Below are 288358 nucleotides of genomic sequence, written 5' to 3'. Positions count from 1 at the left end.
CGTACTATATGGGATGATGAAGGATATGAGCTACTTTTAACATATCCTGATCAAGCGGACGAAGTTGCGGGTAAAAGCTAGTAAATAAATAAAAAAACAAAGGTTTTGTATAGCTTTTTTATTGGTTACATTGTAGCTGAATCAATATGTTTATGAAGTAATTGAATAAGTATGTATGCTATAAGTTATATAGCCCGAAGGATAAGCAATCTGAAGTGACAATGGGTTGGTAACATAGTTTGAAGAACTGACAACTGATGGGGAAGAAAGTTTCTTGAGTGGTGACCCCGTACGGGCAAATGCAGTGTAGGACGACCCACTAGATGGTGTGACGACCTCAAATGTATTGCAGGGAGTCAGTGGATGCAGGTGGCTCAGTACCGTCCCTTGTGATAGTCTATGGGAGAAGCTTATGTCCAGCAGTAAACGAATAGTGGCTGAAATGATGTTGAGTCGTAAATTAAAAATGAAATAAAATAGTGAAAAGTGAGAAAGTATTAGTTATTAGTAATCATAACTACCAGAGGGAGACTTTGTACAAAAGTCGATTGCTTGGGTACCTCTGTCCTATTCGTGTTTCAACCGTGAAGCAGTTGTGTTTGTATAGCTGTGTTTCGTTTCGAAAGGTGAGATATGGCGTGAATTTACTGGGCATAGAGGAATAACACCTGAGTCCTCAGGAATGGCAACGCATGCGGGTATCATGGGCGAAACAGTATACTCTGTTATGTCCATGGTACTGCTCATGTCTATAGGCGACGGTTACCACTTTACATCAGGTGGGCCGTTAGCTTGTTTGCCATTCTAAGTTGTATAAAAAAAAATCCACTATTTGATTTTAGTTTTAGATTTGTTTTTTGATATTTTTTTTAGAATGATAAAACGATCCACCTAATGGAAAATGGTAGCCGTCGCCTATAGACACGAACAGCATTTATGATCACAAAATATAGTATAATGCCCACGCGCTCCCTTATAGGTTGTCTTGAGAAATGGGCTGTTATACCTGTGTGATATTACACAATGATATCACTATTATATTTCACTATTCATACCATTTATCTTCCATGTATCTGCTGTTTCGGTTTTTGAACCGATACATAGGGTAATATATGTAGTAGGTACGTTTAGATTCTATAGATAGAGTGTCTTCATACAAATGCTTTGAGAAAAACGGGTCAACTTTTTCATACAATTTTGTGTGATAAATAGTTATGAGTGTTTTTTTTAAAACTTCTATATTTATTTAGTTTTATATTTTTTTGTATCTTTTTAATGCGTAAAACTCATTTTATTTATTAAATAATTTAATACAGATACGTCAACATATATTAAGTGCGTAAGTGTATAGAACACTGATTAAAAAAACGAGTTAGCTCATTTGACATTTTTTTTTATTGGATGAAAATGGAATGGTGACCCCTTCTGCGCTAACGGGAAACGCTGGCGAGGCACCGGTGAAAGGTGATCGATGAAGATAAAAACAGGCCAATTAGTCCATGATGATGAATTCATCTGGAATTAATCATGATAGTTTCCAGGGAGAACCGCGAGGAGGTCGACCTGGTTGGGTATATTGCTAGCAATGGGATTATTAGTCTCCATTACTAACAATTCCTTTTTCCCCGCTAATTTTACAATTAGCTGACAAAAAGTTGACCCGTTTTTGAGACTCGATGCCCTATCTTTATAAGGTAGTATGTTATATTAAGTCTATGAATGATATAGAGTTATCCTTGCAGACTAAATTTATACAGTCTCCCTCTGGTGGAGATGTCATCGAATATGATTCTTTTATAGTAAAAATTTTCCCGATATCAGCTGTCGCTCGCTTTATACGACAATGCCAATGACAATTTTCAAGCTACTTAAAAAAGGAGCAATGCCTCTATTTGGTAGTATATATTTTTATAGTTGTTATAACTCTCTCATAAATCGATTTAGATTTTTTTTTATCTAAAAGGATACACTGACAGATTGATTCCATAGAAATATTATCAAAATCGGTTTAATATCAATAGATTAATATTTAATTAAAAAAAAACTAGTTTTAAAACTTGGAAGTCAAGTTTTTTGTGGAACATAATCTTAAATATGTTATTCTTACCATGTACCAGTTTAATGATGTTCATGCCCTGTGATGTATAGACATCTGTTTACATTTTTATTATAAAACTTTTCACTGAATATACTGTCACAGTATAAGCTGTTATGCCTACATAGGGTATGTAGATGTGACAACCCAGTATATAATTTTACTACCATATCTCCCTCATTTTTTTACTTTTTTATCTCACTCTGCTAAATATGTTACACAGCTTATTGTGTGTTGTAAAATATAGTTGCTATTTACATATTTGGGCGTTGATACAAAATAATCTTTAGATTATATTATGTCATGCGGTGTCATGGCTGGGTTCAGTTGGCAAGATTTTCAGTTTATGTACGTATCAAACAATTTTGAGTCTTATTCTTTATATATGTTGTTATAAATTCCTAAACGCTCAGTCTGTCTTTACTATCCGCTCATACAGTCCAATAACTTTCGTGTTCAATAATAAAATACAACATCTGTTCGAAATGTTATTACTCTAAATTCGATAACTGATGCTGAAAGCCCTGGTAGAAACTAGAAAATTTCTGTGACCTTTTTCATACATTAAAAATAAAATAAATATACATTTTTACACATCTGTGATTCCAGATAGGCATTCAGATTCATCAATTAGTTGTTTCTGTTATTATGAATATGATATTCGATTTTTTTTTATACAACTTAGAATGGCAAACAAGCTGACGTCCCACCTGATGGAAAGTGGTAACCGTCGCCTATAGACATGAGCAGCACCATGGACATAACAGAGTATACTGTTTCATCCATGATACCCCTCATGCGTTGCCATTCCTGAGGACTCGGTTGTTATTCCTTTGTATCCTGTAAATTCACGCCGAAACACAGCCATGCAAACACAACTGTTTTACGGTTGAAACACGAATGGGGCAGAGGTGCCCAAGCAAACGACTTTTGTACAAAGTCTCCCCCTGGTAAAAGTATTTACGAGTAAAATCTTAAATTACAAATATATATTTCCCTTATTCATTATAAGTTTCATTGCAAGTACACTAGTAGATTGATGCTGTTTATTTAATAATCACTAGATTCTTGCTCGTTCTTCTCATGCGTGGTTTTCAGATGTAGAAAACCCAATTGAATTTAATAGATGACGTATCGAAATAAAATATTCACTAGTTTTTAAGTTCCTCATGAATATAACAATAAAAATAATTCTTAATTTGGTACAGTAGTTTCAACGTGATGCCGGAACAAACACGCACACAGACAGACAAAGTTTGTAAATGTTATTGATTTGGCTTCCATTGTGTCTACTAAAATGTCTTATATAATTTTTTTTAAACATCTTCCATGTACGGGTATCGTTCAGTTACTCTTATTATATCTATTACTATTGTCTCATTATAGTTAATCGATTTAGATTATGTAGATAGAGTATCGAGCCTCAAAACGGCTTAACTTTATGTCAGCTAATTGTCAAATTAGCTGACTCGCTTGTTTATCAGTTCTCTATGTATTTACGCCTAAAATGTATCTTGACGTATTGTTTAATAAATGAGTAATTACGAATTAAAAACACGCAGAATTTATAAGGCAAAATAAATGTAGAAGTTATAAAGGAGCCACTAATAACTATTAATCATGCAAAATTTTATGAAAAAGTTGACCCGTTTTTCTCGAAGCATTTCTATGGAGGCACTCTATCTATATTATCTAAGCGTTCAGGTAATCTTTTTATATTAGTAGGATAACCTTTGTCAGACAAATTAGTAAAGAAACTATCTCTGGTGATTTAGTTTCTCATATTAAATTACGAGACCTAAAATATTTTTTTACTAGTTTTTACTGGCGACTTTCTCTGTATGACCAGAATAAGTTGATTGACTGAAACAAAAAGTATCATTATGCCCTAGTCCTCTGCCATCTCAAATTATAATAATATGTATAAATTAACATTCATAAAAATTTGTTGACTCGTTAAGGCGTTAAGAGGTAACAAATAAGCTTACATTCTCATTAGTAGGGTTTAAAATAAATTTCAAGTCAAATGTATAATAAATCAGTATATATATATCTTGTTTTTGGATTTCAAATAGTACGAGTATTATTAATGCGAGGTATGATGGATGCAGATAGGTGAGCCCGTGTATTACAGCTATTCATCACGTGTAGAGGGCGCGAGCGGCACGGGGCGCCTTCATCCCTTTGTTTGCCTTGTAATTGGTACGAAATATCAAATTAAGTTTTTATTGTGCTTATATGGACGCAGATGTGTCTTGCTTAACGTTTCCCCTTACTTCGCTCAAGCAGTAATCAGTGTTTTTGTTAGTCAATGTATAGTTATAACACTTATAGTTTACGATACAACAAATTGTTGTTATGTGCCCCTAATATCAAGTTTTAGTGGCATTTATTTATGAACTAGCTCAGACCTGCGATACCGTCCGTATGACTTCAGTATGTTCTCTGACTGGAATAAAAAGTGGCCTATGTCCTTCTCCACTCTATATAGTATATGTATATTAAATGTCATAGTGATTGATTAAGAGGTAACAAACAAACTCACTTAAGTGAGTATAATCTGTTTCAGTAGAACTTAATAAAAATATAAACAAATAAATAATAAATTTGATTAAAAGACAGAGAGCTGATGTCCATTAGTATATATACTCCATCCATCCATTAGTATATATATATTACGTATAAAATCAAAGAGTCGGTTAATCGAATGAATGTGTAAATTTATAATTAATTTTACTTGGAGAGTATTTCTGTGATGACTTCAACAAAACTTTGTTACTTTTTTATTAAGTTTTATTAAAAAACTATTATTTTTGCTTTATTATCAACAGCAACAAAACATGTTGAGAACAAATGACAAGACTGTAGATATATAGTCGTAGATCTCACACACAGCTTAACGTAGTTAAGGTTAAAATTAGATCGTCGGTTAATAAAACGCCATATCTCACTTTTGACTCTCTATAATATTTATGATAATGTACAATAGATTTAATAAATTATTTGATTAATTTTAAATTAAAATATTTATTTATTTAACAATTAATTGTACCAATATTATATGAAGTTTTGAAGGGTTCTAATAAGAACAGCATAGTACAAAAGACGCTAAGTAATCTCTTTCAAACAACCTTTGGGTAGAGGGAATTAAAGAATGAATGGATAAGTGGAGCGTTAAAAAATATACATTTTATAATTGTCATTATTTTTACCTATCCTAATAATAAAGTACCACATTCGTGATTCACTATTCATCCCAAAGGTTGACTGGTAGAGAATGCTATTAACATTAAGTCCGCCTTTTGTACCATATTTTCTTTAGTCAATAAAGTTCTTTAAATAATAAATAATAACAAGAATTTACTGAGTAATGATATCTTATAATTTACATGATTTTTAAACACTGAGTAAATAAGTACCACGTATATACATATTTGGAACGTGAAATTGTTAAATAAATAACGTTATGAAAAGTTAGCTCTTAATATTAATATAATCTACCTTTGCCTGTACGCTACATATATATATATATAAAGGTATATACATATATATAATAGGTAAATAGGTTTTCTATGAATATGGATATTAAACATAATTATGAAATACTAGCTGTATCCTGCGACATTGCTCGTGTAAATTAAGATAAAAGTATTCTAAGTAAATAATCTAATTTCAATCATATAGATTTTGATTAAGAAATATGCAATACATTTTCATATTTATAATATTAATGGAATATTGTGTGTATAGTAAATATTTTCCTTTATATCGAGGTATGAGTAGCAGCGTCCTCTTTAAAACATCATCGAAGCCTAATTGCGCTTGCCAATCGTCCTGCCAAGCGTGGCAACTACTGTCAAAATCCCACAACAAAGGGGCCATCTTTATATTCATCAGTAGACACATAATGGCTGATATGATGATATATGATGATTTTTTTAATAATAATGGTACTCCGCTGGGTGATAATGGAATGGTACTTCGCCTGCGCTATCGGTATACACTGGCAGGGCACCAGTGATAGATGATAGATAGGTGCGATGAAAGCAGGTTAGGTAGCCTATCGTGACGAATTCCACTATGATTAACCACGATGATTTCTAGGGAGAACCGCGTGGAGGGCGACCTGACAGGGTATATTGCTAGCAATTGGTCAATTTGACCCCATTACTAAAAATAAAAATGATTATATATATATACAATAATATTAGAAAATATCTATATGTCTGTCTGTAATATTTCTATGTCTAATCTACGAAACCAATTTTGATGAAATATAGTAAGCTCAGGGATACGTCCATGATTTATGTTTATGTACGTAACAAGGCTTATTTAAGTATTCATTAGAGTGGAATCCAATTATATAGTTATAGATTTTTTACGGGTAATTCCATTAAAATGTTTATTGCAAAATCCTTCGCATCAAGTTACACAGATGCACGGCATTTTCACCGAAAGACTGCTTCGCTTGTTAAAAAACTTAATCACAAAGAAAAACTTTTGCATTTACTGGACTTGAAATATCTGCTCCTTTGAGCATAAAGCAAATCAAAGTTCCAACAATGTCTGAGATAGATTTAACAAGCGCAATATAAATGCAGCACTTTATCTATCCGAATTATCGTTGTTTAAATTTCAAGTAGAAAAAAAGGATAATATCGAACAGTAATTTTACAATTCGTATTTTTTTATTTCAATTAAAATGGCAAATAAGCTGACGGTCCACCTAATGAAAAGTGGTGACCGTTGCCTATAGACATGAACAGTATCATAGACATAACAGAGTATACTGTTTTATCCATGATACTACTCATGCGTTGCCATTCCTGAGGACTAAGGTGTTATGCCTCTGTACCTGGTAAATTCACTGCTATATCCCACCCTTCAAACCGAAACACAGCAATGCAAACACAATTGCTTAACGGTAGAAATACGAATAGGACAGATGTACTCAAGCAAACGACTTTTGTACAAAGTCAAGTTTGAATTCGTATTTTAAAAAACAAAATAAAAGAGAATATATCAATCTGGGAAGAGATATTTTGTAAATATAAATATTTAAATTTAGAAAGCGGAATCATTTCTATAAGTAGATTTTTGCCACAAGAGAAAGAAAAAGATTTTGCTTTGTAAAGAAAAAAGAAATCTTTAGTCGTCATCAAATTTATATGAAATTAAAACGGAATCAACTTATTTTATTTTAATTGCAAAAAGAATATTCAAAATCGGTCCGAAATTGGCTAAGCTATCACGGAAAATACAAACAATATGGTCGTTTTGGTAGTGACTTGAAAATACGCATTTAAGACGTGACTGGCAACTTGATTCTCTAGACTTCCTGAAGCGAGCTCACTCGATTGATAGTTTTCATTTCATTCTCTCCAATGAACTATTTTTTTTTCTGTTTATTGACAAGCTAGCGAAGCAAAGCAAGCAAGCGAGACGTGACTTAATACTGAGAACTGAAGCGATGCGACTAATATTATATTACATAATTTGATTTTCTTAGAACATCATGTTTTTTTTCTTTTTTGTTGTAATTAAAACTTTCATTTTTGCTATAATTAAAGCAATGATTATATTAAGCATTTTTTTAATAAAAATACTTTAAATTTATATTTTAAACGACTTTTGAAATATTGATTACTAGCTTTTATCTGCGACTTTATCCGTGTGACCGGGGTAATATTTACTGACCAGGATAATATGTAGCCTTTTCCTTTTTCATCTCATAGTACGGTTATAACCGTATGGTATACCAAATTTCATTGCGATTGATTAAGCCGTTATTGCGCTATAAGATAACAAATAAACAAACAAGCTCATTTTTACATTTATAATATTAGGTAAAGATAGTTCCGCGTTCTGAATTTGAAATTTTTAAATGTAATATATATATAAACATTTTGTTCTTTTTTTAAATAAGACATTTAAATACCAAACGTGTTTAGTAAATTTTGGGACGATTGAAGTCTCTGGTTTTTTTTTTGCAGATCTGTATCTCTTTGTTACCTAAAGTTTTAATTAATATCAATATATTTGGATTCAATCATTTTATTATCATATTATATTTTCTTTTTAGAGTTGACATCAAACAGGTGGCGTTGATCTCGAATAATTGGGATAAGGATAAGAATATGAAGATGATGATGATCAAAAAACTTATACAAATAAGTTTTTTGTAATAAACATTTCAAATTTCAGTTTGTATTCATAAATTTATTCTTACTATAATCAAGATGTTGCATCACTAGGGCCCTCACAACTCCATATAAATGGGTGCCTCGCCCCACGCCTTCAATATAAGGCGAATAAATGACCTAACGTCCCTGGGTAAAATGAGAAAAGAATTTATAGGTAAGAAAATGCATGTTAGCTAAGCTTCCCTATCGAGAACGCTTACGTTTCATTGCATGTTAGACTTTGTAGATCTTGTTTATGGCTATAGCCCAATGATCATTGCTTCAATTGGTTTTACATTTATTACTTTTGTAAGTATCTCAGAACAGAAAACAAGTAATCCTTACTAGTACTTGCTAATATCATAAACCTACTCGCCTCTGCTTAGTATGTTTTTTTTAATTTAAAATACAACTCGTGTTATTTGTTTATTTGTATATCATGAGGGTATAAAGATGTTAGCATAGTTAGTTAATTAATATATTAACATTTTATTGTTATCGAGTTACTCGTTGATAATACTTTCGTGTTCTACAGGTGAAAGAAATTTAAAATGGGTTAAGTGTTTATTGAGTCTATTTTTTTATAATTAGTTAGGAATTTGAATTTGTTTATTTGTTTTTTTTTTTTTTTTTTTATTATCTCTTGACGTTTTAAAGGCTCAACGAAATTTAGCATACACGTATTTGGTATGGAGATGGACAAAAGTTACTTTTTAATCCTCTTAATCAATATATTCCAGTTACGCGAACCAAATTGCTGGTATTATATTATATATTCTATATGCTATTATTATATGTTCCAAGTATAAGTATTTTCAACAGATTTCAATCAAAGAACAATGGCAGTCTCTATCGTTATAAAATTAACCAGAGGGAGACTTTGTACAAAAGTCGATTGTTTGGGTACCTCTGTCTTATTCATATTTCAACCATGAAGCAGTTGTGTTTGCATGGCTGTGTTTCGGTTTTAAGGGTGGGATATGGCGTGAATTTACTGGGTACAGAGGAATAACACCTCAGAAATGGCAACGTATGGGGGTTACATGGGGGAAACAGTATACTCTGTTATGTCCATGGTACTGCTCATGTCTATAGGCGACGGTTACCACTTTCCATCAGGTGGGCCATCAGCTTGTTTACTATTCTAAGTTGTATAAAAAAAATTCAAAAAAATCTAAACAGGTTCAACACGAAAGTAAACACTGTTATAAATATATTTCCATAATTATTTTTAAAACATAACTTTGAACGTAATTAGTAAATTTGTGTATACACAATTAGCGTAACACAGTCATAAAATATAATTTAACATTGCGTTCCAAAAAAAAAAAACTTACTTTAATTGTGGCAAAACTAATTGTTTTGATTTAAACACTTAACTACTGAACTCATTTTGATGAAGTTTCTACGGAGCCAATCTGTCAGTATACCTATTCAGTTAAAAAATAAAAAAAAAAAAAATTAGTTTATAACGGACGAGGTTGTAAGGTAACAAATATAAAAAAAAAAACAATATTAAGTTTAAAAAAAAGAAAGAAATAAGTTAAAAATTATTACCTAATGTGAATTAACATACATAAAATTTTCATTCGTTTGCCTAAATAACAAAGATTACGTATGTATAGTGTGTATTACATACATATATCAATGCGGGAATGACAGCCTGTCTGTCCTAATAGAGAGATATGATGGTATGACCGAGCAGAATTTTCAATATTTTTATTATAGGTACCGTCATGGTGAAAATTGGGCATTATATCTTTAGTAATAAAAGCTTGAATTACGTCGACGAACTTTATCGAATAATAATTTACTTACTAACTCATCTTCCGATGATTTTGGTTTCGAAATATACAAAATTTCTATAAAATAGACTGCAGTCATTAGCCTCATCTATTTATTTTACAATTGAAGCCAGTTTCTTCTATTGAACACTATTATAAATACAGAAATGTATATTTTTTTTAAATAAATAAATGATGAATTCAGCATGATAGTTTCGAGGAGGGACCACGTGGAGGTCGTTCTGACAGACTTAGTATATAACCTACGCGTATATAAAATTTTATTCAAATCCGTTGAGCAGTTTTTGTTTGAAAAGAGTAACAAACATCTTCTATTCATCCATCCTTATAAACTTTCGCATTTTTCATATAATATAATCTAAGTTCAGAGGTTAACTGCTATTTTTTTTTGATGGGTGAAAATGGTATGATAACCCCGCCTACGCTAACGGGATACGCTGGCGGAGCACGAGTGAAGGGTGATAGATGAGAATGAAAACAGGTTAGTTAGCCCATCATGATGAATTCATCAGGAATTAACCATGATAGTTTCTAGGGAGAACCGGGAGGAGGTCGACCTGGTTGGGTATATTGCTAGCAATGGGATTCTCAGTCTTCAATCTACTAACAATCCCTTTCCCCCCAACTGCTATATTGACCTCATATTAATTTTGTCACGATTTTATTGAATATGTTAGATTTATAAAGAACTAGCCTTGGTTTTTTTTTTCACATGGATAAAATTATTTTTAATTTTCTGTATAATTTTTAAACATTTTTTCATACAAACTATAGTAAAATAGTTAAAGCCGTTTTGAAAATATGGACTTACATTAATTCGGCAATTGATTTTTATTTACATAGATTAATTTTGTAGAAATCTTCTATGATATTTGAACCACTTAAGAATCAAGTGTGCGTCCGTAATCTTCTATGAGCAATCAATTGAAAAAGAAATTAAACGAATCTAGATAATATCGCCAGGGTCGTTTGAAAATTTTATTAGTTCAAAGATAGGGATATTGGTTGTGGTTGGCATGCTACTCTTCCTATATTTCCATTGAACGGCGTCGAGACCCAGTTAAACTTTTAGATGGGCTATTGGATTAGCATTAACTAGCTATTACACGCTTGCTCGAGTGTTCTGCTGATAATATATGTTCAATCTCGAAGCCCAAATTAATTTTTTTTCACCACCTAATCGTCTACTTAGGTGCTCGTTATTTTCTGCGTTTTTTAAAGTTAAAAACTTTGGATGTTGTAAATTCTTTTAGAGTTTATTTTATCGCGAGATCGGAATATATCGAATGGTCGGGATAAAAAATAGCCTATGTACATTCAAATGATTTTATTACGTTTAGACAAAGAAAAAATCAAAATGTAACAAAGAAATAAACTCATTTTCATATTAGTAATTAGTTTTACTAGCGATTTTATCTAGATGACCCGGATATTTTGATTCACTGGGATAATCAGTAGCCTATCCTTGTCAATCACAAATTGTACGTGTACCTAAATATTATAAAGATCGGTCGAGTCGTTAAGACACCAAGACGTAATAAGTAAATTGATTTTCATATTTATAATATTAGCACATATTAGTAAGGATTACGGGCTCTGCCTCTTCACCCACGCAAATCCATCCACATTCCGGGAAAACCCTTGTTAGTAATCACTTACATTATAAGGAACTCTTACGTAAATTGTCAAGTTTCTAGATCCAGCAATTTCAATTGAAGTTTTATCGGACAGTCTCATATTTTAGGTTTTGTCGTCTTTAATGGCAAATCTTCAATTCTGATTGGTGCATGGATAAATTGGAAGGGGGGGGGGAGGTATTGATAGTAATGAGGTCTAAGAACTCCTTTACTATCTACGAGGCCGAGCTCCACGTGGTTTCCAATGGAAACTATTGTGGTTAATTCTAGTGGAATTCGTTACAATGGGCTTAATTCTTGTTGAATTCATCATGGTGGGCTGACTTGCTTTCCTTCATCTTCATTTATCACTTGTCACTGGTGCCTCGCCAGCAGATACCGATAGTGAACGTGGGGTTACTATTCCATTTTCACCTATTAAGCATGGATAGATTATATAAGCAAGCAAGGATAGATTATACCTGATTGTGTATGTACTTTGCAATGGCACGGTCAGTCCCCGTTGCTAATCCCCCCCCTCCCCCCTGTAAGATAATCTTGAAGCAGTACGTATATACCTACAACGGTTGAGATAAAATTATGTATATTATCTTGTTTTGCTGATGTGAATATCTTGTTTTGGAGATGTGATGAAATTGTGCTGCATATCTCGTTTTGCAGTTTCACCAGAGGACCCTAGAAATGCAAAATTAAAGTATGTTCATTGCCACCGATAAGCGAAATGAGTTTAAGCCGCTGGGATTGGGGTAGTTTGGCCTCGGGAAATTTATTTAATTTAATACCATCGTATATTGTTACCGCCATGTGTTGAAATTGGCTTTTTGTTTGAGAAAAATCTTTATTGTGATGAACTAAACCTATTTAAGTTTTTTAAATTTAACTTTCAACAGTTTTAATATTTTTCACGTCAATTTCTCATTCAGGTGGTTGCCACTTATTTTCTTTTCTTAATCATAAAAATTGTTTTTAAAGAATATTGGAAGTTTTCTTTTTCTATTTTGAAATAACTAACATGAAGTTAATAAATGTTGAAAATATTTAAAGAAAAAGTAATAAACCTCTTTTTAGTTATAAATAATTTATGTGGCTTTTATCTTTAAGTAGTTAGAGTTCATAATATATGAGAGAAAAATATTATCTTTCCACTCACGGTTGAGCGCAAGAACAAATTCGGTAAATCTGTAACATATGAATAACCTAAAAGTCCAACTATGTCATAAAAGTCACATCTTTGTGAATAACGAGATAAGTTATAAAAAAAGAAGTTTTACCCCCATTTTTGTGCTCCGTTACATTTTATCGTAATATTTTATGATAATTTTAGTTTAACACGAATACAATCATTCATCTCAAATACACTGTGTTGCTTACTACATTTGAAAGGTCAATTTCCTCTTTTTTTTCCTCACTCGAAAGGGAGACTCAGTGTCGTCTACTTGAGTACTTCTATCACACTTATATTTCTGCTATCAAGTAGTTGTACTTGCTTGTCTATGCTTCAGATTAAAAGTTGAGATATAACTGTGAAATTATTATGTACGAAGGTACATTAAGCCTCAGAAATGACATTCCACTAAGTCTTAAAATAATGATTATGGCTTTCCATTCGGTAATCAATTGGTTTGTCATTTCAAATTCCATAAAAAACAAATAATATTATCTAACATGAGTTGATATAATAATAGATATAGCGTAGATTCAATAGTATATTCTCCTCTGTCCACTATACGGATGTTACTACCCTGTTATCATAACATAAACATATCAACACAATCACAATAGCTCTAAATCAAGACTGGAGTAAACCAAACATTCAATTGTTGGATTTACAGGTTCCTATAGCTGCGTATAAACATCGCGTCTGGCGTAAACAATGCACACATACGCAACACTCGAGTAGATCCATCTCATATAAGATAGATGTTCCAATGAGACTGACATTGCTGTAATAAGTTTACCAGAAAACAAGACGCTATTACGTAATATGATAATAATACACGTTTATGACTTAAATGTAGTTCAACACTAATTTAAGGACTCCTCGGAAACATTTAACTGAAGGTGCCAGAGCAGCTACTGCGAGTAACACAGTGAGCGTTTGTAAAACTCCGAGGTGCAGTAACGAAGCTTGTTAGTGTACTTTTGTAAAGAAGATTGTCTACTTTGCAGCGAAGACACCTTGTGCGAGAGAGCGGGCAAATGGAACTAATGAGTTCCTTGTTGTTATGTGTGTTAGCGCTGTTACCGCAAACCTTGGGTGAGTTGTTTCACTTGGATTTTACTGTTTATATTACAACTTTTTAATTGAACATTGTTGTTTCATGTTTAAAGGTAAATCCGAATCGAGAATTTCTTACAAGTCTGCAGATAATAAAATTAAAAATTCGCTTACAATTCAACAAATTGCAACGTTGCATAAACAGATTCTTCTAAATATAAATGAGCCACAACTGGTAAAAAATGTTAGTGAGTTACAATCTGTGTTTTCTGATGTCACATGTAAGGGATGTCATATTTGCATGGAAAGAGCAATTAAGGCATAAAATATACATTATCATATAATAAGTCAACGTCCCAATGTCGAAGAGTTGCAGGACGATGTATTAACTAATGAGATTAATGATGTCCGTGCCAAAAGATTTTTGAATACAACCGAGAATTCTAAAAAAGATATTAAAAGCATGAAAAAATTGAAAGCCAAGAAGAACCGAAGACACAAATATACAACTGTTACGAAATACGACATAAATGATGAAGTTTATGCTTTAAAAATAAAAGAGACAATAAACACTCAATTAATAACTGAACCACACAATGACTCGACTATTTTGGAAACTTGTCAAATATATAGCGTTAAAAAATCTTTCAGTTGCAACTCTCCCGAAGGTGATACGTTTTTAACAGTAGCAAAGAGAAAAGCTGATAAAAAGAAAGTTAAAAAAGAACTTGAGCAAAACAAGTCAATTGCTACAACACAAAAAGCTAAACGGGTAACGCTTGTGTTTAAAAAGCGAGAAGTGAACAATTCTCAAATATCAGAGAATTTTATGCCTTCTGTAGAAGAAATGTATTAGGTTCAAACATGTAGTATATAATATAAATTTTCTTCATTATTATTTTTATATTAAAAGGTATAAACAGTCATTGACCGTTTTTTTTTATACTACTACCTAACGGGATAAAAACTACTCTATCTCTCGAAATGAAGTAAACAATAAATATTTGGAAAATTTCATTAAAATCGGTTTAGTGATTCTAAAGATTAGTGAATGTACATCGTGACATGGGATTTTTAAGACAAAACCTGTTACTTATGGTGGTGTGTTGCCCTAAAAATAGAAAAATGACCATGTTTAAGAGTCGAGTGATAAAATAATATAAAAATTTTTATATCAAAAATATTTCAGTGGAACGTTTAGTATGAAGTAGAACTACGAAACTTAAAGTGTGCTTATGGTTTGTTCCCCAGCATAAATAAAGTGCCAATTAGTAAGTCAACAAGTTGTTAAATTAATTGTAAAGTAAAATTTTCTTCTTCAATATTACTTAGAACGAGTATTATAATTCAATATGAAAGTGTCAAATCGAAACTAGAATTGCCAAATAACTGTTTAAATATGCAAATATGGATGATATCTGTTTTGAAATATTTTAGAACATTGTTTTAGCATAAATGAAAGCTAGGGTTCGATTCTTGGTTGGTACCAATTTAGGAAAGGTATATTTCTAAATCAGTCTTCTAAATTTCAAAATTCAACTTCGTTAGGCTGTGCTCGTAGATGTGCTTTGTATGTTTTCTCATAACACAAAGTCAAAGTTGTGTATATTAACATTAGTCAATAAATAAAAGAGAGTAGATTTCCACATATACGTGATTAATTATGTGTGTACAATCAATAGGTAACGGTTAAAAAGATTTCCCTAACGAAATCCAGATTTATAAGTCGGAGTAGTTTGTTGGATAGTTGTAATTTTAAGTGCATTTTTATTTCTAAATATAAGAATATTATAAATGTAATATTTGGATGTTTGTTACTCAATTACAGTAAAAAAAAAACCAAACGAAATTTTTTATGTAACTTAGAATAGCAAATAGCTAACGGCCTACCTTGTGAAAAGTGGTAACCCTCTCCTGTAGACACGAACAGTACCATGAACATAATAGATTTCAACGAAACTTGGCACATAAATCTAGTTCCAGATTAACATATAGTTACATTACATACTTTGTATCTTAATTCACGCGAGAAAAACCTTGAGATGCAGTTAGTGGTATAATAACAATAATTAATGCATCATAGTAATATGGCTCTGGCATTATACAGAGTTATTATTAGTGTAATACATGGTAATACATTAGTCTGTTAGGTAAATTAATTATTAGCACATTTGCTAATGATCTAGATTTGTATTAATGTCATTTGCAATATTAATATGTAGTACTGCAATGCTATCAAAGGGAATTTCATATTCAATTTCTTTTTATGCAATATCGAATAGCAAGGAAGTTGAAGGACAATAGTAACCCTCGATTACGAGTATATATGAACAGTATCAGGGATCTTACATCACACGCTGTGCTGCTCATACTAATGTTGATTGAATATGGTAGTGAATTTACAGGGTAAGGAGCCACATTCATTCTTGAGAATAGCAGTGTATGTTTTTTTAATGGATAATAATGGAATGGTAACCCCACCCGCGCTATCAGTACACACCAGTAGGGAACCAGTGAAGGATGATAGGTGAGGATGAAGTAGGTCAATTAGCCTATCGTGACGAATTCAACAAGAATTGTTCACGATGGTTTCCAGGGGGAACCACGTGGAGGTCGACCTAATAAGGCATATTGCTAGCAATGGGGCTGTCAAACTCCATTACTAACAATCCTTTTCCCCCCAATAGCAGTGTATGAGGAGTGCTACGGGCATCAGTGTATTTTGTCATGTCTATAATGTTATTTATATGTATACTATTTGGTGTAAATGCTCTAGGATCGGCAACACGCATATCTGATTCCTGGTATTATAGGCTACGGTAACTATGTATACCATAAGATAGACTGTATGCTTGTTTGCCACAAAAATAATATAAAAAAGTAATATATGTGTGATGTACATAGTGTTTGGTGGGCAAGTGGTGCTATTTTAATTTAGGATGTTTTCCCAAATAGAAAGGCTCAAATATAATACTTAATGTTAAATGCCACAAAATTACACCAAACACCTACTCCCTAAAACTAGGATATTCTGTCATTGGGAGCCAGACCAGACAATGAACATCTACCATCTGATGTTGTAGAATGACTTCTCTTACGTCGAGAATGACTGAAATAAGGAATAATTGTCTCTCGGATTATTAAATTTAGCTTTTATTTTTTTACTATTTACCTTTTCAATTTTCCAATTACATATAATTGAAATGAAATGAATGAATCCAGCTAAAGCGTTTTCAGATAGTGCGGCAGATGCAAGTTCTCTCAAAGGATCACGTCCCACCCAACTTTTTCGTTATCAGCCTTTTGCCCACATTCTGTTCACAGATACTTACCCAAAAACTTTGCTCCCGATAAAGACTCGCTAACGAGTTCTGACTTCTTCCAGTCGGTTAGTGCTAGAGGCTTCCTATGTATAGGAATTCGGATTAACGTTCTTATAACGTCTGTATTGCTTCGGAATTGGCTTAAGTTTGGCGGGATTAGATAAAACTGTGCTCTGGTAATGATAGATTATTTATCGATCTTTGTGGATATTTCACGAAGAAAAATATTCATATACAAGAGGCAGTTTTGGAAACTTTTGTTTTAAAATTATCCTAATTGTCTACTTAATTATTATAATATTACTCTTCAGCAAACCCTTGTACGAGTACTTCAATCAGTTATCTGTTTGTCTTTTTAATTTTATATATTTATATACATATAGATTAAAATATATTTTAATTGACAAAAGATATCATCCTTTACGTCTCGCTGTGGTACCGTCACGTAAATAATATTTTATTTATGCCTACCTCATGTAGGCATAAATAACAAAATAAATAAAATATTAATAAAATATTAAAAGATCTTTCAATTTTAAACAAATATAAATGAAACACATTGTTAGGACCTCAATCGCGAAGGAGAGCTTCGTCAACAACCCACCTATACGAAACCCACGACCACTCTGTCAAGACTGTGCGATTGAGAGAAAAGATATCCTTAATCCAATTTAACGAATCATCTATTTTCATAAAACGTTCTTTGCAACTCTTTTCCCTCAAACATCAGTCAACGTGGCAGGAAAACAATCTATCGATGTTACTTAGAATAATTTGTTTCAATATCAGTGTCACCCATCACTAAAGAGTGAATCAGAAGTTTAAACTAACACGAGAAGTTTTTAGTGTCAGCAACATTTAAACCCAAACCTTTGTGGTCTATAAGATGGAATAGGATATCAATGGGTCTCGATCACTGACTGACAATTAACTAATAATTATGTCACATCAATTTTTTTTAGTAGATGACAATGTAATTGTAACTCTGCTGCCAGAGGGAGACTTTGTACAAAAGTCGATTGCTTGGGTATCTCTGTCCCATTCGTGTTTCCACCGTGAAGCAGTTGTGTTTGCATGGCTGTGTTTCGGTTTGAAGGGTGGGATATGGCGTGAATTTACAGGGTACAGAGGAATAACACCTGAGTCCTCAGGAATGGCAACGCATGGGGGGTATCATGGGTGAAACAGTATACTCTGTTATGTCCATGGTACTGTTCATTTCTATAGGTGACGGTTACCACTTTCCAACAGGTGGGCCGTCAGCTTGTTTGCCATTCTATGTCTTATAAAAAAAAAAAAAAAAACGTTGGCAGAGTAACAATGTGGAATGATAGGTATGGATTGAAGCAGATGAGTTAGCCCTTCGTTATTAATTCACCTGGTATTAAGCATGATAGTTTCCAGGGGGACTGCGAGGAGGTCGACTTAACAGGATATATTGTTAGCAATGGAGCTCTTAGTCTCAATTCTTTCCTTTTTAAAAAGTATTTCACATCGCCTGTTAGGTATATCCATAAAACAGAACTGTGTTCTGTACAACTAGGTCCAATTAATCTAAAATTCTAAATATTCGTACAATGTACTCGCGATATCACATTGTACATTATTTTAGTGAGATGTCGCAGTTACAAAAGTTGTGCGTAACAACAATTTGTTGACTTAAACAAGAGACAATTAGCCTCGTTGAGTCATGTGGGAAGGGAGGTAACACCTGAGACACATTTAGCGGTATGTCGAGGCAGGGAGATACTATCTTTATCATCGGCGAAATATTGATTCTAACTTTAAAAACATTACATTTTTAATTAAAATATAAAAAAAAAAAGATTATCTTGTGTATTCTTCTTGTGTATTCAAATACTTTGTGCCACCATAACATACATATATAAATTTTCCGTTTCGCTCTCAATTTCTTTTACAAAGGTAAGTGCTCGTTACCATTGGTTACACGGTAATATTTGCTCATTGCTCCGTTCTGAAAAATGCTGTTCGAATCTCAAATTTCCCAATTTATCTCAAGCGACTATTAATATTTCTAGGAAAACAGCAGCCTTCGTAGTATTGAAAAGGGTAAATAAATTGATAGTGCATCTTGATAGCATAACTTCTATTATAGAAAGTTATTTCCTTCTTTATCTATATTAAGCTGTTTTTATTTTCATAGAAGAAATTAAAGATTAAATTTATTATTTACAATTTTCGTAATATTGAATTTAATTTTTTTTATAGATTTCTTATTTGTCTAAACCAATAGTCCAGGTGTGAATACCTTTAAATTTTTATGCCACAAAATTCTTGCCTTTTATAATACGTTGGAAAAGTTTGATTCATTTTATGTCCTAAAGCAAATATAACACATATCAGCACTCTGTCCCCAGGTGTATTATAAAGAGCGGGGTGACATTTTGTAGTAAACGGTTTGGGGCCCGTAAGACAACAAACAAGAGGATTCCCCCGCACGTCATAACTATCGTAACTTTTGGGGCATACAGCACCGTAAAATTTTATTACTTTCCTTGAATTGGTGACAATTATGATAAATTTATTATTATAATGATTTTTTATTCGGCATTAGGTTGAATAAATCGGGACAGTAAAGATTTTATCGTACATCGTAGCTTGTTCTGATTTTTTGATTGTACTCGTATGTATGTATGTGGTATATTGATACGTAACGAAATGACTAATGATTGATAATGATATATATATATAGAAAAGAAAAGAATTTTCCAAATTAGTTTGACTACTAACAGAGTTATGAAGTCGTTACCAGAGAGAGACTTTGTACAAAAGTTTGCTTGGTTACCTCTGTCCCATTCGTGTTTCAACCGTAAAACTGTAGTGTTTTCATGGCTGTGTTTCGGTTTGAAGGGTGGGATATAGCGTGAGTTTACAGGGTACAGAGAAATAACAACTGAGTCCTCAGGAATGGCAACGCATGGGAGGTATCATGTGTGGAACAGTATACACTGTTATGCCCAAGGTATATATATATATATATATATATATATATATATATATTGCACCCATAGAAATTTTGAACAAAATCTAAACTGATTATATAGTTTAGTTTTGAAAGCTAAATAACTGATTTAACCACAACTGAAGTTTGATTTTTTGTGGTATATAAACATTATCCAACAAAATATTTGAACAACGACAGTAACAGCTACTAGCTACAGATTATAGGCCAAAGATAAATAAAGAGAACACTTAATTTCACATCGAGATCTACTTAATTGACGTCGGTTAGCTTTTCCGCTGAACTTTTCTAATAAAGAACTTTACGAGAGCTCCATAATACTTAAAGATGTTAAATAATTGATGAAGTGGGATACCAGTTAATAATTTTATATACCCATCCTATAATATGTTAAGTTTATGTTTCTTGTTCGTTTTGGCCATAATTATGGAGAAATTTTTGATTTAATAAATACTGTGTATTCTCAGATTTACACTTTTAATTTATGCAATTTTTTTTGACAACACAGGGGGCAAACGAGCATGCTTTTGCCTGTGACCTTATATGCGAGGATTTTAAAAGTTACTTTTCTCTAAATAAGTTCTCTATTTTGTCGCATAATAAGAAATATCAACGAAATAATCCACTTTTAGATAGCATCAAGGCTTTCAGGTACAATTGAGGTAGTAGTCATAAATATACAAATAAATAAATTAGTTTTTCAATACACTACAGCATGGGATTCTTCAAAATAGAGGTTTATTCAGCGTCGCCAATGTGCGCGTAATACCCCTAGTATTGCAGGCGTTTATAGGCTACGATAAGTGCTTATCATCAGGTAGACCATATGTTTGTTTGCCACCATAGTGTTATTAAAAAGATAAGCTAAAAAGATATTATACAAGAACTAATTATGAAAGCAAGCTTTCATAATTGGTTTTTGTATAATATAAAAGATTTATATATCTACTTATATTTTGAATTTGAAAGAATACCTAAAAATTTCAAAACTAAAATAAATTTTATTCTAACAGGCTTGTACAAAATCACTTTTAAATCGTCATTTTTGTGACAATCGTAAGTTCGACCCTGTTTAATACGAACATTGAGTACAAGCTATTATTAGTTTGAAATTAGATAGTTTTACATAATACGTCCAATAGTATTCTTTATTATTTTATATATGTTTTTTTATCCTAATTTACGTATGTAAAGCTGCGGGATATAACTAGTATTTAATAACCTGGTTAGGCAAAAGGAACGAGAATCCCGCCAGGTCAGTTGAACTCGTAAAATTCTCAGGCTACAAATGCAACACACGAATGAATTTGGCCGAGAATTTTCGAGATCGTTAGTGGTTTTGTCAAACGTCACTTTAAATATAAATGGGATTCCTCTAAAAATAATAGGTGCTTATGTTCCTTCTGAAAGGATAAAAAAGACGCGATCACAATGTTACCTGAATTTCTTCACTTATTTGTGATAAGTTAGTATTTTTAATGAATATACTATGTCAGAATCATATTAAATATTAATATTAAATGTAGTAGTAACTAAATTTAATACCGAAAATTATAAATAATAACAACGGTTAATGATTTTGCTGTGCAATAAAAAACTGCGTTTCAATTGCGATTATACCAATTAAATATGATACCAATATAGAAGCAGAATTTTATTATTTTCGAAAAATAATTATTAAAATAAATATAAATTATCAAAATACTCCGTATTTAAATTGCTTAAAAATATGCCGCTTTTGTTCTTTTATTTTTTACAAAATTTGTTTCCTAGCAACAACGTACTGTTTTTGCACCATTTCTAGTTTTCTTATAAAAAAATCTGGTCGCTTCACTGAACTTTTAAACTAAACTAAAAGCAAAAATAAATAAATAAAATAATTAAAAGGAACAAGAAAATTTAAATACAAATAAATGTATTTTATTACGTATCAAAAATTCATTTATTCACTGAACATAATTCTCGAATCGAGCGCAAACCAGTTATTGGTGATACAATTTCAGCAAACGATCATTTCTGTTGATGGCGAAACGTTTTATATGGAAGCGTGAGTGGTCACAACTATAGTGAACGAGTTCCTACGAAGATTGAACGCGACCGAACAGTTTAGATTAGAAAAGTTCGCGGCTCGGCGAGCGGACACCGGACAAATTGCTTTACTAATACAACAGATTTCCAGACTTCGGACCCTCTAGAATCGAACAAAAACTTATTTAGAGTTGACAACAAAGAAATAGAGCGAATGCTCTTTAGATGCGAAAATGACATTATTTAAAATTAGTAGTTAATATAAATATGTTTTATAGATTAAGCATAGTACTTATAGTTATCTTTTTATGGTACGAGAATATTTTACTTCGCATAAATACAGTCAGTCCAGGTTGTCTGTAAGAGATTGCTTTTAGCGATAAGGCCGCCTTTTGTATATGCACATTCTGTATAAATACTCCTTGTATACATCTCTAATGTGCGCAATAAAGAGTTTATTATTATTATTATTACAGTGATTTTGTAACAAAACATACCGCCTAACAAGCATGGCAACTACTGTCAAAACACCCCTTATGGGGGAGACATGTTCAGCAGTGGATAGCTAGATAGGAGTTTGTAACAATCAATTTTTTTCTATAAAAATAGCAGCTTCAATCATTTCAAAATTACTCATATTATGAAATAATTTATAGTATATATTATGAGACTAACACAAGCGGAAGCCTTTTCGATGTGAAAATACTTGTTAAAATTAGTTCAGAATTGGCGACGTAATCATGTCACACCCACACAAAAAGAAAACAAGCAAATTTAAAAACTCTTTTCGTATTTGTTACATAACTAATGATATATCGCGACTTTTTGCTAATAACTTTGTAATAACGATTATCCTATGTATCTAGTATTAGACTATATATATATATATATATATATATATATATATATATATATATATATCATAATCTAGATCTATCTAGGCTACGGCAACCGCTTACCATCAGGTGGGCTGTATGCTTGTTTGCCACCTCAGTGGTATAAAACAAAATTAGAACCTTGACGCATACAAAAGTTAATTGCTAATGAATTGCAATAGGTCGATATATAATATACTGTCCTTTTTTAAAATATCAATTACTTTTATATAATTTTCTATATAGACGATAACACTGATCGTTCCAGATTTAATACTGCATGTTGGTATTATTGTATTCTGTATGTAGCTTATGCCAATACATACCTAATGTAAACAAATCGATAACTATAAATAAAATACTAATGATATTTATTGATCTACGATACGAAATTACCTCTTTTAACTTTTTTGTAAGTACCAAGATTAATAGAAACCAACAGTTATTTAGTTTAGAAATTAAATATTAATATATCGAAATTAATTTAATCTGTCCAGTCATTTATCCCTGATTAAGTACGCTTCATTTGACATTTGTAATATAAATAGTAAAATATAAAATTCATAAGTAATGTTGTAAAAAAATAATAAAATGTCGTGACATTCTTTTTCAGCAATTACTTGATAACTTTTCTTGGATATTTTATCATATGGATTTTAGATGCATATGTCTAGTCCCTACTTTAGGCTATGGAGTCTATAGTTTTTGTATTTTATACCTTTCGTGAATATGTGGTTTAACAGAAAGTGGTATATTCGAATACTTAGAAATTATCTTAATACTTAATTAAAATCACTCCAAAGGTCTTCATTTATTTTGTTGTAAATATTTACTAATCTAGTACCAGAATAAATTATGTCATTTACATTTTGAAGGGTTATATTTTTTTGGAATAAAAGTGACAACTATATCTTTACTAATATTAGAAACTAGCTATATTCTACCCGTGTGAATCAGTACGTACTAAGTTACGGTATAACCTATCTGCGCATTAAATTACATTCAATTCCGTATAGTAATTTTTGCGTGAAAGGGTAACAAATATTCATCCATCGTTACAAACTTTCGTATTTATTATATTAATAGGATTTAAAAATGATTTATTGGTTTGTTTACTACTTTGTTAACTAATCGTTATAAAATTTGTTTACACAGTCTTTCGAATGAAGATAAACAACGAGAGACCGCAATTATTATCGTTAATCTATGAACAAAGGTTACTTTTGAGAGTTTGAGTTAAAATTTGACATAACAAACAGACAAATACTGACGTAATAAGACAGTTTTACCAGGTCCACGTCACATTGTCAAAAAACGTTTGTAGAAAATTTATCCAATTAATTTTAAAAAAATACTATATTTTATGAGGTCTGTTAATATTTTAGACAGGGATATATTTTAATAGTTATACAACACTATGAAAATAAAATAAATGGCTGATTATTTTAATATATAGATGCGTCTAAAATGGTTGCATAGGTTTATTTTCGGTTTCATCAATATATGTGCAGTGCCCACTATTAACATAATGACTATGAGTATTTATGTTATATTTGATAATTTGAAATTATCAGTATTAAATAAATAAATTTATATTACATTGTATTCTGTTTTATTACACTGAAATAACGCAGTACAAAGTTTTATTATGTGGCGTGTTACCGCTTTACAAGTCGATTCAACTCTGCGGTTGATTCGGGGATTCGCGGTCTGCATGGAGTTGAGCGTCTATAATTTAACATAGACTATGTTCATTATAATTTGAAGTCTTGCACGTGGGTTTTAAAATTATGACTATTGGAATTTTTGATTAACGTATTGGGTTAAGGCATCCATAACGCAATTGCATGAGAACTTTATTAATCAGACATGCCTAATATATGAAATAAGACCGGTCAATATTCGTTTACAAATCGACTCTCTGTTTAATTTGTAGTTGAATGATATCCGTGTTTTTTTTTTATGCAACTTAGAATGGCAAACAAGCTGACGGTCCACCTGATGGAAAGTGGCAAGTGTCACCTTTAAACATGAGCAGCACCTATGGACATAACAGAACATGGAACATTCTGAGTAGTTAAGTGTTTATAATTAACGCGTCAGAGGTGAGCGTCTATAACTTAACATAGACAACGTTAATCATATTTTTAAGTCTTGGTACTTTGTATGTGCTTCTAAAATTATGACTTTGAGTCTTTGTGATTAACGCACTTCGTTATCTAAGTTGTTAACATTGTTACTTAAGATCATTTTCATCCATCCGACATGCCTAATTACTAAAAATAAAATTTCAAACGTGAGTTGGAAACACAAGTTGATTTGTGCTGCTATTCTTTATGCTGTTTCTGCGTTTGACTGTCTATAATGAATAAACCTGCGATTATTACAATTTCTTTAGTCTTTTAACCTGTTCAAAAAGGGGTAAAGAGGTTTCTTCAGGCTCGGCAATGCGCGCATAGTCTCATTGGTGTTGCAGGCGTTGATAGGCTACGGTAACCGCTTACCATGAGGTCATCCTTGTTTACCATCTTAGTAGTATAAAAAAAAAGCTACCAAATACCTATGATTTATGATTTCATGTTTGTCTTACTGTATGTATTAAATATATAAATGTGCATATGTATCAAATTAACTTAGAGAAATTGCAAAATCCAATTTCACTTGTTTAAAATAAGTCATGTAAAAATATCCCTTAGTAGTAAACCACACGCGTCCTCCGCAGGTTGAAAGGGATCGCGACGTGTAATTTAACAAATAACTTCATAGAAGGGTTATAAGAGTTTTTGTTGCAGTTCAAACAATATTAATGTTTTACTCCGGAGCGTGTTTCTACCATTGTTATAAAGTTACAGTGTAATATATACGACAAACGAAATTTTAAGCTTGAAACAGTTGATAACGGGGGGAAAGGGATTGTTAGCAATGAAGTTTGACAGCCCCATTGCTAGCAATATGCCTTATCAGGTGCCTCCACGTGGTTCCCCCTGGAACCCATCGTGAACAATTCTTGTTGAATTCGTCACGATGGGCTAACTGACCCACTTCATCCTCATCTATCATCCTTCACTGGTGCCCTGCCTGTGTATACCGATGGCGCGGGTGAGGTTACCATTCCATTATTATCCATTAAAAAAAACAGTTGGTAATATTTGATAAGTAATTATAATATTTATTTGAATATTGTTTATGCAATCATAATAATTTATTTTCGTCTATACGCTGGAAATCTGTGATTATCTAATTATTTTAAATATACTATCGGGATTTAACGCAATGAAAAATTCTTGCAGACAGATAGTACCTACATATCTGCTTCTTTGTTGTCGATGTTTTGACGTGAATTGCATCACATCGTCGTCCTCTCGTGACCATATGACCAAAAATATGTGTAAACAACGCGAAAGTTTAAAATTAACTATTTAATTGTTACATACCAGAGGGAGAATTTGTACAAAAGTCAATTGCTTGGGTACTTCTGTCCCATTCGTGTTTCTACCGAGAAGCAGTTGTGTTTGCATGGCTGTATTTCGGTTTGAAGGGTGGGATATGGCGTGAATTTACAGGGTACAGAGGAATAACATCTGAGTCCTCAGGAATGGCAACGCATGAGGGGTATCATGGGCGAAACAGTATACTCTGTTACGTCTATGGTACTGCTCATGTCTATAGGCGAAGGTTACCACGTTCCATCAGGTGGGCCGTCAGATTGTTTGCCATTCTAAGTCGTATAAAAAAAATATCAAAAAATTTTTTGTGTTTATTTAAATTATCCATAATAAAATCATCATCATCATATTAGCCACTAACTGTTCGCTCTTGAACATAGGCTTCCCTATAATAGGGGTTTTGTCAGTAGTTGTCATGTTTGGCATGCGGATTGTTAAGCATAGTTAGGTTTAAGGTGAGGTTTTAAAAGAAACGCTGTTGCCACTCTCTCGACCATTAAATTGGCTTAGTCGCCTCTTACGATAACTACGGGAAAGGAAGGGTGGCCCATTCTATGTCGTGACCATGTGGCAAACGATAATAGTAACGATATAATAAATTTTATTATTTAATAGAATTTTAGTCTGCTAAATTAAAAATATCTATTTATATCAGATATTTAAATTATATGTCAATTTACATATAAGTGATTATTTTTTAAAAAGGAGGTCTTCATCTCGTTCATATTTTTATTATTACTTTAATTTAAAAATCTACAAACTAAAATTATGTAGGTACATATAATATAGAGTATCTACTGTCTAAAAAAATGAAAGTTAAGTACTATCTAAATAAAAACAGAGATAGTTTCAAAGATTACAAGATATCAATGAATTACTTATAGCTAGCTATATTGCGGCATATTCTTACTAAGTTATTTGAGAGAACGTTCTAAGTCTACTTAATTATACGTATCTAAATTTGTTCTAGAATCCGAACGCGGTCATTACATCTTCGGCGCTGTTCGATTTTCATTACGTACAGAAATTGAGAAGTGGCTAGGTAAATTTAATTAAGGGCAATGGAAATTGGGCGTTGGGAAGTCTGCGTCACGTATCGCTGGGCAGCAGTTGGCGTTCAAGAGATCACGTCCCGTCCAAGTTATCTTGGACGTTTCACGACGCAATCGTTCGCACTTTTCTTAGTTTCTCTACAATGTAATAGGCAGAGTAATTAACACGATGGCTTCCGGACTGTGGAGCAAAAAGGTCGAATGTTTATTTTGCGTTATCTGGCAGGCATTTTTTACATATTAATAATGATTATCGTTTCATCAATTCAGTGTTTTCTGTTAAACATTTGTAAATTCCCAATGTGAATTTGTCTAAATTATAGAATTTAATTTTTTTTTATATACGAAATTATGTTTTTTGTATATGATACATATGGAATATAGACAAATATTTATGATACTAGCGTTTATCCGTGAATTCGTCTGCGTGACTGCCATATATTGTTTAACCGAAATTAAAGTAGCCTATAATCCTTCTCCATTCCATGTATTCGAAGTGGGTATACTTGTTAAATTAAATAAACACGTGTTCATAGAAACAACAGAATAAATAGAAAGAAGCGCAAGATACCCTCAAAAACTAGTCACCAATACAATTTTTTTTAATAAACAAGCTGTTTATTGAAAAAAATCCTACATGATGTTTTTAAAAATATTTAATAATATATCCATATATAAAGGAACTTCCAATAAACAAATTTAAAATTGGATTACGTAAATGGTTACTTAGCAAAAGCTTTTACTCGATAGACGATTTAAAAAAAAAAGAATACATAAATATCTAGTATAGGTAGTTGTCGTCGATGCATAAATTAATAAGTTCCTACCAAAATGTGACATTTGCATGCTATTCTGTAAATTGCTAAATAGGCTCGAAACTTTATACATTATAGGACTACCTTATTTAAATTTATTATTATTAGTACGTGTTTACTAAATTTCATATCGATTGGTTAAGCCGTGAAAGCTTCAAGAGATAACAAACAAACAAACTCATTTTAACATTTATATTCAATATTATTAAGGATTGTCATGATAATAATACAGTTCATATTATAAATGTGAAAGTTTGTTTAAATGTTTGTTATTTAATTAAGCTGAATGGGATAAATGGATTTAAATTTAATTTGGTATACAGATCACTATATCCTGGGTTAACACGAAGAATGGGAGGATGGGGGGGATTAATTTTTATCCTCGTTCACGTGGACAAAGTCGCAAGATGCAGTTGGTAAACGATATTTTTATATATATAATATTTGTATTTTTGTCTACTACATCGTACACGTGGATTTTAGAAATAAGTAAACAAATTTAATATACCACTACTGAGGGGAAAGGGATTGTTAGTAACGGAGATTGAGAATCCCATTGCTAGCAATATATCCCAACCAGGTCGACCTCCCAGCGGTTCCCCCTGGAAACTATTACGTTAATTCCTGATGAATTCATCATAATGGGCTAACTGGCCTGTTTTCATTGTCATCTATCATCCTTCACTGGTGCCCCGCCAGCGTATCCCGTTAGCGCAGGCGGAGTCACCATACCATTTTCACCCATCAAAAAAAATATACCACTACTAGATGGCACATCAAGATAATATATATACCAGATTTAAAGTTAAACTTTTAGGTACACGACTGTAATAATAATAATAATCATATTCGATTAGTTTAGAAGTTTTTTCGTGACGTAATGTGTTAGTAGTATTTATATATCATTCGTGTTTCTACCGTGAAGCAGTTATGTTCGCATGGCTGTGTTCCGATTTGAAGGGTGGGATATAACAGTGATTTTACAGGATACAGAGGAATAACAGCTGAGTGCTCAGGATTCGCAACGCATGGAGTGTATCATGGGTAAGACAGTATACACTGTTATGTCCATGGTATTGCCCATGTCTATAAGCAACGGTTGCCACTTTCCATCAAGTGGGCCGTCAGCTTGTTTGCCATTCTAAGTTGCATAAATAAATCCCATTTACCGCTAATTGCATTAGACTCGTAACAGTGCATAGCACTCTTTTAGTGCTAGTATTATAATGAAAATGTGTAGAATTTAAAGGTATTAAAAAATCGTGCAATTACGAATTAGTCATTAGCGTACAATAAATTACTCGTATATTAAAATTATTTATTTATAAACATCTTTAGTAAAGCATTGAAAATTGTTCTTTTTTTTTTTATTCAACTTAGAATGGCTAACAAGCTGACGGCCGATCTGATGGAAAGTGGTAACCGTCGCCTAGAGACATGAGCAGTACCATGGATAAAACAGAGTATACTGTTTCGCCCATGATACCCCCAATGCGATGCCATTCCTGAGAACTCAGATGTTATTCTTCTGCACCCTGTAAATTCACGCCATACCCACCCTTTAAACCGAAACACAGCTATGCAAGTACAACTGCTTTACGGTAGAAACGTGAATAGAACAGAGGTACCCATGCAATCGACTTTTGTACAAAGTTTCCCTCTGGTAAACTTGTACGGTTGTCCAGAGGGCTTCGAATCATTATAATATGAAACTTAATGCACTAGAAACATCAATTTTATTATAATATTATAATAGTATATCATTATAAGAATTATATGTTGTAATGCGAAATGGTCACCATTCAAAGGTAGAGGTATCTGTGAAGACATTCAGCTCTCTCCTCGCTTCTTACCCGACTGCATATAATATAGTACGCAAACGAAACGTTCCATTTCATGAATATTTACTGCATCACTTCGATAGAATGCGAGCTCTAAAGAAAAATCATATTTCGCTGAGTTATGCCGAAAGCGGAATAGTGATAGCCTTGCTTTTTCCTATTGGAATTTTAAATTGCAGTAACGATTTAACCACGATTTTCATTCTTAGGTCGGTTTAAAATCTATTTAAAATGATTTGTAATTCGATATCAAATCATCATATCAGCTTCTAACTGTCCACTGCTGGGGGGAAAGGGATTGTTAGTAATAGAGACTGAGAATCCCATTGCTAGCAATATACCCAACCAGGTCGACCTCCTCGCGGTTCCCCCTGGAAACTATCATGATTAATTCCAGATGAATTCATCATGATGGGCTAACTGGCCTGTTTTCATCCTCTTTGATCACCCTTCACTGGTGCCCCGCTAGCGTATCCCGTTAGCGCAGGCGGGGTTACCATTCCATTTTCATCCAATAAAAAAAAAACTGTCCACTGCTGAACATAAGCCTTTCCTTTGGGGGATTTTACTAGTACCTAGTTGCCATGCTTGGCAGGCAATTGGCAACCTCAGTTAGGCTTTGGAGATGTTTTAAGAGGAACGCTACTGCCCATCCCTCTCCTTCCCTTAGTCGCCTTTAACGACATCCACGAAAAAGGAAGGGGTAGCCTATTCTATGTCGGATATACACGGTACGGCACGGCATGTGGTAAGATATACTTATTGCTATATTAATATGTACATCATTTTATTTATTTCAAATTTAATCTTAATATTATAAAGAGGAAAATATTTGACATAATAAATTAAGACAAAAACTATTTAGACAATTTTAAAAATTATTTCACCTGTTAAAAGCTACATTCTCATTGAGTATATTTACATTTATATTTACACCTCATATTCTATTTCATACAATATGAGGTGTAAATAGAAAAAAAACCGTACAAAGTCGGGCCGGGTTAGTAGTAAGGTCTAATCTTAGACATGGTACATATGAGTTTCGTTTACAGTACTAGAAAAGTTAACTACTGTAAAAAATTAGCTTCTTTCCTTTTACAGTAATATAAAATCTTAGATTATATATAAAAAGCGAGTCATCCAAAATAATATATTAAATTCGATACAATTAGTGTACAGCCAATTTTAGTGAATTAGCTTTGTAGAAAATATACAATATTAGTCCTCTGACAAAAATTCAATTTTTTCCCCAATAATTAAACAGGATTTTCATATTATTTCGCGTTGTTTTATTTTTTATTATTCCTTTTTATTCTCCGCCGAGCGAACAAGCTGTGGTATCAGAGTGAAAATTAAATGAGTTTTCGTCAAGCCCCGGGACTTATTCATTGGATTTAAGCCTAAACGGAAAAGATTATATCAATGCTGACGTATCAAAAGAGACTTACCTAATATGTTCTTGTCCGCCAAGAGCCAAAAGTCAAGGATTTTAATAATAAAACTTTTCCGATAATATAAGACTGTACATCAAAATCTACATGGTTACCTGTACTGTCATCGCACTTCTTAAACGATAAACGAGTGTCTCCGCGCGAGCACAAACATCACATATTATTTCTCAAATGTTATCAGAATATCATATAACCATTCGACAAAGTATCACTCCTGAGTAAGTAGGTAGGGGTGAGCGGAATTCGTCCCTATTCTAATCGAATTAGCGACCGTAATCGCCTGATTGTAATGTTACGTTCGTTCGTTTATAGAGTCGAGAGAGCGGGTAGTGAGAAGCTGCGAGGAGCGAGTGTTTTTCACGGTCTCATTATGTGACGATTCGTATTCGAGGCCAAGCAGAGTTACTAGTGTAAGGGCCTTACCCTCCGTAGCACCCTATTGCGAACACGTCCCACAAAATCGTGCTTACGAACTTCGTAAGCGATATTGATTTTCTCTTTGTATAATGTAAGAAAATTATATTCCATTTGTGTTATTTGTATACTATTATACACAATGTATAATATATTTGTTATTATACATATTGAGTGTTTATATATAGTTTGGTAATGACTTTGAGGCCTACAATAATTATGTATCGATTAACAAATATCTATTAATATATATATTTAGGTGTTATTGTAAAATCTTTATTGTATTGATATAATTATGTATAAGTATGGACGATGTAGAAGTATGGATAGATAAGAGAGTACTATGATTACTGTGGTTAATCGAGTATAAAAACTTATAATAATAAAAAAAAACATTTTTTTTTTATTTGAGGGTAATTATAGGAATTGACCACCCGCCTAAAGAATAATGTACTAACTCAGGTATTCTTACAAATATGTTAGACAAGCTTACAAATCGCCAAACGCCTGTTTACCTAAACAGAAATTATAATTTTGAACGATAGGGCTGCACTTACAATATTTTTTTTTATGTATTCATACATATTGTTATGTAACTGCTTCATTTTTTGAGGGGAACAAAGTTTTTTTTTTTAATATTCGTTACAATATACGTATTTATTTATATTTTAAAATAATCACTTTTACTGAAATATGAATAAATATTCATTACCATGTGGAGACATGTTTAATTCTTGCTAATATAAATATAAAAAGTGAGTTTGTTTGTTACCTTTTGGTGTTTTAATTAACGTACTGTTCGGGATGGAAAAAATATATCCCGGTCATGCGGATAAAGTCGTTAGTAAAGCCTATTCATATAACATGTAACAATACAAAATCCAATAATACCTAGTTTTTTACAAAAGAGCTTTGTCATTTATTTTACGTTAAAAGAATATCTAACAGATGTCGGTATTTTTAAGTTTGGACGGAGACAAAAAACTTTGTCAGACGCTAGTGGCCACAAAGTCGTTGATTAAAGTCCAACTTTTTTCATTTCTTGTTTTACCAAGTGGTTCGTATTGTAATGGACGTGAAAGGAGACAAAACTATGTAGCAGATTGCGATGGATAATGTGCTTTGATATTTTTCTTAGCTAGTAATGTATTTTCTTTATTTCTATAGATTCCGTCCGCCTTATCAAAATAATAGTTTAAAACACTTTTTATCTAAACAGTGTTTTACCTAATGTTTAACAAAACTCTGTTTAAGTGATGAATCATTGTTTATTTATGATGATATGGATGATAGGTGAGGATGAAAAAGACAAGTCAATTAGTCCGTCGTGATGAACACACCTGGAATTCGCCACGATGGTTTCCAGGGGAGACCACGAGGAGGTCAACCTGACAGGTTATATTGTTAGCAATGAGGCTGGTAGTAACATTAACCTCCCCCGCCCTCTCCGGCGGTTATTAATTTCTAGCAGGTGGACTGTCAGCTTGTTGTTTTAGGAATATCGATAGGGAGTTCACCCACATACCTTAGAGCCTAGATCAAGAGACAACAGCATGGGGTTCTTCAAAAAAGAGGTAAATTGGTTCTTTCAGGGTTGGCAATGCGCGTGTAATGCTCTTAACATAGCAGGCATTCATAGGCTACAGTAACCGCTTACCATCAGGTGGACTGTTTGCTACCTCAGTGGTATAAAAAATATATAAATAAAGGTTATCTCGCTCTTTGTTTGTTGGAACCATAAATTTAACGAAATGTGGACATGTCATGTGTTATGATGTGTTACAATAAACTCAACTGCCTCTGACTACTTAAAAGAAGAGTAATTATAAACAATTTATGAATCTATCCTTAAATATTCGATTGTAAATAACAATTAATTGTGGAATGTATGTAGGAGAATATTCATTACTTCAGAACGGATACATATATTTAGATAATTCTTTTTTGTGGTCTTTTGCAATTGATAGAACAAGATTTATATGAAAAAAAAAAAGTTTGGAAAAGCATACGGAACATTGAAAATTTTACGTAAAAATATCTCTATATAAGTACCGGGGCGGGGAGCTAGCCTAAATGAAACTATCCAAGTATAGTTCGAATGTTAAGGACTCCACCCGAATAAAATCTCTATTTTATTTGATTGCTTCAATATGTTGAAAGTTGGAAGATAAATTTCTTTTCAAAATCAAATCTTTCAGCGACGGATGGCGCATGAGTTGAACTTTTGCCAATATTTTATTTAAATCACCCGAAGTTTTCATCGTATAATAATTTTTTTTTTCAAATATTATTTCGATCCTAAACCCGACCTAAACGTTGCTATTTGAAAATTTCACAAAAATTCTACTGTATTTGTTTAATATCTGAAATATAAAACAATTTTCTTTTGTGACACTTAGAATAGCAAATAGTTGACGATCCACTTGATGGAATGTAGTAACCGTCGCCAATAGATATGTAAAATTGTATGGGCATCACTGTGATACCCATTATAAATCTAGTGCATTGCCATTCCCGAGTATCATGACCCTATTTCGGTACCCAGTAATTTCACCGCCATACTCCACAGCCATTCACAACTGCTTCACGGCACAAATACAGGCGGATAGTTATTTATTTATTGGTACATCGATAATGTTACATATAGTTTGTTACAATACAATACCACCTCTAAATATAATCATATTAATATATGTATACTTAATCTATTTATAGGACTTACTGTTTTGAAATTTTAAAATAATAAAAATTAACCACCGAAAAGGGCAAAATGAAGAAACTATACAATATATAAAGACATTGAATTTAATAATATTTTTAATATGGATATACGTCACTAATATCCACTCGATATACACCGCGCCTGAAAATACAGAATTAATATAATAATTAAAGGTAAAAAATATTAATTTATATCATTATAACCAATATAATCGACATATTGTTTTTTTATAAGAATTGTTAATTTAATATTTAAATATTTAAAATATTGCATGCCTAATTGTGACGAAATATGTGGACTTAATATTATTTTATCTATCTGTATATTTACCATATTTCTTGCAAATAAATATTCATTAATTCAAAACATATATTGGCCGTATAGTCCCCACATAGAATAGGCCACCCCTTCTTTTCCCGTGGGTATCGTAAGAGCTGGCTAAGGGAGGGCGAGGGATGGGCAGCAGCGTCCCTCTTAAAACATTTCTAAAGCTTGACTGCGGTTACCAATCTACCTACCAATCGTGGCAACTACTGGCAAATCCCCCCCCCCTCCCCCCAAGGGGGTGGTTTATGTTCAGCAGTGGACAGTTAAAGGCTGATATGATGATGATAATGATTATAACCAACAACTATTATAAAGTATGAATCAGCCCTTTTGTTTTATTGTTATTATATTTTTTAATAACCATCTGGCTTCGTATGATTTTTGAAAATAAATTAAAGCCCATGTTATTTGCTAATAATGTAGCTTTTTGTAGATGAAAGAATTTTTAAAACTAATATGTATTTTTTTTATTTGATCTTGGTGATTTACTTCAGGTATATCACCAAGATCAATCGAGGTTACATTATTGCATTTCTTATAGAAATACAAATTCTGTTTTAAACAATTTCTGTCCCTGTTACTTATTTATTTATTTATTTATTTATTTATTTACAGGATTACCAACATAAGATACAGCTACAATAAAGCTAAGTTTTAATACAATACACTGGCAGCTCAGATCTCACCGTTCTTACATTTATAGGCAACCACAGCATGCCTTGTGTTTGACAAACATTAAAATATAATTAAATTATTAAATGAGTAAAGATATTAACAATATGAATAATAATATAATATAAATAATGGAAATTGTATTCAAATTATTATAAAATATAAATAAATATAATGTAATGGGGAGGTATATCAACACTTTAATTTAGTCATGAATACAGAGTGACTATCGCAGTGAATATCAAGTTCAGGCTTGGTTTTTACAATATCGTTATACAGACGCGTTATGCGGACGATAGGTGATTCGCGACCCAAGTTTGTTCGGCAAGCTGCATTTTTAAATAGATTACAAGGATGCCGCGGCACTCTAGTAGGTACATTGTAATCTAGTTTCCCCAGTAGAGGCAGGCAATCAATGTGATTATTCACTAACTTATGAAGATAAGACATGTCAAGGTAAGATCTGCGCAGGCAGCAAGGTGAAAATGTTTAATTTTGTTTTTGTAGGTTTTCATATTTACAAATAATATAGTTTTCTATTAGGGGGAAAAAAGTGATTAAGCATTTTTTAATTTATCTGTTACTAAACTAAACAAAAACTTTAATTTTACCTGTTTATAATATTAATTAAAAAAAAAGATATCATACTACACATCTATAGGATATGGCTATTTGCCAAATTTTTTGAAAATAGCTACGATATTACATTATATATTTAATGATGACTTCCGTGGTGCAGTGGAGGCAATGTTGCTTTGCCTAGATGAGATCCCGGGTTTAATTTCCGATTGGGTCAGTCGCAAATGATTTTTTTTAATTAGCTTGGATTCAAGTGTTACGGATTATGAATATGGCTTCAGATATTTATTATTTGATATCTTATAACACAGGCTATCCTAACTTGAGAACTGGGAAATTAGTGTAAATGTACTTATTATAGTTTAATTATTGAAAAAATAAAAATATAATTGTAACTATAATCCTTAGGGGGGAAGGGATCGTTAGTAATGCGAGCTACCAGTCCAATTGCTAGCAATATACCCTGTCAGGTCGACCTCCACGCGGTTCCCCCTGGAAACCATCGTGCTGAGTTCCAGGTGTATTCATCACGATGGGCTGACTGACCTGCTTTTTTCATTATTCACCTATCATCCCTCACTGGTGCCCCGCCAGCGTATACTGATAGCGCAGGCGGGGTTACCATCCCATTAATCATGCATTAAAATAAAACTATAATCCTTAAGTTAGGCTTTTGGTGATGTATTAAGAGACTTACCCTGTTTTATTTAAATTTGTATTACCCATTTCTAACTCTGGACCTGAACATGAGTCGATGAGCATTTCAATTTTATTCTCACATTTGTGTGCTACGAATTTCTTATTTAAAATGGATGCAGCGAAAAGCTTCCATGAACGGGAGTGGCTACACGATGAAGTTAAACAACCAGGTTGTATAAGTCCGCCGTTTGGGTAGAAATCAGCGTCACCCAGTTCCATATATGTACCGAGAGCAAATCCATTTGTATGAATAGCTTCGACGTACATTGCATCAGTATTTGTCAATCTATTTGGATTCATAAACCATAAAGGACCTGCTGGATCTAAACCTGAAATTTGTTAAGGAGTTTATTAGTAGTAAAATGTTTGAATATACTTACTTTACCAGAGGGAGTTTTGTACAAATGTCATTTGCTTGGGTACCTCTGTCCCATTCGTGTTTCAACCGTGAAGCAATTCTTTTTGCATGGCTGTGTTCCGGTTTGAAGGGTGGAATATGGCAGTGAATTTACAGGGTATGGAGGAATAACACCTGAGTCCTCAGGAATGGCAACGCTTGGCGGGTTGCATGGGTGAAACATTATACTCTGTTATGTCCATGGTACTGCTCATGTCTATAAGCGACGGTTACCACTCCATCAGATGGGCCGTCAGCTTTTTTGCCATTTTAAGTTGTATAAAAAAAAGACGATAAAATATAATAAAATACAAAAATTATAATAATTTTAACTTAAATATATTAGAAATTTACACAATAAAGATTTTGCTGTAATATCAACTTTAAATTAGAGATAGGTTTAGAGACATGACGCGTCAGAATCGACTATAATTACTTTAGATTTACATTTACTCGCATTTGGATAAAATATGGGAACTATTTAAAGTTTTGTGCTTAGGAAAAGGCCAATATGTGTAGCGCAGTACCGATAGTAATTTTATATCTACTAAGTCGAGTTATTATTCATAATTTTCTTCAGTAAAAATTATTATAGTTTATTTTTTCAGCTTATGAATTATGATGAGGTATTTGAAAATATATCATTGATAAGGAAAATGCCATTTAAGAAAATAGACAAAGTTGTTGATCCTTACTGATAACATGAAATTGAGATTGTATGTGTATCTATACTTCTATACTAATGTTACTAAAGAGGAAATTTTTAATTGTATGTTGTGTGTATGGACAAACTAAAAAACTATTTAACCGATTTGAAAAACGATAAAAGCTATATTATCAGCGAGTAACGCGTTATATGGTATTTTCAAAAAATTTTACGTGAAGCCGGGCCGGAGCACTAGTTTGTTATATTTTGAAAGTCTCAAAATGAACATAAAAATAAGTACTATTACTATTTATGTGAGGGTGTTGCCCTCGATTGTAAAGAGTTTTCAGACAGCCTTCATAATAAAAACAATAAAATTTACCTGTGATTCGAGCAGCTCTCCCATTCAACTGTCTTCCAGCATTTCCAACGACATGTGCCCCTAAACTGTGCCCGACTAAATGTATGCGACTAAATGGGGTACTAGTGTCTGAACTGAGGAAGGCCAAGAACTGCCCTAATGCCTTCCCAACTTCAGGGACACCCATCACAGAATTAACGTAATTCAGATGAGCAACTGATCGCCAGTCCAAAATTATAATATTTACGTCACTGATTGATAAATACGCTGTGAAAATAAAATTTCACATTTATACCAAAAGTAAATATTTACTAAATAAAATGAAATGATGGGATACTATGATATCACGGTATAATTATTCTGTCGTCTACGTGCTGTTCATATTTATAGAAAACTAAATATACTAATAACTTTATATCAGGTGTGCCGTTAATTTAATGGTCATTTTAAGTAAGTATCATAAACATGAGAGTAAAATTTAATCCAATAGTTTTATGTCTATTAGGTTTTTTTTTTTAATTTTTATGTTATATTCTTTATAAAAAGAGGATAATTTCTTATTATTTTTTATAGTTTAGATTAGATTAGTTAGTATTTTTATGATATAGGTAAATGTTATATTTTCATATAACATTTACCTGAAAATCATTAGCTTTATAATGCATACTGCATGACTAGCTATAAATCATGGGTTTGCTTGCGATAAGGATCCTATTTGTTAATCCAGATTATTTTCATTTGTACTCAAATGCGTTCATTTGTTTATGCGTCGTTGAGTAACAAACATTCAAACATTTACATATTTATAATATTAGTAGGATTAGGCTATGTTCAGTAAATCGTACTTATAATTATTTCTAAACGATGATTAAAAAATTTAAGACACCTGCAAAAGGAACGATTTCTATCGACAAAATTCATATTATTATGATGGTCCTCTACGGGTGTAAACCCAATTGATTGCAATAAATAATTATCAAATTCCACTCGGAATTGGCAAAGATATCGCGTTACATACATACAGAAAGACTGGATTGTGAACAGTCTCGTGTTTGAAATTACAAAAGATGCCAATCATATAGGCTTACGCGTCTGATTGCTATCATTACCAATTTTAAGAAATTCGTTTATTTATTTATACTTTTGCATACATTAAAAAATGTCTACGGAGTGGATTTAATCTCTAATGGCATTTTTTACCATTCAACTGTTACGCTAAAAAAAAAAAAAGAGTAAACGGCGATGAATTGAAGTAATAAAGTTAATTCGTAAATGAAATAATAAAAACAGTGATACTAACTGTTTCACGCGGGGGGGGAAAGGGATTGTTAGTAATGGAGTTTGACAGCCTCATTGCTAGCAATATGCCTTATTAGATCAACGTCCACGTGGTTCCCCCTGGAAACCATCGTGAACAATTCTTTTTGAATTCGTCACGATGGGCTAACTGACCTACTTCATCCTTACCTATCATCCTTCACTGGTGTCCCGCCGGTGTATACCGATACCGCGGGTGGGATTACCATTTCATTATCATCCATTAAAAAAAAAACTGTTTCACGCGATTTTAATTTACGAGATTTTTCATGTACATTAGTATATAAAGTATATTATTTATTAAATAAGCATATAACCTACCTGTTTACCCAAATTTTTTCCAAATCTGTTAAACAGGTTAAGCGTGAGAGAGTGACGAACATCCAAATACCTTTACAAATTTTTAAAAATATTAGTAAGATTTCAACGTATGTCCTTGTAGCCATGCAATGCAATACAATGTTGGAATGTAGGCCGTCTAGTTTTTTGATATTCTAAGTATTATAAAAAATAAATTACCATTTCGGATAACAGGATTGAGACCTACATATGGGCTGTTTTGCCAACCATGAACAATAACCATGGTCGGCACACGTGCATTAAAGTGCGACACGTAAATGGAGTTCCGGTTACCATCTACTAATATTTGCTCGTAAAATGGATTTTTCCTAAAAATAACAATTTCAGACATTTTTACTTCGCTATAGTTTATTCATACTAATTTTAGTATGTTTTGGTAATTATATAATTAATTATATAAATACCTATTCTAAAATTGTTGCATGCCCGATAGGGTATAACTTGAAATTTATGTAAAAAAGTTATACTCCAATGAAATGTTTACTGCTATATGTACACAGCAATAAAATTTTATTTTGAATAGAATTGCCTTGTTTTGCTCTGTCCTGTCCTGCCCTATCCTGTCCCGTACTACCCTGCCCTGTCCTGTTCTGTTATATATTTAATCTGTTATTTTAACTTTATTATTACTCCAATTACAATCACTATGTATTGAGTACCGAAAATGAAATCTAGGTAACATTTATATTATAACCGTTAACGTAAGTGTAATTATATACTTAACAATTCAGTGCGGGCGAGGGAGAATGTCATTCATGGGGATTAGTGGTCTCTTTGTTAGCAATATGTCTGGTACTTTGGGGGAAAGGAATTGTTAGTAATGGAGACTGAGAATCTTATTGCTAGCAATATATCCAACCAGGTCGACTTCCTCGTAGTTCTTCCTGGAAACTATCATGGTTAATTCCTGATGAATTCATCATGATGGGCTAACTGGCCTGTTTTCATTCTCATCGATCACCCTTCACTGGTGCTCCGCCAGCGTATCTCGTTAGCACAGGCGAGGTTACCATACCATTTTCACCCATAAAAAAATGTCTGGTAGCATCGTAGTGAATTCGTCGTGATAGTCTGACTTGACTTCACCTTCACTTATCATCTCTCCCTATCATCTTTCCTAGAACCTCGTCAGCGTGAACCAAAAATTGTGTGCATGCGTAAACATGAAAGGAAGGATGGGAATAAAGTTTTTTTTTGTATTTCTTGTATTTCTGTTGATAATTATAATTATTAATAGCGGCGACTCCTTTGTTAGAAGAGCTTCTATATTCCAAATCATATTATAATAAAAAAAAAAACAAACTCTATGCAATGAAGAAAGCAATATTTTAAATAAAATATAAATCTTCCTTATAAATAGTGGACATGAGTAAGACAACGATATGTCTTGCGTCAACTTAGTACCTCAGGTGCATCCCATTGCGTCGACTCATTAACTTAAAATTGCGCTGTGGTGCGCGGGATATTTCTAAGAACAAAGAAATCTTTGGGACAACCTGTATCGTTGTACTGTACTTTTTTGACATATGCCAAAAATATGTGACGAAAAAAAAGTCCTTTAGTCTGATTCCAGATTTCCTTTTAGTCTCCGTACTCATTCATATAAATTAGTGTATTTATATGCTTTTTTAGTACTCATAAATCCAATAAGTTAACTTATTTCTCCGAATTCATTTCATATTTCTCACTACTGCGCTGTGCGCCATTTTATTTTAAAGAAGAGTTGACACATCGCATGGCATTGACACAGCGCAGTGAAGTGTGTTGGCGGAATTGCGCGGCATAGCACAGTGTTACCCATATCTAATTAAGAGTAACGTTGCGCTGTGGCAACAAAAATAATGTACTTAACTTGTATATAAAAGAAAACGAACATCAGGCTTAACTGAATCTTGCAATTTAAGACTTGGAGTCTCTTTCGAGTCTATGACATGTGAATTGCCATAATCATCCACATAATCTAAATAACGAACCGAGTTATCTGGTAGCAAACTATTTTGGTCGTTGCATTTTTCTTGCGACTGCACGAGTATCTTAAATACTGCAAAATAATAATATTATAAATAAAATAAAAAGATATAAATAATAAAATAACATGTTCATTACTGTAATTGCTTATAGGCAGTCAGAAGGATTTTTCTAGTTATTTTTTATGGAGTGAAATCGTAGCTTCTCCCCCCCTGCGCTATCGGTATACTCTGTAAGAGTACCAGTGAGTTATAAGAGGCGAGCATGAAAGCAGGTCAGTTAGCTCATCGTGGTGAATTTAACAAGAATTAATTACGATGATTGGTTCCAGGGGAAATCGCGTGGAGGTTAACTGGATATATATTGCTAGCAATAATTGTTAATAATGCTAATCTCCATTATTAACAATTCCTTTACCCCCTGTTACAGTTACTGTTGTGATAAATGTGATACTCATCATACTGATATTATGATGAGCATATTTGAACGTGGAAATTTTAATGCGTTACTAAGTTTAACGTCAAATAAAAAAAAATATAACAAATACTATGCAACAAATGTAATAATATGTATTTGATTAGATAGCGGTATGTAATTATGTAGCACAATGCAACCCAATCAATTCTCAAATTAAACAGAGCAAATTAAATAGTACATACTGTAATAGTAACAAATAAATATCTACGTATTAAAAAAAAAGGAAATAAAATTATTACAAAAATGGAATTTAATTTAATTTGATCAAACTATTCGCTTAATTGTCTAAAGAATATTAAAAACATTGTAATTACTTACCAGAAATAATAAAATAAAATATCAATAAACGCATTTTATTTTAATATTTAAAATAAATTTATGTAAATATGTAAGTAGGTAATATTTTAACGAATCGTCGTGCCTATATAAAATTATAAGTTTAGACGAAAGCACTGGGTGTGTTATAAATATAATTATGAATATTTTATATGTATATTTTTATACTGTATATTTAGTTTTTATATAAGTACAGTCAGAAAAATAATTTTATTCTCCACGGTTAGTTAACTGAATAAATAAAGTGCATCATCTAACATATTTCAAAATTCCGACTTAATATATATCTGTTAATTTAATAAACTTGTCTACAATGTTTGTCGTTACTGACAATTGCTTCAATTCCATCGGTAAGTCTTCATCAGAATGAAGATATACATAGATATAGCATATAGTAGGTACCTACTTTAAATCCTTAATTAGGTTGCCTGGAAGAGATCGCTCTTAGCGATAAGGTCACCCATTGTTTTCTCATTGTGATTATTTATTGTAATTATTTATATTAAGTTTACTATTGTAATCTTTTGGAGGAAACAATAAAGAGTATCTATCTATCTATCTAGATTGTATGATCACTAGGATTAAAATCTGTGATGGGAACATTTTAATTTTTATGAATATGTAAACCTGTTATTTGGTGTATGTTGCAATTAGAAAAAAAAAAAAATTATCTAGAACATCTAGCCAAATTTTATTTAAATCCAACAAATATTCAAAATACTAACACTAATAGTTTATGTCGTAACAGTTGGTTGATTAGTTGTAACAGATAACAAACACTATTATAAGTTGTTAAGTTTTCTTTTCTACAATATAATCAATAAATAAAGCAAATTAACTAGCTATAACTTGTGTCTTCGCCCACGTGACTTAAAATATAAATATTGAGATCTATCTGTATTTCATATTTCAATAAAATCCATTCAGCTATTTAAACGTGATTGGCAAACGTCATAATTTCATATAATTTTGGTAGATAAATGAATGGAACGCATGGGGGGTATCATGGACGAAATGAACAGTATACTCTGTTATGTCCATGGTACTGCTCATGTCTATAGGCGACGGTTACCACTTTCCACCAGGTGGGCCGTAAGCTTGTTTGTCGTTCTAAGTTGTATAAAAAAAAAAGATAAGAATAAATGGAACAAAATGTTTTTTTTTAAATAATATAATTTATTTGTTTTTTACATATTATTATTATATTACATTCGTATAACACTTTGTTTTGAATGTTATGTAAATAAAATGTTATAAAATAAAACAGATGAAAATAAGGATAAGATTTTTTATTTTGTTTAATTTTAATTTTAGTATAAGTGTAAAATTATAATTTCACGATATATTTGTTATTTAACGGTAGTTATTTACACAATGCCCTTTATATAAACCTTTAGCGATAAGGATTAGTCACGCTATGAAGTAACAATTAATATTATCAGTATATAAAAGTCATTTAAATAGTTGATAACCAATAATTTTTGTTTCTATAACGTTTTTAACCTAACATTTACTTTTAGCTAATTTAATCTTTACTAATGACGATGAAATAAGTAGCCAATCCAACGATAAGATTAATTCCATTCTTAAAGTACAGAGATCTGTATTATTTTTTAGCCTTAATTTTTTTTGCTGACGATATTGGTCTGTGCCAGACATAGATAAATTTAGACGAGGCAAATATGTCAGTTTATAATGATAGTTGAGCGTGTCATTATTAAACCGTTTAAATCCTATTATTATAATAAATGTGAAAGTTTGTAACGGTGGATAGATAAATGGATGGGTGTTTGTTAATCTTTCACGCAAAAACCATTTAACAAAATTTAATGAAAATTTGTACACTATTGGTATTCTAACTAAGCACATAGAGGGGGGAAGGGATTGTTAGTAATAAGGAAGTTAGTCTCCATTGCTATCAATATATCCTATCAGGTCGACCTCCGCGCGGTTCCCACTGGAAACTATCATGACTCACCTATTATCTCTCACTGGTACCCCGTCAGAGTATATCGATAGCGCAGGCGGGGTTACCATACCATTTTCACCCAAAAAAAAAAAAATGCTATGTTCCTCGAGAAAGCTGGCGACGCAATCGCAGAATCTTGCAGGCAACCCAATCGAAGGTAGTTTTGAAAGCAGCGCTTTATGCCACACCCAATCAAAGGCTTTCGCAATACCCAAACTAATACGCTAAAGCTACTGCCTATCGGTGTGTTAAATAAGCTAAAAGATCATCGCTCGAGCGTCTCTATTGAAAGCTGTAAAAGCGATTAAAAATCAGCCGGTACTCTTCTAGGTACCGGAGCAGTTGACGATTAATGATAGATTACATAACTTTCGCAAGAAGTGATAGCTATAGTTAGCTGGATCTGAGCGATCTCCCTTTTGAGGGATCGGATGCACCAAAGCCGTCTTCAAAAACTTTGGGACTATACCTGATGAGTAACAGAGCCGAAAAAGACGCGTAAGAACTGGAACCAACTCTGGCGCGCACGTACCAAGCACAATTTATGGTAGTCTATAATAAACTGCCATAAGTAATGGTCCCAACTTCCCCTCTTTTATGGGAGGTCTATATTAGGTATTGAGCAAATTACTCGTAATAGCTGCAATGATGATGAAACAAATGTTCGAAAATAATGCTCATGTAATAATAGTCCTATATAATATAATAGATCGCCATTATAATTTTTATTAGAACTCAAATATGATAGCAATGATAATTCGGATAATGATCGATATGTATAAACAAAATAATATTATATTATAATAGACAAAAAAATATTTTTTTAAATTGTAACAAACTTTACGAATTTAATAGAATCCATGTAAAACAAAATTATAGATTTTCAATCTTTCATATTTTTCATATGCCGTGTGATCCTGGCATAGAATAAACCACTCCTTTTCTGGAAGGAACTCAATAGTCAAAGGATAGGTAGTAGCGTCCTTTTTAGAACGCCATCGAAACTTAAAAGTAGCAAAGCAGCAGTGGATAGTTAACAGCTGATATGGTGACTTTCATAGCTTCTTATTGTCGTCGGAAAGACATTTATTTTCCGCCCTAAGAACCTAAATTGTCACTCGCTGTGCACGGGTACAAAGACATTTCCGAATCGACCCCCTATATGTAAATAATTAACACAGGTATTTGATTGTATGTACTAATATACTTAGCTTGTTCACATTTATAATATACAAATAGAATAAATATTTATTTGATTTATTTTTGTTAGTATAAGAACTTAAACTTTGAAGAGTTTTGCCTCATTAAGATGAGGCATATAATTTAATATAATTTGAGGTATGAGATACGCATCAGCCTATCTTAAGATGTTATACGTGAACATAATAATACTATTATTATTATTATTGCACGTGACCGTAAATGTGTTTCTGCCGATGCCAACAATACTATCAACATAATCTGCGAATGAATCCATCATGTCAAGGAATTATGACGATGTCTATTAGGTATTTTGATAATTATTTATTTTCAACCGATTATTAAAATATTAAATTTGAAATTAGGCATATGTAAATCATACATTACAAATAATTTTTGATTCATTTTTAAAGTGGTAGTTTAATAACCTCAGTAATTAAGATGGCGCTGGTACACTGCTGTCACAAAGAGCTAATGATTGTAGACTGGAATATATTTGTTGGAATCTAAATAAGTAATTCACTAAAATATTTTTTATTTAACAGACTAAATAAGCGTGCACATTTTAAAATATTTCAGAAGAGAAAATGTATTGGTAACATTCTGTCTATGTACACAGGTATATTACTATGTGGTCTCGGTATAGAATGAGCCATCCGTTTCTCGTGGTTGTCGTAAGAGACGATTAAGAGAACTTAATGGTCGAGGAATGTTCGTCTTAAAACATCGTCAAAAGTCTAACTGCGGTGCCAACCCGCTTGCCACGCGTGGCAACTATTCCCCATAAGTGTAATTTGCCAGTTGTCACAGGAAGCTTACATTCAGAAGTAAACAATTAACAGCTAATATGACAATGATGAAGATAATAAAGCGAAAAAAATTGTTTTAAGCGAATCTCTATAACTACCAGATGGATTTGAACTTTTTTTGTATTTGATTACTTATTTCTTGGGGTTATAACTTATTCAATATCACGATACGATCGCGGTTGAAACGGCAGGATACAGTTAGATGTAATATATGTATACATTGCACCAGTTAAAAAAATAAAACAGTAAATAATTAACGTGAAGTCATTCAAAAGGCGGCCTTACGGTTAAACAATCTCCTCGAGACAATCTTAATCTTTTTCCTTTGTTATGTAGTAGCTGAAGTTATGGAGTAAATTCTTCAGTTAGTTGAATATTTTGACAGCCTCTTGTATGCGTTCAGAAATGATATCGCATGCAAGGAAGAGGAAGTAAAAAAATATCAAGAAATGTTTGTCACTAGAGACCGAGAAATAAATAAAATACGAACATTATTTGTACCGGATATTTCGGTTAGTTAAGCAGCGTTGCCGCGTTTTTGTAGTTGTTTGACAACTTTATGTTTACCATTCTATTTTCAGCCGAGTTATAGTAAATAAACTAACTGTATATAAGTTCGAGACAACTGATGGAAAAGAAAGTTTCTCGAGTGGTGATCCTGTAAAAGCAAACGCAGTGTAGGATAACCCATTATTCAATTAAGCGACGACATCAAATGTTGTTGTTGTTGTTTTATAATTCATCCAAAATGGGCAGGCAAAGAGCATGTCCCATACAGCGTAGTCATACGTTATTATCAGTTCTTCATAAATAGGGAGAAAATTATTTCATACGTATTTTACATGCTTTTTTATTAATATAGATATTTTTTATTAATATAGAGTATTTTCTCATATAAAGTAGTCTCCATATTAACTTACTTTTTATGTATAGGTTAGTAATATATTTCTTTCGTAAAATTATATCACAGTTTACAAAAGTCTTTTCATAACGACCTCAAATGTATTGCAAAGAGTTAGAGAATCTTATATTTTTTTAATATCCATGTTTGGGGTGATGTAAAAAGGTAATCCACCATTTTATGATAGTCGCCATTCTGTGGTATTTTAGTAGTAACAGTAACAGTGTTTTAGTGGGGGGAAAGGGATTGTTAGCAATGGAGTTTGACAGCCCCATTGCTAGCAATATGCCTTATTAGGTCGACCTCCACGTGGTTCCCCTGGAAACCATCGTGAACATTTCTTGTTGAATTTGTCACGATGGGCTAACTGATCTACTTCATCCTCACCTATCATCCTTCACTGGTACACCGCCGGTGTATACTGATAGCGCGGGTAGGATTACCATTCCATTCTCATCCATTAAAAAAAAACAGTGTTTTAGTAGTGTCATTATCATCATATAAGCTGTTAAATGTCCTCATTCAACAGTATTGAACATAGGCCTCCCTTTATGGGGGGGGGGAGGTTGCTTGTGGTTGCCACGTTTGGCAGGTGGGTTGGCAACCACAGTTAGGGTTTGCTAAAGTTTTAAGAAGGGATGCTGCTATCTCGATTATTACGTTCTCTTAGTCGCATCTTGCGATACCCATAGAAAGGATGGGGTGGCCCATTCTATGCCGTGACCACAGGCCATTCTATTAAAGGGTACTATTTTTTTTCAAAGAAAAAAATGGATCTATGTATCTAATTCTTTTTAATTATTTTAATAAAATAATTAGTTTCTCATAATAATTTCTTTGACTGAAGCATTTCGAATAATTTGTTCCAACTTCAAATAGAAATTCTAAAATAACGATCATCTATACTGCGAAATGAGTGACACAAAATTAAAAATGTAAATTACTAGCTACATCTTGCAGCTTTACCGCTGTTTAAAATGCCTTATATGTTAAATTTATTCGTGCACCAAATTTCATTCAAATCCGTCCAGTAATTTTTGCGTGAAATGATAAAAATAAACATCCACCCATCTATTTATCTTTCGCAAATGTAATATCAATAGGATTGATCCCATATCAACATTATACTCGTATTAAAAAAATAAAGCGTATACAATAACTTTAATCTGTATGTCTATAAACAAACATTAAATTATCTCTAACATTATTAATGGTATACGAATAGGCTATGGGTATTATCATATATATAGATATATTTATAGGTATTATCAGTGATTCTTACAAGCGAATATATCGATAGTGAAATATAGATTTATGTACATAAGCAATTTGCAAGATACATTCAATTGAATACGAGTATATCTATGTCACGTTTTGTTAACTCGTGTATATCTAATGCTACGATTATGATTTTTCTTCTTGTGTATTGTGGAAATTTCGTTAAAATCTAAGTATTTTCAGGAAAAAGTTCAAATAAATTATAACACCTAATAAATGTTTATTGTTATCTTTTTCAATCGTTCCTTAAACAAACTGGAATGATACATTTGGATGGAAACAAAATAGGTCATTATCATGATAGTTTCACGTATGTGAATAGAACATTCTCTTTCTGGTTGAATGCATTCATGGATAATTTTTTTTTACAACGCAGAGGGCTTACGAGCATGCGGCTCACCTGATAGTAAGTGACTACCGCCGCCCATGGTCACCCACAACACCTACGGCATTGCAGGTGTGCTGCCGGCCTTTTAAAAAGGAATATGCTCTTTTCTTGAAGGTTATGTTGTCGTATCGGTTCGGAAATACTGCTGCTGGAAGTTGATTCCAAAGAGTGGTTGTGCATGGGAGAAAGTGCCTTGAAAAACGCACGGTGGAGGACCGTCACTCGTCCAGATGGTTGGGATGAAATTTTAGTTATCATCATATTTATAAATCATATTATCCTTATGGTTGCTCAGTGTAGTATGATTAGTTGGAATATAGATTTATATTACAAAGTGAGTATCCAGTAAAATTATTTTTGAAAATTTCTACTTAAAGATGAATGAATTATACAATATCGTAATAACTATCCATTTATATGTTGGGGTAGCGGAATAGTTAAGAGGAAACGCGGGCATCGTCAGGAGAAAACTAAATTACAATTTCGGCTATTCTTCATAACAATGCTGAGTCCCCGCTCAGCATTGTTACAGTTGAGCCAAGACTCTTCTCTTGAACAGCTCAAATATATTGTGCTTTTAGTGGTAATAAATTTAAAGACCTTGATTGTTTGTGAAAGTGGTACGACATTTCAAAAGAATGCACATTGGTCTAGAGCATGTTTTTCTGGCCACCGTCCTTTGATATCGGATAACTCAACCAAAATGTTAACAGTTTCATGCAGCAAAAATATATAATGACAACACAGAACAAGCTTAAATTTTCTTAGAAGCATTACATTAAAAGTACCTGATATTTTACGCAAAGATTGCTTAATGTCTTTTACGACATGATGTAAAAGTAATAGAAAATGTTAAAAGAATTTATATTGAATCTTGGACAGGTCCTTCTGGCTACAGTTTTATTTTTTTAATAGCTAAAAATGTAATTGTTACCCTGCCTGTACTATTGGTATACTCGTACGCTGACGGAGCAACAGTGAGAGATGATAGATAAGGAAGAAAGCAGGTCAGTCCATTGTGATGATTTGTAGAACCTACCATGATGGTTTCCAGAAAAATTTATTTGCTAGCAACAAGGGTGCTTAACTTCACTACTGACAATCTCTTTCCTACCCGTCCAATCTAATAAGAATACCTAACAAGGTAACACAATGACATCACTTGTATGCACCAAAAACGTGATATTATTATTGGCCACTTGGCGACACCGCTAAACGCCTCCAGTGGTCTGATACACGTGATATGAGTCGATGCGATTAGCGCGATTAATCATCATAATCGATGTGACATTAATTATATTGATCATTTGCGAAAAATAGCAATAAATATTGCAAATAAACAAAACTAGCTTTATCCCAGACTTTGTCTTAGCAAACTAACTATTCCGGCAAGTGCATTATGTTAAGATTCATTGTGGAAATCTTTTTATTTATAAACTGCTACAGTTTTCTTTTTTTTTATACATCTTAGAATGGTAAACAAGTTGACGGTCCACCTGATGGATAGTGGTAACCGTCGCCTATAGACATGAGCAGTACCATGGACATAACAGAGTATACTGTTTCGCTCATAATACCCCCCATGCGTTGTCATTCCTGAGGACTCAGGTGCTATTTCTCTGTACCCAGTAAATTCACGCCATATCCCAAACCTTCAAACCGAAACACAACCATTCAAACACTTTGGTTTTGGTTAGTTTACAGTTGTCTTATGTTCAACAGTGGACGGTTAAAGGCTGATATGATGATGTAAATATTATTATTAGAAATTGGCTTATTTTGTGGAAAAAACATACATTATTCATTTATATGAACATTTCTACTTGCAGGTTTATTAAAGCCTTAATACGTATTTCTCGTTTCCATCTTTTTATACTTGTAGAATGAGTGCTTGATTTAAAAAAAGAATAAGTTCTTGTTATGGTTGTAATAATAAATACAAAGCAGACAAACAAACAGTTAAATTCATATTAGCGTGAATAATATAAGTAAATAGATAACAATGATCTAAGATATCAATTGCAAAAACATCTTATCTTATAAAATTTATGCCTTTAGGTTTTGAAAAAATATATATAAAGCAATACAAATTAAAATACCGTATAATACAAGTAGATTTCATATTAAACACAATGAAGGCGTCTTTAGTCCTTTGCTTAATTGGAGTCGGTACGTACTACTTATTTACTTACCTTAGAATATAAACAATTCGAATTACTTTTGACTTTTATGTTATACTTGTGTTTTGACTACAAAAACAATATAGTAGTCTTTAGGAATGGCACGCATGTTAGATTCCATGGGAGTAAAACTGTATTCTGTGATGCAGTGGTGTCTTAATGGTGTTTATTTCTATAGGCTCAAATTACTACTTTCATCATTAAGCTACTAGTTTGTTTTATATGAAGGCATGCAGAAAAAAAAACTGCGCTGGTTTAATCGAAACTGGATGTATAGAAGCATTTTGTTTGTTCCTTATATTTAGTGCTTCTATGGTTCTACCAATCGCCATGAAATTTACCTTCGTAGTTTTTCACGAGGACAAGAACATATATTGGTTTTTATGTTATCATCGCTCTAGAATTTCTCACCATTATATTTTTATCAGTAGTCAAGTAATGCTGTTTTACATATAGTTTGAAGAGTATCTCAAAACTGAGTGAAAGCATTATCAGTAACTATCCATATTACTTTACCTATACTAATATTTTCCATCAGTAATGTGTAATAATGTGTCTAATTCAGCGACAGTTAACTCCATAATATTTTATTAAATATCATATATTTTATTAATCATAATATTGCTTTATGATTTTAGTGTACATCGCATCTGCGGTGCCCCTTCAAGATGAGCTAAGCGAACCTAAGAGGTACCCACGGTTTGTGGAGTTCCCTGATGGTGATGGTGTACCACATGTCGCTGATTTGGAAGCCGAACCGCCAGAGCTCTCTTAGAAGAAATCCAAAGAAACCCTGAAAATAACCTTTACTTATTGTTCACTAGGTGAGTTCGAAAAATAATCATAATTAAAATTCCTAAAATCTCAGTCTTCAGCAATGACAAGAAAAAGCATGTTATGAGGACATAGTATTATTGACATTCAAAATTTTGTTTGTCTGTAGATCCTGTTTGCTATTTTCTATCAGATTCAGGATATTAAGATTATTTTTAATGGTCATGGATTAAGAAAAAAATATACAAATGTATTTGTTACTTTTACAGGAACAACCCCACCGAGGCCCAGACTTTGATCATCAATGACCCAGCTTCCATTAGGAATTCAAACTTCAACCCTCAAGATAATACCGTTGTGCTCGTACACGGTTGGCTCGGCAGCCAGACCGCTGGCATCAACCCAACTGTCAGAGATGGTAAGTTTCATTTTTATTGTTTATTTGTTTATCAGTGTTAACTCTTCATTTTTACTATTACAATGGGCGTTAAATTATAATTGAAAAGTGTAGATTTAAAGTTTGAAAATTCGAAATTCATTTGAAGAGAAAAAAATTGTGTCCTTATGCGGTTTACTGTCTTGACTGAAAACATGTCAGTGGCCATGAGTTCGAATCTCCAGGCATTTAAATTTATGCTTAGCTCTCAGTTGATGGAAAGTAACCATTATAAATCTAATTGATCAAATTGTTCTATTATGTTTTTTACAGCGTATTTGGGCAAAGGCCCTGCGAACGTCATTGTCTTGGATTGGAGACGTCTCGCTTTATCAGACTACGTTACCGCTGTCTTTGGAGTTCCAGCCATCGGTGTTGGTTTAGGACAGTTTGTCCAATTCCTTGTTTCTGTGACTGGCATTCCTTATGATTCCATCCACCTGGTCGGCTTCAGTTTGGGTGCGCATATTGTTGGCAATGCTGGAAGGGAACTCGGAGGAAGAGTTGCTCGAGTTACTGGTTAGTAGTATTTTTTTTCCTAAAATTGAATCATGATCTTTGTCAGCTTACCATTATTATATTCTTCTTTTATTTAGTTCACAACATGAATAGATTCGCAATTCTTTACTATTCTTTTTTTTCTATAGTTCATAAAAAATAACAGAGTCTGTATTTGTCAATAGATACATTAACAAAATATTAATTATACATTATCTATGGTAGAATCATGCTCACGTAAATAATGCGCACTAGCCTCTCTTGCAAGAAAAAATATCTTTATATATTTTTTTTTTGAAGATTTGAAAATTAAAATTATGATTTAAAAATTTATTCATTTTGAAATCAAGAAATGCATTCTCTCATCTAAGATTTTTTGATTACACAGGTTTGGACCCCGCTGGTCCTCTATGGCACTACAACTCCAACAAGATCACCTCTGAAGACGGCATCTATGTCGAAGGTATCCACACTAACGGCGGTGTCGATGGTCTTGGTATTGGCACAGCTATCGGCAACGTAGACTTCTTCCCCAACGGTGGCAGGTCCCAGCCCGGTTGTCTGACTTTCTTGTGCGATCCTGACCGTTCCTGGGAACTGTTTGGTGCTAGTGTCACATACAACCACCTGTTAGGAAACGAATGCGAGAGCAACTGGCAAATCACATTCAACTCTTGCCGCGGTAGTCCATTCCCCTTGGGCAATGACGATTTAAGGAAAACTGGGTATGTTAAATATTTATGTTTCTTATATTATTTAAAATATTAAAAATAGTCTTTTTATGCAACTTAGAATGATGTAAAGTAGTAACCGTTTCTTATAAACACAACAATATCATGGACATAATATTGTTCATGTACTGTATAGTATACTGTTTTGTCCATGATACTCAATGCATGGGTTATTGCCATTCCTAAGGATTATACCTCTATACTCCGTATATTCACTGCTATATCCCACCCTTCAAACTGAAACACAGCCATGCAAATACTACTGTTTCACGGCAGAAACACGAATAAAATAGAGGTACCTAAACAAACGACTTATGTACAAAGTCTCCTTCTGATAAAAACTGCAACTATATCAAAAATAAGTGCTAAATAATCTTAAATAAATATTACTTGTACCTTAATCACTATTTTCGGTTTTGATTTTTAATTAATCTAGATTATCCTGATATCAGATAATTTAGAAAAAAATATTTCCAAATTGTCCTAACAATACAAAGAAACATTTCATAATTTTGCCTTTAACTTCTTGTTCATACTGTGATTTCTTGATGGATTTCGAACTGTGGGAACCTAAATAAAAGGCCAGAATAATATTTTTGCTAACATTGTCTATTTCTGTTTCAGATCTGGACAGTATCGTGTGAACACAGGCAGAAGATATCCCTTTTAAAATGAACTCGAATATTAGAACTTGGCTATGATTAACTCACATAATATAATAAAATAAAATAAACACAATTTAGGAAGTTTAATTTCTTTCTTAATAAAATTAACTAAAAAGGTAGTTTCGGAAAATTTAAAAGACATACAACAAACCTTGTTCTTGCTTGTAATGTGTATGATTAAAGAGTCAGGTATTAATAACCCAGAATGGCACTATCATTAGCATCAAATATATTATCGTAACATGCATCTATTAGAAGTTATTGTACTGTTTAGAAAATGAGATAATGTTTGGTTGTTTATATTTTATTTAACTGATTATAAATACGCTTACGACTGTAATCCCTGACGAGGCAGTCATTAGCATTTATCTATTATTACTAATATGACAAATATATAGTCTATTTCAATTGAACTTAATAAACAAAGTATAAAGAAATGAACAATTGGTCTAGCAATTAGACCAAGGTCTAGTCTGCTCATATCCAATTTTTTCATTCATTAATTTTAGCCGTTAACCGCCAACTGTTGAACATATACCTATTTTATAAACTGTCATTAAGATTTGTCCTGAGCCACCTGCATTCACTGACTCACTACAGGGTTGTCGCTCTATTTAGTAAAGGGTCATTTTACACAGCATTTGCTTGCGCTGGATCGATATTCGACAATCCTTTTTCTTCATCGGTTGTCGGTTCTTTGAGCTATATGGCCAGCCACCACTAGTTCAATAGTATTACCAATCAAAAATCAATTATTTGATTTAATGTTTTGATTTCTTACTAACTTCATTTAGACAGTACAACCAAATTATCACAGAAATTGTGATAATTTGGTACAAAACTTGGTTACCCACTCGTTAAGTTCCATTAATTAAAACTACAATATTTGACATACCCACATTTTCCCGAGCATATTAGAATCTAATGTACTCTGTCTAATTAAAATGCTTGCCACACTTAACTCTTGAGTGAACCTACCATTTGTTTTGTTTTAATGGGTGATAATGAAATAGTAACCCCGCCTCTACTACCGGAATTCACTGAAGAAACACCAATGAGAGATGATAGATGAGGATGAAAGCAGATCCTTTAGCCCATTGTAATGAATTCTACAAAAGGTATCCACGATAGCTTCTAGAGGAAACTGCGTGGAGTTCGACGTGGAAGTATAAGGTGACTATTAGATGTTTTTTTTTTTTTTTTTTTTATAGAACTTAGAATGGCAAACAAGCTGACGGCCCACCTGATGGAAAGTGGTAACCGCCGCCCATAGACACGAGCAGTACCATGGACATAACAGAGTATACTGTTTCGCCCATGATACCCCCCATGCGTTGCCATTCCTGAGGACTCAGGTGTTATTCCTCTGTACCCAGTAAATTCACGCCATATCCCACCCTTCAAACCGAAACACAGCCATGCAAACACAACTGCTTCACGGTTGAAACACGAATGGGACAGAGGTACCCAAGCAATCGACTTTTGTACAAAGTCTCCCTCTGGTAAAATGTCCATTACTAACAATCCCTTTATCCCCGTTTGGTTTGTAATTTCTATTATCACATTTAAAAGGACCAATAAAAGACTTAGTTATCCAGATTCGAACTCACAATGGTTGAGGTCTATAGTGGCATAGTTGAATTAGTAACGCTCGGCTATAACATTCTCTTTATGAAAGTTATTCCATAAATATCAACACTCCAATTTTTGGAAATTTTTGTCAGACTGTGGAAAAAGTAAAAATAAAATTGGTCAAGTGCGAATTGGACTAATTTACCGAGTTGCGTTCATAAAATAATCTGTGAAAGTTGTTTGGTTTATATTTTCTTTGGATGGGTGAATAATAATAATACATTTTTTTTCTACTTAGTTTCTTACTTACTTAGTTTCTCACTGTAATAAATAGATTAACAGACAGCTTATCTAATCACTGTGAAATTTATGAATGAATGAATACTATATGAGACAGGCATAGGCCACTTTTTATCTTATCTTGATCAGTAAACATACATCTCGGTCAGGCAGACAAAGTCGCGGGTAAAAGCTAATATTTAATAAATATATTATAGATTGAAATGAAACTTCAAAGTATCTATTAGTTAGACCTTCGATCAGTGATGTATTTTTGGGTTCGAATTTCTTAAAGACGATATCAAAAAATTATAATTTAAATAATGTCTATACTCCATACACTTTAAAAACTCTACCATAGAGAAAGTCCCTGTATATTCCCTAATTCATTAAATATGATATAGATAGAGATCCACACCATGTTTACTGAATTTAAGCGAAAGAATCTGCGGGCAACAATTTCTTTATACTTTAAAATACCATTTATAATATCAGTCGTTAAGTGTCCACTGCTGACCATAGGCCTACCACAATTGTGAGTATTGCCAGTAGTTGCCACATTTGATAGGTGGGTTGCTAACCATAGTTAGCTACTGCACATCCTCTTACCGCACCCATTGAAAAGAAAGGGGTGGCCCATTCTATGCCGGGATCACGCAACAACCAATATACCGGGATAACTCTCTACATTGAATAGATGTAAAATGTAGTTGCCAGTTTCAATTAATAAATCATAATATAGAGAGATTAATAAACTTTGAAATGTATAATGAAATAAATACGCAAATTTTATTGTACCGAAGTGATTCCAAATTCCAGTGGATGTCGTAAGAGTTATACCTTATTCGCATTAGTTCGAGGAATGGCCAGCAGCATTCGTCTTAAAATATAAAACAAAACATAACTGCGGTTGCGAACTCACCTTCTAATAAGCATTGCCAATAGTTGCAATTGGCAAAACCCTCCGATAGGGGCAAACCTATGTTCAGCTATAGACAGTTCACGACTGATGTGATGACGATAATGATTATGAAATTTCGTTAGTAACGAAAATTATTTTTCAACTAGAACGTACATCTGCCAATTTATGGATAAAGATATAATAAAAATGATTAATATAAAAAAATAAGAGAGCAAACAAATTGAAATTTTGTTATTTATATTATTTCTATCCTATATTAATATCTTCCATTCACATACTCATATGAGTATTTCCATTTTATGATGCCTATGAAAATTTATATTGCATCGTCATATATATACTTTCGAGTACATAAGAATGATTACGATGAAGACCAGTTACCACTTGCCATCTGTTTTAGTTCATGCTCGTCAGTAAATGAAGCTTGTTTGTCATAAAATCTATCTAAAATTCAAAGAAATAATATTTTAATGTTTTTAACGTTTTTTTACTGTTTTTAAACGGCATGTATTATATCATTTTAAAATCAAATTTTTGTAAATTTCCATTTCATGTAGACTACCTGCCATCTCTGTGCTGTCATTGTTTGTCATTTTAAAATGAAAAAACAAGTTTAAAAGTGGCTAATAATGGAAAAAACCATATTCAATAACCAAAACAATACTTATGTAAAACGGAATAGAGATTTTATTTGCTAACAATATATGTATAAATGATGTCCATTATCTTACTGAGCAATAAACTCTGAACTCAATTATTACATAAAATTAATTTTATGTATTATATTATGTAATCAATTATAATAAATTTGTTAATTTATATTTTACAAAATGTATCTCTTAATATTATAAATGTGAAAGTTTGTAAAGGTTTTTTTTTGATGAGTAAAAATAGTAACCCCGCTTGCGTTAACGGGATACGCTGGCTGAGCACCAGCAAAAGGTGATAGATGAGAATGAAAACAGGCCAGTTAGCCCATCATGATGAATTTATCAGGAACTAACCATGATAGTTTCCAGGGAAAACCGCGAGGAGATCGACTTGGTTGGGTATATTGCCAGCAATGGGATTCTCAGTCTCCATTACTAACAATCCCTTTCCCCCAAGTTTGTAAAGGTTAACCCATTACTTTATATACTGACCATCAATTACTCGGGAATTTGTCCGCGTGACCTGAATATGTCCACTAACCGGGACAAAAAGGACATAGGTTAATAGGTGAAATAGATCCTTCTCCATTCTATTCCCATATAGTGTAGGTTCGTATATACAAAATTTTATAATGATTAGTGAAACCGTTAAGGTGCTAAGAAATAAACAAACTCACCTTCGCAATAATAATTTTAAAAGAATGCACGCGCGTAAAGCCACGGATATCAGCCAGTATTATCTAAATTCAACTAAAACGTAAAATCTTCAATATTATGTTATTGGAACACCTGTTTTGATTTACCTTCCATGTTCCTAAAATGAAGCTTCAAGGTCCTACTAAGAATATTCCTTTCTATATTGTAACAAAGTTTTTGGATCACTAAATCGAGTCAATAAATGTCTATATCAATTTGTTTCCTTTACAAGAATGTCCCAATTTATTTGAGATAAACATTGTTTTAGATATTTCTATATCAGTTACCTGAATATCATTAGGTAGAGGAATATAATTTTATTAAATGTCGTCTCAAATGTGAAATAATAATAATAAACCCTACATTTATTTATTTACCAGAGGGAGACTTTGTACAAAAGTCGTTTGGTTGGGTACCTCTGTCCTATTCGTGTTTCAACCGTGAAACAGTTGTGTTTGCATGGCTGTGTTTCAGTTTGAAGGGTGGGATATGGCGTGAATTTACAGGGTACCGAGAAAAGTCCACTGCTAAACATAAGCCTTCGCCAGGGGAGTTTTGTCAGTAGTTGCCACGCTTGGCAGGCGGGTTGGCAACCGCAGTTAGGTTTTTACAGATATTTTAAGAGGGACGCTGCTACCCATCCCTCCACCATAAGCTCCCTTAATCGCCTCTTACGACACCAACGGGAAAGGAAAGGGTGGCCCATTCTATGCCGGGACACGGCAGGTGTAGGCAAATATAGGGTTAGTTTTTAAAAATTAGTTAAAAATATGAAATAAAGATAATTATTAAATTACTGGAATTAATACTTATTATTAAAAGATGATTTTCGTATTTTAATAATATTCCTATAAAAGTAGCAATTTGTTAAATATTAAAATACAAAAACCATAATTCCAATAATAATAATTCCGTATAGAAAAGATATAAAGAAACGCGATATAAAGATATATAGATATAAAGATATATAGATATAAAGAAATGGTGGTCTGTCACAGCCTTATATTTCAGCTACTACTTATGTTATGGACTTGATATTTGGGATAATTTTACAAGTTATTATCCCACATATATTGATTGAAAATAATTTTAAAAATATATTTAATTTCTCTACCAGTCTAAACCGGGTATTCAAAATGTCGAAATTGACCTACTTATCCAAGTGGAGTATGGTATGAAAGGACTTCATTTGTATATTATAAAATTGATTTTTATTATTTTTTATATTACTTGATTTTTAATTATGATTCTAATTGTGAGAAAAAAGCTATTCCCCATCCTGATCTCCAAAGTTAGTGAATCGAAAAATGTGAAATAATAACAGTTTATAAAGGTTTGTATGTACCATATCATAATTTTTGCCTACAAGAATATCACCACGGAAATCATATATAAAATACACTGTGACGACAATCGTATTCCTAGCACATTACACTGTCTGCACTTCGATAATCAGTAATTTAATTGCTATATCTCTACCTTCAAAACACAGCCATACAAGAATAGCAAATTAGCGGCTAAAACATGTACAAGACAGAGGTACCCATGAAAAAGACTACAAAAAGACCCATCAGTATTTTATACGTCAGATCTATCTATAAGCCAATTATATAATTAGATAGATAATCAATAACATTTATATAGCAAATCGGTTTAAATATAAATATTATTTGTCTTGTAGGTTTAAAAATTAATACTCGAATGAATTATCTGTGGGTTTAGACCTTATCATTTTCGATTTATATTTTGTTTTTGTTATTGTTTTCTATACATTAGATAATATTAATTACGGCATAATTAGAATGAACGCTGTTTAGTGATATAGTATTAAAGTCTATCTATTAATTTCAAAGATTGTTGAAACATTGGACTCCGGTTTCACTATTAGAGCCCAAAAATAAGTTTATTTACAAAGATGGAACAAGAATAAATGGTGGAGAATGGACATTGATTCGACGTATTCGTATTTAATAAGTGTAATTATTTTGAATTTCGAATCAATTATATTTCGATAAAAAAAGGCATTCTTTAAATAACACACTATTAAACGAAAAAGGAACATATAAGAGAAGCTTTGCTAAACAATTAAAAAGCAGCTACAATTATGGCAACATTATTACAACTCTGTGTGCGTCTATATTTTAGTCAACTAACTACATAAACTTCTACTATTGTATTAAATATGTATACATAAAAAATGTACTGATATTTTTAATAATTGTTTATGCCAAAATATATGAAAAAAAAACATTTTGACAAAACCGTAAAATAATAACAATAATAAAAAAACAGATTTGATGATATAGCGCGTATCTAATCGAGCTATAAAATATATATAACGTTTTTTTAACAACACAGGGGGCAAATGAGCATGCGGCTCACCTGATGGTAAGTGACTAACGCCGCCCATGATCACCCACAACACCAACGGCATTGTAGGTGTGCTGCCGGCCTTTTTAAAAGGAATATGCTCTTTTCTTGAAGGTTATGATGTCGTATCGGTTCGGAAATACTGCTGTTGGAAGTTGATACCAAAGAGTGGTTGTACGTGTTAATAATAATATTGCTTGAGGTAATTGACGGATATTATATTATAATATTAATTTCTATATTAATAAAATAACGAGCAATGCTTCTATTGTACTACTTTTCGAGTAGTACTTTCCTTAACTTTTTGAATATTAGAGTGGTTTCCTATACGTATACTTTGTATAGGTAATTGATATCCTAATTTTGGTTATTCTACGCCAATTACTAAAAAGACTAACAAGGTCTATAACTTACAATAATAACGAGTATTTATACTAATAGGTTTTTATTATAGCGTAGTTGCTTTCTGATATTTTTTAATGAAATTTATTTTATGATTTAGAATGACAAACAAGCTGACAATCCACCTGATGGAAAGTAGTAATCGTCGTCTATAGACATGAACAATATCACGGATATACCAAATTTCCAAGTGCATATATGAAGAACCACCCCTTCCTGTTCCGTAAATGTTGTAATAGGCGTACAAGGAACTAAATGGTCAATAATAAATATTAAGGTGTATTTATATCAATATAAAATATTTATTATTTCAATAATACCAATAAAAAAATTCTATACTTTGATTTTTTTAAGATTTTGCAAATGTACATAAATGTGGACTAGAACATATTCTGACCCATGAGCTGAAAGAGTATAATGAACATTTTATAATTTGTTTACAGAAATAGGAAACTTATATCCTAATTATAATCTAAGAACCTTGCATAAAATTCAATATATTTTCTCCTAACAAATGTCCTTAAAATGGTATCAGCCCTAAAAAAACAAGCAAATAGATAAAGAGAAATACTTTCACAGTGATTATAATCATTGATATGGATAATGTAAAATACATAAATGATAATGACCAGATTGAGAATGATATCTATTAATGAAAATCATCTTATCTTATAAGATTGATGCGTATGAATTTAACGAATACATATATAAAGGAACGCAATTTGTAACACAGTACAATTAGGTACCCAGCAAAGCATAATGAAGGCATCTTTGTTCCTGTGTGTAATCGCTACGGGTATGTATCATTTATTGCTTACATTAAATGAAAAATCATTAAATGTAAAAAAAATAAATACAATTTTTAATGAATTTTCTGCCCACTTCTGAATAAAATAATGTTAGTTAATTTTAAATTTTCGCGTTGTTTATATATATTTTCAAATATACAATTAGGATTTAACGCGATGAAAAAGCTTTTACAGGTAACTGGTACCTGCATACCTGCTTCTTTACTGCTGACGTTTGCCGACTTTTATTGCAATAAAGTCTCGATTGTGTATTGAAATTAAAATTATGAATTATCAAAAAATTATCCTGTATATGTAGTTTGAAATAGTGAAGTATTAGCTGTTTAAAAGCATCTTTATTAACCCATTTATATATCTTTTTTCAAAGCTAATGTCTCGTATGCCTTTTCTAGTCAACTATATTTACTGATGGTTATTTTCTTAAAATTTGTATAATAACAGATTTATTTTTATATTATTTTTATGTGCTTTCCTATAATTTTAGTATACATCGCATCTGCGGTGCCCGTTGAAGATGAGATAAGGGAGCCTAAGAGGTACCCACGATTTGTGGAGTTCCCCGATGGTGAAGGCGTGCCACATGTCGCTGATTTGGAAGCCGAACCCGATAGAGCTCTCTTAGAAGAAATCGAAAGGAACCCTGAAAATAACCTTTACTTGTTGTTTACTAGGTGAGTTGTAAATGTTGTGACTGAAAAAGTTATTTTCAAGGGTATGTCACCAAATTTTAAACACGTTTTCTGGAGTGATTAGCACAATTAGGTCATGTTGACAAAATACTACTGAAGTATAGATATTAGTAAATTAAAATCATAACGTTTAGACTATGAATATAAACGAAATTTCTGATTTTTTATTACATAGTTCATCAGCTTTTTTGTAATTATTATTAGTGTAGAGAAAGAGTGCAAGGCAATCTGACCTGGACTGTAAAGACTACTGTAGTATAATGATCATGAATAAATAAAAATTTGTTAAAACTAATTATTTTTATAGGAACAACCCCACCGAAGCCCAGACTTTGATCATCAACGATCCAGCTTCCATTACGAATTCAAACTTCAACCCCAGGATAACACCGTCGTGCTTGTCCACGGTTGGCTGGGTAGTCAGACCGCTGGTATCAACCCAACTGTCAGGGACGGTAAGTTTTATTATTTAAATTGATTAAATGTTAAACGTAAAGTCCAAAGTGTACTGTTAGGCCTTTTTTTTACCTCATAGGAAAAATTTAACGAAAGAAGTAAATCAGAATACTCTTTCATTTTAAGTCCGACAGTAGGAATTAGTTGAAAAATAATCTCATTTAGCCAATTCAGTATCCTTCTAAGGGATATTACAAATTTGATATGGTTTGGATGGTAGTGCCTAAAAAGATTTGTAATTTGAACTACATCGTAATTTTGTATGTTGATTTAAACTTCACTAAAAGTCTGGTGATGATAAATATGGTTTAAAACTGTAATCAATCAGAGAATACAGTTTACCATCGTTAGCATATTTATTTATGTTTCTACTCTTTTGTTTTATGTAGCATTACATAAATTGCTAAGGATTATATAGATTACATGATATTACTTGAAATCCTTGTATTTAGTTTCACTTTTCATCAAACGCTAATAGTCATCTATATTATGAAATTGCATTAAAGTATTTCTTTACAGCATATTTGGGCAAAGGAAGCACTAACGTCATTGTCTTGGACTGGAGACGCCTCGCTTTGTCTGACTACGTTACCGCCGTTTTTGGAGTTCCAGCCATCGGTGTTGGTTTGGGACAGTTCGTTCAATTTCTTATCTCCGTGACTGGCATTCCATATGACTCTATCCATCTGGTCGGCTTCAGTTTAGGTGCTCATATTGTTGGCAATGCCGGAAGAGAACTTGGTGGAAGAGTGGCTCGTGTTACTGGTTAGTAGTAATTTATATATTTAAAAAAATATGTTCAACTTATAAACATTGTTAGGTTTTAAGTATTTGGTGATAGTACCTAAAAATGATAAGAATGTTAACTTATCAGCTTATGTTTACATACTGATTTGTCAAGATAAATGAATGTCAAACAATATTAGGTGCTTATTAATATAAATTAGTAATTTGTCACCTATGAGTCCTATCGGTACTTATGTGATTTCTTGATAGTCATTTATTTATAGATAATAATAATTTAAAGCAACTTAGATTGGACTTATTTAGAAATTAAATAATTTGAATTATTTATTTAAATATCATGAGATATGTTTATCTTCTATTATTTTAAATTTTCTTTGGTATATAGGTTTGGACCCTGCTGGCCCTTTATGGCACTACAACTCCAACAAGATTACCTCCGAGGACGGCATCTACGTTGAGGGTATCCATACCAACGGAGGTGTCGATGGCCTTGGTATTGGCACAGCTATCGGAAACGTAGACTTCTTCCCCAATGGTGGCAGATCCCAACCCGGTTGTCTGACTTTCTTGTGCGACCATGACCGTTCCTGGGAACTGTTTGGTGCCAGTGTCACATACAATCATCTGTTAGGAAACGAATGCGAGAGCAACTGGCAAATCACATTCAACTCTTGTCGTGGTAGTCCGTTCCCCTTGGGCAATGACGATTTAAGAAAAACTGGGTATGTTAACTATTTACTTTTCTTTTCACCCGACTTCAAAACCAAAATAACTGGTTTTGTCACAATTGATATAATTTTTTTTGTAGAACGCAATTTTAAATTATTAATCATCGATTTATGTCGATCGCCCAGAAAAAAACTAACCTTGAAAACATTACTTGTCAAATTAATCTAAGTGAGGATTTAAAGTAATAAATTACGGTTGAAAAGTAATGTGAATTGGTAACATTATTTGTTTCAATGGATATTTTCTTGCATGTAATGAATTTATGATAATTATTGCAGTACATCTTTTTTATGAAAATAAAAAATGTTGACAGTGATTAAATATCACTTAAAATTTTCTATTTCTGGTTTCAGATCTGGACAATATCGTGTCAACACAGGTAGAAGATATCCTTTTTAAACTGATGCCGAATAACAGAAGTTAAACATATTTAAATGAGAGAATAAATGAAAGCGTAAATTTAAACTAAGGAATTTTATTTTATTCACTATTATTAGTTAATATCCTAACAAGAAACATGAAAAACTTTTAACGAAGCAAACCTCTTTATGATTTATTAAGACATAATTCTAAATATGTGTAACAAAGCATTCATCTTATATGACAGTTATTTCTAATGATTTTTACTAACTATAATCAAAATTTGAAGAGGGCAACTACAATATTTTCAGTATATTTATTGTAATATCCATTTTTTTTTTTAATTTGCTGCTCTGAGCAATAAAAATATTTACGGCATAATATCTGAAAAAAAAATTAAAAAATTTTGTATCAATCCTCATTATATTTTAGTTCGAAACTAACATTCCATAAGATCATAATATTGTTTTATATACAATGATTAATTCTGGTTATTTGATACAATTATTTTGTTTAATTCTTCTACCATTAGTACATGTGTCACTGTCAACACACGAAGATTGACCACTACAATTACTACCAGGCAGTTTTTGAAATTTGAGTGTCCAAAGGTTAACACTAGTTCCAAACAGTAATTTAATAATTTGCCTAAGACTTCTCGTTTAGAATTGAATCACATATAATAAAATGGAAGTCGGAAATTGATAGCTAATATGGAAGGTTATGGAACTTCTTTTACTTCCTTCTACAATACCTAGTTCAGTAAAATATTTACAATGAATTTTATTATCATGTTTATTCATAAGTTAAAGGTTTACAGTATCCAGTAATTACATCTCAGTATCCCAGTATGTCTGCATAATAAAAACAGAACAATAATATTAGTCCGTACTAATATTACAAATGTGAAAATAATATTGTTTGACTGTTTGTTGTTGAAGCACCCAGCCATAATAATACAGAGAAATTTCGTCCTTTTGATTACGTAAGATTAAGTATTAATTAAAATTGATGTAGCATTGTGGTAGATTAAACGAAATGCGATTTATTTGTTATTTTTGTGGGAATAGAAGTAAGCTTAGGTTGAATAGACAAAATTTTTTAATTTTCTGTACTGTAGAAAGTACTGCAACAATTGCAAGGTTTATTACTTTACCTAATTTCAAATGTATGTTTCGCGACTTTGCCCATGCCAATTAGGATGAAAAATAGCTCTTTATGTTATTTTGGAATATGGTCCTTCTATACATCAGATTCATTTAAATCTGTTCAAGAAATTTCAGCTGTCTTATTAATATAAAATAAATACAATTACAAATTTTAAGTACCCTCCTAAACAGATCTTCATAAATTGCAACTAAGAACTATCTCGATCATGCTTTTAAATAGAAATAAGCTGCATTATAATTAGTGCATTCATTTAAAAGTTATGATGCTACAGAAAGACACATAAATACGTGAAACTTATAACGCTCCTCTTTTTGCGTCAGGGATTAAAAATTGTTAAGAAATAAATATCACGTTTATATATGTTTATATAAATTTTACATTAATTATATGAAAGTATTTATTATTATTAAATACAAATCTAAAGATTAAGATATTAAAGAAAACTTAGACAATTCTTAAACTTAGTTTACAACTGTTGGCATATAGGTTGTAGTACTACGCGTTATGTAAAACATGTAATACTTGACAGTGACATGGGTAAAGTAGTAACCTGCATTATATTTTCAATGGCAACTTGGTTCAAACGGATTATACTCATGGCATATGAATCCCTGTCTTGAAAAAAATCCTTTTTTTACATCCTAATGCAAAATTTTATTTATTTTATCATACAATTTTACAAAAAAATAATGATTTGTTTACATTTATACATAGCCAAAGTATAATTATTATTCTAAAATCAATTACAATGGATTCTTATGATTACGATTTATAAACTGTCTTCAGTATCGTAAAGTATGACCATGACGTGCTAATAATCTGAAACAAAACCAATATAAAAAGTTATTTAACTGGCCACTGCTGAACAAAGGCGTTCCCCTTGGAGGGTTTTGCCAGTAGTTGGCACGCTTGGTAGACAGGTTGGCAACTTCAGTTAAGCTTTGGTGATATTATACGAAGGACGCTGCTGCCTATCCCTCGCCCATTCAATTCCCTAAGTGCTCTCTTACGATACCCACGGGAAAGGAAGAGGTGGCTGGCTAATTTTATGTCGGGACCACACGGCAAAAAAATTATTGAAAGTTTATCAGATAATAAATAGATAAGCATAATTAGGACTATTATAATACAAACGCAAACAGTTTAATTATAGTCATCATCATCATCATCATCATATGAGACTGTCTGTAACTGTCTTATAACTGTCCACTGCTGAACATAAACCTCCCCCTGTGCGGGATTTTGCCAGTAATTGCCACGCTTGACACGCGGTTTGGCAACCGCAGTTAGGCTTTGGAGATATTTTAAGAGGACGCTACTGCCCATTGCCCGCCTTCCCTTAGTCGCTAAGACACTCACGGGAAAGGAAGGAGTGGCCTATTCTATGCCGGGAAACGACAAAATTAATTATAGTAATGTTAATTAATATAAAGTGTTTTATCGTAACTTTGCTAATTGGTATAATGATAAACATAATTAAATAAATTATGATTTTAAATAAATCACTAATCAGAGTGAATGACGTCACGTCTGTATAAACATATTTTTCTTCTGTTAAAATAAATAAGGGCATCGTGGAAGGCAGAGAAAAAAGATGGGACCAGCCCCTAGCCACTTTTCAAAATTATAACATATGATAACAAGAGAAAGTTAAAAGAAATTCACTTTTAACTTTCTCGTGTTCATACCCCGTTTCCTATTCTCTACTAATATAATTTGAAGGTATTTGAATGCGTGAGTGTACGTTTCTGTACTGTGTATTCAAAGACAATTAATATGTATAAAATATGTATAGAATATAGTAATTCCATACTTACCTTCATAAAACTCGCATATGAAATAGTAGAAAATTTGTAAGCAGTTAACTTGGCAGGCTTGTGTGACCTATAAAAAATGTAAAATGAGTGTTTAATTGCATGAATTAGTTAGTCCTTTATTAAGCATTTCTCTTTATATACTCGTACATATACATGAATTATTGTATAGAATACATTACTACTTCCTCAGTATTATTACTTCTTTCTAATCCAATTAATGATCTTGATGATGAAGTGGTTTATCACAACGTATTATCTTCCAATGATCGTCGGTTTGATTCCCGCACAATGAAAATATTTGAATTTATATAGTTTCTGTGTCTTTTTGGTTTGGGAGTTTTATTTGAGTTTATGAATAAAAAAAGCTGCTTCTTCGAAAAGGATCCGCCCTTCTAGACCCCAAAGAAATGGCAAACTTTAGACATATTTTCGACTTTTCGTACATAAGATGGAATAAGACTGCGACATCCGACATATCGTTTTTATAATACACGTGATAACGAAAACGTATGTATCGATGCATTCGTTTGATACTTGTCTAACGGCTATAAGTATAACGTCAATCATACTCGTTTGTTAATAAATATTTTATATCAGAATTATAAAACATTATTTACCTCGTCATTATGATTAATATGTTCTGCTTTTCTCTTTTATTCATTTTGTACCATTTACATAGATATATTGCTTCGCCGACTTTATTGCTCTGAAATTTAATGTAAGTACAATAGAGGTCAGTTATAATTTTATTATCTATGTCTACCTCAATAGGAGACGGACATGATTTATAAGTTTGTGTATACATTCTACATTATTTAAATCATTTACTGTCACACTTGTTGTAACATCCATTAACTCTCCACTGCTGAATACAGCCTCCCCCATAAGGGGGGTTTTGTAGTAGTAGTAGGTTTTTTAGTAGTTGCCACTCTTGGCAAGCGGGTTAGTAAGTGCAGTTTGGCTTTTGGTGATGCTTTATGAACGATGCTGCCCATCCCTCCACCATAAGCTCTCTTAGTTGCATATTAGGACACCCACGAAAGAAAAGGGTGGCCTATTCTATGCCGGGATCTAGACGGCTACACCGTTACACTAATTAGGCTTTATTTAGTTTTATTACATATCAATAAATAATTACGAGTATATTTTCTGACACATATCTGTAGTACCTTTTTTTTTATGTCGCTTTGTATGTGATGTATTTAAAACACTTCTTAAATAAAACTGTGCACATACGGATCTTAAGATGTAGGCCCCATGATAAGAATTTGTTTTATAATCTACCAGACAATTGCCTACATCGGTCGTGAAAGAATTCTTTTTGTTTTCAAAATAGTACAGTATTTTAAAAGTCTATTATCAATAATTATAAATTAATCGTGACTTTTTTTATTTATCAAGGATCTTGTTGTATTTAAGATTATGATACTAAAAAACTGTAGGTCCGGAATGTATTAAATTTGTTTTTTTTTTTACCTCTCTTGTAATATTTTCACCGAAATAACTCATCATGAGTATTTGTAAAAGTACTGATAGAAGAAATAAAATACACCCAGGCAATTGAGTCCAGCTACCCATCTGAAAATGATGAAACATTAATTTGAGATTCTGTTTTGTAGTGTTTTACTAGTAGTGGTCTTCCTGTGACTATGTCCTCATGAACGGGACATGTTAAATGTCGATCATTCAATATATACCTAGTTTGTATGCTTTTCTCTCAAATTATATAAAGCGAGCATTGACTCTTAAAAACGGATTAACTCTTGTCAGCTAATTGTCAAATAAGGTGATTTGTTTTTTTATCAGTGTTCCATATATTTAAACATATAATGTATCTTTAAACATATAATGTATCTTGACGTATCTATATTTATATATTTTATAAATAAAATAAATTTTTACGCATTAAAAAGTTGCAAAAATTGTAAAACAAAATAAATTTAGAAGGTATAAAGGAAACACTCATAACTAATCACGCAGAAATGCATGAAAAAGTTGACCCGTTTTTTTTCCAATCATTTATATGGAGACATTCCTATGTATATAATCTAAGGTTTCACCATTCTAATTGCTAAGTGTATGTCAAGATTCATGCGTCAGTATGACTAGAGTAAAAAGTAGCCTTTCTCAACCTCAAACTTTATTTGTATGTTAAATTTTATTATCACTTCTTTACCAGATAGAGACTTTGTACAAAAGTCGTTTGTTTGGGCGCCGCTGTTTCATTTGTTTTTCTACCGTGAAGCAGTTGTATTTGCATGGCTGTGTTTCTGTTTGAAGGGTGAGATATGGCAGTGAATTTACAGGGTGCAGAGAAATAACACCTGAGTTCTCAGGAATGACAACGCATGGGAGGTATCATGGGCTACTCTGTTATGTCCATGGCACTGCTTATGTTTATAGGCGACGGATACCACTTTCAATCAGGTGAGCCATCAGCTTGTTTGCTATTCTAAGTTGCATAAAAAAAGACATTAAAATACTAAGAAAACAGTTATACGAATAAATAAATTAATAAATAAACAAACAAACTCACTATCACATATAAGAGGTTATTATAGTTTCTAAAGATAAGTTTCAAATTCGGGCATTAATATTAGAAACCGTTTTAGCAGTGATATGGGTTTCAATTAACAGAAGCATACATAATATAAACGAGAATTTACTAAGTAAATATTATTACATATGTAGTAAACAAACGGTTAGTAATCTGCCGTTGTCAATCTTCATCTCAGTGTTTAAGGGAATACTACTAATATAAGAAACTAGCAATCTAGCCTGGCTGCGCACGGGTTGATAGAATTTTCGAACATATAGACTATGTTACTCGTTGAAAATGTAGCTTTATAAAGGTGAATAAATTTAAGAAATCCGTTAAGATGATTTTGAGTCAATTCATTACAAATAAATAATCAAACTTTTCTCCTTTATAATATCAAAATAGATATAATATTAGTAAAGATTCTGTGTAGTCCCGGCATAGAATAGGCCATACGTTCCTTTCCCGTAGGTGTCGTAAGAGGCGACTACGGGAGGGCGAGGGATGGGTAGCAGCTTCCTTCTTAAAACATCTCCAAAATCTAACCGCAGTTCCCAATTCGCCTGCCAAGCGTGGAAACTACTGACAAAACCCCCTTAGGGGAAGGCTGACGTTCAGTAATGGACTGTTAAAAGCTAATATAATGATATATGTAAAACTTCTTGCCTTTTAATCATTATAGCATATATATAACATTAGATTATATGGATAGAGTGTCTCATATGAATGCTTCAAGAAAAGTGGGTCAACTTTTTCATACAATTTTGCGTGATAAATAGTTATGAGTGATTCCTTTATAATTTCTATATTTATTTTGTCTTATAATTTTTGTATGCTTTTAATGCGTAAACACTCATTTTATATATTAAATAATAAGTCAAGATATATTGTATACGTAAATATATAGAATACTGATAAAAAAGACGAATCAGCTAATTTGACAATTAGCTGACAAAAAGTTACCCCATTTCTGAGGCTCGATGCTCTAGCTAATTTAAGCGTATAGCATACACATAGTATTTAGAAAATGATATTTTGTTCGGCTTTATAATACTTAAATCATAGGTATAGCTAGTAAATAACTGTTATAACCATTTTAGCTATTAATTGTTACACAGCTGAATATTGTTCCTCCCCAAACGATTCTGTTACCAGGTTCTTTTCTCTTTATGGATTCACTGCTTGAAATACTTTTGAGGTTATCATTGTTCTCAAATATTTAAATACTTACCGTCAAATTAAAGCCCAATACACAGATTTCAATTGATCCTAGCAAAACAGTGAATAAATTTGGTAAATTGAAAATATCTTCCAAATCTTCGGACAATCTGTAATGTAGAAATTAAGCACAAATTAAGACAAAAATTTTATATCTATGGTACTATTTATATCTATAAATGATAGTTACCATTTCCCATCAGATTTCGTTAGGTAAAGGGAACTTTTTTTATTCAGCCTGGTCACGGTTCCAAAGTTAGTAGTGGACAATGTTATCCGTAATCTGACATATTAACAACTATAATTTTACAGATAAGCATTTAAAATACTCACCTTAATATGTATTGATGATTTTTAACAACATTTTTTAAGTTAGCTGCATTGCTAGTATCAAGATATTTAATTTCTTCAGCTAGCAAAGTAAAATGATGACAAATATGAGAAGTAAATATACAATATAAAGCGTCAGCCGTTGTATAGTAAATGACGCAAACGTACCCTAAAATTCAAATACATAGAATATATATAAATTAAATATGTACACGACTATAATACCTAATAGGACAGTTAGGGATATTAATAGACTGTTGTAAATGTAACATTCGAATTTTCTACCTTTCTCCAAGCGTATAAAGATGCAATGTGATAGGTGGCCTACCGTCGATAGTAGAAAAAATTAAAATAAACTACATGCTAAAAATTAAATTATTATATTGATTATTAAATTTATATGGAACCAATCAGAAAATATATTGTCTTAAACAAAAAAAAATAATTGTTGGAATCGATCCGATTTTCGCATCAAAAAATTTAAAAAATTAAAGATTTTGACAAACTAAGGACTTCTTTTTTAAGACGGTTAAAAATAGATTTGATGAAAATAAATATATATAATTGTAAAAATCTAACTTCAATTTTATAATATAATAAAAAAATATAAACTGACTGTAATATATAAATGAACTAAAAGAGAATTAAGAATTTAGTTTATTTTATTTTTTCAACTGAGTAAATAGAGATGAAATTTTAAAAACATATTTGATAAAAATATACCTTTAGTAGATATATTTTTAACCTATTATAAAATAGGTTTTTAGTATTTACTCTCTAAATTTGAAAAAATAAAGAATTTTCAACATATTTTAATTTAAAAATTTATTAGCACTGAAAATAAAATGCTTCAAATACAATAATAATAATTTATTATTTGAATGAATATAATATACATTATCGTAGCTTGATTCAAGTAATCATAAAATGATCTTACCATTCATAGATGAAAAAATGAAAACCAGGAACCAAGTCGAAAATATGTCCGTACGAAATGGCATTATTACTGGATAAGCCAAATGATATCTTACTTCTTTATTTGAAATATATTCATAGAACATGAAAGCTAAATTTGAAAAATTATATATTGCAATTAGAATGCCATTTAAAATGAAAAAATATTTTATAATTTTTTTTAAACCGGCAACTTGCGGACCAACGATCTCATTGTTGTGAGTGTTATTTAAAATAACACCATATAAGCTATCCAAACAATCAGCTAATTTAAAGATTTTCTGTCTTTTATTGGCAATACATACTATTTTAAGTATAGACAATATTCCAATACAAATACAAGGGGCCAGCAATGTTAAATCTAACAAGTTTACAGAAGACATCTTGCATACAACAAATGTTACTTCTGCTACAAGCATTAGTATAAGCGCAATCAAGAAAAAGTAGTATCTGATTTTTATATTTGGATAGTTAAATGGTATTCCAATTATCCAAAAATTTATTTTTATTTGTTTTAGTATTTCTTCGAAATCAGGTAGTTCCATTTTGACAAATTATAAATACGAACGCTCCTAAGTTTTTAATTATATTTGTTGCACAGTGTTTTCTTTATAGAATTATGAAAATCGACTGATACGTTAGAGATGCTCTAACTGTAGCTGTAAGTAATGCTTATTTTTTTATTATAGGGCTGTGTGAATCTTTTGTACGTGATTTTATAATTATTTATATTTTTTAGTGAATATTGAAGACTTAACTATTATATACTGTTATTGTACTCTTATCATTGCTGTATTTGAATGTAAGTCCATGAATTTCGATTTTGATTTGATTGTTTATTTATCTAGTTCTGTGAGTAAAATAATATATGCCTATGAATTATATTATATTTATAATATATATAATATAATATAATTCATAGGTTTTAAATTAATATTTATAATTATTTATGGCTATATATTTGTAAAAATTTAAATCTTTAATTATTACTTTAAATATCAATATTTTAAACAACTTTTGAACATAGGCCTCCTATAGAGTATAAGGAATATATACATTTATTCTCTGATGCTCTGCAACACATTTCTTGTCGTCTGTTCATGCAGTGTTAGCTAATATTGCGTGAGGCGGTGGGGACCTCCTCGCAGTGCCCCCTGGAAACCATAGTGATCGAGTTATTGTTGATATTGTCACGATAAGCTAACTGATCTGCTTTACCTTCACCTGTCATCGGTCATTGGTGCCCCGCCAGTGTATACCGATAGCGCAGGCGGAGTTACCATTCCATTATAATCAATAAAAAAATATATTGCGTGAGTATAAGGGATTGATATTAAGGGGGTTATAAGTGGTTCATTTTTCGCAATACTTTCAAGTGAATCCTTCATGCAGTTTCCTCTAGAAACCATTGTGATTAATACCTAACTACATTCTCTCCTATCATCACTTACTGGTACATAATCAGTCTATATTAACGAGCATTCTATTTTTAAAATATTTATTGAGAATTGCCATTCTTCTGCGAAAACCCTATTTGGGATTCTATCAATAATCGAAACTCCGATCATGCACAATTTATAATATATCCTAGAATGAAAGTAAATAACAACCCTAATATAAGGTATACCTACATTATTTATTGTAAATATACCCATATTTTCTTGTCATTTGTAAATTATAGCTTTCAAAATTGTTTCACAATCTTACCTATTTCACATTAATTTATTCTCTTTAACTCGCCATTTGGAGGTGCGAAAATCTAAATGACATACAATTCAGTGCTTTGAAATGATTTCTTAGACGTTGGCATCTATGAATCATCAAAGTCTTCTATAATTCTGTTCTATTGCATTATTAATCCATAGTGTCCTATTGCTTCGTAAAATCTTTATTCACCCGTCCGTTGATGAATGAACAATGAAGATAATTTTATTTTTATTTACAATTATTACTACTGTAATTCATAACTTCGTCTGTGAAACTAGAATTTATTGATTAATCATATCAAAAAATATTATATATAAGACATCAATAGATGACAGACAAACTTCTTATCTTGTCTTACTAATAAGTATAATAAAATAGCAACTAGACGATGTCTGTACATGGGAGATAATTAAGAAACTATTTGTATCAGGGTTAGTAGAAGCCAAATACTTTTTAGAAAAACAATACTTTTTAGAAATTTTGTTTGTCTTTCTGTTTGTTTGTCTGCCTGTATCTTAGTTCCTCGTGTGGTCCCGGTATAGAATAGGCCACCCCTTCCTTTTCAGTGGGTGTTCTAAGATGTGACTAAAGGAACTTAATGGTAGAGGGATAGGCAGCAACGTCTCTTTTAAAACATCTATAAAGCCTAACTGCGGTTGGCAATCTGCTTGCCAAGCGTGGCAACTACTAGCAAAATTTCCCTTCTGGGGAAGGCTTTTGTTCAGCAGTGGACAGTTGAAGGTTGATATGATAATGATGATATTAGTTCTCAAATTGCGCAAAAACTACCACATTAGTTCGGATGCGATTTTCACAATTGTGTTCTTGAAAGTTTAATTTAAAATTTGGTGTACATTCTCTTGTTACACTAAAAACAATTTATTTTTTTGATTTTTCTTTTTCTGAAATTCACAATGTTTGGGCCGCAACTTGGTTGCAATTCCGTATTGCGGTAGGTGTAGCTACAGGCTCACTCAAATCTCGCGCGGAATGTCTGCGCAGCTTTACTGCGCATTCCCGACGATGGCGAGGCGATAGCCAATAGGAATGCTCCGTTTTCTCGCCGCCGTTCTGTGAAGCCTACGAGCGCGGGAGTCTCCGTTCATAGTTCTCTAGCTGCCATGTTTTTTTTTTTAAATTATAAAAACCAAAATAAAAAGAGGTCGATACCTACATCCAAGCTGCACCCTGATCGTTTCTGTTTTGTGTTGTGACGAAAACTGTATGGATACTTGTACTATTCACTGGTGAATTGTGTAGATTCTTGTGTCTTGAGGTGCGAGACAGTTCACTTTGCTACGCATTCTCCATCTTGGAACTGTTGCTGTTCAGCCGGCCGGCCTACATGAAGGCATATCGGTACATAAGGTGAGTGAACCAGTTTATTTGATACTGCTGTAGTAAAGTAAGTAGCAATCAAGTTGTGGAGTGTACCGAGGGCCCCACGCGTCTGACCCGGTAGATTTTTCGTATATCTAATTGTGGGTATTGGCTCGCCATGGCCACATCACGCACATATGAAGTAGCGAGCAAAAAGTTACTTTAGAATATTAGTAAGAAGCACATAGAAAAAATTTAACCACCTTTTTTTACGTGTATTATATGTAATAATACGGAAAAAGTGCTATTGTCTGTATTATAAATATGAGGCATTGAAATTTTACAAGGACATGGTGTGACGTAAATGTTTACTATGAAGTGTTTCTCGGAATTTTCTACGGGAAACGTTGATAATGGGTTTCTCGCTATTGGTTTAGGGAGAATACATTTTATATAAATAAATAGAATGTATCGTCATACACGTGACGTTTTGCAAATATAGAATGTTCTCATGACAAAAAAAAAAAGAATGTAAATTATGACAAAATTCAAACAAATAATATTATAATTTTATCTGACTTCAAAGAATAGGACATTTTGAGTTTGTTAATCAATGCTGAATTAAATTTAATGTTAAGATATATACAAATATGTGTGCATGTGTGCGCGTGCATGTGCGTGCGTGCGTGTTAGCTTGATATGTGTGCACGCACGCACAAACACACACCAGATGACAAATAACTATGTTGTTTTACTAATTCTTAACTTTCTTGCAGACATTCCGAATCCAACAGTAAAATCATAAAAGACTAATTTAAAATAGTTTGCAAACAAGTCTATTTGATTAAAGATTATTTCTATTTTATTTTATGTTAGATAAAAATCTAATACTACGTCACATATATTTATCAATAAATAGCAGATAAGTGAAGTATCAATAATATTATATATTTCATTCATAATCAATGATATAAGCAAATACAAATTGTTTGCAGCAAACGAAGTATATATACACAATTATATCTAGATATTATCATTTATATAGGTAGAAATAAATAAATAGCTTAGTTTCCAGGCATTTGAATATATTACGGGCTGTATAGGTATTTTACCTAGTAATTTTAGTTATAAACATGAATGCCATTCATCAAAAGTGTAATATGAACAAAATTGCTTTTCTTATTTATTGCCGCCCAACGTGATAATATTAAAGATATGTTGACAAAATATTTGCTGTATACCAATTTATATGATATTTTTATGGATTTATTTTATAATATAAATTTATACATTTTATTTATATAAGTTTTATATAACGTTCTTAACAAAAATAAACAGTAATTTTAATCAAACACCGAAGGAAGACCATGTGCAAAGCCGCTTGCATGAATACCTCTATCTTGTCCACTTGTCTATTGTGAAGCAGCTTTGCTTATATACCTGTGTTTCAGTTTGAAGGGTGTGATATGGCAGTGAAATTTCTGGGAACGGAGGTCTAACATCATAGTCGTCAGAAATAGCAACGCGTGAGAAGTACCATAGGTCTCACATTGTATTCTGTGATGTTTATGTTATATCTATAGGCAATGGTTACCGCTTTCACGATCACGTTTGTTATTATTTTAAGATATGATAACATTCTATTAGTGAAGGTTTTACTAGAGAAAAATATTAAAAAAACTTTATAGGTATCTCTCATACTAATAAGATGCGGCATGTCAGTTTTTTTGCTCCAAATTTTGTAGATAAAAAAATAATTTCAGTATAAAAAATATTTCCTAATAAGGACGTCTATAATTCCAATGTTGTTTTGTATTTAAATCATTTAATAATATTACACGAATAAACACATGTGTACAGTAAAAAAGGCAAAACATTTGACAATGTTGTAACCGCAATGATCGCGGCTAGAGTTAATAATGTTTACAATGATTATCTAACTAGTCTGTCCATAAATACTGTTACATAAAAACTTTTCTTTTTTCAACTTTATAAGTACTTCATAAGAATTTGTAAGAGTTAACGACTGGCCCTCATCTAGCCCAGACCTCAACCTTTTAGACTTTCAATTATGATCAGTTTTAGAGGACATGGCCTGCTCTAAACGACACGGCGACATTGGGGAAGCAGCGGCGAAATTTCCCTTAGAAACATGTGCGTAAATCCATAGATTCGTGGCCAGATAGATTAAAGACCTGTATAAAGCCAAAGGTGGCCATTTCAAATAGGAGAGTTTTTTTTTTTATTTTTGCCGAGACTTTAATAAATATGTAGGTATAAATTTTAGTTATATATACTAAGTAATGTATAACTTCATAAAAATAATGCATTTTAATTTGTAATAGAACTTACGGCTGGACTATTAATATTACAAATCAACATGTATTATGTTTAAAATTGCTCTTTATTTTACAAAACAAAATTTACTTGCTAATAAATCAATTTGTATTCAATATTCCAGCTCGATTTAAACATATGACTGCAATGCAGGATAGAATCGCACAGAAGTTGCTCAGGTGCTACAATATTCTCACTGTGAATAATGATATCTATAAAGAAAATTGCTCTGGTCCGACTTATCGGACGTTCGTGTTAACTTGTTAATACAAACTGGCTGTTTTTATTTAACTGATTTTTTCATACCTATTTTATTTATAGTACCTACTATTCTAAAGAAGAGAATATACAATTTTTAAAACTTATTATTATTATTATCGTATCTTACTTCTATTTTTATTAATCTATACATACACATGAAACTTCCTGAAGAATGAGACTCTTAATTAACATAGTTTTTTTTTTGTATTTTTTTGGTCAATTTAATCGCCAATTCTGAATACATTTTTAGCATACTTTTTGAAGATGATAGAATTTAATCTTATGTTGATTCTATTAACGATTCAAGCTGTCGCTATTTACGGAGTGAAAAACCAACAATATGCTTGTTATAATTATTGTAATTATTAGTGCAATGTTTGTAATATACCTGTAACGCAATGCAAATGTAACAACCTTACCAAAATATTATTTATATTCAATATCATTATCATTTTTTATTATCGATCTCAAAGGAATTTTCTTTCGCGAATGCTTAGGCTGTGAAATAAATTCCTTGCTGAGGTTTTTCCTAGAGACTGCAGTATGAGATTTTCCAAAAAAGATATATTAAAGTCTTCAGGGTCGGCAACGCGCACGTGACACCCCTAGTGTTGCAGGCATCTATATGCTACAGTATTCGTTTACCATCCGACGGGTTGAATTCTTGTTTGCCACCTTTGTAGTATAGAAAAAATTCATTGTAACTAATGTTGGTAATCCTAAACAAATAAATTATTATTATTTATCTACTTGTAAAATTAAAATGATTTTTCGATATTTAAGGCAACACGACCACAAATACTTACCTGAATTCGCATTAAGTCCCATATATAAAGCAAATTAGGTAGGTATATGTAAAAAAGGAAAAGTTTAAAATCAACTAAATTCAAAATAGTCGTCCTTACGAAATAAAATGAGCCATAATACTTTAAAAGGAAGAACATAAAGATGATATTGCAGCATGTGCAAGGTTTAAGTGGGATAATGGTGCGAATTTAATCGTCTGAACAAACATATGAATGCAGATCGCGCCTTTTGTTATAAAATATGGGTAGTAATACTTCACGAGCTTTACTAAAATGCCTACCGTTCTGCCGAGCGGAAATTTCAAAATTCCCGCCCTCATAACTGATTTGAACGTTTAATGTTCATATTTACGATGCTTTGTGCCATACAACATCTTTAGTAGACGATGACTAATGATAAGACGCGCGAATGTTATCCTTACTGACAACATAAATTCAGGTGTTAATGTTTTTAAAACTAATATATATATATATATATATATATATATATATATATATATATATATATATATATATATATATATATATATATATATATATATATATAGTTTTTTTTGGTTATTGATGACCACCCATTGAGGTATTGCCAATACCAGTCGTATATCTTATTACGACCTCATTACCTCGGATACTCATTACGAGTTGAGTCTTCTTTTCGATATAATATATTGGATAACTGATATCTAATATATCTGTTATTGGATCGATATATGTAACCACATAGACATAGATATTGTAACCACAATATATAGATATTGTTATATATTACCCACGCTTAATACTCACGGCTACGAAATGGTACTAGTCAGCGTTGCCAGACGATAATTTTGATTGTCACTTAAACGATCAAATATTTTTCCAAATCGATAAATTTTCCAGGACTTTTATCCAATCACTCACTCATATCATTTTTCATTACGACACAAAACAATCCTTTCCTTCCGTTTCTACTTTTAGCTTATAGTTACCCCTTCTTTTTATCATCTTTTCCTCTGAATTTGTACATTCATTCATATATTTTACTATATTTATGTCCTCTTTTTACAGTATACGAGTAGTAAACCTGTCTAAAAATGTACCTAAATTTCTCCAATAATATAACTTCTCATACAAATACATACTATAGCCCAAACCATACCTAAAATATTTTTTGTTCTGACACACGCGGGCAAAGTGTAAGATTCAGCTAGTAACACATATTTGTCAAGAATTCAATTTGTTTGAGAGACATGGGCGTCGAAGATAATACTAGTGGATAGATATTACTATAGGATGACGACACGAGGTAGGTACAGGTGGAATCTCACTGAGCTGAGGAAAGACGGGTTCACGCTCCCGTAATCTGTGTAGCAATATCAAAGGCTCGTGTGTTAGTATTATGCAAATTATTCCGATAAGAAGTCCATGCAATTTCCTCACCAATCTATAGGTGTGTGTTGTGTATAAATTAAATTAAAACATTGGTATATTAAACATAATAATATTCGTTCTATGATATCCGATTTTATACTTTGATAAAATATTCTTAAACAGTTTGTATCTAATTAGTAGACCTCAAAAGTATTATTTTGAAATTTATGTAAATACTTTATTATGTAATATATAATGTATAATACTAAATTTATGTAAATTGTAATTTACAAGTGCAATAAAGAATATATATATATATATATATAAATACATAGATATATAATATTTTATCTGACTAATATATAATAAAATTGTAATTAAATGATGTTTGTAGATTGGATATATTAAATAAAAAAAAATTATATGAAAGGTCTTAATAAGAGCAGTAAAAGCCAAATCTGTATTTCTTAGAAATTTTGTTTATTTGTATATTTATTCCAATATCATGTAAAAACTACTTGACAAAATGTTTCTGAAGGTTTAATTTAAAATCTGGGGTATGTTTTATGTTTATACTAGATTTTAAAAGAATAACCTACATTTAACATCTACGGATACGTAGTCGTGGGTAAAAGTTAGTCTTATATTATTTTATTTATTTATTCTTTATTGCACAATAAAACTTTGTACAAATGGCGAGCTTAATGCCATATGGCATTCTCTACCAGCTAACCATTAGATAAAAACGGAAAGCGTATGAAGGGCTGTTGTGGTGAAAAATATTTGACAATTATAATAATACATTAAGACAATACACAATACATAAGAAATACACAGATAATACATAAACATTACTTTTAATATATCTGTTATATAATATATACTTACTAATACTTAAACTTACTACTTAAACTAAATACTGAAAGACTTAATAATAAAATATATTATTAAGTCAAGTACAGAGGGCTTACCATGAAATGTTTTACGAAATTTCGGAGCCGAACGAAACACAAATTTGATGTTAAAATTACATAATACTTACCGTTTAAAAACATTAAAATTATGAATATATTCTTCCTTTAGACTTTTATGGTAGGATTTATGACGAACGAAATGTTAAGCTACGTTTACTGGCCCGATTTAGGTATGAACGAAAACACGAAATTGAGTCCGAAACTACGGAATTTCATTTCATGGTAGGCCTTCTGATCTCTATAACAAATGTTAAACGAAAGATTTGAATTTTTAAAACATATTTTTTGACCAATATATAAAAAAGTATTGGCTAATAATTAAAAAGAAGAATATAAATGAAGCTGACACTGGCCTGTTAATAATAATAATAAAAATAATATTTGAGAATCTAAATTTAAATAAGAATTATAACAAGTTTTCCGTAGTAAGGCGGGTTAAAGAAACATTTTATCGCTCTAGCAGAGAGTAAGTAATAGACTAATATGATCTCTATCCTAATTACTATAGATACTAAAGTTGCTATTATGTAAGAAATATGCTTTTTCCAATGATCGTTATAAATATAGAGGACTATTTATGATAACAATAGTGTTTTAATTTTATATGCTTTATGTTTATAATGATATTAATTGACTGAAAAAAAGATAATACAAATCAAATTAAATGTCTCGTAAAGGCGTATTCTATTACTACCCACCGGAAACAAAGGACTTGACAACTTTTTTGGAAGTAACTTTAATATCTAACATACAGAAATTCGTAAATGTCATATTATTATCGCTTTTGAACAAAGTCAAAGAACATTGAACCATCTAATCTAACTTGTCCTTATACCAATGTTACGGAGTATAGCTATGTATCAATTTCGCGGTCTTCTCTCTGAGGTCGCAAAGGTTAATCGACGGAGGGTTTCAATATTGTAAACTATGTCAATAGTAAATAATACCTCGAAAGGGATAAATTGCTTCTGTAATGATACATTGGTAAATGTTAGGATTATGTTGGAGCGATATCAACAACTATGGAGGTATTGAATTTGACTATATTTATATATTTATTGCCAGCTATATTCCCATGGCTTCGCCTACATTAATCAGTACATAAAATATCCTATATGCTAGATTCTGACATAACCTACCCATGTACAAAATTTCATTTTAATCGGTTTAGTAGGTATAGCGTGAAAGAACAATAAATATTCATCCATTGCTACATATTTTTGGATTTATTATATTAATAGTATCATAGGATTTACTTCCATATTTTGTAGCTATGTTATGCTATTACATCGCTAATGTTGAATCAATTTTAATAATCAATGAGTTTAATTTTTTTTTAAATAAATTGATTCCTGTATATATTTGTTTTATTTTATAAATTAATTATTTATTCTTTAATATTCGTAGTAAGGATTATTCTTGATTTTTTGATTAATTTAGTCACATAAAAAGTTACTTTTTGTGGAGTATTTTAAATATTTTACTAGTATATAAAGTAGTAAACTGGTATGTAAATTACCTTATGTGTTAACCTGGAATAATTGCATTCCATTTGTGTGCTAAATATCATTTAAAGCTATTAAGTGTTATCAGGTAACAAATGTATATACTTTTACGTTTATAATATTAATGGGATAAATAATTCCTTTTTTTTTCGTTTTCGATTATTTGTATAATGCGAGGAAAGTTCATATATTTATAGCTACATTCGTCTCATAAAATCGTGAACTTTTACCTACTATGAAAACACTTTTTAGTTTTAAAAAAGATTTCATTTAATTGTGTGTACTCACATACAAGTTCAGTTATTAAGATAATGAAAATCAGCAACTGCGGTGTAGACACAGACAACGCAAAAAAAAACCTGAAAATGCCATCTAGTAACGTATTGAACAACTACTTACAGATACTATAACAAAAATTGTAAACAAAGGTTAATTCGCTTTGCGTTAACGGCGTTTCCTGTTTGACTTTTACTCAAGTAAATTCAGGATATGATCTTTTCTAAATTGGTTTTCATGTATGTTGTGCCCCTAGATATTTACTTTAATAGACTGTATGTGTATTTAATTGAAAGGATATTACTATTTACTCGACTTTACACGAAAGGAGTGTAATTTTTTCGAATGCATTATTATCTAAGTTTAAATATAGGTATTTGTATTTATATCTGGATGTTTAGTGAAATTTATTAACTTTTTTTATATAACTTAGAAAGGCAAACAAGCTGACGGCCCACCTGATAGAAAGTGTTAACCGTCACCTTTAGACATGAGCAGTACCATGGACATAACAGAGTATACTGTTACGCCCATGATACACCCCATACGTTGCCATTCTTGAGAACTCAGGTGTTATTCCTCTGTACCCAGTAAATTCACGCCATATCCCACCCTTTAAACTAAAACACAGCCATGCAAACACAACTGCTTCACGGTAGAAATACGAATGGGACAGAGGTACCCAAGCAAACGACTTTTGTATAAAGTCTCCCTCTGGTAACTTAAATAGCTGACCATTTATATATATTTAACCATAAATTTTGCAGAGTGACGTTAGATTAATTTTAATTATGAGAGTGTTTTTTTTTTTTGATGGATGAACATGGTAATATTAGTAAAACGATGGCACACACGCTTGTGTTAATGGTATGGAATGGCGGGACACATATGGTGAATGAAATAATGAGGAAAAAGCCAGTTCAATTGACTCTTCGTAATAAATTCACTAGGGATTAACAATGATCACCAGAGAGACCACGTCTAGGTAATCTCCCTCTAGGATAACGAGAGAGAGTATATTGCTAGCAACAAGGATTAGGGGTTTAGTATTCTTTTACTTAATAATTTCTCCTTCCAGAGCCGTAAATTGGACAGGATAAAATAAATATAGCGGCAATATACTCTTTAAAACTATTGAATCATTGAATTAACTTGAATCATTCATCATCATATCAATCTATAACTGTCCACTGCTGAACATGGGCCTCCCCCTATTTGGAGGTTTTGCCAGTAGTTGCCACGCTTAGCAAGTGGATTCGCAACCACAGTTATACATTGGTTACATTTAAAAAACGACGCTGCTGCTCATTAATTTCTCTTAGTCGCCTATGAACCACGGAAAAGGAAGGCCTATTCTATACCGGAGCCATATATGTTAGACCAATACGGGACAGAAAAAATAATTATAAAAAGCGATTCACAATTAGCGAAAAATTGCGTAACAACGGAAACACAGAAAATTTGTTATATTTAGTTTGATTTAATACCAAAAAAAAAAAAAAAATCGTTACTTATTTGGTGTATAGTATAAAACCAATATAGTTTAAAAGGGTTTGCAATGGGTAAGGTTTAAAAAAAACCCTACCTGACTGTCTAAAAATAATCATCATAATTGGTACAGTATGGGCGAAGATATAGCGTAACATATACATAAAAACGTTTTGAAGTCCATAAAAGAATCAAGTAACATAAAATTGTATGAGCAGTATCTAACTTTGCGTTCAAATGTAATGACCCATATATAGACCACATATCTACCTATAACCCGTTAACTTTTGCGGTTTTAGCGATTTAAAAAAAGGGGACGACATTTATCATAATTTATGAATACGGTTCATCATCATAAATTTAAATAAAAAAATGATTTAATAACTTTACTCACGGATTATGTTTTTCGTATTTTACATTTTTCATTCCAATCCAGTTTTATTTATTCACTGGTTATTACCGTGAATTTTTGCCCGCGTGATAAATTTATTTGTTAATTCAATATGTGGTTAAGGAACAATGAAAACTATTGAAATTTTGGTAAATTTTAAATTTAGATATAGAAAAGTCACAATAATTAATTTTTAACTTCAGCATTGTTTACACATATTTTAAATGCACTATCGCGATTTGATGCGATAAGATTTTTTTGATTTTTTTGCAGGTAAATAGTACCTACATATTTGCTTCTTATTATTGACGTTTCGACATGGATTGTACAATTGGTGGAAAAAATGCGTTAAATCCTGATCGTGTATTTAAAGTCACAATAAGTAATTCATTCATAATTATATTGTAAACTGTACGCAATATTATATATCTGTAATTATATATAGCTTACAATAAAAAGCGAATGAAAATTATTCCCATAATATAATTGAAAATATAACGTTAACCTTACTTTCATAATAAAACAGATGGTGTAATACTATACTAGATAATAATTAATTAAGATATCTGTAAGTCGATTGCTTGGGTACCTCTTTCCCATTCGTGTTTCTACCGTGAAGCAGTTATGTTTGCATGGCTGTGTTTCGGTTTGAAGGGTGGGATATGGCGTGAATTTAGAGGGTACAGAGGAATAACATCTGAGTCCTCAGGAATGGCAATGCATTTATATCCATGGTACTGTTCACGTCTATAGGCGACGGTTACCACTTTCCATCAGGTGGGCCGACAGCTTGTTTGCCATTCTAAGTTGTATAAAAAAATCTAAGTAAATGTCAAAGTGTCACTATTGTTAAAATTCCTTTTAAGAATTTATTAAGAAAACAACTAATAAATTGTGAAACGTTCAATCACGCTTCTAATATTATATCTACTTAAATGTGAAAATTTATAAAGAAGTTAGAATGTTTAAATATCACTGAACAGATTTAAATAATGAATATAATATAATATAAAAACGGAACATAATTATTTTAAACTTAGTTTAGTTTCTATCCCGATTTACACGGACAAAACCACGGGATCTAACAAGTATTTAATAAGTGACCTAAAGCGGCATTTTCTAATAAATACAACAATGGGACTTTCAAGAAAAGAATTTACCTTTTTAAATGTCCAGCAACGCTCCCTTGGTATTGTTAATGTCTATGGGCTGCAGAAATCACCGTCAGGTGAACCCCAGGCTCTTTTGTCACCCTTTCACTTCAAAATAATCTTAGAATATCTAAGTTATATTAAAATTAGTCAAGAAATTTGTTTTAATGGATTTATAGAACTTGTAATTAATTATTTCTTAAATCATTACATTATATAACAAATATTATAACAGTTGAGTCTTACTTATTTTTTTTTTTTATTTTTTTTTTAATAATTAGAACAATCTTTATCTCTATATAGAATAGATTAATATAATGTAAGTAATGCCAATAATCGTATGTAACAATATCTGACAGGCCTCAGGTGGGTTGCTGGGACTCAGTTCTAAGTTATGGCGACATAAAATAGAATTCTCGTCGTATCGTGCATCCCACTCGGTACTCCGCGTATTAAATGCTAATGGTATACAGTCATTGATTTGGGCTTAGAGTTTGGGTATTCAAAGTAACTATTGTAAAATGTTACCATAGTTACGAATAAGGGTGGCGAATGAATGGAATGATAAGCAAGCTGAATTGGTAATGGGCTTGTTATATAGCTTGAAGAACCGACAACTGATGGGCTAAAAGGTTCTTGAGTGGCAACCCCGTACGGGAAAACGCAGTGTAGGACAAACCCCACTAGATGGAGTGTCGACCTCAAATGCATTGCAGGAAGTCAATGGATATAAGTGGCTTAGGATCGTTCCTTATGGCAGTCTATGAGGGAGGCCTATGTTATAATCACAGAACATAGCCTCCCACTTAAGGAGGGTTTTGTCAGTAATTGCCACGCTTAGCAGTCGGTTGGCAATCGTAGTTTAGCTTTTGGTGATGTTTTTAATAAGGATGCTGCTGCCCATCCCCCAATCATAAGCTCCCTTAGTCGCCTCTTATGACACCCAGGGAAAAGGAAGGCGTGGCCTATTCTATGGCAGGACGTACACGGCTAAAAATGTTTTACATTCAATATTTATTTCTATACATTTTATCAGCTTTTTATTATCTTAAGTTTGACATATTACAACATAAGATATTAATACTTAATTTGATAAATACTAGTGTTTTAATAATTTTTTTAATGATAAACGTGTGGTAAGATTTAATCGGATTTTGATAAAGAATAATTGAATCATATCTGAACGGAAATGCCTCGTCAATTATAATATAAGTACAACAAAGTGAATAAGCGAAAACTATTCAGTCTTTTCTCTAAACAACTGAAAGCAATTGTAAATTTCTGTTTTATTTGCAATAATATAAAGTTATACTCGTATGTTTTGTTAACTAGATTTAATTTAACATTCGAAATACAAGTTTTTAACAATTATATTATAATTTTAAGTTTTCCATTCGTGTTTCTACCGTGAAGCAGTTGTGTTTGCATGGCTGTGTTTAGGTTTGAAGGGTGGGATATAGTAGAGAATTTACAGGATATAAAGGAATAACACCTGAGTCTTCAGGAATGGCAACGCATGGGAAGTATCATGGGCGAAACAGTATACTCTGTTATGTCCATGATACTGCTCATGAATATAAGTGACGGTTATCACTTTCTATCAGATAGGCCGTATCTATCAGATAGTTTGTTTGCCATTCTAAGTTGCATAAAAAAAAGTTTCTATATTTCGTCACTAAAATAACTGATTATAAAACATAAACTTTCCTTTTTTTAAAACCAAAAAATAAAAACAAATAAATGAAGATTTGTATTTCATTGTTTCAAAAAAAAAATGAATAACTGGTTAGAAATGAATCATAAAAAATTACTTTTTTAAAAGACTTGTAAATACTTAATTTCAATATATAGCAATTTTTATATTCCACTTAATTCTAGTAGGATTAATTTTTATTTTCATTCTCCAACATCCAAATATCCCTACAAAATTTCACATTTATATTGTTAGGATTTGAATAACCGTTATTCAGCTTTAATCAAAATTTTGTTAAGGCGATTCCAACAATGCTTTTTGATCCAGCTTCACTTATCGTAACCGTAATGGGGCACACGGGGCTCGTTTTCATTTCGAGGTTCAATTACTACTCTAGGGATGGTTGCGCTTGATTGTACGTGTTAGTGCCCATTTTATATAACAATGATTTTATATAGATCTAAGTGATATATATACATATATAATTAAAGATTGTGTTCAACAAATAAATACTGACTTCAATTGTAACCAACTGTTCTGATTTAAAAAACTAAACAAAAAAAAATTAACATCTTTACTTACTAATTTAGTAAAATTATAAACTACTATTACTATATTGTGACTTCAATTATGACAATACTTGGATTTAAAAAATAAACTACTGAACTAATTGTGATAAAATTTCTACGACACCAACCTGTAAATATATCCTTTCAAGTAAAAAAAAAATACCAAATCGGTTTAGAACTGACGGAGTTAAGAGTAACAAACATAAATAAAAATACAAGTGAATGGATCCTTGTTATTGGAGTCGGTAGAATATCGTTTGTTCTGATTGACTATTAACGCCGAGTTAGGACTAATAAGTCTAGAAAGCTGAAATTTTGAAAATGGGTTTATTTCATAACATAAGCATTAGCTAAGAAAGGATTTTTGGAAATTTTAACTTAAGAGGGATAGACGATACCACGTGTGCAAGCTACAGGCAACAGTTAATAATATAATATAATTATGCAAAATTTTTCACACAATATAGTTGTCATTAGATATAATAGTTAAAACGGAATCTTCCATCCTAATAAAACGCAATATAAGCCATGTGGTCCCGATATAGAATGAGCCACCGATTTCTATCCCGTAGGTATCGTAAGAGATGACTAAGGAAATTGAATGATCGAAGGATAAGCAGCATCGTCATTCTTAAGACATAACTAAAACCTAACTGTGGTTGTCAACCCAAGCGTGGCAACTACTGCCAAAACCCTCCTTATGGTTAATGCCTATGTTCATCAGTTAACGGTTGACACGATGATGATAACGTGGTGTTTTGTGGAAATATTAGAATGAAAATATACGAATTATGTTTCATGCAGATACGTAATCAGCTGACAAGACGCCACTGTCTTTTAGTATAAATTGTAATAGATTCTACATAAAGAATGCTGTAAATTTAATTACATATTTATATTGGTGATAATTTTTTAACAGAATGTACATTTCATACTTTATTAAATAGGTTAGGTACAGCTAGGTATAGGTTTAAATAGATTTATATTTCGTAAAATTTTAAATTAAATATAAATAATTTGAAATAGATAAAATTATTTACCTGCGACTCACCTAAATTATAATAGAAAGAAAACAAGATTGTTTATACTTGGAATTCTAAATAAGTACTTTCTAGAATACAAATAAATTGCTTTAACCAGTTTTAAACTGTATACGCTTTACTATACATGCTATAGAATATATTCAATATATATAAAACTTCTTAACCAGTTGGCAAAACTTACTAAGAAATCCATTTTTCACGGTTTTCGCTTTGAAGAAACGAAAAGCGATTCCAAATGTCAGTATCACTCTATCTTTAACGCGGCACCAGTATTGTCAGGCCGTCAGGCCCCATTCTGAAGGTCGATTCCACTCTCAGGTGGATTCAACGACTTCGATTATCCGTTTACAAAAGTCCTGGGCTCAATTCTCACCAAACTTGTTTAATTAAAGTTTTCGCACTCTTTTTCCCTTTAGGCGGGGAAATAATCCCTTGTTCGGAACATAAAGATGAGTGGAATCATAATTATGGTTATATTATTTGTAGTAAACAATATTGTTTTTATAAATAACTAGCGGCCCGTCCCGGCTTCACACGGGTGGACATTTTTACATTTTTTTAAAGAGTGGTTATTGTGACATAACGACAATAGTTGGGCATATATATCGTGAAGTTTTTTGTATATATATATTTTTTTCAATATTGTAGAACATACTTTTGTTCCATCACCAATAGTTTCCAGATTGCACGCGACGAAAAATATTTTATAGCATTTTTTTTACGCCTTGAGTTACGTTACTAAAGTTTTAGTAAGGATCCCTAATCTTTTTTAGCAATAAATATAGCCTATGTTACTCAGGGTGAAAGAATTTTTTAAATCGACAAAGCAGTTTTTGAGTTCATTACAAACAACACCTGAACAACACCTGAGTCCTCAGGAATGGCATGCATGGGGGGTATCATGGGCGAGACAGTATACTCTGTTTGTCCATGGTACTGCTCATGTCTATAGGCGACGGTTACCACTTTCCATCAGGTGGACCGTCAGCTTGTTTGCCATTCTAAGTTGTATAAAAAAAAAAAACATACACACAAAAATACAAATCTTTCCTCTTTATAATATTAGTGTAGATGTAAATAAAAAAGATGATAATAAATAAATTATAATTATGATTTCAATTATTCACGGTTAATATCAAATCTTTATGAGTAATTTACATTCATCACATCGGGTAATTGTTCACTGCAAAATATAAGCCTGCCCCATAAGGAGTTTTGCCAGTAGTTGCCACGCTTAGCAGGCGGGTTACAATCGCAGAAAAAAAGAGAGACGATTATCTCTTTACACAGAAAATATTCAACAAAAACATGGTAGTTTTATAATTTACATTACATTAAATGAATTTAACTAATTAAGTATACTTTAAAATTAACACTGAGAAAATAACAAAAACGACTAGGTATTCTATCTATCCGTCTTAATAGCAAAAATAAACTATGATAAATGATGATAGTCCATCTGCATTTAGGTCATCGAATTCCATTATAGAAAATGTCAAATGAATGAAGATAATTAAAGTTTTATTGTATTGGAATTATGTAGGTATATATGATCACGAAATATTTTATATAAAATTAATTTTATACAGAAATAGAATTAAAATATTAAAAACATATAATAATTGAGTGATTGAAAAAAAAATAGAAGCAGATTGAATATAGTCTAGTATCTTCTACACCATGTTACGAGTATTTTTATTTTGCATGTTTATATATAATTTATATGTATATATGTAATATTTATTGTATTTCATATTTATTTTTTTCGACTCCACGGCTTCCTGAGTTCATATAGCGTTAGTCCAAGTTTTTGTACTCAGTATTTGCTTTCGGGATTCGAGTTGAAGTTCCAATATGGCGGAAAGTATTCCTGCATTCGCATGTTCACCGCGTTAGAACACCAGGGAATAAGTTTCACTACGATCAGATTGTAAACTTTCTCTGTCTGGTCGAATACTAGATTGTGATAATAATGGAATTAAAGTAAGTACTCATATTAAGTGAAACTGTACTTTTATTTAAATAATAAAACAACATATATTATTTATTAGTAAAAAAATTAAATATATGTACTTAGAAAGTATTTGTTACATGAGTATTGACTTCACAATCTTCAAAATTGGCTATTACAAAACAACATTACACGCGCTCTATTCTATAAGTAACATGTAGATGACACACTTTTTAATTAGTTATCTTATTTTTTAGATATTTTTAATCTATTATTTATTTTTTCTTTACAAAAAAGGATTCGTAAAAAAGGCGAACTTAATGCTAAAACTATATACGAGTAGCATACTCTTCCAGTCAACCTTTGGCAAAACAGATTATTATTGAAGTTTTTTTATTATTTAGCTTATCTGTTTAAAGGGATTTAAAACGTTGACAAGATTAATTCAATCCGATATTAATCGATAAATATTGGCATGTATATATTTGAAAAGATTTAGAGTGTAAATCATAATATAAGCAAATGTGATATAATTTGACTTCCTTGGGGAATAATTTCGATTTAGTAAAATTACAATCGGTAAGAATATATTCAAGCGGTTTTGGCGTATATTACTGGACATTGAGAGTCAAACAATGCTAGTAATAGGTCCTCATTTGAAATGGACCATAGTGCGAAACATGCAAGCTACACATCACTAACCACGTATTTTATGTCTTCACTTGTCTTTACTTGATTACATTACACATGTACTTTAATCCCATTCTTAGATGTTCACGAATTATAGACATGGGCTTTATGGGCTTGTTATTTTATTTTTGTACATACAAAATAATAGGACAATGTTTATGGGTTATTTATAAATACATTTTAGTCTTCAAAGAAATAGTTTTTTTTTACTTGAATAATTAATAGGGCAATAAAAAGGAATAAGATTTCTACCCAATTCTATATATGAGACTTGATTGATTCATAGTAAACGGAGGTATTGTAGTTATCAGTATACCAAGATACAGAGATCTGACAAGATTTTTAAAACTACAGATTTTTCAAACTACTAACATTGATCAGTATTAAAATATTACGAGATCAAATGACACGTTCACTACAATGCAATGGAGATTAACTTACCCATTTAGAATAACAGTCGTGAACATATATTTTTGGAAAATTATCTATCCTACACTAGATGGAGTGACGACCTCAAATGTAAAAGTAAATATTCACACAAATTAAATGTATTGCAGGGAGTCAGTGGACCATTTAATATGGCAGTCTATGGAGGAGGCTTATGTTCAGCAGTAGGCGGTTAACGTCTAATATGATAATGATGACGATGATGATAAGAGATACCATGAACGTCACAGTATTTACTGTGATATTCCTACTGTTGCTATAGCGACATGAATAACATATTCATGTCTATAGACAACGATCACCACTTTTCATTAGACGGATCGTCTGCTTGTCAGCTAATTTAATTTGCATAAAACAATATACAATATAACATATATAGAATCCCAAAATAAAGACAAACCAACGAAAAACTGTTGGGTGCTACGTAATCGCATACGCAGAGGTAATCTATTTTCGATTACAAGTTCTGATACGGACTGTTGGTTGGGGAACTTTCTCTAAATGATATCTGCGAACAAACTTGCTTGCTTAACCGAATAATATTCTCTAAAACTTTAATAATGTTAGCTCCACTTTCTGGAACTAGTTATCATAGAAATGGGGGTTGTCAATCACTTTGTGCAGGCGAAGTAGGAGTGTATTTGGAGTTTTCTGGCTATTTCCAAACTTTCTTGTTGTAAGCAATATCGCTGGCAATCTCGTTTTCATTATACTGTTATACCATAACTATAACAACCCATTAGCGACACACTTTGCTGGACATTTGCTTATTTTTTGTTTGTAAAAGGAGGTTTCTAGCTTACCATATTACGATGTTGGATTACTTATCCATTATTATATTACAGTACCTATTCGTACATAAGATTTTCAATATTCATACAAGTGTATGGATTTAAATTATCTAAAAGTAAATAAAATAACTATTACATAAAATACTTACAAACATTAGTCTTGACAGTATAATCTCTTCTTATAAAAAATCTAATATTTTTTTCAGAATTGGTATGGGTCTAACACGGGAGTACAAATAATATATATAAAACTAGACAGGTGTAAACCAGAATGACCAATAATTGCTGAATTCGGAGAAAATATATATATATATATATATATATATATATATATATATATATATATATATATATATATATATATATATATATATATATATATATATATATATATATATATATACCCACATACATAAAAAAAATCTACTTGACAATCAACAAAGTTCTCTATTTAAAGGTACTTTAAATTACTTTGTATTCTTTTTTATATATTTTTGTAGTTAGATATCAAGAAGGATGAAGGATATTATATAACTGCACATAGTACTTACACAAAAATACAATCGAGAAACTACTAGTATTTAAAATTAAAAAAAAAAGACTATTAATTGTTGGCAATCATTTATTTATTTATATTTTTCACATACAAGAGATGAAATGTTTTAGGCACAGGCTATTTAATGTCTGGTTGTTTATAAAAGTTTTTTACAGCATTGCTGAAATACGCTTTGCTGCTTGTTTATACCAAATAAACAATACTCGACGAGTGAAGCCCTTGATCTGTACATACAATTATAAATGTTCCGGAAGTGTAATGTATTTGTACTGAATATGAAAGCACTTCTACTCGAAATGTATTTGAACAAGTAATAGTTAGTATGTTTTATATTATCATTATATATTTCTGTTTTATCTAATAATTATTATATTTACTTAGTGACACGATTATTGCTGTTTTTATTGATAATCAAATTTTTCAACTTTTGTGTTTATGATTTCTCTTGTGGAAACTGTATTTCGGCCAATATGTAAAAAATTATATATCATCTCTATTATGTTACAAAAAACCATTGGTTTTTCTTAATAAATAAATAATATTATTTATTTTCAGTTTATTTAAAGTTATTATTTAGTTTATTTGTATTTATTTCATATTCTATCTAATTCTTAGTGTCGTACCTACAACGCCATCTATTAAAAGTAATATGAAGTAGCGATTCCCATACACAAGTACTTAATTTCTAGATTTTTCAATTAAACTTTAGGGGGTTTCCAAGTTTGTTTTTACTCTTAAACCTTTTGTATCCTATATCGAACAAAACCAAAAAAAATATTGGTCAAGTCGGTTTCGAGATTTATCGAGAATAACGAACAAGTGATTTTTAAATATATAGACTAGCTGTTGTCTCCGACTTTGCATACATGGTGTATTTCCCAGTTAAGTTAAAATTTTAGAAAAAAATTTCATAGCGGATATCTATAACCTATGACTTAGTAGTTTGGCTATGCGCTAATAGATAGGATCAGAATAACCGATTTTATAAATATAGGTTATTTAATTTATTTTATTATAAAAAAACATTATAAACTATCTTACAGTTTTCCTTACATTATTATGTACGAGTATTTGTTGGTTGAACTTAAAACAGAAGGAGGTTCTCAATTCGGTATTTTTTTTTTCCAGTCAGTTCTAAACCGATTTGGAAAATTATTTTTTATTCGAAAGGATATACTTATGATTAGTTACTTAGAAATTTTATCAAAAATCGGTTTAGTGGTTTAGTTTTTAGATAAAAATAAGTGGTTTTATCACAATTTAAGTCGATTTTTTTTGTGGGACACAATCTTTAATTAAGTAATGATACAATTTATTCGTGAACTTAATTTTATTGAAATTCAGCTATTTATTTCTTACTTTCTTTTCACACATATAAACGGCTGAGTGGACTCAAGATAGGACGTAGGATACAGATTTTTTTTTAAATTTAGAATGACAAACAAATTGGCAGTTTACTTTATGGAAAATTAGATGGAAAGTGATTACCGTTGCCTATAAACATGAATGGTATAAATGACATTTATTATAATGCTCATGTTATCTCACATTTTATCTTAATTGATACTAGTAAATCCATCGAATACTAATTTTATAGCTAATAATTCTATATTAATAATTGAAATTAGAATTGGCATCCATTCAAGATGTCAATTCTAAATTTAAACATTATAAGCCGTTGATTTCTCAGTAAGTTAATTTGGAAACATCTTTCCAATTCCAATTAAACCAAAGTAAATTCAAAATTAATAACAATGTATAAATTTCAAAATTACTTCGACGTTATACAGTAAATACTTTTTCAACATTTGTTTTATTAAATACTAATAATAATTTAAACAATATTATATTATTTGTATATATTATGTTTATATTATTATATTTTGTTCTACTGTTTTCAATAAAGACGTGTGCATATATATACACGTCCCGTGTGGTCCCGGCATAGATTAGGCCATCCCTTTCTTTCTCGTGGGTGTCGTAAGAGGTGACTAAGGTAAAGAGACGGATGTGCAACAGCATCTCTCTTAAAACATCTCCAAAGCCTAACTGCGGTTGTCAATCCACTTGCCAAGAATGAAACTTCCCTAGGGGAAGGATTATGTCCAGCAGTGCTGCAGCAAACTGATGGAAAGTGGTAACCGTCGCCTATAAACATGAGCAGTACCATGGATATAACAGAGTATACTGTTTCGTCCATGATACCCCTTATACGTTACCATTCCGGAGGACTAAGGTGTTATACCCATGTACCCTGTAAATTCACTGTCATATCCAAACTTTAAACCAAAACAGAGCCATGCAAACACAATTGCTTCACGGTTGAAATACGAATAGGATGGAGGTATCCAAGCAAACGACTTTTGTACAAAGTCCTCCTACTATATATATATATACACACACACACATTTTTGTCATAAATCATATAAGAATTAGTAAAACAAAAACAATGTAGAAGTTAAAAACTGTTTTCCCTTAAACACTGTGACACGCTGGCAATTTTATTTGAAACTAAGTATAAATAAATATGAATATTTACATGAAAGCTTCAACAACATTTATACTCATACAGTCCACAAAACGGTATATCAATTGTCTGAAAACGTCCGTAATCAGTGATACAGAGCCATATGTAACCCGATTGTGAAGTGTTTGCAGGGGTTTCCCACCAATTGTTATTCATATTTGCAAATTGTATGCATGTTTCTGTTTGTCGGACTAGTCCGTGCAATCACGATAGCCCAATATCCTGATACTATCTGAATTAACAAATTTATATTGAGATATTATTTGAATGTGATTTGCATTTACTGAATATATATTTTAATGAGCTTAATAAACGATTTGGTTAATTAGACTTTACAATAGACATAATTAAAAAAAATACAAATAAAAAAAAATTTAACAAAAAAATCACACTTTACCTTTGATGTGTTTAGGTACAATAAATAACTTGGTCTGCTTTGTTTAGAACTACTAATTGATTTTGTTAACGAAGTATATGTTTACTTTTTTATTCCAATTTATTTTTATTGATATAAAAAATATAGATTGTAATCACATGGAATCTTATTTTGAACCGACTTCAAACAAGGAGGAGGTCCTAAATTCTGTTTCATGTTGATTTCATATAATAGCAAATACATACAGTGTGAACGGTTCGCAAAGGATTGTTTATTGTTATAAAACACTATTAAATAACTTCTTAATATTCTAGTATTCCTTTGTTAGTATACTGTAGGAAAGAAAATCAGAATAAAACTAAACACTAAAAAGAAATGTAATATCGTATGAATGTCGGTCTTTTTGCTGTGAATCATCCGATAGCGCGTTTTTATTTTCATCAGCGCCATCTAGCTCTTTTTAGTGAACTACATAAAAATGGGAAAATATGTAATGTATCACATATTTTATAAAAATATAGACTATTTTAAATTCATGTAATACAAAGTATTTCAATTCTTTTATAAAAGATTTTATATAGTTTCCTACAGATTTAGTAAAAATTTATTCAGAAAATAACGTCGAAAAATTTATTATTTTTAATTTTCCTATAAAATGTATTTTCCGCAGTAAAAATTAGTTTATATTTTTTATTAGCGTTCATTTTGTCACGTAAGAAAAAATCGAATGAGTTAAATCACTTCTACTCTGGAACATTAGTTATTTTCCAAAGAAAACTGCAATCAATTTTGTGGACTAATGTTTGCTTGATGCAGGAAGAAATGTCCAGACAAAAAGACGAAAATATGAAAATTATTATTTTGGCTTCTGTTCTTGTTAGCTGTGCTCTTATTAAGACTCCTCACATATTTTTTTTATAAATATCTGCTATCTACAGACGTCATCATTTACCATAGGGAGTCTTTGGACAAAAGTCGTTTGTTTGGTCACCTCTGTCCCACCTGTGTTTCTACCGTGAAGCAGTTGTGTTTGCATGATTGTGTTTCGATTTGAAGGGTGGGATATGGTAGTCAATTTATAGAGTACAGAGGAATAACACCTGATTCCTCAGGAATGGCAACGCATGGAGGAGTATCATGGGCGAATCAGTATACTCTGTTATGTCCATGGTACTGCTCATGTCTATAGGTGATGGTTACCATTTATATCAAGTGGGCAGTCAGATTGTTTTCCATTATACAATTTACAATTTTATTATATTAGTAAGGATAAAATTTAACTAAATATACCTATTACAAACTTTCGTTCTATTTTAACCAACAGTTATTTAAAATAGCTTCTAATTATTGTTATACCTATATATATAGTAATAAATTTAGAACATAGTTATTTTTAGCACAAAGAGTTTCAATTCCTAATTCCTGTGAAAATGTCGTACCTGCCCAAAGTGAGTTCGGAGTAGGCATTTAACTTATCTCCGTTTTACAAAGTTTCGAAGTTCCGTAGTTTGCCACATGTATTTATGTTAATGAATAATAATATAATATAGCATGTAGGTATAACAAGGTGTAACAGAAATATTTTTAGATATAATTAATAATATTAGGTATTCGCTAAACTCAGTTTTTTTCTCCTAGAAATATAAATAATATCACTGGCTATATCACACAACGCCATCTAGTACCAAATTAACGACAACTTATACTATGAATACTAGACAACTAAAAACATAAATACTTGTTTATTACTGATTCAAGCATAATATTGATAGAAAACACGCAGAACAATAAAAGCGGATAAAATTACAAATACAAATATTCGCAACGTGCGCGGCTCGAACCCGCGGCCCTTGTGAGTTAAAACGTTCGTGTGAAGCCGTAGATCAGTGAGGTCATTAGAAAAATCGAATTTCTACTATTTTCAACTAAATGTATTCCTTTGATTGCATACCACTGTTCATACAAATATTACAAATAATAATTGATTATTTTTTAACTTACCACTGAGATACAGGCCCAGCCTAGTTCGGTGACTAGTAGATGTAACTAGGTGTAAATTGTTATTAAATAAAGAATTATCAAATATCAATATTATTCTAAAAAAACAAATTAATGAATGAAATTTCATTGTTCTTTAAAAAAAAAAAACTTTTTTTAAATTCTAGTTGGCCAGTCGTATATAAAATATAATTACGTAAAATGTGTAGACAAAAAAACAGCGTTACAAGAAGCAAGGTAAAGCGGCAACAATGGGCGGCCTTATCGCTAAATAGCAATCTCTTCCAGACAACCTTACGAAGGAGATGAGTAATTAAATTAATGAATTACTTTTTAAATTATCTGAAGTGAATCGTTGTCTATTTTGTTTAGAGTGTTTTCATTACTTTATTTTGTTTTTTTTTTTGTTTTTTTATTTGAATATGGATTAGGTATTCCTATTTTTTTTTTTATTTTACTATTAGGTATACCCAATGAAGTTTTATCTAGGCGATGGCTATACTTACATAGGAGATATTTAAGAAGAAAAAATGGTCGAATGTTAGTGTGTTAAACTCAATCGCTAGGAAATCCATATAAAATCATTTCTAAATGGGTCTTAGTTTTTTTTAGGTAAAATTTTATTTTAATTATAATGTATAATATATGAAAGTATTATTTTTAAATATGTTATGATATGATATAAAAGAAAAAAATACTAAACGAAATGTCAGGAGAATGAGACGCTGCTTCCATCAAATTTAAAACAAAACAATGTTCTTAATAGTAATGCTAGAGTACTTACATTTCCCGGAAAGAATATTACATCGCAGTCTAATTTTAAACAACGCTATCTATTAAATAAATATAGCACTAAAAAGTTTTTTTTGTACATTGTTGATAATAATTATCATTCATTCCTCTTCTTTCCTTATTGTATTTTTTATATAAAATAGACGCCTAATTGTTATCGGTATTTTAATTAGAAATTTGTCATTTTATTTAGACTGTAACTATAGCTAAAAACCGAACTGCATAATTAAGTTTTATTTGGAAGTTTATTTTAATATATTCTCGAAGACTATGGTAGTCACAAACGTACTTCTATTTTTCCTGTAATTATTTTTCATTTTTTTCTTCGTAAACTTGAAGAAGAGGGGAAATGATATTTTTAATATTAGGTCGAAAACTACGTTGTATAAATAAATATAAATAAAAATCAGTTTTAAAATTTACAAATGAAGCCTTTTCATATGATACCCCACGTGCTCTAGTAATGAAATTTAAAATTTCGAATATCCAATTTAGACACATTAGCATGGAAAATAAACTTATTTTTCAATTATTTCGAATGCAATATTTTCTATATATATTTCAAATCGATACCAATAGTTGCTGAGATATGAAGCTGTGACAGACAGTCAGAAGGAGGGACAACGTCGCATAAGGGTTCTTTGGTACCTTTTTGGTACAGGACTATAAAAGCTGATATAAGGGAGATGTGAAGAAGAATTGATAAAAGCAATAGAAGGTAAAACAATAAAATGTGGAAGTTTTTTCTGTCAGTCTGCATGTTTGTTCCAGCTTTGTACAAAAACTGCTGCATTAAATTGGATGCGGTCATCACAGCTATACTCTTGAAGGTTACTTAAAATACGTTAATTTTTTTTTCATTTATTTCCATTTTGCTTCTTACGGTACAAAACACTATAACTTAGCGGTGTAATTTTTTTTATCAATATTTTATAAGAACTTTAAGAAGGGAGACAGGCTATTTTTTACTTTATGATATCTTATTCCTATAGGAAAATGTAATCAAATATCTTTTTGATGTAATTTTCTGTGATATTTATTAAATAGTCGGATACAGGTTATATATATTAGCTATCTTTATTATTGACTAATACTTTATTCCCATGGATAATTTCAACCCTCTTTTATTAAATTAAATCTTGAAGTGGACGTATTATATTAATTTCAAATGAATATATTGTCATAAAATGTAGTCGCTTCTGCAGTTTGCATGCATGTAGTTTATTTAGGAGAACTAGATGGCGCTGTAATAAATAAGAACGCGCTATTGGATGGTTTCCACAAAGTATCATAATGTTCATACCATAAATTAAAAAGTTTTTATTTACTCTTGAAAACCAGTGCTTTTAAAAATATAATGTATAAGAACCAATATTACGAATAATTTCGGACATTATTATTAAAATTACATTGCTAATATGATTATATTATTTACATCCTGTTGTTATAAATATATTTCTGCCCCAGTTTTCACTGTTGAACAAATTTTGATAAAATTTAACATCGGAATCATTTAGCGCCTATTAAATGATTATTGTTGCTGAAATACTAACAATTGTTATTTTTTTTAAAAGCCATACGTTATGTATTTCATATTAATTCATTTTTTTTTCAATAAAAATTGTCATATATAACAATTTTTATTGAGAACATCACAGACACAGTGTGCTGTGATGTATTAGTGTTTTGTCATAGTTTATAGTCACTCGGTTCCCAGCGTGATAACTCACGTCACGCCGGGAACCGAGTGAGCCGATGCAAGGGTTGCGCTCAGCAATGTACCCTCTCCGCACATTCGCACCGTGCACATACAGAAGACTCATACATAGAATATTATATAACGCATGCGCGCAGCATCTGTACCTCATCCCGCGGCACCCTAATGCTTATATTTTTGTAATATCGACTTTAGGCGTGAAAGCATACAGTCGAAATTGGAATAAGAGTTATCCCACTGTAGTGAAGTTCCATTACGAAGCAGCAATAAGCTTCCAGAATTCAGATTTTTTTAGATGAGTCCCAAGCGCGTCGAAATAGGGACGTAACTTTCGTGCGCCCTTCAGTGTTAATATTGTTACGCGAGATTAACATTTTATCTACGAAAAACTATTGTTCTCAGTGGGTATTACAACAAAACGCGTGTGTATTGTTCTGTGGCGATTGTGAATTCTGGTTTGTGTATGTTCGTTGATTTGGAATTTAATTAAACAAAGTAAGTTCAACTTTATTTACTTTTATGGAACTTTTTGAATGCAAATCGAATGTTTAATGTCAGAGTCAAGGAAGTGAATTTCAAATGAGTTGAATAATATTTGAGTTTTAATATTTCGGAAGGCCAAACTTGACGACTAATCTGTATAACTTGGGACTTAGGAATTTAATTAAATAATAAACAAAAATATTAAATATGACATTTAATAACTGATGTTAATTCTTTGTAATATTTTCATTTTAAATGACTACTTTAAACAAACTTCTAATTTATGTTTATTTTATTTAAATAAGAATATTTAATAGTGTAAATTATGTGATGTTGTTTTTATTATTTCATTAATATTAATTAATATTCATGAAATCATTAATATTAATGGATAATAAATAACTCTAATAACTTAATCTAATGATTAGATGGTAAAGAATACAATACTGTATTAAACTGGCCATTTTATTTTGTAATAAAAAAATATGATTAATGAAATAATATTAAATTTACTTAATTAATAATATTATTTCGTAAAAGTGTCATGATGGCTGTTTACGCGATAACGGATGCAGTAAAAACTTTATAAATACCGGGAAAATTCGTAACGACCGAAGTTCAAATAAACTGCTGCCGTTACAGACGTTATAGGCCTATTATTATGATTTTCCGGTTATAAAATATGACTGTATGTCTCGACTCTAATATTCTATTTGATAACTGAATGTTGTCGCTGATCGCTCACAGAAATTATTCTACACTATCTTTTACTTGCGACTTCGTTCGCATGACCGGGATATGTCCACTGAGCGAGATAAAAAGTAGCCTATGTCCGTCGATTTCCTATATGTGTATATCGAATTACACAGTGATTGGTTAAGCTACTAAAGCGTTAAAAGGTAACAAACAAACTAAATAATAATAGTATTGTCCTTATATCTTTAATTCTATAAATGTGAAGATATCTTTTTTTACTATTGAGCGCTGGTATTGTCCTTATATCCTTAATTATATAAATATGAGTCTTTTTTTACTATTGAAGGGCCCTGCGATTGATCATGATCGTAACTTTCAATCAGGGGGTCTACCATGAAATGGAATTCCGAATTTTCGGACTCAATTTCGTGTTTTCTTCATACCGAAATCGACCCAGTAAATGGAGCTTAATATTTCGTTTGTCATAAATTCTACCATAAAAGTCCAAAGGAACGATACTTTCGCATTTTTTATATTTTTAAACGGTATGTATCATGTAATTTTAACATCAAATTTGTGTTTCGTTCAAACCCGAAATTACGGAAAACATTTCATGGTAAGCCCTCAGGTGAGATTGAAACTTACGATGTGATCTAAAATGGGGGTCGCGTATTCACAAATAGCCTATTCAAATTTCCTTTAAATTGGTCTAGATTACACGTGGTAGGGATAACATAAGCAACATAATTCACCAGAGGTAGACTTTGTACAAAAGTTGTTTCCTTGGGTACCTTTGTCCCATTCGTATTTCAACCGTGAAACAGTTGTGTTTGTATGGCTGTGTTTCGGTTTGAAGGGTAAATAACTGCTCATGTCTATCAGGTTGTCCGTCAGCTCGTTTGCCATTCTAAGTTGTATAAAAAAAATATTAGCATTATAGATGTTAAAGTGAGTTTGCAATTCACCTCTATTTTTTTTTTATGTTTTTGTGTTTATCTTACGAGATATGTTTATTAGGCTTTATTATTATTAACCGATTTTGATTTTTTTTTATTTAGTAAGCTAGTTTAATACAAGTTTATCTTCATCTGAATTCACTTTGTCTTATTGGAAATACTTTAGTTAATATTATTTATACAATTTTTATATATGTAAGCTATGTACTTGTATTAAAGTAATTCTTTTCCGCTGTTAAGTGTCTACTTATATTGCTAGCAAATAGAAAAATAAAATAATATGGAACTAATACGGGAGTCGAAAAACTTTTTTTCTAAATTAACCGTTAAAAGGTAACCTATTGACACATTTTATTGGTAAATAAAGTTTAAACTAGTAAGTCTATACATATTATATATATATATATATATATATATATATATATATATATATATATATATATTTTTTATATATATATATTTTTTTAAAGTTGGTTAAAAAATCAAGCCTATTGTTTGTAGATTTCTTTTTATCGTAAAGATACAGTCAGAAATAAATTTTGAAATCAGGTAAAACAAAACAAAATGAAATATTCAATAAGAAATATTGCATCTAATGATTAAAAAAAGAAGCAATATCTCCCAAAAGAGAAAAGCGATTATATTAATGTAATTTGAATGTTTTACGAGCATTCTTAACCCTTGTGTTGGCCATATATCCCCTATCTTTTAACCATAAAGGAAAAATGCTCCAAATATTTATACTTAATAATTCTAGAGATATTTTTTTAATGTTTTGGAAACCTTTGAAGTAGTAACGCAGGTGGAAGGCCAACCGGTCTTTTACTACAAAGATTCTTTCTGATCGATCTATCAACGGAACGCCTAAACAGCCGTGGTTTGATATTTGAAATTTTCAATACAGACTCCTTTACGATACAGGAATCTCCACTGATAAAAAACTTTTGGAAAATCATACGGGAACAGAAGATACATAAATCCGCTTGTCAATCTAAAGATAGATTATGTATTTCAATAAATAATATAATACTACATAAATGAAATGTATTGTTAATTCATTTATTTATATAAAGAAAACTACAGAAAACAGATAACTAACATAAAAAATCAGATTATATAGATAGAGTGTCTCCATAGAAATGCTTTGAGAAAAACAGGTCAACTTTTTCATACAATTTTGCGTGATAAATAGTTATGAGCGATTCCTTTATAACTTCTATATTTATTTTGTCTTATAATGTCTGCATCTTTTTAATGCGTAAATACTCATTTTATTTATTAAATAATACATCAAGATACATTTTATGCATAAGTTATATACTTACGCATAATTAGAAAAATTTACACTGACAGAAAAAAACCATTCAGCTAATTTGACAATTTACAAAAAGTTGACCCGTTTTTGAGGCTCGATACTCCATATATATAATCTAAGCATAAAAATTACTATTTTGTAATAATAGTATTTTCTGCTAACAACGTTTTTTATCAATCTTCATAAACAAAACATAAATTTCAAAGTGTTGTAACTCTTACGAAATTACGCAATCTTATTTTCATATAAATAAAAATACATAATAAAATCATACTGCAATAAATGTAAAAAATACAATTCCTGTCATATATAACTTAATTGTACTTAATATAAATTGTAATTAATGTACTAAGACCCAACTGTTTGTCAGCTACCTTGTATGCATAAATTTCAGAAAACTGAAAGTACTTCTAGGAATGCTACGTAGAAATGATTTATTTCATTATCAAAATAAAACGTACACCAGATTTTAAATTACACTTTAGAAATACAACAGTGAAAACCGCATCTAATTTGGATAGATAGATAGATAGATAATTTATTTGCATTACTTACAGCACACAAATTACAACATATATAAATTATTATATTAGATAGATTTGGTGCAATAGTTTTTGTGTGATGCCGGAAAAAGTGCATACACAGACAAATTGATAAAATTACTAAAAAATATTGTTTTGGTACCTTATATTATTAATTTAATCTTAAATATATTAGTAAGATAAAATATACCATACTATATTTCGTAATTTTCCTGTTATCTCATAGATTCTTGTAATAGAACGATGTTACTCGTATTAAAACATTTCATTATCTTTAAAACATATCATCAGAATAATCTTGTGAAAGTTTAGCTACATTGTGAACGAAACCAATAACATTAAGTAGTTGTTAATAATAATTTAATACCTAAATCTTGATAAAATTAATGTGGGACCAACACGAAAGTAAACAATTTAACTATCCACTGCTGTACATAAGCCTACTCCTTAAGCAGTTAGGCTTTGGAGATATGTTAAGTTACATGTATTTACGTTATATGTATTAGAGAGTAAACAATATCAACTGCAAAAACTGTTTATAAAAATCAATTTAGAATTAGAAATTATATGGTATGACATATATATGAAAGGTTAAAAGCAAATTGAGAGTAATTTCCTTTTGCAAGATACTTAAAAATAACTTTTGTCTGAAAGAGAGCATACTCGGTTACCACAAAGATCGTCTGATCTTGCGTCGTCGATATTCGACTATATTAATATAAGACAGTTGCAACAAAGAATTGCTCAACAGCTAAGTATAGAAACTATAAATATAAAATACCAGCTGACTAGTAGCGGATTTGCCAGCAGACTGAATAGGCTGGAGTCTTGGGTGTCAAATTTGGGGCCAATTTCTTTCTATAATCATAAACAATTTTAATTGTATTCAATATGATCGTAAACTAGGATATAGAATTATAGATATTGATCGGAATGGCAAATTTTGAATAGCCTTTCTTTTCCTTTTTAAGAACTGCGTCCTTATCGGTGAAGTTTTTGCCACTCGCTACTATTTTCAGCGAATCTCTTAATTTTTGATACGACACGATACCAATTTATTTCTTGATCTGCCTGTTTTCAATATTTTGCCTTCTGATCTCAATAGTTTTAATAATTTGTCTCTTTTCCTTAACCCTAAGTACGGTACGGTATATACTATACTCTCTCTTCAAATTTGCGGGTTTCGTCTTGTCGATGCAACTAATTCATGCATTTTCTTCCAGCCAGCTCTATTCCAGGTCATTTCTTTGACCTCCCTAAATAACATGACACCTAGTTTTTCCTTTATCTATATTAATATATAGTAGTAGTAGTAATAATAATAATAATAAAACATAATAGTCTGTGTGTCGCAACTTTACTTGAATGAATAAGGATAAAAAAATAGATAAATTTACTAATCTTGAAGATAACATATTTAATATTTATTCAAATCTTTTAGCTTTTTCAAATAACAAACATTATTCATAAGTCAAAACACTACAATTAATTTTCAGAATTCACTTTGGAACGAAATAAAGAAAATATATTTACCCATTTAGTGTTTTACTTAAAAGTGCAGGAAAACAATATGTTACTATTAAAAAAAGTTCTATGAAATTTAACAAGAACAAAAAATGAAAATAAATAAAAACACAAATATGATATGCTATTTCATATGCATGCATATGCTATTTCCCTTGAGGATATAATGCTGGTTTTCAGTGGCACCAATTTGTATAGCAGGATTAAAGGCATGTAGCATGAACACGACAAAGTCAGAAAAAGCTCGATTGTTAAAATTGTTTTTGTCATAGCCGCCATATTTATTTTATACTGTTATCGTGTAGTCTATAATATTCAAACGATATTCTATTTATTAAAAACTATCAAGCCGTTTATAGTAAATTTTTATTTTATTTAATGTATTATAAAATATTGATAACCTCCCTTACGCTGTCTTTACGCTAATATCAGCATTAATACTTACCAATGCGGGATAACAGGTTAAAATTAAATCAATTCTACTGGCTATTGTGATATCACCAGAAATAAAACACCATGGTTTCCAGAAGGACTGCGAATGGATTGATCTAAACTGACCTTACATGATATTGCACAATAAGTGTGCTAGTCTCCTTCACTGAAAATCCCTAGCCAAGGATTTTGACATACGTGTACATTAATTACCACTTAACACATTGCGTAAATATGGTTACGAGTTTGATTCTTAGTTGGGTCAATTTTAGAAAAGACCTAAACTTATCAATTTATCAATTTTAAATTCATTTAATTAGTTATTAGAAGTTGGTGATTAAAGTTGTTTATAAAACAGGCTTCGTAATATAAATTCTGTTTATGAAATAATCTGATTCTATATGTATTAAGTATAACATATACGTACTTCTATAAGAATAAAATTCAACAAAGCGTAATATTGAAGAACTAATTATTGAACCCTCTCCCTAGGGCACAACCCCAAATAGAGCTTAAAGCAAACATTAAACATCAAGCAGAATAGTGTAACGATGCGTCACAGTATAATACTACATTATTGGACTGTATGCATGTTGTATCTTATTAATTTTTGAAACTTCTTCCATATCTTGTTTTGCCTCCTACCGAATCCATTTATTATTACTGGAGATGAGGGCATACGAACATAGTGATATGGGATTTTTATATATTAATTCACCTAAAAAAGAATAATTACAAAAACAAAAGAAAAAGATCGGATACTTGTCTATGAGCATTCGCTTTTTTGTATTTGTTATTTTGTATGCAAAAATACGCAAACTTTTTTAATTGTGCAGTGATCTATCGCAATATTAATAGCTGATTACTTAGTGACAATATACGAGTATATACCTACATAATCGTCACGCTTGTCTTCCATTGAGGTTGGTATAAGCAATAACAACTAACAGTGGTAACACATTTTAAAAATTAAATTTGAATTCATCATCATCATATCAACTTTTACTGTCCACTGCTGGACATAAGCCTACCCCTTGGGGAGTTTTGTTAGTAGTTACCACGCTTGACAAGCGGATTAGCAACCGCAATCAGGCTTTAAAGATGTTTTAAGAAGGACACTTGTTTTTTTTTAATCTTAATAAGTAGTAATAAGTCACCTTTAAATATAGATCGGTAATTAGACGTTACTAGTATAAAAAAAAAAAAATATTACACTTATTACCCATTTATTACGGTTGAAAAATATACAAATTAGGAGGAGTTGAAAAATAAAATATAATAGGACGAGATGGCTTTCTAAAGAAAGTTTTACATTTTTAATGAGAGATGAAATATCTCAGTTTTCTAAGTTAGAAATATATAACAACAGGTATATTTGAAAGTTAAAAACTGAAGTATTGTCATAACTTTATGGAATAGAAAATTGGCTTTATTGATTCTAAAAGTTTTCGAGGATTATTATCCCTGTAGAATATAAAATTCTCTATCAAAGTAAATAAATTGTTCAATATAAAACTTTGAAGTGATTATTCGTTGTTATATATAATATAAGTTCAGTCTAATTATATATTTATATTATAAACATAAAATATATCAAGATATTATATTAAAAATTAAGATTTCGCATAAAGCTAATGTAAACACGTTAACTTCTTATTTTTAAAAGAAAAGAAGGCATTACTTGTTAGGGTAGATTTTATCTCTGTACAGGAAGATGATGAGAAAATATTATAAAGCTTTATAACAAAATAATAATACCTATCCTCTCGATGGGTAACCTTTTGAGCCGACTTCTTGAGGTAAACGAACGATAATGAATGATATTTTTATTTTAAACAAGGAAATTTTATAAGGCAACAAAATTTCGCATTTTGTTTTTATATACCTACACAATTGCTCATATTCGCTTCATTAGTCACTTAAACTGAGAACTTCAGTATTCCGATTCCAATTCAGAGTACAGTTTAATATTTTTATTGTTTACACTTTAAGGTTCAACTACAATTAATGATAGGTCACTAAGAGTAATATGTTACAATTGGTTACGTTATTATTTTTAAACTTATTTCATTTTTGGAAACGATAAAAACACAGTAAGTTCATTAATTTCCCATATGTACATAGACATTTGGTACCAAAATTGTCTAGCAAAGTATCTCTGTCCATCTTGTGTTTTGTTTCTGTGAAACAGCTATACTTTCATGGCTGTATTTTGGTTTGAAGAGTGAGATATGGCTAAAAAATTACAGGGTAATGAGCTATAAGAGCATATTCCTTAGGAATGACAACGTATGAACACATGTTCATTACAGTGTATATTGTATGTCTCTGCTGTTTATATCTATTTGTGGAGGCTATCATTTTACAAGAAGTAAGGCCTTTATTTGCTGTTATAAGGATCATGAAAAAAATATGAATGATTGAATGAAAACCATTGTTCTCTTCAAAGAATGATACAGATTATAAAGATTACACAAACAAAATTAATACTTAATTACAAAAATTTTATTACATAAAAGCGAGATAAAGAGCCAACTTTGGGCAGGCCGCCTATAGTTGCCTTTTTATCTTACTTCTTCATCATCACCATCATTTCAGCCATTATCTGACCACTGCTTTATCTTGCTTGCTTTTCAATCATTATGCTATCACTAAATAGTGAATATGATCAAAGAATTATTTATCTTGTTATTCATAGCAAAGAATAGTTTTTAAATGTTCATATTTTGTAATATATATAATATAGTTTATGACCGTTAACCTACTTCTTCTTATAACTAAGCAAAAGTATGCCAAACAAAAGCAAACAAGTCTCAGCTAAGACTATTAACTGCTTAAACCTTTGATTTTTACATATTATTTTTATATTACATTGTTATACTCACAGACATACATTTTTATGTACAGACTGATGACTCCCCCAGCATCGTACAGGTAGATAGGTAAAAGAACTCTAATTTAATAAAATAATAATAAAATACAGTCCATGTTCTATTAGTTTTTTAACGAATTTTTAAATGTAGTTACGCATTTGTTTGAGCACAAATCAGTTACAAAGAAAAAAATCTAATCATTCCTCTATCTAATATTACTCTATATATCTACTACCAGATAACATATTGTAGTAGCTTCCTCTCTGCGCAGTGTATGAGGACCGTAATATTATATAAATATATATCCATTCCATAATTCACTTTGTATGACAATTTTCCTCAATATACTTGTATACAAGGATATGTAACCAATATACTCGTTTTCCTATTTATAATTTTTACGAGTTCGACGAAAATGTATAAACGAAAAATACAATTACAATGTATGTTTTTATTACATAAATAGTTATTTTATTGTTACGTATTTATATATTTATTATTATTATTATTAGATACATATATCCTACTGCTATTATAAAATTTGTAAAGATTGGTAGATATTTGTTATCCTATCATGCACAAACTATTAAACTCATTTGAAATTAATTTGATTCACAAAAGTATTTTATTCTAATTTAAAACATAGGATATTTTATATAATATTTGACGCGAGCGATACCGTAGGATACAGCTAGTAACTATTAGATGTATTATTTTCAACCTAAGCAGGTGTTCATGGGAGGGTGGATTATTAATCATAAAGATCGACTGGAAGTCGACCTTATAATCTCTGTTATTACTCACATTGTCCTCTCTGTAAACCATCGTTGTTAATTTCGCTATAATTCATCACAATAGGCGAACTAATAAATAACTAAATTATCACTCACTAGTATTCCATCAGCATATATCCAATACCAATAGTACAGGCGGTGTTACTATTTCATTATCATTCTATAAAAAAAGCAATTATTTACCGCTTTTATCTACAACTGCATCATGAACGGTTAATTTTAGACTACCACTTTAAACCCATTTAGAGGTAATAAACAAGATACGAGGTTTGTCCGGAAAGTACGTATAAAAGTTTTTTAAAAATTTTTTTTTACAATTATTCAGGTAAATCAATTTTATCCCCTTCAAAGTACTCCCCCTGTGAAAAAAGCAATTATTTACCGAATAGTTGCTTTTATCTACAGCTTCTTAAAAATAGCGTCATGAACGGTTAATTTTAGACTACCACTTTAAATCATCCATTTAGAGGTAATAAACAAGATATAACGATAAAATGCAATGTTACTTCACAATGTCAGTCGCTCCCGAATAGGGAGAGAGAGCATTCCAGAACATACGAACTTTCCGCACAACATTATGACATACTATTTGTTATATTTTTGAAAATTGCCACCGGTAAGCTCCGTCTGTAACTATGATAATATCATAATATAATAATGATTTAGAAAATTATAAGCCTATAACAGTTATTGCTATTTCTTTATAGAAAATTTACCAACAAATTAAATGGAGAAAGTCCGAAGATATTCGAAATGCAAATAATTAATAAAAAAAAACATTTGAAAATATTAATAAAATTGCCAGTAGCTCAACGATCATTTTAATACAGTATAGTATTTAGCAACTGTAAAATAAAATATATTCTTGTTAAACTAGCAACAGGAATAAAAGATTGCCATACCTACACCATATCAGCCGTTAACCGTCCAGTGCTAAACATAGGCTTCCCCAATAAAGGAGGGTTTTGCCAGTGGTTGCAACGCCTGGCAGGCGGGCTGACAACCGCAACTAGTCTTTGGTGATATTTTAAGAGGAACGCTGCTGACCATTAGGTTATCTTAGTCGTCTCTTATGACAGCCACGGGAAGGGAATGGGTGGCCCATATATAATACAATAAAATACAATAAAACATTACATTTTATACATAATTGTTTTTAAAGAGCTCATGTTTTAAAATACCTCGAATTTCTGATTGATCCATAGTCAATTCGTAAAACCTCGAAGCTCGAACAAAAACGACTCTGTAATAGCTTAATCCTAAACGGCTTTATTTGAATACAGTTCAAATGTTTTTATGAAACACTTGTTTATTCAAAACAAACGCTCACGTTTTATTATTTTCGAGTATGATATAGGTAGTAGGAAAAAGGAAAATCCAATTTTCCGCTTACGTTCTTCCCTTTCCGTTCGTTACCGGGTGTGCACTCTCGAGGCACTTGTTTTTCATGTAGGTACGAGTGTGGTTTATGAGATATCCATACTGATACTGCTTGTCTTCTAAATAGGTTGTCTATGCAAAATTGTAGTTCGTGTTTATATAAAAATAGCTATATACAGCGGCTTTTCCTCTACTTGATCATAATTGAGAATATTCTCTATGTTAATCAAGAGTATAGTGTTTCTAGTACAACAAATTTCATTGAAATCATCCAGCTATTTCCAAATATGCAAATCAATATCGGAACACCTGTATATATAGTCTTTCATATTCATATTAGTAATTTATAGGAATAATTATACACCTCAGTTTTGCCCCGGTGAATTTGAATAAAATGTATTCGTGAATGTGTATGAATCACCTGTGTACGTTCAACCTTTTAAGTTTGATATTAGAACATTTTTTATATTTAAAATATTGGTAGTATTATTTATATACGTAAATTTTATTTGAAATGGTTTGGTAATTCCTTCCTTAGCCTATTCTTCCAAAAGTTAAATTTCTTTTGGTTTAAAAATACCTGTCATCTTGAAGAAGGGTATCATTGTTGGTGTATTAAACTCGATGCGAGAGAGCGCGCGACAACACCTCTACTGTGTTACGCCGGGCCGTTAAGAAAACATCTGCTATTAGTCTGAATGAAACCCTTAAAAATAAACAATAACACTTAAATAGGATACTGGCCAGTTCCAATATGTTATATGTAATTCTATAAGGATTTTCTAAGTTTTTTTAACAAATATTGTCTATATAAGATGCATTTGTCTATGTTTGTTATTGAATTAATTTGATTAGTTAAAACAATAATTTTTGGGCGTGTTTATAAATCTCTGTCGTGCAATTGTAGCTACGTTGTCTACTTACTTTTATTTTATTTCATAATATTAAATATTTCTAAATATTATAAATAAATTGTCCATTATTATACTCATAATTACTACTATATACATACATGATATATTTTATTAGTTAATAGTAGACAATTTATTTGAAATACACTAAAACAACTTAATTTTTTTATCCATCCGTATTTTATAAACTTAGTTACAATTTTTAGTTTCTCTTGTAGCTTAAGTATCATTGTATGCATTTATATCAAAGTATTTATTCCACAATATTCATCTTAACCTTTTATCTTCTGTCTATATGATCAGGTAAAATCCAACCATTTCTGATTTTATCTATTACGTATCTATACTCTCATAATCTTAGATCTTCTGAAAGCTTCTGGCTGAAGATGTTACTGCATCGTACCAAATTTATGGCAAATCCTACATTGTGCAAGCACAGACTTTAAAGATTTACCTGCCTTCGTACGTAAAGTACCTACGTGCGACGAATTATAAATCTTAGGGGTTACAATCGTCTGTAATTTAAGTTTTTAGTAATTACTATCTAGAAAAACAAAAAGTATTATAGAACAAAAATAATTAAAATATAAAACAAAATATCAAACACAATCTATCTTACCATAAATAAGTTAAACATATGGTAGACATGTATGTGTTCAATACATATCTAGATGTTTGCTGCAAATCGTATCTGACATCTGTTTACGACTATGCCCAAGGAAAGGATGTCTGTCTTATTCAAAATAAAATGTATTGTAGATATTGGCATATAAAATAGGAAATAAACATAAATACATCGACTAAACAGTATTTATTAATTTATACAGAGTGTTTGTGATAATACAGTGTTTTGCCACACTGGAGTCGTAATGTGTTAGGTAAATAAAAAGGATTATTTAGATTTAAAATAATATGGCTCGTAATGCCGTATAACCGTACCGACAACCCTAGTGAATCACAGTACTCGAGTAGTACAGAGTACAGTGGAGTAGACGTTTTGTTTCTCGCCTATGTATATGTACATATATATTCAGTAAGGTAAAATGCGACAAGCTAGAAAGAAATATCAAAATTGGTGAAGGCATTCCATATCTGTCTTTTAAAATGACTTACAAAAGAATGAGTATTTATAATAATAATTATAAAATATATAATATAATATAGAAAAATAATAATTAACTGCTTATATATACGTGCATATATATAACAACAGTTTTTAAAAACTTACTATGTTTGTCGTATCCAACAACCCTCCCTAGGGTACAACCCCAAATAGAGCTTAAAGCAAACATTAAACATCAAGCAGAATAGTGTAACGATGCGTCACAGTATAATACTACATTATTGGACTGTATGCATGTTGTATCTTATTAATTTTTGAAACTTCTTCCATATCTTGTTTTGCCTCCTACCGAATCCATTTATTATTACTGGAGATGAGGGCATACGAACATAGTGATATGGGATTTTTATATATTAATTCACCTAAAAAAGAATAATTACAAAAACAAAAGAAAAAGATCAGATACTTATCTATGAACATTCGCTTTTTTGTATTTGTTATTTTGTATGCAAAAATACGCAAACTTTTTTAATTGTGCAGTGATCTATCGCAATATTAATAGCTGATTACTTAGTGACAATATATATACCTACATAATCGTCACGCTTGTCTTCCATTGAGGTTGGTATAAGCAATAACAACTAACAGTGGTAACACATTTTAAAAATTAAATTTGAATTCATCATCATCATATCAACTTTTACTGTCCACTGCTGGACATAAGCCTACCCCTTGGGGAGTTTTGTTAATAGTTACCACGCTTGACAAGCGGATTATCAACCGCAATCAGGCTTTAAAGATGTTTTAAGAAGGACACTTGTTTTTTTTTAATCTTAATAAGTAGTGATAAGTCACCTTTAAATATAGATCGGTAATTAGACGTTACTAGTATAAAAAAAAAAAAAAAATATTACACTTATTACCCATTTATTACGGTTGAAAAATATACAAATTAGGAGGAGTTGAAAAATAAAATATAATAGGACGAGATGGCTTTCTAAAGAAAGTTTTACATTTTTAATGAGAGATGAAATATCTCAGTTTTCTAAGTTAGAAATATATAACAACAGGTATATTTGAAAGTTAAAAACTGAAGTATTGTCATAACTTTATGGAATAGAAAATTGGCTTTATTGATTCTAAAAGTTTTCGAGGATTATTATCCCTGTAGAATATAAAATTCTCTATCAAAGTAAATAAATTGTTCAATATAAAACTTTGAAGTGATTATTCGTTGTTATATATAATATAAGTTCAATCTAATTATATACTTATATTATAAACATAAAATATATCAAGATATTATATTTAAATTTAAGATTTCGCATAAAGCTAATGTAAACACGTTAACTTTTTATTTTTAAAAGAAAAGAAGGAATTACTTGTTAGGGTAGATTTTATCTCTGTACAGGAAGATGATGAGAAAATATTATAAAGCTTTATAACAAAATAATAATACCTATCCTCTCGATGGGTAACCTTTTGAGCCGACTTCTTGAGGTAAACGAACGATAATGAATGATATTTTTATTTTAAACAAGGAAATTTTATAAGGCAACAAAATTTCGCATTTTGTTTTATATACCTACACAATTGCTCATATTCGCTTCATTAGTCACTTAAACTGAGAACTTCAGTATTCCGATTCCAATTCAAAGTACAGTTTAATATTTTTATTGTTTACATTTTAAGGTTCAACTACAATTAATGATAGGTCACTAAGAGTAATATGTTACAATTGGTTACGTTATTATTTTTAAACTTATTTAATTTTTGGAAACGATAAAAACACAGTAAGTTCATTAATTTCCCATATGTACATAGACATTTGGTACCAAAATTGTCTAGCAAAGTATCTCTGTCCATCTTGTGTTTTGTTTCTGTGAAACAGCTATACTTTCATGGCTGTATTTTGGTTTGAAGAGTGAGATATGGCTAAAAAATTACAGGGTAATGAGCTATAAGAGCATATTCCTTAGGAATGACAACGTATGAACACATGTTCATTACAGTGTATATTGTATGTCTCTGCTGTTTATATCTATTTGTGGAGGCTATCATTTTACAAGAAGTAAGGCCTTTATTTGCTGTTATAAGGATCATGAAAAAAATATGAATGATTGAATGAAAACCATTGTTCTCTTCAAAGAATGATACAGATTATAAAGATTACACAAACAAAATTAATACTTAATTACAAAAATTTTATTACATAAAAGCGAGATAAAGAGCCAACTTTGGGCAGGCCGCCTATAGTTGCCTTTTTATCTTACTTCTTCATCATCACCATCATTTCAGCCATTATCTGACCACTGCTTTATCTTGCTTGCTTTTCAATCATTATGCTATCACTAAATAGTGAATATGATCAAAGAATTATTTATCTTGTTATTCATAGCAAAGAATAGTTTTTAAATGTTCATATTTTGTAATATATATAATATAGTTTATGACCGTTAACCTACTTCTTCTTATAACTAAGCAAAAGTATGCCAAACAAAAGCAAACAAGTCTCAGCTAAGACTATTAACTGCTTAAACCTTTGATTTTTACATATTATTTTTATATTACATTGTTATACTCACAGACATACATTTTTATGTACAGACTGATGACTCCCCCAGCATCGTACAGGTAGATAGGTAAAAGAACTCTAATTTAATAAAATAATAATAAAATACAGTCCATGTTCTATTAGTTTTTTAACGAATTTTTAAATGTAGTTACGCATTTGTTTGAGCACAAATCAGTTACAAAGAAAAAATCTAATCATTCCTCTATCTAATATTACTCTATATATCTACTACCAGATAACATATTGTAGTAGCTTCCTCTCTGCGCAGTGTATGAGGACCGTAATATTATATAAATATATATCCATTCCATAATTCACTTTGTATGACAATTTTCCTCAATATACTTGTATACAAGGATATGTAACCAATATACTCGTTTTCCTATTTATAATTTTTACGAGTTCGACGAAAATGTATAAACGAAAAATACAATTACAATGTATGTTTTTATTACATAAATAGTTATTTTATTGTTACGTATTTATATATTTATTATTATTATTAGATACATATATCCTACTGCTATTATAAAATTTGTAAAGATTGGTAGATATTTGTTATCCTATCATGCACAAACTATTAAACTCATTTGAAATTAATTTGATTCACAAAAGTATTTTATTCTAATTTAAAACATAGGATATTTTATATAATATTTGACGCGAGCGATACCGTAGGATACAGCTAGTAACTATTAGATGTATTATTTTCAACCTAAGCAGGTGTTCATGGGAGGGTGGATTATTAATCATAAAGATCGACTGGAAGTCGACCTTATAATCTCTGTTATTACTCACATTGACCTCTCTGTAAACCATCGTTGTTAATTTCGCTATAATTCATCACAATAGGCGAACTAATAAAAAACTAAATTATCACTCACTTGTATTCCATCAGCATATACCCAATACCAATAGTACAGGCGGTGTTACTATTTCATTATCATTCTATAAAAAAAACAATTATTTACCGAATAGTTGCTTTTATCTACAGCTTCTTAAAAATAGCATCATGAACGGTTAATTTTAGACTACCACTTTAAACCCATTTAGAGGTAATAAACAAGATATAACGATAAAATGCAATGTTACTCAATGTCAGTCGCTCCCGAATAGGGAGAGAGAGACCAACACTGCACAACATTATGACATACTATTTGTTATATTTTTGAAAATTGCCACCGGTAAGCTCCGTCTGTAACTATGATAATATCATAATATAATAATGATTTAGAAAATTATAAGCCTATAACAGTTATTGCTATTTCTTTATAGAAAATTTACCAACAAATTAAATGGAGAAAGTCCGAAGATATTCGAAATGCAAATAATTAATAAAAAAAAACATTTGAAAATATTAATAAAATTGCCAGTAGCTCAACGATCATTTTAATACAGTATAGTATTTAGCAACTGTAAAATAAAATATATTCTTGTTAAACTAGCAACAGGAATAAAAGATTGCCATACCTACACCATATCAGCCGTTAACCGTCCAGTGCTAAACATAGGCTTCCCCAATAAAGGAGGGTTTTGCCAGTGGTTGCAACGCCTGGCAGGCGGGCTGACAACCGCAACTAGTCTTTGGTGATATTTTAAGAGGAACGCTGCTGACCATTAGGTTATCTTAGTCGTCTCTTATGACAGCCACGGGAAGGGAATGGGTGGCCCATATATAATACAATAAAATACAATAAAACATTACATTTTATACATAATTGTTTTTAAAGAGCTCATGTTTTAAAATACCTCGAATTTCTGATTGATCCATAGTCAATTCGTAAAACCTCGAAGCTCGAACAAAAACGACTCTGTAATAGCTTAATCCTAAACGGCTTTATTTGAATACAGTTCAAATGTTTTTATGAAACACTTGTTTATTCAAAACAAACGCTCACGTTTTATTATTTTCGAGTATGATATAGGTAGTAGGAAAAAGGAAAATCCAATTTTCCGCTTACGTTCTTCCCTTTCCGTTCGTTACCGGGTGTGCACTCTCGAGGCACTTGTTTTTCATGTAGGTACGAGTGTGGTTTATGAGATATCCATACTGATACTGCTTGTCTTCTAAATAGGTTGTCTATGCAAAATTGTAGTTCGTGTTTATATAAAAATAGCTATATACAGCGGCTTTTCCTCTACTTATCATAATTGAGAATATTCTCTATGTTAATCAAGAGTATAGTGTTTCTAGTACAACAAATTTCATTGAAATCATTCAGCTGTATCCAAATATGCAAATCAATATCGGAACACCTATATATATAGTCTTTCATATTCATATTAGTAATTTATAGGAATAATTATACACCTCAGTTTTGCCCCGGTGAATTTGAATAAAATGTATTCGTGAATGTGTATGAATCACCTGTGTACGTTCAACCTTTTAAGTTTGATATTAGAACATTTTTTATATTTAAAATATTGGTAGTATTATTTATATACGTAAATTTTATTTGAAATGGTTTGGTAATTCCTTCCTTAGCCTATTCTTCCAAAAGTTAAATTTCTTTTGGTTTAAAAATACCTGTCATCTTGAAGAAGGGTGTCATTATTAGTGTATTAAACTCGATGCGAGAGAACGCGCGACAACACCTCTACTGTGTTACGCCGGGCCGTTAAGAAAACATCTGCTATTAGTCTGAACGAAACCCTTAAAAATAAACAATAACACTTAAATAGAATACTGGCCAGTTCCAATATGTTATATGTAATTCTATAAGGATTTTCTAAGTTTTTTTAACAAATATTGTCTATATAAGATGCATTTGTCTATGTTTGTTATTGAATTAATTTGATTAGTTAAAACAATAATTTTTGGGCGTGTTTATAAATCTCTGTCGTGCAATTGTAGCTACGTTGTCTACTTACTTTTATTTTATTTCATAATATTAAATATTTCTAAATATTATAAATAAATTGTCCATTATTATACTCATAATTACTACTATATATACACACATGATATATTTTATTAGTTAATAGTAGACAATTTATTTGAAATACACTAAAACAACTTAATTTTTTTATCCATCCGTATTTTATAAACTTAGTTACAATTTTTAGTTTCTCTTGTAGCTTAAGTATCATTGTATGCATTTATATCAAAGTATTTATTCCACAATATTCATCTTAACCTTTTATCTTCTGTCTATATGATCAGGTAAAATCCAACCATTTCTGATTTTATCTATTACGTATCTATACTCTCATAATCTTAGATCTTCTGAAAGCTTCTGGCTGAAGATGTTACTGCATCGTACCAAATTTATGGCAAATCCTACATTGTGCAAGCACAGACTTTAAAGATTTACCTGCCTTCGTACGTAAAGTACCTACGTGCGACGAATTATAAATCTTAGGGGTTACAATCGTCTGTAATTTAAGTTTTTAGTAATTACTATCTAGAAAAACAAAAAGTATTATAGAACAAAAATAATTAAAATATAAAACAAAATATCAAACACAATCTATCTTACCATAAATAAGTTAAACATATGGTAGACATGTATGTGTTCAATACATATCTAGATGTTTGCTGCAAATCGTATCTGACATCTGTTTACGACTATGCCCAAGGAAAGGATGTCTGTCTTATTCAAAATAAAATGTATTGTAGATATTGGCATATAAAATAGGAAATAAACATAAATACATCGACTAAACAGTATTTATTAATTTATACAGAGTGTTTGTGATAATACAGTGTTTTGCCACACTGGAGTCGTAATGTGTTAGGTAAATAAAAAGGATTATTTAGATTTAAAATAATATGGCTCGTAATGCCGTATAACCGTACCGACAACCCTAGTGAATCACAGTACTCGAGTAGTACAGAGTACAGTGGAGTAGACGTTTTGTTTCTCGCCTATGTATATGTACATATATATTCAGTAAGGTAAAATGCGACAAGCTAGAAAGAAATATCAAAATTGGTGAAGGCATTCCATATCTGTCTTTTAAAATGACTTACAAAAGAATGAGTATTTATAATAATAATTATAAAATATATAATATAATATAGAAAAATAATAATTAACTGCTTATATATACGTGCATATATATAACAACAGTTTTTAAAAACTTACTATGTTTGTCGTATCCAACAACCCTCCCTAGGGTACAACCCCAAATAGAGCTTAAAGCAAACATTAAACATCAAGCAGAATAGTGTAACGATGCGTCACAGTATAATACTACATTATTGGACTGTATGCATGTTGTATCTTATTAATTTTTGAAACTTCTTCCATATCTTGTTTTGCCTCCTACCGAATCCATTTATTATTACTGGAGATGAGGGCATACGAACATAGTGATATGGGATTTTTATATATTAATTCACCTAAAAAAGAATAATTACAAAAACAAAAGAAAAAGATCAGATACTTATCTATGAACATTCGCTTTTTTGTATTTGTTATTTTGTATGCAAAAATACGCAAACTTTTTTAATTGTGCAGTGATCTATCGCAATATTAATAGCTGATTACTTAGTGACAATATATATACCTACATAATCGTCACGCTTGTCTTCCATTGAGGTTGGTATAAGCAATAACAACTAACAGTGGTAACACATTTTAAAAATTAAATTTGAATTCATCATCATCATATCAACTTTTACTGTCCACTGCTGGACATAAGCCTACCCCTTGGGGAGTTTTGTTAATAGTTACCACGCTTGACAAGCGGATTATCAACCGCAATCAGGCTTTAAAGATGTTTTAAGAAGGACACTTGTTTTTTTTTAATCTTAATAAGTAGTGATAAGTCACCTTTAAATATAGATCGGTAATTAGACGTTACTAGTATAAAAAAAAAAATATTACACTTATTACCCATTTATTACGGTTGAAAAATATACAAATTAGGAGGAGTTGAAAAATAAAATATAATAGGACGAGATGGCTTTCTAAAGAAAGTTTTACATTTTTAATGAGAGATGAAATATCTCAGTTTTCTAAGTTAGAAATATATAACAACAGGTATATTTGAAAGTTAAAAACTGAAGTATTGTCATAACTTTATGGAATAGAAAATTGGCTTTATTGATTCTAAAAGTTTTCGAGGATTATTATCCCTGTAGAATATAAAATTCTCTATCAAAGTAAATAAATTGTTCAATATAAAACTTTGAAGTGATTATTCGTTGTTATATATAATATAAGTTCAATCTAATTATATACTTATATTATAAACATAAAATATATCAAGATATTATATTTAAATTTAAGATTTCGCATAAAGCTAATGTAAACACGTTAACTTTTTATTTTTAAAAGAAAAGAAGGAATTACTTGTTAGGGTAGATTTTATCTCTGTACAGGAAGATGATGAGAAAATATTATAAAGCTTTATAACAAAATAATAATACCTATCCTCTCGATGGGTAACCTTTTGAGCCGACTTCTTGAGGTAAACGAACGATAATGAATGATATTTTTATTTTAAACAAGGAAATTTTATAAGGCAACAAAATTTCGCATTTTGTTTTATATACCTACACAATTGCTCATATTCGCTTCATTAGTCACTTAAACTGAGAACTTCAGTATTCCGATTCCAATTCAAAGTACAGTTTAATATTTTTATTGTTTACATTTTAAGGTTCAACTACAATTAATGATAGGTCACTAAGAGTAATATGTTACAATTGGTTACGTTATTATTTTTAAACTTATTTAATTTTTGGAAACGATAAAAACACAGTAAGTTCATTAATTTCCCATATGTACATAGACATTTGGTACCAAAATTGTCTAGCAAAGTATCTCTGTCCATCTTGTGTTTTGTTTCTGTGAAACAGCTATACTTTCATGGCTGTATTTTGGTTTGAAGAGTGAGATATGGCTAAAAAATTACAGGGTAATGAGCTATAAGAGCATATTCCTTAGGAATGACAACGTATGAACACATGTTCATTACAGTGTATATTGTATGTCTCTGCTGTTTATATCTATTTGTGGAGGCTATCATTTTACAAGAAGTAAGGCCTTTATTTGCTGTTATAAGGATCATGAAAAAAATATGAATGATTGAATGAAAACCATTGTTCTCTTCAAAGAATGATACAGATTATAAAGATTACACAAACAAAATTAATACTTAATTACAAAAATTTTATTACATAAAAGCGAGATAAAGAGCCAACTTTGGGCAGGCCGCCTATAGTTGCCTTTTTATCTTACTTCTTCATCATCACCATCATTTCAGCCATTATCTGACCACTGCTTTATCTTGCTTGCTTTTCAATCATTATGCTATCACTAAATAGTGAATATGATCAAAGAATTATTTATCTTGTTATTCATAGCAAAGAATAGTTTTTAAATGTTCATATTTTGTAATATATATAATATAGTTTATGACCGTTAACCTACTTCTTCTTATAACTAAGCAAAAGTATGCCAAACAAAAGCAAACAAGTCTCAGCTAAGACTATTAACTGCTTAAACCTTTGATTTTTACATATTATTTTTATATTACATTGTTATACTCACAGACATACATTTTTATGTACAGACTGATGACTCCCCCAGCATCGTACAGGTAGATAGGTAAAAGAACTCTAATTTAATAAAATAATAATAAAATACAGTCCATGTTCTATTAGTTTTTTAACGAATTTTTAAATGTAGTTACGCATTTGTTTGAGCACAAATCAGTTACAAAGAAAAAATCTAATCATTCCTCTATCTAATATTACTCTATATATCTACTACCAGATAACATATTGTAGTAGCTTCCTCTCTGCGCAGTGTATGAGGACCGTAATATTATATAAATATATATCCATTCCATAATTCACTTTGTATGACAATTTTCCTCAATATACTTGTATACAAGGATATGTAACCAATATACTCGTTTTCCTATTTATAATTTTTACGAGTTCGACGAAAATGTATAAACGAAAAATACAATTACAATGTATGTTTTTATTACATAAATAGTTATTTTATTGTTACGTATTTATATATTTATTATTATTATTAGATACATATATCCTACTGCTATTATAAAATTTGTAAAGATTGGTAGATATTTGTTATCCTATCATGCACAAACTATTAAACTCATTTGAAATTAATTTGATTCACAAAAGTATTTTATTCTAATTTAAAACATAGGATATTTTATATAATATTTGACGCGAGCGATACCGTAGGATACAGCTAGTAACTATTAGATGTATTATTTTCAACCTAAGCAGGTGTTCATGGGAGGGTGGATTATTAATCATAAAGATCGACTGGAAGTCGACCTTATAATCTCTGTTATTACTCACATTGACCTCTCTGTAAACCATCGTTGTTAATTTCGCTATAATTCATCACAATAGGCGAACTAATAAAAAACTAAATTATCACTCACTTGTATTCCATCAGCATATACCCAATACCAATAGTACAGGCGGTGTTACTATTTCATTATCATTCTATAAAAAAAACAATTATTTACCGAATAGTTGCTTTTATCTACAGCTTCTTAAAAATAGCGTCACGAACGGTTAATTTTAGACTACCACTTTAAACCCATTTAGAGGTAATAAACAAGATATAACGATAAAATGCAATGTTACTCAATGTCAGTCGCTCCCGAATAGGGAGAGAGAGACCAACACTGCACAACATTATGACATACTATTTGTTATATTTTTGAAAATTGCCACCGGTAAGCTCCGTCTGTAACTATGATAATATCATAATATAATAATGATTTAGAAAATTATAAGCCTATAACAGTTATTGCTATTTCTTTATAGAAAATTTACCAACAAATTAAATGGAGAAAGTCCGAAGATATTCGAAATGCAAATAATTAATAAAAAAAAACATTTGAAAATATTAATAAAATTGCCAGTAGCTCAACGATCATTTTAATACAGTATAGTATTTAGCAACTGTAAAATAAAATATATTCTTGTTAAACTAGCAACAGGAATAAAAGATTGCCATACCTACACCATATCAGCCGTTAACCGTCCAGTGCTAAACATAGGCTTCCCCAATAAAGGAGGGTTTTGCCAGTGGTTGCAACGCCTGGCAGGCGGGCTGACAACCGCAACTAGTCTTTGGTGATATTTTAAGAGGAACGCTGCTGACCATTAGGTTATCTTAGTCGTCTCTTATGACAGCCACGGGAAGGGAATGGGTGGCCCATATATAATACAATAAAATACAATAAAACATTACATTTTATACATAATTGTTTTTAAAGAGCTCATGTTTTAAAATACCTCGAATTTCTGATTGATCCATAGTCAATTCGTATAACCTCGAAGCTCGAACAAAAACGACTCTGTAATAGCTTAATCCTAAACGGCTTTATTTGAATACAGTTCAAATGTTTTTATGAAACACTTGTTTATTCAAAACAAACGCTCACGTTTTATTATTTTCGAGTATGATATAGGTAGTAGGAAAAAGGAAAATCCAATTTTCCGCTTACGTTCTTCCCTTTCCGTTCGTTACCGGGTGTGCACTCTCGAGGCACTTGTTTTTCATGTAGGTACGAGTGTGGTTTATGAGATATCCATACTGATACTGCTTGTCTTCTAAATAGGTTGTCTATGCAAAATTGTAGTTCGTGTTTATATAAAAATAGCTATATACAGCGGCTTTTCCTCTACTTGATCATAATTGAGAATATTCTCTATGTTAATCAAGAGTATAGTGTTTCTAGTACAACAAATTTCATTGAAATCATCCAGCTATTTCCAAATATGCAAATCAATATCGGAACACCTGTATATATAGTCTTTCATATTCATATTAGTAATTTATAGGAATAATTATACACCTCAGTTTTGCCCCGGTGAATTTGAATAAAATGTATTCGTGAATGTGTATGAATCACCTGTGTACGTTCAACCTTTTAAGTTTGATATTAGAACATTTTTTATATTTAAAATATTGGTAGTATTATTTATATACGTAAATTTTATTTGAAATGGTTTGGTAATTCCTTCCTTAGCCTATTCTTCCAAAAGTTAAATTTCTTTTGGTTTAAAAATACCTGTCATCTTGAAGAAGGGTATCATTGTTGGTGTATTAAACTCGATGCGAGAGAGCGCGCGACAACACCTCTACTGTGTTACGCCGGGCCGTTAAGAAAACATCTGCTATTAGTCTGAATGAAACCCTTAAAAATAAACAATAACACTTAAATAGGATACTGGCCAGTTCCAATATGTTATATGTAATTCTATAAGGATTTTCTAAGTTTTTTTAACAAATATTGTCTATATAAGATGCATTTGTCTATGTTTGTTATTGAATTAATTTGATTAGTTAAAACAATAATTTTTGGGCGTGTTTATAAATCTCTGTCGTGCAATTGTAGCTACGTTGTCTACTTACTTTTATTTTATTTCATAATATTAAATATTTCTAATATATTATAAATAAATTGTCCATTATTATACTCATAATTACTACTATATACACACATGATATATTTTATTAGTTAATAGTAGACAATTTATTTGAAATACACTTGAAAAACTTAATTTTTTTATCCATCCGTATTTTATAAACTTAGTTACAATTTTTAGTTTCTCTTGTAGCTTAAGTATCATTGTATGCATTTATATCAAAGTATTTATTCCACAATATTCATCTTAACCTTTTATCTTCTGTCTATATGATCAGGTAAAATCCAACCATTTCTGATTTTATCTATTACGTATCTATACTCTCATAATCTTAGATCTTCTGAAAGCTTCTGGCTGAAGATGTTACTGCATCGTACCAAATTTATGGCAAATCCTACATTGTGCAAGCACAGACTTTAAAGATTTACCTGCCTTCGTACGTAAAGTACCTACGTGCGACGAATTATAAATCTTAGGGGTTACAATCGTCTGTAATTTAAGTTTTTAGTAATTACTATCTAGAAAAACAAAAAGTATTATAGAACAAAAATAATTAAAATATAAAACAAAATATCAAACACAATCTATCTTACCATAAATAAGTTAAACATATGGTAGACATGTATGTGTTCAATACATATCTAGATGTTTGCTGCAAATCGTATCTGACATCTGTTTACGACTATGCCCAAGGAAAGGATGTCTGTCTTATTCAAAATAAAATGTATTGTAGATATTGGCATATAAAATAGGAAATAAACATAAATACATCGACTAAACAGTATTTATTAATTTATACAGAGTGTTTGTGATAATACAGTGTTTTGCCACACTGGAGTCGTAATGTGTTAGGTAAATAAAAAGGATTATTTAGATTTAAAATAATATGGCTCGTAATGCCGTATAACCGTACCGACAACCCTAGTGAATCACAGTACTCGAGTAGTACAGAGTACAGTGGAGTAGACGTTTTGTTTCTCGCCTATGTATATGTACATATATATTCAGTAAGGTAAAATGCGACAAGCTAGAAAGAAATATCAAAATTGGTGAAGGCATTCCATATCTGTCTTTTAAAATGACTTACAAAAGAATGAGTATTTATAATAATAATTATAAAATATATAATATAATATAGAAAAATAATAATTAACTGCTTATATATACGTGCATATATATAACAACAGTTTTTAAAAACTTACTATGTTTGTCGTATCCAACAACCCTCCCTAGGGTACAACCCCAAATAGAGCTTAAAGCAAACATTAAACATCAAGCAGAATAGTGTAACGATGCGTCACAGTATAATACTACATTATTGGACTGTATGCATGTTGTATCTTATTAATTTTTGAAACTTCTTCCATATCTTGTTTTGCCTCCTACCGAATCCATTTATTATTACTGGAGATGAGGGCATACGAACATAGTGATATGGGATTTTTATATATTAATTCACCTAAAAAAGAATAATTACAAAAACAAAAGAAAAAGATCAGATACTTATCTATGAACATTCGCTTTTTTGTATTTGTTATTTTGTATGCAAAAATACGCAAACTTTTTTAATTGTGCAGTGATCTATCGCAATATTAATAGCTGATTACTTAGTGACAATATATATACCTACATAATCGTCACGCTTGTCTTCCATTGAGGTTGGTATAAGCAATAACAACTAACAGTGGTAACACATTTTAAAAATTAAATTTGAATTCATCATCATCATATCAACTTTTACTGTCCACTGCTGGACATAAGCCTACCCCTTGGGGAGTTTTGTTAATAGTTACCACGCTTGACAAGCGGATTATCAACCGCAATCAGGCTTTAAAGATGTTTTAAGAAGGACACTTGTTTTTTTTTAATCTTAATAAGTAGTGATAAGTCACCTTTAAATATAGATCGGTAATTAGACGTTACTAGTATAAAAAAAAAAATATTACACTTATTACCCATTTATTACGGTTGAAAAATATACAAATTAGGAGGAGTTGAAAAATAAAATATAATAGGACGAGATGGCTTTCTAAAGAAAGTTTTACATTTTTAATGAGAGATGAAATATCTCAGTTTTCTAAGTTAGAAATATATAACAACAGGTATATTTGAAAGTTAAAAACTGAAGTATTGTCATAACTTTATGGAATAGAAAATTGGCTTTATTGATTCTAAAAGTTTTCGAGGATTATTATCCCTGTAGAATATAAAATTCTCTATCAAAGTAAATAAATTGTTCAATATAAAACTTTGAAGTGATTATTCGTTGTTATATATAATATAAGTTCAATCTAATTATATACTTATATTATAAACATAAAATATATCAAGATATTATATTTAAATTTAAGATTTCGCATAAAGCTAATGTAAACACGTTAACTTTTTATTTTTAAAAGAAAAGAAGGAATTACTTGTTAGGGTAGATTTTATCTCTGTACAGGAAGATGATGAGAAAATATTATAAAGCTTTATAACAAAATAATAATACCTATCCTCTCGATGGGTAACCTTTTGAGCCGACTTCTTGAGGTAAACGAACGATAATGAATGATATTTTTATTTTAAACAAGGAAATTTTATAAGGCAACAAAATTTCGCATTTTGTTTTATATACCTACACAATTGCTCATATTCGCTTCATTAGTCACTTAAACTGAGAACTTCAGTATTCCGATTCCAATTCAAAGTACAGTTTAATATTTTTATTGTTTACATTTTAAGGTTCAACTACAATTAATGATAGGTCACTAAGAGTAATATGTTACAATTGGTTACGTTATTATTTTTAAACTTATTTAATTTTTGGAAACGATAAAAACACAGTAAGTTCATTAATTTCCCATATGTACATAGACATTTGGTACCAAAATTGTCTAGCAAAGTATCTCTGTCCATCTTGTGTTTTGTTTCTGTGAAACAGCTATACTTTCATGGCTGTATTTTGGTTTGAAGAGTGAGATATGGCTAAAAAATTACAGGGTAATGAGCTATAAGAGCATATTCCTTAGGAATGACAACGTATGAACACATGTTCATTACAGTGTATATTGTATGTCTCTGCTGTTTATATCTATTTGTGGAGGCTATCATTTTACAAGAAGTAAGGCCTTTATTTGCTGTTATAAGGATCATGAAAAAAATATGAATGATTGAATGAAAACCATTGTTCTCTTCAAAGAATGATACAGATTATAAAGATTACACAAACAAAATTAATACTTAATTACAAAAATTTTATTACATAAAAGCGAGATAAAGAGCCAACTTTGGGCAGGCCGCCTATAGTTGCCTTTTTATCTTACTTCTTCATCATCACCATCATTTCAGCCATTATCTGACCACTGCTTTATCTTGCTTGCTTTTCAATCATTATGCTATCACTAAATAGTGAATATGATCAAAGAATTATTTATCTTGTTATTCATAGCAAAGAATAGTTTTTAAATGTTCATATTTTGTAATATATATAATATAGTTTATGACCGTTAACCTACTTCTTCTTATAACTAAGCAAAAGTATGCCAAACAAAAGCAAACAAGTCTCAGCTAAGACTATTAACTGCTTAAACCTTTGATTTTTACATATTATTTTTATATTACATTGTTATACTCACAGACATACATTTTTATGTACAGACTGATGACTCCCCCAGCATCGTACAGGTAGATAGGTAAAAGAACTCTAATTTAATAAAATAATAATAAAATACAGTCCATGTTCTATTAGTTTTTTAACGAATTTTTAAATGTAGTTACGCATTTGTTTGAGCACAAATCAGTTACAAAGAAAAAATCTAATCATTCCTCTATCTAATATTACTCTATATATCTACTACCAGATAACATATTGTAGTAGCTTCCTCTCTGCGCAGTGTATGAGGACCGTAATATTATATAAATATATATCCATTCCATAATTCACTTTGTATGACAATTTTCCTCAATATACTTGTATACAAGGATATGTAACCAATATACTCGTTTTCCTATTTATAATTTTTACGAGTTCGACGAAAATGTATAAACGAAAAATACAATTACAATGTATGTTTTTATTACATAAATAGTTATTTTATTGTTACGTATTTATATATTTATTATTATTATTATTACATACATATATCCTACAGCTATTATAAAATTATAAGGATGAATAGATGTTTGTTATCCTATCATGCACAAACTATTAAACTCATTCGAAATTAATTGGATTCACAAAAATATTATATTCTAATTTAAAACATAGGATATTTTATATAATATTTGACGCGAGCGATACCGTAGGATACAGCTAGTAACTATTAGATGTATTATTTTCAACCTAAGCAGGTGTTCATGGGAGGGTGGATTATTAATCATAAAGATCGACTGGAAGTCGACCTTATAATCTCTGTTATTACTCACATTGACCTCTCTGTAAACCATCGTTGTTAATTTCGCTATAATTCATCACAATAGGCGAACTAATAAAAAACTAAATTATCACTCACTTGTATTCCATCAGCATATATCCAATACCAATAGTACAGGCGGTGTTACTATTTCATTATCATTCTATAAAAAAAAGCAATTATTTACCGAATAGTTGCTTTTATCTACAGCTTCTTAAAAATAGCATCATGAACGGTTAATTTTAGACTACCACTTTAAACCCATTTAGAGGTAATAAACAAGATATAACGATAAAATGCAATGTTACTCAATGTCAGTCGCTCCCGAATAGGGAGAGAGAGACCAACACTGCACAACATTATGACATACTATTTGTTATATTTTTGAAAATTGCCGAAAATTTGTAAGCTCCGTCTGTAACTATGATAATATCATAATATAATAATGATTTAGAAAATTATAAGCCTATAACAGTTATTGCTATTTCTTTATAGAAAATTTACCAACAAATTAAATGGAGAAAGTCCGAAGATATTCGAAATGCAAATAATTAATAAAAAAAAACATTTGAAAATATTAATAAAATTGCCAGTAGCTCAACGATCATTTTAATACAGTATAGTATTTAGCAACTGTAAAATAAAATATATTCTTGTTAAACTAGCAACAGGAATAAAAGATTGCCATACCTACACCATATCAGCCGTTAACCGTCCAGTGCTAAACATAGGCTTCCCCAATAAAGGAGGGTTTTGCCAGTGGTTGCAACGCCTGGCAGGCGGGCTGACAACCGCAACTAGTCTTTGGTGATATTTTAAGAGGAACGCTGCTGACCATTAGGTTATCTTAGTCGTCTCTTATGACAGCCACGGGAAGGGAATGGGTGGCCCATATATAATACAATAAAATACAATAAAACATTACATTTTATACATAATTGTTTTTAAAGAGCTCATGTTTTAAAATACCTCGAATTTCTGATTGATCCATAGTCAATTCGTAAAACCTCGAAGCTCGAACAAAAACGACTCTGTAATAGCTTAATCCTAAACGGCTTTATTTGAATACAGTTCAAATGTTTTTATGAAACACTTGTTTATTCAAAACAAACGCTCACGTTTTATTATTTTCGAGTATGATATAGGTAGTAGGAAAAAGGAAAATCCAATTTTCCGCTTACGTTCTTCCCTTTCCGTTCGTTACCGGGTGTGCACTCTCGAGGCACTTGTTTTTCATGTAGGTACGAGTGTGGTTTATGAGATATCCATACTGATACTGCTTGTCTTCTAAATAGGTTGTCTATGCAAAATTGTAGTTCGTGTTTATATAAAAATAGCTATATACAGCGGCTTTTCCTCTACTTGATCATAATTGAGAATATTCTCTATGTTAATCAAGAGTATAGTGTTTCTAGTACAACAAATTTCATTGAAATCATTCAGCTGTATCCAAATATGCAAATCAATATCGGAACACCTATATATATAGTCTTTCATATTCATATTAGTAATTTATAGGAATAATTATATACCTCAGTTTTGCCCCGGTGAATTTGAATAAAATGTATTCGTGAATATGTATGAATCACCTGTGTACGTTCAACCTTTTAAGTTTGATATTAGAACATTTTTTATATTTAAAATATTGGTAGTATTATTTATATACGTAAATTTTATTTGAAATGGTTTGGTAATTCCTTCCTTAGCCTATTCTTCCAAAAGTTAAATTTCTTTTGGTTTAAAAATACCTGTCATCTTGAAGAAGGGTATCATTGTTGGTGTATTAAACTCGATGCGAGAGAGCGCGCGACAACACCTCTACTGTGTTACGCCGGGCCGTTAAGAAAACATCTGCTATTAGTCTGAATGAAACCCTTAAAAATAAACAATAACACTTAAATAGGATACTGGCCAGTTCCAATATGTTATATGTAATTCTATAAGGATTTTCTAAGTTTTTTTAACAAATATTGTCTATATAAGATGCATTTGTCTATGTTTGTTATTGAATTAATTTGATTAGTTAAAACAATAATTTTTGGGCGTGTTTATAAATCTCTGTCGTGCAATTGTAGCTACGTTGTCTACTTACTTTTATTTTATTTCATAATATTAAATATTTCTATATATTATAAATAAATTGTCCATTATTATACTCATAATTACTACTATACACACACATGATATATTTTATTAGTTAATAGTAGACAATTTATTTGAAATACACTTGAAAAACTTAATTTTTTTATCCATCCGTATTTTATAAACTTAGTTACAATTTTTAGTTTCTCTTGTAGCTTAAGTATCATTGTATGCATTTATATCAAAGTATTTATTCCACAATATTCATCTTAACCTTTTATCTTCTGTCTATATGATCAGGTAAAATCCAACCATTTCTGATTTTATCTATTACGTATCTATACTCTCATAATCTTAGATCTTCTGAAAGCTTCTGGCTGAAGATGTTACTGCATCGTACCAAATTTATGGCAAATCCTACATTGTGCAAGCACAGACTTTAAAGATTTACCTGCCTTCGTACGTAAAGTACCTACGTGCGACGAATTATAAATCTTAGGGGTTACAATCGTCTGTAATTTAAGTTTTTAGTAATTACTATCTAGAAAAACAAAAAGTATTATAGAACAAAAATAATTAAAATATAAAACAAAATATCAAACACAATCTATCTTACCATAAATAAGTTAAACATATGGTAGACATGTATGTGTTCAATACATATCTAGATGTTTGCTGCAAATCGTATCTGACATCTGTTTACGACTATGCCCAAGGAAAGGATGTCTGTCTTATTCAAAATAAAATGTATTGTAGATATTGGCATATAAAATAGGAAATAAACATAAATACATCGACTAAACAGTATTTATTAATTTATACAGAGTGTTTGTGATAATACAGTGTTTTGCCACACTGGAGTCGTAATGTGTTAGGTAAATAAAAAGGATTATTTAGATTTAAAATAATATGGCTCGTAATGCCGTATAACCGTACCGACAACCCTAGTGAATCACAGTACTCGAGTAGTACAGAGTACAGTGGAGTAGACGTTTTGTTTCTCGCCTATGTATATGTACATATATATTCAGTAAGGTAAAATGCGACAAGCTAGAAAGAAATATCAAAATTGGTGAAGGCATTCCATATCTGTCTTTTAAAATGACTTACAAAAGAATGAGTATTTATAATAATAATTATAAAATATATAATATAATATAGAAAAATAATAATTAACTGCTTATATATACGTGCATATATATAACAACAGTTTTTAAAAACTTACTATGTTTGTCGTATCCAACAACCCTCCCTAGGGTACAACCCCAAATAGAGCTTAAAGCAAACATTAAACATCAAGCAGAATAGTGTAACGATGCGTCACAGTATAATACTACATTATTGGACTGTATGCATGTTGTATCTTATTAATTTTTGAAACTTCTTCCATATCTTGTTTTGCCTCCTACCGAATCCATTTATTATTACTGGAGATGAGGGCATACGAACATAGTGATATGGGATTTTTATATATTAATTCACCTAAAAAAGAATAATTACAAAAACAAAAGAAAAAGATCAGATACTTATCTATGAACATTCGCTTTTTTGTATTTGTTATTTTGTATGCAAAAATACGCAAACTTTTTTAATTGTGCAGTGATCTATCGCAATATTAATAGCTGATTACTTAGTGACAATATATATACCTACATAATCGTCACGCTTGTCTTCCATTGAGGTTGGTATAAGCAATAACAACTAACAGTGGTAACACATTTTAAAAATTAAATTTGAATTCATCATCATCATATCAACTTTTACTGTCCACTGCTGGACATAAGCCTACCCCTTGGGGAGTTTTGTTAATAGTTACCACGCTTGACAAGCGGATTATCAACCGCAATCAGGCTTTAAAGATGTTTTAAGAAGGACACTTGTTTTTTTTTAATCTTAATAAGTAGTGATAAGTCACCTTTAAATATAGATCGGTAATTAGACGTTACTAGTATAAAAAAAAAAATATTACACTTATTACCCATTTATTACGGTTGAAAAATATACAAATTAGGAGGAGTTGAAAAATAAAATATAATAGGACGAGATGGCTTTCTAAAGAAAGTTTTACATTTTTAATGAGAGATGAAATATCTCAGTTTTCTAAGTTAGAAATATATAACAACAGGTATATTTGAAAGTTAAAAACTGAAGTATTGTCATAACTTTATGGAATAGAAAATTGGCTTTATTGATTCTAAAAGTTTTCGAGGATTATTATCCCTGTAGAATATAAAATTCTCTATCAAAGTAAATAAATTGTTCAATATAAAACTTTGAAGTGATTATTCGTTGTTATATATAATATAAGTTCAATCTAATTATATACTTATATTATAAACATAAAATATATCAAGATATTATATTTAAATTTAAGATTTCGCATAAAGCTAATGTAAACACGTTAACTTTTTATTTTTAAAAGAAAAGAAGGAATTACTTGTTAGGGTAGATTTTATCTCTGTACAGGAAGATGATGAGAAAATATTATAAAGCTTTATAACAAAATAATAATACCTATCCTCTCGATGGGTAACCTTTTGAGCCGACTTCTTGAGGTAAACGAACGATAATGAATGATATTTTTATTTTAAACAAGGAAATTTTATAAGGCAACAAAATTTCGCATTTTGTTTTATATACCTACACAATTGCTCATATTCGCTTCATTAGTCACTTAAACTGAGAACTTCAGTATTCCGATTCCAATTCAAAGTACAGTTTAATATTTTTATTGTTTACATTTTAAGGTTCAACTACAATTAATGATAGGTCACTAAGAGTAATATGTTACAATTGGTTACGTTATTATTTTTAAACTTATTTAATTTTTGGAAACGATAAAAACACAGTAAGTTCATTAATTTCCCATATGTACATAGACATTTGGTACCAAAATTGTCTAGCAAAGTATCTCTGTCCATCTTGTGTTTTGTTTCTGTGAAACAGCTATACTTTCATGGCTGTATTTTGGTTTGAAGAGTGAGATATGGCTAAAAAATTACAGGGTAATGAGCTATAAGAGCATATTCCTTAGGAATGACAACGTATGAACACATGTTCATTACAGTGTATATTGTATGTCTCTGCTGTTTATATCTATTTGTGGAGGCTATCATTTTACAAGAAGTAAGGCCTTTATTTGCTGTTATAAGGATCATGAAAAAAATATGAATGATTGAATGAAAACCATTGTTCTCTTCAAAGAATGATACAGATTATAAAGATTACACAAACAAAATTAATACTTAATTACAAAAATTTTATTACATAAAAGCGAGATAAAGAGCCAACTTTGGGCAGGCCGCCTATAGTTGCCTTTTTATCTTACTTCTTCATCATCACCATCATTTCAGCCATTATCTGACCACTGCTTTATCTTGCTTGCTTTTCAATCATTATGCTATCACTAAATAGTGAATATGATCAAAGAATTATTTATCTTGTTATTCATAGCAAAGAATAGTTTTTAAATGTTCATATTTTGTAATATATATAATATAGTTTATGACCGTTAACCTACTTCTTCTTATAACTAAGCAAAAGTATGCCAAACAAAAGCAAACAAGTCTCAGCTAAGACTATTAACTGCTTAAACCTTTGATTTTTACATATTATTTTTATATTACATTGTTATACTCACAGACATACATTTTTATGTACAGACTGATGACTCCCCCAGCATCGTACAGGTAGATAGGTAAAAGAACTCTAATTTAATAAAATAATAATAAAATACAGTCCATGTTCTATTAGTTTTTTAACGAATTTTTAAATGTAGTTACGCATTTGTTTGAGCACAAATCAGTTACAAAGAAAAAATCTAATCATTCCTCTATCTAATATTACTCTATATATCTACTACCAGATAACATATTGTAGTAGCTTCCTCTCTGCGCAGTGTATGAGGACCGTAATATTATATAAATATATATCCATTCCATAATTCACTTTGTATGACAATTTTCCTCAATATACTTGTATACAAGGATATGTAACCAATATACTCGTTTTCCTATTTATAATTTTTACGAGTTCGACGAAAATGTATAAACGAAAAATACAATTACAATGTATGTTTTTATTACATAAATAGTTATTTTATTGTTACGTATTTATATATTTATTATTATTATTAGATACATATATCCTACTGCTATTATAAAATTTGTAAAGATTGGTAGATATTTGTTATCCTATCATGCACAAACTATTAAACTCATTTGAAATTAATTTGATTCACAAAAGTATTTTATTCTAATTTAAAACATAGGATATTTTATATAATATTTGACGCGAGCGATACCGTAGGATACAGCTAGTAACTATTAGATGTATTATTTTCAACCTAAGCAGGTGTTCATGGGAGGGTGGATTATTAATCATAAAGATCGACTGGAAGTCGACCTTATAATCTCTGTTATTACTCACATTGACCTCTCTGTAAACCATCGTTGTTAATTTCGCTATAATTCATCACAATAGGCGAACTAATAAAAAACTAAATTATCACTCACTTGTATTCCATCAGCATATACCCAATACCAATAGTACAGGCGGTGTTACTATTTCATTATCATTCTATAAAAAAAAGCAATTATTTACCGAATAGTTGCTTTTATCTACAGCTTCTTAAAAATAGCATCATGAACGGTTAATTTTAGACTACCACTTTAAACCCATTTAGAGGTAATAAACAAGATATAACGATAAAATGCAATGTTACTCAATGTCAGTCGCTCCCGAATAGGGAGAGAGAGACCAACACTGCACAACATTATGACATACTATTTGTTATATTTTTGAAAATTGCCACCGGTAAGCTCCGTCTGTAACTATGATAATATCATAATATAATAATGATTTAGAAAATTATAAGCCTATAACAGTTATTGCTATTTCTTTATAGAAAATTTACCAACAAATTAAATGGAGAAAGTCCGAAGATATTCGAAATGCAAATAATTAATAAAAAAAAACATTTGAAAATATTAATAAAATTGCCAGTAGCTCAACGATCATTTTAATACAGTATAGTATTTAGCAACTGTAAAATAAAATATATTCTTGTTAAACTAGCAACAGGAATAAAAGATTGCCATACCTACACCATATCAGCCGTTAACCGTCCAGTGCTAAACATAGGCTTCCCCAATAAAGGAGGGTTTTGCCAGTGGTTGCAACGCCTGGCAGGCGGGCTGACAACCGCAACTAGTCTTTGGTGATATTTTAAGAGGAACGCTGCTGACCATTAGGTTATCTTAGTCGTCTCTTATGACAGCCACGGGAAGGGAATGGGTGGCCCATATATAATACAATAAAATACAATAAAACATTACATTTTATACATAATTGTTTTTAAAGAGCTCATGTTTTAAAATACCTCGAATTTCTGATTGATCCATAGTCAATTCGTATAACCTCGAAGCTCGAACAAAAACGACTCTGTAATAGCTTAATCCTAAACGGCTTTATTTGAATACAGTTCAAATGTTTTTATGAAACACTTGTTTATTCAAAACAAACGCTCACGTTTTATTATTTTCGAGTATGATATAGGTAGTAGGAAAAAGGAAAATCCAATTTTCCGCTTACGTTCTTCCCTTTCCGTTCGTTACCGGGTGTGCACTCTCGAGGCACTTGTTTTTCATGTAGGTACGAGTGTGGTTTATGAGATATCCATACTGATACTGCTTGTCTTCTAAATAGGTTGTCTATGCAAAATTGTAGTTCGTGTTTATATAAAAATAGCTATATACAGCGGCTTTTCCTCTACTTGATCATAATTGAGAATATTCTCTATGTTAATCAAGAGTATAGTGTTTCTAGTACAACAAATTTCATTGAAATCATCCAGCTATTTCCAAATATGCAAATCAATATCGGAACACCTGTATATATAGTCTTTCATATTCATATTAGTAATTTATAGGAATAATTATACACCTCAGTTTTGCCCCGGTGAATTTGAATAAAATGTATTCGTGAATGTGTATGAATCACCTGTGTACGTTCAACCTTTTAAGTTTGATATTAGAACATTTTTTATATTTAAAATATTAGTAGTATTATTTATATACGTAAATTTTATTTGAAATGGTTTGGTAATTCCTTCCTTAGCCTATTCTTCCAAAAGTTAAATTTCTTTTGGTTTAAAAATACCTGTCATCTTGAAGAAGGGTATCATTGTTGGTGTATTAAACTCGATGCGAGAGAGCGCGCGACAACACCTCTACTGTGTTACGCCGGGCCGTTAAGAAAACATCTGCTATTAGTCTGAATGAAACCCTTAAAAATAAACAATAACACTTAAATAGGATACTGGCCAGTTCCAATATGTTATATGTAATTCTATAAGGATTTTCTAAGTTTTTTTAACAAATATTGTCTATATAAGATGCATTTGTCTATGTTTGTTATTGAATTAATTTGATTAGTTAAAACAATAATTTTTGGGCGTGTTTATAAATCTCTGTCGTGCAATTGTAGCTACGTTGTCTACTTACTTTTATTTTATTTCATAATATTAAATATTTCTATATATTATAAATAAATTGTCCATTATTATACTCATAATTACTACTATCACACACATGATATATTTTATTAGTTAATAGTAGACAATTTATTTGAAATACACTAAAACAACTTAATTTTTTTATCCATCCGTATTTTATAAACTTAGTTACAATTTTTAGTTTCTCTTGTAGCTTAAGTATCATTGTATGCATTTATATCAAAGTATTTATTCCACAATATTCATCTTAACCTTTTATCTTCTGTCTATATGATCAGGTAAAATCCAACCATTTCTGATTTTATCTATTACGTATCTATACTCTCATAATCTTAGATCTTCTGAAAGCTTCTGGCTGAAGATGTTACTGCATCGTACCAAATTTATGGCAAATCCTACATTGTGCAAGCACAGACTTTAAAGATTTACCTGCCTTCGTACGTAAAGTACCTACGTGCGACGAATTATAAATCTTAGGGGTTACAATCGTCTGTAATTTAAGTTTTTAGTAATTACTATCTAGAAAAACAAAAAGTATTATAGAACAAAAATAATTAAAATATAAAAAATATCAAACACAATCTATCTTACCATAAATAAGTTAAACATATGGTAGACATGTATGTGTTCAATACATATCTAGATGTTTGCTGCAAATCGTATCTGACATCTGTTTACGACTATGCCCAAGGAAAGGATGTCTGTCTTATTCAAAATAAAATGTATTGTAGATATTGGCATATAAAATAGGAAATAAACATAAATACATCGACTAAACAGTATTTATTAATTTATACAGAGTGTTTGTGATAATACAGTGTTTTGCCACACTGGAGTCGTAATGTGTTAGGTAAATAAAAAGGATTATTTAGATTTAAAATAATATGGCTCGTAATGCCGTATAACCGTACCGACAACCCTAGTGAATCACAGTACTCGAGTAGTACAGAGTACAGTGGAGTAGACGTTTTGTTTTTCGCCTATGTATATGTACATATATATTCAGTAAGGTAAAATGCGACAAGCTAGAAAGAAATATCAAAATTGGTGAAGGCATTCCATATCTGTCTTTTAAAATGACTTACAAAAGAATGAGTATTTATAATAATAATTATAAAATATATAATATAATATAGAAAAATAATAATTAACTGCTTATATATACGTGTATATATATAACAACAGTTTTTAAAAACTTACTATGTTTGTCGTATCCAACAATTGTTGAAAAATAAGAAGACTATAAAGAAGACATTCGAATGTAAAATTAAATTACATATATAAAATAAAAAACTTTTTAACTTTTAACTTCTCTTTCTTACTTTTAAATGTGCAATAAAATTTCCCATGTCGAACAAACCTTAATATGTTACTTGAGTGATAGATAACGCCCGATAAAATCAAATTTAAATTATTTGAAACAAGAGCAATATTAATCGTCAGCTTTAATAAACAATATTTTGGTTCGGGCTATTTACATTTACGCCTCGTCAAATAACGAAGTGACATCGAAAGGCAATACGGAAAATTTCTATTAAAAAAAAATTTTGCATCTCTCAATCTTTCGTTTTTTTTTTTATTCTTATATCTGTTTTTTTTTTCGGCTTTAAATTGTCTTTAAATAAATCCGGAAGTTTAAGATGGCGAGAAGCTAACATGCATTCTTATAATAGCTAAAAAATGGAGAAGTCCAGTAAAGAAATTTATAAAATCTTAACACTGCATTCTACGAAAATACGTAAATTATAAACAGTATAATATCATAAAGTGATTAAATGTACATATTTCAGCATTTGTATGAATTATATATATACGATTCAGAATTATGTACCTACTCGTATATGTAGTCTTTAAAGCGTTTATTGGAGGCTGTTATTGTACATGTTATTGTTGTTTCGACAGCTTATTTTTGAGATGAATACGATCATTCAAAAAGAAATGTAAGTCAATAACAAATAAGCACCGGCCCGCTCTAATTAATTATGATTGATTTATTTTTTACTTTATTTTAATATCTATAAGAAATACGAATTTTTAGAGTCAACTTTTGAGTAGAGTAAAGGTAGGAGAAGACTGTGAAATCATAGGATCGAAGCAAAATACTAGAATTTTCATGAATGGCAACGAATAAGAAATTTGGGTCTCACAATGTTATCTGTGATACGAGTATCCATGGAACTATTCATATCTATAGATGACGGTTACCTTCTACCAGGTGAGCCGTTAATTGCTTTACTATTCAGTGTATCATAAAGATACTGATGTTCATATTAATTACTTATTAGTATAGGGTACAGTTGTGCTCCGGCCAAGGAAAGCATGGCCGTACCATCTTTTTCTTGAAGCGCCACTTTTGACTTTCCTGTGATTGTGGAGAAAGCAAGAACTTTGAATTTTTAGTAATCAGAAGGATATACTATAACTAGTTATATTGCCAATATATCTAATAATTATCTTACCTTATAGTTTACAAATTATCGCTAGTAAAAGTTCTTTCATTTTGTCGCTGACCCACTCATTAATCATCAAAATTCTAGGGTACTTCTAGCAATCTCACAAACTTTTAATTTAGAATTTTAGTTAGCATTTAGCATAAAAAAAACGAAATTTCATTATTCATTTTCTTAAAATAAAAATTACGTTCATTCATTGAAATAACGCATCGCACTTGCAGTTGACGGACAAGACATATTACCCGAGAAAAAAAGGACGATGACCTACAAAAAGAAATGAGATCCCATTTAAAACATAAAATGTAAGAAAATGCCAAGTTTCACAACGGTGTTATTTTACTATAAAAAGTTGTAAGTTCTATGTCTATATACATATGCATAACTAGAATTTAACGAACTTACTGTGTTAGTCATTTCCGATAATTGTTTCGACTCCATCTGGAAGTCTTCTTCAGAGGGCGTACGGCGCTTCAAATCACGTCTCGCTTCGCACTGTTATAAGATACAAAATGGATGTTTTGAAAAAAGGAAACTTTATTTTATTTCCTATTTATAAACTTTTATTTAAGTAGACAATAAAAGTCAGTAAGCGTCAGGGGTATTCTTCTCTAGAAATCTGTTCGATTCTAGAATAAGGGCATACGGGTATGCGACCCCGGCCTCCCAAGCCGCTGCAGTGTCCCAGTCCTTTCTGCAACTGCAGTGTCCCCCCCTTTCCTTTCCCATATAAGTCCCTTATTCCTTTCATTCACCAATTTCCTTTACGCATTTCCAACGTTTCCTTTCTTTTTTCCTCAATCCTTTCCTCCATACCGTAGGTGGCGGAAACCACCAACAAATGCATTCCCAAAGAGGGTTGACGTCAGACAGGTGGCCGGTAGTAAAACTAAAAACCAAATCTTTTTGTAATATGGATAAAATCATATTACGCCGACCCCAAATAATTGGGATAAGGGTAGTAAAATGATGATTTAAGTAGACAATACAACGTGTGCGCAAGACGAAGGATGGAACTGAGTTGCCTGGCATGATCTCACAGGTAGACCACCGTGTTCTTAGGAATAATCACTATTGCCTAGTCAGCATAAAGAGAACATAACAATGCGCAAACCCATTCTATGAAATGGTGTAACAGCACGTTGTTAGTTTTTATATAAAACTGAATCAGTTATTTTAGTTAGTGTCTATAGAAGCACCTATTCAATAACTTGGGTACCTCTGTCCCATTCGTGTTTCAATCGTAAAGCAGCTGTGGTTGCATGGCTGTGTTTCAGTTTGAAGAGTGGGATATGGCGTGAATTTACTGGGTACAGAGGAATAACACCTGAGTCCTCAGGAATGGCAACACATGGGAGGTATCATGGGCGAAACAGTATACTCTGTTACGTCCATGGTACTGCACACGTATACGTACTGGTAGGCGACGGTTACCACTTTCCATCAGGTGAACCGTCAGCTTGTTTGCCATTCTAAGTTGTATATAAAAAAAAAAGAAAAAAAAAAGTCTATATTTCTATAATAATTGTATTAACACAGCACCATAATTGTAAACTTCCTACTTTTCCCGTGAATGTCGTAAGAGACGACTAAGGGACCTTAATGGTAGAGTGAAAGATCGTCCCCCTTTAAAACATTACTAAAGCCTGTGATAGCTAACCTGACTGCCAAGCGTGGCAACTACTGACAAAACCTCCTCAATAGGAGGAAGTGTATAATTAGCAGTGGTCAGTTAACAGCTAATATATTGATGATGATAATGATGATGATAATTATCAAAGAATGATCTAGTCCAACATTTACTATTTCGAGTACTAAGTAAATTAAAGAAAAAACTACGTTGCCTGATTTAGCATTTTATTACAAATTATATTTTTATGGAACCTGTACTTAATATAATTCTCATTAAACTTATTTGCTTATATACTTTTGCAGATAAATATCTCTAATATCTCTGTTAATTGCATACGAATAAATTCGTCTTCACATATTTGGTCGTAATAAAATCTAACATTCGGAGCTAACATAACGCTCTCGGCCCCAGTTTAACCCCTGTCAAAACTTTTTCAATTATGTTCCAACGATAACATGTACCTAATATGAGCAAACATATTTATTACGAGAAAGTTTGCCAACGGGAGTATTCAACTTTGAGTCGGTTGAAGAGGCCTGATGACACTTGCAGTACCCTGGAAAAGACAACTTTTGAGTCACATGTATTAATAGTGTTATTAGTATACGTTTATATTTAGAAAATAGTGAACTTATTGTACATAATTCTGGTATCATTTTTTAATATAGATTTTGTAACAATGTTTTGTGTATAATATGTTTTTTTAATCTAACTGCCTAACATGGCAATTATGGAAAAACCCCCATGTCTGATATGATGATGATGATGATATCCTTGTAATATTAAGTGTAATGTCCTAATAATATTGTAAACGCGAATATTTGTATGTATAAATGAATGATTATTATCTCTTCACATAAACACTATTGAAGGATATGAATAAAATTTAGTACATTGATAGAAGATTAAACCGTAACTTAATATCTTATATTCATGTGTGAAAAGTGAAAACGAAATACGAAATACAGCTAGTAGATTAATGTACTCCTACTAAACTGAAATGAAAATTTATAAAGTTGTTTTTTCATACTATTGAAGGGTCCAGCAATTGAACAGGATCTCACCTTGATAGAAAATGAAGACGTACTCTAAGATGAAACTCGCGACTAATCATTTTAATTAATTAATTAAGACCATTTGTTACTCAATCACGCTTAAATGGCTAAACCGACTTTAATGAAATTTGCTACACGGGTTATTTATATCCTAACATAATGCTATGGGGGAGAGACGGGCTTTTTCAGGCAGAAAACGGGAAACGCTTGTAATAAATATAATCTTTAGGGATGCCATTTACTGGCAGTCTTTTTAGCTGTATTGATATACTAGTATTCTAAATACAAATTCCTATCGAATAGACTATTTCAACTCAACGCCTCAAATATTTAAAGGTTTGGGTGAAACTAAAACAAATTCAAAGCGGGCACATTAAGCATTCGTTAATAATCTCGTTACGTTAAAGCAGTCACAGTCGTAGCTATAGTAAAACGAACAAACCTATCGCGTAATGGGCGCCTAAGATCGTTATTTGTTTTCATGATTTCCGCCGCATTCGGTACGTTGTTATCTATTCAGAAAAAGCGGCAACAAACTCGACAATTATTCTTTATAAAACATTTTACAAAGCAGATCAAAAATGCTTTAATGGAGCCAGAAGAGTTTGTGCGTAGAAAATATTTTCACAAAATTGGCTAAGGATTCTTTTAAGCAAGAAAATCGAAATTAATGTTTTCCTTTTTCTCAGATACTTCTACCGGGTAGTTGTTTAAATAAATTACGAAATCGAAAGAATTGTACAGTACAAAAATTTATTTATTTATTTAAACTTTAATGCACAACGAAATTCTATGTACATTCGTCGGACATAACACTGGACGGTGTCCTCTACCAGTCAACCATTAGACAGAGAAATATGAGAAATAATAAATAAGGAATTGCGAAAACATAATCTAATACTTAATATATTCATATATTATAAATGTATAATTAGATTAATATAAACATACACATAATATGTAACATATAATACTACTATAACAAATAATTAACAGTATTATAAAAATCTGTGATTTTTTACCTAAACGTATATAATTTTAATATTTTATTATTAGAAAACACAGAGTTATTAAATTTATTACCCACTCGGTGAAGTGAGTTTGTTTGTTTTTAAATATTAAATTTATCTAACCTCAAATATAAAAGCTTTCTAACGAATTTATAATACATTAGGAGGCGCCATTAGCTTTTTTTTTTCACTCTTAGTTATTTTTACGTTAATGAATGCAAATAAAAAATCTAAAAGAGCCATAAAACATTCATGCAATTAACGAGACATTTTAGTTAATTTATTCTTTTTTTACTAACAGCACCACTGCTTTTATCCATATATAGTAGTTTCCTTATTATAAATTTATAGTCAGTATCTTCAAAAAAGAAGAGAATAGAAGAGGCAAAATGATGAGCCACCTTATATTATATACATGACGAGTTTTTAGAAAAAGGAGAGGGCAAAAAGGAAGGAGAAGACCAAAACATAACTACATAGGATAGATAAAGAAAACACTAGGTGTTATGTCGTATAGGGAGGTCAAAGATATGGCTTGGAATGGGGCTGGCTAGAAAAAAAGGTATGGATTAGTTGCACCGACAAGAGGAAACTCTTAAAAAAAAAGAGAGAGAGAGATCTTGAGAAACTATTGTTAAACAACATAGGGAGTTATATCAAACCACCAATAATAATATGCGAAGAAAAAGCATAGTGCTAATGAATTTAGAAAATCTATATATGCTACTGAAAATGCAGATATTTGAAATTGAACTTTAAAAAGATTTCAATACTCAGTCCAACGAAACGCAGCCAAGCGTCCAGCCACTGAGTTGACACCGCTCCAACAAAATAAACTACGATTCTGAAATGTTTACTTTTTACTTTATTTTATCATATGAATTTTACATATAATTGGTTCGACCATCCTTAATAATTCTTGAATACGATCCTGTAAACCTCATGTCATGAAATGTTTGTACTACTCAACTATAATGTTAACTATATTACTATAACTTGGATGAAAGTAACGCCCTCTGACATGTTTATGAATGTAGTCTCCTAATAAGTTAATTTCAGAAGTTTAAGAAGTATTTACATTATTAGTGTATTGCATATATTCCTAAATATAATATACTAATTTTCTTTACAATCGCTGAAAGATAAATTAGCAATAATAATAGTCGATCTGGACGATATAAAAATTCATTTCATTCTGTCTTAAAAAAGATACATCAATACTGCACTGAACTAATTGACACGCATAAACTTTGCTTTTTTAAATAAATAAAATAATATAATAGATTCTATTAACTTCATAGACTAGCCATTGTCCATCGCTTCGCTCGACCGGAAACCATTATCTGCCATTTCCGATGGAAGATCTTATCGGAAATGTACTCGTATTACCTAAAGAACGTCTGTGCAAATTCCATATTTCTAGCTGCAGCTGTGCATTGATATTTCACTCAGCGTATCAGCTTTTTATTTTATAAATATGTGTCTTATTACCAAACGTATTTAAAACATTGTTTATCCAGATAGAGTTTAACAAGACTCTTTATTTGTAACAATTTTTTTAACAAAATTGATTATCAAAATAGATTATTATAATAAAATTAGTTACTTAAAACTCTATTTATTTTTAATAATACAGATATTTCTATTATTTATACATAAGCAAATGTAAATAATAATAAAATGATTTTGTAGTAAATTGTCTAAACATGTATTGGACACTTGTCTTTCGCAAATTTAAGTTTTTTGACGATTATTACTTATTGGTGCTAAAAATTACATAATTTACGCTGAAACAATAGAAAAATAGTCATTTTTTCTAACTTGTCATCGTCATATCGGCTGTTAACTCTCTACTGCTGAACATAGGCCTCCCCAAATTCCTGAGCATTTTGAGGTCGTCGCTTTATCTAAAAAGTCATCATTTTGCCTGTACGGGGCCGACACTCAAGAAGCTTTCTTCTACATCGGTTGTCGGTTTTTCGAGTTATGTGACCAGCCCATTGTCACTTCAGCTTACTTATCCTTTGAGCTATGTTAGATATCCTCATTTCGAATTCCATCACATAAAGAAACTTCGAATATAGCCCTCTCCATAGCTAGCTAAGCAACTTGAAGTTTCTGCATACGACCCGCCGTGTAGGACCTTATTTCGTTTCCATGGATAGTAAGTTTATTTTCAATGAACAAGAGTAATTTTCTTGTATTGTTGCAAATTCTATATTTACGGGGAAAGGGATTGTTAGCAATGGAGTTTAACAGCCCCATTGCTAGCAATATTCCCTATCAGGTCGACCTCCACGTGGTTCCCCCTGTAAACCAACGTGAATAATTTTTGTTAAATTCATTACGATGGGTTAACTAATCCGCTTCATCCTCACATGTCATATCTTACTGATGCCCCGCTAATGTATACCGGTAGCGAAGACGGGATAACCATTTCATTATCACCCATTAAAAAAAAACTAAATATATATAATACGTACAAATATAATACAGATTAGATTTAAACCAAGAGACACCATAAATTTAATTACCCACAAAGCCTTAAGTACGTCTGGACTTGATGTCAGTTTTATGATTCCATATATTACTTTATTGACGTGCCTCTCTTGAGCATACGTATAAATTTTATTGCTTGCGTGTTTTCGAGTACCTAAGTGTTTTGATACAACTTTCAAGCTAATACAGTGGTCAACAGATAGAAAATCCCTTATCTTCACTATTACGAAATCTTTACGTAAACTATTATAAAATATTCCTTCATACCTACTTTCTACTATTAATCTTTATATCATTATAGAAATTTTGGTTTTATTTGATCTGTTTATTGTATTATTTAACACTAGCTGTATCCCGAGATTTCACCCGCATAAATTAGTATATAAAGCATTTTTTACAATAAGTTAGGATATAATCCATCTTTTTTCTAAACCATTTTTTTAATTTCATTCTAGAATAGATTATAAAAAATCTTTAATCAAATAGACTCGTATATAGGCTCTTTTAAATTGTAATTTTTTTATTGTTGCCCTGCTGGGTTTGGGATGTTGTTATTTGTTGAGAGGAACCCGCAAAAAACTTAACAATCCAACTCCGTTCAATCCCTTCAAATTTAAATCCGTTTAGTAGTTTCATCGCATTTATTATATTAATAGAAATTTTACGTAATTTGTAATGATGGGGCATTAGTGATCTGTAAACACAGATATTATGAATGAATGAATGAATGAATATTTATTTGCAAGAAATATGGTAAATATACAGATAGATAAAATAATATTAAGTCCACATATTTCGCCACAATTAGGCATACAAAATTTTAAATACTTAAATATTAAATTAACAATTCTTACAATTATTCCCTATACATCAAGTACCGAACTCTCATAAAACAGATATCACAAATTTCATTGTATCTAATTACTTACTGTTTTTTGTGAAAAGAAATAGATAATCCAATCATCCATTTATTCATTCATAGACAAACGATTAACTGTCAGCAACAATAAGGAAGAAACGTAAATATAAAACTGATGATACAAATGATTTCATAATTCCAAATAGAAAAAATACTAGGGCGGCGTTAAAAGATACAAAATTAAGAATTCATCTAGAGCAGTCGTTAGCTATAAATATATTATGTCGGCGCTGTAAACAGATGTCCCTAGCCATAAAGAGTTAATTATCTAAGAATACCCTCCCTAGTATACCGTCAGCACAAGAATAGCTCCCTTGGGAACCGTTTGTGCTTCGCCTTTCTTTTTATTTCTGTACTACGCTGCAACATGAATATGGAAGTATTTCTCTGCACAAGAGATTTTATAGATAGATTTATACTCGTACATGTTCGAGCTATTTAAAAGCAGTTTCTCAGATTTGATTTATTTTAAGTCTTGTTATTTTTACATTTTGTTTTACTTTCATTTAATAGCGTAACATTTAAAAAGAAATATAATTATTTTCATTACTTTTTAAATGTTAAGACAAACGTTTAAGAGTTTTATTTTCTACTAGTTTTTACTCGTGAGTTCGTCTATGTCGATTGACCGACATAAATAGTAGCTTATCTCCTTTTTTTATCTCAAATAGTACAAGTGTGCCAAATACGTAGCCCTTAGTTAAGCTTTTTCGATACTCATTTTCACATTTATAATATTATTAAGGATAGGTACTATTTTCAAACATTATTTATTCAGCCGTTAACTGTCCACTGCTGCTGCTCATAAGAGGAGCTTTGCCAGTAGTTGCCACGCTTGGCAAGCGGGTTGGCAACTGTAGTTAGGCTTTTTTTTGCTGTTGCTCATCCCTCGCCCTTTTTTAATCAATTTTCAAACAGTACACAAATATAATAGTCAAATACTAAAATTAAAACTAAATAATTTTTTACGATACTTTTATTCGCTCGATTATTCTTATATTTTAAATATTATATACAAGAATCTTTATATAAATACGAACATGTACGTAAGTACATGATCCTTAATCTATGCATATGTAGAGGTATGATGGTAACAAAGAGATATCTACTCGTATAAAAATACAATACATTAATATTTTACCGAGTCCTCGGCATATGTCAATCGACCGAATGAACAAATGGTTATCGGATATTGGATCTCATCAACTGAGTTGTTGCTGCCAATTTGCCATTAAAAAAGGTCGTCTTGTATGCATTTGGAAATGTCAAATTATTTATTTAGGCCAGCTTTTGCGAAATTTTATGGACCTTCGAAGTGCTGTACCCAAAAGTTTGTCTCTTCTCCCTTAAGTTTTTAACTATGCAAGTAAAAATGTGGATTAGATCAAGAACTACAATGTAAAATTATTTTGATTTCTCGGTTTTAAAATTATAACAAGTTTAGAATCTATTGACATTATATCAGATACACTTGGCAACAGATTTTAAAAATTAATACTCATTTCAACTAAATTATTTTTTCTAGATATAATGTTACGCAATATTTTCTGAGTAGTGTATTATTGTAATAGTTACATCTCTTTATTTTAATATCCGCAATAAAAAAAAATATATATTATAAGACAAATTCATCATCATCTTCCTACACTTATCCCAATTATTATTTGGGGTCGGTGTAATATGGTTATATACGAGTATGATAAGACAAATGATTCAATCGTAAAATAATATTAATTATTTTTTAATATAATATTTATTACTTTGTCTATTTTTGTCTATTTTGGAAAGATAACTATTATACTAAATAATTTTTGGTTAGTATTAAATTGATGTATATTTTTATTTCATTTTGCTAGACATTGTTGGTATCTACTACTAAATGAATGGCTTTTGAGTAACATTCTATCAGATTTGATTGGGATACTCACAATAAAATACTCAGTGAAGCAGTCGTAATATATCTAGCTATACAATATTAGCAATTGTTCTTGTTATAAGAATTTCCTGTTATTATCGTGGTCTATTACATTTTATGTATATACTCTATAAATCTACGTACCTATTACAATTTTCGGAATTCAAGACAAAATGTGAATGGTAATATTTAAGTCCACAATTTATATAAGACACCCACACGCACGCAGGCAAGCATGCATGCACGCACGCGTACACACACTCACGCATACACACGCACGCACGCACACACACTCTGCTTACATTGTGTGGTATTTATCGTATTATTCATATCTAGACGAGATACTTACCATTTTTCATCCAATGACTATCAATTTAAAAAGTAATATAAATTTTGTAAGTTTTTCTGTTGTCATGTAGTCTTTGGTACTCTCACAATTAAGATGAATCTAACGGCATCCCATTTAGTAGAATCCTTAGAGCTCTTACGAGTAAAGTGTCCACAAACGACACGATTCGGCATATGCTCAGTCGAACCGATCTCTCTTTCGATTTGCCTTTTGACATGCCAATTGATATAGATCTGATTTTACCAATAATTTCTTCTTAACAATTGTATATTACAGCGTGTCATTTGTAAGAAAATATTTGAGGTACTTCAAAAAGAAGAAATTTTACTTGTATGTACCTATCTATTTTTAGATATATAAACATAGACATGTTATGCGATATATTCCCAAATTTTGAACGAATTTTAATAATTTTTTTTTTGTTATATCAGTGCATTTATTTTTCCCTCATATTAATTTTTCCACAATTAAAGTTACTGTATCTTTTTCAGAATTCAATTTTAGCTTAGATATTTTGCTATTTATGCTTCCACATATATGAATTTAAATGTATCCACATTTACTTGTATATAAAATATTTTTGAAATTTCGTAGTCAGTTATTTAAAAAAACTACGGTAAAAAACTTTACATTAACCCAACTAATATAATTTAAATATAAATAAATTTAATTGTAATAATTAAATACAATTACAATTAATGTATTTCAATTTAGTTTTTATTAATTTAATTTTCCATCATAATATACGAGTATAGGGCTTGCTTATTGAAAAGAAACCGTGCAATGTAAACGAGAGAGGCAATAAAAACATGTAAATGGTGGTAACTCATAAAATAAAAATGCTCACGCGAGTAAAGCCATTCCCGTAATGGGATTCCTTCCTTAAATGACGACAAGAAGCCGAGATTCCGCCACCTCGGATCAACGTATGAGTAAAGAAATGATTTTATGAGCACATTCTACCATAAATATATTTTTTTTTTTCCTAAACATTGTGACCTCTGTGTGGAAACTTTTTGTGTGTCTAAATCGAGATCAAGCTTACATCTGATATGACTTTATTTCTTAAGAATAGATTTTTTTTTCTTTTTTAAGATATCTTTACCTTTATCTACTTTAAAAAAAATACCCACAATACGCTACTGAGAATATTTATAGCCGACCATATTTTTATTCATATTTAAAATATATTTTTCTTTGGATTCTGAATGTATTTTTATTAATTTTGTAAAGAAGTTTTTATGCTAATTCTATGCGTAAAATGTATTAATAAAAATGTGTTTATATGTATTAGTAGTACATATTTATGTGTGTTTTAGGATTCTTGATTTATAATCTTTAAAAATTTCAGTATATATATTAAGAACTAATAAAGAATTAATTTAAAGACAAAATACCTCCAAATAACTATTAAAAACAATATATTTATTATAGGAATAATAATATGAAATACACAAAATTTGAGAAAAAATTGCGACGTTGGTAGTTTGTGGAAAGGCTTTCATTTAGTTTGAAATTGTGTAATTTATCATGTTTATTATTAAATAACTGGTTATCTATTCTATATTTAATGTATAAATTAATACAATTTTCAATTGTTACAGGTACATAGCGATCGGAATCCTCATATAGAAGTGTTACATTATGCATGCATCTAATAAATTACTTTTATTATACCGGATAAAGTCGGGCCATAAAAACTGTAAGTCGTAACTGTCACATTACGTTTAGTGTGGCAACTTTTGTTTCGTGCGACAAAGTGCCGCGTCTGTGATGTTGCCAGCTAAGGCCGTAAAAGGCGGCATTGCCGAAAATTCTTGGAGATATGATGATGCTCCGTAAAACTGAGTTATTCAGTCTCAACAAAATGCTACTGACGGCATATGCTGCTTTGCTTCTGTGGAGGTTCGACTGTGTGGTCGAGAGCACCAAAGGTAATACGCATGTTTTGTCAACCCTCATTTTTTTTTTCAATTTAATACAGCAATGGCAAACAATCAGTCGATTGTTCATTATTATTGCCTATCTATTTGATGGAAAGCAGTGATTATCACCTTACAGTAAATATACAGTATCATAAACTTCACAGAATACACCGCAAAGCCCATGATACGTTGCCATAAGATTTTATGCCTCCGTACTCTGTAATTTTCCTGCCATTATAAAATACCTCATTATTATGTATGAGTGTAACTCTTTATAAAAGGATATAACCTATTAATTCTACGATGTCTAGGCGACTCGGTATAACTTTTTATTTCTCTTACACAAATTTATTGTGCTTTGATCTCCTACTCCCTTCTTACGATATTGTGAAAATGAGAATATTGTATTGTAACTCTAAAAATGTACTCTGTTTTTACCCCGTCACTCTACAAAACATTTTTAATTAAATACGATTTCTTAAATTCTTAAGTATGTTATTGTGAAATCTTATTTTATTAGTGTTCTGCACAGCATATATTTTATTTTTATGCTTGATTGTAGTCTAAGTTTATACGAATTTCAAACTTCAAATTCGAAATCTTGTTTGTATCCGCACCGAAGTTTTAGAGAGAAGTTGCCCCAAGAAAATAAACTAAAACGAACCTATAAAGAAGTTCTGGCTATGACTTCGTAACGTTTATGTTGGAAATAAAAGCGCATAAGTTAGTGAATTGTCTCAGTGCAACGCTTTGAATTCAAAGGCATTTAGTACCATTCACGTTTCATGGTCGATAAAATCGTGCTAATACTTGTTGTAAAATGTGAATGTTTGTGAAAATGTTGTTTATATTTGAATAACCCTGGAGTGGCAACCTCATACAAGCAAGTGCAGTATGGGATGAACCCCTGCGAGATGGAGTAACGATATTTAAAGCAGCGTTGCCAGGTTGGGTATTTTTTTTTTGCAATTTTTGATAAGAAATTTTCTATTCGCGAAATTTTGGGGAAATGAAGTTCTTGGAGACATTTTTGTAGAAAAAATGGGCTTGGAGAAATTTGGATAATTTTTTGGAAATAGTTTGTGTTTGTAAACTTTGTATAGGTATACAAGGTATGTAATTACAATAAAATATATAACTGAATGTACATAACGGAAAGAAAATAAGAAAAAGAAGAGAGAAAAGTGGGAACAGAAGGAATGGCTCTTTTTTTGTCGTTCAATTTATGTCATATGGCAAAAATAGTGAAAAACGATACAACTTTCTATGAAATTCACAAAATTATATCGATTTGAAGAAAAAGTATTTGACGTTTGAATAAAAATCAAAATTCGCATCTGGCCACCCTGATTTAAAGTGTTGTAGTAAGTCACTGAATACAAGTGGCGTAGGATCATATTTTGTGGCAAAATTTATATCATAAAAATTCCTTTTTGATAAAACATATTCATGAATAGAAATTCTAACGTTCAGAATATAACGTTTTTGAAACGTTTTCTTTTGAAAATTAACATAATAATATTTTTCTTATAAAAACATTTAATACTTCGTAAATATTCAGACATTTCAAATAAATTTTTTTCTTTATTTTAAATAAATGTAAATCCCTACTAATATCATAAATTTGAAAGTGAGTTTGTTTGATTATATCTTATAGCATCTTAACCGCTTAACCAATCACTATAAAATTTCATATTACAGGTATTTAATGAAATAGAGAAAGATATGGGATAATCATACCCCGGATACGCGAACGAAGTAGCGGCTAAAAACTAGTAATAAAGTAAAAAAAAACTTCGAATCACATTTACATTATCGAGAAACGGTTTCCGCTTGCCAAAATTAAGAATATTATTATATTAAAAAATAAATAGATATGCACATTATTACTTGATACTTTATTAAACAATGATTCTTTCAAAAAAAAAAATCATATACTTACGTGAAATTTTTAGACGAAATTTGCCCGGATAAAAGTTCGATAAAAGAGAATTGTCATTTAATACAGATAAATGATTCTTTGTTGATTTCTATGTACCCACTTTACGTAGAATGGCCGTTATCTACATATTACAGAACTATTTGTAATAAAATTCAAGATATTTTTAAACAATTACCAAATTTAAATTAAGGTTCATTATTTCATCCCACATTCTTTTCATATCCCATAGTACAAACTATTTCTACAATTTTCAACCTAAATATTTCACTGTGCTTCTAATGTAGACAGTTGTCGTAGACATCTTAACCAGTGTGCGGACGAAAATGGGAGCTATTTCTTATTTACAATACGAATCTGTTTTATATGCCTTGTCTTCAATTTAGAGAGACAATTTTTCTAATATTATGTATAAAGCTTTCGACTATAGCACACGCGTCTCACATTGCAAAATATTTTCCGTGTTTCCAATAAGCTTTGAGTAAATTTTATTTTTATCTTCATGCCTAGTCCATTACGGCAAAGGCAGAAAAAAGATTGGCCAGATGTATTCGATAAAAAATATTTTTTTAATATTATTTTTTTATAAGGTTTATTTACATGTCGAACTTTTAAATACACCAGAGGGAGACTTTGTACAAAAGTGGTTTGCTTGGGCACCTCTGTCCCATTCGTGTTTCTACCGTAAAACAATTGTGTTTGTATGGCTGTGTTTCAGTTTGAAAGGAGAGATATGACAGCGAATTTACACGGTACACAGGAATAACACCTGAGTCCTCAGAAATGGCAACGCATGGGAAGTATCATGAGCGAAACATTATACTCTGTTATATTCATGATACTGCTCATGTCTATAGGCGATGGTTACCACTTTCCATCAGGTGGGCCGTCAGCTTGTTTGCCATTCTTAGTTGCATAAAAGATAACATCATCTAGTTATAATTTTATTATTATTGGTAAAAGTAAAATTTAACTAAAAATACCTATTACATAAAAATATGCATAACAAATGGTGATATACTTTGGCATTTGTCACGATATAATTAAATTTGTTTAGTTTAAAACTTTTTATTGTATCAGCGGTTAATTGATCATTGCTGAACATAGGCCTTCTCCTACTGGAAGATTTTATCAGTAGTTGTCACGTTTGGCAGACTGGTCGGAAACCGCAGTTAGGTTATGGTGATAATTTAAGAGGGATACTGTTGCCCATCCTGTTATATTACACACACAGTACATGTAGGACTATAATATTATTTTGAAGTCATTATATTACTACCCTTAGCCTACGGCTTTGCTCGCGTGCACCCACTATCTTCGGTTCCTATGGAATTTTCGAGAAATCCTTTCTTGCACTCATCTACATATGGAACACCCGCCCTAATTACGCATTAAATTAAAATTGTTTATGTTTTTGTTACAATAAATAATAATATTTTATGAGTTCAGTTAATTATAATTACATTTTCCGAACAGGACTCGAACCCATACGCCTTAATTTTTTTTAGCTTTACTGTTGCTTCTATTCCACTTTTCCCGATCTTGTGCATCACTCTTAGATACATCATTGACAGACAGCTTTATTTGGACCGACCACGAGATCTAGTGCCATCTATTTGCAGATTCGAGTATCTATGACTAATGTAATCTACCGGTTTCCGCATGACGTGGCCATACTAGCGCAAACAGCTTACTTGTATTTTGATATTTCATTTAGATATATATACCCTATATACTCTAACTATCAAAAACAATTGTATTTTATAACATTTTAGACGATGATTAGCGGACGAATTGTATTGTTGTAATTATAAAAAGTTATAAATAGTGATATTTATTCTCGTTATTATCATAGTCATAGCAGCCATATTATCTCTCCACTGCTGGACATAAGCTGCCATAGATTGCCATAAATAACGATCCTGAGCTACCTGAATCCACTGACTTTCTGAAATGCTTTTGAGGTCGTCACTCCATCTAGTATATATATGAGTGGTCGTCTTACATTTATATTTAATTTCATTTGCCCGTACTACGAATATATAATGTGAGTTTTATATTATAGTTTATATTTAGCGCCAACATCTGAATATATACACATTAATTAAATTTCACAATTTCAAAATTTGATTACTTTTTAGTTTAAAAATTCCAAGACATTGTAAAAATGACACTTTTCGAAATAAGAATATATATAATAGTAGTATTTGTGACTTTATTGAGGTGTGTTTAATTTTTTTCTATGTACTTCTACATATTCTAAAAGTATCTAACAGAAACCTAATAAACGAATTTATACCTTTAGAGTAGGTACGTATAATATCTAAATGGGTCCCATTTGACAGCAAGGTATGGAAATTACCTCAATAAATTTGAGATGAATTTCGTCAAAGTCATACCTAGGGTCGACCTAATTGTCCCATTATAATTGATGGGTTTCTTTAGAGGACCATATTTTGAATTATAAATTGAAGCTAATTTAGATTATGGAAATTCCACAGGAAAATTAAAAATGTACGTATTTGAATAATGTATAATTAATGTAATGTCATTATGATGGAAACAACGACAGCACATCACAAGGTTTTCGCGTCAGCTGGTGTCTAATTTATGTGGTGCCAATCACTTTCACATTTTTATTTAAAAATAAAAGTTGATATTAAAATACAATTCAACCTTCAAATTTTGTCTTAAAAGGCAGGCAACGTACATGCAAATCATCTGGTATTGCTACTGATATAAATGGTCATGGGCGGGGCAAGTTCTTTACTATCAGGTGGGCCGCATTCTTATTTGCTGTCAGAGTTAATAAAAAAAAATACAATTTCAGATCTTGATTAAGTTCTTTTATATTAAAATTCAAGATTTTTTATTTGGAATTACTTTCTATTTTGTAAATAAGCTTTTATACATTTAAAAAAAAACTTAGTTATAGGATTTTGTGTGGGTGTTATAATGTCTATTACATCACGGTTACCACTTTTCATTCATAAAAATTGTTTGGCTTCATAAAGAAAATTAAATATAATTAACTCGCGAAGACGTCTTTAATTAAGATAAAGCGACGTAATAATTTGAATTCCTGGAAGAAGGGTATTGTGTGATTCATCATGTGAAGTACCTAAGTACCTTTTATTTGTTTCTGCAGTGTAGCGATATATGTTTTATTGTATTTCTGTTTAGAGGTATAAAAAAAACAATACTTATTTTCTTATTAAAGGCATATTAATACAACAAAATGCAAGATATAGAGAAAGATAGAACACAATTAATCTATAAGAGTGGCAAGCCATGATGAAATGGTACAAAGTTAGGTACAATAAGTCTTGCAGTATTTTCTTTAATAACCATTTATCATTTATCGTAGTCACATCGCATTGTGTAAATGAAGTCCTGTTGGGTTCGACTTCGGGCCAAATCAATTTAGGATAAACTATCTTAGCTCAACAGGACGACAAAATCGTATAACATATTAGCTCTTGTGCGGATATTTAGGATTATAACTCTCAATCAAATATTTTAATATTCGATGTTCAGATTGTTATAATATAATAAAGAATAAGCAGTTCGAGGACTAGAAAAGTATAAGTAATTATATAGCAACTATTCTTATGTTTCTGTAGGTATATAGGAATCGCCGTGCGGTCCCAGCATAGAATAGGCCACCCCTTCCTTTCGCGTAGCTGTTCTAAAAGGCGAAAGAGAGGGCGAGGGATGGGCAGCAGCTCTCTCTTAAAACATCTCCAAAGCCTAACGCGGTTGTCAATCTGCCTGCCAAGCATGGCAACTACTGGCAAAAGCCTCTAAGGGGGAGGATTATATTCAGCAGTAGACAGTTAAAGGCTGATATGATGTTGATAATGATATAGAAAACTACTTTTTTATATTGTTACGGAGGCAAATAAGCAAATGGTACACTTGACGGAACCGCCGCCTATGAAGACTTGCAACACGAGAGGAGTTACTTGTGTGTTGCCGCCCTTTTTTAGTTTTCATTGGATGAACATTCAAAAACGTATTCATAACATTTCCCCGTATAATAAAAAATAAAAATGTATTCCAATCCACAGCGGTATCGCATTAATTTTACAGCGTCACCATGTCAACCTTGAATTTTGAATATGGAAAACAATAAACACACTCTGTTTATTACACAAAACGGTACAAGAGGTACCATAAAGCGGCTCGCATAGTATATACAAATCTGAATTGTGACGCAAGCATAAAACATTCATGTTCCAACATTCGTAGTGGCCACGGCGTGAGGTGCGCCCGAGGGAGTGACAAAACGTAACGAACCGAGCTCCTACCATCCTTTTATGTTCCAGATACATTTTTCCGCTAGCCCGAGATGGGGCGACTTGTCTTCGGATAGATTATTTATGTTGTCACACCACGTCCTTTGTGAACCGGAAAGGTGTTGGTTGTTACCGGGGACCGCTGTCAACGAGAAACAAAATTAGAAACATTCGGAGCGAACTGGAAAATTCACCTCGATTTCGTATGGTCTCGTTTTTCCCCGTCTATCAAAGTTACTCCGCCTTTAATATGTTTCTTTAGCGTATACAATATACCATTAAATCAATCACGTTTTCAATGAAACCGGTATTAGGGGAAATCCGAAGAATCTGTTGCTTACCTTCGGCAAAAAGTCAGTCTGCGGGCAGGCTTTCGACTAATTCTGAATTTAAATGCATGAGATCGAATGGGTTCCGCAGTGAGTGGATCCCGAGCACGGCTGCCGGTGCTTATGTATTTAGGAAAAAAAGTGGGACTATAGATCGTGCTTCAACGTTTACAAAAGGGCGTTATCAAAAGAATCTCTCGAGGAAAGTTACGTGAGTTAAGAACAACCTTTGTGAGTAAAACCTTTAAGTACTATAAGTTTATGGCTCGAGCCGCAGCAGCCGTAAATTTCGATGCCAATTGATAATGTTGATGCAACATTTTATTTGTAAGTTCAATAAAATTTACTTTACCACTTAAATTACATTGTAAATATTATTATTCAGTTACACTGCAACTATAATCAGTTTTAATATTTGAATGCTTCGCTAGTGAAAATCATATTACTTTCTGATATTTCACTAGCAAAATCACGCGAATACATTTGTTTCATATTCACAGGTAATAATTAAAAATGTAAACTTAAATATACGAATACGCCGTCGACGGCTGTGCTTTTATTACAATCAATTATTAACATCCACCAGATTGCTTATCCGATCTATTTAACTCAAATTAAACTTAATGGATTTGTTCTAAAACACACATTACCATTAAAAAGTCATGTTTTAACTGGACAATAACCCACACCTAAACATATTTACAATCTTTAATACGTATATTTTAATACCCGTATTTTGTTTCATAGAAATAGAAAACAACTTTATTAGTATAGAAATAATATTTTGCAATCAATAGGGTTTACGAGAATAAATTTCCTGTATTGTAAAAAGGATTATCAAAATTAGTCTAGCATTCATAGACAAGCGGCGAATAAACTATATATTGTACACATATATATGTATAACCGCCTATGTTTCCGTTACTCATGACTTCTTTGTATCTCATACATATGGCAGCGATAACGTATCCGTTAATAGATTAATTTGTTACTTGTCTAATGGACTGCTTTTAGACAAATAGGAAATTATCATTAGAGAAAATATAGCTTCAATGTTATCCTACATCTAAAAAGTCTGTTACTATTACTTAGTAATATTAGCTGAATTGTTTATAGTCACGTTAATAATTCATGTAGTCGTTAACATATAATTTATGTGTGGTGTGAAAATAACAGATGTCTAGTGCAGACTCTAGGGTACTGGGAGCCGAGAATGACTGCGTTCGATGGGGCACTGTAGTTGACATAGAGCACCCTTGTGGGTCGAGAGCAAAAAACTGTTCGTTCTAATTGTTTGCACATTTTGTCTCACCCTTGTATCACCCGAGACTGGGGTATTGAGTGTTGCTAGTGAGGGGATAGTGTATTATTATATCGATAAATCGATAAGATTAAATAAATCTATAAATTATCTTTTGTTTTGTGATATCAATAAAAGCTGGGAGGTTAATTTGCAAGATCAATATATAAATTTTATTTCTGTGCTTTTATTAGTCTAATATTATGACTCACTGATATCCTTATCACTGATATATTATAAGTATAAAAGTGTGTGTGTGTATGTGTGTGTAATTTTTGGCGTTTTATTAACTCAATCAATTTATTAAATACAGTATGTATGTAGTATTTGGCATGGATTTGGACAACAAGTAACTTTTATTTTAAAATTAAAATCAATTTTAAGTCATATATAGACATGGCTTAAAATCTATATTGTCAACGGTATATGAAAGTAAGAATTTACTCATGTTATAAAAAACATGAAGATAGAAATTTTGTGAAATTAAAATACAAAAACGGACAAAAAAATTAAATTCCCCGTAATAACATCTATAGGAAGAGAATCAAATTTTTTGTTGATTTTCCACTTATGTTTCTTTTGTGAAAATATTCAGCTTTAATAATAAAACATTTCCTTCAAAAGATGCTTGATGATTTTTCGATTTCAAGTAGTATATACAAATATTTTATATTTGTGTCTTGTACTATACTGATATGTATATTAAAATCATAAAAAATCTTACTTTAATTCTAAACTTATTCTAAAGTGACATTTGCAAGTTTTTGAAAATGTATAAGTTAATTACTAGTATGATAATAAATATTGTCGTCATGTAACTTATACCACTCCTATAATTAAGAACAATCTAACGATACACTTTTACTGAAATACAGTAACAGATATAACGTCTCAATATTCGGAGTTCCGGAAATACGTACATACACAGACGGAAAAATATTACCGTCCTTTCTTTAGCATGTCGGAATCGATAAAATATGAATAGTACAAAATTAGGTACATCACTGGGCGAATTGCACATGTGTTCATCAAACCACCCAAAGGGTGTATTGTGTTTGTAAATCGGTATTCTTGCCCAAAGTGGCTATTTCTTGATCATTTTTTTCACTCTGCAAAGGATTGGGGACCCTGAAGTAGGAAATTGGTTTACTATAGTCCTTCCTTGGAACATAATAAACAGTTGATTGTGAAAAATTGTTTAGTTAAAAATTAGAATATCATTATTTATAATTTGAAATTTCAGCTAAGTTGTCAGTTTTTATTACATACCGGTTATTTCCTTAGGCTTTGATTAAATGAATTAGTAAATAATATAAAGTATCCTATTATATATATATATATATATATATATATATATATATATATATATATATATATATATATATATATATAGATATAGATAGAACATATATATATTATAGGATAGAACATATCCTATCCGTGTATTAAATTTTAAATCCGCTAAGATGTTAAAGCATTATTGAAATACATACATCCTAACAAACAGACAACCTTTCACATTCATAATATTAATAGGATGTAATACGTTACACGATATCTTTTATTGTCTTAATAATTTAATTTTTAATCAAAAGAGTTTACTCCCGTATATTACAACGTAGTGACTACGTTCTGATTTAAATAAGATTATAAGGCTTTTTTTGTAGTTCTATTATTTAGATGAACATTTGTATCTACAAACATAATTATAAACACTGAAAATTATTATAATAACTTTTTCTTTCCACGCAATGGTATAAAAAATGTGTTGAGTATCGGAGGCGATAAAGTGTCAATGTGTGTACCACCCACCTCCATATTACAGTATATACAAAAAGGCACAAAGAGTAAGTATATACTCTGTGTACCCTCCCGTCCAGGGGATTGCACTATTAGTATTGATATACCGAATCTGCAATCCAACAATCCGTTTAAGGTGTAATAAATCACTCAGACACTCCCCTGTATTGTGTCGAAGCTATTATCAGGGGCATTCGTGCGTACTGTCTGAAGCTTAGTCCCCTTGAATTAGAGCACAGATGTGCAGGGGAATAATTTGATTGTCATTTTACCCTGGCGACCTATGACATCGTCTCTGGTCATTATCAATTCCCTTAGACGCCTACGGCAACGTTTTATTTTATCGTTTCCGAAAATTCACTTTATGTATATTATTATGATTATGTATTATGATAATAAATTCTTACTCAATTCTTACCAGAGGGAGACTTTGTACAAAAGTCATTTGCTTGAGCACTTCCATCCCATTCGTGTTTCTACCGTGAAGCAGTTATGTTTGCATGACTTCCGGTTTAAAGGGTGGAATAGGCAGTGAATTTACAGGATACAGGGGAATAGCACCTGAGTCCTCAGGAATGGAAACGTATGGGAGGTATCATGGGCGAAACACTATACCTTTGTTATGTCCATGGTACTGCTCATGTCTATAAGCGACGGTTACCACATTCCATCAGATAAGCCGTCAGCTTGTTACATTCTAAGTTATAAGTTGCATAAAAAAAAACAAGCATTAAAATGTCTGAAATATAATCCAAATTTATATGTTTAGCTATTTCGGCGAACTTCGTATCGCGTAACAATCAATTAATATCGTGTTAGCTTTTACTAACATTTTTTTCCGCCAATTTTTTCTATATATTAAGTTATTCTGCTATTCGGAGTGGATACAAATCCAACAAATGAGAGATCATTAAAATCAAACCAGCCGTTTTTTAGTTATAAATAATGTAACTAACCCGACTTTGTTGTAGGTAAGATTTTTTTAAGACAATTAATGATACATATAAACAAAATCCATGTTATGGCTGAAGTCCTTTTATCGATTTAGAGAAGATAATTTACGATACTTTGTCATTTATGCTAGGGGCCTAAAGGGACAGATAGGGGGACCCGCGTCACAACCGTTTCTATCCTTAAAGTAAATAGTATTGCTCCACAATTCACAACAATTGGAACACAATTTCCAACAACTACAACTATTTATTTATTTATGACAGTATTATTTAAATATGCCTCTATTTATAAGAATATAAGGTATTAATATACTTAATACTTGAAGGTCAAACATAATATAAGGTATATATATATATATACCTGTAAATGTTTTCCCAAATAAAATTTTTATTTATTTAATAATATAGGTAACATCAGCCAATTAAAAAATATGATACCTTGACAATCGTACATCACGAATAATTATATCATACACAGATATTTCTCTTATTCATTTATTCATGGGTTTGGGTAGTCTATTTGTGTGCTACAGTCGAGCCATATTGTTTAACCTCATGGAATATCACAATTTGTTGTGAAGTAAAGAGTATGTGACGCAAAATTTCAATAGTAAATAGTTTTTAATATTTAAAAATGTATAGTTTAAAAACAATCTTTTACGAGATTGTTTTTAGGTCATAAGCTAACATACAATATTTTTGTCTGGCTATATACCACAGCACTGTCGACGTGAATTAATACAAATAGTATCGTATATGGAAAACCTAATTTAGTATATAAACTTATCCGTATACTCAAAAATCATTTAAATACGAATTCAATATAACCCCATTTTATTGCCTTATATAAAGTATGAATCATATAACCTTTACAATAAACATATAATATTGAACAAATCTTATAGTAGAACACTTGATCATTTGGCCAGATAAATAAATGTTTGATCGTCTAGTAATGTAGGACCCGTTGTGTGTGTAATAACCAAAAGGTTCTTTAATTGGTATATGAAAGGAGTTAAATAATGAAGATGATTGATAAATATTTAAGGATTAAGAATAATTAATGAATTATACTCATAATTCATGTAACTAGGAAGTTAGAATATAATATATTAATTTAATAATAAATTACAAATAACTGTAATAATAAAAAAAAATAATTAACTAATGGACATACATTCATCTCTTCCTCGGTACAAACTTTCACATTAATACATGGTAATAGCAATGAATTTATATACCAAACATAAGTACATTTACTTCAACATTACAGTGTACCAGCCCCACGACTTCCAGTATAAATTAGTGTTTGCCAGAGGCAAACAAGAATTTTCCGTTCACTCCGACACGAGAGCTTACTCATGGGCATGACCCTTTCAGTCCTATATGGCGACATAGAGATCACCCATTACAGTACGATTTTCCCAGCGTCACCCTTTACGTGTCAATGGGGGTTTCAAAGAGATCAGACCAAGAAGCGATTCACCCAGACACCAGAACTTACTTTGTTGGGACATAACCCTTCGGCCCTATAATGTGACATTAGATTGAAGACAGTCCGATAGAGATGAAGATTTGTGTGATAGGGGATACCTTCCACACCCTGGAATTAGCCAAGCCATATAATATTGATAATTGCTCATATCATAACATAGCATTGTCAATTTAATATTATTTACTTAATACCAAGAAGACTCAAGGTTCAAGTTAAATCTGTTGATTAGGCAAGAACGATAGTCCAACCCATAGGTCGAGAGCTACAAAAGTAATGAGTGCTATTGAATGAACTATAAGTCAGTCAATTATATATAATATTATTGTTGATTAACCACATTGTGAATTAACCAATTATTTATTCAGAGAGATATATCTAAAGGAACTATAAGTCCTTTAAAAGACACTGATTAATCACAAGTTAACAACGTCTCGTGAAATAGCCAGTTGGGTTTTCTATAAGTTTGAGGACACTAAGTCCAACAAGCTATTATTGTTTTGAGAGTAATAGAGATCTTTTGTAGTATTTGTAGAGGTTTGATTAATCACATTGTGAAATAATCAGATTAAATAATTATGTAGCTTTATAGAAAGGACTATAAGTCCTAATTGGTTTTGTCATAAGTACTGATAAATTACACATAAAGTGCCAGGTCAATTATTATATATAGGTATATAGGAAGGACAATAAGTCCTATTTGTGTATGTTGTAGTAGTAGAGGCAATATATTGTATAATTATAATGTAAAAGACATAGATTAAATATATATTTGTATAGAAAGGACAGTAGGTCTCTCAATTATTGTATTGTACTAAGTTATACTATATATAGTGTCTTAGTAAACCTATTTACTAAGAGGATTTCTCAGATAAACAAGTGTTTTAGTGTTTAAATCATCATGATTAAATCCCTAAGAAATTAGGTCTTTAAATAATTATCATATCATTTAAGTAAAATTTCTCATATAAATAATTCCAATATTTCCCCTACAGTTATTATAAATAAAGAAAATTATATAAATTTTCTATAGACTTAGATATAGAATCATAACGTGTATAATCTCCTTTTTTGTTTGACATCTGTCACATTAATGACGTATTGAATGACGTATTGATGTATTGAATTGAATTTTGATTATCTATCACAACTGTCAACGTAACAAATACTAGCAAGTTTGTTTATTTGTATTTTTTAATATAATTAAATATAAAATCATCATATATCAACCGTAATATACAACTAAATTATCAGTGACATAAATAATCATGGTTTACACCAGAAATAATTAATAGTATCCAGTAATGCTGCAGTTTTATATTCATATCAGTAGCCAAATGTCTTTCAAATTCAAGAATGAACAGAAGATTAGAAGTTTAACATTCTTATTGCAATTGTACTTGCAATAATATATACATACAGTACTAATTCTCAAGAACATTCCTCAAATACATGTGTGGTGAAGATTTTCCCAATATGCTATCTATTTGATTTCTAAAATGTAAATTTATTAAAGAAAATAATCAGTGTTAGTGTTTGCTTTATTAATATTTAAAGTAATTGTCCTAACTTGATATTAATAGGTTCATATCTCCTTGGATACAGCCCAACATATGAAATTTATAAAATACTAATATTATATTTTACTACTTGTATATCTCCATTCTATTCCCATAAATATTCAAAATATGTATATTAAATATAAATCCAATAAAGATTCACTAATATTAACCCTGTCTGAACTTGTCTAGCCAATATAACATGAACAAACAACACACATACAAACCATATCGCTATGACAACTTTCTTCCTAAATATAAGTAAAATACATAGCTCACACTTGTCATTTAGTACTAATTTTATTGTGTACCTCATACCTAGTTAAGAGTAATAATAGTCAGAGAATCCTTTAGTACATTTATTACCATTAGGAAATAAATCCACACCCATAATATTAGCATAATTAAATATTATTAGAAACCAGTAATACATACATTGTTATTATCAGCTGACTACAATAAAATCAATATTAAATATATATATATATATATATATATATATATATATATATATATATATATATATATATATAATTTATCTAGTAACACAATTAATAATGTATTAAAAGTTACATCCACATAAAATCACTTATTAAGCTGTATATCTGAAAACAAATCCCCACATTAGTCATGGATAATCATATAGACTAAGAATGTTAATCTGGTCGACCGAGTAATGGTATAAAAACACTTCACCATGAAGCGTTAAGTATGAACAGATATTCCAAACCAACACTGTAATAGTGTAATAAATACAAATATTTCATCATCATCATCGTCTCAACCATCACCAACCCACGACTGAATACAGGCAATTTCCACCGACTGACACAAGGAACGGCCCCACAATACACATAAAACAGTCACTCCAAACAATGGAGATAGCCACACCGCTTTACAGGGTCGCCACTCAATAACCCCTCTCTCTCATCAATGGCTGTTTCCCCAGCAATGAGACCAGACCATAGTCACTTTAGTCTATTATCCTCAATAAATAAATACTTTATAATAACTAGATATGAAACTAGTTAGTATTGTAATAGTTCAATAATTGATTCAATAAGTATTTTCCAAAACTGGACAATTAGAACATTGAATAAAATTGATGAAGTTCTATCAAACGACCATATAATTGGATTTTGTATATGAGTAGAATAACGTAAGTACGTAAATTATATTGATGTAAACTTTGTTCAAATGTAATTGCATTTAACGATATACGCATTACCTAAAGGTATATGGACTCGACTAAATACGTATTTTAATAGTTGTTGGGAAAAATATTAAGTATAGACTTTGCCTGTGATCACAGTCAAAAATCTAACTACGTAATTTAATAAATGGAACAAGCTTCCTCCAGTCTTCTATTGATTAATTTCATACACTTAATCGATAGTGATACACTAAGATCTCAAACCCCTTCATCGAACCAGTCCCTCCTAGATCTATATCCTAGTTATTTTTTTATTTTATTGCGCAGTTCCTTAAAACACGACTCCTGCGCCATTTTTTTTTCTCTTTCCTCATTGCGCAATTCCTAAAACCGACTCCCCACGCGCCCGCCGATCTGCCGGCTCTCCCTCTTTTTCTTTTTTTTTTTTTTTCTCTTCATCTAGTAATGTCATAGATTATGTCACCGAAGGGTATATATTTCAATAATCAGATTTAGCCTATTATTCGAACTGAACTTTTCTTTAAATTCAATTTAATTATATGTTAACGTATTTTGGTATTTTCTATTAAATTGATTATCGAATTTATAAAACTTTAAAGGCTCTCATAAACCTTATTAAACTGTGTTGTATGCATCCTTTTTACACCTGATGAGAAAAAGGTAAACTATAATTTGGTTAATATAAAATATAATATATTTTTGTTTAATTTATTTAATTTTCTTGTGACGTCCACTACACTTTGAAAACACATCAAAGGAGTATGTAATATTTCATATATGAACGTCTTCTCTGTATACTATTGTGAACCTTGACTTTAAAGTTTGTTTATATTAAATAGCTCAGCTTTCGCAGCGGTCACCCATAGGAACCCCTGTTTCTTTTCTATGTACTTATGGTATTAAACCTATTGTACTATAGGCGAACCGTCACATGTCGACGTGAATTAATACATATAGTATCGTATATGCTAATTTAGTATATAAACTACCCGTATACCAAAATCATTTAAATACGTTCACTAGTTTTTGCGTGAAAAACTAACAAAACTACATACATTTATTTTGAATACACTATCGTGACTTACGCGATAAAAAATTTTTTACAGGTAAATAGCTCTACATGCCTGCTTCTTTATTGCCGACGTTTTGGCGTAGATTGCACTTGTTGTAACCACAACGTAGTATTTACCTGCAAAAAATCTTTCAACCGCGTTAAGTCTCATTAATGTATTTAAAATATGTTAAATACATTAATAATTAACTAATACATACATTCATCCGTTCCTCGTTACAAACTTTCACATTAATACATTAATAGCATTAATTTATATACACTTTGTACATGATAAGCGTATACGAATATGTAGCGTACAAACAAGAATTTTCCGTTAGCGGTCTGGCAACTTATAATGAGCACGCATTATGTTGATTTGGCAATTAGTGTCAAATGGGGAACGTTTCATCTGACTCGTGTTAGCGATCGCATGCGTTCATTACCCAGTACCGTGTTCCCACAGGCTGATATATTGCTCTCATTGTCGCGAACTAACAACGCACTATTCTGGCTAACGGTCCACAATACTGACCTCATACGTCCGCTACATTGTTACAGCAGACTAACAAAGAATAAAAACAGACACGGAAAACATTAGCTAATGAATTTCCTGCCCTTACCTCTGTTTTCTTCGCAAAAAGTGAGTCGAGATTATAGAAATGGAGCAAGTAAGGATGATTACAGGTGTGCGAGGATTAGAAGGAAATGTAAGAATAGGCTTTTATGTTTTTCCTCTATTATTATTCTCTTTGAGCTGACATCGTCTCAGGGTTGTGCTGTAATCTCGTGATACGGAGAATTACATAATATTCGTATTCTCTCGATTATATTTCTAAATAATATATAATATTAACAGAAAATTTATTTAAGCAATAGATAGGTACACACCGACAATTCTACAGATACGTCATAAAACTAAGCAATAAAAGTTTATGTTGTATTTATGTTATGTGTAACCATCGTATGTTATAGTATCAGCCGTTAACTCTATTGTTGAACATCCTCCTCATAATAAGGGGTTTAAATATTTTTAATATAAATAATTAAATATTTTCAATATAAACAGACGAATTCATGATTACAAATGATTATATTGTACGCGAAATGTATCCAAAAATGTCAAAAGAAGGGATTGTGAGTTAGGCCACTAGTCTAACAAAGTATAGATTGAGAAGCTGTGATCAAAGGAAGTTTATAAAAAATTACACAAGAACAATAATATCAATACAGCTACCTTTAATCAACGCACTACTCGCCATGTCTGATTTTAATCGAATAATAAAAGGGGAATTACGAAATATGCTGTCTTGTCTGTGATAGGTCTCATACGTTGTTACTTCTAAGGAATATGACCACGGTTCACTATATTTTTTCTACCTATGACATTCACCCTTGAAACATATATTGCATGGCGACCTATTCATGGCCTTTGTACAAAATAAGCATATTAATATTTACAAGAAAAGTTGCTATACGAATTTAGATGAAAGTTTCTATAACCATCACTTAATTTATAACTTTACTTATTATTATCAGAACTTTATTTATATAGTGTGTATCTAAGAGGTTATAATTGTCCAAAATCTAGCAAAAATTACTGAAATAAACTGAATGTGGTTTCCACAATTGTATTTCTGAAGAACTTCAAATATCTAATAGATAGATACACTTTATTATTTCCTCCAAAAAATTATAATAGTAAACTTATTATACGTTCAAACAGTTGCAAGTTATTTATTCTATTAATTACAAAAATGATCATAATGAGAAAAAAATGGGCGATCTTATCGCTAAAAGCGATCTTTTTCAGGTAACCTTTGGATGGAAAGGAGTAATAGGTAGTACATCGACGTAATTTATACCCATGATGTATTCCAGTAATTTGAAGCTAGTCATGCTCACTTCAAGGTCCAATGATCTGCGCATTGATGGCTGACTCATTCATTCTACTCGTAAAAGGGAGCTGCGTGTGGGGGCTGGTCTGCTCATATTTGCTCGTTTATTTTATATTTAATAATATATATAAATAACTACTAAATGCTAATTACATTCATAGTACCCATACAAATTCTTCTCAGCAGAAAACAACATTCCGAACCCAGCAGTAAACTCATAAAAAATTGACAATATAAAAGAGCTTGTAAACAAATCTATTTGAATAAAGATTATTTCTATTCTATTAATATTCTATTCTATTTCACTCTATTCTACTTCTGTTACATTCTGTTCTTTTCTAATCTGTTCTATTCCGTTCTATTATATTTGGAATATGGTTTTATCTTAATGGTGTATTAATCATTATCTAGAAGTGGTACTATTTCCAAATTTAACGCATACGAAGTTGTTACGGCTAGTATAAAATAAAACATTGTATATTATATCGCGTAGTAACCTATATTAACGTCATAAATATTAGAGCTTTCACTCAAAGTAGGTTTTCAGCTTAAATGAAATTGTGGACAAAGTTTGCACCCTAGGGGATAATTTAAAGTCATAAAGTAATAAGCGGTTTATGTTTAAGAAGAAAAAATAACATAATCATTTTAGGCTTGGAAATTCATAAATGAAAACCAAAAAACAATTTAAAATAACGTAATCCGTTGTACGTAATTTAAGGATTCTTTTTAATCATTCTATAGTGTTTGCGAATTGTAAATAAATAAGATAGAACTTTATTAACGAATACAGGGTTGCACTGTTACATTTTTTTTTTTGCCCTAGTAACTAGATAGAGACGACTTCAAATGTAGAAAGTCATTGAATGCACGAGAACAATAAGAATCTTATGACGATCTATGGGGGAGATCTATATTTGGCAAGGGAATTGTAAATGGCTGAAATAACGATGATGAGAAATCATGATAATAATAACTGACATTTTCATCATGATCACGATTGAATAATTTGAATATGAAATTTTATTATATGAAAATAATTTGATTTGTCTATTATGTCAATAATACTTCATTAAAATAAGCATATACATAGCATTTGGATTGGAGAAGCACAAAGTTTTAACAGAGTCTGTCCTATTCATGTTTTTAGCCGTAAAGCATTAAGAATTAAGAGTACATTACGGCCACTGCTGGTACACTGGTTCTATCCTAACAAAATCAATGCATTGCAACATGAAAATATCGAAGGAGTTAAACCACTTTAGTTGTTAATAAGGCCGTATTAAGATGAGTAACACGCATGTGATACCTCTGGTGTTACAGGTGTTCAAAGGCTATAGTATCCATTTACCATTAAACGTACTCATGAAAACATAGATGTCTATATTTTCAAGTGACGAAATACTTCTAAGACGAAGTGTGTAAAACACTTCTAACTAAGAACCTTCTCTTTTTGAAATTCACTTAAAATAAAGTGATATTATTTTCGTTCTGAAGCAACTGGTGCCTGTCCGCGTGATCGCTTTATCTACAATGCCTACCACTAACAAATTGTCAAGATTATCTTCCCGTCTCCAGGCTATGTCAGACAAGTAACAGAATACTGATTCAGATTTGTTGTTTATTTTGTCAGCACTTTGTTAATCTTTTTTTATCATTTTGTTGGTAATAACTGTATTCCCGCATTTGAAAAAGTTACGTCTAATAAATTTAGGTATTAAATACTTATTTATTTAATGAGTGATCAAAAAATATTAAATGATGGGTAGGCACGACAAATATGTAATAAAAACAATTAAAACAACAAAAGGTACCAATTAATATTAGTTTTACTGCTTTTACATTAATAATATTAATAAAGATATTTAAAATAAATAACTTATTTATTATTATTTTTATTAATTCTTTTAGATTATATAAGTATACTATTGCAATGCCACATTTTATGTCTTAGTATATCTATTTTGTTTCGCAAATAAACGGTTTACGATTGAATCGTGGAAAAATTTGTATCTAAAACTAATTTCCATATTAGTACTCTTACTAATACGGAAGTTAAATCAACACTACTGATTATAAAAGGAATTACCTAAAATTGGTTCGGCATAAATGAAAATATCACACAACAAGATAAAAAATCAAACGGTCTCCACTTTGAAAAAAATGGTAAAAATTACATAATGTTCTTATAAAGATGTCTACGAAAAATGTACGTGTTTTGACAAAATACTGATATTGTTTACATATATATGAGTATATATAAACGAAAGGTCTGTTTTGTTTGCTGCCCGTTCATTACAGGCCGCTGAAAGCCCCCGCAACGTGATAGATGACCTGCTCATCGAAAATAATGGCCCATTCAGAGTCCTTTCAAAATCATTTACCTTGTCCAATTACTATATACTTGGTATGCACATAATTTGCTCGTGACCAATGCAATGGGAGTGTTGTGGTAAATTTGTCACTGAATTTAATTAAAAGCCAAATATGAGACTGCATTAATTCTCCTGGCCCAAGTTACGGTTTTCATAAGCATCGCTTGTGACTCATACGAACTAGGAAATATATGAGAAAGTTTAGTTGGAGTTGTATCTCCAGCTCGAAGTGTGTTCGCTCTTGTATTTACCGACTACGTTTATACAGAATTTGTATGTATTATAGACATAACGTATTAAATAATAAAATAAATAAAAATGCTCACAATTATAATGTCAGATAATCAGAGTTGGACGTAACGCTTAATATGTCCACATTTTTGGCTAAGCACGGAAAATAGAGTCCTATTCACATTTCACACATGTCCACATTTCTCCTCGCATATAAGATTGCAATGTAACAAGGTGCTGACTTACCGTTGTTATTTGGATGATTCGGATTTTTATCCCAACCATCAGGATAAATGGCGGTCTTCTAACGTGTGTTTTTCAAAACACCTTCTTCCATGCATAATTATACTTTGAAATCAACTTCCAGCAGCAGTATTTTCGAACCGATACGATATCGTAACCTTCAATAAAAGAGCACATTCCTTTTTAAAAGGGCAGTTATTCCTCTGGTTTTGTGGGTGCTCATGGACAGCGGTAGTCACTTACTGTCGGATAGCCCGCATGCTCAGTTACCCCTTGTGTTATAAAAAAAAAGTATTTTCCATCACCAGCGTGTTAGTTGTAAATTTAAATTGACACAAACAAAGTTTTTGGTGCCAGCCAGGGCTAGCCAGGTACTCATGGGCGAGGATAGTTACTTACCATCAGGTGAACTACATGCTCATTTGGTCCTGTATTATTAAAAAAATCAGTAAGAATATTGTGACTAAAAATTTCAAATGATCGAATACACGATATCAGCAAATAAACATACCGTCTAACTAATATATGTTATATGTAAATAATACTATATTTATGATATGTATACGTAAAGAAACAATTCCTACCGCATTTTTTTAAAATGAATAGTGCGACAGTATTGTTCAAAATGAAACTTTTTACATACATTGATAGATGTAGTTCTTTATAAAAAAGAAAATTAAAAAACAAATGAATTATAACAAAATATAAAGTACATCAAGTCAACAGACGGCATTTTTAAATTAACCCAAAAACTTGTATGTTGAAATTAAATCGGCGCTTCTTCTTTCTTCTTTTTCATCTTTGAATTATATATTAGTAATATAAAAAATAATATATAACAACAAAAACCAGCATATTTTTAAACAACTATTAACTTTGTTATGATTGAAATTACTGTTATTTTCAAAGTAAAATCCTAACATTTATAATATAGATTCTATACTATCATGTTAATAAGGACTAACAGTTAGAGAAGTTAGCTTTCAATTCATGAATGCAAATAGCAATTAAGTGACATTAGCGGGAGACTTTGTAAAAAATTCGTCTGTGCCACTCATGTTTCTGCGATGAAACAGTTGTGATTTCATGACTGTATTTCAGTTTAAAGAATGAGATATGGCAGTAAAATTATAGGGTACGCAGATATAATACCTTCGTCCTCAGGAATGGCAATGCATAAGTATCACAGTGTATTCAATGACATTCATGTCTATAATGTCGATTGCTACTTTTTAGGTGTTAGGTTATGTGTAGGTTTTTACATTAGGTGGGTCGTCAGCTTACTACATATTGTATCATAAAAAACGACATTGTTTTCAAAGTTGCGAATGATTTTTTTTCCAAAATATTACATGACTAAAAGCAATTCTAAACCTTGTACCATCACACACGTTATTAATTTATATTTTCTCGCTAACAAGAGAATGGTGTTGAATAAAATTGTTGGAGTACACCTTGATTGATGGCTATGTCAGCCATTGAGATGAGAACGGGCTATTCAGGGCATACCCTTAAATATTACGCTTCTGTTTACTGAAACACTTTCATTGTGAATACATAATATTAGCAAGTTTACTCGAATATACCTTTTTTTAAAATAAATTTTTACTAATAATTTCCTAAAAAACATGAGTAAAACAGTGACACAAAAAATTGTAAACCTTCTTTATCAGAAAGGAGTGTATTATACAGTTGTATGAATAGACAATAATTTTTAATCATTTCCGATATTTATCTGGAAAAATTAAATTTTTCTGGCAGTATAGGTTCATATTTAAAAGTGCCTTGTGACCCCGGCATAGAATGGGCTACCTTTTCCTTCCTGTGGGAGTCGTAAGAGCCAACTAAGGGAATTTGATGGTCAAGGAATTAGCAACAGTGTCCCTCTTAAAACATCATCAAAAGCATAACTATAGATGTCAACCTGCTTGCCAAGTGTGACAACTACTGGCATATACCTAAATAAGGGGAGGCCTATGTTCGGCAGTGGACAGGCAGTGGACAGTTAACGGCCGATATGATGATGATGCATGGTAATGATTTGTATTTAAACCTGTAAGTTTAAATAGAAATCATTACCATTAGTATTATTAACAAAATTATGTAGTCATTCCACTGTCAAATAATGTAAGATATTGTTCCATAAAAAAAAAACACTGATTTCAATTCATTCTAATATAAGAACTAAACTATTTAACCGACTTTGTAATTTGAGTCCTTTTAGATAAATAAAAAAAAATCCAAATCGATTTAGAAATGACAGTTATGAAGTAACAAAAATATAAAAAAATACTTTTGAATCGAGAGTCTTCTCTTTTTTTTGTTGAAATGAATGTAATAAAAAATTAATTTTTTTGACATTCGAATTCAAACAAGGAATATAATAGGTATATCTAGATTTTTTAACATAAAGCACAGCCCATTTATTGATGGATTCTAAGAATAAATGGGATGCCGTTAGATTTATCTTTATAGTTTTTTTATGGGTAATAATGGAATGGAGAACACATCACGTAGCACCAAATAGTCCCATAGTAAGCACTTGTACTATAGGAATTAGACAACCGATAAACTCTTAAAATACAGGGGTTGATCCGTGAAAATTTGAATTTGTATGTATTTTTCAATGCTAAATCATAATAAAATAAATACATACATATATATACTATATAAACGTTGTTTCACAATTTATATATAAATATAAAAATATATATATATTAAAATACAGGGGTTGATCGTAAAGCGTGAAAATTTGAATTTGTATGTATTTTTCAATGCTAAAACATAATAAAATAAAAGTAAAAAAAATTGTCAAAAAAATAAAAAAATATATTTAGGGATGAGCTATTCTTGTCATTGAGGGATATGAAAAATAGATGTTGGCCGATTCTCAGACATACCCAATATGCACGCAAAATTTCATGAAAATCGATAAAGCCATTTTGGAGAAGTTTGGTAACAAATATATATATATATATATATATATATATATATATATATATATATATATATATATATATATATATATATATATATATATAATAGCCATAAACTGTCAACAATAGACATTATCATCATATTACCCGTTAATTGTCCACTACTGAACATAGAGTTCCCCCATAAGGCTTTGGTGATGTTTGAAAATTGACGTTGGTACCCATCTCTTAACTATTAATTTCCCTTAGTCTCTATTACTACGCCCACGGAAAAGAAAGGGATGATTCATTCTATGCCAGAACCACACAGCACAGTAAAAATTTACATGCCTATTTTATTATGCAATATGTCGAACAATGTAAAACATATGTATCGTTCATAATCCATTCTGCATATTTACTCATACTGCGACTCTCATGCTTGGTTGTTTCAACGAAGAACTTGCGCGGGTTACTTACTGTAATTAAAAACAAGGAAGACATCACAATTTGAACACCATTTATTGGGACCACAAAACACATACATACGATGGGCAGAAGAGAGTACAATCTCTTTTCATTACACTGGTTGACAGATAGGACAGTATGTGACAAGTAGTGGGTTGCCATTATAAATTATTTTTGTAAGTAATACATTACATTGTTAAGACGAATTATGCTGTTAATGGCTGTAATTCAGATGAAATTCGGAAGTAATACTTTTTAAGCGGAATAAAAAACAGTTTTTAATTCATGTGCACTATTTCTAGAGCTATTTTAAAAAAAATATTTTTGACAATTGGGGTTCGTGCCGTTAGCCTACTGGCCACCATTTTTCTTTGAGAATCAAAACCTTTTTTAATGCGCAGCAAATACGATTCCGCATTCTAAATTCAAATGTTTTAAATTCAACTGGTTATCTCGTTGTTTATTGGTTTTTAAATAAGAATAGTGAGATTACTAATCAATATCACAACCAAAGTGGCTATTTTTTTGCGCAATAAAATATTTTAGTAGCATTTATACCCATAGATTTATTTAGAAATATACGTTCAATTATTCACTGTCATCTGTAAATGTCAGAATAGGTTATTACTCCAATATCGTATATGTTTAGAATCAATAAATCACCATCCACCATACTTTTGCTGTATGCGTTCCCCCTTTTCTTGAATGCTAGAGTGAAATGTTTTATATATAACTAGGTAGGTAGCTGTAATTCGCGACGAAAAAGAGCGCATATCTAATTATTATAAAATATTACGAAAAGGGTGGAATATGACAGTGATATTATAGGGTACGGAATCGTAACTCCTCAGTTGTCGGAAATAGTAATGCAATAATAGTAATGATACCTGCATGCTTCTGCTATTATTGTCTAAAGATGATAGTTGCTACTTTCCATTTACAGGGACCTGTAGCTTGTTTACCGTTTATATTGAAATTGTATAAATAAATATTAAAAATATTTATTTATACAATTTCAATATTATTAGAACGATTCATGGCTTAACATAGATATAAATTTGATTATGTATTGACTGTAATTCAGCTGTACGTTTACCAATAAATAAATAAATAAATAAATAAACTTATTTATGTAAAGTACTCACTGTTACAAATTCTGTACAGTCAACATCTATTGGTGTCAGCCATTAACTGTCCACTGCTATAGGCCTTCCTCATTAGGAGGGGGTTTCCAGTAGTTGCCACGTTTAGCAGGTGGCTTGACAACAGTAGTTAGGCTTTGGTGATGTTTTAAAAGTGATTCCTCGACCATTAAGTTCCTTGTTTCATGTAAGTCGCCTCTTACGACACCCACGGAAAAAGTAGCCTAATCTATGCCGGGACCACAAGACCGGGACAACATCTATTACTATTGTATAATTCTTTTATATTAATAGATAATATTAATTAATATTATTTACCATCCTACTACTATTATAAATGCAATAATTTAAACGGATGTATGAATTGATCTTTGTTACTCTTTCACGCAGATACTACTAAACAGATTTAAATGAAATTAATCTTTAATTTAAAATGGGGACTTAAAATATAAGAGAAGCACATTATTTATTGATTTACATAGGCGAAGCCGAAGGATACAGCTAGTTTAAATGTTTCATCAAAATAATCGCACTGTAAGCACGCAACCGAAAGGCTATTATTATTTTTCCCCGTCATATCTAAGCAGGAAAACATTGTTAATAGAGTTACAAACTTTCTGTACAAATAATGCCTTCTGAAGGCAAACATTTCACGAAAACCCAACAAAACATGTGTAACGGCCTCCGAAAAGAGCAGTTCCAAGTCTTATCAATTTAATAAACCCCTTTAAATTAAGTAACCGAATGAGGTAACTAGGCCGAATTTCGTCCACAATTCACTGTGAGGCGTAATGGCGTCGTAAAAATCACGAGAAACGTCCAACAATCAGAGGTAAGATTAGAAACGGCAGAAACATTGGCCAAGGGCCCCGGATGCTTTCGGCGTCGTTTCGCGCGACTCCGATAAAAAAGGGTCAATTTATAAAGAGAAAGGAAATCGGTGGATAGGAGTTAATTCTTTGTTGCCACCCACTCCTACGCGACATTGGAGGTAACGTTTTAAATTGTTTTCCCTCCTTCTATACGTAACCGTGAATTCAGATCCGCCTCAATTACCATTGTAATTTCAAAGTAATTGACAAGTATCTTTGGAACTATGTTGATTTTGTAAATAGACAATGCTGAAAACGTAGTATTTTATTGAAATTATGGAGAACTATCTAATTTCGAGAAATCCCTGTCCGCTGTCAAAGTAATGGTCTGAACCCAGAATGATAACGATCATAATATACAATGGGGTTGACAGGTTTTATTATGGGTTCCCATTCGGTCTTGCCTCGTCTGATGGTAAGTGATGGTATCACCCAAGATAGAGCCAGCTACCCAGAAAATCCCTATTCACTATCGACTTGATTTGTCTCTGGTGTAGGGTTGCATTTTTTTTATAAGTGCCATCATTTAATTCTTTAACAGCTCGTATAAGAAAGAAACTTTAAGTCACATAAGCAATTAAATTAATAAAATGTGAGGTAAATTAATTGAAATCTAAGAACATTGCATATATGAATACATGCATTGCATATATAAATTAGCTATGGAAAAACTGCAAAGAAGTTTTGTGGCCCTAAGCATATATGTATGTTGCTTATATATTGTACAATACTAATAAACACACACTACTATGGTAGTCATCGTCATCATCTTTTCAGTCGTTAACCGGCCAATGATAAACATAAACGTCTCCTATAAATTGTTACAAGGAACGGCCCTGAACCACCTGCATTCACTAAGTCCCTGTTATATATTTCTAGTTATCGCTCCATTTAGTAGATAATTGTCCAACACTGCGTTTGCCTGTACGAGTACCACTCTTTACCTAGAGTACCTTCCTTCTCCATCAGATATCAAATGCTGTCCATTAATGTAACTAGACATGGATCTCTCTCCTATAGAATAAGATCTTGGCTTATACATTACCGTACCTTATATTGTGCAGTGTGGTTCTAGCATAGAATACCCCTCTTTCTCAAGGGTCTCTAAAGGCGTGATATGCAGCAGCGTCCCTCTTAATACATCACCAAAGTCTAACTGCGTTTGCTAAACCGTCTATCAAGCATGGCAACTACTAGCAAAATACTACCATGACGGAGACCTTTGTTCAGCAGTGGACAGTTAAATATGACAGTAAAACAAACGATATCGTACCGTACCATGGTATTTTTATATAATTTAAGACTGTGTTCCAATAAAACCAACTTCCGTTCTGGCATAACGAGTTATATTAATTTAAAAACTAAGGAACCGATTTTAATAAAATGTCAATTTGTAAATATATCCTTTCATACAAATAAAGAATTTTCCAAATCTAATTATAACTGAAGGAGTTATGATATGAACAAACTTAAAAAAATATATAAATGAATTGAAAACCTTCTTTTTTTAAATAGGTTGAAAAGCACTCATAAAATACATTCCTAACATATTAAAAATAACTAATAATAACATATAATCATTAATAATAACATATTAAAAAAAATCCTAACATAAAAAACTGCAAGTTATAATAATAAGCGCTTTCTGCATAAACCAAGAACATTCCTCTGGATATAAATTAAGAAACAGGTGGCCTTAACTATAATTTGAAAACTGTAATATAAAATCTAAATTGCCCGCTACTAAAAGCCATTTAAATCCTTTATTTTTTTGTTCTATAACGTATTTTCATTTAATAAAAACACCAACAACGTATAAATTATAATATGTCATATTAGTGACAAATCAAAAATCCATTTCTGAATATATTGGAACATTACGGCTATAAACTTACCCTTTGTAATTATAAAAGGAATTGTGTCGCTGTAAGATTTTTTAAATAATTAGTTGCATCACGCGGTTTCGACTGTGTGAATCAGTATACAAAGTGCTAATAACAGTACATATAGATAGATATAACATACCTGTGTACCAAATTTCATTCAAATCCATTCAGTTTAAGTATAACTAAATAACAAACATAGAAATATTATACGATATTAATGGGTTAAAAGCCTATATTACTTTATTTCATGAAAAAATCTTATCTAAAGGGTATAAAATGTATTTAAAATATTATAATTCAAATTTGCACATTTTGCAAATTAATATAATATCATTGTATTATATTGTGATATCTTTATCGTACATACTTTACATTGGAGACACATATTATATACAAAATATTTAATATACAATAACGGAATTATCACATAGAGGAATATCTTACAGTCTTACAGTAAGATCTTACAGTCAACTTTAGAGAAGCTGAAAGAAAAAAATAGAATATTCTAAGATAAAAATTTTACAACTAAAGATAAAACATAATAAAACCCAGTTAAAATTAAAGAATAAATTAAACTTATATTAAATTAAAGATAAATGAAACTAATTAAGGATATATTACAATAATAAGTAATTGTATACACCTACATGTATAAATAATAATAATACATCATCAATTCTATTAATATAACTAGCCTAACACCATTAAGTTTCTTGACAGTGTACTCCGTAATTTACCAATATTATAAAATAAATAATAATAGATACAATATGTATCTAAATGCGTCTAAACTTTATTACCCGAATAGCTACCGCTATAGACGATGGTCCTACTTTATGAGAGCTTACGGGAATTAAAGATTCGTGAAGGAAAGGATTAGAAGTACAAAGCTTATTGTTTTGTTCGGATGAATTATTATTTTTGTTATTGTTACGGTATTAATCCGAAATAAGGGATGTTTTGGATTCAATCGGAAAAGTTCTACGTTACTTAATAAGTTATAAGTACAAATGTATATAAAATGTGCACATATATAGTATATAAGTACAGTGTTGAGGAACTTATTTATGTACAACTATATACTTATAAATTATATAACGATTACAGATATATAGATTTTTTTATAGCGTTTATAAACACACATCAAATGAAACTATAAATTCATTCTGTCTATTATTAATCCCATTTTGTTCTACAGCCGGGTATAAGTCTTCACATCTCTTAAAAAAAATCCTGTACAAAATTCATTACTGCCTATTTTGTACAATATTTTCGTCGATTCTTCTCGAATTTAGACGATTAAGACAAAAATTCTCAAGTTGTGACGGTTCGCCTATAGTACAATAGGTTTAATACCATAAGTACATAAAAGAAACAGGGGTTCCTATGGATGACCGCTGCGAAAGCTGAGCGTTTAATATAAACAAACTTTAAAGTCAAGGTTCACAATAGCGTACAGAGAAGACGTTACCATATATGAAATATTGACACAGAAGGGAAACTCCTTTGATGTGTTTCCAAAGTGTAGTCGATGTCACAAGAAAATTAAATAAATTAAACAAAAATATATTATATTTTATATATAACCAAATTATAGTTTACCTTTTTATCATCAGGTGTAACAAAGATACATACAACACAGTTTAATAAGGTTTATGAGAGCCTTTAAAGTTTTATAAATTCGATAATCAATTTAATATAAAATACCAAAATACGTTAACATATAATTAAATTGAATTTAAAGAAAAGTTCAGTTCGAATAATAGGCTAAATCTGATTATTGAAATATCTACCCTTCGGTGACATAATCGTTACGTTATTAGAGAAAGAATAGAAAAAAAAAAGAGAAAAAAGAGAGACGGCAGATCGGCGGGCGCGCGGGGGTCGCTTTTTAGTAATTGCGCAATAAAAACAAAAAAAAAAAAAAAAAAAAAAAAAAAAAAAAAGATGGCGCAGGAGTGGTGTTTTGGGGATTGCGCAATAAAATAAAAAAAATAACTGGGATATAGATCGAGGAGGGACTGGTTCGATGAAAGGGTTTGAGATCTTAGTGTATCACTATGATTAAGTGTGTGAAATTAATCAATAGAAGACTGGAGAATCCGGTGAGCTTGTTCCATTTATTACTACGTAGTTAGATTTTTGACTGTGATCACAGGCAAAGTCTATACTTAATATTTTTCCCAACAACTATTAAAATACGTATTTAGTCGAGTCCATATACCTTTAGGTAATGCGTATATCGTTAAATGCAATCACATTTGAACAAAGTTTACATCAATATAATTTACGTACTTACGTTATTCTATATATACAAAATCCAATTATATGGTCGTATGATAGAACTTCATCAATTTGATTCAATGTTCTAATTGTCCAGTTTTGGAAAATACTTATTGAATCAACTATTGAACTATTACAATATATTAGTTTCATATCTAATTATTATAAAGTATTTATTTATTGAGAATAATAGACTAAAGTGACTATGGTCTGGTCTCATTGCTGGGGAAACAGCCATTGATGAGAGAGAGGGGTTATTGATTGGCGACCCTGTAAATGCAAGTGCGGTGTGGGCTACCTCCATTGTTTGGAGTGACTGTTTTATGTGTATTGTGGAGCCGTTCCTTGTGTCAGTCGGTGGAAATTGCCTGTGTTCAGTCGTGGGTTGATGATGGTTGAGACGATGATGATGATGAAATAATTGTATTTATTACACTATTACAGTGTTGGTTTGGAATATCTGTTCATACTTAACTATGGTGAAGTGTTTTTATCTCTCTCGACCAGATTAATGATTCTTAGTCTATATTTGATTATCCATGACTACATGTGGGGATTTGTTTTACACCAGATGTACAAAGAAACAGCTTAACTGTTGCAAGTGATATTATGTGAATGTAATACTTTTAATACATTATTAATTGTGTTACTAGATAAATTCATGTGACTGTGGGGTGTTTATGGTAAACAAGCCTGTATTGTTTAAATAGATATTTTGTCTTGATTTATTATAAACTTTAATATTGATTTTGTTGTAGTAAGCAAGCTGATAATAACAATTCTGTGTGTATTATTGATTACTAATAATATTTAATTATGTTAATATTATAGGTGTGGATTTAATTCCTAATGGTAATAAAATTATCAAATGATTCTCTGTCAATAATTACTCTTAACTAGGTATGAACAGTATAAAATTGGTACTGTATGACACTTGTGAAGCTATGTATTTTACTCATATTTAGATAAAATTGTCCTGGCGATAAGTTTTGTATGTGTGTTGTTTGTTCATGTTATATTGACTAGACAAGTTCAGACAGGGTTAATATTAGTGAATATTTATATTTATATTTAATATACATGTTTTGAATATTTTATGAATAGTAACAAGATATAAAAAAAATATAATATTAGTATTTTATAAATTTAATTATTGAGTTATATGTTTAAGTCGGACTGTATTCAAGATATAACCTATTAATATCAAGTTAACATTATTTAAATATTAATAAAAAACACTAACATGATTATTCACTTCTTTAATAAATTTACATTAGAGGTTAAATCAAATAGATAGCATATTGGGAAAAAACTGCACACATGTATTTGAGGAATGTTCTTGATAATTAGTAATGTATATATTATTGGATATAAATTGCAATAAGAATGTTAAACTTCTAATCTTCTGTTCATTCTTGAATTTGAAAGTAAACTGTACTATAAAATATAAAACTGCAGCATTACTGGATACTATTAATTATTTCTGGTTTAAACCATGATTATTTATGTCACTGATAATGTAGTTGTATATTACTTGATATATGATGATTTTATATTTAATTATATTAAACAAATACAAATAAACAAACTTGCTAGTATTTGTTACGTTGACAGTTGTGATAGATAATCAAATTCAATTCAATACATCAATACGTCATTCAATATATTAATGTGACAGATGTCAAACAAAAGGAGATTATACACGTTATGATTCTATATCTAAGTCTATAGAAAATTTATATAATTTTCTGTTATTTTATATTAACTGTAGGGGAAATATTGGAATTATTTATGTGAGAAATTTCACTTAAATGATATGATAATTATTTAAAGACCTAATTTCTTAGGGATTTAATCATGATGATTTAAACACTAAAACACTTGTTTATCTGAGAAATCCTCTTAGTAAATAGGTTTACTAAGACACTAAAAGGAAGTAGATATAGTATAACTATAGTACAGCTACAATAATTGTATGGGACTTACTGTCCTTTCTATACAAATATATATTTAATCTATATCTTTCACATTATAATTATGCAATATATTGCCTCTACTACTACAACATACACAAATAGGACTTATTGTCCTTCCTATATACCTATATATAATAATTGACCTGGCACTTTAATGTGTAATTTATCAGTACTTATGACAACAACCAATTAGGACTTATAGTCCTCTCTATAAAGCTATATTGTTATTTAATCTGATTATTTCACAATGTGATTAATCAAACCTCTCCAAATATTACAAAAGATCTCTATTACTCTCAACACAATAATAGCTTGTTGGACTTAGTGTCCTCAAACTTATAGAAAACCCAACTGGTTATTTCACGAGACGTTGTTAACTTGTGATTAATCAGTGTCTTTTAAAGGACTTATAATTCCTTTAGATATATCTCTCTGAATAAATAATTGGTTAATTCACAATGTGGTTAATCAACAATAATATTATATATAATTGACTGGACTTATAGTTCATTCAATAGCACTCATTACTTTTAGTAGCTCTCGACCTATGGGTTGGACTACTCGTTTTTAAATCAAGAGATTTAACTTGAACCTTGAGTATTCTTGGTATTAAGTAAATAATATTAAATTGACAATGCTATGTTATGATATAGCAATTATCAACATTATATGGCTTGGCCAATTCCAAGGTGTGGAAGGTATCCCCTATCACACAAATCTTCATCTCTATCGGATGTCTTCACAGGTGATCTCTAATGTCACATTATAGGGCCGAAGGGTTATGTCCCATCAAAGTAAGTTCTGGTGTCGGGGTGATATCTCTTCTAGGTCTGATCTCTTGTGGAGCCGAATATTGAGTAAGCTCATAACAGAGTGACGCTGGGAAACAGTTTCGTACTGTTAGTGGGTATCTCTATGTCGCCATATAGGACTGAAAGGGTCATCGCCCATGAGTAAGCTCTCGTGTCGGAGTGATCCTGGGATTTCAGTTCCGATCCGTTTGCCTCTGGCAAACACTAATTTATACTGGAAGCATCGGGGGGCTGGTGGAGCCACTGTCATGTTGAAGTAAATGTACTTATGTTTGGTTTGGAACTGAGAATACTATTTTTTATTACCATCAGAGTGCATTAATAAATACCCTTCCCTACCTTTTAGGAGGAAGAGTTATAGATAGTTGGAAAGTCTTCCACTGGTCGTTGAGGGGCCCGACCGCTCCCCCATTTTTTTTTTTTTATTATTACAGTTATTCTGTAATTTACTATAAAATTAATATATTATATTCTAAGTTACATGAATTATGAGTATAATTCATTAATTATTCTTAATCCTATATATTTATCAATCATCTATTATAACTCCTATCATATACCAATATAAAGAACCTTTTTTATTACACACATAAACAGATATTACATTAAACTATCACACATTTATTTATCTGGCCAGATGATTAAGTGTTCTACTATAAGATCTGTTCAATATTAAGTGTTTATTATAAGGGTTTATATGATTCATAGGATGTTTGGGGTGTATAAGGTAAATAGGTATGGGCTATATTGAGGGTGTTATTTCTTTAGGGTAGATTTTCATTATATTTTCATAGATTTCATTTAGACGATTAAGACCAAAAATAGTTTTTATATAGGGGTACTCACAAAGTGTGTAATTGTAAGTAGTGATAGGTATGATGTTTTGTGTTATTGATGTCCCAAATTTGATTCTCGATTGGGATAATTTAGAAAACTATTTTACATTGGGGAGGTTAATTTCTTATACAATTTATAATGGCAAATAATCTGATACCCAACCTAATGAACATAGTAACCGTCATCTATAGAAATAAATAGCATTATGCACAACACAGAATACGTGATACACTCCATGTGCTGTTAATTCTGTTAAATATGTTCTCGAGTCTCAGTATCATTTAATTTCGTTCCCATAACCCATCTTTCAAATGAAAAAATAGCTATGTTACAAAGTTGCATTACGACAGAAACAGGCGTAGGACAGAAATACCCAAACAGACGAATTTTTTACAGTGTAATTATAAGGTCTGGTAAATCATTACCCGGTTTCTCGCACATGTTCTCATAAGTCAAATGCATTGCAGAGAGTCAGTAGATGCAGTTGGCGCAGAACCGTTCCTTGTAGCATTCTATGGGAGAGGTCTATGTTCAGCAGTGGACTGATAATGGCTGATATGATGATGATGATTCTCAAAAAGAGACCATTGATGTGATTGAAATTTTTTTTTCTAATTGAAAATGTTTTTATATATTTTCTTCAGATTGATTAATCGACTGATTGAGAAGACAATTTTCTGTAGAACAAAAAAAAAACAATATATAAACAATACTACTCGTATGTATGTATGTACATATACTTACGACTATATTCTATTACAGGCTAGATGTGGTAAAGGTAATACTTAATAATGCATACATTTCGTCGAGGACATTGAAAGAAATAAATTTGTATTGTTTACTATTTGTGTTTTTGGTTATTATCCCAATAACGATGGTAAAATACAAACGAAAAAATCCCCGTGCTGTGTGTGATGATGTGTTACAAATCGGATTACTTCACTCTAATAGATATAAGGAAATGTTAATCGTTTATTGAGCAGCTTAGATACTTCTGATTAGTTGTATTTCGAAGTAAAGAGGAAAATGAGAGTTTCCTTAAATAAGCGGGTAATTAGGGAAAAGGACGGAATCGATTACTGTCGTTAAGAAAAATTTTGGAACATTTTTTTAATCTTTAATTTTTTACTTGCGTAGTCAGAATTTTATTAAAGAAACAAAAAGAAATTAATAGTCGCTATAAAAAACAATATTTAAATGAAAAAACGTGGGAATAGAAGTAATTTTTGGATGATTTTAAATGCGACGATGCATAAAATTAATAATTTTTTGTTCAGGAGCACTTTGACCGGGCGTTTACTTATACTGCTTAAGACTCGTGATGACAAGGGCAGTGATATAGCGGAGAGTGGGGAGTTAGCTAACTTTTGTTCATTTATTACTATATCCATAATTAAGTGTGTAATGCTGCGAAAGAAACAAAATAACATAAAAAATCATAAGCTAATATTACAAAGATAGGACCTTAATCGGGTAGATTAAACTTATTGTGGAACGTAATGCGATTTTGTCGCTCCTAAACAACTATTCGCAGAAAATCCACAGGTAAAGGAAATTAAATTTCAGAAACAGGTGTACTCTACACAAAGAGTAAAATTATAAATCCTTTCTTATATTTTATATAGAAAAGTGAATGCGTTTATTACTTCTAGGCGCATTCAGATCTTAACCAATCGTCGGATTAATAGTACGAGTAACTTTATAATTAAGTCTAAAAATTTTACTTCTTTGAGTGGGAATAATTATTTTACACAATATAAGCTGCAAAATTTGAGTAGGTATCGATATAGCAATCAGGTTTATTAAGGCTTTATTGCATAAAGAAATGTTATTAAATTTATAATGGTATCAATATACACGAGACCTATAAAATATATGGCGAAGATTTAATTAATACGAACAAGAGAAAGCGTGTCAATTTTCAATACGAATTTTCATGTTACCAAATAAAACTCGACTACAATTTTTCGTACCTTTGTGAAGGCTCAAATATATTTATTAAAAATATCACTTGATTAAAAACAAAACCATAAAATAAAATCAATAATATTTACACGGAATGTATTTTTTTTTTATGAAACTTAGAATGGAAACTTGACGACCTGATGAAAAATAGCAACCATCGCCTATTGTCATGAACTGTTATTCCTGCTATACCTATATATTTATGATGACAATGGGTACATCTCAGAGTATACTGTCATGCCCATGGTACATGACGAGCGTTGCCAATAAGCACTAAGGGTATAATAATGTCTCCAGACCTTGTAATTTCACTGCCCTTCAAACTGAAACACAGCCACACAAACGCATATTTGATTTGTAAAACAGAATTAGAAATTGTACCTTTATTCCAATATATCGGTTCGTGCTGTTCAATTTTGGCAATTTCAACTTTGCGAAATGTTGCTCATGGAGTTATTTAGGATCCCCAGGCGGTTTTCGATTTTGTGTTGCGCTTCAAAAAGCTTCGATTTCCAATTTCGTAATGCTTGATTCATAATATACCTATCAATAGGTAAATAAACTACATTATTAATAATAAAAAATCATGGACAATTTTTAAATTATCATCAATTTTTAAAATGTTCTAACTAAAAAGTAATAAAACAAATGTTTTATTTCAATATTACTGATTTTTTTTACTGCAAAATTGTAAAAAAAAAACATTCTGTAAAAAAATTTTTTTATTATTTCTTTTATATTTATTTTGAATTAAATAATTAATAATTAAAAATAATTTTAATTTTTATTATATATATATATATATATATATATATATATATATATATATATATATATATATATATATATATATATATAAAATTAATTAAAAAGCGAACAAAAGGTAACATATTAATTTTGAATTATAATTTTCCTGTTACAAAACAAAATAGGTTTAAAAATATATTAAAATACTTTTTGAACCTATATATTAATTATAAATGAATTTATATATTTAAACTTTATTATTACTTATATCATTTTAAATACTTAATTTATCTGTATATTTTATTATATATAGCGTATTGTATAATTATTAATTTCATTCTATACTTTGCGAAAAAATAGGAATGCTAAAGTGAAAACAAATCGATTAAGTATATGATATATGTATATATGATATGTTTGAATTACAATATATTTCCCAAGCATTTGTTCTTATACTCTAGAGTTGTGACAAAGATCTAATTTTAAATTACCTAAATACAACATACCCACATACATTGTAAATAATAACGCTGCTTTCTCCTTTCTTTTCTCTAACATTATCTAATTTGTTTAAACTCCTCAATTATGAACATCAAAGGGACATGTTTAATTTCAATTACCTTATTTAATTTGGTGAGTTGAACAACAAAATTACAATTAATTAAGAACATTATAGAAATGTGATATGAAAACGAGACTAATTATAACTTACTCTAAAATGACGTGGGTGTTCGTGTAAAATAATATTTTATAAATATGGCAACACTGTCGTCCGACCGAACACGCTGCTCAATTTAATAAATAATTAAAAATTCAACAAAATATTTTATAATACATATTTTGAAATTATTAAAATAAGTATCATTACATGTATATACACATGTATGTATAATAATGTGATATATTTAGTTTGTAACAATTTGAAATACCAAAATAAAACAGGCCCACTTAATAAAAAATTTTATTCATCGCCTGTACTGTGAACATTATAATAAATATTATTATTAATAGTTATATTTATAAAAATTCATAATTATATATAAATGGAAAAAAAGCAATATTAATTATCTTTAAATGAAATAAAAACACAACTGTTTTTCTTTACGTGATACAAGGATATTTTGTTCACAAGCAATATTGTAATACAAAATGGCGAAACCAACGGAACATTTCCGCTAAATTGAGGCTCAAGTACGTTTTGTCATAACAGGGAGATATTGGATAGATCACAAAGATAACACAGATTGTGTTAGTATTACTTTTATTGTGGACATATAAAAAGTCAATATTGTTAAATAAGAAGGCACGTGTACTTAATCTATTAAATGAAATATATATAAAAATCAAAGTAAAAACTATTTGAACAAACTTATTGTTTTATATTTACTATTTTATATTTAGTATGGTAAAATATCCTACAACACCCTTGATCGAAAGCAGCAACTGTCACGTCGCCCACAGATATGAGTTATATCATGATCATCACAGAATCATTATCCTACCAGCCGTTAACTATCCACTATTGACATACGTGTCTTCTATAAGGAGGCCAGTAGGAGCTCCGCTTGGCGGACGGGTTGGTAACTGTAATTATACTGATAATGTTCCAAGTGGGAGGCTGCTGCTCATCTTTTGACCATTAAGTTCCCTTAGTCACCTTCTATGACACCCAAAGGAAAGAAAGGGTTGGCCCATTTTATGTTGGCACCACACAGCATCACAGAATACTTAATATTAATTAATTAAAGATTTTACTTTTAAATAAAGCATTACAAACAAAACACTGTGATGTCCAAAATCCTTTTATGAAATATCTTTTTATTGTCTTCATATATCCAAATATACTTTAGACAACTAACAGATACATTTAACCACTTTTTTGTAAATAAAAATAAAAAACAAATATGTATGAAGCGAGGATCGAACCCGCGTGTATTGAACACTACCAGTCTCGTCAAAAACAAAAAAGTATTTAAAGAATTTATGCACAAAAAGATAAATTATTAAAACTAACAATGACATCCGCTTGTCACAAATTCAGTTTTTTCTCCAAGGTTTTTTTTTTTACTTTCCTACACGGGTTTTCCATATCTCTTGCTTAATCGTGCGTCAGAAATCACATTTGGAGCTATGAAATACTGAGGGGACCTACCCAACTGGAAGCATATATCGCTTTTCTAATTTGAATAGGCGTATAGGGTCAGAGGTCCACAGCCCTCACTCAGAGAGTGTCACATAAATTACTACTTTATATGTCCGGTCACTATATCTTCGTGGATGAGCCGAGATAGAAGCAATAAAAATGCTCGCCTTTACATTGCTCTGAACAAAGGGATGAAATCGATTCGTTATGAAAAAGTATGACGATCGACACGGGAGGTTATATATTTTTGTTGCATTATTCGCCGCTCTATTATGGCTTTGTTTTATAATAAGGCAACATTAACATATTCTCCGTGCGGTCCCAGCATAGAATAGGCCACTCCTTCCTTTATATTTCGTAAGGGGTGAATAAGATAATTATATTATAAGGTCAAGAGATTCGCAGCAGCGTCCCTCCTAAAACATCAATAAAACCTAACTACGATTGCCAACCTGCCTGCCAAGCGTGGCAACTACTGGCAAAACCCCCTTATAGGGTAGCCTATGTTCAGCGGTATTAAAAATCCTGCTCCATACGAACCATAGTAGTATTTGCTTTGTATAATCCGTTGATATACATACGCTATTTCGTTTATATGATACCCTCTGTACGAAAGGTCTATTAAACACGGCGAGTTATGCAAAACAAATCCAATTGTGATTCGTATGAGAAAGGCCTTTTAAACCTTCTGACTTCTTCATTAGACAGCACACAGTCTCTCTGTTTAGGTATACATCAGTATTTGTATTCTTCCACTTTCACATTGTTTATTTCTTTTGTTACGAGTAACCTGTGATATAATATTTTTTTCACATGCCCGAACCAACATAGCATCATTTCTCATTTTAGTACTGACACTTTCTTTTAAGCTATTATTTGCTCCCAATCCACCAGCAGCCGTTAACTGTCCATTGCTGAACATAGGCCTTTCCTATTAGGGGGTTTTGCCAGTAGTTGTCACGCTTGGCAGGCAGGTTAGAAACCACAGTTAAGCTTTGATGGTTTTTTAAGAGGGATGCTGCGACTCATTCTTTAGACATTAAGTTCCTTTTGTCGCCTGTTACGACACCCATGAAAAAGGAAGCAGTGACTCATTTTATGCCAAGATCACACGACATACAGTGATATTATTTATCAATGTCAGTTAATGTCATCTTAAACGAGTATTCGTACATAGGTATATAAAAATCTATAATACAATTACATTTACCAAAAGCAATTAATCGAAGTTGTATTGCTATATACTTACTCGTAATGAAGTATTAAAATTATGTCTTTAGCCTCAATTCATAAATTCCCATAAATAGGTAGTTCTGCTCTAATTAAACTCCTAGATTTTCATTCAGAACAAGTTTTCATTAATTTGCTTTAATACTTTGTTATAATTGGAAAACTTATATAATTTATATTACGCGAATTAACGTTGCCTAATAAATGGCAGTTGCTGATTTATTATTATAAAATATTTAATTATATATTATATTATATAATGATACATATATATATATATATATATATATATATATATATATATATATATATATATATATATATATATATATATATATATATCCAACTATCAAACAAAAAGGATAATGTTTTTCATATTCTGTATATGTGTCGTAGGGAAATAAGAATATCAGGGATTTCGTAAAATACCTAGGGATATCACGAAATCACAGATTATTGGGAATGTTTTATCCTATTGTATCATCATGTTTAAAATGAAAAAAAAATGTGATAATTTGTCAAAATACTACAATAGGTCTAGTGACAGGTTGCTTCCCAAAACTAAATGTAGGATAGGGGAAATTTTTTGGCGTGGTTTTTATATTAGGTTGAATAAATTAAAATCAGTATCATATGTCCGAATATTTTGACACAATTTATGACTTTATTTATCCACTTTTTATTGTACTACTTAAGAAATAATACAAAAGTAATATTACACTTATGAAGTACAAAAGACGGTCTTATCACTAAAATGATCTCTTTATTGAAATATTTCTATTTATAACTGTTGGCAATATGTTTCAATGCTTGTTACTCAATCCTGCTCAAACGTCTGGATGTTGGATGATTAATTGTCCACTGCTAAACATAAGCCTTCCCCAGAAGGGAAGTTTCGCCAATAGTGATGTTTTAAGAGGAACGCTGCCCATTCCTCGACTGTTAAGTTCCTTTAGTCACCTCTTACGACATCCATGGAAAGAGAAGGGGTAGGTCATTCTATGTAGGGACCTACACGGCTAATGCGGACCATATAGGGGGTTAAGTTATAAAAATAAAAAAATCGCTAGATGTCCAAAATGTGCTAAATGTTGTAGTTCAATTTTTCTCTTCGTAAGATAGAAGGTTGTTATGAAGAGGAAGGTTCTTATGAAAAGGAAAATTGGAAAAATTGCCTAGAAAAACGGAAACATCCCATTTATCTTTTTCTCATACAAATTGTTCCTACCTACCAATTTACACGTTTTTTTTTTTTGATAGAACGACGTCTATCATGTCAGCTAGTGTAAATAAAAAATCGTGGCAGTAACTTTTCAAACTTTACAAACGTATTTTCAGTGTCTTTTCACCACTTTATTGTTGTTGTTACGTAAATCGTAGTATGAGAGCAAGAATTACCTACGCAAATGATACCAATTACCTATTTTCAAGGTAGAAATATGATACAACAAAATCCAAACCACAATGAATAACTAGAAGCGCATTATACCGTGCCAGTCTACTATAATCTTCTAATAATTAATTCTTTTGTGTTTATCTCACCCATTAATAAAATTTTCCTAGTAAAATTAAAATGTGAATGTTTTAAAGATACTTAGATGTTAAGATTTTACTTATTTTTCATATTTGTTAAATGAAATGGTAAACATGCTGACGCCTTTATAAACTGATTGAAAATGTTAACCATTGCTTATAGACTTTAACATATCCATAGATATAACAATATATGTATACTGTACCTTTCATTCGTAGTCATTTTTTAATACTAAAACAATAACATGATAACTTAAAAACAATGATAATGAGATAGAATAGAAAAAGTGAAAATTTCAAACAATTGTAAACTTCACAAACGAAAATGATTTTACTTTTTAAAACAAATAACCTTAATAAATTATTTTTATGCTATATATATATATAAACAGCCCAAAAATGTACACAGTAACATATCTAGACAACAATTAATAATATATCTAATACAATACAGAAGAATATAATTTAGTTTATGTGCTGCATATTGTGGGTTTTCTCCCAAGGAGTGAACATTAATTTTCAGCATTTATCCTTGTACGAATTCGTAACATAATTATACTTCTGTGTGGTGACAGAATAAAAACATATTGCGTCACTATTCCTTTTCATTCCCATGATGTCGTAAGAGACGACTAATAGTACTTAGTACTTGGTAGAAGAAATGTTGAAATAAAACCCTGTAACCCAGCAATTATATAAGTTATAATAAATTAACTAGACAATATAAATATGTTACCCTGTTAAGTCGAACTTCATGCGTCTTCTCTACAAGCCATTGTGTTTAATTAATAATAAATCGTTATCTTTGACAAGCTTGCGTAGTCTCATAGCAGCGCAGATAGGCTTGCCTTTCCATTTTCATCCATTTAAAAGAATTTCCAATTGAACAAAATAAATTAATTTCATTTCATTACATAATAAATATGAACCATCATATCTAGTCATTATCGCATTAACTAGACTCGGTGGTTTATATTTATTTTATGCACGACTTTCTTAAGAAAATTGTAAAACAAACATAGAATAGTGAGAAATGTGTACATAATTTAATTGAAACCACTATTTTAGTAGCGTTTTTAGACTTCAATTCCTTACATTTTTTGTATATAAATATCAAAAATATCCCCAACCTGTGAACAATATACAACCCAAAAATATTTTTTTTTATGTATCACCATTTTCTTCTTTGCAGTTGTGAAAAGCAGTATGCGGCATCAAACAACGTCGCCGCTTAGTAGAGTGGGTCCCACTGTGTCCCTGCGTGATGCAGAACCAGATTTCACTGGACCCATAGAGAACGTTACGGTCGCCCTCGGAAGGGAAGCTGTACTTACATGCTCAGTATCTGATCTTGGGGATTATAAGGTAATTAATTATTAATTTACTTTGTACATAAACCTTAAGCTGATGAGTTCCAATCTAGCCGATAATAAAATATTTTGATAATTTAATTTTCGAATTTCGACGTCCAATAATAGGAAATACTATCATCAAATCAAATTATTCCGAGTAATGGTAGTGTGTTCGCCCTCTGCCATGTTTGATTCAAATATGCTCAATCAAATGAGTATTATGTCCTTTACACAAACCCAAGAGATTTAGGGGGGAAAAGGATTGTTAGTAATGGAGACTAAGACTCCTATTTCTAGCAATATACCCAACCAGGTCGACCTCCTCGCGGTTCCCCTTGGAAACTATTATGGTTAATTTCTGATGAATTCATCATGATAGGCTAACTGGTCTGTTTTCATTCTCATCAATCACCCTTCACTGGTGCTCCGCCAGCGTATCCCGTTAGCGCAGGCGGGGTAACCATACCATTTTCACCCATAAAAAAACCCAAGAGGTTTAAATGGTAATAAAATCTCTTAAATTTTTTGTACGTATTTGCATGATAAGTAAATAAAAAAAAACCTAGCTCATATTTTTTGTATCAATCCAGGATGAGTCTTCTCTCTCAATGAAATATCATGCGTGGCTAACTAAATATGCAAACATCTTTACAGACTCTTACGTTTTTAGTATTAGTATTATATTATGGTAATATGTATAAAAAGGGTTTAATATGACTCCTACGGGAACGGGAGCTAATGGGTCCCCTTCTATGTAAATTAAGTTAAACAAATTGAGTCTATAACTTGTCTAGCTATTTTAATAATAACTTGGTTTCTTTAATACTTTTATCGACCTATCAACTACAAACATAATTACTGGCGTCTCGCTCCAGCTTCGTACTTTTTTTTAAAATAAAATACAGCCATATTACTAGCTTATAACGTAGATTTAAATGAAAGTTTTTTTATAATTGTATTTTTTAAGTTTATCTATTGCAAACCAGAAGTCAAATTATTTCTCTTTTACTATTAGTTTAGATTAATAGGTTTATAAATTAATATTCCATACAAGTCATTTCGATGGAATAAATAATTATAATTATTTAATACAACTATTGGTTCTTATTCTTTTATTCATCTATCCTACTTTTAATTTGAATGTAAATGTGTCTCCAAATAAATCTGTAATACAAAGTTTCAGAAAAAAAGTTTCTTTGTATGTTAGTTTTTTCGTTTATTTAACTGTCTACTGCATTAACTCAGTTGTGACATAGAAATAGAGTATAAAAATAGTTTATATAGTCATAAATATAAAAAAAACTAGAAGACGTAATCATTACTGATCCTTTTATAAATAGTACAGATTTATGAACATAATTTTAACATTGATGCGTTTACTTTTAACATAGATATTAGACTATAACAAAATTATTTATTATAATATATATATATATATATATATATATATATATATATATATATATATATATATATATATATATCAAAGGATAAATAAAAGTGCAAAATTGGTATCTGCTGCTAGGGACGTAACAACTGTTACAAAGTCAAGAGGGCAAAAGATTAAATATCTGAACGAATTTTTATGCATTTTGTAATAGTGAAAGAATATTTAAAGAGCATAGCATAGCAAATAAAAAAAATAGTACACAGATAGATCATATTGTACATAAACACCGTCTTACCACAGAAAAGATAAAGTTCTGATAGATTCATATTCAATATAGGTTTAGATATTTTACTACAAAAGCGTGTTTTAACTTCTGTTTATGTCTAAAAAAATGTCTTATTAAAATTGAAATATATTTAAAATAATAAATAACACTGCAATAAATATATAGATTTTGATACAAAATTATAAATAAACATTATAAAATGGACTAAAAAATAATTAATCACTTAGGTAGAGTTCTGTTACACACTGTTTAGATAAACAGTATTTTAAATATTTTTGTAGCAAAAACGGAAGAAATCATTTTAATCTAATTCTACCTGGCCAGTCACAGAATATAAGTAGACTAACTATATGGATATAAATATATCCTTTTTATACTTCAATGAAAGGTGTGGAAAATATTTTTTTAAGTATCCATAAACTTGGATTCAATTATATAAAGTTATACCTACGGTTGTCAATAGGGACCGTCCCAGTTGGACGTAATTGACCAAATAGGTGAGAAATATAGGAAAAGGGTTAAGAAAAAGTATTCGTAAGTGGAACTTGTATGAATAGATTGATGAATTCAAAGAAAGTGAGGGAATGTTGTTTGAATCGGAATGTTTGTCTTTCTATTAGTTTTTTATATCACTTAGTTGGCTTACAAGAATACAGCCCACATCTGCAATGACAGAGGCATTACGCGCGCATTGCCGATCCTGAAGAAACCTCTTTATCTCTTTTTTGAAGAACCCTATGCTGTAGTATTTGGAAAAACTTCGACAGGGAGCTTATTCTGTAACCTGAGTATTCGTGGGAGGAGATATCTCTGAAAGCGCACTGTATGACCATCTAGGCTCTAAGGTGATGGAGGTGAACTCCCTGTCGATGACGAGCTGTACGATGGTAGAAGGTGGTTGTGGGCATCATATTGAACAATTCTATTTAAAGTTTTATATATAAACAATTCTATTTTAGTTAAAATTGACTATTAAATTAGTATTATTAGTATTGAATACTAATGCTACTAAATTTGATGTCAAGACTGGTAAATTCACGAATACTAATGAAATAGCACTTAAAATAAAATAAATTATAATAAAAACAACCAATGATTAGAAAAACAGTAAAATAGTACTTAATTTAATAACACGTTTATCTATTTAAAGAGTCAAACTGTTTTAATTCTGAAATTTTATTAGTATTATAAATATAAAAATAAATTTATTTGTTTCTCATGTCTCAGTGTTAATTAAGACAACAGTAAAAGATTATCTAATTTAATAACATGATTATTTTTCTATTTAAAGAGTTACGACTGGTTTCATTCACAAATATTATTTATATTATAAACGTAAAAGTAAATTTATTTATTTGTCATCTCTTGGTGTTAATTAGGACAACTGTAAAATAATACCTAATTTAATAACATGTTTATTTGTCTACGCCACCTCTTGGTATTTATAATGATTTTATAATTATAATAACAATTAATTTGCTTGAAATGTGGTCTGTATGAATTATCTACCAATTATCTTATAATTTTATACACACCTACTATTTGAGATAAGAAGGGAAAAAGAAATATTAGAAATATTTCGGTCTCGCCGACCAAGTAACAGGTAGAAACTAGTTTAAAATATAACTTTTCTAAGTTCTGACTATATTGTATTTGATGATTTCTATTGTCTAGTATTATATAATATACTGGTAGAGCATTGTATTTTGAAAACTTAAACTCAAACTCAATTTTATTTATATTATTTAAAACCTATTCATAGTTTTGCCATAATTATTTAGGCATGGAGTAAATTAAAATAATACAATACGTACATACATATTTGTTACGTCTGTCTCTCATTAGGGTTGGCAGATTAATGGAACGCCAAATGATTCGATTTCGATTTCGGTTCGAACAAACCTCTTTCGCTTCCTCCACATTCATCCATCTTTTTATACACGTTCATCGGTTACAAATACTTTTACTTTGGCACTTCTTCAGCACGTAGTCTATTAGGTCGATATATGTCCATCTAGGTAGGCCCCTACCGACATCTTCTCCATTCTTGCTCGATAAGCTCTTTCGTAATTCTTCTTTTATGCTTCCTCTCCAAATGGCCAAAATGGCGCAACATTCCCTTTTTGATTTTTCTCACAACATCATCTTTCAATCCTCACTTCTTTCTAATCACACTGTTTCTTACTCTATCTTTTAATGTTACAGAATAAAATTAAATCAATGTAACAAACCCCTAATACATTTTTATTATTATAATAAAGTGTCATCTATTTAAAGCTACCAAAATATTCAATTTGCCGCAACGATGGCTTGGATAAGACGAATGTTTTCTTAGAATTTTCTTTTGTACAAATTATGTTAAAACAATATGTTCATTGTATAATTTCTCGTACTAAAAGCAATTACCAGACTGAAGACTAGCCAATTTGTATGATAACAACTGTATCTATTAATATCATGTCATTTTTTTTCTTGACATATTATTAAGTAGACGAGAGAGAACGAAGCAGAACTTGTATTATGGGTACTAAAAACTAATAAAAATACTTTTTTCTACCCTAATGGGAGACAGGCATGACAGATATGTATGTGTGTATGTATTTATGTACGTAAATTTTTTCTTTATGTATATGTATATACATAGAAAAAATCCAAACTAATACAATTTTGAAGATAAGTTGGTTTGGTAAATTACTACACAACCAAAGTCCTCGTAATATATGCTTGGCAGGCGAGTTGGCAACTGCAGTTAGGCTTTTGGTGATGTTTTAAGAAGAACGCTGCCCATTCCTCGACTATAAGTTCTTTTAGTGCCTTTTATGGCACTCATGAGAATATGTTTCTGACTAAATCACGTTTAAACAGTTGAACGGATTCGAAAGAAATTTGGTACACAGTTAAGTTATATTTAAAATTAACACAGGATCGCACGAAGCAGCTAGTAAAGTATATAGACAGATCTTTACACCAGAGGCCAAATAGTTTTACAATGAAAGAATTAATGCAGTATCTAAAGTTTAGAATCTTTGCTATTAAGTACTACAGTACATTCTTCTTTAGTATCTCACTACAGAGACGTTCTACAACAAAACAAAATTAATGATCTTTCAATTCGAGACTACTCTAAATGTCTGTCTAGCGAATTTACTCTTTTCATGTGTTTTTTCTGCTCGAATAGTAGAAAGTGGACCGTAAATAATCCTCGTTTATTGAGGATACATTTAGTGTCCTCTTCATGACAAACGATCTCGTTTTCTTTACAACCAATCGATCAATATAATGATGTCTAAATATATAGCTACCTGGAGTGTAGTTGTCATGCCGAATATTGATAATTTTTTTTTTTGTAATTTTTTGATAAGTAAACTGACAGTTCGCCTGATAGAATGTGATAAACGTCGACTATAAACGTGAACTGTATCTTAAACATTACAGAGTACCTATACTGTGTCGACAGTGATACCTCCCATGCGTTGCCGTTCCTAAGGGCTAAAGTGTTATGACTTTACCCTGTAATTTTACTGCTATATACAACTCTTCAAACCGAAATATAGCGATCAATATAATGATTTTTCTATTTACTCTCCCTCTAGTACATATTATTATTTTAAAATAGATGTATATTATAAACAGTGAATATAAATGTTTACTTATTAACAATTTATCAACATAGATAACACTAATAGGAATGGGTAATATCGGTTTGGCACCGATATCTATATATCGGTTTCCTCTAGATATTGAAAGCGAAAGAAGGTTATTAATTTTTATATAATTATACCTACTTTTTAATTAAATTTTATTATTTTGAATTCTAAATTTAAAACAATAAAATTGGAAATAAAGGAAGAGAATAACATAGGAAGAAACTGTTTATTAAAATAACTTAATTTTTATTTTATATCTAAAAAAACATTGACAGTAATACGATAGTACAGTCACACGAAATGTTGTCACCAGATGGGGACTTTGTAGAAAAGTAATTTGCTTGGGCACCTCTGTCCATTTCATGTTTTAACCGTGAAGCAGTTCTGTTTGCATGGCTGTATTTCGGTTTGAAGGGTTAAATATGACAGTGAATTTACAGGGTACAGAGGAATAACACTCGAGTCCTCAAGAATGGCAACGCGTGAGGGTATCATAGTCGAAACAGTATATTCCGTTATGTCCATGGTACTGTTCATGTTCACAGAATTGTATCTTGTTTACAAAGCATTCTTATGATTTAAAAATTACTCCTACATAATATTCCAAACTTATTCACATGAATATTTTCTTCAAATGATGTCTATGTAACAACAGTGAGTGAACTTTGAATTCTCTTCTCAAATTGTCTAAGATTAGAAGCTTTTGATTGAAGGATAATGTTAGCATAATAATAAGTACTTTCTTTAACATTATTTGTTTAATTATCATTTATTATCTATTTCGCGTAGCTTTATACACAAATCTGTATATAAAGTTATATTAAGGTTGTTTGGAAGAGATCGCTATTTAGGCGATAAGATCGCTCATTGTAAGTTTGTGTTATTAATTATTAATTTTTGTTTGTGCACATATTGTTAATCTTAATGTCTTTCTGTATTATTCTTTGAAAAGAATAGTAAAGAGTTTTCATTCATTCATTCAAGTTAATATGTATCTATAGGAGGGAAAGAGATTGTTAGCAATGAAGTTTGATTGCCCCATTGCTAGCAATATGCTCTATTAGGTCGACCTCCACGTGGTTACCCGTCGTGAACAATTCTTGAGTCACGATATAAAATTATCCTCAATCGAAACTGGTGTATACCGATAGCGTGGGTAGGGATACCATTCCATTATCACCCATTAAAAAAAATATATATATATATATATATATATATATATATATATATATATATATATATATATATATATATATATATATATATATATATGAATGTGCAAATCAGGCTTAAGGCTTAGTATGATTGGTCATCATTATTATCATCAACTGTTTAATGTACTAGCTCTGCATCATATTTTGCTACACAGTACTATTCGGTTACTATAAGATAAAATCAATTTTATCAGATTCAATAACAAATAATATACGAACATTGTTCTATAATTTATTCAACAACTATTGAATACTCGTGATTTAACTACATGAACTATGGTTGTAATAAATTAAACCATGTGAAAGCGTTAACGGAGTAAAAAATCCTATGTTATACAGAACAATACATGGCCTATCCGTGTGCCAAATTGCATCCAAATTCATTGAACCATTCATGCGCGATTCAGTAACAAACATTCAGGTAACTTCACGATATTTTTTGTTAGTTAAAATCTATTGTAAAAGTTTGTAAATATGTTTGATTGTTTGTTACTCGATTATACTTAATCAGCTGATCGAATAGGAATAGGATTGAATACACAGATAATCCATAAATTATATAAGTTCTTTATATTATAACTATGCAGGAGAAGTTGTTGAAAATAACTAGTATATAATATATCAATAAAAATTGTTACATTGTATCACAAAAAGTATTTAAATATATTAATAAGGTACAAAAGATAAAAAAGACTAGAGATAAAAAAAATATTTAAAATTTCTTCTTGGGTGAACAAATAAATACTTTATTTAATGTATTGTTTAATTACTTAAAATAAAATGTATTAAAAGTCTTTCTTTCATCTGTAAATAATTTTTTTGGAGATATAAGTACTTTGAGATTATCATTTTTAATGATCCAGTAGGTTAATGAACTGTGATCTATTTAACGTTTGGGTACATTAATTTAATATTATGTTGATAATATTTATATCATCGCTGTAAATTAAATATTAGCGATGACTAAAAACAACGTGATCAATCACGTCGGGATTGCGGAAAATGACAACTTGGGGAAAAAATCTTGACAAAAAGAAGTAGATTATCTCTAAAGATGCTGAAAGTTTTATAGCCTTAGTGATAGAGTACAAAATTGAATAGCAATTTTACGTAATTTTTTTAATCTCGTTTAGTGTTTTTACAAAGTCCTGTTTCACTCACTCATACATTGATGATATTTCTGTCTTCTAATGTGATTTGATTGACATAAGGAAAAAGGAAACAATGTTTTTGACGGATGTGAGATGTGGCTGATTTATTATATATTGTTATTTAGGTATAATCCTATATATCTATTGTCATCTCACAGATAATATTAAAGATTTTTTCTTGGTTTATTAGAACTATTTCTAATAATTACATGCATTTGTTTGTTTTAATAATCTTTACTTAAGTAGACTTATTTACAAGCTCTTTCAAATTTCGTAATTTTTTGAGATTTTTAAGTTTATTATCTGCTGAAAAGAAACCCTAATGAATCTCTACAGTTACTTATTTTAATTCAATGATGTACATAATAATTTTATATTTATTTGTATTATGTAACTATAATTAGCATTGAGTCCTATTTATATGTATAATTTAATGTGAAATAAACAAGCAAATAAGAGTAGACCAGTCCCCACAAGCAGCTTGACGACTACGGTGGATAAGTCAGCCATCGTTGCTCTCAACCATAGTTTAGAAAGCTCAACGACTCGGCTCCCAACACTGCCATCAGCCTGGACCTTATAGTTAGCTTCAAATTACTTGATTACGTCATAAGTCATCAATACACTACTCATATCAAGGTGATAATTATTATTTTTTTATTTTTTGTTTTCTCTTTTATTTAATTTCTTTATTTTCTTTTCTTTTTATTTTACCCAAGATATTAATATAGATATTAAAATAATGTATAAATTATAACGTTCACTAGCTGATTCCAATGTTATTTATATATGTCCCACATGTTAATTCAAGCTATATTCTATTATTTATTGTTTATTCATCCACTGCTAAACTATAGGCTTCCCCTGCAGATTACCATAAAAAATATGCATTTGCAGACTCCTTGCAATACATATTTTGAGATCCAACTCTACAACTAGGGGGTGTCCTACATAATTTTTCAATATAAAGTTCACCTCGAGAACCTTTCTTCTCATTGGTTTTGGCTCTTTGACCTATGTAGCCTGCCATTGTGAATTCAGCTTGCTTATCCTTTAATCTATTTCTGTCGCAGGATCTTTTACGAATATCCTCATTTCGGATTCAATCATGTAGCGGAACTCCTAACTCTGAAATATTATTAGAACAAAATTGAAAAATTAATATTAATACTTCCTTTATTCATATTTATTATAACTTTATGTTTAGTTTGAATAAATCAACGTACTTTCATACTTGGTATTCAACAGACGGGTATGACTCATCCAAGAAAATAATAAACACGGGAAATTTGATTAGATATTGACTACAAAGTGTAGCTACAAGTATTTCAGGACCTTAGATCACTGGATGTGACAAAACACGAAACAAAACTTTTAATGATTTGCGCCTATCTTGTTACATTCTTTATTACTCTTACAATTTCCAAACAGAATTTAGAATAAAATAATTAATAATCATAAGTTTAGTATATATCTTATCATAAGTAGCGTTTTAAAAAATATAGTGTAGTGTAATCCCGGCAAAGAATAGGCCAACCTTACTTTCCCGTGCGTGTTGTAAGAGACGACAAAGGGAGGGCAAGAGATGGGCAGTAGCGTCCTAAAAGCGTCGTCTTAAAACATTTCCAAAGCCTAACTACGGTTGCCAATACGCTTACCAAACGTGGCAACTACTGGCAAAATCCCTCAAGGAAGATATGATGATGATTCTTTTAAAAAATAAAGTAAAACTTTTTAAAATGAAATGCAAACTGAAGAATGTCAAAAAGTTTAGAGCCTCTCCCACTAATCTATGTACATTTAATGGAGAATGATAAAATTCTGGTAAAGAAATTCTTAAAATTATTTTAATTTCACTCTGTAACTTTTTTTTTTCAAAATAATATAAACATTTATTTTACACGATCTGTTAGATTACTTAGCTATAAGCATACTTAATAGAGTCAAATCTAATGAAATCAATTACAGTATGGCATTTTCTCTATAGCTGAATATATATAGCCATCTTCATTAAATCAGTTCTTAGACTTCACAATTTTGCATGATCATCGGGTTTAAATACAAGTCATTACACAAAATTTAATCAAGTCTGACGAGAAATAGTAAAAACTTCGAGTCTGCAATTTGTCCCCAACATTGTACCTGAGAAGTAAAGTTACAAGTAGAATGATCCATTCTTATTCAGTTGTTTAAAAAAAAAAACACGATAATTTTTGTAGTGTCAAAATTTAATATAAATGATGTAATGAAAGATTGAAATCAGATCAATACCTAATATGATAATTAAATTAATGTCTGTATAAATAACGAATAATCAAGAAAGATTTTCTATTGCAATCCCATACAGGTAAACGCCATATACTCGTAAAATGTCCGCACATGGATAAAGCGGGGCGTTTAAAAAGATTGTAGAGAGTCAAGGGATATAGGTGGCTTAGGACCGTCCTTTATGACGGTATATTTTCCATTGTAAAAGATAACTTTGCTGGAGTGATGATGAAATGGGGCATCGTAACTCTCACAATAGAAATAGATCATAATAATAAATAAATAGATATGGCATTGCCAAGAATAGATTAAGCCATATGGTCCCAATATAGAACCGGCCACTCCTTTCTTTCCCGTGGGTGTCGTAAGAATTGACTAACGGAGGGCGAGGGATGCGCAGCAGCGTCCCTCTTAAAACATCTCTAAAACCTAACTATAGTTGCCAATCTGCCTGTCAAGCATGGCAACTACTGGAAAAGCCCCCCAAGGGGGAGGATTATGTTCAGTAGTGGATAGTTAAAGACTGATATGATGATGATGATGAAATAAATACGGATAACAATATAGACGAATCACTAAAATTTTTGTATTTAGTGTCTTTGCCATACAACCTGCTCGCATGCTATGTGTCGGTTTAAAGGTTGGAGAGATGAATAAACACCCCGAAGTTCGGATATTAAATATTCATGTGGTGTAGAAGGTAATATATAGTATGTTTTGGTATTATATAATATGGCGCAAAAAAAAAAAAAATTAAGTGCTGTAACTAAACATATTTATGTCTCATTTGGGATGGCAGAATCCAAAAAAACTTTTCTCACCGTCAACGCACTATGTTATGTTTGAGTGATCCCATTGAATAAAGTGATATAAAATCAAAAACTATTACTAACATAATTTTCATTTAAAAAGTTACATTTATCTAAAAATTACATATACATGCCTTAATAATAGCAACTCATAATCCACATTTATAAAGTACACTCGAGGAGGCATTCCATACAACTTTATTCCTCGTCGTGTACCCACCGAGCCATCAAATTCATTTGCATTTTACCAAGGCGTTAACTCATTACGATTTGCTGATTCCTCCTCCTTCTCATCATAAACTTTGTAATAATTCATAAGTCCTTCGCAAAATACCAAGTTTATAGATTGACGCGACACGGCCGATACATATTTATGGAATTCTTTATAAGGTTTTGTTAACGCTCGCCCGTTGCCACGTTGTACGCTGTGGCTTTTTGAAAGTATAATTTTACAAACACCTTTTTATACGAATGGCTTTAGTTACGGCTTCTTATTCAAACCGCTTTTTTATGTAATTTTATTGAACATAATAAATATCATTCGCTCTCGTGGTCTTTTCAACGTTGGCCAAATTTATAACTGTTGATCAAAGCTATTACTAATAATAATGCTATTGATTTAATTTATTTAATGAATTATTCAGCATCCATAGTTTTAATTAATTTTTTTTCTTTAAGAGTTTAATTTTTAAATAAAGAATTACTGGAACTTTAATTATTTTTGAATAAGAAATAAATATAATTAGATATACATACCTAAGATAAAATCACGAGTAATTGTTAAACTATAGCTGTATTATCCTGATTGCCCTGTCACCATTCATAATTGCGAGCCAGTTGCCCAATTTCTGGGTATTTTATGCTTTCGATTCTCAAAGAATAGTTATTATTTTATTAGTTCTTACAAGTAAGGTAATTAAATACGAACACTACAATAAAGATCTATTCCGTGTGGTCCCAGCATAGAATAGGCCACCTTTCCCGTGGATGTCGTAAGAGGCGACTAAGAGAGGGCGAGGGATGGGCAGCAGAGTTCTTCTTAAAACATCTCCAAAGTCTAGCTGCAATTATCAATCCGCCTACCAAGCGTGGCAACTACTGGCAAAACCCTCCGAGAGCAAGACTTATATTTAGCAGTAGACAGTTAAAGGCTGATATGCTGACTACAGTAGAGATTAGTGAGAAATACATTATGGTAAAATACGAGGTCTGTCCGGAAAGTTCGTATAAAAGTGTTCTGGAATGCGAAAAGAGGAGTGGGGAGGCCAGGTAAGCGCAGGACCCCTTCCTTAAACAATGCTTCAGTTCTGGTCTGACCGCCGTGCGGGCGAATTATCTGTGAAGTTACCTCTTAAATGGAGCCCGCTTCCGTTGAAGAGCAGCGCGTCGTAATCAAGTTTCTCTCGAAACTAAGAATGGCCGTGAAATTTTTGCCGATCTCAGAACAGTTTATGGGGATGATGCTGTGAAGGAACCAACCGTCCACAAGTGGCTAAAAAGATTCAGAGAGGGCCGAGAAAGCGTTCAAGATGACCCACGTTCAGGACGTCCTTCCACTTCACATTCCGACGAAAACGTGGAAAGAATTCGAACTTGTGTTAATGGGGACCGTCGTTTAACGGTCAGACAGGTGGCTGAAGAGCTTAATTTGGGCAAAACCGTGGTCCACGAAATTCTAAGAAACGAACTTCAAATGAAAAAAATTTGCGCCAAGATCGTTCCGTGAGTTTTTGAGTAAAAATTCCATTACGGTGACCGAACACCCCCCCGATTCGCCGGATTTGGCCCCGTGTGACTTCTTCTTGTTCCCAAAAACCAAAGTGGTACTTCGGGGGCGGCATCGGGGGGACATAAAGGAGATAAAAAAAGCTACGACGGGGCAGCTGAGAAACCTACAACCAGAGGACTTTCACGGAGCCTTCTCACAGTGGAAACGGCGTTGGCACAAGTGCATTATATATAAAATTGATTTACCTGAATAATTGTAAAATAAAAATTTTAAAAAACTTTTATACGTACTTTCCGGACAAACCTCGTACCTTACTAATTTTTAAAATCGTGTTTATAAATCTAAAACAATTATATTAATTTCCAAAGATAGTGTGATATTTTTATTCTTTTTACAACGATTTAAATATATTTAAATATTGAATTCTCTTTACCTACTTATAAATATATATAAATACTTTAAATGGAAGAGTATATTAATACAACAATTGCCGATCGAGCACGATTCTCCGTATAAATCCATTCACATCAAGAGCACTTTCTTAATGGGTCTAATTTTGGAAATGATCTTTATTATTATATTTTTCTCTATTGTTTTATTTAAATTCTCTATCTTATACTTAAGTACAAATTCAAATTAACCTTGAAAACTGACCTTTAATAATAATACAATAATATGATTATTTTATAATAGATCTATGTTCAAATTTAAAATTAAAAGGCATTTTATAAATTACTATGAATCTCAACATTCGATTGAATAAAAACAAAATTAAAAAATGTTCCGCGAAATTGTTTTAAACAAACCGTAAAATTTCATTTCATTATTTTTCATAAATATAACAAAATTTTGTTGAGTGCTACTACTACTATTACTACTACGCGTATTGTTTGCATTTTTAATTTGTTTGACCTTCAATTTAAGTAACTTATTTGTTAAAAGAAAATTATTGGATGCTTGAACCATCAAAGTGACAATAATCAAACTCACTTTCGTATTTATAATATTAGTAAGGTTTAAAAATATCATCGTTAGAATAACAATCAATTAACGTTATAAATTTATTTGAGCGTAAGTATAATTAATTACAAATCTAATAATATTTCATTCCATTGGTATATAAATGATTTATTAATATATATCAAATTATCAAAACGATCAATATTTTAATACAATTCATAATTAAGTATATCCAAATTCGTGTATTCTAGGTTCGCATATGTTGCCTTTATTTATTTATGGGCAGCAGCGTTCCTCTTTAATCATCACCAAAGCCTAACTGTGGTTGCCTATCCACCTGCCAAACGTGGCAACTACTGGCAAAAATTTTCTTATGGGGAAGGCTTATGTTCAATAGTGGACAGTTACTGCCTGATATGATGATGAAATGTTATTTTTGTAATTCCTTAGAGCTTGTAGTACCTTGGTATGTTTGAGAAGCAAGCAATGCTGTGATAGTTGAGCACTTACTGAAATGAATTCTTTCCATGGTTGCTTGAACATTGTTTGCATAATTTCTATTAAAATTGTTGAACAAGCAACTTCTTTCAATATCCTCTTCGAATCACTCTTCAAAAATGCTCATTTGGCTTTAACGCGGCTCTTAAACTGTGATACTTTGCATAAAACCTTGATCTGGTATTCCCTAGAAAGTTGAAATTTATATGGCACGCAAAAATCCGTCGATAAGACCGTTTCAACTTTATACTCATATCTACGTTGTAACACTGTACTCAGCGTTTCTCGTTCACAACGTTTCCCATAGCTTGCATTTTAGGAGCAAAAGTACCTACTTCTTTATATGTAATAAAATCGTAAAGAAGCCAAAGCTATTCATTAAATATTTTTAGATATATAGTTAATGGTTGTGATACCAAATAAAATATAAAGTGATTTTTTTTTTAATTTTTCCACTTGTATGCTTATTTGTAACGGCCAGACTGATTGTGATGAAATTTTCACTATATATTGATATAAACTGAGTTGGCATATAAACTATAGAATATAATAAAAACTATTTTGGAGAAACAGTTACTTTTAAATTGATATTTCTAAAGCAATCTATTGTCAGATAGAATATTAAATGGAAATATTTGCTAATAAAGTGTAAAATATTGTAAAGAATAAATAGTGATTAAATTTGTTATATATATACATATATAAACAAAGTTGCAGGTATAGCTAATAGCTAATTGATAAAGTTATATAAATAAGAAAAAAAAAAGCTTTTACAATAACATAATCAAGGTGACTCGAATCTGTTGCTTAAAGAAATTTCGTTAGAATTACAAGTTGTTTATCGCAGCTTTCTGAGAAAGTAGAATTCACAAACAAATATAGTATATCTATCAATTAATATAGTTATAATATTACTAAATAAGAAATAAGTGATTTTATTTTGAAAAGTTTGATATTCGTCTGCCTTAAGAAACTACTGTTATGTCCATGGTACTGCTCATGTCTATACGCGACGGTTACCACTTTCCACCAGGTGGGCCGTCAGCTTGTTTGCCTTTCTAAGTTGTATAAAAAAAAAACTACGACTTGAAATTATTTTACATATAAAAATTTCTTAAATAATATAGATTTTTTTATACAACTTATAATGACAAAACAAGCTGGCGGTCCACCTGATGGAAAGTGGTAACCATCGCCTATAGACAAGAGCAGTACCATGGACATGTAATATTTAATAAACAACCTGTACCTGTACTCAACTTAAATTATAGTAAAATAAATTATTTTTATTTAAAAACTGAACTACTGAACCGATTTTTATAAAATTTCTATGGAACTAATCCGTAAATATATCCATTCAGATAAAAAGAAGAATTTTAATAAAGAAGAAGAAGGTAATAACAACATAATAAAGACAACGAAATTAAAAAACTTTCTTTTTTTGAAGTCGGTTATAAATTATCAAACACATTTCTTTATTTTATAATATTAGTAATTATATAAGGTTCGAGTAAAAGTCTTATATACTCTAATAAAGTCAAAAACGTAATTTTATAAAAACGCAAAAGTAAACAATAAAAGAACAAAAAAAAATATGAAATTAATTTAAATACAAATATAAAAGTACATTTTTGCAGCTGTCGTTCAAAATTGCGCTCTATAGGAAAAAAACTCGAATCATATTTAAAGAAACGGATAAAACATTTAAGAGTATGTAGGTTTCTTTGTTATCTCCAAATCCTTTATTCATTTCGCGCAAAACGTATTTCTTACGCGTATCTATCTGCCCTTATTATGTTCCCCTAAACGTGTATTGTATTTTTGCAATTCCGTATTGCGATTTGCGAAAGTGCCCGGGAGGATATTCAATCCTAAAATTCGCGTAATTTCGTCGATTCTTGTGATTTTTTCGACGCGTTTCCATCATTACTGATATAACGTTCACTCTGGTAATATTATATCCTTTACGCAATTTATTATTCAAACAACTCAATAAAGAAACCTTTATTTGTCAATTAGTGAACCTGTGGAAATCGATATGGAGACCTTCGTGGTGCAAAGTATTAGCACACTGCCTAAAAAACCAGTTATTGTGGGTTCCATTAACGCACAATACAAACAATTAAATCACCAGAGGGAGACTTTGTACAAAAGTCAATTGCTTGGGTACCTCTGTCCCATTCATGTTTCAACCGTGAAGCAGTAGTGTTTGCATGGCTGTGTTTCGGTTTGAAGGGTGGGATATGGCGTGAATTTATTGGGTACAGAGAGGAATAACACCTGAGTCCTCAGGAATGGCAACGCATGGGGGGTATCATGGGCGAAACAGTATACTCTGTTATGTCCATGGTACTGCTCATGTCTATAGGCGACGGTTACCACTTTCCATCAGGTGGGCCGTCAGCTTGTTTGCCATTTGCCATGCCAGTTGTATAAAAAAAAAAACTTAAATTCATGCGTTTTTTTTTATATGTTTGAGTATTTTCTTTGTATAATAAATATATTTATTAATAAAATAAATAATTTAAGTATATCTATTAGTTATCTAGTACCCATACATAACAAGTTCAATTTATGAATGGTACTATGTATACACAAAAATTTATATTGACATCATATAGTTTTTAGTATCGGCTAGATTCAAACTCACAGTTTCAATGATATTTAATTATATTATTTATTATTACTGTTTTCACGTTGTTTATATCTAAGCTTTAATAAATAATACAACTTCATTTAACCCACTAGCATAAGTTTTCATTCAACAAATTAGATATTATTAGCGCGAAATGCAAAGCATGAAAATGTAATCAAAATTTGGCACACTTTAATTACCTATTTAGAATATCATCAGACGGAGTCTAGTGCTATGTAATAAAATTATTCTATATTAAACTACAAATATAATATCTCAGGGCAATGAATTTGTTGGTTAGCGGCTTACTTTTTACAATTATTTAACCAATTTATTAGGTACACAAATGTTGAAAGTTCACCGTTTACTAACCGTGATACGATAAGTAACTTGAGATAGTACGTACTTCTATTAGTTTTTAGGTTTTTTTTTATTGGATGTAAATGGAGTGGTAACCCCGCCTGCGCTAATGGGATATGCTGGCGGGGCACCAGTGAAGGGGTGATCGATGAGGATGAAAACAGGCCAATTATCCCATCATGATGAATTCATCAAGAATTAATCATGATAGTTTCCAGGGGGAACCGCGAGGAGGTCGACCTGGTTGGATATATTGCTAGCAATGGGATTCTCAGTCTCCATTACTAACAATCTCTTTTCCCCCCTAGTTTTTAGGTTAATATATACATACTTACAAGTATATATAATGCTTGTATAAACATAATTATTTATTAGTTTTAACAGATTTCATCGTTAATTAACGGAGATAAAAAGTAGCCTATGTTGAATAAATGAATAAGAATACTTTATTTGCATTATACAATATAGAGAATAAGCAAGACTATTAATAAATATAACAATACAGTTGTATAAGTATAGTAAGGCGGTCTTATTTCTGAAAGCAATCTTTTCAAGACAACCTTAGTAATGGACCAATTGTTGTACAAGTAACTATGATAATACTTTATAATTAAGTTGTATAATGTACCGTTATGTTATTAGGAAATATCATACAAACTCACTCACGTTTATAATATTAATAAAGATTTAAAAATATTAACTACAAATGCTAAACTTTCTTGAGACTATAGCCATAGTATATGTTCTGAATCCTTTTTTCTAAGAAACCGTAATAAATGCAAATAAAGCTACGAAAATAAGTACGAATGTGACAATATTACTCAAAGCATTATATACTGAAAAAAAAAGATAATTGAGTTTTTAGAGAAACACAATTAAACATTTATACTTATTTAATTAATATATCAATATCCACACGACTGTAATTTCTGATTGGATAGTCAGAGGCGTAGGTCAAATGTTACCAGTCTACTATACGTACTGATACTTTACATGCCTATTTCTTCAAGTATATTAGAATTCAAGATTATTACATTGAATTTTGTCGCGGTCGCTTTAGTTTAGGTCACTTTTAGTTAGGTTTTTAACGAATTAATTTAACAATATCCGATTTTAGAGAGCTAGAAACAACAGTAAGTATAGTGGGAACACGATGGACAGAATAGTTGAGTAAAGTTATGAACAAAATAAATAATAAATATTCCAATAGAAATTTAAAAAAATTTTTTTAACTTTTAAACTGCCGTATCCCTCCCCGTCCTTAAACCATGTTATAAGAATCATTTTATTCTTATGAGAAGAACAAAACATTGGTATTGAATAAATGATTTAACTCTCTTTTTGGAATGTTTCCCAGTCTTTATACATTCCAATTTAACGTAATGCGATTTCTCTTGATTTCTGACCAGCCTAATGGAAAAATTCACTTTGGCATTACGTCTTTTTTACCTTAGACCACTTTGAATGGAATTGAATTTGGCTATAACTCGTTTTATATTAGCTATTTATAAAATACGTAAATTTGAATTCTAAAAATATATATATTCTAAAAATTGATTTCGTTATTATTTTCATGTTCTTATACGATATTATCTCAATTAGAATTTCATTGGGAGAATAATGAGAAAAGACTCGGAAATATTTGTTACAACTTTTTTTTTTAATACGAGTATAATAACTTTAATACAATACAGGATACTAATAATTTGGCTCTACTTATTATCAAGATAATACGGCTATATACTACAAGCTTCATTACCCAAATTATGTTTTTCGTAATTAATTATATTTAGATAAAAATTCCAGATACATATACATTTATTTTATCGACTATAAGGTTTGAAATACTAATACATTCTGTGAATTTATTTATTGCGTCAAATATTTTTATAATTTTAAAATAGCGTATAGGATTATAAAAAATAAACAATTGCTACTATACATGATTGACACACAGTGTCATCTAACCCCAAACTAAGAAGGTTTAGTTTGTATTAGACTACATAAATATAGCAAATATTGTATTAAAAGGATATCAAACGGACAACTATTGGAAGATGAGATATCGCTATACACCAAAGTTATACAACGATCATGTACTACCAAAAAGCTTTTAAAGTCATAAGAAAATATTACCAAAAACATTTCATTTCCAGGTGGCGTGGATTCGTGCAGATGATCAGACAATCCTCACCTTGCACACACGTCTAGTCACCCACAGTTCACGCTACGCTGTCACCAACGACTCTCCAAACTCTTGGCAACTTCACATTCGACCTTTAAAGGTGGAAGACAGAGGATGCTACATGTGCCAAATAAATACTAGTACAATGAAGAAAAAGATTGGCTGTGTCGATGTTTTAGGTAAGTAATAACGTTCTTTGTGTAGTTTAATAAAGCATCAAGTTTTCCTGGTCTTCACGTCATAAGTGCAAAAAGAAACTTTAATATATAACTACCAAACTACTTTCCACATATTCCATCATCAAACCTTTCAAATTTAGTCCTATTTGTCTTTTTCCTTTAATTTAAGGACTCTTATCGGGGCAACTAATACATTTATTCTCTTCCAACGAACCCTATTCCAGACTATATCTCTAACCTTTCTATACGACATTTCATGTATATATCCTATTTATATTGTTAAAATCAAATCTTTAAAATTATTCTAAAATGAAATACAATTAATATTTTGATTAATATTCATTATAGATTTTATCAAAATGAACGATAAATTAATCCAGTTAAAGTAAAGTAATATAACTATACGGTACTTAAATCCATTTTAAATGTAAAAATAATTTTTGAAAGGATTACTCGAAGGTTATTAAATATTCACATAAAAACCCCTCTTATTTAACGTAAAAATTAAAGACAAAATTAAAATAAAATCTAAATAAAATATGATTTATACCAATTACATTAGAATTGAAACAACTATAAGTATCTACAGAAGTTCCGAACTCTTTTTTAGGTAATTAGTAAAATATTCTGGAGATATTTAATTTTCCAAACGAATCTCATCTTAATTTGAAACAATAGTAAATACAAAACCGTTGGATAGCAGAATGTTACCACAATTTACTGTTACACATTAATATTGCAGATTCATAAGAGATTTCAGCTTATTTGGCTCCATAATTACCTAACTGAAACACTCCCAGTTCTATTCTTGGCAGTGTTCCTAAAAATTACCGCAAATAATGGTGATAGCCATCTATTAACTATTACATAAAATTTATGAGGAAAACAGATGTACAATGCAATGTTTAATTATGCTAAAATTTTAAATTTATTCACTAATGTTTATTTCATTACAATTATTTTGTTCAATTCTGCTACCATTAGTATGCGTGGGACTGCCGACACTCGAAGATTGACTACCTCTATTACTTCCAGAAGTTCACAATGTGAAACTTCTGGTAGTAATAGTGTAATAAAGTAACGGAATTAAACAAAATCATTCTTATCAAATAACCAGTAATATGGATTTCCGCAAGATAACAGTATAGTAAAATATTCATTGATGATAAACATGCAAAAAACAAGTTAGTAACATAGTAGATAGCATAAAAGTCTGTAAAAAATCATACATAAGCGTGTTACTCAATCATGCTTAAACGCTTGAACGGATCTATATAAAATTTAATTACATTGGAAACTAAGCTAAATATTTTTTTAAAGTGATGAACACATTCGTCAACTTCGAGGTCATCCAAAGAAAACTCTCTCATCTATGTAATCAAATTCTTGTCTGATAATCATTTTAGCACAAACTTTCAGACAATATGATTTAGCTACAAATTTTATGTTAAAATAATAATTTTATAATAATAAACTACAATTGAGACTGTGGTAGTAGCAAAATGTACTTATTGTTCCATGGATCTTCGTAACTATTAAAGTTGTTCTAAAGGGCCCTCTATGTCCAAGTAAAGTTTTCAGTAACAAGGTACTTGTGACGACATTAAAAAATATTTTTTTTTACTAATTGCATTTTTCTGAAAATCTATATCTAATATATAGTTATTAGGTAACTGCTACTGATATTAAACACTGAATAAAAGAAATACCAAATAAATATTATATTGTCTAAAATTATCTATTTTATTCATATACATTTTAAATTAAATAACCAAGAATTACATAAGTTTTTTACGTAAAAGAAATAAAAATAATATTAAAAAAAGATTTATTTTATTAAAAAAAAAAACTTAAAGCTAACATGCACTAGTTCACAGTTTCAAAAATCTCATTGTCACGTAGTTATAATAACGCCCAACAGTTAAAAAATTTCAAATGTAATTGAAATTTTCGAATATTCATCAATTTCATTATTAACAATAATAATACTCGTAATTTTTTTCGTTCTATTTTATACGTGATCTACTAATAGCAGTCTCGTGGGTTACAATGCAATATAAACTTCAATAAATCTTCTATAAATTTTTGTTACATTAAATTATAAGGAAATCTTATAGCAAGAAATTCTTGAAAATCAGAAATTCTATCGGACCGCTACTAGGGGAGCATAAGAGGAGCAAAGCTTAGAGTCTCCGTAGGGGTTAGGAGCTTATCTGGAATGAGCACGTAGCTTAATAGGCGCGTGCTCGCATTCATGGCTCCCTACAGGACGTGCCACACGCCGCCTTTATTTCGATGAAACACAATTTATATAATAATCTTACAAAATAGTTGTAAAATTATTCGCCATTTTAGATGATTGAATATAACTGACAGCATATAACAGATAAAATTGTAGAGTCCAAGCTAAGGTGGTTCAGACATGTAGTGAAGCTACCCGATTGCTATGTTATAATTTTATGACTTCCAGTGACTGTCAAAAAAAAGTTGAAATAGGTCGCAGACTACCTGAATATCAAATGTCTAGAGGGACATGAAAGAACTTTTCCTAACCGATAATGATGGGAGGGGAAAGGATTATTAGTAATGCGGACTACCAGTTTCATTGCTAGCAATATACCCCGTCAGGTCGACCTCCACGTGGTTACTCCTGGAAACTATCGTGCTGAATTCCAGATATATTTATCACGGTGAGCTAACTGACCTGGTCTTTTATTTTCACTAATCATCCCTAACTGGTGCCCTACCTGTATATAACATATATACCGATAACGCAGACGGGGTTACCATTCCATTATCACCCGTTAAAAAAACCGGTAATGATACATAAATATACTAATACATAGCGAAAGAAATGTTCCTGCATAATTTTGAAAGCCAACCCCACTTAAAAAGAAGAAGCGAGGAAAAAAATAAGAAAAATTTAACAGAAAGTAAAAATTTAAAATATCTGTTAGAGGTTATGCAATTATATACCTGAAATAGGCGCGAAAACCTAAGAATACGTGTTTTTTTTTATTCTATTGGCGTTTTATTTGTGTATTCTCTTTATTCTGTTATGAGAAGATTAATTTTTATAGAATTTTCAACATTTCACCTTCGTGGAAATTGGTATCACTCGTTTCTTTATATATTATTAGGAAACTTATCATCAAGTGAAACGCAAACTCGTTTAACGCCCCTTGATATATAACGTCATCTAGACCTCTTGTACTAAACAAATTATAGACTATGAGTTTATTATTTGCTTAGTGCTATGAGTACTAAATAAGTGATAAGCACATTTAAATACCTTTTTTAAATACATACACGTTATACATAGAAAACATCCAGACCAGTACAGACATATAGATAAATACAAATATTTGTGTTGTGCAGGAATAGAACCCGTAACCCGTTTCTGGATTACCAAACTCATCAAGATTAAATGATTGAATGTACTAAAAGAATGATGCAAAATACCAGAGGAAGACTTTGTACAAAGTTGGTTTTCTTGGGCACCTCTGTCCTATTCATGTTTCAACCGTGAAGCAGTTGTGTTTGCATGGCTTCAGTTTAAAGGGTGGGATATGGCAGTGAATTTACAGAGTGCAGAGAAATAACACCTGAGTCCTCAGAAATAGCAACGCATAGGGGTATCATGGGCGAAACAGTATACTTTGTTATGTCCATTGTACTGCTCATGTCATAGGAGACGGTTACCACTTTCCATCAGGTGAACCGTCAGCTTGTTTGCCATTCTAAGTTATATAAAAAAAAAGTGGTCGTTGCTCTACTTTTTTTTTCAGAATATCGATTTGAAATTATGTAACTGCATTCGAGAAATAGGCGTGCAGGAGTAGGTGCATAGTTTTTATTTCATTCATTTTGTTTAATAATACTTATAATAACCAGTAACTGATAATCTTTTTTATAGAAAGAGATAATCGTTGCCTATAGACATTGCATTAATGTAAACCCGTGATGTCTCTGATGCCTTATCATTCCTGGAGACATCTTATGCCTCCGTACCTGTAGTTACGTTTATTAATATTATAAATTGGAAGGAAATTCCAATAAGCTGGCTTCGCGGAAATCTACTTAACCCGTTTGTTTATATAGTTCCAAAAAAATTTAATACATATATATATCTATGTATATGGCAATATAGAAATTTACTTATCAAATAGATTTCATTCGAAACAAAGAATTTTCATTTGTATAAAGTTTATTTGTAACATACTCCTTTACATGGGTCTGTCTTAAAATTTATTAGGACTTAAATTTATATCGTTTGAAGCTGGCTCAGAAACTATTTGGACATAACCATTTGTGTAATCTTTGTATTCTGCTTAAAGATAGGCCGTTATAGCCAATTTGCGGTAAACGATTTAAATTTATCTTCCAATTTTATATTCCATTTTCTACTTACAGCTAAATAAGAATAAAGAATCGAGGCATTATGGAGAAGGATAAAGGAATAAGATCTAATCTGTCTACAAATTAATTTTTTTTTCCTATATAAGAACTTGATCATCTTTTTTGATAACTTAAATAAAACTAATATAATATTTGTTTTACGCTCAATGAACAACTTAAAAAAGCATAACTGTACTTATGAATGATTAAAACAACATAAAATGAAATAAGGTGATAAAGTTTTATTATTTGCGCGAAAGTATATGCAAATTTAATAAAATATCATCTTTAGATTTCATTTTTCGCGCGCTTGTAACGTAGCAATTTTTTTTCTTTTCTTATAATATCTTTACTATATGATAGCTGACAAGAAAACAAGACAGACGTCCCATCTGATCTTCGTTTTCTAAGATGCAGTTTCATTCCTTTTACTATGTTATTTTGTAGCATTGACATCAACTATTGTCTTCGAAATACTTTGTATTAAAGGAGAGTATGCGATCTTTTACTTGCACTTTGAACTCATTATTTAATTTATATACTTAAACTACAAAATTATTAAGAAATGTTAAAAATTATCTTCTGTATATATATTCATTAAGAACACAGGTAAGAGAATTTAATACGTAGCTACAGAAAGGAAATTACACGTCAAACTTGGCTGCATGGGCTTTATTCCCTTTGCTTACCTTTTTCAAAAAGCATTTGTTTTTTTATGTTTCATTTTTCAATAAGAAAAATGGAACATAAAAAAAAACAAATATATAATGAAGAAAGAAATATTTCGTTCCAATCGTCAGTTGTGATCGAGTTTCTCCAACTTCGTGGGCAACTTTTCCAATTTTTCCTTCCATGAAAACCTTGTCTGATTATTACGAATTGAAAAAATAACCAAATCCATCCAAATATTTTCGTGTGATATGATATATTTACCAACGAAAAGCATTTTATTTATATAAACATACGTACTAACGACCCGCTCCTGCTTCGTACTGAAAATAAAATAAAGCTCATGTTACTCGCTTATAATGTAGCTTTTTGTAGGTGAAAGAATTTTTAAAATTAGTTAAATATTTTTTAAGCTTATGCATTATTTTTTATTATTATTTTTATTTCAGCCGTTAACTGTCCACTGCTGAACATAAGCCTTCCTTATAAGGGGAGTTTTGCCTATAGTTGCCACGCTTGACAGGCGGGTTGGCAACCGAAGTTAGGCTTTTAGAGATGTTTTAAGAGGGACGCTGCTGCCCATCCCTCGCACGCCCTTAGTCGACTCTTACGACACGTACGGGAAAGGAAGAGGTAGACTATTCAATGCTGGAACTACACAGCGTAATAATAGTCTTTATTACATAGATCTTGCTATACACAGAGTATGCATAGGACTTTGTGTTCCATTGGTTATTTTCTTTTTTTTCAAATTAAATCAGTATAAGAAGTAACCTCCTAATAATACATAAGAATCCCAACCATCTGGACGAGTGGCGGTCTTCCACCGTGCGTTTTAATACGCTGTCTTCCATACACAACCACTCTTTGGAATCAACTTTCAGCAGCAATATTTTCGAACCGATATGACATCGTAACCTTCAAGAAAAGAACATATTCCTTTTCAAAAGGCCGACAGCACACCTGCAATGCCGTTGGTGTCGTGGATGATCATGAGCGGCGGTGGTCACTTATGTAAAAAAAAATAAGGAAAAAAATTATACAATATAACTCATAAAATTTCGATAGGTCATTATCCGTATTATTCATTCGTATTACCTTTATTGTACCTACACGTTATTTCCACTTAAGCATGTATAATAAATTAAAATATCAGCATAAATATTTATCAAAGATTCGTATCGTCAAATTTATGTTCAAACAAGCTTACCAGTGAACAGAGAAAAATCAGAATAATGGTATACCTATATATCTTCTTATAAAAATTTATTCTCTTGGCTGCGAATAACAATCTTCTTGTATATAAATTACCTACCTAGCAGCTATTTTATTGAATAACACTTGATTTCCTAATTTTTTTAATATTTTTCCTTCTATTTTTCTGCTGACACTTAAACTTAATTCATGTGAATTATAAATTTTACTCAAATAAAATATTTAGCTAGTAAAAAAATTTGTAAAAAAATTGTATTTTTAGATACTTGAAATATTTTTAAATTTAATCTGGAGTAGATTGTTAATGCTACGTGCGCGGTTCATTTTAGCAATAGAGATGTGTACCACAAAGAAATTCCATGGCGGCGCTTATACGGAAACTGTTATTTCTTGTTTTCGCGGGTATATGTGAAAGTTTAGATTAGATATAGCGACTTTTAATGTTTCTAGAACCACCAACTTATTCTGTGCGTTGAATGATTAATCAAGAAATTTAGCTTGATTTACCTTGTTATTTTCTGATTTTATTGAAATGTCTAAAAAAAAATTTCGTTCAAAGTTGTAAACTTCATTCTGTATTTTACACAGTACGTCATTATGCTAACCAATTAAGACAACTCCACAGTACTTATGGTACATATACTATTTTTAATCTATAGTGTACTTATAATCTTTTGTTATTAAATATAGTGTACTTACTGCTAACGTAATAAGCGTCTTTTACAGACTAGATAAAATAACATATATTTTATTTATTTTGTAAAAGAATTCTGATTCTAATTTTAAAACACTTTTTTATCTCTTAGTGCCTCCAAACATCGTGGATGCCGGCACGAGTGGCGACGTAATTGCCCGAGAGGGTGAGGACGTTAGCTTGTCCTGCCGAGCCGATGGTCGGCCGCTCCCCCGCATATTATGGCGGAGAGAAGACGGCACGAACATACAACTGAGAAATGAACACGGGGAGTTACATAAAGGTAATTATTGGAATAAATGAATTATCATCCATCAAATGGCAAGTAACACAAGCTCCTCTATTAATGATAATGTAATAATGATCTCAATATTTGCCTTTTTCGGTATAATTCGGTTCACTATGTTTTGGAGGTCGACAAATTTCGAACTCATCTTTTGGCTCTATAAGTTCGTGTACTCGGAGGTGAATTCATAAAAATATAAGCATTCGAAAATGCTTTTAATTAACTATACTTGAATACAGAATTGTTTTTATTAATTTTATAATTCGTAAGCTGCTCTATGAACACGTATTTTCGTAGGGAAGGATTATCTACGTTTATATTTACATATATTATAGATATATATGCAATGTGACAAATGGCATCATAAATTTTATGATCAAACAAAATATACTGAGCTTTGAAATTATCGAGGTTGAATAAAGTAATAAATCATATCGGCGTACCATCTTTTCTCATCAGTGGTTCATTGGACAATTTACGACCCTTCATAGAATCTGATCGAAATTACGGTTGCTTTAATATATTGACGATCATGATTCTAATCTTTGTGTATTGTCGTAATACCTACAGAGGTTGTGATAAAATAAACTGTTCTATCGATAAGCCGTAACCTGTAAGCGATGTTACATATATCCTAGTATATATTATGTATATATAACAATCTTGGTATATCACTCAATCAGAATAACAGTGCTTAAAATGAACAAATTAGTTTTCATGTTAATCAATTAGGTATAAATATTTTCGAGCTACTGCAATATAAAGGAGCTTCTCAATTCGTTTGTATTTTTTTTGTTTGTTACCTCATAACTCTGACAGCTATAAACCAATTTGTAAAATTATTTTTATCTTTTAATGTACTCACAAATTGGTCCCATAGAAATTTTATCAAAATCAGTTCAATAATTTAGTTTTGAAATCAAAATAACTGGTTCTACCACAATTGAAGTTGGTTTCTTTTGTGGGAAACACAATCTTAAAATATTTATATTATGTTTCAATTTCTATTAATACGTCTCTCAAATTTATTAATTATCTAGACTGTGATCCAATTTTTGTTAATTATATGTAGTAGCTTCTATTTTTTTTTTTTGATGGATGATAATGGAATGGTAGTCCCACCCGCGCTATCGGTATACACCGGCGGGGCACCAGTGAAGGATGATAGGTGAGGATGAAGTAGTTCAGTTATCCCATCGTGACGAATTCAACAAGAATTGTTCACGATGGTTTCCAGGGGGAACTACGTGGAGGTCGACCTAATAAGGCATATTGCTAGCAATGGGGCTGTCAAACTCCATTACTAACAATCCCTTTCCTCCCAGTAGCTTCTAATTAGCTTATTGTGGTCATGTGTAATTGATTATTATTAAGTTATTACAGCTGTAAGCTTCCTTAAAACATAATAAATAAATAATTATATTAATATGATTAAAATATTGTTTTAATGTTTTTTCTACACAGTGGACATGTTTATGGGCCCAAATCTGAACTTGACACGGGTGGAGCGGCGACAGATGGGCGCATACCTGTGTATCGCCTCCAATGATGTGCCACCATCAGTCAGCAAGAGGATCATGCTGAGTGTTAATTGTAAGTCGAGTTACGAAAGCTTCGTACTGTAACGGTTTAACATATCGCTTCACCTTCCGATGGTCGCGGATATAATAATAATATTCGATTCATGTGTATGTCTTTTCGTACCAGTTTCGGAGTTTATAACCGACTTTAAAAAGAAGGAGGCTCTGAATTCGGTTGTATTTTTTGTGTTTGTTACCTCATAACCTTGTCAGTTATAAACCGATTTGGAATTTTCTTTTTTTGAAAGGATATACTTACAGATTGGTTCCATAGATATTTTAGCAAAATCCCTTCAATAGTTTCGTTTTGAAATTAACATAACTGGTTTTGCTATATTTGAAGTCGGTTTTTTTTAAAAAACGATCTTAAATTTTATCTGTGTATGTATAAGTATGTTATGTATCTATAAAAAGAGGATTTATGTATTTATATTTGTTGTTTTGAGCCCATTGTATCCTACATTTTGCGTTTAGTTTGAGATTGTACTGTCTAATCTGTCGAGTATTATTAAGAAATAAAGCTCACATGTTCTCGCCATAATTGACACGTGGTTTGATATATAACATGTTTTTCAATATAATAATTGACGTCCAGATTTATCTAAAAAAGAAAAAGATTTTTAAGTTTAACTGTATTTGTTTTTTTGTATGTTGTACAATATCTTCACGTACAAATATGAAAGAGTATTCATATATCTATATATCTTCATCAATTGTGATGACTTACTGACGTGACGTGACTCACACTTTTTAGTAAGCTATTACGTTCTTTTAAATAAAGAAATTGCTGCAAAAATAAATAATAAAACACTTCAATAATTAAAATAACAATGAACTTAATATATAACATTTAAGTTAGAACTTTATTACATTCGAGTACATTCGTATTCAAACAACTTAGTTGGAACAGTCAAATACACGAATTACTATAAGCACTTGAACAATGCAATATGTGAGTATAATGTCAACTCAACTACATTTGACTTGAACTTTGTAACTTTGTTCACAGTTGCACCATCGACATTAGTTGCGACGAAGGTAATAGGAGTACCAACAAGTTCCACAGCAAAACTGGAGTGTCTTGTCGAGGCGTACCCTCAAGCTATCAATTACTGGCTGAAGAGCGGCGAAGAGATGATACTCTCCGAGTAAGTTGCGCTTCTGTATGTAATATTTGTTTTCGTTTTGCTTAAATTGTAGATGTTTTGTGTTGGTATTTTTTATTGATAAATATTTTATTATACCTGGCTTTTTGAAAATAATTTTGGCATAATTTGTATAGAAATTATCATAAATTAAAAAAAGGCTACAGAAACTTTCCTTAATGTATACCGTAGAAGGAGAATACCATTATAGATACTAATACTTCGTCTATAAAAATTAGTAATTGAAAATATATACAATAAACAAAATGGACAGGAAAAAATATATTTAGATGTACTCAGATGCCGATAACTCCTAATAATGATTTTAATGGGTTCCTTAATAATAATACACTCTCAATCTGAGTTAATAATTTTGTTATGCTTATCGGTTTTAATTTGTTTTTCATTTTTTATTTCATTAGGTAAGCAAAGTATTAAACGTTCCTCGTAAAACTGTCATTGTAAAAATAGTACTTACTCGTTTTCTTTTAGTAAAAGTAAATGTAATTAAGCGTAAAAACAAATACATATCGGTAGCTTATTTTTATTTATATGTCTACTTAAAAGAGAAACCTGACTCCTCAACGTACTGCCGAACGGTTGGGTCTAAAACATTAAATTTTGCACAGAACTTTCATTCCCATAAATGACTTTGTGTTGGATACTGTTTCATTCCACTTTTACAACAATTTCAATTTAAACAAGGTCACCTTCAATTAAGTGTATAATAATAAAATATTGTATAGCCAGGTAAGGGTTAAATAAATTAGACCTGACTTAATTACAGCCACCTATAAAATAGTACGTGAGCGGCCACGGGCACAAACACTCAGTACTTTATATTCAAAGTAATCTAAACAATTTATTGCCTGTATAATATCCTTTTAACTGAATAAAAGCCGCAATATTACATATGTTTAGGGCCTTAACATTAACAGGAACGAGGATGGTACATAACTCGCTAACTTTAACTGTTTTAAAGCCACGTAATGGAATAAGTTCAGAAAATTCCATGTTCCCCACAAACTTTAGACTGTCGGGCAAAACTATTTAGTTCTATCCAATTATGACTTTCTCTGTTAATTGCTAACGTAAAAGAAAAAACGACTTCAGTTTAAAAGTTTCGTACACGTTTTACAACTTAAATCTCTTCAGGTTTAACTATAGAAATCTAGCTTAGAACACGTACAAATAATTACCCTCGGGTCACATTTTAGACAATAAAGTACGAGTATTTATACTTATTTTTAAACTATACTATTTTAAGTTACTTTAAAATTAAGAACTTTCTCAATTCGCATTTATTATATTTTTGTTTTACGTACAGCATATAGAGTTTTTAAGTTACAAAAAGTGTCTGAATTCGAAGTTAAACGAAAAGCGTTTGCAAATAAAAAAAGTCGACAACCTAAAGACTACCCCACCTAAAGCCTGTCCCTACAAATTGTGAAGGGAATTCTTGTTGAAAATGCCATTTTTGTCTACGCACCATTTTTTATCGTGACGTCTTCTTGGAAAAAGATTCGATTTTACCATGACACATTTTTTTTAAATGATTCTAATGATTTCTAATTACACTTCTACAATTTAAATAAATGTGAGTATATACTAATTTAATTCGTGCATATAAATATAAAATACACAAAAAAATAAAGAATAATAAACAATTAAATACAGTGATAAAATATTCACTACACTTTAACTCTCTCTCAACCATTTACTTAGTAATAATAACATACTAATTGTAATTATTAGTGTTTTGTTACTTTCTTTCAAATTCAGAATTTAGTGCGAATAAAAAAGACAAAAGACTGTAATAACTAAAATAGATTAACGAGACGTTTGACATTTTATGTATAAGAAGAAAGGCGAGATATTATCACATTATACGTAGTAAATGTGATCCAGCATTACCATGAGTTTTTTAAGTAAGCTAATATAATAAATAAAAGATTAAGGGCAAACGAGCCCGTCTGCTGGTAAACGGTCACTGTAGCCTAGGGACGCCTGCAACATTAGAGGTATCAAAACGCCTGAAGAAACTTCAGTATACCCTTTTTGAAGAATGAGTCAAATACTAAATACGTTATTGCCATTTCATTGTTTCTGCCTACCCTAATGGGAGACAGGCGTGACAGATATGTATGTATATTTCATCATAGTAATAATATCGATAAATCGGGTATCGATTATATATTATATCGATGCTTATTTCCGAAACCTACGATAATCATCGGTTATTGCTGTTTTACTGCTTCGTCATGTATAAATCTCTATGGGAATTCCAATTTGATGTAATACATCGAACTAACGAACTGTGAAATATATGAGATGAGATCGAAGTGTATCTACGAGGGTACAAGAAAAAAATACATATACTCCTAATTGACTTAAATAAAGGAGGTTATTAATTCTATTCTTTTTTTATTTAAATATACTTTAATTCAGTTATGGATACCGACTTTAAAAAAAGAAAAAAAAGCAATAAAAAAAATACAGTGGAATTGAGATTCTTTTTGAAGTTCGTTGAGAATTATTATTTCTATGATGAAGCACAAAACGTGTAGGTACATTGTAGGACTAGAATCAAAAATGGATACCATTTTAATTTTTAAAACCCCTAATAGCACAGATATTATTACGTCATTGTAAATTCATCTTCATTTGAGGCCTTATCTGGCACATATTATTTGAAGCTTAATAGTAATTATCCATCTAATGCTAGTCTGCTTATTTACGCAATATTGATTACGAGTTTTGGAAATGTAATAACGTTCATAGATTTTTGATGCCGACTGTACCTACCTACATGTACCTGATACATAGACATAATATAAAACGAACTTCAAAGAAGAAAATATACTATAAATAACGTAACTGGAACTCCTTGACTTTGTATGAACGCGTCTCCGGCATTTATTGTGAAACCTTTGTGGATACTTCGAGCGCGAGTTATTGAACTCACATCGGGTTTGACTTTCGCTGTAATTGTATGAACACTTTTGTACCAATATGATCGGTGTCAACCCTACAATGCTAGGCTTATCAAAAGTTTGTCTGCTTTCGCTTTCAGCATTCAATACATGAATAATTATCCTACTTCCCTGTCTAATAAACCTGTCTAATAAAGAATAACTAATTTAAAAATAAATACAATAGTTAGAATAACTTAATACTATTATATATTGCCAGTGGCTTTATCTAAATCATATTAGTAGACAGATTACGAAGTTTTGCTGAGTTGAAGACCTTTCTGAAGTCTTGTTTTTTATCTTTTCTTTTATATAATAATCGTTTAGAAATGGATGTAACAGTTATTTTTATTAAGTTGGTATATTATTCTATTATATATTAAAAATATATGTTGAAAGTATAACATTAAGAAAAAATATTAAATAAAATTGTATAAATTATTAAAATTCTATTTACTTTATATATTTAATATAAAGTAAATACAGTTTTTAATCGACTTCAAAAAGAAAGAGGTTCTCGATTCGCTTGTATTTTTTTTTTATGTTTTCGGTTCAGATTGATTTTTAGATCATAATAATTGATTTTGTCACAAAAAATTCGGTTTTTTTTTTTGTTTTTAAACTCAATTTAAATAATGTATATTAAAAATGTATTATAAAATGAAACTCTGTACTGTATCGATCTTTTGCCAGCCTCTAGTTGCCCAACAGACTGATTAAACAATTCATCCTACGACCCGACCGCATTAATAAAAGTCTAAATACGAAAATGTATTTCGATTTTGACCGCAGTACGTGCTCAGTTCTCGTCGAATTGGTTTATGAAAATAATTAAATTTAATATTTAAATTGAATAATTAAATTTAAAAAAAAATTTACTATCATATTCACGCGACTTCATACAAACGAATACTATGTATTGTATACAGAAATAATTAAAAAAAGTTAAATAATTATAGATTGTTACGAAATAATACGAATCTAGAACGTTCTTTTAAAAGGATGCCAATCATTTTGATTTCTGTATATACTATTTTATGCAAAAAAAATTAATTGTAAAACAGCTGGAGATATTGGTATACGCCGGAGTGGTAACAATTAATGATGATAGGTGAAGATAAAGTTCACCGACTTCGACGAATTGAGTTTATTTTTACTGTTGAAGAGTCCTACGATTGATTACAATCTGACCTGATGGAAAACAATGATGTGGTTTAAGTTAGCGCTCGCGGGCCCATGAAAAACCTATTCACATTTGCCTTAAATCAGTGCAGATTATATTGTATTTGGATGAAAAAACTAAAAAAGTAAAGATTAATCACGATAATTTCGAAGAGGTACTGCATTAAGGTCAATCTGGCAGGATATATTACCAACAATGGGACCTCTAGTCCCCGTTACTATTTACCACTTTTCTCTCATATTTCATAATATACATTTATTTCAGTAAAAAGTCAATATGTAACACTATAACTAGTCTAACCAAGAGAAAGAATTGTTAATATTAATATTAGTATTCATTGCTAGCAATATGGGTATCAGGTCAAGCTCCACACATCCTCCCTGGAAATCATCACGGTTAATTCTTACAGAAATCATCACCAGCGTGAACCAGCTGACCAGATTATATCTTCACCTATCCTTCTTCACTAGCGCAGGCGGGGTTATTATTCCATTTTCAATCCATCAAAAAATATACTCTAACCAGTCGTCTCTCACGTTATTCTGAAGATCATCTTCGCTATTATTTCTCGAACAAAGCTCAGCACATCAGTACAAAATAAGAAAATTTGAAATAAAATCCTACACCAAGCCGCATGAACAGTACAGAATATTCCTCATTGGAAGAGTGATTCCCAACAGCCGTTAATAGGTTATGGTGGTATTGTATGGTATTACATTTCATACGTATATACAGCCATGGATTCCTCTTTTATAGTTCTACTGATATCAGAACAGTGATTCCTAACATCGTAATATTTCCTTGTATATTATTACTAGCTATTTGCGTCCTATTTCGTGGGTATTTCGGGAAATCCTTTCTTTATACACGCCTACGTTATATGTACTATCTTAATAGTTATAGGATTCGTACAAATAATTAAAATTAATACGAAGGAGGGAGGGCCTTCATAAAAGCAATCGAATATTTTTTTTTATTGTTACCTTTCTTTCTGTTTGTATATTTATTCCGGCATCATATCATCATCATGATCATCCTTTCAGCCATTATCCGTCCACTGCTGGACATAAACCTCCCCCATAGACTGCCATGAAGATCGGTCTTGAGCCACATCATATACCTATCTGCCTGTTAGCCGACATCACATATCTGCACCAAATTTGAATACGGTTTCAACAGTTTCCTGAAGGTCTAACTCAAAATATTGATACGCCAATTCGAAGTGACTACCAACTTCCAAAATCTACGTGTAAATGCGAAGTTGCGGGCAAAAGCTAGTATCGTATAAGGAAATCCTGTACAAAATCTTATAGATAAGATTTGCATATTTAACAATATTGTATTTTTTTTAATGGGTGAAAATGGTATGGTAGCCCCGCCTGCGCTAACGGGATACGCTGGCGGAGCACCAGTGAAGGGTGGTAGATGAGAATGAAAACAGGCCAGTTAACCCATCATGATGAATTCATCAGGAATTAACCATGATAGTTTCCAGGGAGAACCGCAAGGAGGCCGACCTGGTTGGGTATATGGAATACCGCAAAATAACACCTAGTTCAATAAAATACTCCACTAATTTCAAATATTACATTAGTTCAAATCAAACATCAATAAATTGTTTGAATGTTTTGATTTGTTCCTAATTTCACTTAAATAGTATTTCAATAATAATTTCAACTATATTTAATTACTTTCTCATTAAATTTTATTAGACCGAAATTACTCGTAATTGTAATGATTTTGTAAATAAATTATGGAAACACCATTGGTTCAAGTTGTACACGTAGAAAAAGGACCTATTAGCGTCAATATTTTTTATTAAATACGCTGACTGTCAATATTAGAGTAACGTTTTTACATTCTTAATTTTTTTATGTAAATATAAAAAATAAAAATCTTCCGCGAGATTCTTATTTGTAGCCACAATCTGTTCGCTGCAGGGGTATCATTTTTCTTGCCTCATGTCTCGTCGCTTTATGTATTCTTTTTGTATATCAACAGCAACAAAAATTCATGCCTTCACGACACCGTTTATCCCCAAGTGAGGTATAGAATTTCCTCAGTCACTTCAAATGTTAAGTTTACCTATTTTTCTTTTGTTCCAGCGAGATACATGAGATATCTGAGATACGAACATCTGTTTATCAAATTCGACTAATATTAACCATATCAGATTTTAGAAGCGATGATATTGGAACATACACATGTGTCTCTACAAATACCATGGGGAAATCTGAAGGAACTATTCGACTTTATGGTAAGCTAATAATTTTCAACTTCAAAAAATATTTTTATTTTATTTATTTATTTATTTACACTTTATTGCACCTAGTAAAAAAGTAATAACGGAGATTCTCTTTCCGACAATTTTTTTTACATTTTTATATTACACATGTTTTATCAATTCTGAACCGGATTTGATTCTTTTTGCAATCCATAGGAATTAGTCATAACTGAGACCAAATAATTTTATTGTGATTAAAATCAGTTTTTATTTTTGTAAATCATATTATTAATGCATATGCTATTAACGTAATCAGTATCATAGACTTGATTCTAAAGAGGAAAGACTTCTTATGCGTTTACTTATAATGGATAAACTTAAAACCTACTTAACCGTTTTTTAATATAATCAGCGAATAAATGTAGACTGTAAGTCTATATTCGACTTACAAGAATCAGTGTGAAGCCAGGGTGGATCGCTAGTTATTAAATTATAGTATTTTTTTTCTACATTAAATTATTGAGTACCAATATAAAAATATCTCAAAGTAGTCTAATAATATGAGGCTGAATTATTAATTTCCGATTATAACTTTTTTTTTAATGAAGTGACATTTAAGATTCTTTTTTTTAAATATAACAGAAATTAAAATAACAACAACGACGACGACGACTACGACGACCACGACTACTACAACCACCACCACTACCACTACGACCCCACCACCAACTACCACGGAATATACTCCACCACCACGTGAGTATATAGATAATGTAACAAGTAAAAATAATTTATTACAAACAATTATCAGAGGGAGACTTTGTACAAAAGTCGATTGCTCGGGTACCTCTGTCCCATTCGTGTTTCAACCGTGAAGCAGTTGTGTTTGCATGGCTGTATTCCAGTTTGAAGGATGGGATATGGCGTGAATTTACTGGGTACAGAGGAATAACACATGAGTCCTCAGGAATGGTAACGCATGGGGGGTATCATGGGCGAAACAGTATACTCTGCTATGTCCATGGTACTGCTCATGTCTATAGGCGACGGTTATCACTTTTCATCAGGTGGACCGTCAGCTTGTTTGCCATTCTAAGTTGTATAAAAAAAAATTGCACATATTTTAGCAAACGTTGCTTCATTATCCAATAAACAAATTTACATCTCAAAATCGATAAAGATGCTATTCTGAAAAGAAGGTAATATAAAAAAATAATAATTCAAAACAATACTTTTTTTTATTACAGTCTACGTGCATATTTCACATGCTCATCTGCTTTGTAGATACAAAAAATAATCATTATAAATCAGTCAAATACTATGCGAATATGAACCTAAAATGAAGATCGTTAGAAAAGCACTGGGCGTGTACATTGACTGTTGTAAAAAAATTAAAAAATATATATTCAAATAAACTTAATTATATGTATAAGCATTTTTGAAAAGTCTTTTTTTTCGAATAAACTATCGAATTCAGAATATAATTTCAGCGAGAAATAAACAAAAAAACTATTATCTAAACAAAATCTGGTTTATTTGTTACATTAGCTTATATACGTCATATTTCATGATAATATATTTTTACGTAAGTTATAGACATGTTGTTATATAATAAATATTGTTATTTAACTTATAAATTATATAAAGTGTAAATTTTCAATGTTAATTCATTTTATAGGGTTCGTAGTTCCATTGCAGCCTGCAGAGCAGAAATTCTATACACCAGACGTAACAACATATGGTAAGTAAAAACGTAATATATTCAATTTCCATAACAATTGCCATCAGATTTTACAGGATTGTAGTATAAATAATTTTAACGATTCGTTTAAAAAAAAAAACCTAAACATTATTACAGTGTTGTGCAGTAATTAAAAATAATTAATGATTGATATGATGTTAACAATGACTATTACAATGCTATTTTAAATACAGCTGAACAATCAAAAAAGAAAGCATTCTTAGTAATGATTCGTTATTAAGCAACAGCCGATTACTTTTTCACCTCTCTGAGTGACAATAATAAACTTATTACATTACCTTTTTATTTCAAAGGTTATTTTTTATTTAATTACAAAACTTGTGATACTTATAAATAAGTTTTTTTTATAATAAAAATAAATAAATAAGTAAGAATAATTACTGATATATTATATTTATTTTTTATTTTTTATTGTACCCAATGAATATTGCCAATCTTATGGTACACGGTTTCTCAATTAATCACTATTACTGTACTCTCTTTAACAGATACAATGCAAAACGTCATAGAGCAGTCTGTCCTCGACAATCACTGGTTACCAACTGCTGAATCGACAGCATCAAGCAAACACCAAATTTTGCCATTCTCTACTCTTGTAGCCATTTCATTATTGCCATATGTAATAAAAAAAATTATACTCTGTAGTTTTATCGATTATTATTCACACATAATTATTCATCGAAATTCACATATTACTGAATTACTAGCACAGAGTAGAAGATGATAAGTTATATTTTTAAATATGATAAGTTTTATAAGTCACCGCAATTGATTTTCATCGAATGCTATAATTATAGTCCATTTATGAGCGTGTAAATGAAAAATATGTATAAAGGTAATTTAAATTCGTCTATTTGTACTTATGTGTAGTAAAATATGTATCTATATTAAGTTTGAGGATTGTGATAGCATAGCAACATAAAAAGCGTTAAAAGAAATATAGTTTAAGATGATATTTTTATTTCATTTGATATAATAACATCATGATAACATACCTATTTGTATATGGTAAAATAAAATATAAAATCGTAAAATATCATCGATAGATGTATCACTTAGCAATATGTATATTTTGGTCTTAGTGTATTTATATTAATTTTATACACTTATTGTGTTATAAACACAAGAACTGATTAAGCCCATAATTTATTTTATATTTATGAAGAAAATATACCTATTAATTTCTACCGTCGAATCTATGAAATCTTATTTATAAAGAAGTGCATATAATAGCTTTATTAATACTTTTTCTGTAAAAGCGTAAAGCTATAATGTAGAGAAATCTCTGAAGAAAATGGGATGACAACGTAAAATATATTGCCTTTAGTCGACATATTCAGGTAGCTCAGATTCTTTAGACAAATAGAAAACTAAACTATCGATAGCTATATTTCTGCGGCATATATGAGATGAAACAAGATGGTGAAATCCGGCGTCTCGTTCTTTCTCGCACAGTAACTAAAATCTACCAATAGATTAGTTTGCCACTTGTCTAGAGCGTAGACAGATATGCAAGTCTGCAAGAGCCTAAAGTCCAGCTGTATCTACCTCAGTTTCAATATCCACTTAAACTGAAATAATAATAATGAATTTACGAAACCAAAGTTACTTTTTCTTTTGTTTAATAAATGCATACATTATTTAAAAAAAAAGAGTTGTCATTTTTGGAAAAGGATACAATGAATTGAAATAGAAATGGCAAAAAGCTTTTTAGAATTCATTAACGCAATGGTAACATTTATGTATCATGGCTTAAAGTCTATAACCGCGCCACTCGTGTTTTATTTTCTACGTCAGGTAATATTTTACTGGTGATTTAGTTGAACATTTACATTTTTTTTCATTGTTTTTAAAACATTTTATTTCTTTTGTGCATAACTTTTAATGATTTTTAATATAAAATGTACATAAATATTTTAACATACTTTGATATTTTTTTATATCTGTAAGCGACTATAAAGTCTTAAGGTATGAAGAAGAGCTCTCTAACGACAAAAGATGTGACAATAAACTTATAATTCTACCTACCAACAAGAAAAAGCATATGTCACAAATTTTCTGAAATTATTTATTAGTTATCAAATTATATTTATTTTGATGTTAACTTACATGTATTTAGATCGAGAAAGCTCGACTATTATATTTATTTATCTATTGAATTTTAAAATAATGTAAAAGGCAGAATTTATATCATATGGTGTTATCTACACCACCGAAGACAAGAAAAGACAGAAAACATATAAATATTTTCTGTTTTTGAACATAAGTTCACAACGTTTTTTTTTTCTCTTTATCTTACGCTTTTTCTTAAGAAAGGAAAATTATTATGAAATGCATCACAGGGTTAAATCAAAATTATTCTCTGGAATTAATTTTCCTGGATTTTCTGTCGGTGACAGAGTATTTTAAATAAACAAACATTGAAAACAAAAAAATAAAAATTTTCGCCGTTTTTAATCTTTCAGTAATCGAGAGCAGTAAATTTTGCGTTTTCATAGTCAAAGTTTATTAAATTTTAATGAACTTTGGATAAAAATATTCAGTTTCATCGTTATAACACTCCTTTAAAATATATCTGTAATTTCGATTTAACTATGTAGATGTTTGTAAAAAAAACTACTTTTGTCTTTTAAGACTCGGCGCATCTTTACAATTTAATCATAACATGTTAAATACTTCAGCTTCAGCTTCTTATTTGAAACTCGAAATAATATATTGTTCAATTAAAACATACCAAAGCATATCAAAAATGTATAGAATGAGCATCCATTGTAAATATTAAATAATGTATTATTTTACCTAATAAGATTGCTAATACTCGTAACAGAAAATCGAAGATTGATTAAGAATATTTAGATAATAAGGTCTCTCTTACTCTACTTAACTATGTTATACCTACCTTTATTTTAATATTGCTTAATTATCATAAGAAATTTAAAGTAATGAAGCACTATGTCGGCCTATTTTTTTTAGTATGTTGATTAGTTATATTGTTAACTTATATATGTATGTATTGAAAACACATGTGAAGTAAACTATTAACTTTCATATCGTATAAAATGTTATTATTTAATATTTTATTATTACATTAAAAGATAATGCAGATATGTTGATAGCAAAGCAAGTTTTTTTTCCATTTCATTTTAATTATAAGTGACTCTACAGTTACTAACTGTTAGTAACAGTTACTGGTTCTGATATTCAATGATTTTTATTTATTAGTATTTATAAATATGAGAATTTGTAAAGATACTTGGATATCTATTACTCAATACACCTAAATATAGTTCAGAGAAAATTGGTACATAGACAAATCGTATTTTGGATTTAAACATTGGATAAGTTATATCCAAATTCATGTGTAAAAATCCGTTCTTTATTTGTACAGATAATTAATTTATAATCAATTTATCTACTGTTTTATATTGTTTTAAAACATCCAATTAAGATTTTTTTTAGTTTCTCTAAGATCTAGTGTTGCCATATTTAAACAGGCGTAAAATATTGTTAAATATTTTATATTATTAGTGCTTTGTTTTGAACGGATTTGAATACTTCCGCAATATGAAGCCGCTGAATTGTGTTGTTGTAAGCGTTATTTAGTTTTAGGGAATGTTATGTAAATATTGCTGGTAATTTTATTACAATGTAATTTAAGTAGGTAATCTACTTATTGCTACGTATATAATAATAATTGTACATAATAAAAATATCAATAAACGAACCATTTATAAATACCTGTGTATTTTTATTACAATCACCTGTTCAAATAATATAGAAATGCAAAAGAAGAAGAAATTATAAAGATACTATGAGCTTTATCGATTACTGACAAATTAAGGTAAAATTGAGGAATTAGGTACTTTGTGTATATACAAAATTACGGACTGTTCTCTGAAAATCAGCATTTTCCAATTTTTCTTGCATTCACAAGCTGTCTTACTTTTTTTGTCAAACAAGCATATAGCCCGCATGGTGGTAAACAAGAATATCACGAGTGCATTTCTGATTCCAAAGAAACCTTAATACATCCTCTTTGAAGAACCCTATAGTGTAGTATCTATAAAACTCCTCAAAGCAAGGAACTCATTCCACAGCCTTCGTTTGTAAGAGGAAACTTCTCTGATAGCACACTGTATGCGACCATTTAGATTCTCACGTATGAGGATAAATTGCTTATCGATGACGAGCGATGTGTTTTGTTTTTCGAATACTCTAAATATACAAAAACTCATTTGTATTATTTATTTTTCATCTATGACCAATTTGTTAAACCTAAGTTAGGATATAATAATTAATTATTTAAAAACAAACTTCTTATTGGCAAATAGCTGAAATGATGTAAGTATATAAAGAAAAAAAATCCTGATGAAGGTAGTCTATGTAAAGTATCATATAAAGATATCTAACAAAGAATTTCTTAATAGTGTAATAATCTCTTCATACCAAACTGTAACAGTGTTATTTTTTTTTATTTAAACAATACTATCACACAAATCCTGTAACATTGCAGGTATTGTGTTAAATAAGATTAAAATTTAATAACAGATGATACAAGAACGCCGCCAGTGGGTGTAACTAACCTAAATTCTTAATTAGAACTCCTTAACTTTTAATTTATGATTTTAAATTAAGTTTAAAAAGACAAGAAGGTAAAATGAGATTATGTATGTAAGAGTCTAAGCGTGATAAGGATTATATAAAAAGAAAATCTATGTAAATGAGCTAACCCGGTTAATTACGGAATGTTCCGCAGTGAATGCATCAAGACCGCGGTGTGACCCTCTGTAACCCTTATTTATTGTGCTGTCTAACCCATGTATGGCATGCCGCACTTTCCTATGACTCTTTGTAATGCAAATAGAAAGGCAAAGATAATTTATATGTTAATTTGTTTATCAATGCACAAAATTGCGCGGTCGCTTAAATAAACGACCTTGGTTTCGGCAGTATAAAAAAGCAATTCGACTGAATATTTTTATAATTAGACAATACAATAGGGGTCATTTGAATACATAAAAATTGTGTCAGTGAGCTGAAATGTATAGAATTATATATATATATATATATATATATATATATATATATATATATATATATATATATATATATATATACAGAATTTGTATGATAGTATTGTTTGAATTTAAAAAAAACTTTGTATTTCGCGACATGTTACTGTTCAATTTTAATAAGTGTGAAATAATTTTGATAATATTATATATTAATTTTTTTTTATACAGATAGAAATCTCCTTGAGATCATTGTCGACTGAAAGGATACTCAGGAAGCTGACCGCACTGTGATAATATTTCTTTCTCCATATTATTTAATCATCATTTAATTAGCAGTTTGTTGTGACACAAAATGTTAAAGTACAATTTTTTTTCTAAAATCAAATGTCTCATAAAAATTTAATAATTTTGTAATATCGTTACTAGTCTTTTAACTGAGGTAAGTATCAATAGTGTTCTTTAGTAATATTAAATTATCTCACGAGAAGTCCTTCTTGTGTTAATGCTGAATTCTATTTTAGCTTTGTAAAACACTACGTGGAGTCTTGATTTTATTCATTCAGTATTTAAGAGCCTCGCTTTTGTCGGAGCTCTTGGTACTTATTACGCTTCATAATTTTGTATTAGGCAATATAATCAACCAAATGAAATCCTTACTAAAATTATAAATGCTAAAGTGAGTTTGTTTGTTCGTTCCATTGTGGTGCCTTAATAGCTTAATTGCTTACTATAAAATTTTATATAAACGGATAATATATATGGAATGGAAAAGGTTTACTCGGACGAAGTCGCGTATAAAAGCTAGGATAAAATAAAAATGAAATATGCTAATGACTATAATCTCTAATAGGTCTGTCAGAGACATCTTTCGATTCTACCTCTACTGAACAAAAACAGGTACTGTAAGTAATTTGTTTTGTTATATTTTGAAAGTTATAAAGTTTTTGGTGTCGACCTTTTTTTTATACAACTTAGAATGGCAAACAAGCTGACGTTCCACCTGATGGAAAGTGGTAACCGTCGCCTATAGACATTAGCAGTACCATGGACATAACAGAGTATACTGTTTCGCCATAGCAACGCATGGGGGGTATCCCCATGCGTTACCATTCCTGAGGACTCAGGTGTTATCCCTCTGTACCCAGTAAATGCACGCCATATTCCACCCTTCAAACCGAAACACAGTCATGCAAACACAACTACTTCACGGTTGAAACACGAATGGGACAGAGGTACCCAAGCAATCGACTTTTGTGCAAAGTCTCCCTCTGGTCAAAAAGACCTGATAGATTACAATGTTTGCTATTCTATTATTGTTGTTTTGTAAGAGAATTTGTACAAAAATTATCTGCAGGAATACTTCTACCACGTTCTACTGTCGTGTTTCAACCACTATTAGCTACATGAGTATGGATGTATTTCAATACAAACGAAATAATATTGTCTTTGATTTCAGAGGGAAGGATTCGACAGGAAATTATAAGGTGTGAAGACATAACACCTTAATTCTAAGAAAGGGTAATGCTTGAGCTTAGATTATATAGATAGAGTGTCTTGAGAGACAAATGCTTCGCTCAAATGCCATGTTGCATGAATAGGGTTACCATAATGGACATATATTTATTACTGAGTATATAGAAGAAAATATATTGTAAGATTCAATTGAAAAATAAGAACGATACAAAATATATTGGCAATAACCAGATAAACAATCCATAGTTATTTCTAATCATTAATATTTCACTTACAGTTACTAAATATTTTGAATTACATCTGAATAAAGACATAAAATATGTTTTTGTTTTTATATAATTTAAAACAGGTGATATTTTATTTAATACATATATATTAATTTGTAAGCAATATATACATTTGTATATTTACATCGTCTCATAAAAACAGTTTCCAATTCTAATTTAAAAGTCTACTAAATTTTAATCTAATTACTTGCAACACAGGCAAGTAATTAGATAAGTAATAAGTACGTATGTTTTGATTTAAAAGAAATGTGAGCAAATTTGACAATTGACTGATAAAAAGTTGACCCGTTTTTTACACTCGCTACTATCTATATAATCTAAGTCCCTAGGGATACCACGGTCATGATTATTACAATTCGTTCAAAATTTATATTTCCTAAAATACGAAGCGTTTATTGGCGTGATATTAATCATTATTCTTCTAACAAAAATATTTACCATGCTGCCTGCTGTCCATAGTACTGTTTATGTCTATATACACCGTTTGTCATTCTTTCTACTATTTTAAACTATGTTGTAGAAAAAAGTTATCAAACTGACTCTCAGCATAAATGTAAACCATCGTAGTAAGTTTGGGAAACGGAGTGCATTGCTGCATACAAATATGCTCTCAACTGCACTAAGTTGACAAGATAAAACACCTGAATATATGACTTTTTAAGACACTAGTCTTAAAAATGTTTGTAGAATATAAAAATTCAAAGTTTCTTGAGACTGAATATTTGTTATTCTCCTATTACTTCAATAATGTTTATTAGGTATATGTATGTATGTACATTATACAATGCATGTAAGCACATCTGAATCATTTGCGAAACGTGAAACCTAAACGAATAGATTTTTTTTTTTTGTAAAATACCTATCTTTAGATTATTCTTTATTTTAGAAATACATTACATTACGACAATCAATACATATAATAAAATCGTAACTGGTCGCTGTCTGTACATGGAAGTTATGTAAGAAAAGCTATTACAGGGGGCTTTATGAACGCAATAGAACCTAAAATAATGATTTTAAGAATTTTTGTCTGTACGTTTGTACGCTAATTTCAAAAAGAGCTTACAGATTTAAATAAGGTTTTCATTCATGAGTCGCGATTTACTCCATTTAACATTCAGTGTGTTGTATTTCAATCGGTTCATAAGTAAAAAAATTATACAAATCTAAAGAATCACGTATAAAATATTATAAAATAACTTATCAGAATTGATCAGTTGAATTGGCTGAAACTTTATGAAGGTTTCAGATATATAATTATTGTTTAAGTACATAATACAATATAAGACCGGATTTATGGAGAGTACCAATGGGAACGATATCCGGCAACTACATAGAAGCGTGCAATGCCACGGGAATAGCTAGTATAAAATATGGTGGCCATAAATTAAATCCACTAAGTATAATCCTGTTAATTACATTTTACGTGCAATCTAATAGCATTCTCAGTGTTCAACTGCTGTTTTAAGTTAGACGAGACATAGTACTTGAAGTAAATAGTGCAATCACAATAAAACTCCCTAAATTGCATGCTACACGTACTACAAAGCACATGCGCAAGTACTTGACTTATACAAAGGTATATATATATATATATATATATATATATATATATATATATATATATATATATATATATATATATATATATATATATATATATATATATATATATATATATATATATAGATATATAATTATCCACATCTTATCTGTCCCATTCGTGTTTCAACCGTGAAGCAGTTGTGTTTGCATGACTGTGTTTCGGTTTGAAGGGTGGGATATGGCGTGAATTTACAGGGTACAGAGGAATAACAACTAAGTCTCTGGAAAGGCAACGCATGGAGGGTATTATGGACGAAACAGTATACTCTGTTATGTCCATGGTACTGCTCATGTCTATAGGCGACGGTTACCACTTTCCATTAGGTGGGCCGTCAGCTTGTTTGCCATCCTAAATTGTATAAAAAAAAGCGTAGTACTTTAAACATAGCTGATTTTATAATCGTTTTATCTCACTCTATCAGGAGTTTATTGTGTCCGTATGTGTATGTGTACACACACACCTACTTCCAGTAGCAACAACGTTAATCATTTAAATATGAAACAGAAAAGTCACAAATGCCTAAGAAATATTGTGTGAATACCTAAAATAATTTAGTTGATACAAAAACCGTCTGTCTTAATGAATTAAGAGTTTTGAAGAGAGCAAAGATTGTCGAAAGAACAATTTATAATACGAAATAACAATGTCAGAATTGTCACTTGTCTGTCTCTGAATTTCTTTGTTTATTAACAAACGGGAGTCTTCATCAAGGAATCCATCAAATTAATTGTTTGTCATTATTCTCCACGAGTTTGTTTGAATAAAGTAGGTAAATATATATTATTATATGTTTGAATTGGAAGGGCTGTGATGTAGACTCTTAGACCATGCATATACATCCAGTGGTTGATATGCAAGAAGTGGACAAAGCTTGAGTTAGAAAAAAATAGACATAGAAAAACCTGTTTCATATAATTTTATTCAAATAAATACTGGACTTATAATCTTTACAAAATGTTAATAACAATAAAATTAAAACGCGATAAGAAAGAAGCTCACAATAAATATTTTGTCCGCTTTCAAGTTCTAGCTAGTTAAACAAAAGTCTTTAAATATATATATATTTTTTTTATCTTATATATTTTTCTATGTTGTTTACGACTTTTCTTAATTTTTTTAACACTATTTATTAAATAAAAGAAACAAATAAAATAATTACTTATAAAGATTAAACTGTAAAAAATTTTTTATGAGTGCAACGTAGAAAACAATCAGGGTTTCTGTTTTATTTAAAAAAAATACTCAATAAATACAAAGAACCGACAATCAATGGAGGAAAAATTTTTAGAGTAGCGATCCCTTAATATGAAATGCAATGTAGAATCACCCTCTTAATAGAGAGTGGTTCTATGGTGGTTTATCTAGTGATAGAGCGACAACCTCAAGTTAAGGAAGTCCACTGTTGATCATAGTCCCTTTAAGGATCGCCAGTAGTTGTCACGCTTGGCTTCGGCTTAGTCTTTGGAGATATTTTAAGACCATCCCTCGACCACAAGGTTCCATTAATCGCCTGTTACGTTATTCTTAGGAAAAGGAGTGGCCTGTTCTACGCCGGGACCACGCGGCAATTTTTATATACCTCATTATTTTGACCTAATTATCATATCCAGTATAATTATACATCATCGTTTAATAGTATAGGTAAATGAAGCTGTACAGTATATCCTGTATTCGAATCACGATTCGTGTACATTTATCCAAGTCTGGCACAACGCATTGTCGAGACAGGAACAAAGGCGAGATTTTATCACATCCACCTCGGCATATCGCGATGTTCGCAGTAAATAATGGACGACGGAATTATGGAGAGGCTTAGATTTAGTATGCCTACATGTTACAAAATAGGCTATTTACTCTAACGTTACGTGTACAAATATAGTTCTAACCAAGATTATATCAATAAAATCAACAATTCACGTGAAATAGAATATTATTTTATTTGACTTTCAAAAAATGTGTTTCACAGAATTCTCGAAACACGCTTATTTTGCCCAATATAAATAAAATGAAGTAAAAACAAAACAAAGTATGTAACCAGCAAAGTACATACAAATTAGTTTCCTGACTGCGAATAAATGTATGAATGAAAATTATTGTTCCATTCAAAGAATGATAAAGATTATAAAGATTGTTAATCTTTATAATCTGTATCAATAAATGTACACAAACAAAATGCTTGCTGTGTGTGTACTAATGAATATAAAAAATGGTATACCTATTTATTAATAAAATAAATGAAAGTAATTTATTTCCTATAAATTTATTAAGTGTTGAGATTATCTCAATCACTATAAACTACTTTACTAATACAGTAAAATGGAAGAGTTTGTATGAACACAGTAACCTCTGGAACTACCAATCAGATTAGAAGTGATATCTTTGTATTGATATTTCATTTAATGAGAAAGGTTATATTCGACATCACGACACTACCACAGAAGAAGTCGTGGGATACAGCTCTATCATCGTCATCATCTCAGCCATTATCCAACCACTCTTGAACATAGGTTTCCATAAGGAATGGTCTCGAGCCACCTGCATACATGCATAGCCATGCATACAGCTCTAAAGTTTAATATAACCTATCAATTCGTTCCGAAACAGCCTATATAAAGCAGTAAAGATTTTATATATTTACAATAACGTTATTAATATTTATTTATATAAATTATAAAAGGTAAATATATTTTTTTCCGGAAGTTCAGGTAAAAATAAAAATACATCAGATTCATAAATTCATAACATGCAAAACGCTGGTTGCTTCAGATATTTATGCACATATTTTATGCAGTTATTTAGTAGCTGGCTGTTATCTTGATTAATGCTTAGAGAATGTGTTTTAATAAAATTGAAAAAAATATATGTTAGGAAAATGTTTGAAAATATTATAGCAGTACATAGCTCTTGTAAATTATTGTTTTTGAACTTGAAAAAAATTAAAATGTATATATGAATAAATACGTATTATACTTATTTTTTATGCAACTTAAAATGCCAAATAGATGTAAGAAATATAGCTTCAAAAAACCGCTATATTTAACTGAATGTCCTTGTAACTAAATTAAGCAATATAAAAATTATGGGTTCGCATCATGTAACCAAACGCGCTTGATTAATACCAACATTCCCAGTGCACCAAAATGACCCAGTATATTCATTATTTTGTCCTGTCCATGGACATTCGTCGAAATTATTCATCAGATGGTTTGTATCGGCTTGTCGGTTCCGTAATATAAAAAACATTCCTCATACAAAATTAGCTTTGAGAAAATACAAACTAACAGAATTGCTACAAGAGAACAGTATTAATTACAAAACGAAATTTAAAAAATGCGATATCACGTTACGTAAACGATTCTACAACGAGGGTTGTAAAAATAAAACCGTTTTTACAGCTCGGGTCTAATCAGATGTCACATGTATCCGAAATGGGCAAAACTGGGGACAACTGCGCCCCCGTCACGCCGACACCTCCGATAAATAAATTACGGCGCGAGTGCCCAACATTGAGTAGGGTTTGAGACCAACAAATAGAACAATTATCCACCCCTTTGCGGTGGACGTGTATTTATTATTGACGAAAAAGGTGGTAGATACCTGGCTGCGAACGGAATTTTAAGCTATCACTCGATGTGTTTTATTTTCGGATCTCGTTACGTATTTTGTCCACGAGATCCATTAGTGTTATGTGACGTCAAAATTTATATTTTTATGGCTTTTAAAAGATACGCATAGTCGAATTTATCATTTTTTATGATTACACCATCTAGCGGATAATTTTGCAAACAAATATCTATCTATCCATTTAAGAGCTGCGCTCTTGTCGGTGGAACTCTTGCCACTCACTACGATTTTCAGCGAGTCTCTTCACCTCTTGATAAGACACGACACCAACTCCTTCCTTGATCTGCCTGATGTAACTATGTCTCGGTCTCCCTCTCCCCATTCTTCCTTCTATCTTACCTTCTATTATAACATTCATAAGTTCGTCGTGTCGTATATAAACAAACAAATACCTAATTAAAAAAAAACCTTTACATTCTACGTGACTTTCATTTAACATATAATAAAGAAATAATTACTTATCTCTAATTATATATCTAGGTTATTTATACATCAATGTAATTAACATGTATCATTTACACTTTGTACGCAATAAAATACATAATCTATTTAAATAAAGAAGGTAAATTATATATCATATTTCGCTCAATCAACTTACAGTTTTTAAATAGATCTATTTCAACTATAAAATATCATTTAAATTTATTATTAGGTTTCAAAGATTTAAAGATATTTAATAATCATTAATTAGATTTAAATGAAAATGCAATTACATCTTGAACGGAAATTAAATGAGTTGTGAAGAAATGCTCCTTTATTATACAAGTTAAGTCACTAAAGAGATTTCGTGGAGGTCTCCGCGGACGAGACCTGGCAAAGCGTTTTCAGTGCATACCTAAGTAAAGTTGCAGCGAAGATTTACCTCCCGTTTTATTAGAAAAGCCATTCCTTTAACCTGTAACTAAAGTACTGAGCTAGATTTTTAACGCATCTAAAGATTTAATCATTATGCTTTTCTTACAACGTATTTGAGCAATGCTATCAGTAATATAATATTAATATATTTCATTAAAAAGTTTCAATAAAATTAAAAATGTAGTTAGGTAGGAGTTTAATAAACTGGCTTTTTAATAGTTTTTAAGGAAAACTCCATCAAATGATTGGTCGTCCTATACTACGTTTGTCCATATTAATAACATAATCATAATTCTTACTAATATTATCAATATGAAAGTAAGTTTGTTTGTTACGTTATAGCACTTTAAGGGCTTAATCGATCACTATAAATTTAGTAAATAGGATGAAGAACGATGCAGGCTACTTTTCGTCTCAGTCAGTAAACATATGTCGGTTACGCGGATGTAGTTGCGGGTGAAAGCTAATTACAATAAACCCAAAACAATAATTAAAAAATAATTGTTTGTTTGTCTATATGTTTGGTACCTGGTACTAAGCATAAATGACTGCACCAAATTATTCGTATTCGTATTCATAGTTGTCTTTTTTAAAGTCTAAATCAATAGCTGGTAATATCTTGATACGCCATCTAGAAGGAGTATATTGCATTGGTTTCCTTGAAACCTCACTAAGCTAGCTGAATGAGTGTGACACAATGTCTTCACAGACTTTTGGTATTCTAACCATTTCGTTCGCCCTATAGATACTTTCATTATACGTGCGCTTAGTTTTAAATTTATTCATCACAACAGGCTAACCGATCTGCGTTTTCATCCTAACCTATCATCCCAATGGAGACTGAGAATCCCATTGCTAGCAGTATACCCAACCAGGTCGACCTCCTCGCGGTTCTCCCTGGAAACTGTCATGGTTAATTCCTGATGAATTCATCATGATGGGCTAACTGGCCTGTTTTCATTCTCATCTATCACCCTTCACTGGTGCTCCGCCAGCGTATCCCGTTAGCGCAGGCGGGGTTACTATACTATTTTCACCTATCAAAAAAATCTATCATCCTTACTGCTACCACTGGTGCTACTTATATCTGTAGATGATAATTACTTATCAGATGGGCCATTAGCTTGTTTGTCTTTCTTTTTTTATACAACTTAGAATGGCAATCAAGCTGACAGCCCACATGATGGAAAGTGGTAACCGTCGTCTATAGACATGAGCAGTACCATGGACATAACAGAGTATACTGTTTCGCTCATGATACCCCCCATGCGTTGCCATTTCTGAGGACTCAGGTGTTATTCCTCTGTACCCAGTAAATTCACACCATATCCCACCCTTCAAACCGAAACACAGCCATGTAAACACAACTGCTTTACGGTTGAAATACGTATGGTACAGAGGTACCCAAACAATCGACTTTTGTACAGTCTCCCTCTGGTTTAATTTCTTGTCATTCTAAGTATTATAAAAGACGTTACTTACTCTACCTGCATCCTTTTACTTCGTTCGTGCAATGTCAATTATCTCCCTACTATATATTAATTTCAAAAACCTTATTGTTAACTTCGAAAAGGGTGAATGAGAAAAGAATATTAATAATAACAATAGAGAATAGAAGAGGCAAAATGCTGAGATATGTTATACGACATGACGATTTTTTTAAAAACATACTAGAAAGAAAAATAAAGAAAAAGAGAAACATCAAGAAATAACTACATGGGACAGTTAAAGGACACAGGAGTCATAAGGTAAGTCAAAGATATGGCCTAAAATAAAGCTGGCTATAAGAGATTACATGAATTAGTTGTCCCGACTAGAGGAAAGACTTAAATAGAAAAAAAAGCGTTAACTTATAAACATAATTATATTAATTAGTACATCGAAATAGATTGACCAGTCAACTTCTCCTTTTATAGTTATAGATTTAATATTTATTACAAAATTTTTAGATACTGTAAATAATATAAGGAATTTTGACTATCTGAATTTAATACTTAATAAACTCGGAGCTTGTTATTAAAATTTCAACTATAATTCAAGAGTTCTAGAGATAAGAAAGTTTTCACTTTATAATAGATTTTGAAGATACTGTTATTAATTAAATGATAAATATTTTTCGACATCACCTTCAACTTATTTTCCATGATATTCTTCGTTCTTATTTGTATAAATAAAATTTGAATAATTGCAATAAAATATTCTTTTTTTAGTTATTACCTACGTCTTTATTTAATTTTTCTACAACTTTAAATTTGATTTTTATTCTTATTCTAAACTACGGTTACGTATTATTATATCACTCATATACACTTATCTTTACTAATATTACCAGAGTGACTGAGAATCCCATTGCTAGCAATATACCCAACCAGGTCGACCTCCTCGCGGTTCCCCCTGGAAACTATCATGGTTAATTCCTGATGAATTCATCATGATGGGCTAACTGGCCTGTTTCCATTCTCATCTATCACCCTTCACTGGTGCTCCACCAGTGTATCCCGTTAGCGCAGGCGGAATTACCATACCATTTTCACCCATCAAAAAAGAAATACCAGAGTACCATCATATCAACCGTTAATTGTCTACTACTTAACATAGACCTCATACTAACGGGAGTTTTACCAATACTTGCCAATCTTGACAGACGGGTTGGCAACCGCAGTTAGACGTTGATGATGTTTTAAGAGGGACACTACGACCCATCCCTTAACTATTAAGTTGCCCTTAAGACACCTAAGGGAACGTATGCATATAAGTATATTTCGTATATTGCGTACGTACGTACGCAAGATTTATCTTCTAGAGAACACGGCGGAAAAATGTATATGCCGAGATCGGAGACTTAGCCCTCATGCTCTATAATTTGACAATAATATAAAATCTTGGAATTTGCCTAAATTTTGTTACTATTTTATTTATATTTTTTGTAATATTTTCGTTTTTTGTTACATCAACAAATTAATGGTTACACGTAAATACAAGTTAAAAATATTATGCAATTTAAAATATTGGACAATTAAGTCTTTTAACATTCAGTGTGACACTTGATTCTTCATGGTTACTCTACGTACAATATTATGAAAGAGCTAAAATTACAAATACCAAGAAATCATCAGCACATACCCACCTTGAATCGATGTCACTTCACATAATGAAGATGTACGCTTATTCAAAGTAACTGCGCTATTTTAATTACATAAATTTCTGTAATGAAATATTGCGTTTTCTTACCAAAAAAAAAGCTGATATCAGAACCTTTCGTTTCCGCGGATATTTCTATAAACATTTCTTGGATTACTTTTCAATTTTAAAAGTCAACAAAGCTTGTTGACTTTTAATATTGTTTCCAAATATGACTGTGTAAAAAAATAATTAGTTTTGTCGAGTTTTCTTTTTCATCGTCATAATATAATTATTAACTTTCTTGTTAAGATTTGAGATTTTGCTCCAAAAAAGTGACGTGACAAAATTTATATGGGACATACTGTAACCGAAATATAACACTATTCATTAAGATTTTTTTTTAAATATGTCAGTCCTTCAGCTTATAAACGAACTACTCACCGATGTACGGGATAATATTAGTATGAATAACATCAAGTGAAATAAGAAATACTTCTTGCATGATGTTAATACATGTCGAATAGTTTCAATGTATTTAGCATTACTTACGTGGTTTCTGAATACTAATAGAAAATGTTTTTTTATAATTCAGATTTTTTTAATAATGTATAAATAAAAAATAAATATAGTAAAAATATCGTAAGAAACGAATTATAAACGTCTGTTATGTATACTATTTTATTTATCATATTATATTCTAAAAAGCAAATCAGTGAATCTGCTCTCGTGAAAACTGATGTAATTTTTCTTCTATTTATAAAAAAAACGTATATTACATGTGTAAAGTATTTATACCCAATTTTATAAGAGCGTATTTAAAATCATTTGCGTTCTTTCAAGGTGGTGTTATAATAATGAAATTGAATACATTTTCAAGAAGATTCTCGATTCAGTTGTATTTTTTACGTTTGCTACCTCATAACTCCATCAGTTGTAAACCGATTTGGAAAATTTATTTTTATCTGAAAGAATAGAAGAGGTAAAATGCTGAGCTATAGAATAAAATATTAATAGTTGTAACACTTCAGCTACCCGCTAACAATATGTTTTCTAACTGTAATAGGTTGACTGGAAGAGATCTCTGTCAGAGATAAGTCCACCCTTGCTCACAATATTTATAAATGTATTAATAATGTCATTTACAAGTGCAATAAGAATATATATAAAATAAGATAGAAGTCAGTATTTTTTTTGTGGAACACTATTTTTCACCAAAAAGAATATAGGAAAAAATTTGATTTTTAACCAATGCACGTCCAGCAGTCGAGTTAGATGGACATTAAATTTTTGACTTCTTTTCGATAAATGTTTGTTTTTCAAAAGTATTCAATTTCATTGATATAACATTCTCTTTAATAACATATTTATGTATTTAATTTCAACAAAATAATGAGTTTCTAACTCCATGCACATTTCATTTGCAATAAGAGAAATTACATTAGAAAAAAAATACAAACAGTTATACTTCGTTTTTATCATTTAAACTGTAATCGAAAATATCCAAAACTTACTAAACATTAAGTGTATCTCTAACTAAATATTAGTTTTGAATATTTAATAAGAAATTTCTATTACGTAGTAGTAGTAGTAGTATAGAAATTTCTTATTAAATTCAAGTTTAGCATTAGTATTGTTATGATTGGTTTGTATGTTACAGGCCCCATGTTCTCATTTTGGATTCTACACACAAAAAAACTGTGAATGTATAAAAATATATAACTGCAATTTTGAAACATTTTATTTCTTCCACTAAAAATTTTATAAAATTTTATCTTGCAAAAATAATCAGTGTTATATATAACATAAATAAATACAAAACCGACAGACAGAAAAACAAAGAACGGCAAGCAACAGTGCACAACTTGTTAATAAAATTTATGGAAACAAAGAAAAACAACTCGGCTCCACGCCGCGAATGAGAAAAGAAAAAAAAAAGGTAAAGTTATGTCACGAAAGCATTGAGAGAATTGCAATATCATTTAGTCGAGGAAGACGGACTTTTTATTCGCACAGATGCATGTGATAAACGAGCTGGCGAGGAAGAAACCTACAGAAATATAAAGATTATTTTATTTGGTTGCTTTATTTCAGAGTAAACACGGCACGGGCGGGAAAATGAAACGCGTTTGAAATTATATTATTAGATATGAATATGTAGAAACACACAATAAACTTGTAAACGTATTAAACAGAGAACTAATAATATGACACACATTATCCTTTCAAACATTTTAATATATACATAATCTTTGTTAATATAGCTAGTGCAGTGCATACTATGAACTCATCATAGGGTTGATAACATAGACATACTATTACAAATTCCATGATATAGATGTTACAGCCTATTCTTTGTTGTTCATATAACATATTATATGACAATAATTTCTTATGAAATATATAAAAAAAGACAGGCAATTGAGAATCTTCTTCTTTTAAAAGTTGCTTAAACAGTTATCGATATTCAATAATTAGTAAGTTAATTATTAAATTACTTTCCAACAATAATGTTTGTAATTAATATAAAACCAAATAATAAACAGACTGTTCTGTTTTCTGTTGGTATAGACCAATAATAAACATTTATTATATATAAATGGATTACAAAAACTTTATTTAACACAATAACAATAATAGTGAATCATGCAGAAAAAGTGTGTTGCCAGTATATGCTATTAAAAACTAAATTTTTCTAGGCTTTATGTGAAATACGGGCTTTTTCAAGCAAAAAAAAAACCTGTGACACTGTGACCTTTCCATTATCTTTTATGCTCGCCTTTTTTAAAGTTCGGTGTTAATTCCTATCATTGATAGAATTTTTTTGTTCTCCAGGCTTACAGCCTTCTATACTATTATATGCTAATATTGTAAAGAGTAAAGACTTGATTGATTGTTTATAATGAATAAACTCGAAAATTACTTGATTTTTTTATAACACAGGGGCGAAATAAGCATGCGGCTCACCTCATATACTACTGATGTACTAAGTGACTATAGCTGCCTATGATCACTTACAATACCAGAGGCATAACGGGTGTGCTGCCGACCTTTTAAAAAGGAATATGCCTTTTTCTTGAAGGTTATGATCTCGTATCGGTTCAGAAATATTGCTGCTGGAAGTTGATTCCAAAGAGTGCTTGTGCTTGGATGAAAGTGCTTTAAAAACGCACGGTGAAGGATTGCAACTCATTCAGATTGAATCAGCAGCAGGAATATTTATAACCGAACAATTTCTCAGAACACTCTTCATGGTAAATTCGGTAGAAGATGCACAGAGTTGCAACATCTCTACGTAATATCAATGGATCGAATCGAAAAGTAAGGCACTGATCATCAATAATTCGAGCCACCCGACTTTGAATACGGTTTAGTGGAAGGAGCTGGTGCTGTGGTGGTCCTACCCATAAGTGGAAACAGTATTCCATATGTGACCTGACTTGAGCTTTATACAATTCAAGCGATGTTTTAACGTTATATACCCTACTATATTAGCATTCTTTATTTCACTTTTATGACTGTTTCATACAAAATTAAAAACAATATAATATTTTATTTTTACAATAAAAACAATTGCAATCATAATTAAATTAATACGAAACCTGCATGCGAGTAAATCTTATAGTAAAAAGAATCATACCAGCAGAATTTTGCTCCACAAAAGAGCAACTTCAATTACAATTAAATTCATGATACAAGATTAAAGCCTACCGATTGCAAAAATAAAAAAAATATATACCACAAGGGTGACAAACAAACATACAGCTCGTTTTATGGTATACGGTCACTGTAGCCTATGGACGCCTGCAACACTAGAGATGCCACGTGCGTTTTGCCGACCCTGAAGAAACCTTAATATACCCTTTTTAAAGAACTTCACACTGTAGTCTCTATTAATAAAAACCTTAGCAGAGAGCCCATTAGTTCAGGAGTTTATACGAACTAATCATACATAATCATAATCATCATAACATACATGTGCATAAATATGTATTTAATGTTTGTGATATGTGTTATAATGCAATATGCTGTTGATAATCCTTTACATAAATAAGTAAATAAATAAGCAAGTAAAAGGCAAATAAGCAAGTAAATCGGCAAAAAATAAGCAAGAAAATGGGCAAGTAAATAGGTAAATGGGTATTTACCCATTTACCTATTTACTTGCCAATTTTATTTATTTAAAATTTTTATTTAAATTAATATTTACATTTAATTTTATTTAAAAAAAGGTAAATAGGTAAATAATTGAATAATTCTTATTAATTAAATAAATAATTCTTTGTATGAATACATCAAACAAAAAAATGTATATTTTTGTTGTTTGAGAAGAAGAACAAAAAGATTTCTCGTCTAAAACTGTCTTAAAATTAGGTAAATTTATAAAAAATACTAATATAGTAGTGGTTTATTTAAACAAACTTAATTATTTATTTGAATAAAGATTACTATTTCAATGTTAAGCGATATGAAATTAATTCATCTATCAATCTAAATGTTTAGTAAATTCTGACATTATTTTCCATTCAAAAGCCCGCCAGTTGTCATACGTTAATGTTAGTTGCCAGGCAGCTATTAGTCACTAAGCCTAGCACTTTCGGGGCCACTTTCGAGCAGTCTAGAAACTTTGACATTTCTCGGTCACTAACTGCCACTGGACAAAACCCAATCAACAAAAACTATACTAGCCTGTTTCAGATTTTAGAATATTTCACAGATTACTATTTAGAGAGTTTATGTAGTTTTAACCATCTCTCTCCACTGCTGGTCTCTGTTGGGGATAGATGGAGATTGTAACCTATCTATACGTATTATTTCATTCATTTCAAATTGTACCTCATGTTGTTACTTTATTCCACCTTTTGTGAAGAGAAAATAAACCGTTCATTCATTCATTCATTTGAAAGTCCTTCCTTTCCCGTAGGTGTCGTAAAAGCCAACTAAGGAAAGGCAAGAAATTCAGCGTCGTTCTAAAAACATCTCTAAAGCCTGACTGCGGTTGCCAATTCGCCTGCCAAGCGTGGTAACTACATGGCAAAACCCCCCAAAGGAGAGGACAGACAGAGAGAAAGCTCAGCAGTGGACAGTTAAAGGCTGATATGATGATGATGACGATTTCAAAGTCCTATAGAAAAAATACTTCTAGTTACTTGAGGAGGCGTGGGGGGGCGATATGTCATCATGGAAGTTTTGCAAAAAGCAGCCTTCGCATAATCGAAGGCTGTCTGGAAACTTTTTATATTAAAAGCCAGAGACAAATAAATGGTTTATCCTCAAAGAACAAATACTTGGTGTGTAATGGACCATTTGTGATCAACATAATATATATACTGGCGATAAAGAATCTCCGACAAATTCTTCATGTAACTGCAAGACATTTTATCTAGACTTATTTCTCTGTAGATAGTTCGCAAAATGATTCTGTAGACGGCGGTATTTATGCTTAGGCAAGCGACTTAATAAACAACTCTAAACCTGTCCCTCTGGCTTTGCCGTGCCAGTGAAATCCTCAGTAACCCTATTGGTTGTATTTCAGAGAATCTCGCCAGGTTAATTTATTTCTGTGATACGTTACAACGAACGATTCAAGGGGGGCCGGTGCTCATTTATCTTATTCAGTTTACACAAGGGCGTGACTCGGTGGAGTTTTACATTTTAATTCGAAACGCGGTTTTAATATGTCAGGGAAAACAGCACCCTGCCTATTTATGGTAAGCCTATATCGACGTAACGTTTCGGCGTGTCATCATTTTAAAAATGCTATAATAATTTATGCCGCTTTTTTGTGTAGTATAATGATAGCATTTAAAATTTAGATAAATTTATATGGTATTTTAAAGTCATAGACACCGTAAAAAGAACAAGGTTTTTATAATCGTAAGATGAAAATATATTTGCAAAAAACACAAAAAACAAACCTATTAGAAATAGGTTTGTTGTTTTGAAGTTACTTCTAAAAATAGGTTTGCAATTTCCCTATGTTATTATTATTTATTTATATTATATTTATTTAAAGACGCTATAAAGCTATACATCAAATAAGTGATAAATGCCGATAACGCACTCCATTTGATATAGGCTTATATATATATATATATATATATATATATATATATATATATATATATATATATATATATATATATATATATATATATATATATATATATATATATATATATATATATATATATATATATATATATATATATGGACTGCAATGTTTCTTACTTCTGTTCTTCTTTAGATGAGCTAGCTTGCTCTTATCTCCCGAAAAACAAATCTTGTTATTTTATTATTGTCAAGCGCATAATTTTGAAGTATTTTGAATAGTCTTGTTATTTTTAATACGCATTTAAGTTAACATTTTTAATACAGTACAAATACAACACGTAAATAGAGCTTACAACAATAATGTTCAATTGTTATAATTGGGCAAAGTTTGAATATAAATTAAACAATTCGATATCGCCTAACACTAGTTCTGCTGAATTAACACTGCCCCGATCTGGGTATCATAAGTTGGTCCTGTAGACCGATGCACTTCGTATCTGCTTAGCAGAATTTACAATGTATACACAGTGAATTTCTCCATACAATAGCTAGAACCTCGCAGAACTATATGTAGTACTATGTTATGGGCCCAGTACAACTGATAGACGACATACAATTTTATAAGAATTAAATTAAAAAGGTTACTATTATCGAATACTAACATACTTTATACCAATAATAATATAACTAGAACTATAATTCGAATAGTAATTATTATTAATATACAAGTAGGTAATATTAATGTAATTTATCAATCATCTTAATTAAGTTACACCATTTATGTGATAGTTTACCAAACTTCATATCGTAATAACCTATCTTCTTACAAACAACATCTTCATAACTTGGGATATTATAATTATTTAAAGATATTCCTTGGCAAGTTTAACTTGGAAGGTAATCTGTGTTGCAACAGCAGTTTGGGGTTAATTTCACGTTAGTCTTGAGGGTTACAGTGCGCAAGCTTGTATTTATAGCCAAACTCGTCTAATGGTCTTTATATTACGTAATGCGCACAGTGGTGCCGATACGATAGTTTTGATCCTGTTTATATTATTATAAAATTAAATATAGATTTTAGTAATAAATAAATAATTACAGTAATAATCATTATTAGAGCATAATACAGCTCACATATGCAATTTTAGATTTTTGCCAAAGTGTAAAATATTTTTTTTTCCAAATCGATACAATTACCCTTACCTTCACTCGATCAAATCATTTAACGACGAAAAATAAAAACAAAATTTCTTCAAGCCCATTTCAGTTTTCTCTAAATGTTTCTCCGAAATTTCGAGAACAGAATTTTTTATCCAAAATGGCGAAAACAATACCCAGTCTAGCATGGCTGGTATAATATTAATTCTAATTAATAATAATAATAATAGTAATATATAATAATTTCCAGTTAGATAATTTGAAATTTAATAGAATTTTCATTTAAGATAACTATATCATTTACATGTTGCCTCTACTCATGTTTTAGCTACCAAACAACTGCATTTTTATGGCTGTATTTTGCTTTAAAATTATTAAATAAGAGCACATATAAATAGACTATTATGAATTAGTTCTTGAGTTAATGCTGATTTTTTTTTTAATAAATAATAATATGTCTATAAAAAATCGTATATTCTAATTAAGTATTTTTACCATAATTTACAGAAATGAAACGCTATGCATCTGAATAAGAAAACAAAGGTAAATACCTACCAACTTAATGACTATCGTTTACTTAAAAGTGATTTATCTTGCTTATGACTCGAAATAAGAGAGAGTAATTTATTGAAAGTTAAACAACTATCTTAGAGTTGTCAAGTTTATCAATAAAATACATATTTGCTTATAAATAATAATTCTTATAATGTTTTATAGAAAATAAAATGCAAAAAAGTATATTAGGTAAATGAAACAAGTGAAACAATGAACTTGTGAAATGTTATACTTCACATAAATTCTTTGTAAGCGTCCTTTAAAATGTATAATAAAGAATGTCTAAACAGCATTTTTGTGTTTTTGTGACATTAAACCTTTCTTATTAACCCACAAAAACCCCTAAAGGGTATCTCTTAAGATTTTCATTAGCAGGCGTAGACTCTTTTGTAGAACGCCTTGAAATATTTAAATAAGTTCATTATTCAACTTTTAATAATTTATTGTTCCTTTTTTATTTTAAATTTTTATACTCTAAACTATGTAAAGAAATGAGTATATATAAATATCTGTTACGGCTTTGTGTCGTGCATCTCGCTCACACACTCCAGCGCGTTGTCTGTGACAGCTGCCACCTTTTACAGTTTTAATTGTCAATACAACTACGATCATCCCACCGTATACGCATCCAGGCAAAAATAAGTATCTTACTGCCCAATATCTTAAAAAATAAATCAACCATTTCATTTCATTCCTCTTACATAAACTACAATGAAATCACCATAACATTGAGGAATTCTGATTGGAATTTCTATAAGTCGCTTAAATTGGTTACTTCACACTCAAAATCTACAGTACTTATTTAAATTATATACATTTAAAAAAACTTCTTTTAATATTGGTCTGTAAATTTGGTATGCAGATCTTGTTCAGAAAGGCAGAAATAAAATAAAAATGAAGATATTACAGGATACCAAATAACGAAATTTCATACCCCTTTTGTGGGCGCTTATTTCAATTCTGCTCAGGAAGGGTCTGATTGACCGTATCGCAAAAATATGCATATTAAACAACACGGAAAATGTTGCCCGGCCCACCTGAAATGTAAACATTGAATCACGTTTTTAGACAAGTAAATCATTCGCTTTCCTGAGCGCGTATATACGAACCTTCCTTTGCGTTTTGCATATTCATTTGCTTTGCCTCTCTTCATCTAAAGGATAGTTATACTAAACTTTGCTTACCGTAGTTGACCTCGTCTCCATGATATAACAGTTTTGCCTTATCTATTTAACGGCTCAATGAAATATTTTTTTCAGTATTTGTGAATACCATAAAGTATTTAAAAACTAAAGCTTGTGATTAAAAGATGTATTATTATACATTTATATTATTCCTTCGTCCATTGTTCCTTCTTGGCATGGAACGTTTTTCAGCAGTTGTTAAAAATTCTACTCATAAAGGAGTGAATTAGAGGATGATTGATTTAAATGAACATTTATATATAACTAGTGACCCGCCCCGGCTTCGCATGAGTGCAATATTTGTTTGTGTAACTTTTTTGTTATAGATTTTATATCTTTATTTAAAACCTTTCAGGCAGCGCACATTGTATTATAGATTTGTTGCCGAATTCAGTTACATTTATTGTAATTAATTATTGAAAATATATATTTACCAAAATAAAAAAAAAATTGTCTCTAGCACTCGGGGATAAAATCGGATTAGTAATACCGGAGATTACCCCGAACATACAAATTCACAAACTTTACCTCTTTTTAATATTAAAACAGATATCAATTTTGTTAATTTTAAGTTAGGAAAGCGAAGTTTTAAATTTAGTCTTTTGATAAGTAATAAAATGTTGTATTATGTATAAAAACCGAATACCACACGTGAGCGAAGCCACGGGCAAAAGCTTATTCGTAATATTAGTAATTGAAATTGATAACTTGCAGCGTTCAAATGAAATAAACCTATCTGTAAGCAAGTTCAGCCTATGCAGAGGTGAATAATGGCTTAGGGTAAACCACAACGTTGTGGCTTATCCGGAATGTCAGATATTGGATAAGACGTAGTTCCTAACTATAATAGATATTGCTGAAATATCATAGTTGAATAGCCATCACGTTAAATCTCTTACAATTAATAAGTCTTCGTCTAAAATTTTAATAACAGGACTGAGGTTACTTTAAAGGAACATATAAAGATAATGGGGTGCGTAATGAATAGACCTGTGAGATATAGGAATGGTCTCTTCCATATAGTCTTCGTTATATAACTTTAGGTCCTTAAAGAATAGTATGAAAAAGCACTCGACTAATCAATATAGTGCAGCCAATCTTTGAGATAAAACCAGTCAGGTGCGAGTTGAATTCACGCCTAAGGTTCCGTACATAAAAATATAAATATGAGATAAAATTACCTTCATTGCATATCTCATACTAAATAGACACCTAATAATTATTACTATTAACACTACAATTTATAGTTTCTTATTATATTATGCTTAAAAATAGGACTGCATAACTAAGTTTGTTTAAAGAGAACGGAAGGGAAGTTTATGAGAAGTTTATTTAATGAAAACTTTTGTCTTCATCGCTAACAGTATTTCCTATTAGATCTACCTCCATATGGTACCTAAAAAGCGCTGTGGTTAATTTCTAGAGAATTCGCCATTATGGGTTAACTGACCAGACTTCATCCTCTGCTTGTACCCTGCTATTATATACCATTAGCATAGGCAAATACACCATTCTCTCTTCCTGTATAGACAAACCTTTAGAATTCCTCTCTTTAATTCTTCACATGATGATTTTTCATATGATGACGATAACAGTGTTCACTTATGTGAGGGGACACTGTTACCGTCATCATAACAGCATTTAACTGTCTACCGCTAAACATAAGCGTCCACTTTCGGGGGTCTTGCCATTAGTTGCCACGCTTTGCAGGCGGATTGGCAACCGTGGTAAGACTTTGGAGATGTTTTAAGAGGATTGCTACTGCTCATCCCTCGCCCTCTCTTAGTCGCCTCTTAAAACACCCACAGGAAAGGAAGGGGTAGCCCATTCTATGCCGGAGCAAACACAGCTAACTGTTACCGTACTGGAGGAAAGAGATTGCTAGTAATGGGGTCAATTAGGTCCATTACCTTTGACCGTTGACCTCCTCGTGGTTCCCCTGGAAACCATCGTGGTTAATTCTAGTTGAATTTGTCAGGATGGGCTAACTGGCCTGCTTTCATTTTTTTTATACGACTTAGAATAGCAAACAAGCTGACGGTCCACCTGATGAAAAGTGATAACCGTCGCCAATAGACATGAGCAGTACCATGGACATAACAGAGTATACTGTTTCGCTCATGATACCCCCCATGCGTTGCCATTCCTGAGGACTCAGGTCTTATTCCTCTGTACCCTGTAAATTCACGCCATATCCCACCCTTCAAACCGAAACACAGCCATGCAAATACAACTGCTTCACAGTAGAAACACAAATGGGACAGAGGTATCCAAGCAATTGACTTTTCGTACTTTCATCCTCACCTGTCATCTTTCACTGGTATCTTGCCAGTGTATACCGATAGCACAGGAGGGATTACCATTCCATTATCATCCATTAAGAATCTGTTACCGTACTCATTTTAAATAGTCACAAGTTGAAGTACTTATTATAAGAAAGTAGATAGATATATACCATTTATCTATTTTAAGTTGTAAATAACTATATATGTCATATTTCGTATGAATCGTGTATTTTTAGTGGAGTGTTTCCCACAATATCGGACGGGTAGAAATATTATATTATTGTCACTATGTAGTTACATGAAAACGTTTTGTGAATAGCATTTAGGCTCCAGTAAGGCAAACAGACAGTACAAAGGCTTCTGTATTGTAACGACATGCAAGCGGCACTTACAATTTATGGCCAAAAGCCAGGTCGACTGAAAGAGTCAAATGCAAACTAAACGACACACCACTATTGTACCTGACATATTCTACAACATACTTAAAAATATCAAAATTATGTAAACTAACTTTTACCCGCGATTTAGTGAACCGGCATAGTACGATCAACTTTAAATAATTATCTTTTCAGTTGATCATATTGTAGAATCATATTATTTCTATATTCACTCAGAACGGTGTGATCATATGTCGTGCTATAATAATAAAAAAGCATCTGCCATATGACCAGGATATGTTTATTGACCGGACTCAAAAGCCTATATAATTCCTCATATTATATATATATATATATATATATATATATATATATATATATATATATATATATATATATATATATATATATATATATATATATATATATATATATAAATTTATTATGTACTCGTAAAGTACAGACGAAGTAGTAAGCAAACAAGTAGTTTGACTTTTACTGGAAGCCAATAACATTTACTGTGAATCAACATGTAATGTATCTTGTAATTGCAACTGTATACTTTTGTTTAATAAATCCAGAGGGAGATTTTGTACAAAAGTCGATTGCTTGGGTACCTCTGTCCCATTCGTGTTTCTAGCGTGAAGCAGTTGTGTTTGCATAGCTGTGTTTACAGGGTACAGAGAAATAACATCTGACTCCTCAGGAATGGCAACGCATGGGGGGTATCATAGGCGAAACAGTATACTCTGTTATGTCCACGGTACTGCTCATGTCTATAGGCGACGGTTCTAAGTTGTATAAAAAAATCAAATTTAATAGTGGTTGTTTAAACCATTAAGGTGTCAAGAGATAACAAATAAACTCACCTTAACATTTATAATATTAAGACGTAAGCAATTAACAATTACCGTGGAATCCAGCTCTACACAGAATATTACACCTTGCAATTATGAGTAACAAGTAATTTTACTTTTAATAGGAGAATTGTAAAAGTTTGCTCCATCACTATACACTTACAATCACCTAGGATAATGGTGATGATGTCAGAAATTAACAGGGATAAGAAAAAATGGGATAAACTGATAAGGTTTTGGTTTTATGCTGCAGATTTGGGAATGTGATTATGTGTAAACTAAATAAAAAACAGCTCATGATGGCGGATAAATAGTGTTGTTTACTTCACCATATCTATTTCATTTGATTTATCTTATGAAAACCATAACCAATAAACCATGGTCCTTGATGTTATGATAAGTTTTCTGAAGGAAACCCTAAAAATAATCGAACAAAATTGGATCCAGCCATAATATAGGATTATGGAAGCTTATACTCCTACCCTCGGATTCTCTAGCTACATAATGGGAGCCAATCATAGACTGTAAATAACGTCTAATATTGGTATGGCTCTAGCGTCTGAGTAGGATGTATTTCGGAAGATTCTCTCAATGTCAAGATCGATACGAAATTTCCATAACATTTTACTCATTTTATCAGTTCAACCGGAATTTAAAATTTTAAATACTAATTAAATTTAGAATTTCTAATACAAAAAAGAAAAAAAATTTACAATAAATATATAAATATAATCAAAAACAGTTGCATTATATTTTATTGCATAATACATCATGTAATAATGTAGAATATCATCCATCTATGCATAAATTTTTTTTTCAAATCCAAGCATTCAAACATCAATAAAATAAATAGTTAATTTTTTTGTTCCAACATTAAAGTACATTCATTTGCAATTTATTTTCCTAGACTCCTTTTAGCTCGTTTCAATTAATTCCATTTCATAAATTCTTAATTAATATTACAAATGTGAAAGTGAGTTTGTTTGCTTGGTGCTATAACGACTTAACTGATCATCATTTGACGTAATCATGATAACGAGATGCCGTGGATAATTTTTTTTTATACAGTATACACAACATTATAGATCTATATTTAAATAAATATTATACTTTACATAGTATTTAATAATACTGATTTAAAACAAAAACAACAAAATTGCAATAATGTATTTTTTACCGATTTTATGAAAACTGAAACAAACCAAAGGTTAAAAAGTAAAATAGCGAATAAATTATTCAAAAACAAGACGTAAAGTACGTCGAGTCTCTTTATGTAAAATGGTGTTTAAATGTAAATCCAGAAATTACTATTCTTAGCTTTATATTTTAGTAATACTTTATAATTTTCCTTTTTATCTAAAAGTGCCCTTAAGTATCTTGAGCTTTAAAGTCTGAAGTACGCGATTACGTTATATAAGAAGTGGACAGACAGTGTCCTCAATAGAATGGCGCCCTCTTCCTGTTAGGACACCCTCTTGCATTCCGTTAAGCCCTCTTGATTCTTCACAAACCCAAATTCGAACGGGCTAGTGACTTTCAACACGAGGCACCCTCGAAACATCGTGTTCTGCTTGTTATCCAATGTTTTTCTTGTCATCATTTTTCATTGACCTGCAGATTCGATGTGTTAGGATTCATTTTTATGTTTATTAAATGTAAGTACTTCACAGTAACAAATATCATCGATTACTTATAAATAAACTAGATGTAATCTTCTTCTTCTTGATGATTCATCCACTTGTGTGCGAGCCCATGTGGTAATATAAAATATGATCCTTTTCACGCAAAAACTACTGAATGAAATTGAATGAGAATTAGTGCATGTGTAGATATTTTTTTAATGAAAGATAATCAAATGATAAACCCACCTGCGCTAATAACATACGCTGGCAGGCCACCAGTGAGTGGTGATAAGTGAGAATGTAAGGGCAGGTCAGTTAGCCCCTCGTGCTAATTACACTTTGTATTTAACACGATGGTTTCCAGAGGAACCACAAGGAGGTCGACCTAATAATAATAATTTATTTATTTACTCGAAATGTGGTAATAATAATGGTCTTAAATATAATAGATCTACACATTTCGCTTTATCTAAAGGCATGCAAATTTAGTATTATAATTTAGTGGCTTACGTATATTAATAGCCTAGTAGGATCAATCCATAAATATTGGCAGCCGCACACATACTAATGGTAGCAGACTAAACAAATACAAATACAAACTAAACAAAAACAAATACATAACAAGTCAATAATATAACAAATGTCATACAATACAAATGAATTACACAATTACATACATGCATTTAATTTATTAAAAAGTCATTTATTGAATAAAAATTGCATTCCAGTAACCATTTTTTTAACCGTAATTTAAAGTGACTTACTGGTAGTTCTCTTATTGATTTTGGTATTTTATTATATATTTTAATAGTCATTATATCACAGTTATGTTGATACAGTGTGGTTCTGCAGATGGGCAGTTTCAACATTCTGGGATCTCTTGATCAATATGTGGGATATCTTGATGAATAATCGTATTCGAAACTTTTGTAAAAAATTGTGGGTTTTGTTTAACAAATATTCCTACTTCATAAATATACATGGATGTAAGTGTTAATATTTTTAATTTTTTAAATAATGGTCTACATGTGTCTGTTTGTTTTACACCACAGATAGCTCTTACGCATTTTTTCTGTGCTATAAAGACCTTTTTCGACATTATAGAATATATTATATAATAGGGTATATTGTAGCCAATGTGATTGATAGTCCGCATTATTAACAACTCTTTCCCCCCACATGTGTAGGTTTGGTGACGCCAGTTTCAAATTTAAAATATAATTTATGTTATTATATTATAATAATAAGATTTTTTGTAAAAAAAAAAATAATAATAATAAATCGAAAATATCTCGACCTGGCTCACGATGTGACCGAAATGTGGGGGGTGACGTCCACAGAAATCATTCCAATCGTTTTATCGGTGAACGGTCTTATCCCAACCAGTCTGGAACGACATCTCAGACGGTTGGAAATCCGAAGCGACTCACTCCCGGGAAAGATGCAGAATGCGGTGCTCTTAGATTCTGCCTGCATTGTACGCCGGTTTCTCTCCCTGGGGCCTTGAACCCCGGCCGACTGTGCTTCTGCCAGGAGTTAGTTGCCATCTCCTCTCCTCAAGAAAATTTTTTATAAAAATTAAAAAATAATAATAAATCTTTTATTTTCAGGTATATACCTATAGTGTACAGTAATTATAATTGAAGATTCCTTTTAATTAATTAATTACAATTTTACATTATCAATTAATTATTAATTATACAAACTATTATTATTATTTTTATTTTTAATACACATTAATTACAAAATACTAATTTAAATCGTTTCATTATAAAATCTTTTGCCGTCAGGTATGCAATGGGGAATACAGTCTTTACGATATGATTACTTATTGTCATTAATCTTTCATGAAATTTTGCCTTACATTTACGTAAAATAGCAAAAAAATCATTAACCCTGTTCTCTGCAAACCTCGTTAATAATTGTATCATTACGCTTTTCATTATACATAAGGGATAGGTAGTTTACTTGCTTACTATTTTAGTGGTAGTCTGTAACCAATGGATTGATTATGTCTACTTTACGTCAGTGCTGCCCTCTCACCCGACTGGCCGCCGTCTCCCGTATTAATTAATTATTAATATTATTCTTCCATATTTCGTGCCATCTTCGTAACCATCAGAACACCGGACCCTGTAAAGAGCTACTGGAATTATTAACAAGTGAGTACATATCCTATTTTCCAAATTACAAAAGACGAGGTAAAAACCAGCCGGCGACCCAGCTCAAATATCAAAGGAAATAATAATTATTTATAATATTAAGTCGCTTCGCCAAGGTTGTATCCAAACTTAGCAAATACGATCCCTTATATACTGATTTACGCGAATTCAATAAGGAAAAAAATATATTGAATTTATAAGTTTTTCCTATAAATTGATTTCCAAGAAGATAATACCAAAATAATCTAGTGTCTGTTTAATAAAAACCGTATTTCATTAGCGGAAATTCGATTTTCCTAGTAATCAATTCCCTAGCGAAAAACGTACGCCTGAAATAATATATCTAGTTACAATCAATTTATTAAATAAATATAGACAGAGAAAATAAAATAAACATTAATCAGAAATGTAAGTTCTCGTTAAAGTTACTCCACACGATGTGTTTGTGGGTTTAAATAAACTTCTTGGCAATAATCCATTTATTACCTTCATCCTATTAAATTCTCTACTAGGCACGAGTCTTTTTCTATTAAAAAAGAATATTAAAATGCTATAAAACTGGTCAGATGGCTTAACACAAGGTTCTATTTTAAATTTTCCATTTTCTTTCTTTTCAACTGATGTAGACCCCATAGTCATATCGTAAGCCATGCCTCTGTTTATAACACTAACTGTATCCCGCAGCGTCACTCGCGTGGATCACTATATAAAGTATCTATCTTATATGCTAAATTACGATATAAGATATAAGTTACCCATATACCAAACTTCATTTCAATCCGTTGAGTAGTTTTTGCATGAAAGAGCAACAAATATTTATCCATCCATTCCTTGGTTACAAACTATCGCATTTAAAATATTAATTGAATATTATACGAGTATATAATTTTAAACTGCACCTTTGTATATAATATAGGTGTCATTCATACTCTTGATACTAGAGGGCGCTCCCTTCACATAAATAATGGTCCTACGCTATTAGATATCTATGTAGATATAAATATTTCTTGTCCAACTGTTGCCAAGTCGACTTTTTTCATAGACGATCCAAAAAAAGAATGAACTCAACACTAGGTACGAGTACAACAAAACTGCATTTTTCCTGATCCATGCCTCAGTTGAAGGTTTTTAAAATAAACACATCGACTTTTCTGTGATTTGATGTATCATATTTCGATTTGTATCGATTTAAAAATCGATTTTTTCCGGAATAATCTCTTATATAATGTGCTTTGTTTCCTTAATCATCTCTTACGATATCCTAAAGACGAAAAGGAATGGTGGCGTCATATTATTTTATTCTGTCAGCACATATAAGTATTAAATACGTTACGAATTCGTATGAGGATACATGTTGAAAATGAATGCTCGTTCCTTCGGAAAAAACCCACAATGTGCAGCACAAACTCAATTATTTTCTTTTATATTGTTTTAGGTAATATCTGGATGTGTCTGTTCATTTTGGAGAGTTAATATGTTATATGGCATTAAAATAAATTCGTGAAGTTTAGTTTAAAATAGTGTAGAATTTATCTTTGTTTATGACCATATACAGGTATCCATATGTTTCGTCTATGTTCTTACTTCATCATTCACCAATCAACAAATGCACATTCCATCTTACTTTATACAAGTAAAGCCGTTTATAGCTAGCGCCGTATAAAATATTAAACTGCAAAGTAAAAGAAAATTCACGTACAATTATAACTCAAGAACTCTCTTGCAGATTTTCCACACAATGAAACTTAGAAAAAGTTGCTTTGGAGGCATTATTGTGAGAATATGTGGGACAGATGTTCGGAAATTTTCGGTGCGGCAGAGAGGCTCGAATTTGTGAATGCAAATAGTAAAGTAGGTCTCCGCAGTCTTGGCGTCGTGCCCACTGCACCGGCTCACGTAGACGCTTCTAATCATCTTATTATTGTTGCCCACTTTTAAAGTTGAATGTGATAAGGTTTCTTATTTATTTTGTCCATGCTCTAGAATAGTACGAGCTACTTTGAATATAGAATTTTAAAACTTCATATTTGAAGTAGTAGTATTTGTTTTTTAAATTGTACCAACGAGTGGACGCGCAAATTAATGCAGTAGTGGATGTGACAATGACAAAGAAAAATATATTTTTTGTAGTTTATGGCCGATATAGGTTTTTATTTTATGCTATCATCGTATATCCAATAAAAATATACATAAACTCCGGTTAATAATATTAATCTACGATTGAACCGTTTAAGCATTAAATATCTGTACATAACATATATTCATATATAAAAAAAAAAAATAATCATTCTTCAGCAGAGGATAAAAAAATAAGAAAACAACGAGCATGTTCTCAGTTACAATAACCACAATAGATATTATAGTAGCCCGTTTTATTATATTGTTATTAAAAAAATGCTTACTGGTTATACGACCAACGCCGCGGCTACAGTTAGTATTAAACAAACATCTGAAATGATTTGTGCTCATATTTGACAATACAATATCAATATAATAATATTATATTAACGGAATGATGACAAGATATGAATGTCTACTAGAAAATTGTCGTATGAAATGAAAGAAAATATTGTTAGAAGGACCATATTAGTATTGTGTACAAACCAAACTGAACTGGACTAACACAATAGTTTTTTTTTTTTTTGTAATGATTAGGAATTAGGGATAAATACGATAAGAAATGTGGTTCCGGCATAGAATAGGCCACGCCTTGCTTTCCCGTGGGTGTCTTAAGCGATTAAGGAGATTTAATGGTCAAAGAATAGACAGCAGCGTTTCTCTTATAACATCACCAAAGTAACTGCGGTTGGCGACCCGCGTGCCAAGCGTGGCAATTACTGGAAAAGCTCCTTCTTATATGCCTATGTTTAGTAGTGGACAATTAACGGCTGTTATAATAATAATAACAACTATCTATACAGTACTAGAGGCCCGGTACGTGCTTCGCTACGTATAAAATGAAATAACTGACAATTTGCTTTAATCGAGGCACGTCCAAAATGAAATGACCACATAAATGACATAAACAACATGCTTGTACTGTCAACACTGAAAAAAGTTTCAATTTGACAGCACAATCCCCATCTTAAAAAAGTTTGAATTTAACACAAAAATCCCCATTAACAAAGTGATCTGCCATTTATTGAATTCATTTGTTACAAAAATGTGATAAATAAAGAACCGCTCGACAGATTTTGTGCAAACTTCACATAATAAATAGTCAGAACAAAGCCTAAACATTTGATTTGGATAGGTGAGCCCATTCTTGAGTTATAAAATTACTGAACTTGCTTAATTGTTACAATTTCTATTGTGTGCGTGTTATTATATCATGTATATCTCTTAGACTGTAATTATGTGAAGTAAGAAATACTAGGTATGTAGGTACTAAGTCTACAGGGAATTGTAAGAAATGTAAAGGTAAAGTTGAATATGTGTGTATTAAGAAAATGAAACTCTGAGATTACTTACCACTTCTACATTAATTACGTAACACAATTGTTACTTAATAACATTATAAATAAGCTTTTTGCCTACCACTTCGTACACATGTTTTCAAATGTAGGTGTTAACACATGAAAACTTTTTGGTATTTATAATAATTTGAATTTAGTAAAAAATAAAAACTTATTCTTTTTCTAGCTGTCAACAAGTCTTTTATTTCATAAAATTTAAAATATTAAAAACAAAGCAAAATACAGCTAGAACACAAATAATAGGAAAACTAATGAAGTAGAACACTTCAAGATAAAACATACAACAGATTTTAAAATAGATCTTCAGGAATACAATTGTGAAAATCATATTCAAGTCGGTGTACAAGTTTTTACGTGTTTTTACAAACAGACAGACAAATTATAAGAAATATTATTTCAGCTTCTATTGGTTTTATAAAGACTCCATATTAATTATTTTTATTACCCATGTGTAGACATTGTGTAGTTACATTTTTGTTATATTAGTAAGATGTGAAAGTGAGTTTGTTTATTTTAATGCAAGCACACGTATTATATTTGAAATTAAAAAGTAGGTAAGCTACTTTTTTCGGTTAAACGCTATAATATCACCATACATGAACGAAGTTGCAAGTAAATAGTAACAAATTCGTTAAAAAATAAAAGAGCCACGTGGAAATCAACCTAATAAAACATATTACTTGTTGGCAATGGGGACTTTTTTTTTATACAACGTGATGAACTGATGGAAAGTGGTAACCGTCGCCTATAGACATGAGCAGTACCATAGACATAACAGAGTATACTGTCTCGCCCATGAAACTCCCATGCGTTGCCATTCTCGAGGACTCAGGTGTTATTCCTCTGTACCCAGTAAATTCACGCCATATCCCATCCTTCAAACCGAAACACAGCCATGCAAACACAACTGCTTCACGGTTGAAACACGAATGGGACAGAGATACCCAAGCAATCGACTTTTGTACAAAGTCTCCCTCTGGACTGTCGTTTCTTTTCGTTTTATTGAATATTTATTGATATATTCCTAAACTGCCTTATGGAGTTTCAACGGAAAAAGTGAGAAAATAATTGATAAGCGGGCGGATGAGTCATTAGGGACTCGAGTGGCAGCCATATATCAAAGGCATAGTATTCGTTAAGAAGCTAAATGATTCCGTGAGGACTCGTGTGGGTGGATGGCAAATTGAGTAAGAGATTATCTATGATATTGCTACCTGTATCTATGTACATATCAATAAGGAACTAGTTATATCAAACATCGAAATCTTCCGCATGCAATTTTAACTTTTATTTAAATAAGCAACAGTTGATTTTGCCATGTTGATTTCAGCTAATAGGTAGGTACGTAGCGGAAATGTTTATTGCCTGAATGCCTGAAAGTGACAGAAAGTGACCTCTGACTACCCCTTATTTTCTGTTATTTATTTATTTAGAATATAATATCAAATGGAGGCAAATGGACACACACAATGCATTTTATTCATATTTCTTTTTATTATTATTTTTAATAAGGAATTTAAGCGACTGACTCTTGGCCACAACAGAATATCAGTATTTTGCTCTTTTAAGAGCAAAGCAGTAAACTGAATAGTGACCATTTTGTGTTACTATGACACGCGTATGTAGGAAAAAAAAGATTGTTGTTTTATATATTTTGCATTTTTTTTTGTAGTAATGTAAACAAATTATCTATCTATCTATCTATGCATTCTTGTCAAAGATATGAATGAAACGTTCTGAAAAAATGTAAGTACTTACTCGATACTTTTTTCCGCCACCAAGTACTTTGGGATAGATACTTTGAAAACAAGTATCAAGTAGGAATCGATGACTCGTGGCAGTGAGTCAATGCCAACTTAGATTTATTAATATTTGATGCACAAAAAATGAATATTTTTTTGAAAATCAAATATTAAATATTCTTGAATACATCATAATTCTAATTATGCGCAGATGGTAGACTTGTCTATATTTGTCTATTTCAAAAAATATCGGAAAAAATCAAAAATTTATTTTTTGTATTGACCGCCTATGAATAATAAAGCTTTTTTATGGCTTACCACTGAGATATGATATTTTTTTTTTTAATTAGATATTAATATCTTTAAACAATATGTTCTTATTTTTTTTTTACTAAATTCTACAAACAAATCAATCGATACTTTTTAATCAATATTTATTTATTTATTTATTGGTCAATAAAACTTTTTACAAGTGGCAAGCTTAATGCCATATGACATTCTCTACCAGCTAACCACTTGGTAAAAACAGAAAGCGTATGAAGGGCAGATATGGTAAAAAATATGTGACATATTTATAGTAACATAGTAAAATAATTGTACATAATACATAAGAACTAAACATATAATACATAAACATTACTTTTAATATATAATATATAAACATATTATATAATATAAATATCGAGTAAATATCGATACAATGTATAGAAGTAAAAGTACCGATACTTTTTTTTATATACAACTTAGAATGGCAAACAAGCTGACGGCCCACCTGATGGAAAGTGATAACCGTCGCCTATAGACATGAGCAGTACCATGAAAATAACAGAGTATACTGTTTCGCCTACTCGTTTAGTAATACATGATACCTCCCATGCGTTGCCGTTCCTGAGGACTCAGGTGTTATTCCTCTGTACCCAGTAAATTTACGCCATATCCCACCCTTCAAACCGAAACACAGCCATGCAAACACAACTGCTTCACGGTTGAAACACGAATGGGACAGAGGTACCCAAGCAATCGACTTTTGTACAAAGTCTCCCTCTGGTAAGGTAAGGTAACTTTAATGCTATAATTTCATCTTTAGTCAAAAAATTAAACTTAAGAATGAATTCCGAATTGAACTCTGGAACCATGATAAACAACTGTTTAATAAAATTAAAATTATGTTTAGATTAAATCACGGGAATAAATTAATAAAATAACAGCCTCATCAAGCTCAAGATAATAATAACTAAAAGGTCACAGCTGTGTTCTTTCATTTTTTTAATAAATTTTTAACACGGTATACCATTTTTAATTTTAAAAATTATATTAAAGTCCTTATTTTCATTTCATAAATTATTAACTTTTTCCCTTTTTATGTTGTCGTAATAAAAATTGAGAGACAATTTATTTATAAGCGACAAAACACACTATATTTTTTTAGATGCATTAATATTTAAAGTTCCATAAGTAAATACTTCATAAAAAATAAGCAAAGTAGCAATTTTATTGATAGAAAAAAATACAGAGAAAAAAATATTCTTTTGTGACACTTCTAATGGCAAATTATCTGCCAACAAAACAACACATCTGATGGAAAGTGGTAACCATCGCTTATAGATATGTTATATTCTCATAGTACCCACACCTTCATTCCTGAGAACTATGGTTGAAGTAAAGTTATAATGAACAGATAAAAGGAAACTATCATCACTATCATAATTTCAGTCATTTCGTCTAAAGGAAACTGGGTCACGTGTATGTCAATATGTCATTCCATTTCATAACTCCAAACTTGCAAAATGTTGTCATTAATTTTGATTAAACAAGTTCTCATTTATGAATAAACAATAAATTATTAAGCGAATAAATTATTCTTTGAGATGAATTTATTATTTGCTGTAAAGTATCCACCATGTCTCATTGGCACAGCCAGAACCGCAAAGTTGGTTTACGCTTTGTAGTCAAAGCAAGAAGAACTCTTTGGGCGCAAGAAATTATTCATTAGCTTTCACCATAGCGACGATATTGTAAATAATATCTCTCGATTCTGGCTAAAAGTATTTTTTAATTATTTATAGGATACCCGACTAGTTACATAAATTAAAAAAAATTAGACCTACACATATGTAAATATTCACATATATCCATACAAACATATATATATATATATATATATATATATATATATATATATATATATATATATATATATATATACAACGATAAGTAGTGGGATTTAACTAAATTTTTTTTTTTATAGAATGTGAGTTCTACAAACGAACTGCATGCTTTATTTTTTTCCTCCTGGCGACTTATCGTTTCAATCTTGCCTGATAAAATTTGATATACACATACTATATATCGAAAAAGACGTATTATTCATCCCAGTCAATAAACATATCCCGATCATAAGAACGAAGTTGCGTGTAAAAGCTAGTATGCCTCTATCTACAAAATAGAAAACTAATTATACTGATCGATAGAACATAATGACTAAATTAAGTTCCATTCGTGTCTCCCACGGCAACTGGGAAAAATAAGTCGGGGTAAATCACCGGCCGGCAGACAGGGGCTGATTTAGGTGATCAATCACCCCCGGAATCGACCGTCTACTCGTATTTATTTAATACTGTCGCGCTATACTTAACCCGGTATTGGTATTATAATCCTTGTAACCTTTTCAACCCGACAGTTAAGTGAGTCTAGTCGCTTGTATTAGGCTCGTATCGCAAATCTATGAAAATGCCATCCCCCTAATCCCCCTCATTCTAAGAATAGGCCTGGAGGCAATAGCTTCTTCACACAACGACGAATTTCATCAGAACCCTGATTTATAACAAATCGTTTTTCTAATTGGCCACGCAATTTTTCGACTAAGTTCAAAATTACATTTAAGTAATAAAAGTCTAATAATATATTTATTAAATGTCATATACCTACCTATATTATTCTATGTATCATAATTATTTATATGTTTTTTTTTATAACAGTATTTGTTACTACACCATCCTGACTGAACGCAGACGACATAGTCCATAAATACGACCAACTGATAAGAGAACGTTGAACCTTCAATGGTTGGACACACTATGCCGACTCATTAAGTGCTTTTTCACGCTACGTTTGAAGGATTCGAGGTTATAGAACAAAGATATGTTTTAGGATATAAAATAATATTTCAATAAATAAAATATATGTATATTATAATTACATATCTTTAGGACTGCAGGCCTACACTAATCTTGTGGATTCAAGTATGCTACTCGTCAAGTTTTAATATAATAATCCTGAGTGGATCGTATTACTTTCCTGCTTCCGCTATATAATCAGTTTTCCTCCTTCGCATATTCTTGGATGGATTCTCTATGGTCTTATATACTGAACACTGGCATTTAATATCAGAATTAAAATCCTTGAACTGACAAAAAGTATTAAAAATTACTTGTTTTATTATATATTTCTCGTAATTTCCAAAAGCAATAAATGGGAAATAATCCTAGAGTTCTAAACAGTATTATAATTTTAAAATATTTGAAACTAAATATAATAAGTTAAAAAATTTTACATTCTTACATTTAATGAGATTCAAACCCTTCTTAGCTATTCGTACCGAGTATGTTTTCATTTATATCATGGAAGGAATATTGTCAATATGCAGATTGGTCGTTGGAAAGAAAAATTGTTTTAAATTTCCAAATGTTTGATTACGCTTTTTAAAATATTTTAAAATTAAACTTTTATTTAAAAAAATTACTCTGTTTCTCATGTTCATAATTCTCGGTAACTGTTATCGTGAATTATGAACGTAAATTTAAAAATAAGAACTTATTTCTACCACGCACCTATAACCAGAATCATATTCAAAGTCACGCTAAAGTCTTTGTTTATAAGGAAACTTGTTATGATATTATATTTCTCATAGTAATATAATGTTCAATGTAATAAAAAAGTAATAAAATTAAATTGGTAAATACTATATAACCTAATAAAAATTTGACTTATTTTAAACAATAAGAAAATCTATAAATCCCAATGTAAGGAATCTTGCATGATTTGTTTACAGTGGTTTCGAAAAGGAAATTGGATGATAAATCTGTTTATGTTACTTTGCAATTTCAACGTAATTATTTCAGAAGACTGTAATTCGTTCGGCAACGGTTCGTGAAATAATTTCGAATTGTATATTTTAACAGTTACTCGAAAATTAATTTTTAATTTGCTGAAGAAATTTGTTTTAGCTACCGACAAGAATTTACCGTTAGATTGGCCGAGCTGTTGGACCAATGGGACAGTGCCGTTTGTTTTCGATTTCTACTCATTAAGTAAGTATATTTATAACATTTTCGTCTTTTTGACAACTGTTTCATCTTCACAGTGTAAAACTTGAAAAACTTTTTTATCTGGCAAGGTTTCTTAAAATCTTCCCTAAAGCCTAATGCTCGGAATTCTTCAAAAAAGGTAACACCCTTACCGAAGCCTATAGGCGAAGATAACTGTTAATTAATTTATTATTTAGATATCATTAAAAAATAAAAAAAAGAATACTGACAATTTTAAACAACCTAGCCGCTAAAAAAAACTTGTGAATTTTTTTGTTTTTTTTTTTATTTAAGTTCTATATATTTACGCACAGAACGTATCTTGATTAATCTATATTTAATTATTTAATAAATAAAATGAGTTTTTGCGACACTCTATCTAATCTAAAAATACAGGTCGACCTCCCCGTAGTCCCTCTGGAAATCATCGTGCTAAATCCCAGGTGTATTATGTGTGTATGTGTGTCTCGCCAGCATATACCGTTAGCGCATGATGGTTGCCATTCCATTATCATCCATTAAAAAGCTACTTATCTGCTGGAAAGTAGCAACTTCTTTTAAACAGATGCGAATAATACTGAAGCAGAATATTATGTTGTCCTACCTATATTGTCGCTGCCATTTTTAAAAATTTGTAATTTCGTGTCTTGTATTAGAAATTTTGGCTATTTTTTAACTGAGACACAATCTACATATTAAATATATGTTTATATAATTTGCTTAACAGTTGAAAGAAGTAAATAAATAGACGGTGGGTGGGACGGTCGAAGTACATCATGAATATTCATAATATATATTCGTAATTTCCGCTACACTAACTTTAAGAACAATTCAATTTATATTTAAAATTAATTGCGAAAATCAGAAAGTCATTATTACGATTTGCCGATGAAAAAAGGAATTAACCCTTTATTATTCATGCGTGTATTTTCGTACTATAATAATACCGTATTTCTAATTAAAAGTCTATATGTATATGTTTATTTTGGCTTAAATAAAATGTATTATATTTAAACTTTTTATTTGCATATAGTTACATTACTTGTATAAAGCTAAGAAGAGATCTATATTTTTGTTCTCAGTTTAAAATCTGGTATTTATAACAGGTTATCATACTTTACACTGATCCATTCATCATATAGGTATTCCTAACACATTAGGGTCGGGGGGAAAGGGATTGTTAGTAATGGAGACTTAGAATCCCATTGCTAGCAATATACCTAACCAAGTCGACCTCCTCACGGTTCCCCCTGGAAACTATCATGATTAATTCCAGATGAATTCATCATGATGGGCTAACTGGCCTGTTTTCATCCTCATCGATCATGTTTCACTGGTGCCCCACCAGCGTATCCCGTTAGCGCAGGCGGGGTTACCATACCATTTTCACCCATCAAAAAAAAATAGTATACACAGGCGGGGCACCAGTGAGAGATGATAAGTGAGAATGAAAAAACAGATCATTTAGCCCATCGTAATGAATACACCTAGAAATCAGCACGATGGTTTCCTGGAGGGACCACGTGGAGGTCGACCTGATTCGATATATAGCTAGCAATTGGGCCTTATTCTCCATTACTAGCAATCACTCCCCTCCCCCTCAAATTACTATCCATCCACCATTTATTGATACTTAAGTCTTCTAAGATCCTTGAAATTCTAAATATTATACCACAATAACCCATCCATCGTATGTGCACCGGCATATAATGGGCCGCCCCTTCTTTTTCCGTAAGTATCGTTAGTGACGACTAAAGAAGGGCGAAAGATGGACAGCTAAGTACCTCTTAAAACATCTATAAAAGCCTAACCGCGGTTGCTAACCCGCTTGCCAAGCGTGGCAACTAATGGGGAAGACTTATGTTCAGCAGTGGACAATTAACGGCCGAAAAAAATCCATCCATACGCCTCATAAGAGCAAGACTCATAAAACTTTATATACTTTGAGGTCGATTCTAAAGCGCCCTTTGTCTAAAGTTATCTCTAGATATAAATTTAATTTAATATCACATAGCACCAATATGAACTAAGTTTGTAATAAATTTATAATAAATAACTGTTAAATTAATGTATTGGGTTAATATATTACATATAAGTTTAGAAAAACAGCGCCTCAGAATCGACCACACAATTAACTGGCGTCCGATCGGAACGGAAAAAAAATGGTGGAAACGGTGAACATTTAGTTTAAGTTAAGGAACTGTAGTTTGAGTATACATAAATATGTGATAGGACAATGTATGTTGTCAAAAATGGCGGTGTATTGGCATTTTTTTTATGGGTTATAATAGAATGGTAACCCTGCCTACGCTATCGGTATACCCTGGAGATGTACCAGTGAGGGATGATAGGTGACGATGAAAGCAGGTTAGTTAGCCCATCGTGACGAATTCTACTAGAATTAAGCACAATGGTTTCCAGGGGGAACCATGTGGAAGTCGACCTGATAAAGTGTATTGCTAGAAACGGGTCAGTTAGACTCCAATACTAACAATCCCTTCCCCCTCCGGCTGATTGCCACTAAGAAACAGAAGAAGAACTGGTGTCCATTCTAAAAGGTCGCCATAATTTATGTATACATACCGTTATTATTTTGTTTATTATTAGTTGAGTCAAAATTTTGAAATATTATATTTTTTCAAGGCCCAAGACGTTTAGTAAGTTTAATTCATCAAGGTCATAATTATTTAGAAGAGCATTCATGCTTGGTCTTCGAAGAGCATAATCCGGTTACGTCAGCTCGAAAGAGGAACTTCACATATCTGTACTACATATACTCCGGTGTGTTAGAAAGCTGTTGCCTGCAATTTTACACAAAGCCCGTGGGGAGACGAGTACGTAATTAATTTATTTACACACGTACAGCTTAACCTTTTCTCTTATCTATTTCTAAAAAGCTTTATGTTTCAATTAAATAAACAATAAACAAGATTCGATAATTTATTAAATATTTTTATTAATTTAATTACATTTATTCTGTTATATCGATTTTGTCCATACTCACGTACTGGCAGTGAAATTAGAAAAACTAAACAAAAAAGTAGTTGTATTAATGTGTGTGTAATAGACTCGTAAACGTGTGTACGTGACCGTTCTAATTACATTGTACCTACTAGTGTCCCGCCGCAGCTTCTCACGAGTGCAATATTTGTTTGTGTAACTTTTAAACTGTTCAACACATTTTAGTAAGGCTGGTATTTTGGGCATGTATAAAAGTACCGCAATAATATTCTCTAAGATTTTAAAATTAACAACCTATTTAGCTTGATTTGATTTGCACGCATTTTATTTTTACATTACCAATCTATATATTTCGTTATCAAAGTAAATATGCATATTATCATTGGCATACATATAATATGTAGCGTGGAGAAATATTCTACACTACATGCCAAATTTAAATATATTATGCCAAATTTCATGACAATTGGTTGAGCCGTTTAAGCGCCAAGGGGTAATAAATAAAGAAAGTTCACTTTTACAGTCATAGCATAATATATTTATAATATTTATTAAAAAATATACCAAAACGATGGCGGACGAGCCCCCAACTAGATGGAGTCACGATCTCAAGTGCATTGCAGGGAGTCAGTGAATGTAGTTGGCTCAGTACCGTTCCTTTTGGCAGTCTATGAGGGAGGCCTATGTTCAAGAGTGAACAGATAATGGCTGAGATGATGATGACATGATGACGTTAATTACCAAGGAATCAGCTGTATACAGAATATAATACCTTGCAATTACCTCTGTTCTACCCGTGTTTCTGCCGTGAAGCAGTTGTACTTACGTTACTATGTTTCAATTTTAAATATGAGATTATTATATCGACCGTTAACTATCCACTGCTGAACTTCCCCTTCCTGAAACCCTCCCCATAATTGGAATTTTGCCGTGGTTACCACATTTGACAAGACTTGGCAATCGACATTAGACGCTGTTAGAGTTTTAGTAGGGACTCTGCTGACCATTACTCAACGATTGAGTTCCCTTAGCTACCTCTATCACCCACGGGAAAGAAAGTGGCTCATTCTATACCGGGACCACAAGACAATATGGAATGTGGTAATGCAATTACATGGTAGAGACATAACACCATAGCCCTCGGAAATAACAACACGAAAGAAGTACCATAAGCATAAATTTACCAAAGTGTCGTTCATCTACAGATAATGGATACAGATAATACACTTTCTATCTAGTAGGACGTTAGCTTATTTGCCATTCTAAATGACATAAAAAAAAATACTAAATAACTAATATAAAAAATTCGCCGTGTAGGTTCCGGCATAGAATAGGCCACCCTTTCCTTTACCATGGGTGTCGTAAGAGGCGATTAAGAGAAGTCAATAGTAGAAAAATGGGCAGCAGCGTCTTTCTTAAAATATCACTAAAAATCTAACTGCGGCTGTCAACCCGCCTGCCAAGGGAGACAACTACTGATAAAACCCCTTCTGAGGAAGACTTATGTTCAGCAATGGTCAGTTAACGACTGATATGATCTTGATATTAATAAGAAAATAGCTTTTATTTCCGATTCAAGAAAATTATAATAAAAATAATAAATTATTATTTCACAGGTAATTTTAATAACTCCGCTATGTACACTGCCCTCCGATATAGCTCATGCTACTCTTCACGCTCTTGGATTGATGCATTGGAGAAAGGAACCCTTTTCTAAATATAAAGCAAAGGCGATCTTATTTCCATATGAATGTAAAGGTTATGATCAAAAGATAAAAGAATTCGAAGAGAAATTTTAATCAATAGATAAAGTGACCTGAATTGGATTTATATTTTATAATAGGTATCTTAGTAATAAACATTTTTATTTAATTAACACTAATCTACATTTATATAATAATTTGATCTGACTATCAATGCACAATTATGACTATGAGTTAAGTCTAGAAAACTAAAATTTGTAACATAGATGCATTTTATAATGTAAGCTAACAAACGTTAAAATTTTTTTAAAATTTTACCTTAAAGGTGAATACGACAACACGCGTGCAAAGCCGTAGGGAACATTTATATATGTATATTTGGCCAGATACAAAGGGAAAGCAGTTGAAAAAATTTTTAATATGGAATAATGTAAATACTAAGATGTAAATACTGTATGTAAATACTTTATTAATTTACATGTTCGTATAATGACAAAATAAGGAAACAACGTGTCATCACTCCGTTCATCCTCAGGTTGAAATTTTAAAGGGATATTGAGGTATCCCTTTACAACTTGGGGCAAAAATGACAAAAGAAAATACCTAAAACTACTAAACCCATAGGAGCGAGATAATGGCAAGTAAATGGATATCAGGTCCTTCTTCTATGGTTAAAGAGCCTTATCCAAAGTGATGTACCAATAAACTATACCAATAGTTATTAATAAAAATATGTGCTAGATAATTGAAAAGAAAATTTATAATGAATCTGATGTATGCAGTATTAAAGTCCATTCAACTAGGCCAGAACTATACTGGAAGTTTAATTAAAACAAAATTGAATGTTCACTTCCATTAGCCGTGGTTTCCTGTACACAATGGCACTTTTAATATTAACGACTTCTACTTCAGTTAAAAGCACAATTGTAATTTTAACGCGAGAAATATTGCGAACGATGTGAACAATAATTCCTGTCTCAGAACCCTCCCTTCCTATTCCGGAACAGGCATATAACAGTTACGGAAATTTATGATTATTTGATTTTACATTATAACAATATTTCGACGTAATCTCCTGTTAACTTTCGCTCAGAAGTTAACTTTTGATTTTGGAAATATGATTTTGTTCATTTTCAAAAAGTTTCATATTTTAAAATATATAATAATATTATAATCAGCTACATACTTGCAAATAATTCGTTCTAATTTACGAGGAGACTTCTTTGATAAAAATTATGAAACAATAAAATTATATATAATTTTTTATTTATTTTTTTAACAAAAAATTGTCAATTTTTTTATTGAAGTGTAATGCTTAATCTATTTATATCTTTATATTATACTTTACCTTTATATTATACAACAATAGAATAGAATAGAAATCTTTATTCAAATGGACTTGTTCAAATGATTTATTTATTTATTTATTTATTTATTTATTTACACTTTATTGCACCAAGTAAAAAGAGAAATAACAAATACAGTAAATATTAATGAGAAGTGATACAAAAGGCGGCCTTATCGCTAAGCAATCTCTTCCAGACAACCTTTGGGTAGAGGACATTGAGAAAAAGACAAAGAGTAGGTGGCGCACTATTATATAAATATTATCATATACAAACATATATAGATACATACATACATATATACACATACATATATAATATATACACAATTAAATATAAACATAACATACATACACATACATATATAATATATACACAATTAAATATATACATAACATACACATACTTAACAGCATACATACAACAGAAAAAAATGATGAAGGAAAACGAAGAGAGAACACAGGAAAATAGTACTAAAGTGAGAGGTAGTAAGATTTAACAGAGGTTTTGAAGCTAGTAAGAGTTTGAGCGCACCGAATAGAGGTAGGTAGTGAGTTCCATAGACGAACTGCCTGAACAGTAAAGGATCTAGAATAAAAGGAAGAAGAATGAGGGGGAAATTTAAGTCGGAGGTTATTGACACTGCGTAAAGTATGATCATTAGCCTCACTGAGAAACAAGAATCGGTCTTTTAGATAATCAGGAGCAGCAGGATTAAAAAGGATTGTGTAAAGAAGAGACAGGATATGCAGATTACGACGAAAACGGATAGAGAGCCACTTGAGTTGAGTACGAAATTGAGAAGTGTGATCATATTTGCGAAGACCAAATATGAAGCGGATACATAAATTTTGGAGACGCTCAAGCTTGTTTAATTGCTCTTCAAAATTGTCAATTTAAATGATCATTTAAATTGACAATTTTTTTGTAAATCTATTGCTATTTGTAAATCTATTATATATTATTTACTTTTGCATGGGTACCTACTGTGCACTATGTGTACTATAATTAGCATTAAATTTTATTAATATGTATTATTAAGCGTAAAATAAACAGGCAAACATGAGCAGACCATTCCTCACAAGCAGCGCCCGTTCACAAGTATAACGGACGAGCCAGTCATTATTGCGCTCAACCATATTATAGGGAACTCAACGACCCAGCCCGTCACAGCGTCACCAGTCAAGACCTTATAGTGAGCATGACTAGCTTCAAGTCACAAGTCAATGATTACAAATTACATCAATACACTACCTATCCTCATCATCATATCAGCTGTTTATTGTCCCATAAGAGGGGGTTTTGGTAGTTGTTGCCATGCCGGCAGACATTACCTATGTGATTATCAAAATACGTTAAAAGATTTGAATTGACGTCAGTAAGTTCATAATAAAAATATCAATTTTTATAGATATAATTAATTAATAAGACAATAATATCAATATCTCATCATAACACATCGGTTCTTTATTTTTAAGTCGGTATTAAATTTTGTGCGTAGCTCTGAAATCTTATACGTTTAAGTACATAATATCAAGATCTGTACCTGTGTCTACTGTAATCTAATTAGATGAAGTGGTATGTAATGAGATCTAATGTATTATGTCGCAGGCATGCGCAATGTTTCTTAATATAATTGAAGTTTGTTCCAATTTCGAACTTTTGATTCGGTTACGTAGAAACGTCTTCTCGTTTCTTATTGTTCCAAGAATGTTCTCAGTTCGTTCAATAAAATGGTATTAGTATTGTAAACTTTGTCTTATATTTCACAAAGATTTTGTTTATTAATAAAAGTAGAATATATGAGGTATCTAGGTCGTATAATATGAAATCGACTAAGAACATATTGCAGTGGAAATTTATTTGTAAATTACCTCATACCTGAAGGCGTTTTTCGATTCGTTGCACTCACTCTCTTACACAGACAAACACTCATTATTGTTATTATTATACAAAACATTGACATTAATCATCCTGTATCCTGTTAATAGATGTTTTAAACTATAAATAATATTAGATTTGTTAATTAATCATTTATCTATTTATATGACTCGGTTATAGTTCTTTTTTTTTTTCTATTATTGGATAATCTTATCTGTCTCTAAAGGAACACAACACTGACTTCTGAAACATAGGTTTTTTTTCCATCTCGAAAGTCAGAGCATTCACAATTTAATTCCTGTATATGTTATGTCAACAAAGATATATTATTATTATTAATCTATGGTTAAACTCTTAATGAAATTTCTGCATGAAGTATATTTCTGTTATTTGATACATCGACAATAATATTTTATTTTATATTTGTACTAGTTTTCAACCACAATTTCTATGACAACGTGGGATATATCAATTTGGTGGTTCAAATTGTGTTCCAAAATAAAACCGACTTCAATTGTGGCAAACCCAGTTATTTCGATTTAAAAACTCCTTACAGAACAGATTTTGATAAAATTTCTTTGGAACCAATCTATAAGTATGTATGTCCTTTACTATTGTAATCTTTTGGAACAAACAATAAAGAGTATCTATCTATCTATTCTTTTAGAAAAAAAAAGTATTTTCCAAATCGGTTTACAACTGATGAAGTTATAAGTTAACAAATCATAAAAAATACAACCGAACTGAGAGCCTTTTTTTTATACAACTTAGAATAGCAAACAAGCTGACGGCCCACCTGATGGAAAGTGGTAACCGTCACCTATAGACATGAGCAGTACCATGTACATAACAGAGTATACTGTTTCGCCCATGATACCCCCCATGCGTTGCCATTTCTGAGGAATCAGGTGTTATTCCTCTGTACCCTGTAAATTCACGCCATATCCCACCCTTCAAACCAAAACACAGCCGTGCAAACACAACTGCTTCATGGTAGAAACATGAATGGGAGAGAGGTACCTAAGCAAACGACTTTTGTACAAAGTCTCCCTCTGGTATACCAGCCTCCTACTTTTTGAATACGGTTGAAAGTAGCCCATATCCTTCTGCAAACCAAGTGCTATATATGTACGAAACTTAATTATTATTGTTTCGCGTTAAATGTACTAAGAGATAGGAATAAGCAAACTCATTTTCATATTTTTTTATACCACTGAAGTGGCAAACAAGCATACGGCCCATCTGATGTTAAGCGGTTACCGCAACCTATGAACGCCTGCAATACCAGAGGTATTACGCGCGCGTTGCCAACCCTGAAGAAATCTCTTTACCCCCCTTTTGAAGAACCCCATGCTGTAATCTCTTGGGAAAACCTCGGCAGGAAGCTCATTCCATAACCTGAGTGTTCGTGGAAGAAAACATCTCTGAAACCGTGTTGTACGTAGCGATTTACCATAGACCATTTTCATATTTATAGCACTGGTGAGGTTTTGTCCACTTTTCTTGAGAATATTTTCACAGAGATACTATAGATTTTAATGGCCTTTAGTTACAAATTGAAAATTTATTATAATTAAAAACTGATTTAATTGGCTATAAATATAAAATGGCTATCTGCAATGTACATGTACGTAATTACAACCTTAATAGGACTTCACGCTCAAAATTCATTATGCTTATCTTAATGTAATTTAAAATTGTAAAATTATTCTCTATTTAATAAATTGAGAATAAATCCATCTGGGATATCTTTAGTGAAATCATGAATTATGAATTATCTGTGTACCTATATATCTGTAAGTAATAACAATAATATATATTCACGATCTTTCTCTATATATATAATTATTATATTAAATATATATGTAATTTTAATTATGTATGTATATCAATAATTAGTAGTACCGCATTCGAGTAATGTGACACTTCCCTATGGTTGACTGGGAGAGAATGCTTTTAGCATTAAGTCCGCCATATACACATATTTGTACTAATGAATAAATAAATAAAAATTTACACTGGACTTTAAATTTTACTATTTACAATTTAGTGCTCTAGTTTTTGTGTTATCCCAGAACAAACATTAGATAATAGTTGCTATTAAATAATAATTGTTTAGGATTCTATCTCTCTTGTTAAGACCGCTCGTATATTTTGTTTAAACATATTCTATATACAGACATCAGTCTAGTTACAATTTCATTATATTAATTGTCTATCATAAATTTTAAAGTAAGTTTGTTTGTTTGTTTGCTCAATTAATTGTCATAAAATTGGATATAGATGTACAATTTAAAATGGAGAAAGACATAGGTTACTATTTCTCTCTCAATCAAAATATTATCTCAGTCACGCGGACGGATATGCAGATAAAAGCTAGTATTTATATATACATATTGTACCTGATATAGACAAACTGGGAGTAAAAATTAGTAATGCTAACTACCAATCCCATTGCTAACAATATATTAGGTCAACCTCCACGTAATCCCCCCTGGAAATTATAGTGCTGAATTCCAGGCGTAGTCATCACCATGGGATAACTGACCTGCCTTTTCATTCTCACCTATCATCCCTTAATGGTATACCGCCAGCATATACTATTATATATATTACTTCATTTTTTCGCACTGTATAACTACGTTAATGCTGTAAATGTGCATTAATATTGTATTATATTTAATGTTTGTTATATATGTTATAATGCAATATGCTGTTGGTGTTCCTTTAAATAAATAAATAAATACAGCGCAGTAAAGGTTTCATTCCATTATCATCCATTAAAATTTATATATAATAAATATATACATCTGTATATAGGTATATATCTATATTACCTTCGAGAAACAGTCGTTCATAATAATATGTATTATGAAAGCATGGTAATACGATCTATTTTTATTTGTTTGATACTAATAATTACCTTCTATTTAAATAAAAAGCAATATTATCTATAATATTTGTACAAATAGGAACAGTATATCCGAATGAATAAACAAAATAATATAACTTTACAGATAGGTACATCGCTTAATACAAATAAAGGTTATTGAATCGTTTGATATGAATTCTCTATACTGATATTGCAACAAACATTTTCAATTTCTCTACAATACCTACTCTAACAGATAATATCAGATATCTTATATTGATTCATACTCTTCTTTTTAAAGACACTTAAAATGCCTCCAGCAGTGTGAAACTCGTCCAGTATATATTGAACCCTAGGTTTCACATAGTTATATCTGAAACGAACAAGCTGTAGAGGTCGTGTAACACGGTTCTCTCATTGTCTGATCGCAATGCGTTTACTGGGTCGATAACATCTCTTTGTTTGTACGTATATCCTCGTTTGCAGAAGAAACTGCCTTCGAGACACGTTCGTAATTCTTTTAAGTATATATTAACTTTAGAATAAGTCTAAAATACTATAAAAAGAATGTTTATTTCTCTTTTATGCAACTTCGAATGGCAAACAAGCTAACGTTCTACCTAATGGAAAGTGGTAACTCGCCTATAAACATGAGCAGTACCATGGACATAACAGAGTATTCTGTTTCGCCCATGATGCCCCCTATGCGTTGCCATGCATGAGGACTCAGTTGTTATTCCTCTGTACCCTGTAAATTCACGCCATATCCCACCCTTCAAACCGAAACACAGCCATGCAAACACAACTGCTTTACGGTTGAAACACGAATGGGACAGAGGTACCCAAGCAAACGACTTTTGTACAAAGTCTCCCTCTGGTAATACACATAGTTGTACACATGAATAGGGCTTAAAGGTCATTACTAAAACACTGACGCACGTGATACTATTCATGAGTTAGAATTTCTTAGGAGTATAGTGTTATGTATATATATTCGTATATGTCGTGTGATGTGGCATAGAATGGGCTGGGCAAAAGGCGAGTAAGGGAACGTTATGGTCGAAAGATAGGTAGCAGCGTCCCTCTTAAAACAATACCGACATCATATCCTTCAAGAAAAGAGCATATTCCTTTTTAAAAGGCCGGCAGCACACCTGCAATGCCTTTAATGTTGTGGGTGACCATGGGCGGCGGTAGTCACTTACCATCAGGTGAGCCACACGCTCGTTTGCCCCCTGTATTATAAAGAAAAAATACCAAAGGCTAACTATGGTTGCCTATTTGCTTGCCAAGCATGACAACTACTGGCAAAACTCCTCTTATGGGGGAGGCGGTAATTACATCGTCATATTCCACGGTTTAAACCGAAATACAAACACTGCTTTTCGACCGAAACACGAGTGATAAATACTGACCAGACCACCCCTCCTCCCACTGTGTTAAAAAATAGAACCGTTCAAAATATTAGTTGTATAGCATTTCTAAAATTTAATTATAACGACTGAAAAGTGTTTAATATTTCTAAGAAAAAATATTCCAATGGTTGCTAAAGTGGCCGGTAAAACTAATAATAACGACATTTTATATTTCTCCAAAGAAATATAAATTAAAAAATAAGCTGTATTGTCATTATCAGAATTATTATT

The 288358-nt window shown here is 30.9% G+C and overlaps 5 protein-coding genes, 1 long non-coding RNA gene and 2 pseudogenes across 7 annotated transcripts; 6 read left to right on the top strand and 2 right to left on the bottom strand.

Annotated features, from left to right (window-relative positions):
* Positions 1-13572: 13572 nt before the first annotated feature.
* LOC113510603 (uncharacterized) lies at positions 13573-14802 on the top strand (annotated as a pseudogene).
* Positions 14803-34964: 20162 nt separating this feature from the next.
* On the bottom strand, positions 34965-40549 carry LOC113510818 (lipase member H-like). The gene is made up of 4 exons (XM_052896390.1): positions 40405-40549; positions 38590-38835; positions 37163-37493; positions 34965-35028 (listed from the first exon to the last, which is right to left on the bottom strand). Exons 1-4 carry the CDS (start codon positions 40466-40468, stop codon positions 34983-34985), a joined length of 687 nt encoding a protein of 228 aa, XP_052752350.1. The 5' UTR covers positions 40469-40549; the 3' UTR covers positions 34965-34982.
* An 11154-nt stretch (positions 40550-51703) lies between these two features.
* On the top strand, positions 51704-54928 carry LOC113510604 (pancreatic lipase-related protein 2-like; annotated as a pseudogene).
* A 7493-nt stretch (positions 54929-62421) lies between these two features.
* LOC113510656 (pancreatic lipase-related protein 2-like) lies at positions 62422-65641 on the top strand. Its single transcript, XM_026894133.3, is given in 7 exon segments — positions 62422-62542; positions 63040-63226; positions 63552-63628; positions 63631-63699; positions 64220-64465; positions 64833-65169; positions 65530-65641. Coding segments are annotated over 7 exon segments (999 nt in total). The 5' UTR covers positions 62422-62505; the 3' UTR covers positions 65576-65641.
* A 1386-nt stretch (positions 65642-67027) lies between these two features.
* LOC113510819 (putative odorant receptor 92a) lies at positions 67028-74207 on the bottom strand. Its single transcript, XM_026894355.3, has 7 exons — positions 73548-74207; positions 72614-72779; positions 72294-72390; positions 70000-70101; positions 69141-69229; positions 68524-68590; positions 67028-67525 (listed from the first exon to the last, which is right to left on the bottom strand). The coding sequence occupies exons 1-7, from the start codon at positions 74107-74109 to the stop codon at positions 67469-67471; spliced, it is 1140 nt and encodes a 379-aa protein (XP_026750156.2). The 5' UTR covers positions 74110-74207; the 3' UTR covers positions 67028-67468.
* Positions 74208-102588: 28381 nt separating this feature from the next.
* Positions 102589-237927, top strand: LOC113510820 (protein amalgam-like). The gene is made up of 11 exons (XM_031907271.2): positions 102589-102775; positions 153628-153957; positions 196592-196764; positions 215855-216062; positions 223151-223321; positions 224789-224917; positions 225914-226052; positions 232310-232461; positions 233071-233184; positions 234107-234169; positions 234679-237927. The coding sequence occupies exons 2-11, from the start codon at positions 153849-153851 to the stop codon at positions 234912-234914; spliced, it is 1494 nt and encodes a 497-aa protein (XP_031763131.2). The 5' UTR covers positions 102589-102775; positions 153628-153848; the 3' UTR covers positions 234915-237927.
* LOC128200972 (uncharacterized) lies at positions 170226-172025 on the top strand. Its single transcript, XR_008252997.1, has 2 exons — positions 170226-170553; positions 171657-172025. It is a non-coding gene; the product is annotated as an uncharacterized LOC128200972 (long non-coding RNA).
* Positions 237928-266398: 28471 nt separating the features above from the next.
* LOC113510823 (uncharacterized) lies at positions 266399-280905 on the top strand. Of its 2 annotated transcripts, XM_031907233.2 has the most exons (5): positions 266399-266424; positions 275694-275787; positions 275869-275952; positions 278593-278783; positions 280527-280905. In XM_031907233.2, the coding sequence occupies exons 2-5, from the start codon at positions 275715-275717 to the stop codon at positions 280707-280709; spliced, it is 531 nt and encodes a 176-aa protein (XP_031763093.2). In that variant the 5' UTR covers positions 266399-266424; positions 275694-275714; the 3' UTR covers positions 280710-280905. The 2 variants fall into 2 exon arrangements, with proteins under 2 accessions (XP_031763093.2, XP_031763092.2); XM_031907232.2 differs by lacking the exon at positions 266399-266424 and having other exon boundaries at positions 275637-275787.
* Positions 280906-288358: the final 7453 nt, after the last annotated feature.

Source organism: Galleria mellonella, unplaced genomic scaffold (genome assembly GCF_026898425.1).
Source record: "Galleria mellonella isolate WM207_F2 unplaced genomic scaffold, CSIRO_AGI_GalMel_v1 utg32, whole genome shotgun sequence".
Lineage (NCBI taxonomy): Eukaryota > Metazoa > Arthropoda > Insecta > Lepidoptera > Pyralidae > Galleria > Galleria mellonella.
The sequence above is the reverse complement of the archived record's forward strand: the minus strand, read 5'-3'. Positions and strand labels throughout refer to the sequence as shown.

Excerpts from the sequence above, each read along its gene's own strand:
- LOC113510818 (XM_052896390.1), bottom strand. The coding sequence starts at position 40,468 with ATGGTTATTGTTCATGGTTGGCAAAACAGCCCATATGTAGGTCTCAAT. Across the intron at positions 38,836-40,404 it reads CAATCCTGTTATCCGAAATG|CGTATTTATCAATCAGTGAC; the intron begins GTAATTTATTTT and ends TTATTTTCACAG. Across the intron at positions 37,494-38,589 it reads GAGAGCTGCTCGAATCACAG|GTTTAGATCCAGCAGGTCCT; the intron begins GTAAATTTTATT and ends AACAAATTTCAG.
- LOC113510819 (XM_026894355.3), bottom strand. The coding sequence starts at position 74,109 with ATGGAACTACCTGATTTCGAAGAAATACTAAAACAAATAAAAATAAAT. Across the intron at positions 72,780-73,547 it reads CATTTTTTCATCTATGAATG|GGTACGTTTGCGTCATTTAC; the intron begins GTAAGATCATTT and ends TTTGAATTTTAG. Across the intron at positions 72,391-72,613 it reads AATCATCAATACATATTAAG|ATTGTCCGAAGATTTGGAAG; the intron begins GTGAGTATTTTA and ends TCTACATTACAG.
- LOC113510820 (XM_031907271.2), top strand. The coding sequence starts at position 153,849 with ATGATGATGCTCCGTAAAACTGAGTTATTCAGTCTCAACAAAATGCTA. Across the intron at positions 223,322-224,788 it reads ACACGGGGAGTTACATAAAG|TGGACATGTTTATGGGCCCA; the intron begins GTAATTATTGGA and ends TTTTCTACACAG. Across the intron at positions 232,462-233,070 it reads AGGAACTATTCGACTTTATG|AAATTAAAATAACAACAACG; the intron begins GTAAGCTAATAA and ends TAAATATAACAG.
- LOC113510823 (XM_031907232.2), top strand. The coding sequence starts at position 275,679 with ATGATTTGTTTACAGTGGTTTCGAAAAGGAAATTGGATGATAAATCTG. Across the intron at positions 275,788-275,868 it reads CTGTAATTCGTTCGGCAACG|CTACCGACAAGAATTTACCG; the intron begins GTTCGTGAAATA and ends AATTTGTTTTAG. Across the intron at positions 278,784-280,526 it reads CAAAGCCCGTGGGGAGACGA|GTAATTTTAATAACTCCGCT; the intron begins GTACGTAATTAA and ends ATTATTTCACAG.